The 288,358-nt window shown below is 40.7% G+C and overlaps 4 protein-coding genes across 9 annotated transcripts in view; 3 read left to right on the top strand and 1 right to left on the bottom strand.

Moving 5' to 3' along the window:
• Nucleotides 1-50,825, top strand: part of LAMA4 (laminin subunit alpha 4) — a 96,892-nt gene extending 46,067 nt beyond the window's left edge. For both annotated transcript variants that reach the window (XM_061990530.1, XM_061990531.1), the window contains 29 exons: nt 3,116-3,283; nt 3,994-4,187; nt 6,042-6,158; nt 7,506-7,654; nt 9,618-9,759; nt 11,619-11,715; nt 12,457-12,573; nt 13,044-13,229; nt 18,705-18,844; nt 20,068-20,241; nt 21,308-21,450; nt 21,776-21,938; nt 23,964-24,097; nt 25,278-25,449; nt 27,220-27,351; nt 28,413-28,555; nt 32,000-32,135; nt 33,302-33,439; nt 34,967-35,100; nt 36,422-36,586; nt 37,258-37,411; nt 38,146-38,339; nt 40,047-40,236; nt 42,020-42,175; nt 42,987-43,146; nt 44,085-44,215; nt 46,718-46,811; nt 47,898-48,017; nt 49,481-50,825. In XM_061990530.1, coding sequence (XP_061846514.1) covers nt 3,116-3,283; nt 3,994-4,187; nt 6,042-6,158; nt 7,506-7,654; nt 9,618-9,759; nt 11,619-11,715; nt 12,457-12,573; nt 13,044-13,229; nt 18,705-18,844; nt 20,068-20,241; nt 21,308-21,450; nt 21,776-21,938; nt 23,964-24,097; nt 25,278-25,449; nt 27,220-27,351; nt 28,413-28,555; nt 32,000-32,135; nt 33,302-33,439; nt 34,967-35,100; nt 36,422-36,586; nt 37,258-37,411; nt 38,146-38,339; nt 40,047-40,236; nt 42,020-42,175; nt 42,987-43,146; nt 44,085-44,215; nt 46,718-46,811; nt 47,898-48,017; nt 49,481-49,626 — 4,289 coding nt within the window. In that variant the 3' untranslated portion in view covers nt 49,627-50,825. The remainder of the gene's footprint in view (nt 1-3,115; nt 3,284-3,993; nt 4,188-6,041; nt 6,159-7,505; nt 7,655-9,617; nt 9,760-11,618; nt 11,716-12,456; nt 12,574-13,043; nt 13,230-18,704; nt 18,845-20,067; nt 20,242-21,307; nt 21,451-21,775; nt 21,939-23,963; nt 24,098-25,277; nt 25,450-27,219; nt 27,352-28,412; nt 28,556-31,999; nt 32,136-33,301; nt 33,440-34,966; nt 35,101-36,421; nt 36,587-37,257; nt 37,412-38,145; nt 38,340-40,046; nt 40,237-42,019; nt 42,176-42,986; nt 43,147-44,084; nt 44,216-46,717; nt 46,812-47,897; nt 48,018-49,480) is intronic.
• A 5,260-nt stretch (nt 50,826-56,085) lies between these two features.
• On the top strand, nt 56,086-69,148 carry TUBE1 (tubulin epsilon 1). Its single transcript, XM_010199041.2, has 12 exons — nt 56,086-56,137; nt 56,212-56,285; nt 57,535-57,587; nt 59,876-59,933; nt 60,504-60,619; nt 61,630-61,751; nt 63,199-63,386; nt 64,080-64,255; nt 64,984-65,124; nt 66,274-66,414; nt 66,736-66,910; nt 68,098-69,148. The coding sequence occupies exons 1-12, from the start codon at nt 56,113-56,115 to the stop codon at nt 68,254-68,256; spliced, it is 1,428 nt and encodes a 475-aa protein (XP_010197343.1). The 5' UTR covers nt 56,086-56,112; the 3' UTR covers nt 68,257-69,148.
• Nucleotides 69,149-69,945: 797 nt separating this feature from the next.
• Nucleotides 69,946-79,229, bottom strand: CCN6 (cellular communication network factor 6). Its single transcript, XM_061989611.1, has 5 exons — nt 79,179-79,229; nt 75,729-76,005; nt 75,083-75,322; nt 71,731-71,924; nt 69,946-70,227 (listed from the first exon to the last, which is right to left on the bottom strand). Exons 1-5 carry the CDS (start codon nt 79,227-79,229, stop codon nt 69,946-69,948), a joined length of 1,044 nt encoding a protein of 347 aa, XP_061845595.1.
• A 64,789-nt stretch (nt 79,230-144,018) lies between these two features.
• On the top strand, nt 144,019-281,762 carry FYN (FYN proto-oncogene, Src family tyrosine kinase). Of its 5 annotated transcripts, none has more exons than XM_061990521.1 (15): nt 144,019-144,441; nt 204,979-205,049; nt 228,749-228,883; nt 236,482-236,566; nt 243,996-244,253; nt 244,839-244,935; nt 248,947-249,045; nt 250,180-250,283; nt 254,515-254,664; nt 256,899-257,063; nt 261,099-261,278; nt 263,653-263,729; nt 263,834-263,987; nt 272,304-272,435; nt 280,234-281,762. In XM_061990521.1, the coding sequence occupies exons 5-15, from the start codon at nt 244,007-244,009 to the stop codon at nt 280,440-280,442; spliced, it is 1,614 nt and encodes a 537-aa protein (XP_061846505.1). In that variant the 5' UTR covers nt 144,019-144,441; nt 204,979-205,049; nt 228,749-228,883; nt 236,482-236,566; nt 243,996-244,006; the 3' UTR covers nt 280,443-281,762. The 5 variants fall into 5 exon arrangements, with proteins under 5 accessions (XP_061846505.1, XP_061846508.1, XP_061846506.1 ...); XM_061990526.1 differs by lacking the exon at nt 256,899-257,063 and adding an exon at nt 257,535-257,690 and having other exon boundaries at nt 144,020-144,441; XM_061990524.1 differs by lacking the exon at nt 228,749-228,883.
• The last annotated feature ends 6,596 nt before the right edge of the window (nt 281,763-288,358 follow it).

Raw genomic sequence — 288,358 nt, 5'->3', positions numbered from 1 at the left:
ACACTCAGAACAAGAGCTTCTCTTTCTTTTTTTTTCTCTTTCACACAGCAGTATAATAGTAAATAAGTTTACATGAAATGCATCAAGCTATTCAGCTCATAGTCTTTGTTTGAATATCTGCTCAAGGTATTTATATACACTGTGGTAAAAAAAAAAAAAAGAAAGTCAGTATCTGGCTGGGGCTGGATGGAGCCACGAACACAAGCACAGGATGGGTGATGAGAGTCCACTGTGTCTTAATTGTCAGCAGAATCATGAAAGTGTACTTTTCACATCCTGCTGATAAGTAATGGAGGCCATATAAACAACTAGACAGATTTGCTAAAAAATGTGCTTTCCCTTTTGAACTCATGGCAGTCAGCTAGGTTTAATTCTGGCAATAGCATCGCCGAGTGCTATTTTAAATCTATTTTTTTCCTTCTAGCAAACTGTTGCTGAGTAGGATCGTGCTGGTTAATATAACTTCATGCAGATTCTTCTAAAACAAAGAAGGATGTTGAATAGTAAATCATTTGGTGAATTTACTGCTTCCCCACTCTCAGTGTTGGAGCTGGTGATGATTTTCTTTCCAAGCTGCTTTTTGCTTCACAATTTCCAATTGGGTTTGGGCTCAGACACATCTACAGAGCATTACAGACTAGCTGTTGCTCTCTTCGTTGTGGTTTTTGTTTTTTCTGAAATACAGAAGTAGAATTGGAAAACTGGATTCTTCTTGCCTTCTTTTTTCCTCAAAGAAAGCAGTGCCTTTAGTAAGACTAAAAGGCAGAATTGTAAACCACGTGGTTAGTACAGACCATCAGAAATGGTTGTAGTGATGATGTTTCACAGTAGAAGTAAACATGATGATAAAGATCTGGAAAAATTAGGAAAACAGCAAAATCAAGAGCTTTTTCATGTTAAAATATCGGGACAAACTATCACCTATTATCTCAGTGTCCTGCTCATCTGTCTGTATGATGTGAGGGCATGCAGATAAAACAAAGTTCATACTTGGGCAACATGTTAGATTAATAAAAGCATTCCCAGAACTAGCATAAATTTAACAATACTGACTATAAATGTATATATTTCATATCTTCCCAGATAAAGACTTTTTTCTTATTTATTTAGAGCCTGCAAAACATTTGCACCTTCAAGAATTTTTACTTTCTTATATATAGGTCAAAGTATAAATGACAACAGTTAACACCTTCCGAAGCATGACTGCACCTAAAAAAGTTTTCCTAGTCAGAGATGATCATCTTCATCTGGAGTATCTATGACATATCATTATCCTGCTGTTATATAAAACTGAGATTAAACCAATTGCAGTCTCTTCTTTGATACCTATAGAATGTAATCAAACTCCAAATGAGTGTACTTAGAAGCATCCCTGTCCCCTCTAAACCTGCATTATAAAAGCCTCCATCCTGCTGCAGAATACACTGATTTTCCCCAGTCTTTGGCAAAGTCAAGAGTATACAAAAGCTGTATATCACATGAGAATGGAAAGGATGACTGGCAGTTGAGGTTAAACAGCCCTTTTTCAATAAAACCAGACCTGAGTAGTTCTGTCTCAGAGAAATTATTGCAAGCTCTATGGCAACTTCTGTAAGGAAAAGCCAGTTACATTATCAGCTGTTATCCTTGCTTACTCTCAACTGTTATCCTTGCTTATCTTTATCTCTGTGGGTGCTTCAACCATTACTTTATTTCAACAAGCATAGTTAACATATTCCATCACACAAAAGAGGCAGTCTGAGACCAGGATCATAGGATGCTACATTTGTACTACCTTCCCATACCTGTGATGATAAATCCCCTTTGACTGACTGGTCATCCATTATATTTTATTTCTACAATTATTGAGCAAAAGTGTCAGCATGAGCCTTATTGTGTGTCAATAACAATTACTAGTTGGCTTCTGTGGATCACCCTTTTGCATTACTAATTAGTTAGAGGCAGGACAGGAATCACACAAGCAGACATGTATCCAGTTTGGCATGCAAATAGTATAGTCACGGGTGGAGCTTCAGAAGAAGCAACATCTACTGCCTTGAATTAAAAGAGAGTGCTTGTTCACTCAGAAAGCAATAGGAGACAAGTAGATGAAAATTTATTTAATTGTGATCAAAATTACTCTTCTGAAGAGCATCACCCCTGTAGAAGGCAAGTCACTCTTTACTGAAAGAAAACTGTACGTGTGCACACATGCACATGTGTATGCCAGCATGAGAAAGACAAAATAACTCATGGAGCTGCTGGTCATGATTGGTTACTGCTTGGTATGAGCCTTTAAAGCTTCACTGAGTTCACAACCAGCAAGAAACTGCATAGAAAGACACTCTGTCAAAGAATCAGTTGTGCCACAATTATGCATCTATTTATTAATAAAAAAATCTTACAGATGTTTAGTACCGTTTTTACTGGCTCCAGTTATCCACAAAAGCAATGATGAACATAAACCAAAGCTATTAAAATTACAGGGCTAAAACAGGAAATTATTGGTATTCTAGGCCAGGGACTGAGAAGTGGGTAAACTTTGTAATGCCTGTACTAAGGATGGGTAAACTCAATTGAAGTTGCAGGGATCTAACAGTGTTTTTTGAACTGAGACCAAAAACTTCATATAGTATCTATCACCAAACCAGCTTGGCATTATCAGGCCAGAAGCCATATGTTGACACCTTAGGGTGCCTCTAACTTCTTCAGATGGAAAAAAAGAGATTACATCAGTCTCTTTGCCACATTTGTTATTTAATAAACTTAATATTTTTGCAGCAGTACTTTAAAAACATGAGTCTGGACGAAAGCCCCAGCCCGCTACATGCCAGAGACCTCAGAATAAAATGATGATCCTAGTCCATAAGAACTGATAAGCCAAATAACACACACAACCCATGCCTGCTTAATCTCATCCTCTTCTGATCAGACCTTCCACATATGCCAGAAAGTGTGATTTATTTACAAGTTTAAGACTGGATTAAGCACAATCATTATCTACTATAGAGTTGGAAGATAATGAAAACTTTCTTTTTCCATCAGCATGATATGGATTCACAAAGGTAAAAGTGCACCACGTAATTTATTTCTCTGTAGCCACACTGAATTCACCATCTGTTTGCTTTTCCCACAGAAATAAGCAGCAAGATGAAATACTATGCAATTCAACAAGAGCTGAGCCCTGAGGAAATTGCCCAGAAACTGAGTGTGGCTGAGGAGATGCTGAAGGAGATCAAACACCGTAAGCCTTTCCTTAATCAGAGGCAACTTGCGGATGAAGAGGAAAACGCAGCGGAAGAGTGTGAGTTTTAAATCTATTTTCCATTCACCCAAATGTTGATGTGCAGCTAATAGAGGCTGGGCAGCTCTGGACGTACTGTTGAGCCCCTGAGGAGGACCAGCAGGCTCTTGGTAAGCACTAACTGGTGTGCTGAAGATGCCTGCCCCAAGTCTGCTGGTGCTCACTGTCCCTGTGGCAGAATAGGAAGAAAAATTTGTGTGTGTCTGTGGGTGCATGTCCATTGCAGCACCTCAGTGATAGCTCCTAAGAAGGTTCATGCCAGGGCTGGATTTGCTTGTGTGAAGGTCTTTGTTCCCCCTCTGCCAGTTCTGCCATGGGGACAGTGAACTCCAACAGAGACAGAAAAACTGCTGGTATGGGAAAGAGTGACAGCCTGATTCTCACAGCTCAGTGAACATGAGTCAGAGCCCCAGGACAGGAAGGACTGTCTTCTCCAGAATAGCCTGGTTCGAAGAGAAAGACAAACCTTCTTTTGTGAAAGCTGCTTAAGAGGGTGAACTAAGGGAATGAAAATGAGATACTAAAATGAGAGGCATTTTTCCTTTTCAAAATAGGAGGGAAAATTAAAATTAAAGTCTACTTATATGATCTCTCAAGTGAGAGTGTGGTTTTTTGTCCTCTGAGTAACACCAAGAGAAAATTTTACATAGGTAAGCTTTATCAGAAATCCAAGCTTTGAATTAATCAGTAACCTCTGATTTTTGTCCCAGTGCTTCAGGAAGTTGAAGAGTTCCATGAGAGGTACAATGACACCAGATCTCTAGTATCTGATGTATTGGAGCAGCTCAGCGAGCAGGATGTGAAGCTATCAGACCTTGAGGAGGCATTAGACCAGGCACTTGACTATATTATACAAACAGAGGAGATAAATAAGGAAAACACAGACAGTCTTCAAAGGCATGAGGTACTATGCAATATATTTATTACAACTGTTGTTTGCTAACACTCCATCTCTGACAATGCTTAAAACTGTAGATTGCAAACAATTTAGATTCAGGAATCACCACATCAAAAAAGAACTTCTTGAACCACTCAGTAGGATGAATTCAAAAAAACTCAAATTGTGGAGGTGCAAGATACTATTATTTATTCATGGATTGACAATAAATGAAGAGTTTTGGCATGGCATGTCTCAGCAGTCCAAGGAAGAGATGGATACTAAGGCCTAAACTATGAAGACGTATTACAACAAAACCCAAGAAGCTTAAAATTCCATGTAGCATGGCTGCTAGAAATATTGTGCTGGGATTGTTTCACCCATTATGTAGTTATTCATAAAATGGAACGCTTCATGTTCACAAAAGTGACTATATTCTAATAAAACAATATTCATTAAGACTTCACACTGCATTCGTGCCCTGGGCTCTTTGCATTCATACTGTTTCACCCAAACTTTCTCTCTGGTACTTTTTAAACAAAATACATTCTCATTTTTTTCAGGAAGAGCAACTATCCTGCATCTTCAAGCACAAATTCATTCTCTAACTGCTCCACAACAGATATCTTGAAACTGGGTTTCCTACTGGCTGGGTGAACAACCTAGCTGTAAGGCTACATCAGTTTATTTGCTTATGCTCTGCTTAAATTAATAATTTCAGTATTTTAAACAAAGTAAAGATTCTAGAGGCAAGCTCAGAGGACACCTGTCCCCTCTAGCATGGAAAGGAGCCTAGAAGTGTTGGTGTTAGGTTCAAATCTCATCTGGTTGATAGGGACATTGAATTTTCAGGCCTCTTAGCCCAAAAAAGTACCCATTCCATTGGCCATGTAAAAACCCTAGTTTTTCTCAGCAGTTCTGTGACTCTCCCTCTATTTTCTTTATTATCCTTTAAGGGATGTAAAAAGAGTATGCCCCACCTAAAACTTTTTTTTTTTTTCAGCAAGGAAGAAAATGACAGAGACAACAATTTGGGACCATTTGAAGCTAACTGTTTTAATTTCAATTTCTGAAATTGTTTGGATTCTGAAGGAGAGTGGTTTAGGGAGCAATTTTGTGATTTCAAGAGGACTTGCAAATTCAAGCCAACCTCTGGGTTTCATAGCATCAGTGGCTGAGTTTTGAGCTCTTTAAATTTGCAGCACTACAAGTTCATGCTGATATTGAAGGTCTAATAATTCAATAATGAAATCAGACATGCTGCTCTTACAAATTCTTCTACAAGCAGCTTCTTCTGTTGTTCCATTGTTTCATAATTACAGTGCCAAGCTGCAGCTTGTCTCACGTTTATGAAGAAAAACCTGAAGTATGTAGTCAGATTTGTTCACTGTTTTTAACCAGTTAGATCTTCTTTATTCCTCACAATGAAGGTAAATGCTGTACAAAAGAGTTTGTTCACATTAACTTCACTATTCACAAGGAAAACAGTTCTCTGCACCATAGATTTAAAAAACCTACAGAAGGAAACCCAGTCTCCAGAGCACTATGAAAAACCCATATTTAATTTGTCTCTCCTGGCAGTACATTGAATAATACTTCACTCCAATAATCACTCATCCTGTAATATAAAATGAGATTAATATATTTTTTAAACCCCAACATTTCTTTCACAAAGAAAAGAAAATGTAAAAAGTCATATTATAATATGCAATCATTAGAGATATATGGGAAGAACTTAGATTTCAAATTTGTCTAAAATAGTTTATCGCTTCATCTTCAGAATTAACTTTAATATATTCAACAAAAAAAAAAAAATTGCACTGTATTTTGCCAATGAACAAATGGGTTTGAATGTGATTAATTTTGGTTTACTTTTTGTAGCAACAACATGAGAAAATAAAAGATCAAACAGATGAAGTGAACAGCATTCTGTTAACTGCCTCAACAATTCTGGCAGGGCCACAAAAGGTCAACTCTGAGTTAAGTGAAGTAATAAAGGTAGGTGCCTCAGTGACTTTTTTAAATTATATGTCCTGATTTTTTTTAAGTCATGCATTTAGACCACTAAATAAAAACCTTTCCTTTTTTTTATACTAATTCAACAGAACACTGATGAATATTCTCAAAAAAAAAAAAAGTATAAATCTTCCTGGATGAAAAGTTCTGTAATTATATTTTACTGCTACAGAAAAATAATTCTATTATAAGGACATCTTACTGTAGGTAGAACTGAATGAAATATTTTGCTGCAGAGTTTTCACTCATTTCATTACAAACAGACGTTAAAAGATGCTCTGGTACAAGAAAACACTATGCACTGAATATTTTTTCTTGTGTCTGCAAGTGAACATAGGAGAAGGCTAAAATATGTATGTAAATGTCATACATCTTCCATCCTCATCAGCAATAAGTATTTTCATGCTTTACTCATTCATCTTTTTTTCCTCCCTCTCCATCTTCCTTTTTTTTTTTCATGTATTTTGAGGTCACATTTATAGTCCTCAAACATCAGCAAAATTGTGTTTTGGAGAGAAGGTGAATGCAGTCCTGTTTGGTCTTCACTTCAAGTATTTCATATAAGGAGACAGAAAGTGGACAGGGCCCATTTTCCAAGATATAGCATGTCTCAGAGCCATACAGCTAAACTTTCTGCTCCTCTCCAACAATTGGCAAATTGTCCCTGGAGCACAAGCACTACCTCATGTTATTCCCTGGGGAGGCAGGTTTGGGAGAGTGGCAGTTAGCCAGGGCCAAAACAGTGTCAGGGCCCATGCAGTAACAGGCTGATGCATAAGCCCAACCATCATGGCACCATTTACTTTACTTGTATAGATACTATTTTAAAGTCCTAGGAACTAATTTCTGTCCTGTAGTCTTCCTAGAGAAGAATTAAAAAAGAAAATAAAATTTAAAATTATAAGTTCCATCTCCCAATTTAAGAAGAACCATAATGAGGGGATTTTTGCAAAGATTTGGTTTATTTATTTTACCTATTTGCACTTTACTCTGAAAGACCTGTCATTGACACCATTCTGGATAGTAAGATATTTCTCAATTATCTTTCTTTTGTATTTTACACATACCTTCCTAATATCTTTTTAAGGGATTTCTGGAATTTTAGTTGATTGTTATCTTCCTGTATTTATTTTGTTATACTGATATTCATAGGACAGAGTCTTTTGAATATTTTCTCATTTTGATCTGTTAAAAATGTAATATAAAACAAATATATCAGAAAACAACAATGTTAATAATATAAATGGTAAAAGAAAACATAAAAACCAAAATACAGACTTGATGTTTTGCAATTTTCATCTTCTTTCCTTTCTTCCATATTTTGTTTAGAATGCATCAGGGTTCTATGCAGAAATAGATGGAGCGAAAAAAGAATTGCAAGAAAAACTAGCCAATCTGTCTCTGTTTGATGATGATTTGGTAGAAAAGGCTATGCAACATGCACACAACCTAAGAAGACTTGCTGATGAGCTGGACCGGTAAAATATAACTCAGCAAACTTTGTTTGTAAAAGCGCTGCTGGTTGAACAGCTGAATGAACTAAAAGACAAGCAGAAACATGGTGATATTAAATACTACATTTGTAAATAGGCACTAAACAAATCACTGCTTGGTCATGTATGGAAGGACTTGTCATGGTCCAGAGAGAACAGCTAAAATTGAGCTAAGCAAAATCAATTAATCTTTTCGAAGAATAGACATTTATCTCCCTTTTCTGATTGGGCATGTTCTTATATTCCCATAGCAAGAGAATAGGAAAGGTAGATTGCTGAAAAGTAAAATAATACAGGCAGGTTAAATGGGGTTTTCAGAAACAGCTTATGTCTTTAAGTCATTAAAAGATATTTAGCATTATGGCCCACAAAACCAGCTTTGGGATAGTTGATGTTCAAAAACTGGTTTACAGAAGGAGTAGTCCTAATACTCAGTAGGTTGTGTCCCAGTAAAACTAACCTACTATAACACCAAAAACTTACTGTAAGTCTTCCTGTCTTGCTGTATGATACTAAATGCACCAATTTTCCCCAAATTTACTAAATAGTCACTTCTAGGCAGATATGAAATACAACTTCATTTGCATTTGAGACTACCTATGGAAAAATCACTGCCAGAAATGAATTTTTTAAGAAAATATTTCACCAAATTCTATCTTAAGTAACACTGTGAGAATATGTTTTTGGAAGATAAACTTAAAACTACTCTTCAAGTATATTATACTCTTCAAGTATATTATCTAAATACCACTTGCTTCTTAATATTTGTATGCCCTAGATAGGAGATTAAAATAGTAGAAAAAAATAACAGATGTTTTTCTTTTATACTATGGTACAAAGCTGTTCTATAATGACACATAAACTACAGACAGCCTAAATACAATGTGTTCAATCTGAGATCAGCTAACTGGGGACAGCAGAATCAGTTGAAACAAAATACCCCGTATGGCTAGTCCTCACATTAGGAATTTAACAGAAAGTAAACAGAAATAATTATTAAATATCCAGATAGAAATGTGCTGATTCTTGTATTTTTTCAAGATGACTGTCCTGCAGTGAAACTTTAATCTTTTAAAACATTTAGCCTCTCTTCACTTTGGCTTTATGAGTTTAATTTATAAGCCTGTTAGGCTTTTATCTGGTAGAGTTTCTTCTTTTATCTCTGGGGAACATAGCAAAAAATTCTTGCAACACCACCAAATATGGAAGCTTAATCCCTCAGTTTGCAAAAACTTCGAACTGGATACACACACATGTAATGACATATATATATTAAGAGTCTATATCTAACATATATTCTGAAAGCTGTTTATCACAAAAATATTAAAAACAATCTTTATTCAAAGTTGCTAACACATGAAAGTTGAGTTCAGAACCAACTGCTGTTTGGAATCTCCCTCGGAGACCAGTTACCACTTAATGTACAAATCAAGCTCTACCATGCCAGCAAAGCTATCTTGTGTTTTTTAAATCAAACTTTTTGAAAAGTTTCATGCCCATGAGCAATTCTCCTCTTTTTCCTACCTATTTCTGGAAAATATAAACAGTTCAATGAGATAGGTCTCCTTATTACTGGCACACACAGGTCTTTCCATTCATAGCCAGGACATGAATGAAATTGACAAGTGATAGATGTTATTCTTTTAATTTATAGAACATCTAATCTAAATTTTCAAAAGGTAAAAACTCAGTAGTCTCTTGTTGCTATTCACATAGATGTTAAGGGTAAAATTCACAGAATTAAACCACTGGAAAGAACCCTTTATGCAAATAGTTTTCACCTCCTTCAGAATGACATAAATGGTCATACACAGTGAGGAGACTACTTCTTAGGCCAAGTATATGTGTGTGATTATGTAGTCAAAAATTCACAGAATCTTAAGAAAAGTAATTAATTTGATACTATTTTGATTCCATTTGTTGTCTTACTTTACTCTTTTTTTGACAGGAATTTGTATGGTGTTGATACAAATGGTTTGGTACAAAGGGCAATAAATGCTTCCAATGTGTATGAAAACATTGCTGGCTATATTGAAGAAGCTAATAAAGCTGCATTGCTGGCACTGAACACAACAAATCGGGTTAATGACGTAAGTAATTTTCGTAGTATCAGCTTTTACTTTAGTTTATTTATCAGCTTTTACTTTACTTCAGTGACTTCAGACACCTAAGTAGAAAGAAAATAAAATACTTAGTGATCTCTGCCATTCAGTGAGATCTCAATCAGCCTGAGAATTAGGCAAAGAACCTCATGAGGTTCAACAAGGTCAAGTGCAGAGTCCTTGCACCACTGCACTGGTACAGGCTGAAGATTGACCTACTGGAGAGCAGCTCTGCAGAGAGAGACCTGGGAGTGCTGGTTGATAATAAACTAGCCATGAACCAGCAATGCACCCTCGTGGCCAAGAAGGCCAATGGCATCCTGGGATGCATCAAGAAGAGTGTGGCCAGTAGGTCAAGGGAGCAGTCTGGAGTACTGTGTCCAGTTCTGGGCTCTCCAGCTCATGAGGGACAGGGAACTACTGGAGGAATTCCAGCGCAGGACTACCAAGATGATCAGGGGACAGGAGCATCTTCTTTATGAGGAAAGGCTGCAGGATCTGGGTTTGTTCAGTTTGGAGGAGACTGAGGGGGGATCTCTTTAATACTTAATAGTATTTAAAAGGTGTATGTCAAGATGACGGAGCAATACTTTTTTCTCTAGTGTCCAGTGATAGGACTAGAGGGAGTGGACAAAAGCTTGAACACAAAAAGTTCCACTTAAGGAAAATTTTCCTTACTGTAAGGGTGAGGGAGTCCTAGCACAGGCTGCTCAGGGAGGATGTGGAGTCGTCTTCTCTGGACACTTTCAAAACCTATCTGGACGTGTTCGTATATGACTTGATCTAGGTAGACCTGATTTAGCAAGGGGGTTGGATTGGGTTATCTTTACAGGTCCCTTCCACCCCCTATCATTCTGTGATTCTGTAGCTTCACTGTCAGCATTGAACTTCTCACTGTACATTTTGCTTCACCCACTATACCCAGAATGAATTCCTAGGTGGTTAGTTATTTTGCCAGTCTAAAGTCCCCTGGTATTTAAAAAGATGCAGCAGGTTCTTCCTGTCCCTAATTACAGGGTGATGTTTCTCTGTGTTGTCATTCAAATTGAGGTATTTTCGTGAAAGTCCAGACAACTCTCTGGTCCTGTAGGAACCTGAGCTAGCCTTTAGTGGTCAAGTCCTCCTGCTCCATACAGCACTAGTTTGCAGGAAAGGTGATTAAGTCATCTAACAGAAGCATCCCTGTTTCTCATCGAAAAATCAAGTTAAATGGGACAAACAGCCCACTCTTACACTCACTGCAGGGTTTAGGATACTAATTTTGTCTCCAGCCTTGCTATTCTAAAACACTTTATATGTATTTTTATGTATATATAGTTTCCAATTTACATGCACACTAATTAACAGCAATTAACACTAATTAATAGGATAGCAAGAGGATTTGGTTAGGTTACAGGGGCCTGAAGCCCAGGGAACTGTGGGATTTTGAGTAACTCTCTGCTTACAGCACACTACTGCAAGGCACCTCCTCAGGCAGTGCAAAAATTTATCACTCATATGAGTAGAAATGAACAGACAGGATGCCTAACACATAGTATGAGTATTACATTGACCATATTGGATTTTATACAGTAAGAGGACTTCTGTGTTCTCTGCATTTTTGTTATTCGGTGTTGCTGATTGGGGGGAAAAAAAAAGTTACATTTCTTTAAACTTTAAATGCAGTGAACAGAAGATTTTGCTTTTCAGAGTTCTTTTTCAATTGAGCTACCAATCTTAAAAGTTAGCAAAGCAAACTACTTTGCAGTTGCATTTATACAAAGTAATATGTTGTCCACAATTAAACACACTAAAGAGGAACAATTGATAGCTTTACTCTGACTTTCTATTTTGGAATATAATTGTAGGCTGCAGTTGGAATTGATACTCAGATCATTTACCATAAAGGTAAAAGTGAAGAACTTCTCAACCGAGCCATGGAGCTACAACGGACAGCAGATGACAGTAAATATACGTCCTTCCTACTTTCCCAGTCAGTTTATTAGAATGCATGTTGAAACGATTTTCAAAAGCACATCACTAAAGCAGAACTACTGCTATAACAGAATAGCATATTGATCGAAGTTATCACACAAAATACTTGAAATAGGCACAGTTTGAGTAGTTTGTGTTGCCATCCTGTCAGATGCTGAAAGTCACTTTCATTTACAAAAAGAACATTTCAGATGTTCACCACTGTTTCAATATATGATCCTTCAAACAGTTTTTCACAGGTAAACATAATCAAGTAGTCCAACTGAAATTAATTCACAACAATTTAAGTGTTCAGATAGCTGGATTTCACCAGTGAAGGATAATAATAACTGTTACAGGATTTTGGCCTTTTTTCACTAAAAATGAAAGAAAGCTCTCAAAATGCAGATCTGAGTTCCTTAAAAATTTTCCTGTATACTTGCTGCAACTGCTCTCAGCAGTTTTGATAAAGCAAAGAGAGATAGTACTGACCAAGATACAGGTCCTCGGGTTTTTCCAAGGTGCTCTGTGGAAAGCTAACAATGGCTGGGAGCTGCAAGGTTGCTTCTTCCATTAAATTATGTCAAGTTCAGAATGCTAGTATGCCCTATGCTAAAAGTATACTGCCTATGGTGTATTAAACACTTAATAACATACCTTCACAGCATAAAATTTACCTTTTTTGCATGCCACCAATGTCAGTGAACTCTACCTCCTATTTTCTCCCCACAGGTAACGATTTAACCATTGCAGACACTAGTCGGCTTGTTAACGGCACTCTTGCAAGAATGAATGCTTTGCAAAGCCAATTGATGACAGCCATCACAAAAATGCAGTCAGCAGAGCCAGGTTGGAAGAGGAACTTTATGAAGCTTTATCTTCATACATTTAAGAGTTTATTTTATCTTTGCGTATGAAGTTGTTACTAAGATTTCAGTCTCTGGAAGGCCTAAAGGAATTTAACTGAAACTACAAGACCTAGATGGCAAGCATCCAGCTCTAACACATTCATAATGAAATTATATGTTTTGCCATCTGAAATTATTAACACTCTTCCCGATCCTCCATATTACAATTGTCCTCTCCCATGTTACTTTCAATCGTTGCGGGGCTTGGTGGTGATTCCACAGGTCTGTAGATTTGTTATATTGATAGTCAAAATCTATTTCACATATATATCACACCCCAAGCAGGGTTGGGTCCCCATTCTGCAGAAGGTCAAATCCTCTTAGCCTCAGCACTCTTTAAGTACAAGATATAGCTCACTTTAATCTTTGAAAGAGTTAATTTCTTTTCATTCCCTATTTATTTTGTCATAGTGGAGGCCAGAGAGCGTTTGGAGCAAGCAAAACTGAAGACTGCAGAAGCTGTAAGTGCTACCATGACAGTAACACAAGCTACAACTCCTATGGATGAGAATGTGAGGTTGTGGTCTCAAAACCTGCAAGACTTCCAGCATAATTCAGCAGCATACGACAGTGCTGTCCACTCAGCTGGAGATGCAGGTATGATGACAGGAATTTTGTCATTCCTTAGCATCAAAAGAGCAAGGAATCATCACAACATCAGGTTATATAAATTATTTGCATTGCATGTTCATTGCTTATAATCTTCCAGTATTTTATCTCCATGAAAATATCTGAAAAATTAGCAATTGACTTGACTATACCTTAAAACTTTTAGATATTTGGACATGTCTAAAAATGACTTAAACATCCAAGAGCTGAATTCTTATTCTTTTCAAAACCTTCCTGGACACATTCCTGTGCACTCTAATCAAGGTGAACCCGCTTTAACAGGAAGGTTGGAAGGAATTAGGGATCCCTTCCAACCCCTAGCATTCTGTGATTCCATATAAGTCTTTCTTATCAGGGTATCAAAGTCATACTCAGTGGTAGACAGTTTGTTTAAACATTTCTTGCTATTGTGATTGGTAGTTTAGTCTTTTTTTAAATAGCAGGAGGCATTTGAAAATAAGGCCCTTTTGTCCTGTACAAATATGGAGGAGAAGTGGTACTTGGCTTGACGAGCTTGTAGTCTGGGCAAAGAGGATTGGGGAGGAAATATAATATTTAAGCAGGGTTATTGCTGAAAAAGCTTTCAAACATCACATTAATTCCACTTTTATTATTGAGAGAAGTAGGAAGAATAGAGTAAAACTTGTAAGGTAAATAAAAAGACGAGAGAAAAACTGAGGCAGGCTACAAAATTTAAATGAAGATTACAGGAAAGAGTGAAAAAAGGAGGTAGGGAGAGTGAAGTTGAAATGAAGTGACTGGTGAAAGAACGGAAAGAACTTTTAGGAAAGTAAAGATTAACCTAGAAGTGAAAATATTCAGAATAAAAAATTGATGACAAGCTCTGTATTTATTGTTGAATGCGTTCCTGACTCTGGTCAGGAGCCCCACTAATCCCAAGTTATTCATGGCTAAGGAAGTTGGAAATCCAGAACAAGAAATTTCCTGTATACATTTGATGATATGTACCATCAACTGCAGTGATGTCTTGCCTCCTGAAAGTGCCTCAGAGAAGGTCCATAATTCCACTGACTCTATCTCCAGAAAGTCTGAATTTCAGATCTACTTCTCAAAATCCCTTCAGGAGCTTTGCAACTTGAGTGCTATTTTACTACTAATGGTGTTATGAGTACCAAACCAAACATTGCTTCTAGTGCCCCAAAGCCACACTCTTCCTTCTGGACCAGTGAAACCCAAGGGTTATGTTATTTTTAGAACCGAGTAACGGATAGAACCTTTACACTAATATTTTTGGTTGAGTGTTCCCAAGAACTAGTATAAAAGTGGTTCTCTCTGCAAAAAGGAATTTGGCACTATCCAGTACCCTGACTTCTCACTCCAGAACTGGAAGCAACTCACATTTCTTTGAGTTTGTCATCCAAAGAAAACATGGAGCCCTCTGAGAATGAATAAGGTCACTGCTAGTCACTGCACGGTGCTCTATAAGGGTGTAGTTAATATAACAGTAGCTGTATTGTGTTGCTGTAAAATGTTTTTGATCACCATTGAGCACAGTTTAGGCTGTGGACTATGGGCTCCAACTCACATCTAAGATAATGTAAATTTGGATATGAATGGCATTCAGGGAGGCAATGGTATAATGAAAAACATCTGAGAAACAGTTGCTATAGCTTATAGATGAAGGTGTTTGCTTTTATTCACCTTTGCACTTGATTTATATTTAACATTTACCAGTGCCAGCTTAGTAGATAGAGGTGCAACACAAACTGCATTTGGCTCTCCATGCTCAAAATGTCAGTAGATATTCAGGTTACCAAAAAAAAAAATCAGTTCATACTAGCTGTTATACCAGAATAAATACTTCATGTAGCATTTGAGAGGCTCCATAAGACTGGGTAGACCTATGATAGCCCAGCTCTCCTTATTTGTTATTTTCCCAAAAAGGTGTGCATGGTACATGCACCAGAAGTTGTAAAGAACAGCTCAGCTCCTATGTCATGTGCCTGGCAAACTTTTTTTTCTGTGATTGTGGGTTTGCAGGCAGGTAATAACCTTGTAAGCAGTGTGATCATATCAGAGTGCCTGGAAGGGCCTGCTGACCACAAAGTAATTGTTTGAGAAATGCTAATATGGCAACTACAACAATGTGTACCCTATTATATTTGTGGATGCAGCTTTCCCATGGTATTTTTGCTTTGAAGACATTTTTCTTTTTTGTTTTAAGGTAAATGATTTTTTTTTTGCCAGAAAGAATAGGTAGAAACAGTTAAGAAGGCAGATCAGTGCTACAAAGGAGGCTGGCAAGGGTAGTGCTCCAGTCAGATGTGACTGTGACTCATAGCCTGGGAAGACTGGTATGGGCATGTCAAGGTACATGGAGTGTTTTCAGATCAGCTGTATATGTTGTCAGGAGAGGCTGATCTGACAGGAGAAATGTCCATCAAAGTCCAATAGAAAGTCACAGAAAATAGTCAGACAGGTGCCTGAAACACCAAAACACCTGATCATCATGCCAGCAACTGCTGGTCTCAGGCCAGCCAGGATCTGGGCGATGCACTGAAACACACTAAACCCATTCAGGATTGCTGAAGGGGGAGTACTGCCATGACCAAATGCTAATCTGCTACTCTGCTGTATGCAAGCCTCCAACCTATTGTCAAAGATACATCATATCTGATAATGCTTTTACATCCTGCTGATATTCAGGCTTTGCCTGTTTTCCACTCTCATGCTGCTGCTTCTCACACTCGCAGCCGGGCATTCTGTAAAATTACCTCATTCACTAGCAATCAGTCTCATACTCTGAAGGTTGGTTTACATTTTTTGCCAATTACCAGTTCTTTATTCTCACAAACAGCACTACCATGGCAGCTGAATCCTCTAAGCTTGCACATTTGGATTGCCTTTGAATAAAGCTTGCACTTGATTTTTGGAAGGGTGAGAGTCTTGGCTGTGCAGTTTGTTTGAGAATACCTCCTGTGTTGCCATTGTACAGGGAACTGGTAGGCTTCAGAGAGGATAAAAGACAGTATGGGAAGGAAAACATGAAAGGAGAAAGTGTCTGAAAGGTTATAGTCGAGGTTTTTCAAACCTGATGATTTGCCCTGGTTTTGATTGGGTTTTTTAACTTCATCACTGAGCAAAACTAGTTTTCTTTCTTCACTCTCACCTTCACCCCAAAGCCTAAAATTAAAAAATCCATATTCTAGACTACCATTATAAAGGACAAGAGTAAGAGATTTATGGTGAGATTTTATGATAGTACTAGCAGTAATAGATGGTAGTTTTCTGTTTTCAGTTCACAGATGTGATTCAAGTTTAACATCTCAAATTTCAAACAGGTTAAAAGCCAGTTTTTCAAGATATCAAATCAAACACAATTCCAGTTCTGTTGCTGAGCTTTTTTTGTTTAAAGGTGGTTGAAATTCACTAAATCACGTTCTGAGTTTCAATTTTTTAACTTCAAGAATAATGTCGATTTTTATCCAATGCAATTAAACATTTCTTTCAAAAGCTACAGAAAACTTTCTGTAAGTTGATTATTATATTTTTTTAAAGTAGGAGTTTTAATGTGTTAGAATGCATTGTATTTCTTTGAGGATTTGCTTAAAAATGGCATTTTAATGTACAGCAAACTGTAATTAGAATCAGAATATCTGATTACTGACCCCCAGCACTTAAGGTCTTTAAGGATTTAGTGGGAATAACTTGCTCATTCCTACAGTGGACTTGGAAAGTAAAGCACAATCAAAGAGTCAAACAGAGAGGGAAGGACTGTAGCACATATAGCTTTTCACTCTATACAAAGAGAAGGAAGACTTATAGGACTCCATGGCATCTTCTCTTACTCTGGGTTGCTCTGAAGGAGGCTGAGAGCTGCTCCAGTCCTTATTCAACGCAGAACTGGAAGCACAGAAAAGTGATTGCTGGCTAGTTTTCCTTCTTTCCCTTCTATACAGTCTCAGTACATCTGAGGATTAGCTTCTCTACCTGTCTCTCTACTAACTTCTTGGACAAAAGTAAAAATATGAGAGGAAGTACACAAGCATGGATGAATGCAAGTTGACAGCCCCTAAAATATAACTGCAAATCCTACAAATCTGTTCTTAACCTTTATACTGAATCCATGTCATTAAAAATTAACTATGAATACTGGATCTTTCTCATATGCATGTAGCTTGTGGCTAAAATCGCATTTCATTACACTCAGCTAGTTGTACCTGCCTCCAATTAAAGATGAAAAATGATGTGATGTGTAAATATCCTTCAAAGGGCAACATGTCATTGGAATCTGATATGATGAAATTAGATTATAATTAGGAGTAGTTATTTTTCTTTCTCAGTAATTTTTCTATCTGCTTATCTCTCTGGGAAAAGGCTTCTCTTCCTTTGAACACAGAAGACACAGCAGTGAAAGACCAAAGATCCAGGAGACTGATTCATGACCCCTGCAGACATAGGAAGGCAAAACTGAAGAGATTACCTCTCACGAGGGCTGGGACACATAGTAAGCACAGTTTAGGCATATATACATCATCAGCTGAGGCTTTCTACCATTGTACAGTACCAGCCATGTTTCTGATAGTAGAGTGGACTGTGAATGACACTGACACATCACCTGTGCAGCGCTGCTGCTATCTGGATGATAACCTTTGGGAGAGATGCACAGCAGAGAGCTGAGGGAAGCAACTCATTCATCTCCTCTAAAATGAATTTGAAGAGCTCATGAACCATAACTCCCAGATGCATTTCCCAAGTTAGACACAGACATCTAGTGAGATGCAGAACAAATAATACTTCTGCTCCAGTTGCCATATCTATAAAACCATGTTTAATTTTTTTTTGTCTTAGAATCATAAACTCTTTCAGTTGGATGATACTTTTAAGATCACTGAGTCCAAACACTAACCTAACACTGCCAAGCCCACCACTAACCCGTGTCCCTCACCATGTAGGCTACATAGCCTTGCAATAGCTCCAGGGATGGGGACTTCACCTCGCTGGGCAGCCTGTGCCAGTGTCTAACAACCCTCTCAATTAAAAGGTTTTTCCTAATCTCCAATCTAAACCTCTCCTGGCACTTGAGGCCATTTCCTCTTGTTTTATCACTTGTTAATTGGGAGAAAAGACCAACCCCCACTTCACTACAACCTCTTTTCAGGGAGTTGTAGAGTCCTGAAAATTAAAAGGTTAAAATTATTAACACTTGCAAAGCTTGTTGAGGAAGATATTACAGAGGTACAACACCACAATAGTATCTAGGACTCCTGTGAAAAAGTAGTCTCATTTGTACAAACTTCTTGTCAAAAACTTTTGGATTACTAGATTCTGATAAATCATTACCATTTCTGAAACCACTGCCTCTCACACACTACAGGTAGGACTTGTTCTTAATGCAGAAGGAAATAGGTTAACCTAAGAGTGTGAGGCGGGGTTTTCCTGGTGCAAAACCAGTGTTGAAAAGAGGAAAAAAATCAAGCTGACACTTTTTTCTAACTGCAGTGAAGAAACTTACAGAAGTCTTCCCTCACCTCTTGGACAAACTGCGCAGCGTAGAACAGAAGGCACCAGCAAACAATATTTCTTCGAGTATTCAGAGGATCAGAGAGTTAATTGCTCAAACCAGGAGTGTAGCAAGCAAGGTAAAACTTGGATGGGACTTCTGGTTACTAGGGTTAATAATCGAATGTATCTTACTGGGAGCTGCACTTTCTTAGGCTATGTTAGAAGCCTAAACTTTGACATTATCAGCTCTTAACAACTGAATAAACAGAGTACTGTGGAAGTCATTAAAATCTTTACAGTTGCTATTTGCAAGCAATTAACACCACCATGGTATTCATGGCAGACTACTGTTACTACAATACAGCAACTTTAATTAAGTAGTTGGCTCAATGCTAAAGATGACCACAATAACAAAACCCTTTTAAGCTAAAACTAATAGGTCATTACTCAGCTGGCAACATTAGTTACAAGCAGTAGTAATTCTTGCAATTTAATCCAAAATTTTCTGAAATTACAGCATTTCTCTTTTTTTCTTTTGAATTAATTTTCTTCAGGAAAAGAAAATCTTTATCTCACACATTCATTACAGAAAAACATTTTCATTATCATACATAAATTATGAAGGATTCTTTTGTAACAAGAACACCGAGGTCAAAAATTAAAACAGTATCTTTGAGTTCATTCAGAGAAATCAAAAATTCAGTGCATTATTGTATATTTCCAATGCTGAAATATGCTGTCCACATACACTACTCTAAAAAGGAAAAATCCGTTACTATGTGCACAGTGCTTGACTGTTCTTTAAATGTATTTTGTCATTCAAGTATATTGAACTTAAACTTGAAAACATTATTTCAGTTATGTTGAAGGCATTTTGAACTAAACTGAATATGTTTTATTAGTATCTCATATATATGTCACTGTAACTTCAGTATTACAACAGAATTACTCATGAACAGAAAATTAGTCACCCTACTCTCAAAGCAAAGAAATAAATTATGGGTAGAAGTTTTTTAGCTATGTAAGAATTTCATTATGTGCCTTACATAATGATGTAGCCCTGATTCCACTAAGCACACATCTATGTTCCACTGAGATTTAATTTACATTATGAATATGTTTAAGCACAGTTAATTACGAGTTTTAATTAATTTTAAAATTAATTCCCTTCATCTTCTTTACAGTGTCTTGCAGAAGAGATTTTCATAAACGTACAATTTTGCATGGCCAATACATAGGTGCCAACATTGCTCTTGCAGTAAGCGAGGCTGCTGGCTAAGTATTCTTGCACATTTGTTTACCTGAAGTAATGTCCCCATGCAGCAACAACGTGTCTCACTTATCACACTTGCAACTGCAGGTCCAAGTTTCTATGATGTTTGGAGGCCAATCAGCTGTTGAAGTAGATCCAAAGATCAACGTGGAGGAACTGAAATCTTTCACTTCCATGAGCCTGTACATAAAGTTTCAAAAGGACAACCCACAGCTGGCAGCATCTCCAGACAGATTTATTTTGTACCTTGGAAACAAAAATGTAAGAGAACAACCAGTTAATTTTTATACTTTTTTTTTTTTTTAAGTAGGTCTGAAGTCTATTTGCCCTTGTTTTTTCCTCTCACTATTTCTCCATGTTTCAAAATAAGAGCTGTGCTCTATATAACTGCCAATGACTTTGTGACAGCAAAAAGCCAGGTTTCCCAAGACCTCTATCCTTGAAACTTTGCACTCCAAAAAAATGAAGGATCCTTTCTAAGAAACAAATTAGACTACCTATGCAGCATGCGGCTGTGATTGTCACTGGTGTGAGTCATCCTTGCTACCTCTGCTGCTAGCAATGAGGTGCTCTTAAGCAGTTTATGTCACCAATCTGGCTGTTGTGTGACATGTTTTAATCAGGTTTATGCTACTGACAGTAGTCAATTTCAAATCCCTGAGGTCCAAGGCCCACAAGATAAGCAGTTTTCTTTGCCTGTGGTTTGTGCTGTTGTACACTCTGTACATCACTACTTTGAAACGCTTGGAAAAGGCACATACTCTCACCACCTGTAAGAGTTGTGAAATAATTGTTCTTTAAACTGGGGTTCTGAAAAAAAAAAAAAAAAGCAAACCACAAACACACCTCACAAGCTAGGTATAATCCTGGCAAGCAGTTACTTGGGAAGGATAAAGAGGTAGGCTTTTCTTTTTAAGCTTTTCTAAAGGGAATGTCTGCTGAATATAAATCAAGTGAAACTCCTCATTACAGAATATTAAATGGAAGCATAATACCTAGGCTTTAGACAAATGTTTCTTTCTATTTCCTTCATATGACAGTGCACACTAAATACAGATTAAGAGCTTGTCTTTGAATGTGACCAATTTATGTTAAGAAGCCATCTCATGACCTTGTATTTACCTCAGGCAAAATGGGTATAAAGTAAAGTATTGAGACTTTTTTTATACAGTTTTATCTGGTTAAAGAAAGCCATTAGAGAGTGAAGGTTCTGTTTATTAGTTGTGTTTAAAGGTGTCATTTAGTCTATCAAAATTTACCCTTTACTTATGTTCTGCATTAAATCTCAACGTTGTAGCTCTGACATCCTTCTCTATCATTATTTTAGGCAAAAAATTACATTGGTCTTGCAATTAAAAATGACAACCTTGTGTACATTTATAATCTTGGGGGCCAAGATGTGGAGATACCTCTAGATGCCAAGCCTGTCAGCACTTGGCCTTCTTACTTCAGCATCATCAAAATTGAGAGGTAAAGTGTTAATGTGCATTTTCCCAAAATCAACAGTTAATAGCAAAAAAACAGTTAATAACAAAAAAACAAAGAAACAGAAAGGGATGGGTCAGCACTGCTCACAGGGAGTGTCTGGTTCTGCTTAAATAAAATCTCTTCACTTTTAGTGAGCCAAGACCCAATGGGCCACTGAGGAGAAGAGAAATTGTCTGTAGTTTGTTTCCTTCATTTCCCTCACAGTAATATTCTTCTAGTAAGGAAATAACAACCCTTCCTGGTGGTAAAGGATTGCTTGTTCTTTAGCTAACACGAAAATCTCTTATTTTACAATTACCTTCTACAGGATTGGAAGACATGGCAAAATGTTTTTAACTGTACCCAGTCTAAGTAGCACAGCTGAAGAAAAATTTATCAAAAAGGGAGAGGTTCTTGGTCCCGGTTCTCTTCTGAATTTAGAACCTGAAAATACTGTTTTCTACGTTGGTGGAGTGCCTCCACACTTCAAGGTTGGTCAGATAAATACTCCATATTCAAAACTAAATAACGCAAATTTATCTTGCTGGGCTTCCTTTTAAACACAGAAATGGTTAGTAAATAAAATGTTCTTATTTAGTCGTTTATCATCTTAAGACTCCATCTTTTAGCCATGGCAAAAACTCTTTTCTCAATCATATCATGTAATACAGCAACATGATCAGATTCCTATTAGCTGTCATTCAAGTTTTCTGAAATGTGGTAAGAAGAAAAAAAACTTGCTAGCTGTTAAGTAGTATGCATAAATTAAAGCCTATTAGCCCAGCTTAAAAAACTTTCAAAGTTAACAGGTTTTTTCAATGTTAATGAATTCTTGGTGGTTACCATTTCTCCTTTACAACTGTCACAAAATATTAAAAGTAATGTATCATTAATATTAGGACAGTGTGAGGAAATTTGTTTGAATTTAAACTATCACTGGTTTAAATCCAGTCTTACAATGGCATGAAGCCTGTGCAAAACGTGTCTGAAGACCTGTATGAGACAGTTACCTCAGTATAGCTCCAAGTAGTCAGCATGAATTAGTTCCTCATTTACCTGCTTCTGTGATCATAAGTCCTCTTTTTGGATTTAGAAATTGTTATGAGTGATCTTGCCTATGGAAACTACATGGCTGAATAAAAACATTAAAACTTTAGAGAGTGCTAAATTCTTTAAGATAACTGTAGTAGCTACTAAAAGCATCCAACTACTTTTGTACAAGCAGCCCTCCTAACAATATAAAACCAAAGATTTACTCAATACACTTATGTATTCCTCAGCTTCCATTGCTGTGACTACTAGATATATGCCATGGTTTTAATTTGAGTTTACTGAGCCCTGGTTGCAAATTGCCTAGGAATAGAACTGAGGACTGAATTAATAGATGCATACAGAAAAGAAAAAAAAAAAAAAAAAAGGTAATCCAGCAAATGAACCATCCAGGTCTGTTCCAGAGCAGGGCAGAGGAAAAGGAAAAAAGGAAAATTTTTAAAAAATGAGAAGGGCAATATATTCATGGAATTATTTGATAAGCACATGGGTCTCATCTCACTTAGGAATGGACACCTTATATTTTCATTTACTAACATACAGTCTTATTTGGTAAAAGATTTTTTCTTTTCTTCCCTATTACATACTTTGTAGATATGAAATGTACCACTTAACCCTTAATTTACCAGAATAGCAGAAGAAACAAAGGAAAAAGGAAAACATGAGAATTTACAAAATGTATCTGTGATAAGAATCTGTCTCATATGTTTGCTCATATTCTGTATTGCTATATTACCATTATTATTGTATCATAAGCAAAATGGAAAGAATGAGAAAATGGCAGTAAGCAGACTGAAGTACAAGAGGCCTTATGAACATCACCCCTGTTCCACAGGGCAGAGTATTGTAATATTAAAAGAATTATTCGCTAGCTCTGTCAGTTTTATTTTATATTTCCCCTCACCAATGTGTCTATTCAAATTCTGTTTCCAGTGACTTTTGTTAAAAGAAGGAGCTTCTGTATCCTGCTAACTGTTAAAAAAGATATCCAGTGAGGATTAACCACTGGCATAGAATTTGAATCCAAGTCTCCTGGGTTTAAAGAGATCTATCATTTCTCTTTTGTCATGGTGTGAAGTTATTTTCTGACAGTGAATGATGTCTATACATGAGAAATGAAATACCTACTATGAGATTCAAATACACTAAAGCAAGGTCCGTGATTACTGAAATCTCAACTCGCTTTCCAAGTGTGCTCCCTTCAAAATTACAAAATATAGTTTTTGTCACAGTTGCCTTACCTGGCCTATTTTTCCACTGCGAGACCATCTACTTGCTCCATTTTAACTTCCAGCACAAGGGCATTATCACAATAAAGACTATAGAGGCTATTACAAGGTAGCTTCATCTTGTTTTCAGAACACAAAAGGCACAGAGACAAAATTGACTCCAGGTACAAATGCTTTCAAGATACTCAAATAAATAGTGTGACCTTTCTCCTTTACTTTTCCTTGCCCTCTGCACAGCTCCCTCCAAGCTTAAATCTACCTGGCTTCATCGGGTGCCTGGAACTGGCTACCCTGAACGACGATGTGATCAGCCTATACAACTTCAAGCAGGTCTATAACATCGACACCACCACATCGCCACCTTGTGCCAGGTAGGGGACAGTCCTGCTGCTCTCCTCTGCTTTGCTTTGCTGCGTCAGGCCTGGTGGGTTCATTTCTGGTTTAGATTACAAACGTGACGGTGATATAGACTTGACCAGAAGGAACTTGTCCATTTTTAACTCTTAATTGCATCAACAAGTTGAACTTGCATATATATGAGAGTTGGATTTGATGGTCCTTATGGATTCCTTACAACTTGAGATATTCTTGTTATGATTTGTTGTTGTCTCCATTAACTCTCTCACACCTCGCTGATGCCTTCAAAAGGGAAACTGCATGGTTCAGGTCCACTGTTTACCCCTACTGTGTGCCTAGAACAAGACTTTTACAGACTTCCATACTGTCACTGTAAGTGACACAGCCACAGTCAGCTAGCTCCAATGGGCCTGGTAAACTTGAGTACAGTCTCACTCCCAGCTAGAATAGCCCATAGGGAAGCTATCTCTCAGCCATATATTCTCAAATCCACCATAGAAATTCCTTAGATAAGCCATTCACAAACTGGGAAATGCAGTCCCTAAAGCAGAAGTATTCACTGCATTTGTTGAGCACAGACATAGCGGGCATTTTGTGCATACAACAGGCAGCAACAGTAGAATCTCTCTATACAAAGGACAGGAGAGAAACTTGCAGCTCTCACTGAGAAGAAATGCAGGATGTGTTGGGACAGAGCAAATGATCATCCCCCATGCAATTCCCACAGGGAGTGCAATCTGCTGCTCTCCAGGACAGCACATGTGGGCCTCTCTCAGGCTCCTCAGCAGAGTCCATGATCACCTAAAGGCCTCAAAGAATTGAAATGGGTTTCTGCACAAACTGGGCAAGCTATTAATAGAATTGTATATGTACCCTTATAATGAGGAGATGTTGAGGGCCTGCCACTTTATAAGGATGAGCAAAGAAATTTTCAGTCATCTTCATACAACACAGGATAAAAGCACAACTTATAGATGAAGGAGTTCTATATGCCTTCAAAGCTGCACAGTGTTTTTCAGATAAAAGTCCCAGAAAGAACTTGAAAGAAAAAGCCATCAGTCTCACCACTGCCAGAAAGAAGCAACAGTTCAGAACAATTTTTCAAGAAAGTATTTTAATTGCAGAGGCCTTTAAATTTCCCCAAAGAAAAATTGGAATATTCTAATTATTGCTTCCCTGCTTGTCTTTTCATAGAAATAAGTTGGCTTTCACTCAGAGCCGGGCTGTGAGCTATTTCTTTGATGGCTCTGGCTATGCCTTGGCAAGAAACATTGAGAGAAGGGGAAGATTCAGCCAGGTGACTCGATTTGACATAGAAGTTCGAACACCTACAGACAACGGATTGATCCTGCTGATGATTAATGGGGTGAGTACCAAATCCTGCTGGTCCAAATCATCCATGAGTAACTCATATTCCCCAGTACTTACAATATCATGGAAAATCCAAAATGCTTATGTCCTTACATTTAAATTCTGGAAAGAGAAAATACTTTGTGTTTATCTGATGTATATAGACATCAGGACAACAGGAACGTGCTCTGCAATGGCCCCAGGAAGCCACAGCCCTGAGCTGTATTCTGCCCTCATACAGAGACTGCCGGGACTTCAGTGGTTGTACTCCTATGATGACTCTTTAAGAGAGAGTTAAGCCCAGTAGTTACACCTTTGTTTATATATGAATGCAATAGGAAATTTCTTCAAAGTAACTCCCATAAAGCAGCTACTTTGTGATAGCTGCCACTTTATAACTGTGTCTCAGGATGTACTGGAGTTAAACATTTAAGTTACCGATACGATAGCCCAAATAAAAAGGCTTGATCCAAATACCACCAGCTTTTCAAAAGTTGGAGTGTGATGCAAATTCTGTAAGAGTTTGAAGAAAGTAGACTTCACATGCAAATAAATATCTATGCCACCACTAACCTTCGCTATTCAGAGGTTTTGAACTAAGCAACTGCAGTTAAAAGTTTAACAGCCTCTATTGCAGATCATTTTTCTTCCAAGCAAAAGTGCCCAGATGTGTGTCAGAGATGTAGGCACTTCACGTGTTACAGTAGAGACTGCAGTCAAGTTGGATGATAGCTGTGGAAATCCATGCCTGTTCGCAGGCATTTTTAGAAAGCCTATATAAGACAGTCCATTGTTCATTTCTGGAAAGACAGTTCATAAATATTCTGAACATAATCCCTGTTTCAAATTTAAGCTGTGCAAAACAAACCTAAGCTGCAGTTTTGTCTGAAAGTGCTAGTATTTTCAGTACTTTAAATAATGACTTCTGAGGGTGGACTTATTTATGTCAGAGACAGCAGTTCTTGTCCTGCAGTAGTTTTTTGAGAATTGCAGTTCCCATATTTCCATTTGGCATGGGAATAACAGCATGTACACAAGAAGAGAAGATGAGCATTAGCATTAAAAGCAGTAACTCAGATGCACAGTTGCTGTAAACTGTCCTTTCTGCTTCTTTATCTTCAGATTTGGAACAAGACTAATTCTATGGTACAGATCTTCATTTCAAGCACTCCCTAAAGATTTTCTAAAGTAGAGCTCCTGCTTACAAAATTAGGTCATCCAGCCACAGAACAGAAGCGAAACTATGAAGGAGGAATAGTCAGGAAACCCAGAAATCAAATACACAGTAAATACACTCTACTCATTTCTCAGCCTTCAGCAAATATACCAGTGCTGGTCAGGGCTATGAAAAGATGTAATCCTGAGCTATTACAGGCATCATGATAGAAATTGCAAATGCAGATACAGCCATTCTAGCACTACATTGCTTTTACCAGTATAACGTCTTGCATTTGGCGCATGTAGTATTACTTCAGCAGCAAATAGATATGTTTGCATTAGGAATACTTTGCTGAAAAAGAATATTGCCATTACTGTGCTACCAAATACCATTCCTATAGGGAAATAGTTGACCAAGTCTTAAGTAAGAGCTGTTTAGCAAATGTTTACACATACATATATTATAGATATAAAGATCACCCAGAAATGGTGATATAGTTTTGTAAATAAAAAGACCTTTTCCCAGCAGGCTTTTCGCAATATCACTCTCATAATATTGTTTTGTTGGGGTTTTCTTGATTGCTGCCACAACCATAGTGCCTTCTGACCCCTGTTTTGTTTCATACAGAGCATGTTCTTCAGTCTAGAGATGCACAATGGTTTCTTGTACCTTCGCTATGATTTTGGCTTCAGCACTGGCCCTGTGCTGCTAGAGGACTCCATGAAGAAGGCTCAGATTAACGACGCTAAATTTCATGAGGTAGAGATGCAGTTACAATCATAGATATTTGACCAACTATCTCTGTGGTTCCAAAGCAGCAATAACTTTCTCCAATACCTATGAGAGGACCAAAGGGATGAGAAGCTAGGGGATGATGCAGTGGAGCGAGCAGAACAGTAGAATGAATACCTGCATTGCATGTGAAAAAGCACATGCCATATCCCACCACTACTGGGTGGTGGAAAGGGACGACTCACCCTCCTCCATGGTAAACCAGTGCTTGTGGACAGATTCTGTTTATTAGCAGAACAGGACAGTTCACATGGGAAAAAAATTTTTATTAATTCAAAATGAAATTACATCCAGGACAACGATGTCCTCTCCTCAACTAAAAACTTGTTGTTATATAAACTTGACTACCTTATTTATTATGCATTGTATTACAAGAACTATTGCATTTCCCATTTCATTTGAAGGGAGAATTAATTTGGTAGTAGCGTTTTATATATGAACAATGTTTTAGGGACTTTGGCAGATCTAAAATATCTACTTGCATTTGGTTTGAGAATTTGGTTAAGCCAGTGTAACTGTGACACTACCAGTAGCAAATTGCACTTTGTGGGTTGCTTCTCCTGACATTTACTCGATGTAAATTTGAAGTCTGAATCCTGATCCACAACAGCAGCTACAATTCTGTTCAATCTGTTTATGCAGAACACAATTAGGTCTTTTATGCTTTGAAAATTAAGCATGTTTTTAAAGAAGTATGACCAAGCTTCTTGGATAAATCAAAAAAGCACTCTGAAATTAATGGAATTTATCTTTACCACAGTGTAGAATTTGACATGGGGTTCTTTCATGTGGATTTATTCATAAGTGAAATATCCAGGGCTTTCAGTCATCAGAGAAATTGTGACATGCAACTAACCTTCATACTTGTATTTGTTGTTAGCCTCTCCTGATTTACAAAAAAAGCTTTTTTCACAAATGGGATGAATGTTTCAAACAAAAAATACAAAGATTAAATCAATCTTACAAATTCACTATGAGAACTTATAAAATATTACATTTTGAACATAAGCACATATTTTTCTTTTCAGATTTCTATTATTTATCACAATTCTAAGAAGATGATCTTGGTAGTAGACAGGCGGCATATAAAAAGTGTGGACAATGAAAGAACAGCAATGCCGTTCAAAGACATCTATATTGGGGGAGCACCTACTGAGATCTTGCACTCCAGGTGGGTTTACAACAGGGATTTAATTATTGTCTTCAAGTAATCACCATATTTAAGCTATGTTGTATGACCTGTGCTGAGGGCTTACAATAAAGCAATTTTCATCACCTTAAGTAAAACAACTCCTCAGACACTCTTCTAAGTGCCTCTCAGAGGTCTGAAGGACCAAGGACTACGCTTGATCCAGCACAGGTAAATTGTGCTGAAATTGGTCTAGTTTTAGGAAGGATAATAGAAATTGTTATCTTTTTGAAACAAAAAGTCCTTTGCAGAAAGTGATCTTTGTAAAATATCAGCACACTAGATGAAGGATCAAAATGCCACCAACCACATTTTCAAATCTAAATATGAGACTTTTCCTACTACACACTTCAGTTCTGATCCATCTCAGGTTCTCTCTAGACCCAAGTCATCTGGCTCTGTGTAGGCGTGGGAATAACAGAAAAAAAATCTCATTTTCTCATTGTTCCATTTGACAGAAGCCAAGTTTAATCTCAGTAGACTGTATAACCCTCATTTCCTGCAGTGGGAATCTGCCATACCAAAGTTACACTCTGGAAGAGCAGACTGGTTCCTTGAAGAAGGGTATGCACTTCTGACAGGCAATATTCCCTCCTGAGGTCAGACAGCAAGGCCACCATTTTCAGATGGGCTGCAGCTGCTGTTTTAAGTGTCACAACTGCTAACAGAACTACCAACTGTCTTTAAAACACTCTCTATGGGGGGGGGGGGGGGGGAAAGAAAAAAGAAAGAAAAATATATAAAGAAGAAAAGAAAAAAAAGAAGGGGAAGATGGCAAATGTTGCACAATAGCTTCTAGGAATTGGTGGTAAATCCACTGAAACCTTATTTTGTTATCAGGAGAACCTGTTGAATCGATAAATACTGTCTGAGATAGAAAATACTTACCAATTAAGCTTTTGAGATAGGGACAATCACTATGTAGAGGAGAATGATGCCTTTAAATTCTGTAATTATTTGAACATCCAAACAAAATGGTGGGCAAGGGAGAAAAGAGAATGTATAATTTATCTGGCCTTTCAAATAGTTCTTTACAAAAGTCTGTCATAAGGGGCGATTAAGAAAACTGGAGAGGGGTGGGGGAGAGAAGAAAGGCTGCACTGGATTAGAAAGCAGCTGGGAAAGAGAAAATAGGACATTATAGTAGCTCTTCAATTTTCACAGTATAAAAAGTCTACAGCACATGCCCTAAGGATCTCTCTTAGGGCTGGTATTAAATATATTAATGATCTAGAAACAAAGGACAAAAAGATGGTGAAAATTACTTTGGTTAATCAAGCCTAGAGAACCATGAAAAAGCCTAGAAGGACCTCAAAATCTAAGCAATTTAGCAGCTTAATGGCAGAAAAGACTTGTTCACAAATGCAGGATACAAGATCAATCACATGAATTATGCCCACAGTTTTCTGCTTAAACTGTGGTTATTCTGCAAAACACCTGGGAGGTACTGTCCAAACAGGAAAAACAGCATCTCAGTAAACAAGTTGTGTCAGAAAAAAAATCCATAGACATTTCAAACTATAATCCATTACAATACTGAAGAATGTATACAGAAATTATTTAAGTACAGTTGCACCTTTGCCTGCAATATCATGCTCAGATTTGGTTCTCATAACAAGAGTAGGCAGCAGAAATTATGGTCCAAAGGTTGTGATATCATTACATTTTCATCAGGAAATCAAGTCGGTATAGAATGATAATCTGTTGATGATCTACTACTATTTCTCTACTACTACTACTACTGTCTACTACTGATATTTATGCTTCCTTTTCCTAGACAGACTTACATTTAACTGACATTGGGAGACAGCAGCAGGGGAGGAAACTAGCTGTAATCTTAGAGGAGGAGTTTAATATTCATTCAAAGCAATATATTTTCATTCACTTCAACAGGACTTTCCTCTGTCAATTGCCTTTTATCCCAAATAAATTAATAATATGTTATTTTTCTCCTACCTCAGTCACTGAATAAAGCAGAAAGCTAAGGGGAGGTAGGAGCACTGGGAGCTAGAAACTGTTGAGAAGCAAATTCAGAAGCCTTTCTCTAGGTTAAAAACTACCTTTATAGTTCTTGTTGCTCCTAGAAAATGTTGTAATGTAAAATTAATGGCGTTTAACAGAAAAGTGTCTTTGTGACATTCAGATTGTCACATGGTAAACCAGAATAGCGGTAAACTGGTTGACCGATACCCTACATTTTAATCTACATCTCATTTAAATCCCAGAGGATAGCAGGATGTCAGGAGCCTTCCTGTTGATATTGCCTTCATGTAGATTTCACTGAGGAGCAGACTGAGCTCCTACATCCCTCCTGCCCTCATCTTGTTTCAGATGTGTACGTGTACATCTCTGCTACCTCACCTGATGATTCATTTTTGCCAATGCAGATAAATAAGCATTTCCAGAGCCTGATTAATTGAGCCTGATTCATCCATTGTGTTTCTACTGTCTGCCTTACAATGAGATAATCCATATACAGCTAGCACAGAACCAGATGTCAACACTGTCAGTGTCACCTCATGTGAGGTGCAAAGAATCCCACTGCTAAGGTACATCCTGTCAAAAGAACAAAGACCATTTACAAGCAGCCAAGTCAAAACTCTGGATTTCACATTCAGTCCTTCGGTATATTTGTTCCCTAGTTATCTCCTGGACTGGTACCCAATAGATCTCTTGTCATTTCCTTGTCCTGTCACAGACTCTCTGTGATTTTAGGCAAACTACTTCTTCATCATGCACCTTGAGTGTTGCAAAGATAAATTAAACTATATTTGCCCTATGCCATAATGCTGTGGTAGCTTGGTGAGAGGTGCAGTTGAAAAACTTAGAGTGCTGCATATGAGCAGTTGAGATACACTGCTGTGCTATCTACCTCAAATCTGACACAAAAAAAAGATCCTGGAAGCCCACCTACTGCTCTCATTTATGATTATGTAAACCCACTCATCATCAAGCAGAATTTTTTCTTACTTCCCTGACCTTTGTTAGTATTGTTTGTTAAAAAATAGAGATTCCAAAGACAATAATTGAGCTTGCTAGTAAAAGCAACACAGGAAAACTAAACCAGAACTTTTCTGAAATGATAAAAAATGGTGATAGATATCCACTGATTTTCACTGTAACTGTATTGAAATACTTTTTAAACTAAGTCTCTTCAATTTGACAGCTATTTGCATCTTTTAAAAGTTACTCTATGTGGATCTCCTCTCTAAACTCCCACATATTGGCCCCCATAACATTTATTACAACTGATGCATCTTGACTTTTCAAAATATATTATTTAATTAGTCATTTTGCATAAAGATGCAGGAATTGGGCACTTGTTTGAGGCTCTTACAAGTTTTTTAGGACATTTTTGTGATAAAAGTCTGTTCAGAAAGGCGAGGAATAGCTAACTGCAGCTTGTTTGGCATTGTTTTCCAACAGCATTAGCTCACATCTGGCGGGAAGTATCGGCTTTAAAGGCTGCATGAAGGGTTTCCAGTTCCAAAAGAAGGATTTCAACTTGTTAGAAGAACCAGGAACCCTGGGAATCAGCTATGGGTGCCCAGAAGATTCACTGGTAAGCGTGAGAGTATTTGGCAATGGATAGTGCTTGAATTTTACTCCAAACAATGGAAAGAAAGTCTTCCACAAAGGAAATGACAACTCATTGACTGGCAGGAGTGGGGCATGTGTGTGAAGTCTGCCAACATACTATCCAGTTTTCACCCTGAACTACAGCACAAGGTGTTTCACTTGATATTCTTACCATATGTGAGATTGCAATGTGAAAGCTGGATCTGAAATAAATTGTGTACCATCTTCCAAAAGGAAAATATAATTTGTTTGTTCTTAAAGCAACAAAGAGAATTGTCCTCACATGAATCCTAATGACAGCAAGATATTCACCCTTCAAATCAGTTCTCCTATTAAGGCAGGCCAGCTCTTCCTCTGCAGTACGCAGATCAGCTGCACCAGCACTAACACTGAGAAAATGACCATTTCATTTCTAAACCCTTCCATCATTCAGCATTTCTCCATTACAATGCAAAGCCACTAAATCTAAATAGTGTTTGTGGTTTTTATCCTGTGGCCATGTCTATCCAGATCCGTGCTGTAAGCCTCTGAAGATGTAGGAGCCCACGACTTGTAGAAGCTGTCACACAGTCTCACTCTTTTTCAACATGAAAGTTAGCTGCAATTTGTCCTGCCTCATATCCAGTTTTACTCCAGAGACTCTGGGGGTTATAGAGCACCATGTCCAACACCCTTCACTCACCACAACCCACTCCAGCATTCAGTGCAGCACGCAAACTAACATATCACATGTTGGGATGGTGACTCAGTGCCACACAGCTCAGACAGGGACTTGAGTTCTCTCTGCTCCTGGTCTTCATGCACACTATCTGCAGACTTAGGATGAGGTCGAGAATTCCAGGAAACTGAGAACAATTTGGCTTACACTGTCTGAAATGGCTACACTTTCCTAAGATTTTCATAGCATGCAAGGGAAAGCCTATATAAATTAGGTTAAGACATCCAGTAAAAATTCAAGGTTTTATAGAACTGAACTGTCTGCACCTTAAAAAAACAAAACCAAAAGAACCCAAAAAAACTCTCTCAAAAAAAACCCAAACTCCTCCCCCTCAAAAAAAAAAAAAAAAACCCAACCAAACCACCAGCCCTTCTTTTATTATTCTTGGAATGTTTTCTGAGGTTTACTTGTAATTTTGTTTTAACATACAGATATCCCGCAAAGCATATTTCAATGGAGAGAGCTTCATTGCATCAAGCCAAAAAATATCCCTCTTCAGTGAATTTGAAGGAGGCTTTAATTTCCGGACATTGCAGCCCAATGGGCTGCTGTTTTACTATTCCGAAGGAGTGAGTATATTTTTCTTTACAGATTGTTTTATTTTATCCTCATATTGTTTCTCAGGAGAATACCAGGGGAATAATACAATTTCTCACTTCATGTTTTCATAAACCATGCCTGCAATTAGAAGCACTCATTGATGACCTCATTTTCACAGTTCATATTTGATATATATCTGAAAATAAGCAATGCTTAGGCATTATTTTGATGTTGAGAAGAGGATTTGATCATACACCTAGAATTAATATGTATTCATTTGTGCCCAAGAAAGCCCTAAGGGCAGATTCTCGTGGTGAAACTGTGTTCAGCAGCACTGCAATCCCTATTTGAACCTGTAGGTGCTACCAAAGTATAAATAATATTAAGGGCCTGACACTTTCCACCCAGAGACCATTCCCTAGAAGACAAGGTTTGTTTGAATTAGTGAGATGATATTCTGAACATTGCTGAGTTGACAGAAATCGGGCAGAAGCTGCCTATATTCCCAGATGGTACTTAGATCTCCATGTGTGACTGGGAAAAGCTGCACTTGAGAATGACTCCTTGCAGCTATAGGAATCCAAGCTGCTCTAAATGCCTCCTCAGAAGTGTGGCATAGGCAGAAATACAGATTGACACTCCCAAAATGTTGTGTGAGCCAGAGCAATCCCAAGATCCTGCAGGCTCAGACTGACATCTACGGCAAACATGAGCTCAGATGACGGAACATTTGCAATCACCCACAGATGTCTGTTCTGCCATACTTGCAGATAAACAGGGAAGACTGCAGATTGCAGCAGGGAAGGCTGTAGGACACTCATAACCACTCCTGAACTTGGATGTTTTACAGCCTGGAGTATTGCCCTAAACTGAAATCAGTAACCATGTCAGTTATCCATGTTGCTTGCATAAATGAGGCCTTACTCTACCACTTCTGGTTCTAATGCAAAAGCTCTAATCCTATGAGGTGCCAAGTGCCCTACTTAACAAATGGAAGTTCAGCTATTTAGCCCTTGACAGAATGAGGCAGGATGATTCCTAGAGTGCACAGTGGTAATGCATGCTCTAATGGAACATACAGTATTCCTGGTGTGTGACACAGTGATCCTGTATGCCTGACCCAGATAGTAGATCTTTGACATAATTTTGAGTGATTGAACTGGTCTGATCAGAGGGAATTAGGAAACAGAAGAAAAAAATATTGGTCTTATGACAGCAGGAATCTTGCAGCAACAGCTGCTCTATACAGTATCGGGGTTACTAGAAACACAAGGGAAATGTAAACATCGTACATCCATGTAGGATGGAATTGACAGGTACATGAGACATAATCAGTAGCAGAATTCCTAGAATTCAGCCTTAAAAAAACAGCAAGAATGTCAATTCTAATGAGATCATCTCTGGTTTGCTTCTCAGTATACCTTTCTGCAAACAAAGGAAAAATGGGGGAAACAGCAGAAAGGAAAAATAAATACAACAGGAAAATGCTGTTAACAGTTACAGAACTGTTACTTTTCTGTGTTACAATTGCATATGAAGATATTTTTGTATTTCAGTCAGATATATTATCCATCTCTATGGACAGAGGCGCTGTAGTTTTAAATGCAAGTGGGACCAAAATTCAATCACCAGACCGAAATTACAATGATGGAAAAACCCACTTCATCATTACTTCTATCACTCCAGAAAGGTAACGCTGACCAGCATTTTTTATTCCCTACCTTTGGAATTTAAATAATTATTCTAAAGCATGTAATCATTTAATATTAACTTTCAAAGTGATGTTCAAGTGGAGTTTTTTAAGCAGTATTTTCAACTGATCAATTCAGTTAAAAAAAATACATGGCCAAGAATCTATGTCATTGAAAACTGGCCAGCTTGGCCTGAGCACAAGATGCTGAGAATTTTTAGTAAAATAAAACCAGTATTTTTTCTAAAAGCTTAGTCCCTTTTTTCCCTCAGGTATGAAAGCAGTTTAACATACTTTAAGACTAGCATAAGATCCATTTTTCAGCAGGACTGATTTTTCTGATTTATTAAAGCGATCCCAAATTGACTCTGAAATAATTGAGGAATCTTCACAAAAAGCATTAATTTGGGATACATGCAGTGGAACACGTTCAAAATATTTTTAGCACTGATAGAGACAAATGTAAGACTAAATACAGCAGTAAGGAATAAGATTCTCTACTAGTTTCTTAAAAAACTAAAGAATATTGTTTACTTGATCTGTTTTACTTTTGTTGACTATATTTAAGAATTTCTTAGAAACTCAAATAGTCAAAGCATCTTTTTCAAGAATCTTGCCTGTGCTGACACAAAAAGATCATTCTCAGTTCTCTAACAGAAATGAAGGTTTGTAGCTGTGACTTCTGACATTCAAGAAACATAGTTTGAAAAGCTGATAGTGCAAAAAGGTGCCTTGAAATAGCCTTGGGGACTGTCGTATTTCCATGACTGTGCTCAATTCTGAACTTGCCAGGAAAAAAAAGAATTCTGAATCTTTACTTACACTGTTTCTTATTAAAGCAATAAAATCCTTCCTGACTTCTGTAGCAATTATTGTGTTGCAAAATGAGACAAGGTAAAAAACACTGTATAAGCTCAAATATCAGTGTACTGTGATGAAAGATAAGGAAAAAAGGGATAGAGGCATAAAGAAGGATAGTATACACTTAGATCTTCTTTTACCCGAATTTTGGCTCCATCCATTTATTAGCAAGTCCTTATTTCACCTGTCTTGACTTAGCAGACTGTGTGTTTTGGACTTCAAAGTTAATCCCAAGATATTATGAAATCCATGGGCCTCTGGACTCAGCTTTGCTAGTGCATTATTGCTCTGCTACTTGTTGGACAACTGGAAGCAAAAAGGTCTTCTCATGACTTTGAGCACTACTATTTAATGATGTGTACAGTGACTGGAGTGTTTTGAGTGTACGTCATATGCTGTTTAAGCACTGGCATTGACACTGCCAAAACTAGATTACACAAAGGATGCTTTGCTTTTGCAGATATGAACTGGTCGTTGATGACAAGAAACAAACCAAGAAGAACTTGGCAAGGGACAGAGCAGGGAAAAGCTCAGACAGCGTGAAGAAGTTTTATTTCGGTGGCTCTCCCCTCAGAACCCAGCAAGCCAACTTCACTGGCTGCATAAGCAACGCTTATTTCACAAGGTACGTGGCATCCTCATAAACACATTACCATGCAGTCGCTGCCTGACAGCTCGAGTAGCAGCTCAAGAGAACTGATTTATTGACACAATAAAAATCCCTGTCTCATTTTGTGAGGCTAGACAGTATGTGTGAATAAGTTTCTTACCTTATTTGCTAAGGAATCTGTTGGCACAGACCTGCTAGGTTAAGATATTGTTGAAGTGGGAATAACAATCTAAATCATCTTTCAGTACTGCACCTGCTAATGCTGCTGGTGCAATGTATAATTTGCATAGCTGTAATTTACATTTATATTATGTAGCTTTCAGCTCTGCCATTGAAACGAAATTATATTAGGACATCACACAAAAACTGGGGAAGTTAGGAGTTTGGCCATGTGAAAATGGTTATAATTTGTTCATCCTAATTGTTTTATGAAATGTTCTCATACAGAAGATTTTAAAGTTAATTTGATGCTACAGATTGATACTCTATTTATGCAAGCAGGGATACAACAGGCAGAGGTAGTACAGGCTGCCCACATTACCCAAACATTGATAAATCTGTACTTCTATCCATGATTCAGGAATGAAAAAAGCTATTAAAAAAAAAAAAGTTCTGTAATTGTTAAGAAGGCAATTCCAACATTTGGGGAAAAAAGCTGTTCTTGTCATTCCCTCTTTGAAACACAGGTTGGATCGAGAGGTCGAAGTGGAGGATTTCCAGCAGTACTCTGAGAAAGTTCACACTTCATTGTATGGATGCCCTGTTGAATCTCCTCCAGTTGCTCTTCTCCACAAGAAAGGGAAAAACTCATCAAAAGCCAAAGGAAATCATAATAAAAAGGTTTGCTACGACTTGTCCCAGTACCACCCTAGAGCTTTTCCAAGCTGATACATACTGTGCCATGACTGGGAATTCTGCAGATTACAGATTCAGAATGTACCACGTGGAGACTATTTCAGATATAGGAAGGAAAGGATCCTGTTCCTTTACATATTCCAACACTGCAAATGACTACCCTGACCCAGTCTATCTGGCCTATATTTGCATCATTCTCTCTTGCTGGAAGTGTAAAACAAAATTTATGACACCTTCAAAGAAGAACTGCAGAAACAAGCCTTCTTGATTTTTTCTATGTCCTAAAGGCGATAAGCTTGCTTCTATTCTCAGATACTTCTGTGTGGCTCTCTGGGTACAATTTGAATGCATTAATAGCATTCAAATTGCATTATATTTATAAAAAACTACCTTCTTCCAGCATACAGAACTTTTAGTCCAATCATGTCCTCTTATGCCTGTAATATAGCTGATATCACAAGGAGAGAGGAAAAGATTCAATCAGGAAAACTGCAAAAGAATTGAAATATAATTTTGTTAGCTATACAAGTGTTCTGTTTATCATTCTGCCCTAATGCAGCATCTATAGCAGATCTGTTCAAGACGAATTTGACTTCTAACCATTCCTGGTATTTTTATAAAGCAAAAATATATTACTAGTTTAGATATAAATTATATTGTTATTTTATTATGTCCAATCTCAGTTTGAATTTCTGGTTAATGGTTCTCTTTCTGTGAAGCTGGGAAGAGATAAGGACAAGATTTCACAGCCTTCAACTGGCTTGAAAAAACTGTATCAAGAAGTGAAGACGCAAAGAGATCCTCAGTGTCATTTACCCATTAACCCCAAGGCAACCGAACACGCATATCAGTTTGGAGGAACAGCAAACAGCCGGCAAGAATTTGATCACATACCAAAGGATTTCAGTCAAAGGTAAAGGGGCCTTAGAAATAAAAACTAAACATACTCTGGAGGAGAAAGGTTTTTTTTAAATGACACATTTCTGTTGTTACTCTGGCTTTTTCCTTTATATCTTAGCTTGACTTTTGTATAGCATATAGTGATAGGATATATTAAAAGGTATTTCAGTTGAGTAACAGCAATAAATAGAATGCATTTCCAGTTATGCCACTCTTGTGAAGCTTTCATCTGCATTATATATTAACAAAATACGTCCTTTTGCTTATTTGTAGGAAGACTTTGAGAATGGTTGTTGCATGCAAGCAATGCACCTTTGGTCTCTTTACAGAAGCAGCAATGGCTAATGCCATTGCAGCAGAGCTGAAAAAGAACATGACAGTTCATCCAGAAATTAAGCAGTTATATGTTAAGTGGTCCTTCTCAAATGTGTAATAGTTAGGAATCTACATAGCGCAGTAGGGCATAAAGTTCAAAGGATTTTGGTTTAATACTTTCCATGAAAGACTATAAATTCAATAACACAGCACTTCCTGGAAGCATACCAGACCACTAACTCAGAAAATAAGAGTGCTATTTCCTGACTTAAAAAAAGCATTACATTCATTTTAATTCAATAGTGTTTTACTTAGGATAGTCCTGATGGTGCCCATATGAAGAAGGTAAACCTAAACTCTGATACATCTCTTCATCCCTACAAGACATATGTAGTGGGTCTGGGACGGTAGTGATTTTCCACAGCAGCTCCTGCAGTGCTGTGCTTACTGTTGATATCAATATTATGACTACCGCTTGCACAACATCGGGGCTGTCCCTCCAGCATTCCTTCCCCCACCTTCACCAATAGCTGTGAGTGGGCATGATCTTGGGAGGGACTATGGCCAGGACAGCTGACCCAGGCTGACCAAGGAGATATTCCATACCATATGACGTCAGCTCAGGAATATAAACTGGGGGAAAGGAGCAGGAAGGGGAGGCGAGATTCATTTCTGGCCTTCCAAAAGCAACCGCTACGCGTACTGAAGCCCTGCTTCTCGGGAGGTGGCCGGACATCGCTGCTGATGGGAAGTAGAGAGTAACAGCTTATCTGCTTCTGCTTTGCTTCCCGCGCGCGCGGCTTTGCTGCTTATTTACTTATTAAACTGCTTTTATCTCAACCCACGAGATTCCCATCTTATTTTCTCCCCTTCCCTGGCTTGCTTCTCGGGAGGTGGGGGGTAAAGCGGTGTGGTGGGCACCTGGCATCCAGCCAGGCTCAAACTACCACAACATATTTGATTTAAAATGGTTATTACAGCTTCATCATCATGTGCATTTTAAAGGGAACAATGACTTGTGATGTTTTAAAATAACTGATACTGACAGGGGCCTAAGTGCATCTGGAATATACACACACATGCAATAGGGAATGTATTAAAAAGTGCCTCTATATTGCTGTTCAATAGGAATGGAAATACGTATGTCAGTTATTGGTGGCCTATTTTGATTTTATTCACTCCAGAGATTTTAATTTTTGAAAACAAGTTCTTTGCAAGGCAGCCTCTTTGCCAGTGTACTTCTACTCAAAAAACCCAGTACAGAATGTTTCTCAGAAATACCGCTTCCATTAAGGAGATGTTTATTCCTTTGGATGAAAGGAAAATCTCAGTCTTTCCCTGTCTGCAGTTTGATTTAAGACAATTCTATCTGCTCTAAATTTAATATTGTGCTTTTATGTACCAGAGCTCAGTTCTCTATCAGTCTGAAAACTCACTCGTCTCATGGAATGATTTTCTACGTCTCGGATCAAAAAGAGACCAACTTCATGGCCCTTTTCGTTGCTCATGGTCGGCTCATTTTTATGTTTAATGCTGGTCATCAGAAGATAAGGATTAAGAGCCAAGAGAAATACAATGATGGCCTTTGGCACAATGTAAGTAAAAGAAACCAATCATTATGACGGCACATGCTATCAAGGCTGCAGTAAAAACACTGTGGATGTGATAGCTCAGGGAGTTTCCATTCACATGTTCATAACCACATCCCTACATGGAGAAACTTCTGCAAATATTTTAAAATCTTCCATGTGGCACTTTATCAAGACATTAACCAGGGACAGGGAAGTGAGCCAGTTATAAAAATCCAGCAATTCTCAACACTAACTGCTGTTCAGTGAACAGTGAGGCAATGAAGAGTTAAGTTAGCTAGGAAAGGAAGCACTAGGATAATTTTTGTTCAGCAAATTTCTTTGAAGTGCTTAAGCAAAGAGCACAGCTGTCTAAGGATCCCTCTGTAGTCTGTGAAAATAAAAAGACAATTTTAGGGGTCAAGGTGAATTTTCCTCTGTAGGTACCTCTCTCTCCTCACTGATTACAGAAGAAGTCTACAGTTACTAAGCTCCAAATGTGGGCGTTTAAGTGTTTCAATCAGGCTGGATGAATCCAGGCCATAAAACTGGCTAAGACTTGAAAATGCTAACAGTTTGTGTTGGTTTAGCCCTGGCTGGGTGCCAGATACCCACCAAGTCATAATATCACTCCCTTTCCTAAACTGGAAAGGGAGGAGAGAAATATAAGGAAAGGTTTGTGAGTTGAGATAAGGACAGGGAGATCACTCAGCAATTAGTGTCACAGGCAAAACAGACTCAACTTGGGGAGAAATGGTTTGATTTCTTAATGAACGATCAGAACAGAGAAGGGAAAATGAAAAACAAAACTGAATCTTAAAACATCTCCTCCCACCCCTCCTCCTTCATGGGACTCTTCCTCCTCCCCGCATAGCAGTGCAGGGAATGGGAGATAGGGGTTATAGTCAGTTCATTACAGAGGGACTTTGCCACTGCTTCCTCTCAGGGAGACACCTCCTCACACTTCCCACTGCTACAGTGGAGACAGTTCTCCACGAACTTCTCCAACATAGGTCCTTCCCAGGGGCTACAGTTCCTCACAAACTGTTCCAGCATGGGGCCTCCCATGGGGGCAGCTCCTCACACCCTGCACCAATGTGGGTCATCCACCAGAAGAAAAGTCCTTCAGGTATCGACTGCTCCAGCCTAGGTCTCTCACAGGATCACAAGTCCTGACAGCAAATCTGCTCTGGCATGGGCTTCTCTTTCCCCATGGATTTCCACATCCTGCCAGGAACTTGCTCCAGGGTGAGCTTCCCATGGAGTCACAGCTTCCTTCAGGCATCCACCTGCTCTCGTGTGGAGTCCTCCACAGGCTGAGTGGATCTCTGCTTCCCCAGGGTCCTCCATGGACTGCAGGGGGACAGCTGCCTCACTATGGGCTGCACCACAGTTCACACGAGAGTCTTCCTTCTAGTACCTGAGTACCTCCTCCCCCTGCTCTCACTCCCTGTTGCTGCGGCAGTTTAGCAATTGTGCAGGAACTTCTGCCCCTTCTCAAATCTGTTATTCACAGAAGCATTACCTCAGTCACCAATTGGCCAGGCCTGGGCCAGATGCAGGGTCCAGTTTAGAATCGACCAGCATTAGCCCTGTCAGCTACACAGGAAGCATCTGGCAGCTCTTTGTTTAAAGAAGCCACCCCGGTAGCCACCCCCACTACCAAAACCTAGCCCTGGCAAAACCACTATACAATGATAAAAGTGTAGCAATGAACCATATATGTGAATATGTGAACTTATCTTCCTCAACTGAGAAGGACTGTTCTCTCAAAAAAGTAATCTTCCAAATCTTTTTCCTCCCTTTCCAGGTGATATTTATGAGAGGCAAGAATATTGGTCGCTTGATAATTGATGGTCTCCGAGTGCTGGAAGAACCTTTCAGCGGTAATGCTAATAGCTGGCAAGTCACTGAACCACTCTATATTGGGGGTGTAGCGCCCGGAAAAGCTGTAAAAAATATCCAGGTAAAGCCATCTCCCATTACATCATCCCATATCTCTAGGTTCAGCTAATGGAAAAGTTGATTGTAGAGATGAGTTCAAGGAAAAGGATATTATGATCTTGAATCCTCAGCATACTGAGGAGCACACAGCTCAGTTTAAGAGGAAGGCAAAGCTAGGCTAGGCTTCCATTGACTTGCAGCAGCAACTGGAAAGCCAGTGGTCCTCAAGGAACACAGAAATCATAGTGACATCCAAGACTGGATGACATAGGTAAAGTTAGGTGAGAATAGTTTCACCCTAAGGTCTGAGATATAAAGGAGTTTCAGGGAGATTTTAATGTTGTCTTGGTATCTCTGTTTTGAGACTACCTAGAAATCAGGATTCTCCTCTACATCTGGGTACTGAAGTATACAGAAAGGAGTGTTAAAGCAAAAATGTATGTAGTCAGGTCTCATTCGAGGCAATTGTTAATTGTTATGTGTCTAACAAGACAGATGCACTACTCAGAAAAAGTAGACCTCTGCTTGCCTTGAGGATATGAGGTAGGTATAACACTGCATCACTCTAGTTGCACTTTGTTTCTCATGGTTCAGTAAGGATCATTCGAGAAACAACACATGCTGAAGCTACTGTGACGTCATTAGAGAGATATGAGAAGCTATGAAAAGCATCTGTCCTGCTTCTCTTCTCTGGAAACTGAGTTTTAATTCAAATGTGATGCACTAGACAATCACAGCCATACAGCTCATAAACAAGTACAAATAAGCGCAGAAGAGTTGCTTTCCTTCCGCAAGCATTTTATCTACTAATCACACATTTTTTTTCCCCTCAGATTAACTCTGTCTACAGTTTTAGCGGTTGTCTCAGCAATTTACAGCTCAATGGAAGATCAATTACTTCAGCTTCACAGGCGTTTAGTGTAACACCTTGCTTTGAAGGTCCATCAGAAGCAGGAACATACTTTTCATCGGAAGGAGGATATGTTGTCCTTGGTAATACACTCCTAAACAAATGTATCCCATAATAAAGCTGTTTCACTTTTGTGGTAAGCAGAGAATGTTGACAGGTTAGAGTGTCATCATGAAACTTCATAAGTTGTTATATAAACATATCTGACATACATATGTATGTATGTATGTCAAATAATTAAAATAATTTCACAAGGAAACAGATTAAAATATAGTAAAAATTATCACAGACATATAGAAGTCAACGTGGCTACACCAGCAAATTGTCATCCCTTAGTTTTTTAACTAATAGAACAACATGTAATTCAAAAATCCTAAGGAAAGGCTTTCTGCATGTCTTGATAATGAACAGCAGGACAGAACACATCTGTCATATAGGCCTTCTGTTGCAGGAAGTGTTTTATGAGGGCTTTTTGGTCACATACGCTCTGATCTGAACAGGAGGAAAAGGAAACAGCACAACTTTATTCATTGGCAACACCAAGAAGAATTAGACAGTGTTTCTAATTTCCTCCCAGCCTGCCACCAGATTGAAAAAAGAGGTTTCTTATACTGAATCATCAAAGCTCAGGAGAACTCCCACTCACTGTATAAAGACTGCTGAATGTCTAGCAAATTGCACAATAAGGAACTGCCAAAAAGTACAGATCATTTACTTTCTGCTGTCCATTTAATTGCTAAGAAATATTTTTAAACTTCTTTGTTAAATAATGAGAAAAATAAAGAAAAAAATCTTTATTAGTATTCCAAGCAAACATAATCAAACCAAAAGCTGAAATGAGTCATTAACACCACACCATGCCATCTCCTCAAGTATGTATACTAGCACATGTTTCAATAGTTTTAAAGACAGGACAAATAAGTTTCACACTGGGCTTTGAATTTGTATTTTGATTTTTAATGAATGTCCAATTTCATCAATAACTCAGTACAAAAAGAATGTTATTCTTTTTACCTCACAGATGAATCCTTCAGTTTAGGCTTGAAATTTGAAGTTGTTTTTGAAATACGTCCCAGAAGTAGCTCAGGAATTCTACTGCATGGTCACAGCATGAATGGAGAGTATTTGAATATGCACATGAGAAATGGACAGGTATGATGAACATCACATTTCCTCCATTGCTTTCACTAGTTACTCTCTTACCTACTTGGGATCTGCTATATGCATCTTTTGTCTTACAACATTGCCATTAATTGATTCTTAAATTTCTCTCCTAAATATATTAACTGCTTAGATGCAGAAACACAGATATTTATTCATTCATACAAAAAATAACTCCTGAGACAAAATCAGATCTCTTTACTGATACCAACTATAAATATTTACTGAGCAGTTGAAAAGAAGCAAGAACATTGACTCTTGGTGCTGCTCTTTCATCCACATTAAACATATGTAAGTTACCAGTAAGGTAACTGTTGATGATTTTTTATTTCTTGTTTATTAAAACAGAAGTCTGAGTTACAATCAGCCTCTTTTTGCTTTAGCATATATGTGTGTGACAGGGAGAGGGAAGGAAAGGGAAAGTTCTGATTTTCTGTTGCTCTGATTTCGAAAGGCTCTGGATTTTTATAATGCTGTCAGTTGAAAGAGAGAGTTTTGAAATGAACTTACCAGATAGTTGTTGTTGTTGTTGTTGTTGTTTTATTATGTTCATCACTAAAATCTGTATCCCTTCATACTACACACTGCACACATACAGTAATAAACTGCAGCCTAAGTGGAAAAAAAACAAGCAAAGGTTTAGAGCAGGGGATATTTATTATTTTCCTTTTTGCTGAAAAGAAACTCGGGGCAGAGTCAAAAGACTCAGCAGTGTGGATACTCTTTAACCACTGCAGTGCATTACCCAGTATCTAACTGTAAACCAAAGCAGAAGGGTATTTTAAGTGAGAGTGTAACTCAAGTAGAAATGCAATACCTAAGGAAACATGCTGTCACTTCTAAGACCAGGATCCTAGAGTAGAGGGACTGAGTAGACAGTTTAATATGTTGATTCATCCCATCCTGAAGCAAGTATCTAATAAAAGTGGCTAAATGAGCTGACATTCAGAGAATCTATTCTTCTAAATTGCCTATAGATAGAATAGATGCTTCAGTTAGGCACCTAACTTTTGACAGCTGATAAGATAAAGCTCATACTTACTAGCTGTGGCTAGTCCTTGGTGAATTAACAAAAAACTTCTTGAAACATATTGCATTGCTCTGTATCATGCCACACCTAGAGGCTGTATCTTTATATAACTTGACCAGCCTAGAACTGCATATGTAAAGATCTGATGGAAGGTTTGTATGTCCATAAACCTGTCTGGTTTTCCAACTGTAAGAGTTGGTCTAACAAAAGATTTCACCTAAGTGCTTCAAATCTCAGTTCATGTATAAAGCATATGCAATTCGAAAGTAGCTCTTCCCTGCTTGTCACTCCAACTAGTACACCAGTGACTTTCTTAGTAAGCATCTGTGGTTCTTACCATTAACAATCTACTCTCTTTGAATGCATTACTGAGGATCTGGTTTGTCAAAACGTTTTGCTGGACAAATAAGAGCAATCAATATCTCTAACACACTTTTTAAACATACTCATCTCACTCTATCAATACAGCTTGTCTGGGTGCTCTATTAAGGAGTCACTTTCTCTCATGAATTCTTTATCTTTTTAATAATTCCTATATGTTTTTTTCCAAATATGAATAAAAGGTAACATAAGAATCATTTCATTTTTGTTTGGTGTGCCCAAACAAAAATGGTAAAATATCTAATTTGTTTTGGTAGCAAAAAAAACTTTAAAATGTTTAAAATTTCTGAGTTACAACTATATTGAAACAGAAATTAATTATAGGCTGTTTCCTTACAACATTTTCAGTCAACAAGGTGTCATCACTATCTGGGATAATTTAGATGTTTGAAAAGCTGGAGTGGCTGGACTCAGTGTTTGCAGTTCTCTGGCAATCACCTCCTGGGATCTTGTGCCTCGCAATAGGAGTTTGACGCTGCTCTGCTACTGCCATAACACTACATGCAGAAAGACATTAATTCATGTAACTAAAGCAAAGGTGCAAAATTCAGAATTGGGTTCACTTTCTAGCTTTGCCAGAGATTTTCTAGTAAGCTTGAACCAGGAATTTTAAAGTAATTCTTAACTTCTCCCTTTATTTCTTTCTCACATCTTGTCTGTTTATACGTTGTTTTTGCATGACCATTTTCCTTATTAAGTGGCTAGCAAGATGCCAAAACATCATCTGATGCCTCTAAACACTAATTTACCATGAAATTATAGAGCAGTAGTACTAGAAAATTTGAGTGAAATTAGCTGTTATTTTTTAATCTTTTTTTTAACTCTTCCTTGAGTTCAAATCAGAAATGTTACAGAACTACTGAATACTAAAAAAAAAAAACCCAAACAAAACCAAAAAAAAACCCCACCACACACATCAGTAAATGAGAAATGTGTTTTATTTTCAAGAATTTTAAATTGTGTTTTTCTTTCACTCAGATACTGTATATGTTTTGAGTGAGGAATACAGCATTATTACAATAGAAGGGGAAAAAAGAGGATAGGAGGGGGTTTACAGTGACAACTACCTTATTTTCCCTCAGGTTACAGTGAAACTGAATAACGGAATCAGGGATTTTTCAACTTCAGTAACACTGAAACAGAGTCTCTGTGATGGCAGGTGGCACCGAATTGCAGGTGAGTAAAATATGACCATCCCCTAAGAAACGTGACAGAGTCCAATTCTCCCTCTCCAGATATCCATCTTCCTGAGGTAGTGCACTAGGAGTAGGGTCACATGTTCAATTCCTCCTTTTCACCTGTCAAGACATAAGTTTTTTTGTTTAGGGAATAGGGGATGTGGTCAGTCTCTCACAGATGGGCTCTGCTGCTATGCTCTGATACAGGGTCCCCCCCCTTGGTACACAGTCCTTAATGAACTTGTCTGGTGTGGGTTCTTCCCAGCAACTACAGCTTCTCCCAATACAGGATCCCTCACACAGGACACAGTTCTTAATGAACATCTCTGGTGTGGATTCTTCTCCATGGTTGCAGCTTCTCCAGATACAGGGTCCTTCCCTTGGGTCATGGCCTCTTCTGGGCATAATTTTAATGAACTTCTCTAGCATGGTTTCTTCCCCACAGTTATAGCATCTGTGAATATGAGGTCCCTCACAAGGGACACAATCTCCTCTGGGCATAATCACTGCCTCTGGCACAGAGTCTTTAGCAAAGTGAGTCACCGTGCCTGATGTGGAGTCTTTAACAAAATGCAAACAAATCACAGCTTCACCAGTCCTCTCCACAGGATGCAGGGGAGTCTCTGCTCCAGCACACCTCCTCCTCTCTTCCCTCACTGACCTTGGAGCCCTCGTGGTTGTTTCTCTCTCTCTTCCAACTCCTTGCATCACCTTCAGCCAGAAAAGAAGAAGGAAGGGACAGAAGAAGGAAGAAACAGGAAGAAGCCTTCTCTTCTGGCTTCTTCTTAAAAAGTCATCGTGGAGGTGTCTAATTGGCTTAGCCCCAGAAGTGGGTCTGGCTCAGAGGTGGGGAGAGTTTCAAGCAACTTCTTATAGGAGCCATCTTTACAGCCCCTTCCCCCTTACCAGAAACAGCTTCATGCCAAACCAGAATCTGCCCACACACTGTCACTGATTGCTCACACCCAATCTAGCAAGCCTCACATCAAACTACTGAGATCAAATAGATAACACCTGTCTGTCAAACAAAACTCACATGCCACTTCTTACAGTCTTCTTGATAACCTGTTCTTTCTCTTTTCAGTGATTAGAGATGCTAACGTGGTGCAGCTGGATGTAGACTCTGAAGTCAACCATGTGGTAGGGCCATTAAATCCAAAGGCGATTGACCACAGGGAGCCAGTGTTTATTGGAGGAGTACCAGGTAATTTTTTGGCAGCTTTGTGGTATGTTGTTCTCAAATTTCAAGACAGTTTCCAGAGAAAGCACAGAGACTTAGTTTTCATTTCAAAAAGTGCAAAATATATCTTGTGTGAACAGCCTGGTAAAATTCAAAGGCTCAAGAGGTGATTAGAAATGTTCTGCCTCAAGTTCTCAGTGTAAAAAAAGTGCTGCTTCATTGAAATTAAAATATTCCCAGTTGCTGGAGGGTCAGGTATGGACTTTGTAGAGAAGTCAGACAGTTAGTAAAACCCACTTTTTTTCTTCCCGTTTTCCTTTCCAGTATGGGCTTACTGCTTTTTAAGAAATGGTTTATTTATTTATGAGATTTGAAACTCACTGTAACTGAAATCTCAAGGTTTTGTTGCTGGTAGGCTTCTTTCCTCTTCTTCAAGCAATGGCATCTTTGAACATAAGACAAAACATGAAGATTCTTTTCCTGACTAGCGATTTCTATTGCACAGATGTCTGCTAATGTGAATTTGTGACTCACAGACCATCTGTGTAGCGTGGGCCAAGATTACTACATTTACTTCCTTTATTCAACAGACAGAGCTACTCTGTTGGGGTTCATATACAAACTGTAATCAACACTACGTGATTCAATTTTTAAATCATCTCCTGTATATTCTCATTGAAAACTTGCAGCTTTTCTCTGTGCCTTGCATGTCAATCATGAACAGCTCTAACTACAAAATTTATTATATTGCTTATCTTGGATTAGTGGCTTGAGCATGTGATGTTCTCATCCATCCCACACTACCAGGAGGAAAAATGGGTCTAAAGGGAGTAATAACATCTAGGTGCAGATGCCTGTTCACTCTTTAAATCCAAACTGGAATTTTATTAGGACAGAACTCTTCCCATAGAGGTACTATAAAGCGGTAATTGCAAATGCTGTTCTGCTTCATAATAGACCCTTCTATTTCTACATTAATTATAGAACAGTAAAGCTATGCCATACATTGGCTCTATAATGGTAATATCACCCTGGCACAGAAAAATCTTACTAAGAACTTCATGACAACAAACAAGATATAATACTAATAGTATGTAAATATAGTAAACAAAATGCAAACTAACAAATCAGACACAGATGACAATACATCTAATGTTAATAGAAATTACAAACACACCCTGGGATTCATCTACTCTGTTGCTTAAAAGAAAATGCAGTTGTCAAAAAAATGCAAGATTAGGCCTCTATTGACTACAGTATCAAGAGTTTTACATAACTGTAGACAACTACCCATACTTACTCTAATGGCCTCTAGGACACTGGCAGTAGGTCAGACGTTTTAAAAGATCCACAGCAGACTTAGCAGAACTGCAGTTAGCAGCAAACTGAAAAGATTCTGCCACCAAACTGACGATTTTGGTCATCGTGAGCTCAACTTTTTCTTTTTGTTCTTTTCTTTTCTTTTTTTTTTTATCTGCTCCTTCCAGAGTCTCTGCTAACATCCAGCCTGACTACACGCAACTCCTTCATTGGCTGCATTCGTAACTTCATGATTGATGAAAAACCAGTGAGTTTTAGTAAAGCAGCTTTGGTTAGTGGTGCTGTGAGCATCAATACCTGTCCAGCAGCCTGACAGTGCACTGCATCAATCTCGTAAAGTTCCTTTGACCACAGAAAGAAAAATAGAACAATAGAATCCATGTTCACTGGAGAAGAAGAATGAGGGTATCAAGAGCCATCTACAGAAAACAGTATGTTTAAGGGTCACTTCTAATGTTTATGTGCAAATACACGCTGAAGAATAAAGGGTTGTTGTTTCTGCACTTCTCTTATTATACCACAAGAGTGAGCTTTACCATTTCTTATAGCGTATGTGTGGCCAGTTTGTTACATGAATATGTGGGATTATAAAAGAAACGAAAATTATATTAAATATTTTCCTTTCAAGATAGATTCTCTACATCATTTCTTTGCATACCTTAGGTCACTCTTTGTTTCACAGGTAAAGATCCGCTAATACTCATTTAAGAATAGAGCTAGATAAGAAATTTAGATTGCAAATAACTATGTTGAAAGTTGCTGGGGTTTTTAATTTGCCATTCAACTCATTTACATATTCCTCAATTAAAATGGAGGCCAGAGAACGTACCAATTATCTAAGCTTACAAACAATGAAAGATTAACATTTTTATTCCACTTCTAAACCTCACTGATATGTTGTTGCCCAATGCAAAGACAGGATGTACAACTTTTAAGAAAGACACTTTATATAATTGAATGTTTACCTAAAATAGGTAATTTTAGAGCAATACTTGCTTTACATAGGAAGGGAGAGAGACAAAATGCAAGATTTCAAGGGTTTTTTTCTCTAAATTTTCAAATTCACTTACATACAAACATAGCACTAAATCCACAATGTCTTTGTGATCTCATCTGCATTAATATAACACAGGTAAGCACAAAGATAGAAATCAGAATCATAGTCACAGTTTCAGGAAAATCTCCTATCAAATAAAATCATCACTTCCCTATGAGATTGCTGCAGGACTCCAGTTTACAGCACTAATCCTCAAAGCCAGAACATGTTCCCTGGAAGATACGCTGCTGCAGAGGAATCAGAGGTAAAACAAGAGGATGTAAACAGAAGGCAAAGGGCTGCAAATCTGGGCTATGTTAAAACCGTGGAAGATAGATGGAAGTTAATACTAGGCTTTTAGGCTTCAATATCAAAGACACGAGTCACTTTCAAAACTTGCTCTTTTCAGTGATAACCTTCAAGGCATCAAAGCCATCTATGTTTCTTTAATGAATAAACTACTGTTGACAGTTTTATGATTGCTGGGCAAATCATTGCTGGAATCAATTCAAAACGTGACTAGCTACAATGCAGGAAAGCATGAAAGGCAAAAATAAAGGACAATATCCTACAGACTTAAAATTAGTAGGAGCTCATCTGGAAAACACACAAGTAGGAACTGGAATCCAAAAATCTCAAATCTATGGACAGCTGGAGGAATCACCAGAATAAGATACGTGTGTAAGCACTAGTAGCTTCCCTACTACTCTCTCAGTAGGAAAAGGGTTTTGTCTGGTTGAAGTGGTCTTGGCTTATCCTGGACAATGAACTGCAAGTTCTGCACACACTGGCATAGGAACTCTGCAGCAGCTGGAATGCTAGCACTGTGTCCTCACGTGTCTCTAGAGTACAGTGATGTGTGGTAAATGGATGAGAGAAGACAGCATGCCTCCAGAAGCCATTGCCTCTCCTTCCACCAGCCTCATAAGCTCTGCTCAGGCTTTTAGCCCCATGCCCATTCTAACTGCCTTCTCCTGGACACATCTCCCGTTCTGTTTCCTGCAACTGTCAGGCAACCTGCTCTCAGAAATTATTTCCCTTCCCCATCCCTATAGAGAGGCCCCTACTTCTGGAAGTGGTATACAGCCCTGTCTTTTTGTCACTCCATAGCCCACTGTTCATACTTCAGAAGCAAGCAGTAAAAGTATCTATCTGCAGTCTCTCTAAAACAAGCACATTACAGGTTCCCAAATCCAGTTGCCTTCAAGTGTCATCTGTTTCTTGGATACTAAAACCAATATGACTGCTCAACATTTTCCTGCTCCCAGCTACTACCCAGACTCCTCTGAACAGAAAATATTTAGGGCTTTTGGTTTGGCATTTTTTTTTTATTATTGAGGCTGTGTAGGTAATGTCCTCAGATCAGTGAGACATGTTCCAGAGACCACACATTGTGTCATGGCTGTGCAGCTGAAACCGGGGCTAAAGAACAAAGTCTCCCTCCTTCCAGTAACAGCAAGTTGTTAAATCGGCTTAATCAATTTCATGACATCATAACTTGAATGAAGCTTCCTCAGGCCACAGTCTCCAGAACCTCATTGCTGGAGAGAAAAGAACAGCAGATTCCCTGCTTAGATAGGTTCCTTACAAGGATTACTGAAACTTCTTTCAAGTTTTTTTGCAGCTGCTAAGCAGAGATAGCCAGGAATAGCATTTGAGCCCATTAAGAGCATCACAGTTCTCTGTGATTCTGTGGAGAATTTTGTGTTAACTGGTACACACATACTCAGAACGTTTTTCTGTCTTACACCTACTTCAAAATAAAGTGTATTTTCTCATATTCACATCCAAGTTCTGTGAATAAATAGTTTTTTTCCTAGTCATATTTGCTGCAATGAGGCTTAGTTTTGTTCAGTGGATTTACATTTAAGGATTACTTTTCTGATTATTCAGTCCTTTGCATACTTTATATATGGAAAATTAAAAATTCAGTAAAATAGTACGTGAATAAAAACCACATTAAAATTCACAAACTGTTACTACTCAATTTACTTCTCTTTATTATATGACAAGCTAATCAGACACAGTTATATTTGTGGAGGACGTTTTCCTCAGTTTTCCTTTCTAGACCTCAGAGATGCATGTTTTCCCTCTGCAGAACAGTTTCTAAAGAAAAATGCTATAAACCAGAGGATACTTGCAGACTCAGGAGAGAACAGAGAATAATGCAAATTTCCCTGCCCCCAACATACACACAGACTTTGAAATTACCATTCGGTATGCACCAAAGAAAGTCTGCATGTAATGCATTACATTACACACACCTCTGCATTCATTTCAAAGCTCATAGTGTTTGAGAGAAGGCAACTGCCTAAGCAGAAATTTTCTCAGAGTTCAATTTGTCTTCTGTATTTATCTTAAAAATTACAGGTCCAAAGTACAATACTCTTTATCTACAAAGCTTTAGGAAAAAAACTCTCCAAATTCTAAGATTGTCCATTTGTATTCACCTTCAAGGTTTTAACAAGTGTTGTTCTAGTCATTATCTAAATCAGGGCTACAAGGACACTGTTATTGTATTGTGGAATATTCTGAAATTTGACATTTGCATGACTATATAAGAAGGAATCCAATTTCAAGTTAAACTACTCAACAAACTGCATCAAAACAGAATATTTAATTAGGATGTCTTCCCCTTCTGTTTCTTATTTCTTAAGATCTGTAGATGTCTCTCACAGTTAAAGGTTCTTATCAACCTTTCCTTCTCCTCAAGGATTAAGAGTTATGGACAACAGCCTGAAAAGGAAAATGTAAGATGAAGAGTTTCAGGTCTGACAGTAATTTCCCAAACACCAACCCTTCTAAGTAAAACAAACAAACAAACAAACAAAAAATAACCCCAAACAATCCTTCATAGGTGAACCAAGTCTTCATATACGTCAAGAATTAACATTAGTTCGAATTCTAGTATATTCTCCCTACAGCAGCATGTGGCCTAAATAGTCAAATGACTGTCATTAAAAAGATGCTGAAAGCATATCACATATATTTTATTTGTGACGTACATTTGGTTCTTGTTATGGTTGGGATTTAAGGGTGATTCTCAGATTCACTGTGGTCCATGACAACACATTTCCTCTCAATAACACTGTTAGTTATTCCTACAATTTAATTATTCAAATTGTGTTGCAAAGCTGTGGAACACTATTACTATACACCATTGACAACAAAGGGTTGAGAAAGGGTTAGAAACACATATTAGCATAAGACATTTGATTAAATTATTATTATAGACAAAAAGTCTCTGAGGGGACCTGACTAGACTCATGCATTTATACTACAGTAGATGAAGTAGAGAGCTTCATCTACAACACAGAAAGTCAATGTGTGATTATTCCTTCCACATAGTTGAGCTGCCCATTGCATTAAACCTCAGAGCATGTGCATCAAGCCAAACTAGTTATCACACATCCACTTCCTGCCCTTTGAATTCCTTTGGAAACTAAAAATATTCCCACAGGAATACGAATTTCAATTGCATCTCAGATTCACAGAGTTTCCAGGCTCAGTGAGAATAATTACTTTCTATTTGCCATCACAGACCTCTTAATAGCATACTGGAAGGCAAAACACAGAGCTTCTTCCTGCATTCTCATGTTCAACGCAGTGAATCCCATTAAGCTGAAAATAGACAGGACATAGAATACAAAATGTAGAGCTAGTAGAAAAGTAGAAAGTGTAGCTAACTACACAAGAAGAAAGCAAAACATTAACTAATACTGTGAGCTTTCTGTAGACTTCAAATTAAGCTCTAGCATGCTTACAAACAATATTGTACTGCTTTTAGCCTAAGTAAGGCCAAAAACGTGTGTGAAGGAAAGACTTCAATGACATGATGGTAGGCATGAAGTACAGAAACAGTTTCACAACCAGTAGTTAAAACAGACCACAGCCTATGGGTTTGGACCAGTTCAGGTAACCTCAGGGAACAAAATTAAGCTCTAGGTTAGATCTATTGTGTCCAGAAAGAGATGAGAAAGTACTACCTGTTTTCATGGTTAATATTCATATACTTTTACACTGCTGATTAGTTTATAAAAGTGTTGGAGGGAGTATTACTCTAACAATCTTAAACTTTCCACCTGCCTTTGCAACTTCAAATGTGAACCTTAAGTAAGCACAGGCCACTCACTATTTTTTTTTTAAGAACTGTATGATTTTCATAGAATGGTAGGGGTTGGAAGGGACCTTTAGAGATCATCTAGTCCAACCCCCCTGCAGAAGCAGGTTCACCTAGATCAGGTCGCATAGGAACATGTCCAGGTGGGTCTTGAAGACCTCCAAGGAAGGAGACTCCACAACCCCTCTGGGCAGCCTGTGCCAGGGCTCCCTCACCTGAACAGTGAAATAGTTTTTTCTTCTATTTAAATGGAACTTTTTGTGTTCCAGCTTCATCCCATTACCCTTTGTCCTGTTGCCAGCTACAATAGAAAAAAGGGATGCCCCAACCTCCTGACACTCACTATTCAGATATTTATAAATTTCCACTAGATGTATTCTTTTCTTTCAGGTTTTAAAAATTAGTCTTGGTATGTTATATCACATATACATATATAATGCATTATTTTATTGTATTTGCTGCAGTCTTTCCAGGAAAGTTTTTTAAAACAGTAATTTGTTATAACTTTCTCTTCCTGGGGATGTACAATTCCCCACTAGGATCCTGGAGTCAGAATCATAATTTCTCTGGGGCAAATAAAGGATTAAGATACACTGAACTCCATATTTCTGTTAAAAATTTCATTTTGCAAATTTTGTTTGCACACCAGCACTAGAAATCATCTATATTTAAAAAAGTTATATTTTTTTCCATAGTTTTAGCTCTAAAACCTAATGAACTGGGTTGCATGGAGGTAGTTTTCTTCTCCCACAGGAAGCAGAAATGCTATTTGTGTCACAAGAGAGCTTTCTGCAAGCAACTGCTTTCCCTATCATACTTTCTTTACATCATTTTGCAGCCTAGCTATGCTGTGGATCAATCTTACTACGCTGAGACAACATCACCTCTACCTCTTGCATCTCCCATTTTCAGTCCCAGCGTTGCTATGTTCAACACATAAGCAAAAGCTTGTGGACTGTGGACAATCATTCCCACAAGAAATATGAAACTGAACTTAAAGAAGATGTAATTTGCAAGGCTGATGGGAGAGTACATTCTTCCGGGATTACTGCACGACCATTTTTCCTTTTATTTTGTATTTTCCCATCACTTAGGACATTTCACAGCATCACTTGAATAGTGTGTTTGGGGAAAATAAAATAGATCTTATCACACACTTTTAGCCATAAAAGCAAATGACTTGTGCTTTATAAAAATATTGGTGTTCTTCCATAGAAAGGCTTCATTTTAGGTCTTTGCCATGTTTTCTGCATTTAGACTTTAGCAGAGACCCTGTAGCCCCTGACAGATTCACCTTCAAGACTACAGTTTCTGAGTACTTCACCATGTCCTGCACACTTATACCAAACCCAGACACACACAGACGTATACCCTCGCATTCTTACACCAAACACACACACACAACCCCCCCCTCCTCATTCTTACATCAAACATACATACCCCATACACACCCCCTCCACTCCCCCCAATGCCATGTTCCGCTCGCTCGCGGCAGGCGGTGAGCGCCCGCAGATAAACCAGCAACTGGGCCGTTCCAGGGCAGGAGGAGGGCAGAAGGAAAGGCCTGCCCGCCGCAGCCGTTAAGGGGGGGTGGCTTCCGGGCGCCCGATTCGAAAGAGGAAGGAGCTGCTGCTTGCCCAGCTATGACCCAGTCGGTAGTGGTGCAGGGTAAGGGGTCGCGGTGCCCAGAGTCTTCCCTTCTGCCCCTGCCCGTGCTTGACTCCTGTCTCCCCTCTTTGCAGTGGGCCAGTGCGGGAACCAGGTGGGCTGCCGCTTCTGGGACCTGGCGCTGCGGGAGCACGCTGCTGTCAACAAGGTAACCGGCGCTCCCCCCGCAGCCCCGGCCGTCGCCCCGCTGCTGCGGTTCGTGTGCAAAGCACTGTAGTTACTTGATGAGGCTGATGCCGCTTAACTGAACAAAACTATTCCCAGGTCTTTATACTGATTAACTCATCGTGTCTAATTCAGAACAGCTTTCTATAGCTGCAGGAGAGCCCAGTTTCCAGGTTTGATGCAGTGGGCTGTTCAATGCAAGTTCTTTACCGCTGCCCACCAAAGCCCCCTTTGTTAACAGGTGCCCTGCAGTGACTTACTGTACTGTTGTGCTAACCAAAATAGCAGTGTAAAGACGGTGTAGGATTGTGCTGAGTATCCTGACCAAAAAGGCAAACTTCTTGCCGTGAACTATAAATATATTGTTTCCTGGTAAATGCTGAATGCTAACAGGTAACAGTGAGCAGTCCTCAATGCCTTTTGTTGAAGCTACTGTAAAATGGCAGTGGGTGAAGTTCATATACATGTGGAGAGTCTCTGTTTCAGCAATGCAGGGAACAGTGCCTTCCAAATTTTACTCCATAAAAACATGTCAGTTTTTAAATACCTTTTGTCTGTCTAGTTGGTTACACAGAGTGGTAGCTGTGCTTTATTGGCTTTTGTTTAAAGTTAACCAATTCATAGAGCATTTGATCATATCTTATCTGTACAGTTATAAAAAATCCTTGCAATTATGCACTTGGAAATTGCTGTTGTATTTTAATTAAGAACTATGGAGGAGTATGGTAAGCAGCCTGTACAATAATCCTGGAGTATTTAAACTTGCTAGTTCTTTAGCTTTATAGTGGCTTATGCCACCCCTCAATAGGGAGTTTAGGCGTTATTGATACAGTACAATGTGTTTTGCTTTCCACAGAACTTCATGAACACCAGTATCATGGGCATGAAGCCCATGTTGTATCAGTGACAAAACTGAGGCAGCTAAACAGTAGCTATTCTTCTTAACAGTTGCATTGAGATCTTCAGTAAAAGTCTAAATATTTAGAAATCAAGGACAAAGGTTGTTTAATTGTGCTGAAAAATTAATTTCTTAGTTATACCCTCTTGTAAATGTTTAATATCAAGCTGAAATGAAATGTTCTTTATATTGCAGACTAGAGCTGGTTGAATTCAACCTAGGTGCCATTCTGTTTTCAGTGGGGAGGTTTTACAAGTGACTTTCAGAGGTCCCTTTCAAGCACTGAGAATTTCTGACATTGCACATCATCTTATGTCATGTTGTTTCCTTTTAGAAAGGAATTTATGATGAAGCATTAAGCAGTTTCTTCAGGAATGTGGATACAAGGTAAGTCTTCCAAAGCAGTTCATGAGTTTAATACAATAGATCAACAACTCTTAAGTTGAACCTCTAATAACATAAGTTATGGTTTTCTTAGTTTGTGCTAGAAAAAGATATTGCTTTTTTGTATTGTCCTCAAAACACTACCTTTCCATTTTAACTGTATTTTCATAGTTACAGGTGCTGAAAATGTTTGCATTTGTTTTTCTTCTGTTCCAAAACCGGACAGCCAGTATCTAATACCTTTAACCATTGCAAATAATCAGAATCCAAGCCCTCTGAATATAAACTTACCAGCATTTCTTCAAGAGTTATAAGAGGAATTGCATATCAAGTAGTTAGAAAAGGTCATGTCAGTTTTTAAATCCCTGTCTGTCTAGTTTGTTACACAGAGCGGTGGATATGCTTTGTTGGCTTTTGTTTAAAGTTAACCAATTCATAGAGCATTTGGTCATCTCTTATCTGTACAGTTACAAAAAATCCTTTGAATTGTGCACTTGGAAATTGCTGTTGTGTTTTAATGAAGAAGCATTTGACCAGATTGTTTTCCTCCATCATATGGCAAAGCTGCAGTACAGCATGCAATTTCAACTAAAATGACATTGAAATACTAATTCTTTTGTGTCAGATAAACCTCTTTGAACGAACATGCAAGTGCATTGGACTTTATCCTTGTGGGCATTTCCAAGAATATCCAGTCTTTTTTTCCAAGACAATTTGGTTGTTAACAATGACTATGCTTCTGTACGTGCCATATGAAACCACCAGATTTATAATTGATGGATTGGCTGCAATAGAAACATCTGTCTTCTCTCTGTAAAGAAGAAGGACTTACTGCATAATGTAGAGTTTTCAAGGAAGACTCCTCTGCCTGAGAAGCAGAAGGATGATTATTCGAATCTTATCCTTTCCAGGAGCTGTTCATTTTCCTGTTGAAACAATTCCCACTTGTAACTATAACCTTGAACCATAATTTCATTCTGAAGTGTCATTTCACATTCTGTTGCACAGGCTGTGAGGTTTTGGCCTTTTTGTTACTGTTGTGGAATTTGGTTTAGTTTTAGCAGAAGAAACTAGTTCACCTCCCTGGTCATTACAACCATAAAACCCTTTGTCATAAAAGTCATAAACTTATGTTTCCTATGCTATGATGTACCACAGTTCAAAATAATTAATCCAGGTGGATTATCCTGTCAGAAACAGCTATGAACAGCACTCTGGAAGAACCAGACAGACTTTTTTTTAAACCGTTATGGTGATCACTAAACTGTGAGGTATTGGAAATGTGCTTATGTATACGTACTGTTTTATAGGCAGAAATGCACGTCTTAAGCCTACGGGATTCTAGGTAACACAGGGATCTTTTTCAGCCATCAAATCAAAGTTATTGAAAGTATGGCCTGACTTGAAAGACCACAGAGACAATAGTAAGAGAAAGAAGTGTGTTTTGCCTTTCTCTGACGAGAAAGAGAACTTTTCTAGATGAATTTGCTGGTGCTATAGCAGACTGTTACAGAGAGTTGTGTACGCTGGAGGAATCACATGAGTGCTAGAGGGTGCTCAGCTGATAAATGTCTGGCAGAGCTGCTTTGAGGGAGAGAGCTGAATATCCTTGAGGAATCCAATGCAGCCCCATACTCTTCCCATTGTTCCTGATGGGACTGAGCATGGTCAGCACTAGTATTCATTGTAGAAAAAATGTGATTGTACACAAGGCACAGCCCCTTAGGTTGGCTTGGGGTAACCATTCCTGGAAAAGAGAGAAGAATAAGCTATGCCAACCCAACATACTTCTGAACTGGTAGGTGTTAAGAGCAATGTAAAGCAAGCACAGTGGTGTGCTAGGGCAGTTGTACAGCTTTCACACCTTGAGCAGTAGCACAGTGCTGCACTACACCCCATTGAAAAAGCTACTTGCTGCACTGGGTTCCGTTACATGATGCAGATATACCACATGCTGGATAAAAGATAATCCTTTCAAGTTTTGGCAATGCCTGTAGAATTACCACAGAGCAGAGGCTGTATCTGCAAGTAAACTTTCAAAGCTTAACTCTCCAGCTTCCTGAAGGACTGCTTAAGATATTTCTGATTGAAATTATGTCCTGAAATTGCATTGCTTTAGGAAATGGTGAGGTCTTTCTTAGCAGCATATTCAGTGTTCCTGTTTGTTTACATCATTAATGGTCCTCCGAAGATGAAAGATTAAGGAAGGAATTTTATTTGAATGTACATATATAGCCTTATTTTCCATTAAGATTCTGAGCTTGGATTATTTTGTTTTTTTTTTTTTTCAGAAGTGATGATGATGGTCCTGATATTTACAGAGGAAAAATCTGCTCTTTAAAAGCACGGGTAAGGCAATCTATAAAGGTCATTTTTTTTTACACTGGATGTTTATGTCTAGCAATGTAGGAATTTCGTTAAGGTCCTTATAATTGCATCTGGGTTTAAATACTGCTTTGATTAGTAAGATTTTTAATAGTAACTTCTGTGATTCAGTGGGGTAATGCAGTTTGCTGTCAGTCTTGTTGAGTAATTTTAATTATAACTTTAAATTATTGCAGGTGTTACCAACCAAGTTTTTATTTGAATTTTCTAATGAGTGGGTTTCTTTGAGTCACTTTAAGTGATTAAGATGCAAGAAAACTTGAAACATAAAAATGCATTAATTTCTTTAGTCCTAAAAGCAAAATGCTACAATATTTTAACAAAATTGCATTCCCTGAAATGATGTCCTATTGAGTGACTTCTAACAAATAAGCCAAGGTGAATCTAGTTGGTCTCCTGGTTAACAAAATTTCTCTGGAGCACAGTAGAGATGACATACCTCTTATACTGTAAATAATTTTATCTTTCTTTGTGTGATTATTTCAAAGGGTGGTTTACTTACTGACTGAATTTTAATTCTTTCCTTTCTCAAAGGCACTGTTGATTGACATGGAGGAGGGTGTGGTAAATGAAATTCTGCAGGGACCATTGAGGGATGTGTTTGATACTAAGCAGCTTATCACAGATGTTTCTGGTTCAGGAAACAACTGGTGAGAAACTCTTCAGAAAGCATTTTGTTGTAACTAATTAGATAGTGTTTGAAAAGGGAAATGATAGCAGTAGCTTTCTGGTTCATTCTGCACCTGAGGAGCTGCAGCATATTACTAGTAAACTTTGGAGTCACTGTTGCCTGGAGGAGGGCTTTGAAAAAGCCTTTTACAGTAGGACAATTCTGCTGATGTATCATTTTGTCTAATTTTTAATCCTCTTTTTTGATTTTGTTTTTCAAAAGAACATGCTTTTTATTTTTGTTTCTTTGATATTCAGCTGCTTCCATTGCTCAGTCGAAGCCATAATCTAGTTTGAGACTGTGCAACTACTGTGGAAATGAGATACAGGAGCAAATGCACTTCTGATTTCTAAGCACCGCAGAGTCTGGCTTTGTGCATACAAAGTACATTACCAAAAGAGAAATTCAGAAAAAGATTTATTAACATAATGAATTCCAAATTTTCACTGGGACCTTAATGCGCCTCTAATAATATTCAGGGCAATGCAGACTGGAAAGCAAATCATCAGCACTTTTACTGAAAGAGTGAAATACAGAGAATAAACATCCTCTGACTTCATTGTCTAACAGATAAGTGTGTTGAAAATGAGTTGTTTGGAGTTTTCTTACTGCTGGTAGCAACTGACTTAACATAGTACTTGAGGCAAGATCAGTACGTGTTACACACTCCTTAACAGGATATTCCTGGGTGACTTTCATTTCTTAATTAAAAGTTGATCATCCAACGTGGAAGTTCATTTTCTTATCAGTGCAAAAAAGTAGTGCACACTCCAAAGCTGCGAACTTATAGCTGCTTGCATCCCCAGTATTTAAACCATGTCCTGACTCCCATATTCACATGATGTCGTGACAGCTTAGCAGCTCTCACAAATTAGGTGTTGCATACAGCTCTGGACTCAGAACTCTAAAGTGTTTGATGGGAGAAGTTAAAATAAAATACCTGGAAGCTTGATGGTTGGATTCTTTTTAAAGTTCTTTTCACGTCCTCAGGGCTGTAGGTCATAAGCTTTATGGCTGTCAGTACCGGGAAAACATTGTGGAAAAGCTGAGGAAAACTGCAGAACATTGTGACTGTCTACAGTGTTTTTTCGTAATTCATTCTATGGGAGGTGGTAAGTAACATTTTTATATTCAATATGGTTACATCAGCCCCAGATGAAAAAAAAACCCAATGTAATAATCTACATCATTCAGAATGAAAAAAATTAACAAAGTCCAATTAAGTGGACCTGTAGTTAGTTATTATTTCTTTTGTTAGAGCACCGAGAAGCCCTAATCAAGAACTAAGGTGCTACCTAGAACAAAAGTACAGCTAACTTTTTAAATACAAGGCAGTGGTTGGATTAAGACAGGTACTACATTTTTCACTGAGAGGGTTGTTAAGCATTGGAACGGGCTACCCCGGGAGGTGGTGGAGTCACCATACCAGGAGATATTCAGAAGATACATAGATGAGGTGCTGAGGGACTGGATTAGTGGTGGGCTTGGCAGTGTAGTGTTAATGGTTGGATTAGATGATCTTAAAGATCTTTTCCAACCAAAATGATTCTATGATTCTAAATCCAATGAAACACTGCTAGAAGAAGGGACAAGGGCCTCAGCATACTGACATTATTGTTGTGATCAATTTATTTTTAGTTGTAGAGTTTTTCAAAAGACTTTGATGGAGACTTCTAATGTTGGTTAACTTCAAAAACCTTTAGGTTTCTGTTTTCCTTCCACATAATTCTAATGAATCCAGTCCAGCTATTTTCTTAATAAATCATGAGGGAGAATCCCTTACAATGACAATTTTGTCATTACTGTATTAGCCTTTCTTCCCCAGAAACTTGAGGGTACCGTGTATATATATTATAAAAGACACAGAAAATAGCTCTAAATATGAAGCAAGAGTTTTGTCAAGGGTCATTTGTTTAATTTGAGAGACTCTGAAGATACTGTTTCTGTTATTGCTGAAAATTACCATCATGTTCATAGATGAAATTGTCTGCTGCTGAGAACGTTGCCTGTTCAAGACAGAAAAACTACAGTTCAGTTTCCTTACTTGAACTCAGTGCTAAGTGCTTAGGACTAATGAGACAAAAAGCACATGTGCTGGGGAGAAAGGGGTTGTGCGCCTTTGACTAGAGAATGAGAAAACTTTATAAAGAAGCACCAAATAAAAGTAAATAATTGTGTGGGGCACTTTCAATGTACTTAAACAAAGGTTTTATTTCTAAATTTAAAAAAGTGTTAAGATTAAAAATAAAAATACTAGGTCAGAAAAATGTGGCTTATGTAATAGGACTTTTTGGTTTGCAGAAATGCTTGGTATTGTATGCTTCATTCTGTCTAGTATACTATGGGAAATACTTTTATCACTTATTTTTCTGTCTGGACAAAATCTTCCTACCTTACCTTGTATCAGAGTAGCTTCCACTGTCAGCCAAATGCTTTAGAAAATATTAACTAATATATATGTAATTGAAAACTCTTGTGTTTTCAGCACATGAGACTTAAAGCTTAGGATAACATGGGGAGCCTTTTATCTTCTCTTATTCTGTCTTCATTCATAATCAGGGACAGGATCTGGCCTTGGAACTTTTGTACTAAATTTGCTTGAGGATGAATTCCCAGAAGTATATAGATTTGTTACTTCAGTTTATCCCTCTGGTGAAGATGATGTTATTACTTCTCCATATAACAGTGTTCTGGCTATGAAGGAGCTTAATGAACATGCAGACTGTGTGCTACCAATTGAAAATGAAGTAAGAAATAATATTCTGGTTTCTGTCAATTTCTCTTTTATTAACTGCACATAGCAAGTGTTTCTTCCTTCTCTGTATTGATTTGAGTACCAGGTCTCTAAAGCATCATTTAGTTATTTTAAAACTGATAATTGAACTCCTAAGTCTCTTGCAAGCTTTTGAAATGAACACAGATATCACTAAAAACTTGCTCTGCACCTTCAAAGTAGTCTAGAATTTTTTATTTTATTTTTTTCTCCCCTCTTTCAAGGTAAACAGTCAAAAACTTCCACATACAGAGGCTGAGACTCCTAAATTCTTCTAACAGTCAGTTTGTGCATAGGATTAGTAGAGTCTTGCAAAGGAAATTACTAACCACTTCAAATTCCAATAGACTTGACTTGACTGATTAGTGATATGGACATCATAAGCACACCTGGTCACACAAACCACCAGACTCATTTCATTCTAACTTTAACTCTCTTCCTGTTTGATTACAAAAAAAGCAAGAGAACATGAAGTGTATTTAAAGACTATATTTTTGCTTTCACAGGAATCACGATAATTTTAAATTTAAAGTTTTTGTAGATGAGGATTTTGAACTAACAGTACCATGTCTTAGCACTTTTTTTAACATAAATTGAATTTGAAAGCTCTGTGATGAAGACTTCTCATGTGACTTTTTTTTTTTTTCCCCCCCCCACTCTCTCAAAGTCTCTGTTTGATATAGTTAGGAAAATTCATCAGATGATCAATACTGGGAAGCTAGGGTCAACCGTGAAGCAAAACAGCTTGGTAACATCAAGCACAGGCAGTGCAAAAACTGTACAAGAGAAGCCTTTTGATTCAATGAATAATATCGTAGCCAACTTGTTGCTGAACCTGACAAGGTAAAGTTATGGGTTATTTCTCTGTAAAAGTTGTGTTGCTGGAGACAGTGTGTGCTACAAACGTGCAGGCCTGCAATGACTCCAAGAATATTAATTGCTCTACATTTGGTGAGTCTTCTCTTTTTAAAAACTAATTGCCAAGTGTGAAAGTATTTGTGGGTATTCTGATTGTAGTAGTGTTGCTTTAGCCATGACAATCTTAGAACTGTCATGGAAGAAGGGCAGAAGGAGGTTGTCTTCCATTAATGCTTAATGGAGCCCAGGGAGGTTTGCCTTTTTAGTCCACTTAAATTGTTTTACAAAGACCATAAGATCACTGTTGCTCCTAAGCTACCTAGAAACTCCTGGTGAAATATACTTCTGGAGCATTGACCTACATTTCTTTTAAACAGTTTGTCAGGAATGTGTGTTTATTATAGCCTATTTATTAAAACATGTTCAGGAGATATATCCACATGCTGAAAAACAGTGCTAAAGACTACAGTCAGTAAAGAAGATCTCATTCTTGATGATTTACTGTTCCATAATGAATAGTGTAAGTAGATATACAACACTGTTACTGCCAAATGTGAAAGTGTACTAATTAGATATGAACAGTTTCTCAAACACTGGAGTGTTTTACTATTTTATTGTGCCGAACAGTTGAAAACATAGATGTAATGAATGTTTACCTTAAAAGCAATTTACATAGTTAATAACAGTTTTATAACAGTTTGAGAATTTTTTAGCTCTGCTAGGTTTGAAGGTTCCCTTAACATGGATCTTAATGAAATCAGCATGAATTTGGTTCCATTTCCTCGACTTCATTACTTGGTTTCAAGCTTGACTCCTCTGTATACTTTGGCTGATGTTAATGTACCTTCTAGAAGGTGAGAGAAGATATATTACAGAAGCTTTACATTTGAAGTTTAATTTCTGATTCTTCCATAATTTTCACTTAAATTTCATTCTATAGCAAAACTAAGGGTAAAAGTTTTAAGTCTGCCACATTTTCAAATCTGTCCTTCTGATTTTAGGAACATTTTCTGTCCCATTTTTCTGTATTGGTTGAGATAGTAAACTTGAATTGTATTTTTCTTCTTGTCTGCTGGGAAATGTTTCTGTTGGGAAAATGTACTACTTGGAATCTACATCACAAGTTGTTTTGAATAACTAGACTCTCAAAATACTGTAGCAACAAACAACAAATTAAACTAGACTCCAGTGGATGTAGTAGCATCTTCAGTCTGGAGATCCAGTGATCCTATTTAACAGTTTATTGTAACAATAAGTTTCCATATACAAATTTTGTGAGATTGTTTATGCCGCTGGCATGGCAGAAAATAACCAGTTAAAATAGATTTTACTGATATTGGTGAATTCATTTCAGCCAGTAAAAGGTCCAAATGGTGATAGAGGCAGCAAAGGATAAGTGGTAGAAGTATGCAAAGTGGAGAAGACGGCAGGACCACACCTTTTCTGTAATAGCAAGTTGTGACAATCGGATGAATCTCTTGAAACCATGTCATGAGGAGACAATACAGTGCTGGAGGGAAGGTAGATGACCACGGGGAGATGCGCAGTCAATCATGTTTCAGAATGGAGTGGAAATAGTAATATTTTTGTCTCATTCCATTATTTTTTTAATAGGCATTTTGTGGCAGAGGTAATTTTTAATAAAATTAAAGATGATAGATGCAGAGAGTTTGGAACAAGTGGATGAAATAGCTTCAATCTACTAGAAATCCGTAGAAATAAAAATCTCTTTGTCTGTCCACTTCTCTGGCTAGACTCAACAGTGGTTTGTAATGTGAGGGAGAAGAGGGAGAAATAGATCTGGAGTGTTTTTAAAAAACTTCTAATGCCAACATGTGTGCATATAGAGGTTTGAATCTTCTTCCTGATATTGATGGTCCTAAGTTGAATGCACCTTTATCTCCAGAATTTTATTAACTTTGAAACCCTGAAGGTGGACATTCTGAAAAACTCCTGTAGCCTGCTTTAGTAAGAGCAGATAACTCTGGTTTCTTTTCACCTAGGTTGGATCAGATGTTTTCAGATGCTTTTAGTAGAGATCATCAACTAATTCAAGCAGATCCAAAGCACAGCCTCTACCTTGCATGTGCGCTTCTTGTTCGAGGAAATGTGCAGGTTTCAGACCTCCGCAGAAACATTGAAAGGTTTGTAATACCACATAAAGTAGTCGTGAGATTTGTTATTGAAACTGCTGTCACTTTTGCTGTTACTTTTCAAACCCTGATGCATTAAATTAGCAGGAAAAAAACCACTGGTGTTTGCAATTTGAATTAAAAACTAACACATTGTTTTAAAACCAACACATTGTTTTAGCTTGAAGTCTGAAATGTCTTATTCAAAATGGTAGTTATATATGGTTCTCTTAGTTCTGAAAGCTTAAATATTAACTCTTCCAGACTGTTTGCAAAGGAAATCTAAGCTTTGCATTCTTAAATTCCTTGGGTAACAAAATTTTTATATCACAGGTTGAAGCCTTCTCTGCACTTTGTCTCCTGGAATCAAGAGGGCTGGAAAACTGGTCTGTGTTCAGTACCTCCTGTGGGCCATTCCCATTCACTTCTGGCTTTAGCAAACAACACTTGTGTAAAACCAACTTTCATTGAACTCAAAGACAGATTTATGAAGCTCTACAAGAAAAAGGTACAACTCTTATTATCGCAACAACCATAGCCATTAATCATTAGCATCTTGCATTGTTGTGACGCAAATCTTAGTATCGTAAAGGGACTCTTTAAAACTAACAGCCTGAGATTTTTTTGTGTTGCCTATCAAGAAACCATTCCAACAGCTGCTGCTTAAAAAGTGTAAACTCTTTATTAATCTGTACCTTCCAGGGAATATACTCAACTTTCTTCAGCAGTGAGGCCATATCTGACAGATTTGCCTACCAGTTTGTGGTGGGTTGACCTTAGCTGGCCACCAGATGCCCACCAAGCTAAGCTGTTTTCTCTCTTCCCTTTCTCAGCAGGACAGGGGGAGAAAGTACAGTGAAAAGCTTGTGTATCAAGATAAGGACAGGGAGATTGCTCACAAATTACTGTCATGGACAAGACAAACTTGACTTGGGAAATTAATTTGTTGCTAATTAATAACAGAATAGGATATCAAGAAATAAACCCAAAACTGACAATGCCATCCCACAGCCTTCTTCCTAGGTTCAATTTCACTATGCTCCTTCACATATTGGTATCTGCAGGACTTTTTGTCCCATTTTTCTAACTCGCAGCTTTTGTGCAGCGTTTTCTGCCCCTCCTTAAAATTGTTGTCAAGGAGGCACTACCAGCATGGCTGATGGGCTCAGCTTTGGCCAGTGGCAGGCCTGCATGGGAGGGAGCCATTTGGAACTGTCTCTGTCTGACAAGGGGGCAGCTCCTTATGTCCTCGCACAAAAGCCACCCCAGCAGCCCTGTGCTCCCTCTCACTACCAAATCACAGAATCTTAAGGGTTGGAAGGGACCTCGAAAGATCATCTAGTCCAACCCACCTGCCAGAGCAGAACCACCTAGAGTAGGTCACACAGGAACTCATCCAGGTGGTTTTTGAATTGTTGCCACGTAAACCAAATACACAGTTTAGTCAACTGTACTCAAGAGGACAGAATATTAAAAGATGGATGTGTAAGAAATTGGGAATATCGACTGTGATTCTGTAGGGGATTGTTACCAAAGTTGCTGAGCATTTAAAAAGGGAATGTCATGATATAAGTTTTTAAATCTACTTTGTGTAGTGCTTGCACTCCTCTCTTCAGTGCAGGCTAAATGACACTTAGACAAAGGAATTAAGTGCCAAGAAAAAAGATTAATGCTAAATTTTTTCTATTCTCTTAGGCTCACCTTCACCATTATCTGCATATAGATGGGATGGAGCAAAGCTGTTTTTCTGAAGCCGTATCATCTTTGTCTGACCTAATAGAAGAGTACAATGAATTGGATGCCACAAAAAGTACTCCTACAACAGATCCATCAAGACTGAAGATAGCTGTTTAAAGAAGGAAGAAATGATTTTTATTTATTTAAAATTTCCTGCAAGCATCCAACCACTTCAGTTAACACAAGTGAATGACAGCATGTCTAGCTATTGCAATTCAAAATGAGACTGGGACAACAGCTTCCTCTGCTCTGAGAAGTGTCATAGTAAGTGTCAGGCCCAGCCTGTAAGAAAGATTTGAAGATGCCTAATTATCATCAGTAAAGAGCAATGGATGTCAGTAAGAACAGTCTTCCTAAATATAAATTGACAATACCTTATGCTTTAAGGGAAGAAAGAGAGATTTTAGCAGCTAAAAATATGGTTCCTTTCCCTGACTTTCAGCTTACGGTAAGTTAAAGGCAGGCCTTACTTCAAAGAAGGATCACGGTTGCTAGATTTGTTTTTTAACAAGCAACTATGAAGAGAAGAAAAGCCCTCATAGTCTTTTCAAAGATGAAAGCAAATCTGTAATGAAACCGGTTTCTTAAACTTTACAGGACAGTAGTCATTTCAGAATGCTTTAAGCTGTGTTCATAGTTTTAATATTTTGGCTTCCATATTGCATTAAGCTTTATAGAGCCTTCTGAATTGATATCAAAGTTGGCAACATCAGAAAATTCAACAAACTAAATTTTGTTTCAAGTATTGTACTTGGAGTATTGATTAACATTATTTTAATAATTCATGTTTATGAATGCTGAGTTGCACTAGATTATGAGATAATACAATTTACCTCTGAGCAAAACATGCATTAGTAGTGAAGTTATAATGATGGCTTGGAAAACAAAGTTTATATACTTAAAAGAATGCAGGTAAAATAGATGGTTTAATATTAATAATTACTAGGGTAAGTAAATTTTTCTATTTCGGTAAAAACTCTTACAAAATAGAACATACAGCTATTTCCAGTTGTTTGGCAGCTTTGGCTCTCTTAGAGCAACACGACTAGTTAACTGTTACAAGTCAGAATGAATCAATATGATGATTTCTTAAAGCTTGAGGTCCATCTAGCAGAGTTGAAGTGGATGTGTAAGGAAGCACAATTCTTGATGTGTAAGTCCAGAAATGTTGAATAAAACATTGTGATAACACTTGTTGAGAGCATTTTTTTTAAAGAAAGTTCTAATAATAGTAACTTCTTTGAAATATTGCATCTGTTATTTGCAAGTACCTGCTTACTTGTTCCTTTCAAGTGCATTGTTTATATTCATAACACTAGAGAAAGGTTGTCTGGTGCAAAAAGCAATCTGAGCTTAAAACTGACTTCTATTTCAAACAGCATTGATGAGTTTTACTGTTGCAGATACATAGCAGAGAATATTAAGTTGAGAATCAGGAATGGTAGATGAAGGGTAATTTTTTTTTTTCTAAGAGGTTAGTCAGAGCATCTGTGAAGTTACCTGTATTTATGGGCAACAGTAACAGTGGGGTATGAAACTGTCTTGCTGTGCCTTTTTTAATTAACAAAAGTTCTTGTTTTGACTTGTTATATCCCTCCTTCTCAAGAATGTATTTCCACATCTAAAAATAGGCATATTTTTAAAAAAATGCATTCTTGTTTGCATTTTCCAGGTGCTATTTAAGAAATGAATATTCCCATATGTAGATTCACTGTAAACCTTGCTGTGGCAGAGACTTATGATAACTCTCCTGGGTGTGACTGTGTGGTTGTACTCTCATAATGTTACAGTCAATGGTGTAACTTGTCATAGAACTTTGAGTTCAGAAAATATATCTCCTGGAGCACTGCATATCCTCTGACATACACATGAAGTTATCCACATTATCTTCCACTTAAAGAAGCCTTCATTGGGACACTCAAACTGTACAGTGATCATTTTGGACTTGTTGGGTATGCAGCACCTCTTGTCCAAGCACAGCCCACAGAAAGTTAGTTTGTAGCTTTGAGTAGTTGAGCATCCAGAAAAAAATAGTTTTTCTGCTGTAGGAAGCTGGAATGTGGGTTGACATGTTTTTCCTTTTGGAACCTTCAATACAAAAACAAAGAAAAGCCTGAGTTTTTACACCTTAGAAACAAAACATTTATGGGAAAAAAAGTAGCATTTACATAAAAATATCTTAAAAATTACTCCTTCTGGAAGCTGTCGTATGTTTTCTTTATCAGTCAACAAATAGAAAATACTTTCTGAGTGACAGAGCACAAGGACAGCATGAGCAGCACTTATCTTTCAGGACATTATCATAGAATCATAGAATGGTAGGGGTTGGAAGGGACCTTTAGAGATCATCTAGTCCAACCCTCCTACAGAAGCAGGGTCACCTAGATCAGGTCACATAGGAACATGTCCAGGCAGGTCTTGAAGGCCTCTGAGGAAGGAGCCTCTACAACCACTCTGGGCAGCCTGTGCCAGGGCTCTGTCACCCTCACAGTGAAATAGTTTTTTCTTATGTTTAAGTGGAACTTTTTGTGTTCCAGCTTCATCCCATTACCCCTTGTCCTGTTACTAGCTACTATAGAAAAAAGGGATGTCTCAACCTCCTGACATCCACCCTTTAGATATTTGTAAATGTTAATAAGATCTCCCCTCAATCTCCTCTTCTCCAGACTAAACAGCCCCAGTTCCCACAGTCTTTTCTCGTATGAAAGATGCTCCAGTCCCCTGATCATCTTGATGGCCCTGCGCTGGACTCTCTCTGGCACTTCGCTGTCCCTCTTGAGCTGAGAAGCCCAGAACTAGATATAGGACTCCAGATGAGGCCTCACCAGGGCAGAGTAGAGAGGGAGAAGAACCTCCCTTGACCTACTGGCCACACTCTTCTTAATGCATCCCAGGATGCCATTGGCCTTCTTGGCCATGAGGGCACAATGCTGGCTCATGGTTAGTTTATTATCAATCAGGACTCCCAGGTCTCTCTGCAGAGCTGCTCTTCAGCAGTTCAACCCCCAGCCTGTACTGGTGCATGGGGTTGTTCCTTCCCAGATGCAGGACTCTGCACTTGTCCTTGTTGAACCTCATGAGGTTCCTCTCTGCCCAACTCTCAAGTCAGTTGAGATCCTGCTGAATGGCAGCACAGCCTTCTGGGGAATCAGCCAGTCCTCCCAGTTTGGTGCCATCAGCCAGCTTGCTGAGGATACACTCTGTCCCCTCATCCAGGTCATTGATGAAGATGTTGAACAAGACTGGCCCCAGAGTCAATCCCCGTGGAACTCCACTGGCCACAGGCCTCCATATAAAATATTATATATATAGTATATATATTATATGATATATAATAGTATATAACAATATATATTGTATAATTATATAATATTATATATTATATAATATTATATTAATTTGTTTAAAATTACACAGCTGTGGGTTACTCCTGAAACCTGAAGAGTGAAGGCAGAAAACAGTAGCGCTATTGTAAAACCCTCCAAAAAAAGGAATAAGTTGTTTAACATCTGTAGTTGCCAATACATCGATTTTCCCATTCCTTCTGATATTTTCATTTTCTACCAAAAGTCACTTTACACTAGCAAATACCTTTATTGTCGTCTGTATATTGGTCAGACAAGGCCGGATGAAGCATAATCTCTTCTCTCTTTTCATTTTGCATTGTCTGTTGTCATTGGTCACTCTGCTGGACATACCCATGCCACAGGTCCTGGAACAGGGTGTCCAGGGAGTTGCCTGCACTAGACACTTTTTCTTCAAAATGAGTGGTAAGCTTCTGTAAGCTAAGACAGCAATGTATTATTTATTCAGCAGAACAGCCCCAAAAGGATTAAATGAAAATAGAACGATAAGCATTTGACTTCCATTCATGAAGGCACTTTTGTAGGTAAATCTTAAAAAGAGGCATAAAGAAAGTTACACAAAAACCATCTGAGCTGCCATTAAACTTTACTGACCCTGGATACTCAGATCCTAGGAAGGGCTCTGAAATTGCAGGTGATGTATGAACCTCCAGTTTAATAGGATGGAAATGTTACATGTAGAAGCTTATTTGTGGAATTTTTATGAAGTGTCCAGAATGTAGGAGAGATTAAAAAACTTATTTAAGGCCAAGCTTAGCTTGGAAAGGGGTGCTGAAAACGGTATAATGTTGTTTCTTTGAAGAGATTGTAAAGGCTTTAGGTTTTGTATTGAGGAGTAAAATTCTCCAGTCGCTTTTAGGTATCACCAAAAATCCTGTTTTCTGATGGATTAGGGCTGGATTGGGTACAGTATGCTTACAACAAGAAACAAAACTGCAGTGCAAAAGTTCATGGTGAAACTCTGCAGAAAGACCAGACTGTGGAGTCTCTGTGTTTAGGTAAGAGCAAGGGCAGATCTACAAGGATACCTGGAAAATAGACAGCAATTTAAAGAGCTCATTGCAGCAAGCAGATTAAAAGCCTGTCACAGGTCTACAACAAATAAGGGGAAGTCAGATGGTTGGTTATACTTCATACATCTGGGGATTTTTTTTAGTGTTAGCCTAGGTCGATCCCTGTGTGTCTGAATTATGTAAATCCAATTGACAAGGCAAGCTGGAAAACAAAGCAAAGGCAGTGAAATGAAATTTAGCACTTGTCATTCATGCTAACAGAAAGAAAAAAAACCACAAAATAGATGTTGGCCTATTGAGCCATTCAGGGAACTCATGCACAAGTTGACGTGATTGCTGCACTGGGAAAGGGAAGGTGGGGGAAGAGCTCACCTGAAACAAAGTGAGCTTTTCAAGGTACTATTCTTCAGATAATTTGTATCAGCTGAAGAGCAGCATGCTTCAACAGGTACAGCCAGCACAAGGAACAGGCTATTTGGGTCCCTGAACAGAGACAAATAGGAAATGTGCTTTGTAAGCTACTTATTCTTTCTCTAAGTTGTGTAGTTGGTTCAAATTCCTGAATAAATGCTGTGAGGTGCAATGTTGCAGTCGATGAAGGAGTTGCTGGAGATTGGACTTCGGCTTTTGGATGCACTGAAGTGCTACAAAGTAAGTGACTTAATGCTATTCTCCAGGTATCTGACATACAGCTCCCCACAAATCCAAGTCATGTATTTCATGAGGTAAAATGGTTTGGCTGCCATTGTTTTCAGTGCACCATGTCCTGTCTTTGGTCAGATCACCAATGTTCTCTAGCAGTGAAGTCTCTCTTCATGTAAAGTCAGCCTCCTTATTGAGTGTGTGTTTATACACAGGTTTAAGTATATTTCTGTAAGAAGGCTTTGATACTAGTTATAGGTATTGCATCATAATTTTATAAGTAAAAATGAGCTTTTATTATTTTTGTGAATTCGCTATCCTGCTTTTGTCTGGGATAAAGTCAATTTTATTCCTAGTAGCTGGTACAGGGCTTTGTTTTGGATTTGTACAAAGAGTAGCATTGGCAGCACGGGGATGTTTTGAACACTGCTGAGCAAAGGTTACACAGCATCAAGGCCTTTTCTACTTCTCACCCTGCCCTGCTAGCAAGCTGGTGAGGGGGAGCACAAGAAGCCAGGAGGCAGCAGGGCCAGGACAGCTGACCCAAACTAGCCAAAGAGCTGTTCCATACCACAGACCATTATTCCTAGTAGAGAAACTGGGGTGAGCTGCCAGGGAATGGCAGATCACTGCTCAGGCATCAGACAACGGATAGTGAGCAACTGCATTATGCAGCACTTGTGGGTTGGGATTTTTTCCTTTTTAAAATTCTTTTCCTTTTTTGTTATATTAATTTTCATTACAATTATCTATATTTTATTAATGCTGTTATTATACTTTCACTTTCATTAGTAAACTGTTCTTAGCCCACGAGTTGGGGGGTTTTTTCTTTGTTCTCCTCCCCATCCCACTGAGGAATGTGAGTGAGCAGCTTTGTGGTTCTCAGTTGTCAGCTGAGGTTAAACCCCAACACTCGTATAGCCACTAATAACATCTTAAAAGTTGTCTGAACTGAACTCCTGATTTTGTAAGCAGGTCTGTTTATCTGCAGATTGCTTCTATGCCATCTACCTATTTGCTCAGCAGTCTTTTATGAAGGTATTCTGATAAGCTTTGCGATCCTCTTGTGTTTTATTTTATTGATCCATGATGATGATTCAGGCCATCATTTCCCCACAATTCAAACTGCCACCCAAACAATTGGCTCAACTTTCTGGTATCCACATTAGTTGTAACAAAGATGAGCTTAACCATGGAAACCTACATGTGCACAGGGAAGGAGACGGCACAAGCACAGGCAGCTGTGTCCAGAGAAGGGCTAGAATACCTGCTTCCAGCAATTAGGGCTTCCTTAAAGTGAAAAAGAGAACCTACAGCGTCAGCAACAGAGTAAGAAATGAGGTTAAAGAATCAATGGACCCTGGCAGAATTGGATAAAGCTTATATCTGCTTTTGATAGGGCTGAACAGAGAAGGAATTGGGGGGTGTATCATCCCTGTGATGACCTGAAATTTTATGAATTCAGGAAAATCAATAAGGGAACTTTTATCATTTTCTGCTTTCTATTGAAAGAAGAGGCCTGCAACGTGTTAATGTATGTATGTGAAAACCAGGATTCCCTATCGTGACAAAGCAGGAGAAGTGAGACAACCCACAGGCTGTGAAACGTCTGTCCACCAGCAGCCCGAATTGTTCTGATCTGATAAAGTAGCAAACCTCTGCAGAGCAAAGACGGGTTGAAGGTAGCTTTGGCCAATTCACTGGTGACAAGCCAAAAGGCTTTTTGCTTTTCATGTTCACTGGGTTTAGAGAAAAGAGTCTGTGACCTAAGAGTAAGAAGGGTAATTGGAACAGACCAGTCACCCTTGCAACGGCCTTACGCAAGAACTGAGAAAGTGCCAATGTACTGTTTGCCTCTCTCCTGTAGTCAGGGACACTACAAGGCTCATGTACAGAAAAGTTTACCAGTGTAGCCAGGCACACCTGACATCAATCTGTAGTTTGTTGATTGAAGCTTGTGCTGTGCCGGGCCACAGACGGATTGTCCAGGCTTCTTTCTGCCCACAACCCTGGCGCAGGGACTTGCTGTTAATCTTGGTGTGAATACAGGCGTACATCCAATTGCACCACTGACACATAGGCACTTATAGAATGGGTTAGGTTGGAAGGCCTGTCCGTTAAGATAATAAACTCCATTGAGCTCACATCCTACAGCTACTAGATCTGCAAATGATAAACAACAGTTACTAACACAGAACGAGCATATGTCTCCTGCTTACACAGCAATCAGCTTTTACTGCACCCGCAGCTTCCAGTTTTTCCCAGCCCAAGCACATTTGGTTTTATTTATGCTCAGTGATAACTGCAGCCACCTAACTTTAAATTAGTCATCAACATGTCTGCAAACAACAGTCTTGCGCACAATAGTTACACTAAACGCAGGTTAAGTTTAAAGACAGTTCCAGCCCTGCTCTCAGATTCTGTGAGCAGGCACTCGGAGGACTACATTAGGATAAATTGCCTAGTACAGAGCTGTGCAGCACCAGCAAGCAGTTTTCCTCCAAAACCATTTACCGTTGTCATCCCACCCTCCTGGATTTCAAGAAGGGAACGTGAAACAGTGACTTACATGCACATACACCTGTTTCATACCTAGGCAAGTCTTCTGAGTAGTCGCAGTAGAGGCCTTTATGAGGGTCACAGATATCTGCCTCATTGCAGGTCTCTCCTGACTGCTTGGCACAGACTTTACAGCAGCCACAACCATCCTTCACCAAGCTTACCCCAGGGATGCAGGTTGGCACAGGTGGGCATCTGCATGGCCAGTGACAAACCTCCTTGCGCTGGTGGACTTCACTGGTTTCTGAAGGTTTCTCTCCAGTCTTTACTGGTGGGCTGTGGAAAAACTTACACACAGTGGGATATTTTTGGAGCTGAATACTGGGATAGCATAAAATGAAGTTGAGGTGAGAAAAACCTGTGAAGTTGTATGAAGACACTTAACATTTCTCCTCTCACAGGATCCAAAAAGTGAGAAGGCTCTCAGGTTTTGGTAGGAGACAGACGACCAGTTGCAACAGCTACTGTCGTGCACTGCGGTGTCTTTCCACCAGTGAGCCTGGCCTACTGTGTGCATGAAACACACCTTGTTGTTCCTTTGCCTTCAATTGAACAAACCCTACAGCAGAGCTAAAGTAGGAAAAAAAGTATTTTAAAGTAGACAGTGAATTTGTTTTAAATATTCCTTCCCACAAGCCTATCAAATGAACTTTTGACTGCTTGATAGCCAACCACTGCCTTGTGTGTCACTTTTGATAGCAAAAGCTTTTTAAAAGAGTGAGCCTCAGAATTCTGAGTGTTACTTTTGCTGCAAAATTTGAGCAGTTGTTTGGGAAGGAGCATTATAGTATTTAAAAATGCTCTTGGGCTAGGTGCAAAAACTGAATCCTAATGAGGGAGGCTAGAAGCTGCACTGAGCTTAGTAGGTCACTTTCTAAGAATGCATCTATTTGCATAAGTGTTCACTGAATTACTAGGCAAATGCATATCTCTCAAAGATTTGTATCAGCAGTAGGAAGTCAAGATCTAGCTAGAATTTACAGTTTTCCACATTCTGTCTCAGAATTCATACGTTTTTCATTTTTTTTCTTTTTTTTTTAAAGAAAAGGAAGTCTTAAGTAGGTCTGGATGGGTTTATTTTTCTGAGGCATGGGGGAAGATTAAGTCAGCACAAGGTATGAAAGGATCGATTTGAGACAGCTGTATTCAACCTGTTTTTTTTTAAAGAGCTACATCTAAAACGTAGCAGTTTAGATCTTAGCATTAAATCTTTTCACACTGCTGATTTCAGCAGAAATGCAGATCGTGATATAGTTATTCATTGCGGATGACTGGATCCATAGTCAAGTGAGGGCACGCACAGCACTTGGCCACCAGCACAATGTAAGGCTTGGAAGCTGCTCTCATCAAGCAGCTCTGACTGCCCAAAAAGCAAGAGGGAAAGACAAGATCCAGCCTCTCATCAAGTGCCAGTATCACCATCTAGCTTGCAGAAAACAAATAAATAAAACTTGAATGGAGGTCATATTTTTTTTTCTAAGCATATAAAGCCCCACCTATCAGTTTCTCTCTGTTCCTCCAAATTGCAGAGATCTATTCATGTAGAAACCACCTCCAGCAGAGACTCTTTCAAACTGGAGGTATCTTCAGAATTCAGCATTTCATATGTCATATCCTATGAAAGCTCTCACAGCATAATTGAGCTGGCCTAATTGCATTCAGCAGTAAATGACCTTTTAAAAGGCTTTTTTTCTACCACTAATTTCCATTTTTCATGGCCATTTACAACTTTACTTACGATATCTTAATCCGCAGATACTAATGAAGCTCCAAAGTAGCAGCTTTCAAGTTCCTTTGGCTGAATGATTTTTAAGACAGATAGTAATTCGCAGAGGCAATTCATATAATAAATTAATATTAAACGATGTAATGAGGCATTCCATGCAGCATGCAGAAGATAGTTGTGTAAATGTGTTATATTTTTAATCATTTGCTGATAAAGGATTTCTTCTAATCCTTTTTACCTAAATACAGCAATAATATTGAAACAACTCACTTAAGTACACTTTTTTTAGGCAGCTAACCTCTTCCATAAACCATAATGTTAATTTGATGAGCATATGCATTGGAGTGTAAAACTTCTTAAAGGTTTGTTCTGGAAAAAAAGACATGCAGGTGTTTCTATACTTTCAGTAATGTTTGAGATTGTATGGTTGCCTTAGGAAACACTTTCATACTGCCTTTTTTTCTGTTTAAGCAGAGTATTATTAGGAATCTGGCCATGTACCAGCTATATAAGGTTACATGGCTTAAATCAGAGATCATGTTTCAAAATGCGTATGCATAGCAGGAAATAATCTGTGGTTTTCAACCAGTGTATTTAATTTGTATTACAAATTAAAATATGCTTTAAACCTACAGAATTCTACCTAAGCAAGTGATATTTCTCTCCCTTATTTTTTAGGGAAAAGATCTCAACTGAAAGGTGTGAGACTACAGATTTCCCAGTAAGAAAAACACCATCAGGCAAATATCTGACAGTTTTAACTGTGGAATTATTGAGAAGCTCAGTCTCCCTGAAAAATCTTCAAAAATCTATTAAGTTACCATGAAAATTTAAAGTTTACAGTCCAAATGTTTTCTGATCCTCACTTCCCAAAGTTTCTATACCAAAGCTATCCACATCACATAAGCCCACTGAATGCTTTTCCTGATCCTATCCTCTCAGAAAATGAGACCATTGTGTAGCAGCCCATAGTGTTTTGTTGTTTATTTTCTTATGTTTTAAAGATTGAACAAGGTCTGTATTGCATAAATAAGCAAATAGCAAAAGTAGGCAACATATTATAGCAAATGTTTAGTTGTCTCAATCTGGCTTTAAATATGCAGAAAGTTAGCAGAGGGAGACAGTCAATTGAAAATCCTCCATTTGACATTCAACTTGATTGTAAAGGAAAGACACACCATGTACACATAAAGCAAATTTTCCATGTTTATTAAATAAATAAAGAAATTGGCCTTTGACACAATTACCTTCAGCAAAAGCTATCACTTAAAATTTTCTCATAAGAAATAAAGCATAACACTGCCCATGTGCCTTTCTCATCTGTAAAACTAGCCTGAAGTCAGACCACTGTGTATGTATACATATATATATATATGTATGTATAAGTGGATGGAATATGAGCATAGGCAAGACATTTACTTTCTTACTGCATCAGATAACCATCTATACTTGCATTAAAAAAAAAAAAGGAAAAAAAAAAGGCAAGATCACTGACAATTTAAGCTTCCTTAACACTTTTTTCCCCACCAAATCTTATCAATTTATACTTTAGGGAAAAAAAAATCAAAATGAGGAGCTACACATGAAATCTACTCAGGAGCAAGGGACTGGTTCCTTATTCTTTGTGAGAAATTGTCTTCTCTGAAATTTATTTTGTCATTAAGCAAATAAAAACCATAAACCAGGACAGGATGAGGAAGGGAGAAATCTTTCTCTTCTTTTTAATGAACTTACCTGTTGCGTACAAGGGATGATGAAGATGGTGGGAAAAAGGAGCCACCGCATGTTCCTGCACATTCAGAAGTGAAGCTGGGAGATAGGGAACAGGCTGAGCTGTGTCAGAGGAAGCACTGAACACAAAGCTCTCCTCTGTCTCCCTTGCCAACCCTACTTTCCCCAGCACATGCACGAACACATACACGCATTCACACTTGAAATTCTCCACTTCATACAGAACCAGCTTCACACTGAAATTTCCAACTGATCTTCTCTGCCCAGCACTAGAATACAGATTTTCACACCCTGCTTGATCCCATCCAACTGCTTTAGCAGATTCTGCCTGACTTAATTGAGGTCGGATGCAGTGACATCTGATTCTTAAAATCTTGCTGCTGGAAATGTAGTGTTATTTTTAACTTTAAGTCCATATTAGAGGAATTTCTGAAATCTGAAGGGTAGAGCCCCAAATGCATCTATTTTTTTGAGGCAGAGAAAGCAGAGAGTCTCAAAATTTCTAATGTATTGTGTCTAGCAGAGCCATAGTGTAAAAATCAACAGTGTCTGTACATGCTCTCTAACTAGGGAAAGAAATGCTATAGTGTGTTATAACACTATTACATATTCTGCATTGCTTCCTCCCATAGAATCCTAATGGGAGAACTCAAACTTTACTTTACACTGAAATAAGCACCTTGTCTTACTGCCATGTCACCTCACTCCAGATTTCCTCCTCCTCAATACTACCAAGGTTATGTGCTTGATTTTCAGGTTGGCAGGCGAAGGTCTCCAAGATAAGATGAAAGCTCCACCTCTGCAACAGTGGTATTGGTGGTGCCCTGGTGAATGTGTCTCCTTTGTATTTGTCCTAGCTCAGTCACCTCCTGTGAAGTCCCATATTTACTGGGGGAGGCTGCCAAAGCCCACACTCACACAGCATCTGTGTGTGGACAGAGGCAATGATGGGAGTATGGAATCAAATCTATTCCAAGCACTTCTGTTTTGCTCCCTGACTCAGAGCACTGTATGCCCTTTGCAGTTACAAATGGATTCTGAAATGCCCTTCAAATTCTTAGGCAGTCAGCTGTAAATCACCAAAAACCCGTTCTTTAGCACATCCACTTTGTCACACTGTTCAATGTATAGTCCCAGCAATACCTAGTTACCAAGTGGATACTGCACATCAGTTAATTTCACTGATGCTATTCTGAGTATGCATCTGTGCAGACCAGGACTGACTCAAGTCTTGTGTTTCCCATTAAAAGATCATGACCATAGCACCCAGATTTGTCAAAACTCTCATCTGTATACTGACAAAACACAGCTTGTTTCATAGCATCAGAGGATAGATAGCTGAGGTTGGAAGAGACCTAGGAGGTCTCTAGTCCAAACCCTGCTCAAGCAGGATCAGCTTTGAGATCAGACCAGGTTACTCAAGGCTCTGTCTCTTTGGGTCTGGAAAATCTCCAAAGGTGGAGACTGCCAAACCTCTCCTGGCAACCTTTTCAGAATAATAATAACAAACAACACAGGCTGTCTGAGGACATTCCAGGTACAGTTTTCTCCCGCAGACCCAAAGAGACTCCTTTCACTCCAGTCTGGAAGGAGTGAGGAAAGTCAGAGGATTGTGACATTCACTCTCCTCCTCCTAGGGCTCCATGGGTACACACAGCATTCCTTTGAAACGTGTTCTTCCTCTTTACATCACAGAAATAAAGCACATGGACAGTGCAGGGCTGGGGATGCTCTGTGCGAGCTGTCAAAGATGATTCTCATGTGAATAATGGTCCCCAGTCCTGATAAACAAAAGATAGATGTTTCTGTAAGATTATCCATTTGTTTTATATGGTGTATTTTGTTGGAATTCACATGGAGAGCTCGATATTTCCAGGACTGGAGAGTGAAAAAAATGGGGTTTGAGTACAATTAAGCCAAGACAGCAGGACCAGGGATTGTCCTCCTGTACTCAGCACTGGTGAAGCCACATCTTGAAGAGTGTCTCTGTGGGCCCCTCAATACAAGAGAAGTGTTGAGGTGCTGGAGCATGTCCAGAGATGGGCAACAAAGCTGATGATGGGTCTGGAGAATAAATCTTATGACAAGCGGCTGAGGGAGCTGGGTTTGTTTAATTTGGAGAAGAGGAGGCTGAGAGGAGAGATGATCACTCTCTACAACTACCGGAAAGGAGGTTGTAGTGAGGTGGGAGTCAGTCTCTTCTCCCAAGCTACAAAGGACAGAACAAGAGGAAATGGCCTCAAGATGTGCCAGGGGAGGTTTATATCAGATGCCAGGAAAAATTTTCTCACCAAAAGAATTGTTCAAGCACTGGAACAGGCTGCTCAGGGAAGTGGTTGTGTCATTGTCCCTGGAGATATTTAAAAGATGTGTAGCCATGGCACTGAGGGAAATGGTTCAGAAGTGGATGTGGCAATGCTGGGTTAACGGTTGGACTCAATGATCTTAAAGGTCTTTTCCCATCTAAAAGATTCTGTGATTCTATGATTCTAAGCTAATTCATAAAAAATGTTAGGTTTGAGAGGGGTTGGAGAAATGTTCCTCCCCGAAGAAGACTTTGTGATGGTATAACACGTGAAAATAAGATTTTACATGGCAGGGTGTCTGCTCATATGTGTGCAAAGCAACAGGTGAGCTTCTTCAGCCCAGGGAAGGCATTCTGCTAGGAGCAGCACTCCTACTAGTAGGACTCAGCTCTCCAAAGCAATAGCATGCCTTCACTGCCTCTCCCTAACAAATGCATTAACTGAAGCTGTCTAGAGCTTACAGTACCAGCAGTACCAAACCCTGAGTGTATTCAATAAGGGGCCGTAAGGCCACAAAGGCAACAACACTAACTCCTTTGCAGAAATAATGAGCCGATACTTTGGTTTGGTATTAGAGTCTGTATCTCTGCTAGTATTGGCTCTGATTTAAATAAATTGAGACTGTGTGCCTTTTTCCGCTCCTGCAGATCTTTAGCAGTCCCCCACAACTTAAAAAATAATGTTCTTAGTGCCATGTTCAGACTCAGCAATAGTTTGTCTGTATGTATCCTTCTTGCCAAATCCCCCTTGCAGATTTGATTACATAAAGTATCATTCATTTCCAGAGCTATACCTGCTCTGTTATCTGATGCCATTCTAATACTAACCTAAATGGAAATGTAATTTGGTTGTATACTCAGTGATCTCTGTGGACTGCACAGATTTATCTGGTGCCAGAAAAATAGTCTTGCTGTCTGTGAAATATGCCATGTAAATCCATCGTCTTAAAGAGGTGGAAAAGTATGGGATATAAAGCCATAAATGAATATAAACATGCATTCTAACAGAATACCTTGTCTTAGAAAAAATAACAGAAATATTCATTATTGATGTTTACTATGGGCCAGTATTTTTAATACTCACTGCCGGGCTTGGTGTGACAAAATCCAGTAAAGCCAGGTTTGGGTTTGGTCATTCCTAATAATTGGATAGCAGTACCAGACATGCCAGAGCTGGGGGCTTATCTTGAGCACCACCAATAACATCACATTCCTCAAAGCAGCTGAGTAAGGAACTTCTGAGATGACAGGGATGTTGACAATGGATAGAAATTCATCCCTCATACCTACTTCAGCAAGGCCATCTGAGATCACTGTTGGAGGATTAGAAATGCTTTGTACAAGGACAGCTACAATGTGTTCTCCACAGCATGCCACTGTTTTTTTTTTCAGCTGTTGTCTACTTCCAATCTCATTTACAAGCTTCTCAGAGACATAACATGCTACCTGATTTTTGAAGATATCTACACACTAATTTAAGATGCCTAGTCCCCATTTTCAAAACTGACTTATGCAGGTATCCATTTATATCCTATTTTCTTCTAGTGAGTCTTAAAACACAGAAAAGATGCCATGAAGTGCCTATTTTCCTAAGGACTCATCTCTGAAATGTTTTGTCTCTTCAGGACCATCAACCATACAAAACAAAAAACTTTTAGAATTGTTTCATATTTGTCAGCAAAGAGAGACTGAGCTTTCATTTTTCTTGTTAGTAGTTCATTTACATGATCTGTACATGCTGCAAGAATCAGCCTGCACTCTGCCCAGCTCTGTGCAATCAACCCAGAGAAGCACAGACTACAAAATACAGGCCAGGAAGGATGAAGGCAGAGACAGGAATAAAAACGAAGACAAATTGGGGACCCACAAAGCGAGGCAAAGGAGTGTCACTGCGCTGAGCTAACCTATTACACACAGGAACTGGCCAATTCTGCGTATACTGCAGTGACTCTACATTCTCTGTTTGATTCAGTCCTGAATTTACTGTGACAGAATAAACTTGGATCAGCACAAATCATATTTGCAAAGCAGCTTTTCATAGCCCAGCTCTGTGGGCATCCCAATGCCGGCAGATCCAGCCTCCCCTACCTTTCTGCCCTGCAGCTGGCTACTGCTTTGCAGAGTAGGCAGCCAGCTGCCCCTCAGGGAGAAGCCCCATCAGGATAAATATTTGAGCAAGGCTGCTAATCCTATATATCAGGAGACATGTGAACTTCCCCTGGGGCTCATATGGTTCTCAAAGGGTTTCCATTGTGAGCTATAGGAGGAGATAGTTAAGCAGCTTCCCAAACTCCTGGGCTATTTACATATGTAGTTTTTGTGCCAGCTAAAAGACATTCCCAATGGAAATTAAAATAAGGTCCTGGCCAAACCGTCCTTAATGGAAGGGCATGGGAGAGACATGGAAAAAGAGTTCTAATTTTTCCAAAACCACCAGCTGGGGAATCTTCTTCTTTTAGTTTTATTCCCAGTACACACTTTATTAACCTTTTTTAAAAAAATCCCACCTAAATATTGGTGTATTCACACTGTTGTCTCCAGATTTATTTTTGACACAAAGTCATCCAGAAGGCAAAGGCAGTTCTTCAGTCTACAAGGAACAAGAGACACACAGAAATTGTTGGGCACTGGCTGGATCTGGTGCCCATTTTGCATGGTGAGTATCTCAGGGGGTGAGAAACTCCCAGCAAGCGGAAAGGAGTCTGTGCCTATCCCTCTCCTTCCTACTGTTGCAGTAACTTCCACCTCTTTCCCTTCATGTACAAAGATCACCTTCACCTCTCACCTTCCACGTAGAAGGAAGTTGCTTCAAGTTTCAGTATTGAAAGGATTTACCTAGTCATTTGCTAGGTCCATTAAAAACATCAAAAGATGGGGAGATGATGGTAGAGAGGCCAAAAGCAAATGCTGGTGGGCATATCAGGTCCAGGGTTGACAAAGATGGTGATGGTCTGTCTCTAGGCTCTTCCAAGGGAAGATTTCAGAAATGGCAAAGGAAAGTTCTTGCCCCAGTCCTCAGGCTGTATCCTTCAGGTTCTAAAAAAGTAATAAAGTATCCAAGAGAAAAAATCCATACTTCTTCATTGCAAGTGTATGGAGAATAGTGTTGAAATTTATTTTTCTACTTAAAAATCTCACCTCAGCATATGTGCATGAAAGAGTGTAAAACCTACAGGAAACTCAGTTTAAACAGTCACGTTTGGTTTCTCTTCAGTTTCCTCTATAGGAAAAGAATTAAGATCTACAAAACATTCAAGTAAAACACTACATCAAGTCAAACTCCCCAGAGAGCTTGTAAGTTTGTCTAGCTTATGAGAAAACATTGCTGAGTTATGCTGGGTTCACCACCCCAGCAATTCAGTTGCACAGTCATCTGTCCTTTTTCATGCCTACAGTAGAATTCTCTGTAAACCACCAAAGGAAAAGATAACAACCACCTCCATTGCATATCTGTGTCCATTTACTTCATTCCAATGCTTTGGTCCAAGTAACCAGCAACGGGATAAAGTAAGGAGAAGAGATGGCAGACAGGGATTGGCTGGTGGATTGCCTAAACCTCATTTGCCATGTGGGTCGAAGGGGAGGAAAGGAAAAAAGCAGGGAGGGGTTAAGGCAGAGATCTCAAGTGAAGAATTGTGCCTGTCTCTATCATCTCTGATCTGACAAAGCCCATGGGAGAGCTCAAACATAAATAAGTGAAAAATGTGTCCAATTCCAGGGCTCTCAGGACTGTTTTGCAGGAAGGATTATTTCATTTGCATTCTCTATAAATGAGTCAAGGCAGCCACAAAAGCCTCCATATTGCTTCTGTGAAAATTTATCCTCAAAGATGTCATCTTACGTTTTATTTGCTGTATTAACAGTCAGAACTGGTGAGACGATACAGTGTCAGAAAGCAAATGCAGAGACATTTACATGAGAAACAAGAGAGAAACAGAAAGTTTAGTGCTGCTGGTGCCAGATCATTCATGGAGCCAACTTTAAAGCAGATGTCCCCTCATCACTGCTCTGATCTCCTGCACCGGCTAGATCTGAGAAGCACAAGCACTGCATCTAACACCTTTCCTTGCCTCTCTTGATGACCAGTCATCAGAGAAATGATAACCCAGAGGTACCTGGGCAGGAGACCTCTGGATAAACCAGGCATGACCTCACACGGCAAAGCTAAGAAGAAATTGGGAAAAGAGAAGAAAACTTTTCCAGTGTAATGAAAGAAACAAGAAAAGCAAGAAAGATATTAGAGTTTTCTTTCATGCATCCTCAATAATGCACAGATCCCTCAGTGCTTGTCTTCTAAAAATCTCTTGCAGACCACCTTAAATTCACTGGAGAAGTGCTCAGTCTTGCATTAGGTACAGCCCTGCCATCTGTCGGACTTTTTTTAAATTAAACACTAGTTTAATATGACAGCAGTTGCTTGGATTTTTATTTCAGTCAAAGACATGTTCCCTTTGCTAAAGGAATTCAGAAACCAGCAGCAACTGTGAAATTTCCTGGGGAGCCCAGCTCGCTCAGGGCCCAATCTGACAGCCTGTGCCCTAGGCTGTGCTCCTGCCTGAGTGCTGGTCTCACCAAAGGTTTAAACCAGCATTAGTATGGCATGCTCCTGTGGGCATGTTCCCACATGTAAAGGAAAAGAATCTTTTTAAGTGAAAAGGGTTTTTTTCACCTAAGACTAACAGTTCATCTGTCATGTATGGTGTGAAGGATTTTGCTTTCCAGGGGAAGATGACCAAGGTACAAAAAGACCCTTTAACCTAACAAATATAGAGATAAGAATGCTCAGTGTTAGGCATCTCAAGCCAAACAAATTCTTCTTAGACATAGGAGATGAACTATATGCACAATGTATGGAGAGATGTGGCAGCTCTCTGCCTTTTTGAGGTGGGATTCCCCTAGATGACCTTCAACAAAGATAGCTGCAAGCCAGCTAGGAACCCTTTCTGTCTCTGGAGAGCATTAGACACTTTCAAGTGCAGTTCATTTCTTCAAATGAACACTTATTTTTTTTCATCTCCTGCTGGGAGATGAATTGCGTCCCTGAGGTACCTCTGTACCTTCTTCTCTCTGGTGACCATGCAGGGAGCTTGGGATGACATCTGGTCAAAGAAGTGTGCCCTTTGTGTCTAGGCATCTCTCTGCCAGAACCACTTGAATGAAGCACTCACACAAAAATGTCCACAGCTCAGGTGACCAGGTACAGTGTAAAACTTAATGCTTAGACATTCTCAGGTGATTTCTCAGGCCTATCTGGGCTTATTCTGTGTGTTTCTGGGTCTGACACCACAACAGAGCCATGGGTAGCATGCCACGAGCTTGCCATATGTGATCTGGGCCAGCCAATGATCTGATGACCTTGAAAAGTGCTTTTGGTTCCTTGCTCCATGTGAGGGGTAATGAGAGGAGAAGCCTTTTTGGCAGTGCTCAGTGTCAGGGCACAGGAGGAACCAGCCACAGCTAGTGAGCACTCACCCCACAGCCTCAGCCAGCACGTCACCCATCATGAGCTCTTCCTTTTGAACAGGAAGAGGGCTTCAATAACTAGTGAAAAGGGAGAGCCTCTGGGGAAGGAGGATATGTTCATTGCCGTCATTCTGATTCAAGCCTCTGATGACTTTGAATATGCTCGCATTACTCATTTACTCTGAACAGAAGAAATGAGCATTCTGGCTTCTGTTTTCATATACTTCAGCTACATTCAACAGAGATGAAGCCCCTAGTGGTTTTTGTTGAGGGACTCAGCTAAGGTCAGTTAAACTGGTGACTGGGTCTTTTTTCTTATAAAAATATGAAAAGCAGAGTTTAGAAACTGATTATTCAAGATGCTGTTTTAACTGCAGACAATGGGTTCTCTATACTAAAACAGAAGCAACAGGAAAAAACTCATCTAGTCTGCACTTGTTTCCACCCCACAGAAGTTCTTCCCCATGATGGACTCGTTGAAAACCTCTTTAGGAACTTGATCCTGCCCCAGCTGCAGCTGGAACCTGACAAAAATAGTGAGCAACTCAGGCAAAAATGCTTCTCTGAGTCATGTATCTGATTCAAGGCAAGGTTCCAGTGTGCTGGGAAACAGCCTGGGGTGAACATGCATGGATGAGCAACATTGCCTGATGCCCAGCCTGGGTTATGGAAGTAGCAAGAAGTGAACCAAAGAGCATGCACTCCAGACCTTCACCATGGGCAAATGAACTGTTATAGACACAGCCCAAAGGATGCAACTGCAGCAGCATCGAGGAGCAAAGCTCAGCTGTCAATTAAAATCCCAGCAAAGTCTCACTTAGTATGCATGTTGCTCATACACATTGTATGGGCAGCCTGAACTTTGCCCAGCCATGGAGGAGGATGGAGGGGAGGATGAAAGGACACACCAGTTCAGGCAGGGTGGCCACACCATCCAGATTCAGTAGGTCATGTACGAATTGGAACACCTCAGCTCCATGCACAACCCACATCATCTCCGGGCATCTGTATGGCATTGGACCAGCCAGGGCCTTTCCTCAGTGTTGCTGGACTTCCGCCCACCCACCTGCACTCTCCCAGACACAGTTTGTGGTTGGCACAGGTCTTGCACCCTTCTCAGCAGTCGGGGAGGAGACACTGATCCAGGTTTGAAGGTAAGTGGAGTTTAGCAGCACAGATATGAGCTGTGCTGCGCCTTCTGGCCTCAGGGACAGGTCTCTGATCTGTTTTATTAGAGCGGAGAGGCAACCTCAAGGTCTAAAACATACCGGACCATTTTCCCATGTATCTTCTGCTAAGAGGATCTAGAGTCTCCTACTAAATCAGGAAATTGTTATCATTAAAAGTCATTGCAGCAGTTACCAACCTCTGTCTTCAAGTGTACACTGAAAGAGTGTCTACATGACTGTCAGCCTTTTGTAGATCTCATGGAAATACCAAGTACACCTTTAAAATGTCTGGTTTGGGTCCTGCAAACAGAGTTGCCATGGCAGCATGGAAAACTGGCCCAGCAGGACATATTTACTTGCCTTTCCAAAGGTGGCAAACCATTCAAAGCATCTAATGAATACTTCTTTAAAACAAAAGTACTTAAAAAACAACACCTGGCTTGCTTGACCCTCTTAAAACACCAACCTGAGGCTTAAAATTGCTAATAATGTAAGAAAAGGGATCAGAGAGCTGTGCAAGCCTGATGTGAAATCAGAGTGAGCCCCCAGCAACGAGGACACAGTCCTGTTGCTACCAGTGGCTGGAGCAGCTCTTGGCACAGTGGTGCTGCAGTTCTCCCCTTGCCTTCTGCAGATGGCTGTTGTGCTAGTAATTACTGCTATTGAAACTACCTGGCTTTATTCTCCTTCATTACTTTCCTCCTGACAGGAGAAATTACTGCACTTGGAAAATAAACAGCTTTTGTTGCAGGTCTCCTGAATATCAGTGCTGCTATAAAAAGTTTAGAAAAAACACACACAATGCAAGAAAATAAACAATACTGAACACCAATTGTGAGTATTTTCATTATGCCGTAGGAGTGCCAAATGTTTGACTGGAATTGCAAAGACAGTTCAGAGCATCTGTCCTCCAGGACCTCTGGCCTCAGTTCTCCAAAGACTTCAGGATATGCTTTCATCTGCCCAGAGCAGTTGTGCAGGGATGCTGTTTGACGTGCAAAAAGGTTTGTGCCTCAGTATTTGCAGACCTGGAGCCCGACCTGACAAGTACAGAAAATTGGAGAAAAATAGTAAGAGTAGCAGAGTTCAATCTCAATTGGACAAAATTGAAACTGAGGCAACCAGCAGCAGCATCAAAAGCCATATGTGACTGTTAACTTCTGTCCCTATGAGAGAGGAATGCAGTAGCTCTTCCTAAATGCTAGTACTAACTGAGCCCTGTCAAGACCTGATGATGCCGAGGGATGCAAACATCCCCAGCTCTGTCAAGTTGTTCGCATAATGCATGTCCATCTGTGCAATGATGAACACAGGGAAGGCACAAGATAATCCCTCTTAATTTACTCCCTGAAGCTTTGTACATAATTTAAGACCTCTAAAACTCCTATGTCTTTATATTCAACCTCACACTGAGCTTTATTTTGAGTCAGATAGCTCCAGAGCTGAGCACAGAAACCTCCCGTTGACCTACAATGTTTTTGTCTGCAGAGTGTCCAGTCTGGGTTTGAGGAATCCTCTTCACCTGCCTAAAATGTTCAACGCATATCCCCGGTCTGAAGCTCGTCCACTTGACTATCACGATCCTTCTCAATATCAACATATTGAGTCCTCACTGAGTTTATACTAGGCATTTATTTATAGGCTGTAAGTAACCCAAATATTCATCTTCTGTTGCACAGGCTACAAGACTTGCATCTTCTCCATTTGCCTTCTCATTTTGTCATGGTAAGTGTTACTCTGTCAGCCTTTTTATCTTCTTTTTGTGTTCCAGCTCACAACTGATCCCTGATGGAGTGAGATCCCACCACTGAGAGTACCAAGGAACAATCTTGCCCTTCAGCAAGGGACTCCCCCTTGCCCATTCTCCCCCAGCCACCAAGTGAGTGACTCCTTGTCCCCAGCAAGGACCATGCATGTCTTCTGTACCGTAAAATAAGAGGCTACCTAATCTGCCTTTTTCCAGGTGCTGTGTTTTTCCCTCTAAGAAGTGTCGTGAGTCAATTTTAATCTTTTTCAATTGTCCAGTGTTGTAGTTTAGAGCAGCCAGCAATGAAGCACCATGACAGTCTCTTGCTTGGTGGCCCCATCCACCTCCACCCTTGTTAGAATCATAGAATGGTAGGGTTGAAGGGACCTTTAGAGCCCCAGAAAAAATGAGAGGGAAAAAAAGATAACCAAGGATGTCGTGGATTGAGACAAGGGCAGGGAGGGCTCACTGCCAGTTACAGTTCCAGGCAAAACAGACTCCAGTACTCGACTTAGAGAGGAAAGAAGGAAAGTTTGTTCTACTACCTACAAGAAACAGAAAAGAACAAAAAGCAAAAAGAGAGCAGGATGATGAGAAAATCAAAATCAGCACTTTAAGATCTCCCTCCCCCATCCCTCCTTTCTTCCCAGGCTCAGATCACTGCTTCCAATATCTCTACCTCCTTCCCCTTCAACAGCTCAGCGGGGCAGGGAGTGGGGGATGTGGTCAGTCTCTCACAGATGGGCTCTGCCACTTCTCTCTTCTCAGATGAGGACGACTCCTTGGATTATTCCCCTGCTCAAATAAGGGGTCCCTCCCACAGGACACAGTCCTTAAACTTCTCTGGTGTGAGTTCTTCCCAGCAGCTGCGGCTTCTGCTGATACAAGGTCCCTCACACAGGACACGGCCTCCTCTGGGCATAGTCACTGCCCCTGGCATGGGGTCTTCAACAAAGTGTAAACAAATCTGTTTCACCAGTCCTCTCCACAGGATGCAGGGGAGTCTCTGCCCCAGCACACCTCCTCCTCTCTTCCCTTACTGACCTTGGGGTCCACATGGTCACTTCTCTCTATCTTCCAACTCCTTACACCACCACCAGCCGGGAGAGAAGGAAGGACAGAACAAGAAGAAACAGGAAGAACCCTCCTCTTCCAGGTTCTTCTTCTTAAAAAGCCCCTTCCCCATCACAGGAAACGGCTCTATGTCAGACCATGACATCTAGTTAAAGTGTAGGTGGAAGCACTGTGAATCATTGCTGTCCTTCACAGGAGAGGAGTTGAGGCTGAATTTAGCACTGGAGGAAGAGAGTACGTTTAACGGTATCCTTTGTGTCCTGTCAGGATCTTACACATTGCGGAAACTGTTATTTCTGCAAAAGGTGGGATAGCTGGTAAGAGACAGGAGAAGGTCACTGCCCAATATGCAGCAGCTCCAGTATTTCTCACTGCTTGGGTTATTAATACCTTTTTGGAAAAGCCAAACAGAGAGCTATGGAGGAGATTAAATTCTGATAATCAGGAAAAAAATCCAGAGAAAACATGAAAGTGGCTTTGTTGTAATATTCTTAGAGAGCTACAGCTCTGAGAGGCAATCATTGAAGATTTCTTTTTATAGCAACAACAGCTCCAGTGTCACCTGATAGGGACTGAGAATTTGGGTCAGGATAAGAGGGAGCTCTTGCAAAGAGACTTTTCCAGACATGACTCTGCTCTGTGTGGTGCCACATATTAAGTATCTGCAAGCAGGAGAGGAAAAGGTAACACAGATGCATCCAGGTAAAGACTGCCCTTCTCATCCTGGAGCATCATGGCTCAGTAGTCAAAACTCCCAGAGGGACTTTTTCCTGATTGCAGTGTGAAGTCTGGTCATGCATTAACATGGCTTAGTTGGAAAGTTAGCAGCGGGATTTGCAGGCAGACCACTGCTTGTGTTGCCTAGCAAAGAAGGACAGGATGGCTGACATGGACGGTGCAGTCCTGCAGTCCCTGCAGCAGTGGAAACCTCATTTTGAACTAGCAACCACTGGTTCACACTGCCAAGCATGGAGGGTAAAACCATGCTTTTTAGTACAAGGGTAATGGGTGAGAGCATGCCAGCTCAGAGACTCTTACCACTGGGTGATGGGTTACACTTTCCTTGCTTGTCTCCAGGCAGCCTATAGCTGTTCTATACGTGCCTCATGTTAGGAAGAGGCGTAGAGCTGCAGCACCAGAGGAAAGCCGAGGCAGGTCTGTGATGGGCAGGAGGCGATGGGGTGGCAGTACAGAAGATGCCTGTGACATAAGCCAGAACTTCAGGCAGCTGCCAGTGGGAAACAAACAACCAGGCCAACTTACAGGAGAACACACTGCCCTTGATTTAGCAGTTTACTTTGTACTCTGAGGGAAGCAGTGAATTATTATGATATATGCTCCAGAGACTTTTTCAGAAGCTGAGATAGTAAGGTGTAAGCTCCAAATTTGCTGGGAGACAAGAAATATTAATAAAGAATGGATACTTTTCAGAGTGGAAATAGGTTAGTAAAACATCTGACCAGTGGCAATTTGAGAAAAGATGTAAACAAAGATATGTTTATTTGGCTAAGAATAGAAATACATATAAATTATATGCAGCTCTAATGTGCCACTGAAGCTACAGAGGTGTCTCTATTGTGATCATTGCTGTGGTTTCAAAATAAAAAAAAATGTTTTGAGTCTTAGGAGATATTTTGTAGTATACATATAACACATATCCGTGTTTTCTGCTTTTTCTCCCTCAACCTTTACTTTTCTATCAGATCTTACAAATGCAACTTTATGATGCTTATATCCATAATAATGCCATAACAATGTACGACATATCTAGTATATGTTCAAATTTGGCAGTGCAGATAAAGACCATGCTCTGGCTTTATCAGATCTGTACAGCTGGCAAGGTTACCCCCAGTGGGATTCTCTCCCATGCATATCCCCCAGGCAGTGCCTGGGTTAGTTCCAGGAAAACCCAGACCCCTAGATTTCTCTCAGACTTAAGCTGGCTCCAGCATTTGCTCCTAGTTATCACAGAATTACAGAATCTTAAGGGTTGGAAGGGACCTTGAAAGATCATCTAGTCCAACTCCCTTGACAGAGCAGGACCACCTAGAGTAGGTCACACAGAAACTCGTCCAGGTGGGTTTTGAGTGTCCCCAGAAAAGGAGATTCCACAACTCATCTGAGCAGCCTGTTCCAGTGCCCCATCGCCCTCACAGTGAAGAAATTCTTCCTTGTATTTCTTATCTCTGCAGGTTTTTTAGGGAGGGTCCTCTGTCATCCCTGTCCCCAGGGGCTGGGTAGGAAAGGTGTCTGCATGTCAGGAATTGCACCAAACAGCAAAATATTGCAGGAATATACACATTAAAAAAGCCAAATTATTTCATTTGAAAAAATGACCAAATGCGCTCTGCAACACTGCTGGGCCAAGAAGTGATCTGTGTTCAAAATGAAGGAGCAGTATTCAGGTTTGATGCCCTGACCCACATCTTCATCTAGGGCAGCAGGACATCAGATCTCCTGCCATGAAAGGGAAAAAACTCCACAATTTGCCTGGAAAAGTCACAGGTTTGGGCCACAGGACCATAACTCCTTGGAGCACTGCCTGAGTACTCATTCATTCCCAGGAGACGGAGCAGTCCCACGCTATCATAACGTATCCTCTCAAATGTGGATCAATACTGCCAAATTAACACACTCGACAATTATGCCACAAAGCTTAAAACTCATAAAGGTTTTTTGAGAAGCCGTTGATTAAAAATGAAAATAAACATTTTTTATTATCTTTCAGTTTACTCAATCTCTAGACTTCTGATCTCTGAAGTTGACTCTGCAGGCCAAAAGGCTACAAACTTTTTCCAAAAATAAGAGCCAAGTTTGTCAAGGAATTGTTTAGTCACATAAACCACCAAAAATCACAAGACTCCTGATAATTTTCTGGACTTGGCATCACATATGATTTGTCATAAAAGCTTGCAGAGAAAGACAGTTTCAAAATCCTCAGAAGTGCTCTCTGGTTTTATGGAAACTATTGACAAACCAAGTACTGTATTTCTTTCTTAACTTTTCTTTTGAGGAAGCATGGATTACGATGGTACCTGAAGTACTCAGAGTATTTATAGTTCAGAATTTAACTATGTCAAGGAATGTTTGGAAAGGGGCAGTTTTTTATCTATCCATCTGGATTAAGCTGGGAGATTTTGACTCCTGTCTTGAGTATATTCCCTAGTTCAGATTATCACTTGGCTGAAAGAAAATGGAAATAAATGCATAGTATAGGAAAAATGAGTTTATAAATAGTTTTGTCAGATTTTCTTATTTGTAATCCCCCAAATAGTTCTGCTAACCTGGGTAAAAAAAATAATAAAATTACACAGCTTACCCCCAGTGGGTTAACAGTTACCTTAATAAGAAATAGGATGGAGCAAAAACATTTATCACCCCTCATTTTGTCTATCTGCTCTGCCAGTAAGATGGCAGGGAGTAGTAGCTAGAAATCAGAATTAAACACCGTCTTCTCCAAAGTCTGAGCATTTACAAAGAAATGGTACCAGACATAAAAAGTGACCCAACATGGACATTTTAAATCTGTGGAGTTTGTATCTGCCATCACGAGGCCTTTCACTCTGGTAAATGCTAGAAAGGAGGCAAAAGGCACAACCATCCCAAGGCCTTTATGTGCTCTGACATCTCCGTCTGCAACTGATGCCATTGCCCTGTAACTTCAGCAAAGTCATGACCACATCAGGTCTCTCCTCTTGTCTTCCTCAAGCTTAATAAATAAACTTCTTGCAGCATTTGCTAAGCTACAGACAAATATGCCATTCAGAAACCTGACAGTGAAAGCGGCAGTTCCTCTTCTGCTCACCAGTATGTGTGTAAGGACATTCGATTAATGTGCCTAGCCTTAGCAACAAAACGAAATTGTGATTTTATCATCATACTCTAGCTTGCCAATCTCTTTCAAGAAAAGAAATAAAAAGCTCCACAGTACCTCTCCTCCTCAACAGCATGTGCCACTTCCTCAAGGTTAAATAGGTCATACTACACTGCCGTTTCCACTCCTTGCATGTAATTGTGTTTTCTGTGTAAGTCTGCGTGCGCTCCATCTCTCAGCAGCTCATAGGGACATACTCTCATGCCAGCCTTTGGAAATTGTCTGTTTTCTGTGAGATTAAGTTCTTCTCTCCTAATTAAAAGAATTGCTCAAATTTGGCAAAATTAATTGAATATACTATTAGCTAATTTATTTTTAGTTAGACCTAAGGGAAAATCCAATTTTAGACAATGAAGTTCTATAGCATGTCTCCATCTTGCCCCTTCCTCTCAAGAAACTCTTTCTCAAGAGTCGCTTTCTCACAACATTTCCTACTTCCACTACCTACACCACTACCACTGCAGGCTGACTGGAAACCTGCATGTGAGCAGTCTACAAACCAAGGTGACTCTGACGACCTGCCGTTTGAGTGGTGGTCACTCTGGGCAACTGCAGCTCCCTCCACTAGCTGGCATTTTGTAGAAATCCAGGCAGTAACCCCTTTCTGTAGTGGCAGTATCTGCCCCTACTGGTGCCCATATGCAAATTTCCAATAATTCCCAGATGGTTTAATTGAATATTTGCTTAGGAAAAATGTCTTTGACATTTCCTTGGAGACTGGAGGATATTGCATTTCTCCAGCCTGATGCTCAGTGGCTATCTACCTTAATGGCTTTTAGACACTCTGATATTTCTCAGTTAAAGCTCTCCTGATGGTATATTGACAGTTTCACCATTCAGAGATTTTGTCTTTGTAGAAAATGAGGAGTGTTGTAGTGCTATCTGCAAGGCTCTGCAAGGCTCTGCTGGGAGAGTCATACAAAGTTCTGTGAATGGACTATGTGCACACGTACCAAAATTGCCCCAGAAATTAACCCTGCTGGAGGGTTAAAGACCAAAACAGCTCCATTTTACCAACCAACAGCTGACAAACAGGGAAATGATTTTCCTCTCACAAAGAAGATGAGAATAGAATAAATAGTCCTGTATTAGCTCTCACTGAGAGGCATCTGGTACTCAGGACCATGGCCGTATGCGCATACTGGCTTTAGTATGACCCTGTCCTTCCCAAACACAGGACATTTTATACAGCAGCAGATAAAAAGGCAATGTTTCCTCCTGAACATGAGCGATTTCAGACATTCAGGCATTATGAAAACCTGAATCATAAGGAGATAAGGAATATACTTCAACTTGAGAGGCTCCTTCTCCCGCCTGAATTTACCTTGGATTATCAGCAATATCCCTGCTTCTGCTGTTCATCCTCTTGTCAGACGCAGTGCATGCAGAGGGAAGGAAGGAGGTTTCAGTGTCACAGTTTTTATGCACTGCCTAAATCTAGATGTTAGCAGTAAAGGATGCACTTCAAAAACAGGCTAACAGTAGCAGAAATAGAAAACTGCCGTGTGTGTACATATACACATCACTACTACAGATGTGTTACGCAGTATATCTAACCTGTTAGTAGCTATTATTCAGGTGAACAAAGAGGAGAGAGAAAGAAATAAAAAGGAAAAGAAATGAGGATGCTATCACAAGTGTACCAGATGTAATTATTTATACCAGCTGGTTGCTGGGTCCCCCTCTACAGTCCCAAGTCCAGGCAGAGGCAGAAAATGCCAATGGCTATCAGTAGGGTTGTCCTTCAGCTCTGAGAAGTTTTGCTGTTCAGACTAAAATTCTTGTATTTAGTAGCTTGTATGAAAACTGGATGTTGCTGCTCTTACCTGGCCATCCTCAGCATCCAGCTTTCAGACCATGTTTGCATTTCCTTCACTCTGTGGTAAAACAGACTCTTCAGTCACCCTCAGCATAAAAGCAAGAGACCTCAGGGTTGTCCAAACCCCCCTAGGACTGGTGAGAGCAACCCAGGACTCCTGAGGGTGGCACCAGCAGCTGCCTCCACTTGTAGTTGATCTTGCTGCATGCTGAGATTCTGTACAGGGAAGACAGAGCATGTCCTCAGGGATGTCATCATCTACCCTTGACATCCCTATGAGGAGACTGCTTGGAGAAGCTCCTGAATATGTTCCCTCAAGAGGCCAGTCTCCTCTCAGATAAGCAGCAGCAGTGCCAGGCACCCATCACCTGAGTGCAGGTACCTGCGATGCCAGCAACTAGGTAACTTATGCCAGGCAAAAAGAGGGCTCAGAGACTGTGTTTCAATGGAAATGGTCCCCCAAATTGCTGCAGGGTATGGTCTGCTGCATTTCAGAGGGTCACCTGCCAAGTGACAGGCAACATGAGACATTGCAGACACAGCCTTTGCCAACCACCTTCCCCCACAGCTAGCTCACCAGGATGCAGCTGAGAGTGCCTGGCCACTGCCTTGAGGCCTGAGAACAAAATTCTTCAAAGACCTAGTGATGCTCTCAGTGACTGTTGCACAGCTGCTAAGTGGCTGGTAATCAGGAAGAGATGTTTTGCAGCTAAATGCTCCACTGATGTCTGCGGGGCAGTGGTGACCCACAAGAGCTCCTGATGAACAGTTTCCTCTGCCCTTAATGTGGGGTTTTATCTGCATGTAGCACAGTGAGCACCAGCTCCTGCAAGAAAGCTCTGAGGCTGTAATTTGTCAAATCAGATGGAGCTGTCTGTAGGTCTTTTTTTTTTTCTTTTCTTCCTGTTTGCAGGTCTTCATTTGCAGATGAGGCAGATGTCCACCTCAAATGCACATCTAGGATATCCACCGTCCCTTTGCCCTCAGTGGGAAATAAGTACTTTTTGGGTGTAATTCGCCTCCTCAGAAAGCAAGGGACTAAGCAGGTCAGATGACTCACATGCAAGAAGCATCTATGTCTGTCCTTCAGCTGAAAGGGGAGCATGGGGTGCCCAGGGCAGCAGCAGGCAACAGTGATATGCAATCTTATGCAGCAGCACAGGCACTCCTCCAGGCTCCAGGAATCTCCACCTTGGAACTACACAAAGACCCTTTCTTTTTCTTTTTAACACAGTGTAGCTTTCCCTCCTCTGGACACCCTGCTGAAGGCCAGCTCAGAACACCCACTTGAAATGTCATGGGTGCAAATGTTACCCTGCCCTCTGTTTTTTTTCCCAGATGCTGGGATATTTGAGCCATGGTCATAGTGGAGCACTAGAAGTTAACAAAGCAGTAACACCACATCCAAAGACAAAGCTTAACAACCAGATAATTTAGTTCCTTGGATTTATATATTCTTAGTCATAAATTTGTTTTTTTCTGATGTTTCTTATCCTATTGCAGTATCTTAGTCTGACAGTGAACACCAAGATCTTAGATTGCAATGAGCCAAACCACATCAATAAGGAAATAAGTCAACTGGCCGCTTGCCACTTCATGGAACTTGCTAATAACCCTTTGTTACAGAAAATTAAAGATCTTCCTAAAGGATTGAGATCATATTCTGGTTTATAGAATAAGAAAGAGGTGGAAGAAAATTGCTGCATTAAAAACCAGCAAATCTTGTTTATCAGCTTCTCATTGATTTCTGGCAAGTGAAAATGTCTGTTGAAATGTCCACCAAATAAATCCACCACCCTCTACCCCTCTTTATTTTAAGACAACCACCTATTTTAATTCTCAATGATTGATGGGTTATTAGATATGTTAACACAAAGATTTTTTTTTTTTCCAAAACATATGCTAAATCATTTCATCAGTCAACTCTACAGGCTTCTTAACTTATACTTTTCAAGAAAGACTACGAAATGGGAAAAAAATATCAGAGGCTCTGCATAGAAATTGCTACTTATGCAACTTAAATTTCATCAAATAGAAAGTGGTAAAATGCATTTATTCAGATGACTTATCCTAAGGTTGGTAGTAGGAGCAAGGAAATACATAGCTAAACATGATCAAGATGGTGTAAAGGTGAACCTTGATGGTCTTGGGTCCTTCCTCATTAGCTTGTTCTAGGATAGGTCACCTACACATCAGAAAGGCTGAACAAGTGAGATATTTCAAGAGAAAGTTTATCTCACTAGTGGTGAAGCAGAGGACCCATAGGCATAGTGTTATCATTGCTCTCTGTGTTTATGTTTTCCGGATACCATGGTACAAGTTTCACTCAACTCCTCTCCCAGGCTGATAAATGCTTAACAGTAAGCAGGCTTTATGTTTTATTCTATTTTTCAGAGTGAACAACTGAATCTGGAAAACAAGCACTGGGCATTCGGATTGTAGAAACACAGTTGTATATTTTTGTGATAAGCTCAGGGGATATAGTAATTAGATGCATCGCCTCTTTATGTGTATCTCTCTCCTGGTAGTTCTTCATCAAACATGATGTGTGCCTGGGTGAGGTGCTGTCTCTTCGCTGTTGCAATGGGATGCATCTCTTACCAACTGAGTTCTTGTTTTCCCTGCATGCCCAGAAGATCTTGCATGGCATGGAGAACAGACCGACATCTGTGCTATGTGCAGGGTAGTAAGTGTTCTCTGTTTTCTCCCATAAGAGCAATAGGGCTTTCTCTGGATGTACTCAGAAAGAACAAACCTCTTGCTCTGCTATCAGATGTTCTCCCTTATGGAAAATGCAAGCCCCAGAAAATAGTTATGGCTCTAAATCATTTCAGACAGGGTCTGGCCACAGGTAGATTTTAAAACCCCTGTTAAAAATAGGTTTTCACTCTCCAATTTAATTTTCTGTCCAATTTTCTTTCAGTACTGCACCACACCCACGCCGTTTCTCCTTAAACTGTAATGCTTCCCACCACTGCTTCCTTTCAACATCCCTTGCAAGTCTCGTCATTTACTGTACATCTGCATTTTGCAAGCCACAACCAGCAACCTGAAGACTGGGTCTTTTTTGCTTAGTGCTGGAGGGGAAAAAAGCAACATATTAAAAGGAGGCCTCAGCAGCTGACAAGCCACTCAAAATGGGTGCAAGGCTGGAGGAGGGTTATGGGCATATTCCACTGGTTCTGTAGTATTTAAACATCTGGACAGTCTGACACATGAAGACTATTTAGGGCTAAGAGTCTTTCTTCAGATAAATGTTCCTCTGCAGTCACCAAACAGAAGAGAACAACTTTCATAGCCAAGTCAGTATTGCAATGAGCAATGATGAGATAGGCCTGAATGGATCTTATAAAAGCCTCAGGTTCACCTCTACTCAATTCTTTCAAATAGTGCGAAAGTACCATGTGAAAATGTATACAGTGGAGTTTGTGAATGATAGACAATTGAGGAGTGATTTGGAGGAGAGACTTAAAATACAGCATGAGCCAGATAAATTGCAGAAATAGAGTGAAATGAAACGGAGATTTAAAAAGACAAATGTTAAATGCTTCCCATCCAAGGGAAACATCAGATGCATAAACATGGACAGTAGAGATTGTTGCTTTTGCACAGAACAGCCCAGCCCAGGAGGACAGCGGATCTTGGACTTTACAGGAGGCCCTAGCATAAAGGCAAATGCATCCCAAGCAAGAACATTCCTCAAGCATAAAATAAGTGGGGGCTTTTCCTGAGCTAGACTGCCACAGGTAGTTCTTGGTGTGAACACAACATTCATCTGGAGACATTCTTCTGTCAAAACTGACAAGAAAAATGTTGGAGGAAATTTGAAGAGAGAAGTGAAAACAAAAAAAGACAAAAACTTTGAAAAAATCTGACAATTGAAGGAGATGAAACTTAATATGTTCAAGAGGGATAGGAAGATGTCCAAAGAGTCAGTGAGTTGTAGAAGAGTATTTCTACAATTCCACAGACCACTATCCTTTCCAATTGCGTAGGACAAAATAACAAGCAGGGGGCAAGGAGAGAAAACAAGGATAAAATTCTATATATTTTTAAGAAAATGTGCAGAATTGCCATAATTGGTGGAAATAGGTGGGACACACTGTGTTGTCCAGGCAGGTCTGTGCTCCCAGCTGAAGCTGGTGTGGGCAGACCACAGCTGTGCCAGTTACACATGGCAGCACAGCCTCTCAGGACCCTGCAGCCACAGAGTGCCAGTGCCCAGCAGCCTGGTGCTAGCTGGGCACTCTAAGCCCCCTTACACTTCTACCCTCTGGAGCCTTGCCTCATCACCCCTCTGCTAATGCTTCCCACATATCATTCATTGTAACTATTTTAGCAGGTATTTCCAACTCGGCTATCCACAGCGGGATTTGCTTATTTATAACTATAGGCACTTTAAAATGTTGCTCGCAGAGGCTTTCATTTTTCCTTGGTTTATATCACAGGTGTCATGCTGAAAACAATGTGCATTTATTTTGAGTGGAGATTCGAAGCACATCAGCCATCACAGATTGGTGCAGAGGCATCTTCCCAAAGTGACACTTTCAGCAGGCACCTCTGCCCCTCGATGGAGCAGTCTCTTGCAGAAATGGTCGACTGTTGTTTTGAAATGCTGAGGAGATAATTTTACCACTTTTCCTAACTTCCAGGCTTCATGTTTAGTTTTCTTTCCCAAGTGTTGTAATGTGGGTTTCCTGAAAGTTTGGGGTTTTTTTAATTATGCAACGGGAAGGTTATGCTAATGCATTAGCCTCTTCCCACAGCTCTCTGCTGTAGAGGCTGGGGAGTAGGAAGCCCCTTCTAGCCCCCTGATGCTCTGCAGCTCCCTGAAGCTGCTGGGCTTGCGTGACAAAAGCAGACAAAATCATTCATTGGAAAGCAAGAGATCTGTGGGGAAGCATCTTGCGGGCTCAGTGAGCAAGGACACAGGAGGACTAAATTGTATATGGCTTCGGCTGCCAAATTTTATATCTGCTTCTGTATAGTGAGTGTCGAGCTGCTCTTGTGTTCAATCAGGCCCTTTGCTGTTCAGCTTTTATATTTAGACAGCACCTTCTGTATTAGAAACCACATGTGAGTGTGTGTATGTATAGGTTATCTCACTTAGAGGCAGAGGATACTGCAGCAAGGCATGAGAGACGCCTGTCAGATTTTAAATGTCTGGCTATACCAATGCACAAAAGACCCTTCCTCTGTACAGCGATAATGAGAGGACTGCATGTACAGTGTGGCGGCAGGGGGTGTCACAGAATGTCAATAGATTCACTGCAACATCTGCACAATAACAGATTTTTCTTTTCCTTTAAAAAAAAATAAAAAGTGTTCAGTTTCAAAGAAGAAAATAAGCAGAACCACAGGGCACAGTAAACTGCACAGAAGGGCAATGATCTGAAGTTGTAGAAATCATCACAACACTGTGTTAGGACACTGGGGATTCAAAATGTGCAACAATAAGAAGAGAGCTCGTATTCAAAGGTGACATGCAATGCAATTCAAATGGCATAATAGAGCAGTATGTAATTAGGTACACAGCTCGTATCAAAGGTCCTCTTATTAAAAAGCCGCTGAGTGTGCTATGCAAAAGGTTTTAAAATAGACATTTCTGCTTAAAAGAGACCTCATTTCTAACTTATCTTCCTTTTTGACTTGTTCCTGCAGCCAGGGAGGTCATATCATAAGGCTAAATTTATGACGACATAATTGTTTCCATGGTAGCAAACTATTGTCATAAACATTGAGCTTTATGATTTCACAGTTGGATTAAGAAAAAAAGAGAATCCGGCTGGAGAGGGAGGAAGTTTTTTATTCCAATGAGAGTTAGGGGAATACAGAAGATTGCAGGCACAGAAAATTGCATTTTGCGTAAATGTTCTTTTTTAAGTTTACCCCAGTGTGAAAGTCTCTTTTAAGGGATGTAATTTGGGTAACGATCCCTCTCCTATTTAAATGCTCATAAGGCTAATGAGCAAGCTTGTCTATTTTTGGAACACTTCAGCAGTAAGGCTGGATGTTTTGCAGCAGGAAGCCAACTGTCTTGAAATGTGTTTTCTTCACTTTCCCGCAAGCTCCTGACCCCTTCCTCCATGACTCTCTGTAACTTCACCAAAGAGATAGCAGTTTACAGGTGAGGTTAGTCTATTTGTAACAGTGCTTAGACCCTACCAGCCACTATTCACCTCCTCATTACTTAGATTATGGTTTCTTTTTATCAATTATCTTGAAACATCTGTGACTACTGAATGGAAATACCTGTCAAGATGAACATATAATGGTGTTTTTAGAAAGAGTTGATTTCCTGACATAGTCATTTATATCCTTAAGTTAAATAAGTATTGAAAATTATCAAAAGACCTGAATATGAAAACACAATCAAAGCAATTTGATTGTGAAAGGTCAGAGGTGCCCTATGCTGCTGTAACACCACAAGATGTGATATAGACTCACTCTGCGAGGATCAAATCCTGGTCTGGCTTTGTGGGCATGCAAGCTCAGTGGTCATATGTCCATTCCTGCTACCCTGGTCTTGTATCCGAGCCCCTCTATAGCTAAGAGAGACACCTGAAGAAATCCCTGGTACCCATCACTTTCCACCAGCAATCTCCTCTCCAAGCACTCTCCATCTGCAGGGGAGGTAAGGATAGTGTGGCTGTAGGTTTTCTGAGTGATCCAGTGACATGGGTAAAGATCCAGTTCTCTGAAAGCCCTCAGTGGTCCAAGGAGAGATATCTGTGAGCACCTCTCCAATCTCCCCAAGTCATAGAATCATAGAATGGTAGGGGTTGGAAGGGACCTTTAGAGATCATCTAGTCCAACCCCTCTGCAGAAGCAGGGTCACCTAGATCAAGTCATCCTACTCCTCTCCACTGGGAAGTAACTAGCCTGTTACCTGTTACCTGTTACCTTCAGACAGCTACAGCAGGATAGGACAGCCTCTTGGTTAGGACTAGGAAGGTAGTGTCAAAAGGAAGCATCACACAATGAAACACACAATATTCCTACAGCAAAACAAATGGTGAAACATCTTGTTCTCTGCTTCCATCAAAAAAAAAAAGAGCTCAGAGACAGAAAAGGATTATTACTGTGTCTCCTAGTGATTCCCCTGGAATTTCTACACAGAAGCAAATTAAACATAACTCATCTTACAAGTAATTAGCACATTTCATTTCAAGAAATCCCAGCTGACTTTACATACTAGACACTAGATTAGCATATCCTGCATTAAAATATGCCTGAGATTTAGCTTTCTAACAAAGATTTATTCATGTGCAAGGGATCTACCTTGTCAAAATATAAAATGCCAATGCAGGCAGTGCTACAGGCTGCAAAATTTCTCTCTCAGCCACATCAACATGAAAATGCTTTAGAGCACAAGGGCTGGGCAGCTATAGATCTAACACACTGTTGTTGTTCTATCGATTATCAAAGTCTCAAGGGAGCATTTCTTATTTTCTTTGAAAGGAATCCAAAATAAACAGAAAGATTACTTTGTAAGGCTACTTCAGTCCCATGAGATGGAAAATGGCCTTGCTCTACAATCTGGAAACACCAGGTCTGGATACTGAGAGCTGTACACTAGAGGTCACTGCTATATATAATAAAGGAAAGAGATAGCTAGCAGGTAAGGCGGGGTTTGTTCTCCACCTTATTTAAGATGACTCACAATGAAAAGCAACAGCTAACTGAATTATGCTGCACTTCATCAAATGTAAAGAATTACTGAATAAGGACCTTTCAGGTATACATGTAAGTTGAGAGATCTTCAGATATTTGGAGAAAGGGATAAAGTCAAAGCTGTTAGATCCTGTATTTTGAAACAGCAGTTTACTTCCATCAGTTTAAATCAGTTTAACTGAAATGGAAAAATATGTCAGCCTGTGGGATTTTTTTCACATTGATCCTCTTGCCTTTTTCTTTTTTGTCTGCAAGGGGTACTACTGGGCTGGCCCATCTTGACCAAAAGCCCAACACTGCCATCACCTCCCACATCTTAGTTCTGCTAAACAGTGCCAGTAATAAGTAGACACAGAGCACTTTGATACAAATCAGAGATGCAAACCAGTGGGTAATTAGTTGAGGATTATAGGTGGGATGCTGATGAAAAAGCTGGCTATAGAGAGATTGTCAGTTCTAACTGCGTGGCAGTCAACTTATCCTGAGGCTTCTTAAGTCTCCAAGCATGCTTGCCTGTTTGTATCTGTTTCTGTATACTCCTAATTAGTGTCTGGGACTGTTTGTTTAATGAGGCATCCCACACTCTGGTATTGCTAACTTCTCTCTCACTCTGTTGTCAAGCAGACATGATAAGCTTGAATTTTCACTCTGTCTTTTCTAAGCTTGTGTCATAATGTTATGATGCTACTTACATATCTTCTTCCCAACTCCCATAAATTAATAATTTCGTTCAGGATCAAGCCACGTAACCTGTTCAGGGCATGCTTGCTGATGATCCATGACACGTTTCCTGTTTTGTTTCCTTTATAGGAACCATGGTTCCTGATGATTTTGCACATCTTCATGTGGTACATCCTGTCCAGGGAATTTCTTATCGCAGTGGGCAACAATATATTTTGTCAGCTGTTTCTCCTTATTCAGTCTTAGTTACAGTATTTCACGTCCTTCTAGCACTATTTTATCCCATTCACTTCATTTTCCCAATTTTTCTTCTTTTCTTGTGTCAAATGGCATGTCAAGCAGAAGCATGATGGGGGAAAGTATTTTCATTGTGGGCATCTGTGATACCAGATCAGCTCATCTCACAGTCACGGCTCATCTCTATGTTAACTGCACATATGTTCTCTCATGTTTCCTCTTGGTCAGATGTCACACTCCCAAGAGATGAACCTGTCATCACTACAGAAGCCACCTAAAGTCTAATTAGTTTCTGCACAGATCACCTTGTCTCTGTACAGCTTTTTGTCAAAATATTCTCCATAATATCCAGCTTTTTTTTTCTTTTTGTAGCTATCATCTTTCTTATTCCTAGGTACTCTTCCTTTTTTGCATCTTTTTTTGCCAGCTAAGGGGAACCAACAAATTTCTCTTCACCTCCAGTGGCAACACTATTCAGATACCTGCAAATTATTTTGTTTTCCTTTGACCTTGGATATGTCTTTAGGCTCTTTAGGTTTTACATCTGCAACTGAAACTTATGGTTAGCCTCTTAAAGCTACTTCATATTACAGTTTCATGTCCAGTTCATCCTTTGCCTGAGTCTGTTATTTCTGATATGCTTTTTTCAGCATTATTATTTCTCAAGTTTCCTATCTCTACTTGAATAACCACCTCCAATCTGTATACAGCAGAAATTTTGAAGCAGATCTGTTTCCAACATTAGTATCATTGCTGACTCTCTCCCTGCCCAAGAAAAAAATCATCTGAAACAAATTAACATGTTTTATTTCCATCTAGTAGTTTTCTGCCATGTATCTTCACAACCACTCCGTCAGCAGCCCAGCATTGCCCTCTCTGATCTTCCCTCGTACATCCATCTGCCATACTGCCTGCCCTAAGCCTCTTGATGGTGAGGCAACTGGTCTGCTGCATACAGCATGCTGCATCCTTCTCTCTGTCATCAACTGCCAGACACCCTGCTGGGACCTATCCCTGCAGCATCTCTCTAGGCCTCCCTGTAACAGAAATAAGCAATAAGCAAGGGGATTGTCTCAGAGATGCTGGCCAGACGGTGTTTCTAGGTCAACAGTTGTAGCCGTGAGCTTTGAAGCACTTGTGCCAGTGACACTGACACTTGAGGCCGCAGAAGAACAAGGTCATGTGGAGAAAAGTTTGAAAGTCAGTGCTTCAGACTAAGTTCTTCTCAAAAGGGACTTTCTTTCAAATACGTCAATAAATTATTACTCACACTGAGCTTTCCAATGTGTCATAAGGAATAGTGGAGACAATATTAAGACCGGGTGTATTTTGATGCTCTTACAGGAAATAAATCCAGAAGGTGACTCTATTTCTAAGCTGGGGTGCTCTACCTGCTCACTCTGTACGGCTCTTCATTCTTCCTCCTGTTCTTTACTGTAAAGTACTTGGAACCTTGAGATCTGAAGCAGAATTTGCACAGGAGCAAAGCTTTTTGGTAATGTTTGTGACACCAGAGGAGGGCAGAGCATTTGTCATCACAATGGGAATGTTTCTAAAGTTTAATCACAAAACAGAAGCAGGCTAAGTGGTATGATAAGTTCCTAGTTTTTCTTATTCATAGTAATCCATCCTGCAAAGAATGGTTTGGAAGGGAAGACTCTGGTAAGCCTAGAAGCCAGATATATTATATTTCAACTCCGCATTTTATAAAAAAACTTTTTTGAGGCACCTATCTCCCATTTTCATTTATAGAAATTTTAAGCTTGTGTATAAAGAGAAGAATAAATGAGTCATAACATGTGTTGCTTCATCACAAATTTACCCAGATTGCATTAAGATACGTGGGTGCAAATATAAGCTATAATTTTAACGGCAGATTAAAAAGTTTCCAAACCAGGAGTGGAGGAGCGACAAACGCCTTAGCTTTAAGATGAAGCTGGGATCAAACCCATGACATTGCTTCCTGTAATCACTGGGCCTGACCTTATCAATCCCTGAGGTACTTTCTGGGCTGGGATTTCGACATCTGCTTTCTCCAAGTCCCCCAGCAGAGAAGTGTGATCACACTGTACTTCTCCCCAAGCGAGGTCATGCACTCACATGGTATTTGTATGTATTTTAATTGTTTTCAAGTGACGTCAGGGAGTAAGATCACAACTGTACACGTGAAATTTTAGCATGTCATTTGGCTGAACACTCCTTGGGGCTGGGGTGGAGGCATAGGATGAATTTTTGTATGCTAAACAAATCACTATTAACATTTAGCATGAGGTACTGCTGAGTTGTAGATATTTGTGTGCAAGACTGCATTGTCTGAATGGTTAAAGGCCTGGAATCAGCTTCCTTATAGCCCTCTCCTTGGTATTTTCCAAGGATGATTTTGGGAAGTTCTTGGAGACTAATATCCAACTACACAGACAGACCTAGAAACCACAGAGATAATTTTCAGTTGTTTGGGACATTCTCAGGCTTTTGGGACAGGAAGCTCTAAACCACTTTTGATTCCCTCATAATCTAGGGCTGTTTAAAGGACTGATCTGCCTACACTGTACAAAAATAGCCAAGAGGTTCATGTGGCCCTGGAGTGCTGCCTCTTTGAGCAGCATGTGCTGGCCACCATCCTAACAAGACATCTTCACTGGAAACAGCAAACATGACAAGCATGGAGCCCTTGGAAAGATCTGAGATGACTAAAGGTCCTTTGAGCAGTAAGTTTTCTCAGAGGCATTTTTGCAAATCTTTTTGAAACCTCTTTATGTTCACTAACTGGTAGTTAGCACTAGTAGTTAGGCTGTGGAGGATCCAAAGCCTCAGAGACTGCAAGAGAAAGAGTCTCCACTGTTTGCAAAGGACAGGAGGTATGCAGGCTACCATTCGACCAAGCCACACAAATGCAAAGGAAACGGCATGCATCCTCAGAAAAACTTTAGTTTGGCTCTCACCTACTATTCCTCCTTTCACATCCCATTTTTCCCTGACTAAAATAAAAATTGTATTGGTTATAAGCATATGGCTGTCCTTCATGTGTGGAAAACATGTCAAAACAACAGCAAGCTATGTGCAAAGGATAATATGAACAAAGACTCTCTGCCTCAGAGGATCATGGAGAAGTTTGTTAATTTATTTGCAAGACGTTCTGACTGGAGTAAGGAACCTATAATTAGCTTCTGCTTCTGCATTGCCAATGTCTTTATGTGCTCTTAGTAGAAAATCGAGAAAAACATAAATATGCAAAGGTACTCAATTTAAAATAAGACATGTAAAAGTGTTTAAAGGTGAAAGCGTAGGATCTTAAAGATCAATTTGAAAATGAAGCATACGCCCAGAGAAGAAATTTCTGTAGCAAATATTATTTTGAGATGGACAAAGTGCAAAAGACTTATATAACCTGAACAAGCTGATACAGTTGATGCTATCATGTCCACCAGTGGCTACAGTATTTGCTCAGAAAATGCTTTTATTTCTTTTTTCTTTCCCCAATGAGTTTTAGTCCTTAGCTAACCAAGAATCTATTCTGAAACTGGAAGTAGTGTACCGTTTACTACCAGTCATGGAACATGACCTTCAAGAAAACAAATTTAGCAATAAGAGAGGCAAATTTATCTTTTTAAAGATGCCGTAAATTCAGTACACCATGCCTTTGCTATCAGAATCTTTAACTAAAGGTTGCAGAAATGCCCAAGGGACACCCCCAGAGCTGTGGAAATTGGGTGCCCCTGGAGACTATCCACCTACATGCAAAGATGCAGAGCCTGAGGATTGCTCTTACTTGTGCAGGATATCTCTAAAGGGACCACCTGAGATGCTGCCATTGAGGGATGAGACCATGAAATATTCTTCTAATAGGCCTCAAATCCATGCACAGTCAGCAGGAGATACTGTTTGCAAGGACAACAGTAGTACTTTGATCTAACACAGAAAAAAGTTCAAACTCAGAGGCTGAAAATGTCATTAGGCCCGGTGGTCTTGCTTGACAAGAATGTCAATTATTTCATTCATAACCTTCTGCTTTGTAAAGGAAGGAAGATGTCATATATGCTTAAAAAAATAAAATAGAAGGATTTGGTAATTTGTTCTCCCTTCAGAACTGTACAAACTTACAACCTCATGGCTGCACTGCATATGTGTGCATGTGTGTGTTGGGCAGTGGAGAACAAAGTGAGTTAGAAAAACAGATAAATAAAATCTTGTTTAATTTAGCATACCAAATGTGGAAGAGGGACCTAGCTGGTTCCTCACTGTTTATGCAGTCTTCCCTACTGAACACCACCTCACAGGGCATACATCTCTTTTTCAAACATAATATTGCCTCATAATAAAACTTAGGAAAACATATTAAAAGGTTAAAATAACAGTAATAAGTTATAAAACTATTACTTTTTTAGAGTCTCTATTTCCAATAATCTCTCTTTAATCTACCACTTCCAGTATTTGTATAAACTGTTGCAAACTTTATTAGGCTGACATTTTGAGTTCGGGTGGATAGTGTTAAAGCGTTAATCCCTGCATGCATTTAAACACCCAAACCAGACTGCGTAACTAAAACATTGAATGTCTATAGTGCTCTCTCTCCACTTTTTTAAGAGTAGTTTCCCTTAACCTAATCCTTATTGCCCGAGCAGAATCTTACTTTATGGTTGAGCTGTTCCATCAGCAGCAGTAGGTATTTTAGCTCCATCATGGGAAGGCTAAACTGGGATTGGTCCAGATGATGGATTGCTGAGTGGAGCAAGCTGTCTCTCCCTCCCAACATGAAGGAATCCTTCAGATGGAAAGCAGATCATAGAGTGCAAAAAGGGAATTACCAGTGCCTAGGACTTGTCCTGACTGGGCTGGGAAGCTTTCTCGCATCACACTATCAAACACAAGTTAAAATACCTTCTCACAGACCAGCTTCTAGGAGTTAATATACAGATACTCATGGAAGCTGTTTCAAAGGAAGTTCCCAATGCATTATTCTGAAAAATATGCTGTTAAGCACTTTTTAAAAAATTATACAAGAGGTTGAGGTAGAGTTAGAGACAGGAAAAGTCTTCTAAAAACAAGCATATAAACTACCAGACTTTAGTTCTTCAGTATCACTAACTCACTCCCTTTTCTGGGACTCAGGGCATTGCCACATAGTTGAGTGTGAATCAGTGGCTTTAGCAGTTCCTGCCAATCTGCTGGCCTGCTGCACTTGTTGTGTGCAACACTGTTTATCATCTGTTTCCACACTGTTTATCACCACCTTTCTGTCCCTAGCTATCACCTGCTGTTGCAATACAGAGTAGGACACACAGAAGTACATGACTTTTAGTGAACAGCTCCCTGGATTAGCTCATGTCATCCCCTGCTTCATCACTGTATGGTACATTGAGAGAAGTCAGGATTGCCCCAAAGGTCTCTGCCTTGAGCCATTTGTGGGTCAAATTGCTCCCAGCTGGGTGATAGCTTGGGTGAGAATGTAAAATCTTATATTTCCATACATTTTTACTGTGCAAAAACTGAGGTGAAGGGGCAGGTTAAGACCTCAGACATTCAACGACAGAGTAAGCCCACCTTAGGTTAATGCAGCCTTACTGAAGCTTAGTACAGCAACATTACTTTGTGCTGGGAAGGGCTACGAACACCACATCAACAGCTCAGCTGATGGGCAGGTATAAAATTAATTTGCCCTGACATGATTAAGTGCTCTCTGTTCCCTCACACTCGAAAAAATGAGTTTCTTATTTCTTATGAAACAATAGTGTTTTAATTGAAACTTAGAAGCTCTGGGTCCTTGACAGATCCTGAGGCTTCCATGCAACAAAATCAGGAAACGAATCAGATATGAATGAAAAATTTCAAATATTAAAGCTTCTACTACGATTTCTCAGCTCTTATCTGTCTCACCTCAGTTAAAACTCTTAACTCCTGTGAGGAATGCAAAGCCCTATGGCAGTTTTGCTCCAGTCTCCAAACTCATGTAGCTAATGTAAATCAAAAGTGCTGGTGGATAAGAAGTAGGAATTGTTCATTGTCCAGTTGATGTATGTGGCTATAACTGAGCTGCAAGTGGAGTTGTACAGACGCTTTGAATGTGGCTCCCACATCTTCAATAAAATAATTAATACTTTCAATTGCACACATTCAAGAAGCAAACTAAGTAACTTCAGCATTTTTGTTTTGAATCCAGGCTTAACCATGGAGATGTTACTACAGGAAACTTTCACACCTTTGCAAATGGGACATTACTTTTATCTACACAAATAAAGCAAGTCATAGTTTCCCTTGCACATCTGCTGCATTCTATTTGCTTTTGATAGCACTTCAATAACGCAAAACATACTACCTTATTTTTGTGAGAGAGATGGCAAGTTTGGGTTTAGGCATTATTGTAGGCATTCACGTTGCACCACAGTGCTGGGAGATGGTAGGCCAAGGTGGGAAAAGGAGGGAAACCCTGATGATTTCCTGGGGCACTCAAGAGGCCATCCAGCCTACCACACCAGCACCAGCAACATCTCTTGATATCTTCACAACCGCTCTTGGAAAATTTCCTCCCATGTCATACGAGTACATACAGGATACTGTCACCCATGTTTATAAAGAAGGGAGACAGGTCAGGAGGAGATGAAGCCTAACCAACTGTTCCACAGAGATGAAGCAGGGCCTGCAGCTGTCGCCTGGCCCCAGTCACCACAGAAGTGGTGTTGTTGCAAGCAGAGAGCTGCACATTTCAGACTTGATGAATGGAAGAACTGGTGCTCTGGAGATTGGATGAATCATATTTCCCACATTCTGTGTAATTTCCTCATCACAATGAAAAATGCATCAAAGCCCAAGGTGCTGTGAGGTAGCAGCACTCTGTGGGCTGCATTCTGGTTTTCCTCTGCCATCAGGAAACAGTACCAGCCAGGCTTATCCCTTCTTGAACATCTCATGCAGTCCTTGGGGTGCTCATGTCTTGGCGACTACCTTTCTTCTCTCCCTTTGGGCATTTGCCTTCCTGCAGCAGGACTTGAGGACACTGATGGATAAAAATTCTTTCTTTGTTTCTCTGAGATCTACCTGGAAAAGAGTATGGGAAGCATTCAGAAAGCACTTCTTGCATCTGCAGCCCTGCAGGATGTTTGACTCCTCTTCACCTTGCATTTGATTCCTCCTTGCATTTCTTTTGGGGGATTTTGGCTGACCCTCTTGGACATTGCTCCAGAAGGAGAAAGACCATGATGATGGAAAGCTGTGTTGTGTGGCATTCCCTTCTTGACTGCTCTTCCCTGCATTCCTTATGGAGGCAAGAAGTGGTTGTGCATCTAAAAGGAACATCAAGCCACCATTCCTGAGCATGTTCCCAGAAAATACTGGCTCTGGCTGTCTTACCAGGCCCAGAATAGCTGTGTCCATGTGTGCCCCAGATCTTCCTCACTCGTGAGGATTTTCCTTTTTAATTCTGTCACAGAATTGTACTTGTTTTACCTAATTTACAGTAAACATTTTAGTCATTTCCTCATCTACCAGATCTAATGTCACAAGAGTTGCTGTGCTTTTTCATACAACAAGGTCTTGATTTTGATGCTCTGGATGCAGCTCCGCCAGTAAACTCTGGATGCACCTCCACCAGTAAACTAAGCAATGTTGTGTCATGGCTACTCTCCTGAGTTGTTTCACAGAATCACAGGATGGCCTGGGTTGAAAGGGACATCTAGAGATCATCCATTCCAGCCCACTGCTAAAGCAAATTCAGCTAGATCAAGTAACACAAGAAGGCATTGAGGTGGGTTTTGAAGACCTCCCAGAGAAAGAGACTCCACAACCTTCCTGGGCAGCTTCTGCCAGGGCTCCCTCACAGGAAATACATTTTTTCTCTTGTTCAAGTGGAACTTCCTGCGTTCCAGCTTGTGCCCGTAACCCCTTGTCCTGTCACTAAGTCCTACAGAAAAAAGACTTGCCCCATCCTCTCAACATCCACCCTTTAGATACCTGTAAGTGATGATAAGGTCTCCCTCAGTCTTTTCTTTCTAGGCTAAACAGCCTCAGGTCTCATAGCCTTTCCTTATGAGAGAAAATCATCTTGGTAGCCCTTCACAGTCTCCTGTCCCTCTTGAGCTGGGGAGCCCAGAACTGGACACAATATTCCAGTACTTTCTTCACTGCCAAACTGTTGGTGGTCTTCAGTAGCACAATTCAGATCCACATCCTACAGTGGTCTCTCAAATGGTGCCCAGGACCAGTCTAAGATTAGCACTGGGCAGAGACCATCTCTAATAGTCTGAATAGATGCAGCTACCCTGATCTAGAGGGTGAAATGTGTAACTGTATGAGCACAGCCCATGTTGTCCCTCAGGGACAACAAACAGATTATAACCCTTTTTATGAATGGGGCTAAGGACTAGAGAGACAAATTTTTCCTTTCTCTGTGAAGTTGTTGCCTTCACTGGATATACATCTCAGGGTGGGCTTCACCTTACCATCCTTTGGCTGTTTAAATCTAAACTGCAATCATTAGTCTCCCTCCTCAGTAAAGGGACAGAAGCAGTAACTTCTAATGGGTAACCTAAAATAGATGGGATGAGTCACCAACAAGAGACATCTGTTACCATCCACTAATTAAAGATGGAGCCAAGAGGACTAATTCAGATAACTATCTTCACCCAACTGAATTTGGGCGATAAAAATCTTACTTTAGTTGTTTTCGCCCCTAACTAGCTAACTGAGTTTCAGGACAAGGCAATGCTATATGCATACTGTCAGTCAAACTAGTATAGTACTGGTGCAAATCTACTAATATAGTTTCTTATGCATTTCTGAGATTATGATTCCCAATTCTGAATGAATATTTGTGCATGTCAGGCCATACAATCTATGATATTCTTGATTCTGGATTCATATCATAAATGAATTTCAGATAATTTTTTTTAAGAATTTATTTGTTCCCTGAGTTATACCACATGACTGAAGGAGAATATACACTTCTGTCCAGATCCCTTAAATTTTGTTCTCCAACAGCTCAAGTAAAAATGGATCGCTAGTAGTGACTGTCCAACACATATGAGAATAAGTTAGCAGCAACACCATTTTGTACCCACTGATGGTGACACTTGTGACAGTTTGGAATAAATGAGAAACTGGAAAATGGCTTTGCTTGAGTACTACTCCTTTCCAGTGTTTGACATCTTCCATTATTGCAGCAGAGATGAGGAAGGAGTCAGAAGAGTGAGTGTGTGAATAAATAGAAGCTGACATGGGATTTGTATGTGGGAGGTACCACTTTACTTTGCACTATCAAGCTTTTGGCATGGCCACATGTCTCAGGAGGAAAGGAACAGTTCACAAGCCATGCAAGTCTTCCTGAAACACACGTCATAAAACCTGTGCTGTGCTCCAAGCCACTGTGCACACTGTTTGTTCCACTTATTCCCTTCTAGAGTTAGTCTTTGCCTTTCAAATTCCTCTGATTTTCCCCCTCTCACTGAAGTACGTTAGTTACTATGGAAACTGATCTGTGGGTACCCAACTGGGTGACATCCACAAGGAAGGGATGCTTCCCAGGAATCTAAATATCGACTGAATGGTTATATGTCAGCACTGTATATGGCTTAGATTTTTGAAAAAACCCACAGGAGTCCTCTGAGGGAGAAGAGGTAGCAGCTGTGGTTTTGATGAAAGAAATCCCAGATCCAGCCACTGGTATGTTCTGCAGTCGCATGACCTTCCCAGTGACATAGTCCTGTGACTCAGGGAGAGAGAAACCAGAGACAGGCTGTGGTGAACGACAGGACTGTGGATTCTTCCCAGGAGCAGCTCTGTACCAAGAGAATTGCACAAGGTTACTACAGCTTTCATGGTGAGCTTTAATGATGCTTATCGGAGAACTGTTAGCAAAAGTTAAAACTAGTCAGAGCAAAAATATACCACATATAGCATACTCAAAATGACTGTCAATGAGCTATTTCACAGAGGGCCTTTCTCATAAGATAGAATTTCATCTATTACAGAAAAACCTTTGTGAAGACACACTTGGCTGGATGGTATCTTGCTGTTTCACTACGAGGAGAAAAACCTCTTGGAGGGACCAAGTCCACCTGAAAACAACCATTACAAAGGTAGCCCTACTCTCAAGTAAGCAGCACACAGCAGAAGAGTAAGACCAGGTAGCAGCAGGAACCATCTCCTTTGCTTGTAGCATCCCACACATTTCCCTGTGATCACTGGAAGTCACCAGCCCCACCTGGCCGTGTGGGGATGCCTCTTGGCATCATTGTTCATTAAATTTTGTCTTCTGTTGTTGTTAAATAAACTTACTAGATACTGGCTCCCTCAGCATGGTTGGGAGGCTCTGCAGAGCAGTGCAGGGCAAACAACATCCTTCCGTCCTGGGCACTGGGGATCTGCAGGGTAGGAGGGAGGGAAATGGCACTGTAGGCAGAAGGGCAGAAAGCAAGGACAGGGAGACCAGACATAGCACTTCATCAGCCTATATTTATGGATTGACAGCCTCTGTTTTTGATAAAAATGTGAATCACTTTCCGGAATAGAGGCACACATGCTGAGTTGGGGCATCACATTGCAAGCAAAGGCACGTGTTTTGGAACAGCAGTTGTTCATGCAAGGATTTTTCCAGCTGTGTTTCCAGGGGAGTAGGAAACATCTCCAAGCATCTCAGAAGATAACTTTGTATCATTTAACAGATCTCACAAAAAGAGACAGGGAGGCTCTGTGGGAGACATGCAAGCAGCTAGGCAGTAACAGAGCTGCTGGTAGAGTAGAGATAGGAGCCCAGGGTTCAACCACATAGCGGTACCAGACAAGTGAAAACCAGAAAGATGTGTTTGACAAGACATGTGAGTGTTTTTCATCCTTACAAAGCCTGTATCCAGAAATTCATTTTGTTCCTGGTCCAGCACCATGATGTTAAAGAGTCCCTTCCAATATGTACCAGCAAAAGTCACTGCCAGGGCAAATGATCCCAAATTAGTTTCTTACTGGAGCAGGATAAAATCCCAAGACTAAAGAGAATATTTGACTTGGTTTGGATTGAGTTGTGTTTCTTCTTTAATTTGAAAGGGCTGTGGTATTTGTAGGTTTCACCTACAAACTAGGTCAGTTTGCTACCCTAAGGTAGTGACAATCCCATTTATTTACCTGAATGCCTAAGAAGCAAATGAGTACCTTGTACTTTGCTGCTCTTCCCATAGCCCTGAGTGGTGACTGCTCAGGCTGCCCTTCCTCCCTTTGAGTAGCTCAAGTGGAAAAAAGCTGTAGTAGATTTAGAGATCAATGGCTGAGAATGAAATCTGATCCAATTGCAAACTCCTCTTGAAAGATGAAAAAAAGTTCAATACTTTTTGGAGACTGGTCCCATTACAGCAGTAGCAAACCTATTACGGACAGTAAGGGAAAGAGGCACAGATTGCATTTTTTAAGACATTAAGTGAGGCTATTTTCAAAGACAACCGAGTAATTTAACACCTTGTACTGTGCTGTCACATTTTCATTTAGCAACTATGTGAAAAGTCATCATATCCCATTTTTAGATGGCCACCTCCCTGTTCACACTGATCTGTATAACAAGCAGGCTAATGTCTGTCTGTATTTGAAGTCATCTCCTCACAGAACCATACAAGTTTCAGTGACATGGAGATTTGAGATTGAATATGGAAAAGCACATAAAGACTTCTGCACAAACTATCTAAACTTTCAGGACCCACTCTCCATACCCAGGCTCCCTCCTGGTACTGTCTCCATCACCCTCTTCCCTGCTCTCTGGACATTAGCAGGACAAGGCTATTCTAGTGAGGGAAGTGACTCTAACACATTCTCTTTTCATTGCCCAATGTGTTCAATTGTAGGTGTTTTCCAGAGTGCTTTTTTAGATTCATCTGTTGTTTGTTCAGCCAGCCCCACAGAAATATAGAAACTGGTTTTATTTGAAAGGGAAAAGTAGGCTAACCTCTCTGCACAATTAGATTGAGCTGTCTGTTTGCTCTCAGACTAGAAGAAAGATGCCAGACAGGTTGAAGGAACAATTTACCTGACTGACATCTGAAGAGGAACAGAGTGAATCTCCTAAATTAAACATTCTCGCCATAGGGCAAGAAAATCTACCCTGTTCCCACAGCTTTGACTGTTCCCCTCTGAGTCTGCCTAAGGAATTATGGCTCCAATCTGTTCTTGCTCGAAATAAATTTTCTGGCCCATTCCTAACCAAAACCAGTGTTTAAAATGTGAGAGAGGAGCAATTGTCCAAAAATTAACAAGCTGATGACCCAGATGTGGAACATAACTGCCAAATCTCAGGCTCTAAAATACTTATATTCAAAATGAACATTGCATAAGTATTGCTAGAAATCAATAAAGAAGTTACAGAAATATGCTGAAAAATTGTACTAATAATTTTGTAAGAATCTTGCATGCTACACAGACTTAAAAAAAAAAAAAGCTAGGTGGAGAAATTAAGTCATAGCAAAAATTGCACTTGATGGGAAATCAACTGGCTGAAATTCATACTGGTCAGAAAGGGAATGATTGCATGTTGTAATGAGTTGTTTTGAGCAATAATTGAGTGGAGAAATTGAGAGAAAATTGAACAGCAACATCTCCCCATCTTCTCTAACAAGAAGATATCTCCAAATCCAGCATCACTTTTGTTGTGGTTTTGCCCAGCCAGAAATGAAGCAACTTGATAGTCTCTCGCTTGGTACCCCCCATCCACTCCCACCCTCATTAGGATGGCAGAGGCCTCAGCGAAATGGGAGGGAAAAAAAGATGACCAAGGATATTGTGGATTGAGACAAGGGCAGGGAGAGCTCGCTGCCAATTACATCTCTGGGCAAAATAGACTCCAGTACTCAACTTAAAGAGGAAAGTAGGAAAGTTTATTCTACTACCTACAAGAAATAGAACAGAACAAAAAGCAAAAAGGGAGTAGTATGATTGAGAAGATTACAACTAGCACTTTAAAATCTCCTTCCCTCATCCTTCCTTTCTTCCCAGGCTCAGGTCACTGCTCCAAATATCTCCACCTCCTCCTCCCTCAGTGGCTCAGCAGGGCAGCAAATGGGGGACATGGTCAGTCTCTCACAGATGGGCTCTGCCACTTCTCTGTTCTCAGATGAGGTCAACTCCTTGGATTCTTCCCCTGCTCCAATACAGGGTCCTTCCCACAGGACACGGTCCTGAACAAGCGTCTCTGGTGTGGGTTCTTCCCAGCAGCTGCAGCTTCTGCTGATACAGGGTCCCTCACACAGCACACAGTTCTCAATGAACATCTCTGGCATGGGGTCTTCCCCACAGTTGCAGTTTCTGCAGGTACAGGATCCCTCCCACGCGACATGGCGTCTTCTGGGCATAATTTTAATGAACTTCTCTGGCATTGTTTCTTCTCCACAGCTGCAACTTCTGTGAATATGGGGTCCCTCACGTGGGACATAGCCTTCTCTGGGCATAGTCACTGCCCCTTGCACAGGATCTTTAGCAAAATGAGTCTCTGCCTCTGATGTGGGGTCTTTAACAAAATGCAAGCAAATCTCAGCTTCACCAGTCCTCTCCACAGGATGCAGGGGAGTCTCTGCTCCAGCACACCTCCTCCTCTCTTCCCTCACTGACCTTGGGGTCCACATGGTTCTTTCTCTCTCTCTTCCAACTTCTTGCACCACCATCAGCCAGAAAAGAAGGGACAGAAGAAGAGAGAAACAAGAAGAACCCTCCTCTTCAGGCTTCTTGTTAAAAAGTGATTGTGGAGGCACCTAATTGGCTCAGCCCCAGAAGTAGGTCTGGCTCAGAGCTGGGGAGAGTTTCAAGCAACTTACTACAGGAGCCATCTTTACAGCCCCTTCCCCCTTTCCAGAAACGGCTGTCATGTCAAACCATGACAATTTTTGAGATGGTAAACTGTACCTTCAGAGCAATCATCAGGAGAGGCAAAACTCAGAGCTGCAGAGTCCCAGGCAGAGTGGAAAAAATTATTCTGAATCTGATTGCTCACATATTCTGTCCCTATATGAGGGATATCACAGGAAAAGGCTATGGAAACTCCAGAGTCAAGACTTGCAATAAGGTCAAAAATGAAAGCCAAGGCAGGGAAAAGATGAACAGAAGGGCAGCACCATTCTCTGACTACCTGTGTCAACCAGCAGGACCTCTCCCGTCTTTGCATTGTTTTTTGCATACCGATGTGAGCTCTCGACTTGGAGCCGAGGTACTGAATTTTTATTAGATGCAGGCTGTCAAAGTGTAGACAATGGTAGCGTAGTAAGGTTTGAGCAGCCTCGGTCTGGCTGAGCAGAACTGCCGCTATAAATACAATGGGTGGGGGTAAGCATTAGGGGGAGGGGAGAGCTATTTCAACTAAGAGAGATTTCACAAGAAGAACAAATGGCTGTAAAATAGCCAGGGATGTGTGCAGGCAATGCCTCAGCCTGCAGAGGGGACAGGCTGTGCCACCCAGAGTGGCTCAGCCACAGCATCTGCCTCCTTTCTCCTCCATCCATTGGGAGCAGCGGGTGGGCTGGCACGTGCAGAGTATGGGCATGAGGAACAATTTGAAGCCTATAGGCTTTGCTGAGGTGTTTTGGGGTGGCTGTGCAGACAGGAAGATGGAGTGCAGCATCCTACTGCACACTGGGAACATCAGGGTTCCCAGTATGGGGCTGACAGCATGCATGGCACCCTGGTCCCACATGCCTTTCTAGCAGCGTTGGCATCTCAGGTCCATGAAGGACAGCTGCAGATTCATTAAAGCTTTCCTGGATATCTTAACTAGAAAGCCTAGATTTCAAACCAGAAGTTGGAATGTCACTGTGAGGAAGCCTCCAGCAGCTCTGACTTTGAAATAAATAGCAAAAATGAAATAAGTTTTAGAAAATACTCAGGGAAGTACTGCAGCATACTTCTTCCCTTTCAGTGTTCAGAAACATGCCGTACACAGCTGGATAAACCTTTCCCACTTGAACAGCAAATTATTCATCCTGAATATTCTCTGAAAGGCTCTGGGTCATTGCTCTGGGGTGCAGGGGGAAGAAGGAAAGTTCTACCATGGAAGGATGGCAAAGAAGGTAATAAACGGGGCATAGAACAGGAGAGAAAATCCTGATGCACTGGTAGCTCAGTCCTCTGCCATCAGCTCTGAGGAAGCCAGGATGGTGTCAATGTGCTGCCCTAATGGGGGACCTTGCACCCCATCTGCTTCACTGGCTTGTCCCCAGGGCACAGAGGGTGCTGGGTGCAGGTACAGCCGGCTCATCGGGCTCTCAGTCAGTAACATAAGTTTTCCTCTCACCAACAACTTGCTTTTAGCAATTAGATGGACCATTAACATTACATTTAAAGGCCTACTGTCAGCTTACAGATGGTCCTCTTCTGCTTTCTCTCTCTTTTTTGGACTAAAACTTGAAGTAAATAGAAATATTTTGAAAGGTTTGTTCCAGTAAAAACAGCTGGGTTTAGGCAAATAAATATTTTGTTACTACGTAATAGCCACAGCACAAACAATGCAGCACCAGGAATCTGATAGCAAATCTACCCAAATTTAAAAAGGCATTTCAGTCCTCAACTGAGGAACACACACAGAACATAAGGGAATTTTTTAAAAACTCGTCGCAAATTTCATAATTTCAGGTATTGCCAGTAGCACTAGTGAAGAAGTATGTGTTTCACATACAATTTTTTAATATTAAAAACAAGAACATAGACTGCATGGTGTAAAAGTTTCACAAAATGAAATCCTTCCTTTCCAAAACCAAAAGATAGCTGAAGAAATACGATAATCAACAGAGTCTTGGGGGTTTACAGTGGCCTAGACTGTATGAGTCCAAAGCAGGAAAAAGATTCTTCTGTAAGAAATAGTAAGAAATTCAATCTTTAAATTGAATCCTTTTGTTGCTTTCCATCCAAATTCACTTCCTTCTTATTTGTTAAGATCACACCAGAAAGCCGGCCTGCAGGTTGCAGCCATGGCTTAACAGCAGCAGCATTACACAGTGTAATTAAAACTTTCGCCAGACCTATACTGTCTCCTATTGCAATTACAGGGGTTCACAACAAATTAAGATAATTGTTTCATCTCATTTTGAATGCACAATTCTAGCACTGTGGGATTTGGGAGCCCCTCCCCTAGAGAGGTGATTTGGAGACTTACAGTGCTACAGTTGTTCGAACAAGCAAAGAAACAGTCTTTGTTGTAGATTTGTCTAGATCTGGGATCCATCTGCCTTCCTGACTAGAACATTAGTGGTGTAATTTGTAAAATGTATAGTTTTATTACACCTGTCTGGAATTTGGCTCACCTAAGATATCTGTTTCATGTGGTTAGTTTGCAGTACAGTACATAGCAAAATACTCTCCTTCAGCTACACAATCTAGAGCAAACCCAGAGACTCCTCATCTGACTTTATCAGACTCATTATCCTTTATCAGCCTCCTCATCTGACTTCCTACATCCGATGCCAAAGGCCTTTGCTTCTTTGCTGTTGCTTTCAAATAAACATGAGGCTTTTCCTAAACACGGGATTTAAACCACAGGTCACACTGGGATCTCATTCATAAGAGCAAATATAGTGAAGAGTTAAGAGCTAACCAGCTGGGGAACAGTTCAGAAGGTGCTGCTGGGCTAGAGGAAGGCCTGACAAGTACCAGCCCAGCTCATCCAGGATAATTCAAGCTGGATGTAGCACATAGCTGGCAGTGAGGAGACCACTTTTGCTGCAACTCAGCAGAAACCAGCTGCCTCCATCAAGTTTTAGTGATCACACACATCTCTTCTTGACTCACTGTGACTTGACACAGAGTTCTGTAGAAAGGCCTCAGAATAACTGAGCTTTTCCCTTCCTATCCACAGGAGACTTACTGCTGCAGTTCACACAGGAACAGCCTTGACCATAGTGATCTGAAAAGCTGACCTAAGCTGTCATCTTCCCATGCTTCCTAACCCACCTCTCTCACCTCTATCTCGTCTGGACAGTGATGTTTATTATCACAGCCAATTTTGATGGTGGCACAGGGATTTGTTTCCTTTCCTTTTAGTTGGCATGCTGCACAGGTCCTGCTGGGAGCAACAAACATCCTCATCCACGCACAGGGATCAAAACCTACCCTGACGTGATATTTTGGGAGTAGAAACAATCGGCTTCAAAGGAAAACTGACCAGAAAGACTTTCTGAGCAGTGCTGCTGACTTTGATGCTGTAGAGAGTAGTTTAGTGGTGTTAAAATTAATCCAAGAAAGCAGTCTCATAAGCCACCCAAGGGGAAAAGAAGCCTCCACAGCCCTTGCATGTGCTTTGTGGTACAGAGCTTGGCCTCCTGCCTCCACATCTTTGAACTCATCCACATTCATCAGTGATCGTGAGGAGGCTTTTAGATCTGCCACCAGCACATCTACAAGGACAGCCTCGCATCCACCAACCACAGGGCATAACTACCATGCATGCTTAATGGGTCTGCATTGTCTGTGGGGCCCTCATGCCTGGTAGCCCACTTGCCTGTGCAGCCAGGGGTTCACTAGGTTGCCACACCCACCCATGTTGTGAAACTAAATGCCTCCATGACATGGTCATGTGCCTCCCGGGGGAGTGCAGATTCCAAAGAGCTCTTCTCTGATGTAGTTTGGATGGGGCCAGCCTGATTTGGACAGCAGGGGAATTTACCCACTCCCACCATCTGGCCCCAGCGTCGTGAAAGCTGCCTTGTTTTCCAGGTTTTATAAGTATAGCTGAATAGCATTTTGAGATCTATTCTGCCTTCTAGTCATTTCTTCAAAACTTGCACAAAAAGACACAGTTGCAGCACTGTATAATTTTAGAGGTATATTATTTTTTAATATTTTTAAGATTTTTTTGTCACTCTCATAGGAGAATGGAAGCCCTTTAATCAAAGAGGGAGATCTTCACATCACTTCACACGGAGTATTGGACCTTTTCCAGTGATGTTTCCTACCATGTGGTCTTAAATTCCTGTTTGCCTTTCCCCAAGCTCAAAACAAACTAAAGCGTTTATTTAGGGGGGAGCCTGTCCAGAATGAGGCTGTTCTAAATAGCAGTCCTATGGAGAAGAGAGAAGAGGAAAGCGTGGCTTAGGTAGGAGAGATAGAAGGTTAAAAGGTTGAGCATAGTCTTTCAAAAGTAGTTACGGGTATAAAAAGAGGCTTGTAGATAAATCTGGAAGAATCTTAGCAGCTCTTGTCAGTTCTATTACAGGAGGCCTCCTTGTAGCTCACCTCCTGCCCTTCTGCTGATGGGCAACCAGTGGTGCAAGCATAAATCCCAGATATGTCAGCATGAGGAACATGTTGTCCACTTTTTATCACCACTTAGTCTGTATCTGCTGTATACAAACTTAGAGAGGGAGTAAATGCCAGGGGAAGTCATGCCTGTACCCATGTGTGACAGAGTGGCGTAGCAAGATGAACAATGCTGGGGAGAGATGACTTCACTTGGGTCATCAGGGCTCCTGTCTGCTCTCCTTGGCTCTGGTTTTAGATCTGGGAGCACTGCAGAGGATCTGGGCATACTTAAAAATAGGGTGTAGAAGTGACCTTATCTTGTTATTTGCTTTCCTGTTTTACAATTACTGCTTTAAACCTCATCCCAGGGGCTGGGTAGGGTTAGCATAAAGCTGTTATGCCAACTTGCTCCTGCCTTCCTGGCAAGGGAACCCCTTTCCGTGTTTTTCATAGCACACAAGCACTGTCAAGGGATCATCATGGGGCTTAGCAGAGGGCTCATGTTGATGCTGTCTCATAGTAGATTGTATTGTAGTTTTATTCCTGCATTTTTCTGCCTAAGCAACAACTGCAGTAACTTTCCACTCCCAGGTTAAGTCACCACCAAATCCCAACCAGGATTTCCAGGAGGTTGCACACACCTATTTCTGGGCATATTTTACTTTATTTACCTCAGTCCAGGCAAGACATGTGGAACTCTGGCCAGTGAGTAAATCTGACCTAACCTTTGGCTACCAGCTGATAGATGGACAGACAGATTCTGGGCACTGACAGAACATGCCCAGATGTGTCAGTGCCAAACCGCCTGGTGCCTGAGAAATATTCCTTGTCATACTGGTCTCTCCTGAACCTCTCTCCACAGATCAAAAGCCTTGTAGCCAAACTAATCTTGTTTGCCTTACAACCATTTCCGTCAGAGGAAAGAAAAGAGTACCTGCTTGCAGACATCTGCTAAACACAGCCACTTCAGCCAGAACAAAGGGAACTGCAAATAGAGGAGCCTGCATCCTGAGAGGGGCAGCCAGAGTAAAAAGCAACATATTTCCCAAGCTGTTTTCTCCTTTCTCTCCTTTCAGCAATCCTCTCTGGTCTCAACCATCCATGAAACCCTTCAGAGAGAGGAGAGGAAAGCTGAGGTTTTACATCTTTTGATACTAAGCCTATGAGGGATCCCTTGCCACCTCCTTCTCTCATCTAGAAGCATCTCATCAGTTTTGCACTGAGTTTTGTGGGCTCTTGCAAAGTAATGCGACAACTACAGTGTTCTTTTCTGTTTAAGGGTGCCATGTGATTTTACAGGAGGCTGCAAAAGCCTGGTTGCTTGCACAGTTGGTGGGAGAACTGAAGCTCACCTGAAGCCACTTTGAGAAGGCCATGGGCCATGTGAAATACAAGCTGGTGGAAAACAGCACGATAGAGACTGGTAGCACTGAGTAGCTCTGCTTTTTTTGGGTATAATCCAACTACAGCGTGAGCCTGGGTTGATTCCCCCAAGGAAGGAGGGATCTCCCCGAGGAAAGATTTCTAAAAGAAGCTCAGTTTCTGCAGCCAGTTAATACACAAAACTTGGCAACATGCAGCACAAAGCCTTTTGAAGGCTTTTTTTTCTCTACTCTCCCTGCCCCTACCACTGCATGCACATCATGCCCAGAATCCCAGAGAGGAATCAGGGCAGGAAAACAGTCTGACTAGGAAATCTTTCCAACGTCAACATCCTTCATCCTGGGGCCTTGCTTTCCTGCACATATTTGTGCAGACTGGGCTTAAAGGCAAAGACCCCTCTTGTGGGTTAAAAAAAATGTTAAAAGTATTCTACAGACTAAACAGATAGGGCTCCCTGAGTACTCCAGCCATGTCTTTAGCAACATTTAGTAACCTATTTATTTAGACTCAGAAATGCCTTGGGCATTTCAATGTACAGGAAAGCCCTGGGAACATGAGATCCTGCACCAGACTGCATCTCCATCAACACTGTTGACTGCTGCTCCAGTCCTGAGAGAAACCTGTGGTGAATAATTTAAGAACACAAAAGCTATTCAGACTCCCAGGACCTGGGCTAGGACACCCATGGCTACACAGGTCCCTACGCTTTTAGGTCCTTACCCTTAATTTCTACTGGAGCATCTGAAAGCTGGCTTGATCAGCTGCTGTGACTTTTCCATGTAGCCAGTCCTGCTAGAGCAGAGATGAGAAACTGAACCAATGCCTTAAGGCTGAAAGTCAAACTGGGAGTATCTGGTCCCAAAGAGTGACCAAACAGGATCTGCTAAACTGCAACAGTTAGTTGAACCAGTGATTAGGAATTACCACAGCATCATTGTCCTTCCTCAGTCTCAAGGCTGATGAAAGGTAATATTTGAAGCAAAGTTACTCAAAGTTACCCAAGCCATACAGCCTCACTTCCATCCCTGAAAAGATGATGGAACAACTCGTCCTGAACATTGTTACTAAATATATGAAGGAAAAGATGGTTATCAGGGCAAGTCAATATGGATTCACCAAGGGGAAATCCTATTTGACCAACCTGATAGCCTTCTGTGAAATCTTAACTGGCTGGCTAGATGTGGGGAGAGCAGTGGATGCCATCTACCTTGACTTCAGCAAGGTTTTTGACATTGTCTCCAATAACATTCTCATCAGAAAGCTCAGACAATGTGGTTTGGATGAGTGGATGGTGAGGTTGTTGGGGGGCTGGACTAGATGATCTCTAAAGGTCCCTTCCAACACTTACCATTCTATGATTCCATGAAACTATGCTTCCCTTAGGGACACATATTGCTGTCCAAAAGAGAATCCATAAAATAGAGACATTCATGACTGCCATGCTAAAATATTGCCATTTCAATCGGAATAATACTAATTTTGCAAGGCAGGAAGGCACAGCACCTTGAAGCAGGTTACTTCACAAAACTGAGATGATGTCTGTTTTTTTGAAGGAAGTTCTGTCCATGACTAAAAATAAACCTATGCTGTTCCCATCTGAACTTCCTGTAGATCTTCAAAGAATACAGAGACCCAACCAAGTTGTTCTCTTTGACAGAAACATTTGAGATTGTTAGCAACTTGCCTGCTGAGTGGTTCTCAGATCCAGATGTCTTTGTGGTAAATTTGGACAGAGTATTTGATATCCTATTTATCCCCTGGTTTACAGACCATGTGCATCTTGTAAAGTCAGCACTGCACTAAGAGGCACAACCAGTGGTAGCTCTGCTTACACTAGACAGACATTGGATTGAAATGACGTTTCATTGTTAAGTGAAAAGTTAACTTCCAGACACAGTTCTTAATTTAAAACATCTGGAAAATGAACATTCTCACTTGGGCATTTTTCCATGTCAGATGGTAGTGCATGGATGTTCTCTGGACAAACTCTCTCATCCACAGTAAGTGGCTAAATGTTTGGCTCACTTCTCTAGTGTATGTAGTAAAGAATGATGTTTTAATTAATCACTCCAGAATTAGTTCAGCATACCACATCATAGGTTTTTGTTCCACTGTTGCTTCTGGCTTGTTAAAACCAAACCACTTGTGTCACGCTCTTTGGCAGTTTCAGACTTGGAAGAACCCAGTTGCTTTCATTTTATATACTTCTGCAACATCTGTCAAATCTATATCTTAAGTATGCTATAGGTCTGGGCTTTTTTTTTTTTTTCCTCTCTCTAGAGCAAGATGTCTTATCTCATTTATATTCCACCAATCCAAACAGACTGGAAATACAGAGGGACCATCTGCGTAGTGCTTCCTACAGTGGGTCCCCACTCCTTTGATTTCCAGGCTTTCCTTATTGTATCTTCTAGCAGCAGTTCTGTTCATAGTCATTGTGAGCTTGAGCAGTCAAATGAAGACTTACACCTCAGCTGGATGGAAACCTGGGCTTACAAGACTGATGACAATAATGTGGGCTCAAATGGACTCCAACAAGACATGAAGAATTGTTATTAAAACATATGAAATAATCTTACTGCTCTATTTTGCACTGATAATGTCTGTGCTGGAGAATATCAACTGGTTTTGAGCATCAGGTTTCAAAAACAATGTAGTGTAATTGAACAGAAACAAAACTGTGAAGGTGTAGGAAACATGACCTATAAGGAAAGATTGAAGCTGATCAGTCTAGCAAAAAAAAAAAAAAACACATCAACAAAACAACTAAGGAGAGGCATTAGGAGACTTTAGGTCAAGAGAGATGAAAAAAAGAGAAATTATTCATATGTTCTTTGGAGACAGCTCAAGAGTAATGCATTTTGATTGTACTGAGGCGGAGAGTTAATACTAGAGACAGCTTCAGCTACAGATAAGGACAGCAAACAATGGGAAAGGTTGCCTAGGGAGGTTGTGAAATATCAATTAGTCTTGATTTCTAAAAGCCAATGTGACAGATGCAAGTTTGGAATCATTCTGGTATAGCTGGACATGCCTTTGGATAAGGACTGTGAACAAGTTTATTTCTCAAGGCACCTTCCAGAGCTATTTATTTAATTATTGGTGATAAACCTGCCTCATGGATGGAGGATTTAATATTGAATACTACAAACAAAACTATCTCAATAAAAGAAGAATGGAAAAAATGGCCTTGTACATTGTCAGGTTTGGGGGAGCTAGAGATATGCTTTATTCTTCAAAGAGTAGTCAGTTCTGATTTCATTTTGCCTGAAGTTAACATACGTTAGCACTTTGTAGGTATCTGGGTTGTCGAGTCTCCTTCTCTGGAGACATTCAAAACCCACTTGGATGAGTTCTTGTGTTACATACTCTAGGAGGTCCTGCTCTGGCAGTGGGGTTGGACTAGATGATCTTTTGAGGTCCCTGCCAACCCTTAAGATTCTGTGATTAAGAAACCTGTTGTCATCAGAAAGGTCAATTAAGGGAGAGAAGCTGAGTTGGTGCTGAAGTGATTTCAGCCATCTCATTGAGTTTCTCATATCTGTCCCAATGACGAGCCTCATGAGAGGAAGTGCTTATATTGCTTATCTGAGCAAAGGCCTATATGCTGGAAAATGTTCAGAAGCTTAAAGTAGAAGTTAAAAAATCCCACAAAACAAACCACAAAAAACAGGCAAACAAAAATCTCAGCTCCAGAAGATGAAATGAAGTTCAAGGACCACGTACAGAAAGAAAAAGAACTGGCCATAAGTTTTTTATGCTAAAAATATTAGAGATGTGATCACCATTCAGGTCATCGAGTCTCAATTTATCATGTCTCAAGCTATACACAAGAATTTCAAAGTAGATAGAAGGCGGAGAAGGTTGCTGGGGGATCCCAGTTCCCATGGAAGAAACAAAAAACTGTCTGTCTTGCAAGACCAATGGGACCATCTTTCAGAATTCCAGTTAATTTCCATTGCTTCTTAAATCATCCAGAACTTTTATATAAGCTTCCTAAATCTTCTTCACTGTTACTTCACTAAAATCCAATACCACATCCATCATCTTAAGGTGCCTTCCCCAATAGCAGCTCATTAACAGATTTTCCAAATTCTGACTTCACTGGCATGCAGGATTTAATGAACTGTTGACATTCAAAGCAGAATTCAGATGATGGGAAAATTGAGGTCTAAAATTGCAATGACACAAGATGACATATTTCTATGAGCTTCACAGCTTTTATGTATGGGAATATATTCATCTATGTTAGTATAAGCTGTGAGCAACTCCACTAAACATAGCAAGAGCATATCAATGTAGTCCCACTGTGACATCATGATCAGTCCTGAAAATGCTTCCATCAATTATCATTTAGATACTATCTTTTTTTTTTTAAATCTTCTCACAGAAATTGAGACAAAACAACTTAAACAAAGGCACTTGACAGTTCTACTCACTGCAGAACGATACATAAAAAAAGAATGCCTATATTTTTTCATTTATGAAGCTGATGTGCTTTCCAAATGCATACAGCAAAGTCAAAATCCTTAAAACAATAAAGTGTTTCCAAGGTGAATATTGCTAGTTTGGAGATATTATATGAAAAGTAGATGAAAAAATGGCATTTGAGAGGTTATGGGTACACTGGAGATAAAGAAGCAAAGGACTGCTTAAAATGACATACAGACTGTTTTGATAGTTTAGATTTTTAGTTCCACTGTGAAGTGGAATTGTAATAGCAATTAATGCTTTCCTTTCCTTTACAACATACTCAAATCTGTCACAAATAGCTAAGTTCATTCAGAAGCAAGCAAAACACTTGAAGAAATCGCCTTGTGTTAGAGTACTTGTGAAAGCCTTAAACTTAGGTCTGACCAATTAGAATCATTTGTACTTCTTTAAATAACTTTTACATTAGGAAACTTTTCATCTGGTTTTATTGGCCACTTAAGTCTCTCATAAAACATGTGCAACTAAGTAATATTCTTTTTTTTTTTAAACTGGAAAGCTGGATAGGTCTGAGTTTTCTGCAAGTGTAGTTTTAAGTTCTTACATTTTTTGTCTTGAAACACAAAACAGGGTTTGAATCCATTCAGTACAAAGCAAAAACGTAATCAGCAAATATATCTAATGCACAGCCTGAATCTGTCAAGTTTGCATATCAAGAAAAAAAAAGAAGATGGGGGGAAGAAATGGAATAGCTTCATAGCTAAATGACAGCAATAGGTGAAGGTGAATGAAGAAAAGTGAATGCTGTGTGTGTGTATTGTGTGGAATAATTTATGGAGCTTTAATGTCTTTGAACACTCTTACCATTGATATATGAATACTTTTTATCAAGGAAAACACCCTTGGTGAGGAACAAAGAAACAACTAGCTTTCAGTACTCCAAAACTGCATATGAAAAACCCGTGCTGCATAATGATAAAAATCATCGCTTCTTATAAATGGGTACAATTAGTCATGGTTGCATAAATGTAAGTATACATTCAATTTCTTTGTGCATATTAAAGGGAAGTATGTAAAAAGAAAAAACTACTTTTCAGAACAAGACATACATACGGAGCAAAATTACAGCACACACTTCTTTCACAGGAGAAAGACTGAATGCTATTGCAATAAAGGACTATGGGGCTGCCAGTATACACTGTACAGAGCTGTGGTAGTCAGTCTGACTACCACAGGAATAGTAACTTGTTCTGGAGGCATGAGATGGTAGAGGAAGAGTAGGAATCTCCTGGGCTGCTTCTCCACACAAAGGTTTCAGGTTCAAGTGAAATATTCAGGTTCAGGTGAAATGGCAACAAGGATCAAGAGCTTTTTAGAGAGCTTTTTCAACAACCAGGCTGGTTGCAAATAGGGATATATACCATGAATACCTGAATGCTGTTGTTCTAGGTCTATCCAGGCACAGCATGTCCTACAGATAACCTTTCATCTCAGGCCATAAGCTCATCATCCTCTCTTGTCAGTAAAAGGAAAGTGGGATCTTTCATGCTTTCTATAAGGAGGACCTCTGCCTCTCCTTATTGCCCAGAGTGAGACACAGACAGGTTAGATGTGCTCCTTTTTCTCAGTTTTTCACATGAGCAGCATAACAGACTTCCACAAAGAACTCCCTCCATCCATCAAAGCTATCCAGGCACACATGTCACCACAGCTGTGGACTTCAAACTAGCATTAGGGAGAACAGAAATTAAATTCTACCAAGGTATGGACGCAATAATTTTTGTAGGCAAGTTTAAGCTTTTACCTAGGCCAACCCTCCTATCTTAGCATATGCCTTTCTTTTTCCAACAGAATCTTACATTTAGCCACTCTAATTGCTTTTACAAGTTTATCTGCTCTGAAGAGCATAGCATTAACATACTTGAACTCACCAGACAAAAGTCTTGCTCTGAATAGCTGGCCCAGGGCATAAGGCATATGAACCCCTTAGCAGAAATCTTTGTCTGGATTCCCAAAGCAGCACAGCTTCACCAAAGTACCAAATATGATGAAAAAATCCCACCAAAAAAACAATCAAACAAGAAACCAGCACAATGGTATGGCTTTCCTGTTCCAGAAGAGTTCATGTGATGCTAACCAGTGGAGTTCTGCAATGTGTTGCACTGTACGGTGTTAATACCCTTAGTTTCCTAGTGAATAGATACTGATATTGATCTTGATCCTTATATTGATTAGATCTTGATTCTCTGCATTTAAAAAAGATGCAGGACATGATACAAGTACTGCTCCAGCAATGACTCAAAGCCATAGACTGCTGTTTTCCTGGGCATTTTGGAACTGTATATGGAACTTTCCTAGCTCTAGTTTGTCCAGTGATAGCATTTAGCTATTGGTGTTTTGCAGAGGAAATCATCCACAGAGATTTGAGAGAAGACTGCGAGTAAAGAGCACATCAGATGTGGTGTGATATAAAATTCTGGGTTTATGTAATTGATCCTGTTCCTTTACAACTGTGAAGCATGTTGGTAGTGATGTCCCTTGTTTTTCCACTGTGCTAAACCTAAGGATTCCTTGTCTTTTGCCTATGACAACTGTCCCAGTGGGCAATTAACATGGCTCTTTGCTCTTTTTGTAGGTCTAAGCTGAGAATGTGGCCTGTTTGACTCCAAGTATCTGCAAAGTGTTGAAACACAAATCTCTAAAAACTAGATTGCTTTGTCAAAACATCAGTTTTCATTTAAAACATTCCGAAACCAAGGGATGTCAAAGTAAATTTTGCATGCCTCAAAGTAGAACAAAGTAACAAGCCCCAGAGACAAAAGGGAGACTCCTGGTTTGAGATTTAAATTTTCCTTTCTTTAAATTCAAATGACAATTTTTTTTTTTTGAAGTATGACTCTCTTGGGCACTGTCATGTTATGTCACCAAATAATTAATTAAAGAATGTTAGCTCTACTGCTGCAATTTGAAGTGCTAGAGGTTTCTTTGCCACGAATGGCCTGCTATTCCCAAGGACGGATGGAAGAAGAGGGTCCTCTTTGTACTTTTCTTTCAGAGCACAATGAACTAAGAACAAAAAATCCTTAACAATAAGATAACAGTGAGGGAACTGATTCTAAAGGATTCTAGATCATTGTAATAGTATGTCACCCTCTATCATAGGGCAAGGCTCTGCTCCCTCCCTGTGCACAAATTGCTTGATTGCACTCACTGACACAGTTTGTTTCCTAATATTCATCATGACATTTCCTGTTTCTAGCCTTGGGCTTAAATGGGTTTGATCGAGCCTCCCCTGAAATTAATGGAAAGACTGCTGTGTACTTCAGTGTCCTGTTTTTCCTCTTACTGCAGCCTGTTGGTTGCTCCAAAGATTTCTCTCACTTTCATTTTGGCTGGCCTTCAAGTCTTTCCAAAACATCATGCCTCTTGTTCTGTACACAAGCACGGATAGGAAGGCAGAGAGACAAGATAATTACCTGCTTGGCTCCAATTCATTCACCATGCAGTGGGGTTGGACTAGATGATCTCTAAAGGTCCCTTCCAACCCCTACCATTCTATGATTCTATGTATGCTGACTAAGGGGCATGGAGTGGTTCACATGGCAGTGGTGACAGGGATGAACCAGGCTCTCCTTGCCAGGCAGCCTTCAGCAGGAACCCCAACCTTTTCCAGTTATTCCCACTCTACTGCAGGTAGTATCAGTGTAGCCAAGGACTACACTGCAGCATTCTGCAGTTATCAAACACTACGTGTTCAGTTTTTGAGGTCCCTAGATATGATCCCAAACATGGTCCTGGCATAATACCCCCTACTTGGGTGATTTTTCCTGTAACATTTGATTTCATCCGAAAAAAAAAGGAGAGAGTATGAATACTTCTCCTTGTTTACATCATAGTATTTAACCTACTGTCTATAGAAATGTCTCTTTGGGTGACCTGCTTGCTTGACAGCAATCCCCTTGGGTTTATGAATTACTGTAAAAAGTCAGGTGTACACTATCCAGCCACTTGATACTCTAATAAGTATCAAGTTTTTCTCCCACTGACAATCAACAGCCTTGCACTTCTGCTACTGTGGTATTTGGTCTTTAGTTTTGATTTTGTTTTTGGTTATTTTGGCAGGGGGGGTCGGAGTGAGGAAAGGAGCAGCGTCTGGCTTTATCAATTTAATGTAATTTCTCAGAGGACTGTAGCTTGTCCACACTGGTAGGCTTTGGCACACAGGTGTTTTCCTTTTGTCCTATTTCTTGCTCTTACTACTGCTACTGTTTGCCAGAGCTAAGTACCGAAGGTATATATTCATCTTGACAGCAAGCATCTTTACCAGACTACTGTTAACACTTTCTGCAGGGCATATTTCTCGGTACAGGAATGGTTTGACATATATTTTCTTTTTAGCTGCTTTCTTTAATAGGGCTGCAACAATTTCAAACAGCAATTTAAGCTTTGCCATTGTAACATGATGGTGAAGTAGAATTCCTCTTCCAAGGCAAATCATCTGAATGGAATGACCCAAGTCAAGGCTATTATCTGAAAGCACAAGGATGAGGCCTACTGAAATGATTCCCATTGTGGTCGATGCAGTGTCTGACAGTCATCTGCTTCACAGCAGCCTGAAAGACAGACCACAATGTGTGCACAGACAGGGATGGATGAGCAGCCAAGGTAATTTCAGGAAGAAAGCTAAGTTTGAGTCACCCGGGAGAAGCTGGGAGTGACAATTAAACAGGGTGGACAATGTGCTACCAATATTCAAGTTGTTCCCACACTGTCCCTTATTTAGAGCACAGACAAACTAAATGCTATATAAATGTCATGAGCTTTGGGTTGGTTTTGCACATTCCCACATGAACCCCAACTGTTCACCAGGTCTTTGATATCCCTGGTCATGTCTGCCAAACAGTGACATCACCAGGTTTTTGGAGACACACTTCAGTTTCAGAAAAAGCTTCTGTGATCTGAGTCCTGTGAGCCAACTCCCTTTAACTATGATGTTATCTAATATGCTCACACTGTCTCAATAATTCAAGTACTCTATGCATGTGGGTGGGAGTTCTCCTTTGGCATGTGCCCATCTCTACAAAATGATAGATATGAGCACTTGTTTCACATGGTTTGTTCTCAGATTCCTTTCAGACACTTTATTGACAATGGAAAATAATTGGCTTGATTGTTTTCTGTGCCTTTCTGTTATCCATCTTTTTTTTCTAGCAATTTGAGGATCTCATATTTTGGTTCATTTACTGGACTTTCATGACCAGCTGGAAATCAGCTGTGTATATCTAATTCCCTCTTTTTGTTGTGTACCTTAAAATTGTAGCATTGCAGTTTCAGCATCATGGAGAGTCACTAGCAATAACTACTTTAAAATGTTCTCTAGTGATTTAGTGTTATTTTCTACTTCAGTTGCTTTACATTCTCAACCCTAATGATGAAACAACTCACAGTGAACACAATTGCTAGACATTTCTTCTTGGTTTGGGTGTCTCTTGGTTCTGTGGTGATAATGAACTCTGTCCAAAAGCTACCAGCTGTCTCTGCTGTAGGAAGTCGTGCTCTAATTTACAAGTCACTAGCATTGCATCATCTGGTTGCCTTTTCAGTCATACTGGCAAATTTTGGTATAGGATAAAGGTTCACTTGTTCCATAGTGGTATGTAAAGGTTATATGTGGTAATCAAAACTATGCTATCTTTTACCTTTTTTTTCCCCCAAAAGTCAGCAGCCGTCCGATGGTATGAAAACTGTAGAAATAATGTCAGTTTGTTTAAAAAGCTAATATTAAAGCACTTTAGAAATTATCTTTGGATGCAGCTGTGTTGCCTTTACCTCTTTGGCACGTAATACTTGGGAGTGCAGCAAATGATGGTGAATGACATGGCAGAAAAGTACATCTTACTGTATTTTCAGCCAAATTTTAGTATGCTGTCTGAATTCTCTCAAGAGAGATTGTCACCATGATCAGCTCCAGCTGCTGACATGAGGTTTCCTTGTTGGTGCAGCAGATAGTTGTGAGATCCATGCTGTACCTGGCAGATCAACTAATCCCACTCCTATTGTTAACAAGCACTATTCCCTTCTGCAGATGGGATCCTAAATGCCATTCCCAACTTTTTGTATCTAGATAAGACCCATAGTCTTGCAGAGGAGACAACTGATTTACCTGACTACTCTTGCCATTACCATTGTTTGCTATGAAGCCCTAGGAATCATTCTGCTTCTCCAAAGTAGATAATCCTCTCCCAGGAAGGTATTTAGTCATGAACTCCAGTTGTTTGCAAATGTGCGGCTTGTCTGGCTCCTGTGTTTCCCTAGCTTTTCCTTATCCAGTCATAGCATGGGAAAGTGGAAACACATAGAAATGTTTCAGAGACACCTGAAAGGCACATTTTTTTTTTTGGCAAAGATACTTTGATAACAAGCCAACCCTTCTAAGCTCTTAAATGAAGGAAGCACTGAAGTGGAGTAAAGCATAGGCATCTGAAAAGAAAGAGCATCATATTGGGTAGGAAAAGTGCACAAGAAGAGGGTGCATCAAAACACTCCTGTATAGTCAATCATGATCTGTGTAATGAAAGATGCTTATTCTTCCTGAGTTGATATAGTCATTCGTGTGGTGACATCTATAACAGGCCTGTTGTCCTCACCCTCACGAAACTCAGAATCATGATGGCAGCTAGAATTTTATACTATCCTACCCCTATCATAGTACTCTATCTGTCCCTGGTTGACCGAGTTCGTCTCTTAAACAACCATGAGGAAGTCTGTATTGCTTCACATGTTTACTACCATCCTACTGTTTGTTTTGCATTTGATTTCCTGAGGGGTTTTTTGTTTGTGTGATGGGGTTTGATTTAGGAAAGGGATTTTTGATGCCATCTTGTACTTGTATCATGAGATTGTCTGAGGTTTAAAGCAGCATTTCTTTTTCCAGACCTTTGCACTGCATTAATATTGTATGCCTGAAAATCTCACTCTCACCTCCTGACTCTTTGACAATGTTATTTCACGATTTTTTCTTTTACCAGTGCATTTTATCTCAATGACTTCTCTTTCCATGATTATTATATTCAAAGTCTATGCAGGGCACCCTTTATCACCCCACAGATTATTCATGTTTACCTCTTGTTTGTCTACTTTTTTACCTCTGTGCATTTGATTTTTGCATTCATATGGGTACATTTTCATGTATTCTGTCTTCTACCTAGTGGATCAACAATTCTAGGTCTGGACCATCTGAAATCTTGCATTTACATGGGAAATTGAACCTTATCCTTACATACAGCTCCAGTTTTTAGAGGCTTGTTGAGGAATCTTAAGTCTTTACAATACTTATATTTAGGTCCTTTAAGATTTGATAATCACATGAATCTTAAATGTTTCAGCAAGATGATCATCTGTTCCAGTCTTTTGGTTACATCCACTTAATGGATACTTTTTCTGAGTAGGAACGGTCTTAGAGAGTTTTTAGATATTCAATTGGGTACTCACCGGCATAGTGCTGATTCATTTGTTCAGCATGCAGCTGTGCGTCTATCTCAGAGAGCAGCGTGGATGCATTTATTTTGTTTCACCTTCTGCCTGGCTTCATTACACCCTGTATCTGTTTTCCATTACAAGATCAGGAACATCCAGATGATGAGCATGGTCTATCTGCATACGAGCAACCATAGAATCATAGAATTGTAGAATCATAGAATGGTAGGGTTGGAAGGGACCTTTAGAGATCATCTAGTCCAATCCCCCTGCAGAAGCAGGTTCACCTAGATCAGGTCACATAGGAAAATGTCCAGGCGGGTCTTGAAGACCTCCAAGGAAGGAGACTCCACAACCCCTTTGGGCAGCCTGTGCCAGGGCTCCCTCACCTGAACAGTGAAATAGTTTTTTCTTATGTTTAAGTGGAACTTTTTGTGTTCCAGTTTCATCCCATTACCCCTTGTCCTGTTGCTAGTTACAGTAGAAAAAAGGGATGTCTCAACCTCCTGACACCCACCCTTTAGATATTTGTAATTGTTAATAAGATCTCCCCTCAGTATCCTCTTTCCTCATATGAAAGATGTTCCAGTCCCCTGATCATCTTGGTGGCCCTGTGCTGGACTCTCTCCAGAAGTTCTCTGTCCCTCTTGAGCTGAGGAGCCCAGAACTGGACACAGTACTCCAGATAAGGCCTCACCAGGGCAGAGTAGAGAGGGAGAAGAACCTCCCTTTATCTGCTGGCCACACTCTTCTTAAACCATGGCACAGTACCATCATTATTGTTTTTATTTTAGTTGAAGGATCCAGAATTCATCCTTAATGATGGATGCAATTACAATTCTCAAGCAAAAAAAATACTCCCAGTTAGAAATTAAGCCAATGAGGGTGCACAGTCACTTTGATATTGTCAACAAAATAGTCAGTTCAAAATACTACAAGAGGTAAGAGTGGGACAAAATGAAAGCAGTGGCACTCAAACCCACAACTCCATGACAGCAGCCCATGGTGCTGCCAAAGTTTCAACAGCCAAGGTGATGGGTGTTTCGTGGGAGATTCACACTGAATCACATCCATTTGCAGGTGCCAGCAGACACAGTGTGGGCAAAGACCACGATGAGCACACTGCTGTCATGGATGTGTTTTCCTTGGAGAAAACAGCAGCAGGAGAGGCTGTAATTAATAAGCTGAAAGCAAATGTGAATTTTATTAATCCCTACTTGGAATTCAGTCCTCAAGTCTAACAACAGGTGTCATTAGAAATAGGGTTAGTATGAGTAAAGCAGTACTTCAAGGCCCTAGGTATGTGACAGAGATGAATGGATGTGTTACTATAGTGAAGACATCTTCTAAGAGCATGAGTATAAAGGGGTAGATTTGGGAAAGAAGGTGAGCAGCATAATATATGAGAAACTGGACCCCTGCCCAGCTGTGATACCACCCACTAGTGCTGCACTGTCAGCAGATAGCTGGAAACTTGCTGGTAAGATGTGCACTTTGTACCTTCCCAACGGTTGTCTCAGACAGACGATGACAGCCCACTGCTTCTGGGTGGTAACTCTGCAGCCTCCAGGAAGAGTGCGGGCAGCCAAACAACTCTCCTAACCCTCTAATAAGCTCGTTAGCATATGTCTTTGCTAGATGATACATATGGAATCAGACTACTTCCATATGACAGATCTCTGGGTTGTTTCACCATTAAAAAAAAAAAAAAAAAAAAGGAAATCACATCCAAAAATAGATTAAAAGAACATGAGAAGTGGAAGGTCAAGCATTCAACAGTTGGGTAGTGCCAGAAGAGCGATGGTTTACATAACCTTACTGTAGCCTCCCTGAATGTATGTAGTAGTTAGTCACAGGATTGTGGGTATTATTTTCCAGAGAATCCTGACTCATTTGGTGACGTAATGGCCAAAAGGATTAAAGAAAAAAATAGAAATATTGCTCTCCCCTCATTCACGAGGCAACACTGTGCAGAAATCAAGCCCCACAGTGGAAACAGATTTATTAATTTTCTTCAGAGGCTTCTGCAGTACAGCTTGCCCAGAATACATTTTAATTCTTTACAAATAGTAATTCATCTTCACGCTGCACAAGTAAGAAGATGTTGTTATCCCCATTTTATACATTGGGAACGGAAGCACTAAAATCAGTTTTTCCTTAGATAATCTGAGGTACCCTTATGGGTTAAGCTATTTCTTAGCACCCACTTACATTTCAAACCTGAAGACATCTATGTTAGTTCTGTTACACTGTGTGTCTTGGAGACAAACAGTGACAGGCAAGGAATAGTTTACTTTTAATTTCTGACATTTGGCAATAATTCTTTAGAAAGTGTATCCTACTGGGAAGCACAAAGCCCTACGTGGGCTTATTTTTTGGAAGATGAAGTATATGTCTGCAATGTATCAATGCATCTGTTACAGGGTTGGACTATATAAGTAAATTAAGAATGCAATATTTAAGAATAAACTCTGACTTTTTGCTCCAGGTTTATTCTACTACAGGAAACCAGCCTTCCCAGCATTCCTCTGATACTCAACAGAGGGCTAATGCTGACAGCAGAAGGAGGGCTTTAAGTGTAGTAACTGTTCTTCACTTCTACAAAATTATGGAATGTAATACATTCACTGCCTCCTGTATTTTCAAAAATATATGGTCCCCAAAAAAGAATTAATGTATTCCTTGGCTGAATTACAGATGCACCGCTCTTCCCAGCATTCTTCTCCCACAGGCTCTTCACTTTCAATTAAAAGATCTTTTTACTGAAAGTCAATAAATTTTACCAACTTCCACAGAGAGCCTAAAATGTTTATTTCAGTAAAATAAGAGTAAGAATCCTGAGTTTAGCAGGATGCAACTTTTAATAAGTCTGGAAGTTATGAAAAGATAGATTTGATCTTTTATTTTATGTTTGGACTTCCTCAAGGAACCCCATGTGCTCTGTTTTGCCCTGTGTCCATGTGTAGTTGTACAGAGCACAAACACATCCAGAGCTTGTAAACACAGACATTTAACTTTTACAAAATGCATTACTTTATTTGAAGACATTCTTACTGTTTATCATGTGCCTTGCTGGTTTTGGAAAACATCCGTGCAGTGTCAGAGGAAGCATCTCTTCTATTTTGTGTTTTAGAGACATTCTAAGACAAGAAAAAACAGGCAAGAAAACAGGATGGTACGAACGTAAACATTTGAGATTAGGCTCTCTACAGCAATAAAAAAGGCCTCTTCTGTTTATTCTTCAAAGACACAATTGTGATCAAGTTTCCTCTGTCTACCTGCTCCCACAAATATCTGTATATTATACAAAACACCAAGTGCTGTTCCTACTCCTGCCAATACCCTTCCTTCAGCTTCTGCATATTAGCATGACTAGCGCTGATGAACAGGATGAAGAGCTCAGCTCAAGCCTTTTCCTTCTGCTTTCAGACTGTGGTTCCCAACTCGAAGATGGTCTCCCCAGAGAGATAGACCTGCCACCTCTGCATCCCCTGGCAGTAATCACCTGTGAGTCAGCAGGATTCCTTTAGCACTCCCCAGCCAAAGCACCTCCGAAAATACAGTGGGATGTTTCAGGCAAATACTGTCAGCCTCTTAGAATACTGTAGGCAAGTTCAGATCCATTTTTTTCCCACACTATAATTATTATTATTATATTTTATACATGACAGGCTATAGCTGGTAAAACACACACAGCCAAAACCCAAACGAATGGAAGAGTCATCGAGTTAGCAATGTAGCAAAGGAGGAAACATAAGAAAGGATATAAAATAGTGAAGCCAGGTAGTGACCTATTAGTCTGTGATTGGTGTACTGGTTAGAGTAAAGAATTTGAACATGATATTTGGTTATCCTTCAGAAAGGTAGTGTCAGTCAAAAAGTTTGTGATTAACAAAGACATTGTAAAACTTATGACTTTGGTGATTTTTTAAAATGTAAGTTTCTTATGTTCTCACTTTTACAAATCATGGCTCTGAAGAATCCTGCAAGTAATGCTGATGGGTTTTTCTGAAAGGTAGCCTTGTTTTACCATCAGTGGCTTGAAACAACCAAGAAAATGGAAATGATGTGCTACTCTGTTCTACAAAATAGCTGCTCTGCAAAATATTTCCTTGCTATGACAAACTTCAGCATGGTTTACTGAAATGCTACCTTTCAGTCAAACTGGCTATTATTTATTCAGCATACATTTGTGATATCTGTCATTGATTTCTTGCCCACTGAGAAATCTGATAGGCACTTGTGTCATTTTCTGACTGTTGCATGGCATTTCCAGCTGTTAAGTTGTTAATACAAATAAATCCTGATCAGGCTCCATAATTTTCATATTGCTCAGCTGCAAAATTGGTATGGCTTTTTGCAACTTTGCTCTATAGGAAGATAGGATTGGAAAACTGGAAGGAAAGGGGGAAATCTTGACACCACATCACTTAGCTCATGTGACTGAAGAATTAATGTTTTCAACAGCATTTTTCTTATTTTCCAGGAAAATGGCTGGTGGGCAAGCAGTGTTTCAGTGGACATTATTTCAAGATTTTAACATATGAATGTTTTAAGGTGAGGCTAGAGAAAGAAGAAGAAAGTAGTTTGGCATGAGGAGGAAGGCCACATAGATGACGGTGGGAGAAAAGAGCATTATGATTTTAAGGCTAAGATACTTAGAATAGTCAAGGGAGTAAAAGGAGAATGTGAAGAGCTGCTCCTGTATTATGTGGCTGCATTTAATTAGTAGTTCTGTTCAGCCAGGATGTCTGTCAGATTTTGTGGGTGATTGCTGAAGGTAGATATTAATATGGTCAGACTGTGGTGATGGAACCAAGGAACAAGACCTGTGTGAGGAGGAGCTGCTGTGGTCACACACAGGCTTGACTCACATAGAGCCAACACTCCAGCACATCTCACCTCAGTTGCGGATTTGCAGGAACTCACAGCAACTCTGCTGGTCTTTATGATCCTAAAGAAATTACAGCTCCCCTGAAGGGGAAACCCAAAGCTTTTTCCTAGACTTCCCAAGCAACTACCAGCACTTGGTTTCTAACTCCACACCTCACTGCTCTTTGGCTGTACTAGCTCAGAGTGTCAGACCTTCTACAGCATGCTGCCAGGACAGTTTATTTATCCAGGCTCAGAGCAGTTCTGTGGCTGACGTGTGACACTGTTTCGGTCTGTTGTCGTTGATTAGTTGATTATTTTCTCATTTGGCTGCTTGTTTTCTTTGTGCCACTCTGGTTTTAGTTCACAGCAAGAGCACTCAAAGTTTTGGACAATGATTCTTGATTCCCAGTTTCTTGATTATAAGATTTGGTGCATTTCTTTCCTATAGGTTGTACAGGAAGAACATCCAGTTACTTGATTCATTTCCAAGAGGCCTAAGATCCCCAGGAATATAAATCTCTATTGCCTTATGGGGGAGCAAGATTATGCATAAGCCCATAAAAAAAGGCAAAGTTAGGGCATGCAAAAATGCCCCTTTTCCTAGAGCCAGGTGCATTTTTTCTGCTGAGGACCCTGAAATATTAAGGCATCATTTGCAGCTCCAATAGTCTCCAAGCTGGAGGTCCATTATACTGCTCTTCCTCCAGACTGCGCTGGGCCAGCTGAGGCAGTTCTCTGGCCAGCAACTCAGTTCGGCCTGAGCCAATGCCTGCCACTGGCCCAGTGACTGCAGTTTGAACTCCTCAAAGTGCCTCAGATCAGGATTCTACTCGATGTTTCTGGAAAGGTAGAACCAGACCTCTCCACTGAGCTGCTGTTATTGCCCAACAAGATGAAAGGTAAAAATTGGGGTTTTTTAAAATCAATATATATTTCCACTTTTGTACTGTTTATGTCTTCTATATGATGAAATAATTAATTTTTGCAGAACTCAATTGTGTGGAAAGATTAGGACAGAAGCTAGAAATGAGCTACCTAGGAGCCTGAAAAGTTTGTTTATACATCTATAATCAGGATTTAAATGGAAGTGAGATGAGCAGCATTTTCTTTTGGAATTCTCATCCTCTCCAGATTCTTTGTATGGATGAGTGGAACAAAATCTATAGAGTCCTGAAACATAACAACAAAGAGTCACCTATACATAACCTACAGGGTCACCTAGACAGTGCAGTGATCCATGTTTTTGTTCTAAACACATGGCTATAGATATCCTGATAGTAAACAATGTTACATTTGAACCCGCAAAACTATCATTTCTTCAGGAAGTCATATCATCAAGATGAAAAAGATTCTCTGGTTAAATAGTGGCAGCCAAAGAGGAAATCCAGGGAAGAGAAATGTAAACCTTTTTGTATTGAAAACATGTATTATAGTTCCCTTTGCCATTTCAACATGTTTTATTAAGTTTCTCTCCATATGTCTCTCCTGTTCTTGTAGGAGACTAAACTGCTGTTTCTTCAGTGTTAAGGCAAAAGAGCTTTCCAAGTATAGGAGATAAGTGACAGCAAGATGTGCCAATCTGTCAGTCAGGGAGCATCCAAGGTCACAGTCAGAGATGTGTTGGAGACCTGCAGCTGGAGAACAAGGTGCTTTCGGTAGGTGTGGGAGGTAGACACAGACGCCTTGAAAACGACTGGAGGACAGCAAAGACCACATGTCTTAGGGCACGAGGAGTGCAAGACCAAAGCAAAGGTGCCCGACCATGGTGTGGGGACAGCAGGTACACCGCTGTAAGATGGCCATGGTGGGGCTGACACTCCTCCTAACACTGCCGGCTCAAATAGTCTGTGATGAAACACGAAAAATGGAATAGAACTGTAACTCTGGAAGACCTCCATGTATCCATTATCGCCATTGCCTTATAACCCACTACTGCCAGTTTCAAGAATTACGGATAAAAAAATCTTAAGAATAAGACGTTGTCTTTCACAAAGAGGCATAATCTGCTTAAGGTTGTTCTTCCATTCATCGGAGATGTTGAGATGTTCAGCTCCCGTCTCCCCGAGGCGTCCCGGCGGGGTGCACTGGCAGGGCAACGCGAACCGCTCCGGCGGCGGCGACGGCAGCTGCCGGCCGCGACCCCCGCCAGAGGCCGGCCACCTCTCCTCTTCCTCTTTCTCCCTTTACTTCGCCCCCGGGCTCCCCTTCCAGGGCAGCCTCCAGCACGGCCCCACACAGCTCCTCGAAGCAGCCGCCGCTACCCGGGGCAGCAGCCGCCCCTCGGCCGCGGCCAGCTGGCGCTGAGGGACCGCCTCGCCTGCCCCGCCTTCCCCGCCGCCTACCAATCAGAATGGCGGCAGCGGCCGGCTGCGTCTCGCCATAGGCCAGCAGCGCTGCCAGTCTGGGGCCGCCCCCGCGGCGCGGCGGGGCGCGGCGGAGCGAGGGGAGGTGGCTGCCGGCTCCGTGCGGGCGAGCGGGGCCGGGCGGCGGCGGCGCTGCGGTTGCGCCATCTGTCAGGAGCCCCAGTGGGAGGGGAGCCTGAGCCGCGCTCACCCGGGCGGAGCGGAGCGGAGGCGAGGCAGCAGCAGCAGCGCGGAGAGACCGTGCGAGCTCATCCCTGCCCAGGCTGCAGCTCTGCCGCCGTCACACGAAGCCGCCGCCTCCGCTCCCGGCTGGTGTTCGGCGCAGCGCGTCTGCCCGCGGGGAGAGGCAGCGGCGCCCGTCGCGGAGCCCGTCGCTGCGGGCGGACGAGTGGTGGCAGCCGGCAGAGGAGCGGAGCGAAGAGGATGTGAGTGCGGCGGCGCCGCCCCGGCCCCGCGCTGCGCTGCGCTGAGCTGAGCCGAGCCGAGCTGAGCCAAGCCAAGCCGAGCCGCCTCAGGTAACGGAGGGGCCAGAGCCCGCCGCGCCGCCGCCCGAGGGGAGCGGGAAGGCGGGAGGGGGGGTGGATGCTGCGGCGCGTCTGTTTCCTTTGTGCACCCGAGCGGTGATGGGGTGCGGGGGCTGCTGGGGAGAGGAGGCGGCCGCGTTGCTGCGCTGCTGCGGGTGTCCCCCGCGCACCCCCACACACACACCCCCGCCGGGAGCCGGCGGCGGCGGCCTGCAGCGCGGGCAGGGCCGGGGGCAGCGCCTGTGACTGCCGTTGCGGGGCCGGGGCGGGCGCCGCGCTCCTGCGTACCCGCGGGTCGCCCGCGTCCGCCCCTCCACCCCCGCGGTGCCGGCCGGACAGAAGGGAGGGGGCGCAGCACAGGGCTGCGTTTGTTGCTGCCGAACTGCGAAAAAGGGGAGGGGGGGAAATAAATAAAAAGACCTTCTCTCCCTCTGAAATAAATCGTATAGGATTTGCGCGTCTGTGACAAAGGCCTCTTTCAGGGAAGAAAGAAGGGACGTACAAAATGCCCAAGGGTGGTAGGATGTGAAAAGAGGCTTGTTTCTTTTCTTTCCCCTAGAGCCTCTCTGTTCCTCCCCAGATGAGGCCGCTGATCTGGTGCCAATTCCTTTCCAGCCACATTGGAGATTAGCGAGAGATACCAAACGCCACACCATGGGTGCCGGCGTTTTGCTGCGTCTGCAGACCTCCAGTGTACATGTCACCTCCTTAATAACGCTCAGTTTGGTCTCCGCTTCCTTGGGAGCTCGCCTTATTTCTGCTCTGTGTGGCTTTTGTGTGTGTGCGAGCGCTAGGCGACGGCCAGGAAGGGAAGGGAGTCACTTAGTGAAAACAAGACCATGGTATCTGGGTTCATGCAGCCGTGATGGGGACGGCAGAGCTGAGTTGGTGCTAGAGGAGAAGGTTTAGGCTGAAGTGGAAGGCAACCCTCTGCAGTTATTCATCAATCACTTTTATATGCTTCGATTCTTAAAATGCTAAATAACAAGTGGGAACGGACTGGTCTTTTGAAATGCGTGCACAGGACAGGGAACGCCTTTGAGACCTTGTCATTTTCCTCCTTGTATACAAACCTCCTTAACTCCCACATCCTTCCTTCCACCATCCCTGCAGCTTTAACACCACTTTCCAGTATCTCCTCCCCACACACCCATCTTTTCTTTTTTGGTCCTAATCTTTTTAACTAGCATTCTGTGGCTGAAGCAGAGAACAATTGCAGGTGACGAATTGTTTGTTTATGTGCTGGTTGGAGGAAATGTTTTCGTTAGGGCTCACTTGTCTGATCAGCCATGAGGAGGAACACTAAGCTAAAGGGACACTGTCAACTTGAAATCCAGAGAATGTGCATGATGAATGGAAGTCTGTGTCCAATATTACACCCACTGTCAAACTCCCTGCTGGAGATCTGTGGTTTTTATAAGCCTGTCTTCTGACTGTGTGGGTTTGTCATGCAGTGAAGGAGTAAAAACACACTTCAAAGTTCTGTTAAGTGAACAAAGGAGGCCAGAAGAGAAATACCAGAGAGGGAAGGCAGCATCCACAACTTCTCTGTAACATCTACTGCAGCTGCTGCTTGACCTAGTGGGAAATTGGGAGAGAAGTCCACTTTTACATTTGAAGAGTGTTTAACTAGTATTGATAGAGTGAAAAGGTTGTCACCTTCCTCCCACTGACAGAGGTTGTCGACACCTTGATGCATATGCTCATAAAAGTGGTAACACTTGATGAATGTCAGTAGTTCCTTTTCACGTTTTTAAGAACAATTTTAAGAAGGGAATCTCTTGAAAAAAAAGCCACGATTTCCTTCTTAAGCCTTTTTTTACACCACAAAGCTGTGATTTTGATGAAAATGAGAAAAAATGATTGCCTGATTAATGCTTTCAAAACTTGCATTTCATTGGCTGCAGATTTTGTTTGCTGAAATATTCAGAGGATTCTTAAAGGATGTCCATAAGCTTGCTTCTTCTCCAGCTCTAATAAATTACTGCCCCATCTGTATGGCTTATCCTTGGCAAAAACAGAAGTATCTCACATGAGGCTGTGGTGTTGCGTGGTCTGTGCTTCAGGCATGGCATGTTTTTGTGGAAGTTCTGTGTTGTCTGCTGGTGGAAGATGCAGTGGCACGATATACCAGTTAAATATAAAACCCTGAATAAGCTTCTCTGGAAATAATTTTGATGTTGAATTAATACAGTGGCACGTGGGCATGACATTCAGTGTAAGGCAGAAGTGAAGGTGATGATACAGAGTTGCTTATCAATCATTTTCATTGTAAATGTCTTTAAAAGTTAGGGCCCAATGAAAAATTTCTGTTTCATTTGAGTGAGATAAAGCATTGCTGAGGAACTACTTATTTTTTAGATGCTCTACTAGATTTCACAATACCTGTATTTGAAATGCCCAATTACTGTAATCCAAAATGTCTGGGTGGAGTCTGGTATGGAGGGGGTCTCTGTGGCCACTGGCCCTATAGCTGAATTAAGCTGAGTGTACCAATCCGGACATGATTTGTTCTGCACTGGATTTAGGATTTGAGAAGTTTATGGCTAGATGAGTGAAAACCGCTTGTCCGGTACTTCTGTGGTGGCAGAACGTTGTGCTATGGTACATCTACAATATCATACATTTACTTGTGTTAAGGAAGGCTTAGAACTGTTGGCCACCTTACGCCTGATTACTTTTATTTAACCAGCATCTTTGCTTTGCTGTCGTATTGCATTATGGTGCTTTTTCCTTCAGGGAGGAAAAAGAATTGCACACATGTGTTTTCCCTTCTTCTTTCTCTCTGGGGTGCACATTAATATTTGATTCAAACTTGTTCTGTAAAGTTCTGGTTAATTCAGTTTGGGCACTACTTTGAATATATAATAATGGTATTCATTTGTGTCATGGACCATGCTTTGTAATTTGCTTTATGGGCAGGTCTGCTGCTGGCAGTGTGTATTATCAAAGTGACCTTCCAGAGGGATAAAACCAGTAACTCCTGTCCCTTTCCCACCCCTGCAGCTCCCACAGAAGTGTCTTCTCAAGTAGTTTTGACCCAGTGCTCCAAAACTGGGAACTGCCTAACAAATCTAATTCATCCAAGCCGTCTCATTGAAGTACAGCAATTAAGGACTCCCTTGGTGACAAAAGGCCTACAGATCTGTGTCGTGCAAGTCAGCAATTTACTCGAGGTGAAACCCACAAAAGGGTTTTGCTTGCTTCAGAGTGGAATGTCCTCAAGGCTTTGCTACCAGGATAGTTGTGACCCCCGTGGATCTCACTGCCCTGAGCGAGGGATGTAGCTGCTTGCTGCACCATGCTGAACACATCGGGCACCTCAGAGCTCCAGTATCAGTGGCTGCTGTGCCAGGGGAAATGCTGCCAGGGCCATCTGATTCCGAGTGCCTCAGAAAGAGGTGAAATTCCAGTGCTGCATCTGCCTGCCTGTTGGGTGTCTTGCTTGTCACCACAGTGGCTTGCTCGTAAGAGTTTAAAATACCTAACCTGTTTTTGATGAAATAGCAATTATTTTTTTAAAAAAGAGAGGAAGAAAAATAAGAGCTTTGTCATTTGTATTTCAATAGGTGGCAAACATGCAGGTATAGAGGAATTGGGTTTTCTGGCTTTGACCTCCCCTCATGGGTTTTGCCCTTAGTGTCTGACTTCTAGACTAAGGAATGATAAGCCAGATGAAACAAGAAAGGTTGGAGTTGTTTCAGTATTCTGAGAAACAGAGGACACTCCTTAAGAAGTGTGTTAGCCTTGTTAACACTGTGCAGTCTTAAGTAGCAGTCTTGCTACTTAATGTGCTCAGGCGTTGGTTTGGTTTCAGGCAGGTAAGCTGCCTCTCAGTTTGAGAATGGTCAAGTTAAACCTGTCCATGGGATATGTCCATAAGCTCTGAAACTAGAAACAGGCCTGACCTTACAGGAGTTTGCTGCCAAGGAGAAGCACCCCATTGTTTTCCTTACCGCTGTCTGCAGGATAACAATGACATTTTGTAAAGGATTTTTGGAACTTTCCTTGGCTTGGAACGGGAACAAAACTGAACAATATCAACACTTTTACTGGGGGAAGTGAAAAATATGATTACTTCACGTCAATCAAAACACATCACTTTGTCTTATTTCTGACTGTTTTGAATGGTAACTTGTGATGAAAGCAAGGATTTCAACTCAAAAATCATAGAATCATAGAATGGTAGGGATTGGAAGACACCTCCAAACATCATCCGGTCCAACCCCCCCCCAGAAATACAGCCACCTATTTGGAACAAAATAGAACTTTCGACATCTTGACTCTTTACTGAAGTATAAAATCAGCAACAGTTTTACGGAGCTTTTAGATGTACCTAGAACTAAATTTCCTTGCAGAAAATGACTGATGGATATTTGCTGACCAGCTCTACTCCTTGTATACTATGAATTTGAATGAATGTTTTTCACATGAAACAGACATAAAAAAGCTAACTTGACGATATCAGTTGATTTGAATTAGATGGCCTGAGTGAAACTTATTGTTTTGTTTTTTTTAAACAGAGGAAACAACAGGGAATGAGTCTTAAACTTAGTGTCCTCCCAATATGCAGCTCCTTTGTTGGTTTGTTTTTTGTTTTTTTTAATATCAAAACATCCCATCAGCTGATGTTGTTTGTGACAAGGTGATATGAGGAGAGGTTACCCCACGTTTTCTAGCTTAGTTTCTCCTGATTCAAGGAAGTCTTGCACCTCTAAAAGTTGTTTGTTCCATGCTATAGTTTTTTGTATTATCTGTGAGTAGTAAGTCCTATTTGACTGTGCCAATAACTTAAATTCTTAGAGCAAGTTAATTGAGGTTCTTCACATTGAGACATGATTTAATATGATGAAGGCAGCCATGATGTGAGAATGTTTTGATAGGAAGAGAGAAGGTCACTCTTCTATGTTGCTGTTGTTTTTTTTAATTTTATTTTGGTGGGGTTTTTAGGAAGCAGCAATGACTGGATGCCTGTTCTAGCCTAGGGAAATTCTTTGTCCCATCCTGCTTTAGGTACCTGTGGCTACAATCAGAAAAAGAAGGATATTGAGAAACAGCTGTAGAGTGATGTGCTTGGTGCTTTGAAGTACAAAGCATCCCAGCCAGAGCTCCTCAAAGGAGACAGTTACTTTCAATAGTATTGGATCCTCTGCTGTGAGAGCAGTTACTGGGCATTCACTAGTAGCTGTGTGGTCAATGGCACCATCAACAGTCAGTCCTATGTATCCATAGTACATTTTGCTTCACAGCTTTTGGGATGGCCTGGGTAGGAGCTTCCTTGCATCCTTGATGCTACCTTACAACAGCTTTAGCACCTCTAAAAGACAGATAAACATCTAAAGCCTGGGCTGAGTACGGCCTCTAATAATTGATTTTAACCTGAAATTGAGACCTTATGTTTCAGGCAAAATGTACCATCAGTACTGAATCTTCCAGAAATATTTGAACAATGTTTTATTTGCCAAAGCTATGTCACTCACAGTAGTGAGTTTGGAAAGTATTTTGAAAATGAAAGTGACGGTAATGGCACTAGTGCAGCCTGTGAAGAATCAGAGAAGTAACTGGAGTGAAGGGAACTTGAATAGACCAAGGTAAGAGCTATCTGAAGCAGGAGAGAGGAAGTCACTCTTGAGTATGAGTGTGAGGACATTTGCTTCAATAGAAGTGTTTGGCACTACTTAAACTTGCAAATAACTCTCATTTTAGCAGTGTTTTTTTTTTTTTTTTTATGAGGAGGAAGGAGGAAACCTCAAATGATTGGCTTGACTTGGATGCAATATCTTCGCTGTTTGAGATTGTTCTTTTTCTCTTGGCTCTAGTTTTCCCATGTTAATAATAGTTCTTGAGATTTTTGGTATTGTCCAAGATGAAAATACTATTGCTAGATACTTTTTATCTGTCAGATCTCAGTTTGCTATATTAATCCATACAGAGAAGTTACACAGGATATGAGAATGAAGATTAATATTAAATACCCATTCAGGGTTTTTTTAAGAAACTTTTCTGTTCAGTGAGAGTTTTGTAATGATTGTATCTGGTAGTTGCTACCATCTCTTTTCTTTACAGTTTCCTGTAAATTCTGCTTGTGAGGTTTTTTTAAACCAGTGAACCTTAACATTCATTTGAAAACTTTTTAGTGCATTAATAAAGACTTTCCAGCCTTCCTTGTTTTAGAATAACCTGTGTGTGAAAGAGCACTTTGCGTAACATTGATCTTTGACTTGCAGCTGTACCATTTGCAAAAGAGGCATGTTTGAAGGTTTTCCTTACATGACTTTGGAATATCTTGCAGTTCCAATCTTGGCTCCTGATATTATGTACAGATAATTGTTGTTTTTTATTTTTTCAATTTATTGTACAAATATTTTGGTTTTTTCCCCTTTTGTGTGTGACCTTTAAACTGCAGAATTGCCCTGAGGCTTAGAATTGAAGTTGATGCTTTTGTCCCAGAATAATTAGGAAGAGTTGTAACTGGTTAGTTCAGGCATTCTCCAAGCCAGAAGCTGTGACAGTGTGCTGTGTTGCAGCATTGTGCTAGGAGATGAATGTTCTGGGCACCTGCCTGCACCTGAGATTAACAGCAATGTTGGTGAACAACCTCAAGTCAGCTGTGGGCCACTGGTGAGGCACAGAATAAGAGCACTCATGGACCTTTTTCTCTCTTTTTTTAGCCCATACAAATCTCACCACTATGTTAATGAGGCCTGTAGCTGTCTCTGTATCAACCAACATCTTGTGACTCTGGGGGCTATGTTAACTGTCAAAAAAAAAATACATTAGAAGCTTGTCTGTTACTTTCTAACTTCTGGACCTGTATTTTATTTATTTATATTTATGTTATCACAGAAGAAGTGATTTTCCTTCTTCTGGGATAACTTAATCCCATAGCTGTTCATTTCTTAGGACTTGGCATTAAGACCAGCTGATACCCCTGTTTGGAGGTTGGCGATGGTTGCGTCCTACAACCAGCTGCTTTTACCCTGGAGGGAGAAGAGCAGGTGTGAGAGAAAGCAGCTCTCAGACAGTTAAAAGAAAGAATATCTGTTCCTAGGAGCGTTGTTTTTTCTTTCTGAGCAGCCTCTCACTAGGAAGGAATATATCTTTTCCAGAAAGAATAAAAATCTCTAAGACTCCAAATGAAAACCTCTGTTGTCCAACTAGGCAATTAGGCTGTTTCTGGTCTTAAACTATATGTAAATGCTCAGTGTTTATTTTTACTTGTGAGGTTAATGGTGGAGGTAATTTTTATGGTGAGGTTAATGACCTCTTGCATGTTTTAGACTTCTCTGTGGACAGATCCTCTTGCACACCATCACTATATGCTAATAACTTTGGAAAATGGAGAAGTCTGAATAATAAGATTTCAGAGGAGGAGCCCACATCCAGTAAGATTTTTATCTGAAGACCACCAAGAATTATGGTTCTGTTGCCAGTCTGCCTTCCTGGGAAGTAACTGAAAACTTGTACATTTCCTCCTGGGATTTCACTGTGATGTAACCAATTGATTATGAAATTTCTGGTTGTTATCTCTCTGGGCAGCATTTAAATTGGTGATTTCAGCAACAGGCATTTTAAGTCCCGTTTTTAAATTAATTTATAACGTTTTGTTGATTTCATTCTTCAAGAAGGAAAGAAACTATTTAAAGGTAATCCTTTAAATAGCACAGTATCTGAGGTCATTCATAATTTTCATTTAAAGCTTTTATCTGAGTATGCAAGCCTTTTGTTCCAAATACTAAGTCATCTTAGGTGTCTATGAATAGTCAGTGATCTTTAGTCAATTCAACTCAGTCATAATTTGGTGAGGAGAAACAGCAACTAGATTAATTTTTTTAAATATCTATTTTATTCAAAAAGGCTAAGGCAAACCACCTGTAAGAGAAAAATAAATGTGTTTAATGCAACCCATTTTATTAGCTGCAATCACTGTTAAAAACTTTGTAAGTCCATCAGCCTACAATTGGCTTAAGGTTAGTGTACAGAAACTGGCAAGCTCAAGAGCCAGATTTAACTCTCAGTGTAACAGGCTGTACACTCTCAAAAAACCCACACATACTGTTGGCTTAAAATTCTTTTGACCACCTCTCTAGGAGTTTCATTTTTGTGGGAATTGTAACGAGCCAAAAAGTTTGACTGAGAGCTGCTAAACAATGTGACCTTATGGAAGAAACATCCCTTACATCTGAAGGTCAAAAATGACCTTGTATGCATTGGGGGAGGTACAAGATGAGTGTTGACTGTCTTTCTTGCCTAGGGCAGCATTACTGACATGCTTAAAAAGTGCAGAACTCCTTGTCCTAATGTTCCAGTAGGGCTGCCAAAAAGGAAGAAATAGGGCTGTGGACAAAGTGCACAGGGAAGACTGTGTCCTTCTTGCTCCTCAGTCATCACAGGCAGGATGGGAGAGCATTGGTTTGCACTACTTGATGACTTGGCATTCAGAACAATTTGCTACCAATCCTGTCAAAGGTTAAAAAAGTCTTTCATTTATAGGCTTGTCTTTTTTTTTTTTTTTTTTTTTTTTTTAATTGTGAGCTTCCTCTGGCACCAGTGTGATTCAGTGACTTCTTTAAGGGTGAGGTGACCTTGTCTTTACTCTTGCCACATTTTCAGCAAGTCTTAATTTGAGCTGCTGTAAGGTTACGTTGTTTGGAGTTTTTTTATTTCCTCTGTTAGTTCTGCTTTATGAAGCTGACTGTGTAGCTGTAGGTATTAAACAAATCAGCCAAATTTTGCTGTTGTGGTCAACTCCTCCAGAATTTGCCATATGAGTTTGTGTCTTACAAAAGATAGTTGCTATTTTAGAGCAAATGGCAGAGGAGGACTGTATCCAGAGTGTGGATGCTGGGTCAAAAAGGCATTGCTATGGTTTTACTTCCTTAGGTAGAGCAGGGTCGGGATACATCTGCATGACATTATGCTGACATGGACTGAAGAGCTCATGTGTGAGACTCAGGATAGCCCCAGCAGCCCAGGAGGAGCATCGTGCCAATGTGGCTGCACTGCTTCCGGGACCACCATGATGTGTTCACAGCAGTTGTGAGTGTATCTGTGGTGGTGTAGAGGATGTGCTTTACTTTTTTTGACACAGAAAAAGAGGAGACATGAGAGCAATGACCTGGAAGAGTGGATTAACTAGATGACCATTTATTTTCACAGCACCAAAGACAACTCAAACTGGCATTTAAAAAAATTGCTACTCAAAAGTAACCTCTGTTTAATTTTTTTTTTTTTAACATTATCTGCCCCACTGAAGAAGAGTGATTATCTTCCTCAGGAGTTCCATCTTTAGGAGCTAACCATCTTTAACACCTTTACAATGACATGGTGCTGCAATTGTGTGCACCATGTATTTTCTTTTTTTTTTCCTCCTTTTTTTTTTTTTTAAAGAAGGAAGCTTTTAAAGAAGCACCATTCAAATTACGTCACAATGAGAGTGGGAGAGTACTTCTTGATGACTGAGATCTTTTAAAAGTAAACTGGTTTAGAGGGCTTGCTGTCTCAAGTTTAATTTTGAAGTGTTAATGTATTTCTGTGGATTTCTTAGTGCTGCTGGACGATCGTTAACACTCTCTTCAAAAGTGAAATATCACAGATCTTAAAAGAATGCAGACATGAACAACTCTGCAAAGAAAATAAGAGCTGTGTTTGCCAGTAATGTCACTCCAAGCTGCAATAATAAGAATTTCTTCTGTAATCAGCAATATGTTGCCTCTATGAGGTATAATTTCTGAGAAAATATCTTGAAAAGGACAGTCAAACCGCATCATGTAGATTTGAGATTGTTGGTATGGGAACTTGCTGTGTATGTCATGACAAGTATGTAGCTTTGGACTTTCACATCATGCTTTAAGCCTAGGTGGGGAAAAAAAAAAACCACTAGTTTTGTTTGAAGGAATGATCACCTGCAGTTTTATTGTTTGTGTTTGGTTTGTTTTTTTCTTCCCCCAGTCATATTGTAAAAATTTATTTTCTAGAACTGAGCTCTCTAGACCTATTGGACTTCTCTTCTAAAAGTACTTTTTAATAGTTCTTTATGAAATTACTTTTTTAATAGTCCTTCCAACCTCTCAGATATGAGCTCTTCCTTTTAAAATGTAACAGAACAATATAAGTTTGAAGGAATCTCTGGAAATCTTCTCCCTACACAGAATAGGTCTAACCTCAAAGCTGGGTTGAACTTCAAAGCTGAGGCCTCATGTAGTCAGATTTCGAGTGTCTCCCAGGACGGATGCAACAAACCCATCTCTTCCAATCTCTCCTTCATACGTCAAGTGCTGGAGCATCTTGGTGGCCATCCACTGGACTCACTCCAGTATGTCAATCGCTCTTTTCCCAGGACTCCCAAAACCAGACTGAGTGCTCCAGATGTGGTCTCACAACAATAATTATTTCCCTCCACATGCCAGCTAATTAAATTGCTTGTTTGGTGCCAGATCTTCAGTTTCTGTCAGTTGTCTTCAGTTCCCTCAAGCTGGAGCAATGGAAACTCTCCCTTGCAGGGAAGTCCTTGTAGGCTTCTCTGTCACTGCAAAAAGAGCTGGAACAGAGATGGCCCTTTGCTTCAATTACATGAAGGAAACGACCAAACCAGTGTTCACATACACAAAACTGCAAAGGTTTCTGTTTCCCTGTAGTGAATTTTTACACCAGACTTTCATGCCACATACAGCGATATAACCTGAAGCAATGAGATTGTGTCACAGTGGTTATTTTGGTAAAACAGCAAAGAAAATGCATAGTAAACAGCATATGCAAAGAGATGCATTGTGTGTATTTCATTTGTTTTCCTGGCAGTACTTTTGCTATTAGCCAAGTTACCCACTTTAAAGTTAACGTTTGGTAGGAAATACGAGTATTGAAATAACAGGTGTGCCACCCAGATGAGCCTTACAGACAATGATGTGATTAAGGTTTTATACCTGGAAAATGTTTCTTCTCTACTAAGTTTCTGAGACTGTCATTGCGAGTTGTGCTTTTATGGGTGTCTGAAGTATATGTGAGTAGATATCATCTGTGTTTTTTAAAGGTTTAATCTTCCTATACTGTTTGATTTTTTTTTTTCTTTTTTTTTCCAAATGTACAAAATTAAAATTTTATGATTAATGGTTTAAGTACTTGCCTGATTAAAAACCCAGAACAATTGGAATACAAGAGAAACCCACAACTACCACCAAACTCGTACACGTGGGAGTTGTCCTGCAGTTGCTGCGTCTTTGAGTAGTGTGTGGCTCACATCACCTACCTAGCTTAGAAAGCCTCAAGGCCCAGTGTGGGAGAGCAGCTGAAGGCGTAAATCTTCTATGTGTATATGTCTGCTTTAATGTGTCAGATATTAGTATGTAGCTTAGGAAATGCTAGCTCCCAAAAAGCTGTGGCAAGGTGTCTGGGGTGTTGAGTGGATCTTGTCTCCTGCTTGGTCAACTGGTGACGATGGAAGTGGCTGGGCTGAGTGGTTGCTGTTCTTCAAGGACCTCCTGGGTAGCTTGGTACAACCAAAGAAATAAAAAAACCTTAAAACCCCAGTGTGAGGAAGCATTCATAGAGAGATTTGAGCTGGAAAGATGCACAATGGAGGGGAATCATCAGGCTGTTTTGTTGTGGGGTTTTTTTTCCCCCCTTCAGTATAGATCCTCACTTTTTCAAAGTCCCCCTTCCTGTTCTGGCTGTTGTCACCGCTGTTTTCCTTCTGTGATTTTCTTTGGGTATTTGTTTTAGCTGTATGACACTGGCTGTGTCTGCCAAAGGCTCTTTTAGAGGACCCTCTTCCACTTGCTTTATTCTGATAACCCTGCTTACAGCAATCCTGTCTTCGTGCCTGCTTACCTCAGTCTTCTCTGTTGCTCACCTTCCTTGCCTTGCTCGCAAATCCTCTTGTGTCCCTACACAGACAAGCTATTTATCCTTGAGCTAATGGGTGTTCACAATGCTCAGATCATAATGCCACAGAACTGCTTATATTCACGGTGATTAAAAAATAAAAAGATGGATTACTTTTTTTTTCCCTTAGAGAATTAGTTGTGTATTTTTACTCCATAGAGTTGTCACTACAGATTGAGTTAGTTTGGGCTCAGAGGTCCTTCCTAGTACGGAAACAAACCTTGGGTTGTACAGCTCCCAGGCATCATTGTGTAGCAGAAGGACAATGTGCAAGAGCTATACCAAAGTGGAGGCTTACTACTAAACTCATCCTTGTATTATGTGGAGAAATGTGGAGTTTTGCCTGCTGCCAGTAATGCATGCACCTCCCAAGACCCTCTGGAATACAGGCATTCCCTGGGTACTAATGGCAGTGCTGGAGAACAGCTCTCACCAGGGCCACTCAGATGAGGTTGACGAGTTTGGCAAAGTGCATGCTTTTGCTTATTTGGTTTTATTTTAGTCAGAAACTAGGGTTGCTTGGTGCCATATATAAGGTCTCATGGGGGAGACAGAGAGTTTAAAGCATTTTTAATTTTTCTTCTAGTTTTGATTTGTTTGAAAAGCTTAACAGCTTTCTGGTGTTTGGTGGCAGCTTGAGTAAAATAGTTTCAGTGGGAAAATGAGGGGGATATGTATCAGCTCATACTTAATATTTGTTTAAACAGGTTATGCAAGATAACTTGGGTTATTGTTAGTAAACTAGAGAAGTCATAAAAGATTTCCTTCTCCAATGAGTGTATATTATTTTGGTAGAAACCCTGGGAGATAAGGCAACAGCACTGGACACAGGTGGTCAGTACCTAGTGCAGACAATGTCAGAACCTTCAGTCTGCTGCATCTTGTCCCTGACTGCTCATTTGAGTAAAATTTGGATGGTGGCAGGACTGGAAGCAAGGGTTACCAACTCAAAGTGTTTAAATATTGCAGTGATTTTGGAGGAGAGGAAGAAGGGTCTGGAATTTTGAGCTGGAGATGTTATATGTGTTCATTGGGCTACTGAGGTACAGCCTAGTCTAGTGGGAGCTGCTGCTGAAGATTGCAAAGCTTGCTGTCTTTGTCTTAAGGAATAAATGTGTGTGTGCTTGTTAACACCTTCTAATTAAATGTAAGATATTCAAATAATGTTGGAGATTGGTTCCACCAGTGTGTGACTCAGATATTTTTAATATATGTATTTTGATTTCCCTGTCTGGAAGGCTAGATGGTAGAGTTGATTTGTGACTAGTATATGCGCTGTTTTGAAATTGCTGATACGTAGACAGATGTAAGAGGCTGATCCTAAAAATGTTCTCAATTTTCTTTCTGTGTTAATGTTGGCAGATGTTTCCAAGCAATACACTGACTTCTTTGTATATCATTTTTAATCCCTCTGTCATTAAAAAAAACAAAACAAAACAAAGGTCTTTGTAAAAGGAGTGTTCAAGAGCTGGGACATTGCTCAGTATGAGACACTTGAGGCCATCTCAGTGTACTGTTTAGGATGAATAACTAATTTAAAACCATAAACTCACTTTCTCTCTTTTGTTTTGCAATAGTTAAAGCATTAGCAGTGCTGTCTGAGCAGACAAGCCTGCCAGATGCCCCTCCACCCCCCATCAGCCAAATATCGTACCCTCCTGACGATGTGGCTGCCTTCCAGCATAGCTGACCTTGGGCTGTTTGAGCACACCGGCTGCCTGTGTGCAATATATGTATGAACCAAAAATGTCAGAAAAGGTCCTTTTATGTTATAGATATGAGTCAGATTTTTTTTCCCCCTCCATTATCTCATGACTTTATTCTCTTGACAAGCTTGTGATGGCTTACCTTTGAAAAGCAGCTCCTTTGGTTTTGACCATAAGCATATTGGGTATTGACTTCTGTTTTAAAGTGTTTCCTTATTCCCTCTGGTTGCTTGTTACAGGAGTTTCCATGTGTCAGTCTTGCCGAGAATTACTTATTAGCAACTTAAAGCCATTTGTCAAAGCGGCAAAGCAAGGAATACAATGTATTAAAACAAAATATGCCCACACACAGAGGAAAAAAAAAATAGGGAGGGGCACAAATAACTTAATCTCGAAACCTTAATTTTCCAATTAACCTCTAGTGGTACACTTAAATATGTAGCACATACTCAAGATTTTCACTAGAGGTATAGTACATGCCATTGCCTGTATATGAAGATAAGTGGTTTTGGACAGATTTTTCTTTGGGTTTCGGGGTTTGTTTTTTGTGGAGTGGAAGAGTATGTTGAAGAAGGAATCTGATCTCTTTTGGACTTAAGGAGTGAGAGACTTGGATGATGATTTTCACTAGTTAGCAGTGGCTGAGCCCTGAAAAAAAACCCAAAAACCAAACCCAAAGAACCTTCTTGATAGTGATTCTTGATATTTTGATATTTCTTCCTTTTTTTTTTTTTTTTTTTTTTTGCTTTACCTACTGTTCACAATAAACTGCTGACCTAATTTTGGTATTCCTATGACAGCTCATTTATGATGAGTTGCCACAATTCCCAAAATAAATTTTAAGTTCTTCCTTGGCACCTATGGGTTGGGTTTCTTTGCTTCAGTTTGTAAATAATTTTTGTACACACTTGCTTTCTTTAGGAAGAATATTTATCAAAGAAACTAAGCTTAATAATATCACATAGAATAAATACTTCAAGTCTGCATAAAGAATACTTGCCAGCAGGCAAGGGAGGTGTTTCTCCTCCTCTACACCACTGTCATAATACCCTACTTTGAGTACTGTGTTCAGCTCTGAGGCTCCCAACATAAGAAGGACGTGGACTTGTTGGGGCGAGTCATGTAAATGGAGGAGCACAAAAATGATTAGAGGGCTGGAGCACCCTTCCTTTAAGAACAGACTGAGAGAGTTGGAGTTGTTCAGCGTGGAGAAGAGAAAGGTCTGGGGAGATCTTATAGCAGCCATCCAGTACCTAAAGAGGCCTACAGGAAAGTTGTGGAGGGACTTTTTGCAAGGGCATGTAGTGATAGGACAAGGGATGATAGCTTTAGACTGAAATACAGTAGCTTTAGGTTAAATGGAAGGAACAAGTTCGTCCCTCCGAGGGTAGTTAGGCATTGGAACAGGTTGGCCGGAGAGGTTGTGGATGCCCCATCCCTGGAAGTGTTCAAGGCCAGGTTGGATGTGGCACTGATCAGTGTGGGCTGCTGGAAGGTGTCCCTACCCATGGCAGGGGATTAGGAACTAGATGATATTGAAGGTCCCTTCCAACCCAAACCATTCTATCATTTGTGCCAATTTTATGGCTTCCTGAAACTGTACCTCCAGTCTCCCATCCCTCTTGCTATAGTGTGAGAGACCACACAATACAGTTAACTGTATATTGCAAAAATTTTAATTAATTAAAGTGTGTTTTTTAACATAGAAAATAAATAAATATTAAAACCATGGATTTAAAAATATTCTGAATTTCTTGTAATCATAAGCCTTAGACAACTTGTTCACTTGTCCCTCAAACTTAGAGTATTGTGATCTCTCCGAGTAAATTTGAAGATGGCTTTGAATGATCTTCATGACTGATTTTTATTTTTTTTATTTTCAGGAGAGATAGTTACACTATAGGATGTAAGAGACTCTATACTTTTTACCTGGCTGGAGGTACAGTCAAACTCAGTGCTTACAGATGTCAGACAACTATCTGCTGCCAAACCAAGTCAGCACATATTTTTTGCTCAATTACCTGTGGCTCTAATCTCCTTAGGGTGTCAAGAGGTACAGAAGAAAAGGGTAGGTGAAAGGGAAGGCTGAAGGATCCAAGCAATTTGAAAGTAAAGCAAGAACAAAAGGAAGCGTCAGTAGGAAACAAAGCTTTGTTGGCCTGTGAATACAACTTGGTATTTAAATTTAGTGACTTTTATTTCTAGGAAGTTCAAAACTGTAGCCACTTGATACCTGATGTCACTTTTCTATTTTTAAGTACAGAATCTTTATCAGTAGACTTATTTGTCAGACTTCTACAGAGCAAAAGTAATGTAAGCTACTTGAACTCACAAAGCTCAATGAAGGATTTTAAACCTTATATCTGGTTTACCTTCTAGGCATACCTAGCAATCTCTCAGACTTGGTCTACCAGCCAGTCACAGCATTTCAGTGACATGACTTGACTGCATCTCTGTCTGAGTAATGTTCTTCCTGAAGTCTATCAGAAAAATGGTTGACTTGTGTATAACTAGAAGTAATGCCTTACTATATTTTACTTCATATGAGTAATACACAGAATACATAAAACTAATTCTCAATCTCTTCTTCCTAGGATTTTTAACAGCCTAAAAGTGAAGTTTCATCTTTGTCTTTCACTTTCCATTCCAAGAACTGTGTCCCTGATCTCTTTAAGATCTGAATTCAGTGACAGTTATGGGAACTACATGACATAAGAGAAATTTAGGGCAAAAAGAGAGGAAAGAGGAGCAGACAAAACTTTCCATTCTGTTTCTAGGCTGAGGTTTCTATCTCTGTGTTTTAATCTAGCAGTTTTGACTAGAGCCAGCCCCTTCCTCTGAGACTCTCAGGCTTTTGAGCCTTTGTATGTGTTCTGCTTTTTGACAGAAGCAAAGGTACTAGTTAACATGATGCTTATTTTCTGCACTTCTGATTTTACTGGACTTCTTCAAGATAATTTCATCTGTTAGAGAAAAAGAAGGAAAAAGGAGTAGGGGTAGAGGAAGAAACCTATTGCTGCAGTATTTAGGGGATTAGAAACTTGATGTTTCTTGGGAACTCCTGTTAAACATCAGATGATTTGTCAGTTTTGTTAATTATCTCTTACTCTTTATGTGGTTGAGCATCCAGCACTAGTTCGCATTGAGTAAGGATGGACAAATTGTGCCACCTTGTCTCAATCTGATCTTTTCTTTTATTAAGCCAATGCAATGAAAGGGATTTATCTGCCTATGTGAGGGCTCCAGTGGGTATACTCAAGATTTGTCAGTGCTGTTTTGTTTGTTACTGATCTGGAACTTACCCTTCTGCCACAGGCTGCCACCCTTGTAGGTGTAATGGAATAGCGCTCTTTAAAGAGCCGTGAATCAGACCCTTATTGTTCCACTGAGGCATGGTTTATGTCATTTTTACTCTCCTGTTAAGTACAGGAGCCTGTGAGAGAGCAGAAGGGGTGCTGGGTCAGCTTACTCAGACTGGGATGTTGGCCCTGCTCTTGGTGAAAGGGGTAAAGTAGGCTGTGGATGTCTGTTCACACTGACTACCTGAGCTGACATTTTTGTGCAAAGGCATCCTGATAGCTATAGGCTACACAAACTGCAGACACTTACAGTGTGGACATCTACGCTTATCACAGAGATGATGGCACCCAGGCTTAGCTGTGGTTACTCGCACTCATCTTCAGCTAAACTGCTACGCAAAAACGTCTAGAAGGAAAACAACATGTACATAGGGAAGGCAGTAGAAACAAATTGCTATGTTACATGTTTGTGTGGGCTGTTGATACATGTCCAGAACAGATCATTTTACATCTACTTCAGAGAGTTAGGAGCTTGCAACTACAATAGTTCTGCTGCTTTTTGAGAGAGACTTGCTATACTTCTCATAAATAAGAGTGAGATATTTGGAGATGTGTCACTTCTAAAGTATTGCCAGCACTTCTATACTAATAACCTATTGTTTCTGTAAGTGAAATTGTTTTCCCTAAGTTCTGGGATTGCAGTCTTTTATTGCCAGCACAGTTTGAAACACATGCCCAGAGCTCTCTGGCCACTGTTAGAGTGTGTCCATGTTCAGTAATGGGTGCTAAGCGGGAGTGCCTGCCCATAATCTCTACCAAGTATCTTGGTTTTTTTCATGTGTCTCTCTTCAATGCTACCATAACACGTATGAAAATCAGCATTGACTCAGGCTAGGTCTTAAACCACAAAGCACACAAGCATGTTGAAATAAGGGCGGGAGGGTGCAAGGTGAGGTTTTATGAATCTTGCTTTTATGAGAACAGCTTTGGAGAGCTGCACAAAATTGTGCATTGTAGAAACTTAAGATGGGGTGGGATGTTACATTGTTCCTGTCCTAATGGTACAAGTTAAGGCACAGTGAACCCAGGTCATTACTGAATCCCAGAGGCCTCGAGGTGTCCTGTTTTCAGATGGGATGAATATTTTTCTTCCTAGTACCTGTTATAGGGCTGTATTGTGGATTTAGGGTGAGAATAATGTTGATAACACACTGATGCTTTAGTTGTTGCTAAACAGTGTTTACATCAAGTCACAGAACTTTCAGTTTCTCACGCCACTCTATCAGCAAGTAGGCTGGAGGGCATAAGAAGCTGGAAGATGACATAGCCAGGACAGCTGACCCAAACTGGCCAAAGGGGTATTCCATATCCTATGGCATCATGCTCAGCATATAAGCTAGGAGTAAAGCTGGCTGGGGGCTGCTGCTCAGGAACTGGCCGGGCATTGGTGAGTGGGTGCTGAGCAATTGCATTGTGCATCACTTGTTTCATATATGCTAATTCTATTATTGTTGTTGTTATCTCTTCCTTTTCTGTCCTACTTAACTGTCTCTATCTCAACCCACAAGCTTTTTTTTACTTCCCAATTCTCTTCCTCCATCCCATGGGGGCAGCTGAGTGCTGTTTAGCTGCCTCCTGGGTTAAACCACGACACATCCCCAACATGCCCAACTGTTCTCTTCTACACTTCAGTCATTGGAGAGCTTCTAATATCCAGCTGATACCAGTATTCATACAGAGAATCTCTATAATCTTCAGCGTACATGGAGAAGCAGAGCACTGAAAGGACACAGGTTCTGAAAGCCTGTCTGTTATTCCTGACTGTGTTACTTATGCTAGTAAAACACAGTCACTTTGTGCAAAACTTGCCTCTTTGTAAAAGCCTTCTCCATCTTTCAAGGCTGCTCACATACTCCCGTCCCATTGTCTCTCCTTTTTAATCAACTTGACCGATTTCTGTAGCCTTTCTGCATAGGCCATGGCAGGGAAACACTTTCAAGCAAATTGAGGAAAAAGTCCTCTTTTGCCGAGCCTGGTTTGTCTGATATGGAGATAATGGAACTGAGGATTTGAAGGTTTGAGTTCTTTTCTTCTGCTGGTAGCAACAACCCATGACATCTGTTGAAGTGTTGTGTACTCCCCCTGCCTTCCCCCTTGATTCTGGTTAGCACAGAGGTAGAAGCAACATGAAGTTTCTAGATTCTCCCTGAGCTTAAAAAGGAGAGACTGTGCATCAGCCTGTTGCATTTTCATCACATGAGTGTGTGTGATTATTTCTCAGGGGTTTGGCAAGGTTAGTTTGCTTTTAACAATCTTAAAATAGCCTCATTTCACAGAACCTTTCCATGTTGGTTTGTGGGGTTTTTTTAAAAATCAAAGATGCATAAGTGTTTGCAGCATTAGTGTGTGTGCATTACACTTTGTGTTGTAGTTGCATGATGTGACTTTTCAGCTGGGAAGTCTGAGACAGTAAATGGGAGAGATTGGCTCATACTCAGTCACAGCTTCATCTGTTGCAGGAGCTGGGAGGTGCCATGTGAAGGAGGTGGGGAAGCTTGTAGGAAGGAAAAGGCAAGGATCTGCTAGGCATCTGAGTAAGAAAATCTACTTAAGCACACACCGTTAAGAGAAGTGACTTATTTTGCTGTGTACCGATGTTAATGGACTGTGGGACAACTGGAGAAATGTCAAGTACGTGCAACTGCAAAGGAAGTCAATGGACTCGTTGCTGTGAGCGTAGTGAATAGTAAGGCCTCAGTTGTCTCAAACTGGGCACCTAAATAAAGAACACTTTTAAATTTATCTTCTCTTTGTTGTAAAGTGCCAATAATACTCTGGTGTCTTAGGATGCTATAAAAAAAAGCGTGCTTTGTGATGGAAGACTGAGATGCTGCGCAGTGCATGGACCCATGAGTGAACTGGCTGTGTTTTCAGAGCAGACTGGGAAGAGTATTCTGTGAAATTAAAGTGAATGTCAAAAAAGAGGGAAAAAAAAAGTTTTAAATGACCACATTGAATAAGCACCAGCCATTTTAGGCACTGAAGGAGACTATGCTCTTATGGAAAACTTCCAGTGTGATCATGTAATTAAGAACTGCATCACAATCAGGTTACGGGCAGGTTGGGGGAGGGCAGGCAAACTCAAGCAGCTCAACCAGTAATAGCTCTGGAAAGTCCAATGTTTGTGTTCATAACTTCAGAACCTTAATATTTTTGTCATGCAAATATGTGCAATTGGTCTTTGAATACAAATGTGAAGTGAGATGGAGGAGCAAAAGCCAGAGGAGCAAAGCTTTATATTTCTCGAGTCAGAGGCTGCACACTTGATAACCAGAGAAGTCTTGCTACTAACTGGTATTGCAAGTCAGCACATGTGAAACACATGAATTCACTGTTGCCTGCAGTGCTTGTGGCAAAGATGACAAACCAGCCTTTGTGTGAGTGAGAAGCCAGAAAGGCACAATGCAGAATGGAAGCTTGGTGCTCTTGGGACTGTAGGCGTTTGCAGGCTGTTCCTGCGGGTGGGATGGTGTTGTACACGTTATGGGGGAAATGGTGTGAGCCACCGGTCGACTTCCTGAGCGGGTTAGAGACGGTGTGCTTTACACTATGAGGAAGCCCGTCACCCTGGAGGATCATACAACTCTGGCTTGTATTTTTCTAACTGTCTGGCTCATACTGCATGGTTTTACATGACCAAAGCGGCTTTTTTTAAATAAACAGTATAGTTATGAGTGGTCTGTACTGTGCAAAGAGCTCTTCAGTTAAAGAATGGGAAACAACTCTTTGATGGATGTGTATTATAGCTTACTGTCCTTTACAGGTAACACAAAGCAAAGTCAGAACATAAACAAGTGATCCTGTGTCTGTCAGCACTGTTACTCTGTTTTATTTTAAACCTAATTATACTTGAAAGGTATAGGGGAAATTGAGAACTTGACTTTTGGCACTTATCAGCACAGTCTTAATTAACCATCACCACCCCTTTTCATGCGCTTCTGTGAGGAGCTCCAGTCCTATGATCTCACTTCCTTCATCTCATTTGAGAGTTAATACTCTCAGATTAATTTCTTTTAACTTTATAACCTAGTCTATCTTCTTTTTAAAACTAGGGGGGTAAAACACTTCTCAGAGGCCCCCTTTCATATCAAAGCACAAACTCATCAAGTCATCATCCTCCTCTCCTGACTCGCAGCAAGAGACTTCAGGGAAATATATAGATGTCCAAATTGTTTGCAATGGGGGTAAGAGGATATTATGAAATGCATTTGTGCTGTGTAAGTGAGATTATAGGATGCACAGAAGACATTCAAGGAAGAAACTACATGCAACTTTTACTTGCTAAATGAGGGGTTTGTAGATGAATCCTTTGTTAAATGTGAACTTAATTTCCAACAGTGCAAAGAAGTATGAGGCATAAAGACAGTCAATGAACAACTGGCAATATGTCAGTCAGAAAAAACTTATAAATACAAAGGAGAAGTTCTGTGTGGATTGTTTTGGGTTTTTTAAAATTCTGTTTTTCAGTGTTATACTAATTTTTTTTAATTAAACATGACAGAATTAATAAACTATCAGATAGTTCTGAAAAGTTATTTACTGGAGGAAGAGTGCTTTCTTGGTTTGGGTTTTTTTGGTTACTACCACCTCATCTTATAGAAGGAAAGGGGAAAGGATTGTGAGAGGAAGGAAGGGGAGAGGTGAGGTTGTTTGGCAATTGACTTTTATTTGAAGTAAAACTATTTTAAAAGCCACAAAATAGCATTTGATTAATATAATCACTGATGTGCTTGTATAAGCTGCTTATGAATTATAATAAAAAGGAAAAAAAAAATCCCCAAAAGCCCATAGTCAGAAGTATTTGGACATTTGATGAAACACTTTAAGGAGTCTAAAGAAAAGACAAAAACTCAACCGTTTCCTGTGCCCATTAACATTATTAATAAAAGCCGATTCCGTACCCATACTGCGTGTCGGCAACACAAAGTTGATGACATTTCAAGAGAGGTGGGTAAATATTTATAGTATGCTCTCAGAAAAGGTTACGTGAAAGCCTTTTGATAGAACTTGGATTTGCAGTTTTGTTTTTGCTTCTTCAAACAGAAAAATAACCCCAAACAGGTCAGATGTCTGTGAGAGGTTTTTTCTTTTGGGCTTAACGGAAAAATGTAAATAGAGTCACAAGTGCTGTATGTATATCAAACGGGTTTTGTATCATTTCTTCTCGACTTAAATATTTGTATATTTATTTAAGAATACATTCATATTCTTTAGCGTACAAATAGTGAGTGAGTCTGCAAAATATGATGCTGCTTGTGGTTGCAACTTTAAGAAAAATCCATTTGTATTTCAGGACACAAGCTGCCAGAGCATACACTTAACTTACTGAATTTGAAGGGGCACATCCTGTGACTGGTTTCCTGCGGTCTCCAGAGGACAGTGGTCTTTTCCATTGTCATTTTGTCTGTTGGTGTAAAAAAGAGATAATCTGCTGTCCGCCATTTCCTCTTCTCCCTCCCTTCCCTGTTTGTTTCGGGGAGAGGGGGAAACAAATTCTCTCTCTCGCTTGTGCAGGTGTTAGTGCTGCATGGAGCTTCTGCTGCTCCAGCTGCAGGAAGCATTTCCCAAATGGACTGTGTGGTCTTTTGGTCTTTTTCTGTCTTTTTGCTTGTTTTTATTTAAGAGTGTTAGCATGCTGGGTTTGTGCTGGTTCACTGCAGTAGTATGTTTGTGGAGATGTACTCATTTGTGATTCATTTTGGAGGCACTCATCCATTGAAACAGCATTCAATCTGAAAAAAAAAAAAGTATAAAATATAGTTCTAGTCCACTTGCCTCAGAGTCCAGGAAAGATGCTTTTAACTGAGATTACAACAGCACATATTGTACTATTGTGTGACCAAACCATCCGTGCCACAAAACCACTGTGAAAATATGATAGATGCCCACAGTATTGAGGGTTTTCTTTAATAACTGATTTTTTTTTCAGCCATCTGTTGTTTATTAAGACCACTTTCATTCTACCTGTGGAACTCAACCAAGCCCAGACTTCAGTCTTCTTCTGTCTCAGTACAATGAAAAGCTTGCTTCAAAACTCCACTGAAGCCTACAAGAAGGAAATGCCAGGTCTATAAGACTTCCAAATATTTGTAAGGATCAGAAGGATCAAAAAAAGGGATGTCAGTTTATCTGTATGTTTCTCCTTGTTCTCTCCCCCATCAATCCATTGGCCTGCTAAACTAATGTCCTAATGTTTCCACTCCCAAAAAACTGTGACCATTGAGGGTAATTGAAATGTCCCACTGCTGCTCTGTTGGAGAAGTGAGAGAGTGAAGCAGAGTGGAAACCTTGTTGATTTACTTTGTGTTCAAAAAAAAAATAGTGTTAGCAGAACAGTCTTGGGAGATGTTGCTTGTGCAGGAAAAAAAAGTAGTATTTGTCCACAAAATGAGGGATCTTGGTGCCAGCCAAGAGCCCTGAAATAATCAGCATTTTCAGGTTTTTATTCCGCTTTATCCTGTCTGTACTTGCTTGCAAGCAAATTGCATTTTAGTGGAGTAAATCCTGATTTTTAGAGCTCATGAAGAGCTGAAGTGGTAAGTGTGAAGCTTCATGCTTGCTAATGAAGTGGACAATAAAGGGATTGTGAACACTGCTAGGAGCCTGCTGAAGTCAGGAAATCAGTAGTGAGGAAGAAGGTGCAAAAATAACATTTAAGTGAATTGGTAGTGTAGGCTTTGCATGGAGTGAAGAAATCAAGATCCACTGACAAGGACTTACTAGAAGTGGTATGTTTGTAGTATTTCCTTTTCTGTGATGCTTTCCCGCCATCCTCATTGGAGATTGTTTATTTGTTTGGATGTAAAGCCCGTTTCACTACTTGAAGTGGACTGTTCCTGCCTGGGAGAGCACAGCACTTTTCAGAAGGAAAGTGTAACTCTGGAGGAGTGCTGCTCTTCTAAGGTAAAGGAGAAAGATCAGCAGTGTCTAGGTGGGTGTTCTGTTTTGTTTTTTTTTTTTCACCAACTGTGTGTGCCATGGGGAGCTTGGGAGAGCAGAGCTGACTGAAAGTGCTCTCAAGCAGAGTGTGCAGGAAGCAGATCACAAGCAAGCCTGAGAGCATGAGTAGGTATCTGTCTGAGCGTGGGTGATATGAGGAAGGTAATATGGGTAGATTTTTTTTTAATAAGGGTTGAGAAAAGGTTCTAGGGAGGAGGTAGTGGAGACAGAAAATACAGCCAGGATAGGAAAGAGTTTGTGGAAGGCAAAAATGTTGAAGCCAAAGAAAAAAAACATACCTGTGAAACAAGTGTAAAACCCCCAGGATGGTGTGATACAGGTGAGACTCAACTTGAAGCCAAGAGGTCGAAATTTTTTAACAAAACCACAGGAGATACTGTAAGTTCATTGTCCATCAACCTGTTTGATTGTGTTATAACTAAATGCAGCAATAGACGTTTGATATTTCAGACCGTGCCTGCTTGGGATTGGCAGCACAGAACTTGGTTTTACTTGATTTGTCCTTAAAGAGTGGGATAACGGTTTTTAAATTGTCTCAGTCTGAGCGTGAGGCTGGTGAGAGAAAGGTGAAAATGCTGATATATGAAAAGGCTGAACCAAGCTGAGGATACAAAGCCACAGAAAAAAAGATACAGAGGTCACTGCAGGCAGAAGGAGGATAAGAGGCCTTGGAGATAGAAGGAGGAGGGAGGTTAATGTCTTGTTCAAGTTGTGTGTTCAGCAATTTATTCCTACATGTACCTTTGCTTTACCGAGCACATACTTTTGCGGTGTGAATACTTGCAAGTACATTGACAAATCTGCTTGATTAAGAAGGCTAGGAGAGTTGGCAGCAGAAGTTTTAACTGGTGGGAGAAAAGATGAGAATTATCTAGAAGATGCAAATTGAATGTGGTACAGAGAGCAGAAGTTGCTATACAAGGTATATTTCTGAGATCTGCCTGGGAGACCAAAGTTAGGGGGAAAAAAAACCCAGAAAGGTACTTTGGTAAGGTACGAAGGAAAATGTTTGAGCAGTAATGGAATATCTGAGTTCAGACACGGTAGTCAGATGAGACTCACTCAAGCTGTTGTGGTTTTTCAAGACAAATTGTTGGAGTGAGGTTGTGACAGGCAGGTGGAGGGCTGCCTGCTGGAGAGGGATGGAGATTCTCCATGTGCAGAGCAGTGGACAGCCTCCTTTCTCTTGCAGCTCTCCAGGGAAGGGGAGAGGACTGGGACTTACTGGGGTTGCAGCTTGTTGGGTGGGGAAGATCTGATGAAACCGGTAGATGACATACGTTAAGGCTCAATTTCACAAACCAATGCATGAGCTGTTTTTGAAGAATCAGACCTTGTAGCAGAAGACGGAGTCACATCCATCTGAAGCAGAGAGGATGCTTTGGCCTTCAAGGAAATTTTGCCAGCCACAGTGATGGTGGAGCCATCGTGAGTTTCCCTCTGTGAGAAGGATGAAGTTATATGAAAGTGAAGAACAAGTTATACTTTGTCAAAGAAGAACTGTGGACCAAGTGCTGTGGCGATTTACGTGGGACTTAGGATAAGAAAAGATGGCAGTCACTCTGCCTGCTTGCTCATATGTACACCTGGTAAAATGTCAAAACGCTTCTGCATATTTTTAATTACCTTGGAGTGGGGGATATACTGGCTTAGGGCCAGTGTTTGTTCTCAGTTGCTTCATGGTTTTTGTCCTTCCTTTGTTTAACATCTGGAGGGAGCAGTTTTTGCATTTGGAGTGTTTTGGGGTTTTTTTTGAAGGCTGTGGAGTGTAACAGAGGGGCAGTGAACAGTGGCAGGGAATAGGAGACAGCTGGAGAGGGTTTTAGCCATACATACACCCATCTGCCCATCTCTGTTAGGAAAGCAAAAATAATGGTACTAAAACACACTTTCCTTTAATCCATTTCTCTATGCCTTTATCTCAAGATAAACTTTAAAATTCAAAGTACCAAAATAAAAGAGTTGCATGAAGGACAGCTATTGCCGTGTCCTGGAGCATCATGTGCAGCACAATAGGAAACTCTTCAGCGAACCTCAAAATCACAGTGAAGAAATAGGACAAATGTTCAAAAATGCTTTTAATTAACTTGCATTATCAGTAACTGTACTGAGTTGGTTTCTCATTTAAATTTTCAATCTGGAGCTCCTTCTGACTGGAGTGCTTCATCATTACTGCTATAATTTAGCCTTTGCAATTGAGATACTTCAAAAATGATGGGCTTTCCTATCTAAGAAAAAGCTGCATCAAGTTTTGGCTTTTAAAGCTTAAAACTCATTCTGATACAAATGAGAAAAGCATAGCTTTGCTTATGAATCTCATGGGGTTTTTTGAGAAAGTTGGGAGGTTTTCATATTTATTTAGATAGTGCTGTTTTAAAATTTGCATACAGTTCTTTGAAATTCCATCTTTTATTGCTGAAAATGTCAGTTTTAGTTCTAAATGAAAAATGGTAAGTACTAGGAGTCTGGAACTCAAGGATTAATGTGGTTGAACTAGTTAAATGTTAGACCTATTCAGAGTAAAACTGCGTAGAGACTGCAAAGGTTCTTGCATGCAAGTAAATCCTTTTTATATTGAATCTGATTGGCTAAAGACGTAACTGCTCTACCAGCTTGTTCTGTTCAGATAAGTTATGTATGTTATAGGCTGTCTATCTTAGGGTACTATTTTTGCCGTGCCCATTAATGCTAAGCTGAGATCACAGTTGAATTCTGCTTTGCATTAGTGGGAATCATCCTTTTTGAATGGAAGGGAAGATGTTTATATATAGACTTCATATCCTTGATGGATAGGAACAAAAGTTTTTCAAGAAAATTACGTGTGTTGTGATAGAAGTTTAAATATTTATCTTATCTCCTTCAAGTAAATATCTCTTCAGGCTTCATCTGATTAGAGTCCTCAGTGGACTTTAGTTGAACTTATTTATGTCTGTGATGTGAAAGTATTGCACATCTTCACACCATCTTTTTGTACCAGTAGGTGCTGTTGAAACTTGTGCTTATCAAATGACTGAGAAGTCTTAATCCTGTCCTTTGATTTAACAGACTGGCCATCCATTCCCTCATGGTTTACTGGTGGGCTTGGTAGTGATTCTGTGTGATTCTGTGACTCAATGATCTTAAAGGTCTTTTCCAACTGAAATGGTTCTGTGATTCTACATTTATAATTTTTTTATGGGAAAGTTTTACAAAACAGTGGCCAGGATGATGTTTTTATTTTACCTGATTTACATGAACTTGTGGACAAAACACTGCGGAAGAGCCGCCTCGGGATTTCAAGTTCAAGTACTCACAAGTTGAGGAGTGAAAAGCATTTACGCTGGGACAAGTTTCAATACCCTGTGTTCTCCAAATAAAAGGTTCCTTTTTTTCACCCAGCTACATTCTTGGAAGTGACTGGGTTGTTTTGGCTGCAGCTCCTTAGAAAACTCAGCCTGAGCTCACTGCATACAACTTCAGCACAAAAGGTCTACAGAGTCAAAAAGGTTTCCTAAGCAATGAAGAGCAGTGTGTTGGGAAGCTACAGGTATCCCCAAACGTAAATTGCTGCTTTTTTTCCTTTAAAGTTTGTGATTTTAAATACACATGTCAGAATTCAGTTTAGGCCATTTCTTCCTTTTCTGCTGGTACCATTACACAGCCTTTATTTTTTTTTTTTTCTCCTCCATATTAAACAAAAGCCAGAGTTGCTACACCTGGGTCATACCTGTGGCACAACAAATCTAGTATCCTCTCTCTGACTTAATAGATCATGGTGCTTTGGGAAAGTTTACCACAGGTAATAGGGAGAAGACAATGAATCTTCTCTTACCTCCTTTGTAATTAGACTGCAATAAAATCTTACATGTGAAGTTTAATAGCCCTTCTAACGCAATTACCAGCAGTTCAGCAAAGATAGGTGCTCTTCTGTGTATAAGTGTGAGTCTGAAGAAATGGACATGTTCCTGGTCCACTGATTTCTCATAATGGTGACTTCAACAAGCTACTTGCTTGCACAAAAACTTGTTCTTTTTATGGTGACTTAATTTCCATAATGCCTTTCTTCCTGAGTTTGAGACACTTAAGGGGCTGCAATATCCAGAGATGAGACAAGTCATGTCCCACCTTTGCTTCACCAGCAACCAACCTGCCCTGATGGTTCTGCATCTGACAGATGTTGTCAAGAGGCAACTCTTCACGTGGGCTTTTCTGCAGGAGATGCTAACTTGGGTCTCACTGTTTCTTCAGGACTGACGTGGTCCCAATGTGATTTTTCCAAACCAAACACAGGGAATACATACAGTTAACAAAGTCTCCGATGGCAAAGATGGGACAGAAGATGTAAACATGTGAGTTTTTCAGAGTGGGGGCTTTAGAGTGATCTAAAGGCTTAAGACAAGAAGATTTATATATATATTATTTTTTAAAAATACGTATATACACACACATATACATGTGTATGAAATCAGGAAGAGAATTCATGCAATTTGAGGCTGTTTTTAATTTCTTCTGCCATGTGATATTGAAAAGAAGATAATGACTTCTCCAACTCCTGGTTGCAGGATGATTGAACTGCAGCCCAGTCATCTATAAATGGAAACTTCTGCAATATTCTTTGTTTTCCTGACGAGTTCTGTGTACTATGAGAAATGTACAATTACTGTGATTGAATCAAATGGAAACCCATCCAAGAAGTAAGCGTGATGTTTCCAAAAATTATTCTGGTCGGGATATAATGAGTTTCAAATCCATGCTGTTATATATAAAATCTTGTGGCCCAAAACTTGGTAGAAGCTTCAAAAACCTAGTTTCTGCTTCAAAGAGGAGATTTATTTAGCTTTCAAGTAATCACAAGGCAAATATGGCCATGGTCTGTAATTTTTATGGCTGAAGTTAAAAAGTATTTTTTGGAGGTTTGAGAGCTGTTGATAAAATGACAAACTACTTGTGCTTCATTGAGCATTTCCCCACTCTGGAAACTGTAAATGCTCTAGATGGTAGTGGTGATAAGTTAATGTGTTTCATCCTTAAATAATATATATTTATGTTAATATATTTAATCGTTAGTATGGTATCTGCAGGAGTTATTCCATGTCTACCCCAACATTGCCCTTGCTGCTTTCTGTTTGTGATTATTTAAGCCCTTAAGAAGTAACTTTCTGCTGTGAAGAAGAAGATTGAGGGGGTAATGACTATCATCTGTCATAGCCCTGTCAGCTCCTTTCTTAGACACACAGGCAATTCCTATAAGAAGCAGTCTCATCTTAAACATGTGCTTTGGCAGGAAGGACACTGTTTGTGGGTTCCCCTTTCAGTATTATGTTGTCTGAAGTGCCATTGTCTAGCTGAAACTTGCTGAGACCCAGGTAGCAATAAGCACACTGAGGTCCTGGAGCTCACCAATTTGAGCAGGACTAGTGTGTTAAGGAAGGAGCAACCTTGGCCTTAGAATCATAGAATAGTTTCAGTTGGAAACGACTTTTAAGATCATAAAGTCCAACCACTAACCTCACGGGGTCAGGCCCACCACTAAACCATGTCCCTCAGCACCTCATCCATGTGTCTAATAAACATCTCCAAGGATGGTGACTCCACCATCTCCCTGCGCAGCTTCTTCCAATGCTTAATAACCCTTTCAGTGAAAAAGTTCTTGCTAATGTCTAACCTAAACCTCCCCTAGTGCAACTTGAGGCCATTTCCTCTTGTCCTATCATTCATTACTGGAGAGAAGAGACCAACCGCCCCCCTCACTATACCCTCCTTTCAAGTAGTCGTAGAGTGATCATGTCTCCCCTCAGTCTCTTCTCCAGACTAAATATCCCTCAGCTGTGCCTCATCAGACTCGTTCTCCAGACCCTTCACTAGCTTTATTGCCCTTTTCTGGACAGGCTCCAGCACCTCAATGTCTCTCTTGTAGTGAGTGGCCCAGAACTGACACAGTATTTGAGGTGCAGCCTCACCACTGCCAAGTACAAGGGGACAATCACTTCCTTGGTCCTGCTGGTCACACTATTTTTCATACAAGCCAGGATGCCATTGGCCTTCTTGGCCACCTAGGCACACCTTTTTGGCCACTTGGGCCTTAACAGGTGCATATGTTATTAATGGAGTCCAGAAAGATACTGCAAGAGAGCTACAACAAGCTGTGTAATGCTTGATTTCCATGCCTCAATGTTCCCATGACTACATCCTCCCACCCTTCAGGATGTCTCAGGTTGAGGGTTCTTCCTAACTGCTTGCTGGAATTGCTGACTAGGTTAAAGCAGCAATGTGCAGGGAGGGTGAGATCTCTCTATCAGAGCCCTTTTTGGGGGCTGCACACAGATTACACATGGTTTTAGACTTCCAGGAAATCGGGGCAGATACTCCTACAGTGAAGTAATCTGGCTGCCTTTCCTTTTTTGTTTGCTTGGGGTTGCTGCTGCTGGTTTTTGTTTTGGTAGCATTTTCCTTAATATAACTGGGGCAGCTTCTGAACTGCCACTAATAACGAACAGCTAAAACAGTGATTGTAAACTTAATCCTGTCAAATATAAATCTACTTTCAGGAAAACCACAGGAGTTGGTTTAATTTCAGTCAGATGTTATCCCTGCCGCAATTTTTAAGAAAAATAGGAAGACTTCGAATTCTGAGAGTGTGTTGAAATGTAGCAAATTTGTAACAAAATGAATAAATTTTTGTCATCTTTCTTTCTTGGAATAAAAGAGCTCTGGGGTTATTCCATCAAATTAGCTTTGTAAGAGAAACATCTAACATGGAAAAAGGTGCACCTTTTAACAGGCTTGAATGTGCATGTATTTGTTTGCATGAGACTTGTATTGCTTCTGTCATATTTTTCTTCCTTCCATACTTCCTTTGTTGTGTCTTGCCTTTAATTATTTTTGAAATCCTAAGAAGCATCTGTATCTGCACTGTATCTCACAGGGTAGAGACACAGTGATGTCTTGGAGCTCTCTGAAGTGCTGCAGAAAAAGCTCAAAGAAGCAGAAATGAGAGTATAGATTTCGTCTAAGATTCCTTTCATCAGGATATTCAGTGTTGCAGCCTTTGTGTAAATGGCAAAATCAGGTCAAAATTGTCAGACTTCCACAGAAAATTTTGCGTAAACCGACTACTTCAAACTTTTGAACGAGAAGACTTTATAAACAATTATCATTCTGGTTTATAATGCAGAAAACAGTATTACTATAACTGTGTTGTCTCAGCTTATTTCAAAATTTTTCTTCACTCTCTTTTGTAGTATTTGTGGTGCCTGAATAAAGTCTGTGTTCTGACATTTCAACTTCTAATTGAGCTATGCACTTTGCAAATGCATTCCTTGGTGCTACCAGGCTCTTGCCTTGGGGTACCTCTTTGATTTTCTTTAATATCTTTTTTTTTACCCTGTTAAAATGGGATGGATGGTTATGGCTTGGCTTAACTGTTGCTGAGGTGTGTGGCCTGAGCCATAGAAGAGACTCTTTCTCTGCAAATGGTGCAATGAGCTGGAAGGAGGGGAAAGCATGCAGTCCTCAGACATGACAGTCCTGGTTAAAGCTGTGACAGCCACAGTACAGCTGGGTGACTGAGTTCCCATTGCCTCTCTTCTGTCAGTAGTTTTAAATCTTGCAACTCTTGAAAGCCAACTAGGCAGAGGAGACAAATTTTGTGGTTAAATAGTGTAGTGAGCATAGATTGGTGTCTCAGTGTGGAGGAGAAGTTCACTCCACCCTCCACAAGGTGTAAACTGCTAGTGGAGCTTGCGACAGCAGCAGGGTGGGTTAGGAGATTGGACTTTGTAGTTGTGGAGAAAAACATCAGTACAACACTGATGACTAGCTTGTAAAATGAGATGAAAGATGTGACTCTCTAGTATGGTGCCTGATGTTGGAGAAAATGCTTTCCCTCCCTGTCCTCCAGTTTCCTTTATTCGTCATCCTGGTCTCATCAACCTGTATTTTTTTGAGATTTCTCAAGTTCTGGGAAACAAAACAAAGTGCTTAATCCCAGCAAGTGATTGCCTTTTTGACAGAATTGGCTCCTTTTATCTAGTGGTTCACGTTAGGACTTTGGGCAGTGAGACAGGGAGCTCAGCTTCCAGTCTTCCTCCCAGTCAGCATCTCTGCATCAGGATTGACTTCTTCCATCCTCTATGAATTTATTCTGACCAAATTTGTGTGGCTTTGATAGAACGGAATCAGTATTTTCCACCAAACTCAACTATTTTGCTGAAGGTCTCTGCTTCCACTATATATGTCACTGGCAGCTGTAAGCAAGCTGGAATCGTCTTGGCTACTGAAGCAACTTGGTAATTTATTGTGTGTGTTTCAGTAGCACTAATCAGAGCTAGATTTGGCCAAATTGAATCTAAATTCTGTTAATTTTTTCACCAGTCAATGGAATTGTGGTAACATCGTATCAAGGCTTGATGAGCTTTCATTGCGCAAGCCAGGAGGATTTGTCTTAATTGAATCTGACTTCTAGTAGCTTGTTGGTTTTAGTTGCTTTCCTAGTCTTGTCTCTGTGGCTGGGAATGCAACCTTGATCTTTTGCAACCTAAGCTGAGCCTCACAGGCTGCATGCATGTGAAATGACACAACTTCAGAGGCATTTCCTTTGCCAAAATGACTGCTAGATTGCCCCATTTTTGTGTGACGTAAGCATTTTTAAATTTTTCAAGTACAAAAATTGTTGACTATAGCAGCTTCGTAGTGGATGAATTTGATTTGTTTCTTTTTAGGGGAAAACTGCATTGGAGATTACCTTTATGTTGTTGATGTGTAACTTTTAATTTAGCATTACATTTATGAATGCTTCCAACTGGTTTTCTATTCTGTTCTAGAAATTAGCACTTCAGGTGTTTGATTAAACTCTCTGGGATTTTTTTTTTCATTTGGGTTTCTCACTTTTGTAGTTTAAAAATATTTTTTGTTACTCTAAAACCTCATTTTTAACCTTTAAAGTACTTTTAAATGGTAGCCTTGTGACTCTGAATTCTAATGAGTTGATAGAGTTTTATTTTTAAATTTGACCAGCGAGATTAAGAGTAATCCCAAATTTTCTACTAAGTATGCTTGAAGCTTTAGTTTATGGCTTTCTTTCAGTGTATTCTAATAAGTGCAATTTTGTACTTTTGGTTATTTCCAACTGGGAAATTAACTCTTAAGATATTGGTTATGAGTGCATGTCTGCAAGAAAAAAAAATTGCTTCCGAAAGTTTTTTAAAGGTGATTTAAGCACTATGTTTTGTATTGCTCCCTCCTGCAACTATAACACAGAAAAAGATGTGCTTGTGGATAGCCAACATACAATATGCCTTTTCTAGTAGGAAGTTCACAAGCTACCACAAGTTAATACATACCATTTGAGACTGTAAAATGCTACTTCTGACCCAAGATTCATGACATTTGGGATGCATAGATCGTATTTCCATCTACAAAGAAGTCTATGTTAAACATTTTCCTTGTCACGTTTGTACAATCTGCATTTTAGGACAATGGGTTGGTTTGAAGGAGGCCATATTCTTCCCTCATAGTAAAAAATGTTTCCTGATTAATCTGAGTAACGACTGTTGCTGTCTTTGAATGTGTGTTCAGTTCAATTCCAAATGGCCATGACATTTGAAACTCCTAGATAAACTCGTGTCTATCATAATTTACAGTTTGTGAATTCACTTCTCTTGAACTGCCATTGTTTGTTGGTCTCTGACTATACTGGATGTGTAACTTTAAGGCTGAGTCTCCTTTAAAATAACCCAAAAGTAGCTAGATACTTGGTTTTGTTTAGTTTTCATGTTTCACCATGGCAGTAATCTAAAATCAAAACCTAGCCTTTCTGAATATAAATAGTTAGCACAAGTTTCATTCCTTGGTAATGTGTCAAGCTGACATTTCTCCTGGTGAAAACAGAGAGGAGTCTCAGCTTTGTTGTGATAAGGAAGCCAAAAACTTAACATTACTTAGCTCTGGAGTTACAAGAGGAAGGATGGAAATGAGAATGGGAATGAAACCTTTTCTTTCCCTATCAAGAGATTGTTAATGAAAAAAAAAAATTTCGAGCATATTTTAAAATTATTTTGCCATTTAGTAATTAGCCCAAAACGTATGCTTATATGAACATAACACATGAGCTAGAAAACAAAGAGTCCTTAACAACTGCCTCATATCCAATTCAGAACCAGTGAGACTCCACTCCCACTTGGGGATTCATTCACAGCACTGAGGGCTATAAACCCTTCTGGGACAATATAAGAGTTCTTGCAGCTGGTTACATGTTGCAGGGTGATAAGATGCCCGCCTTGACTATAAGCTGAACCTAGATTCTTTGTCATCCCGTTTTATTAACAGGAAAATCTCGAGACTGCTGGGGAACTTGCTGAAGTTAATGGAAAAACCTTAATCTGACATCAGCGTTATTTGAATCGGGCATTGACGGTGTAATTTCTTTGGTGAAAAGGCCCTTCTATGGTATTCTTTCAGGGTACTTCTGAAAAAGCAGTGTACTTATGGCTGCATGTCACCAATTTTAGTCTCTTTTTATGGGCTTATTTATCATGAATAGTTAACAGCTCTTTGTGTTTACTTGCTGCGTGCATAGCTACATGTGCAGTGCTATTGGTGCTATTGCTGGCTGCTAAAGAGCAGATTTCCAGTGAAGCCTTTGGGTGTGTACCGAGAGCTCAGCTGCAGATGGGAAGTGCCTTTCCTGTGGAATTTAGATTAAAATTGCCACACATATGTATAATTCTGCAGTTTGAAAATCTAGATTAGGTTATAATTGATAAAACAGATACTGAATTTTAAATATGTAATCTTGCTGGATTATATCTTTGTTTCCCAAGCTTGGTGCTCTCTTTTTATATTAAAACAACTTCAAGAAATTTTTACAGGAAAAAATTAAGTGGTGTTTTGACCAGTAGGTGTGAGCCTGGGGTTGAAATAGTACTGCATATTATTTCCTGTAAATTCTCTGCTCATGTATGGGTGTGTAAAGCCTTTTTATTTTTTTTGAAGTGCGGAAGTATCTCTGTATATCTCATCAATCATGCTTAAAATGAATAAGCTTTTAAAACATGCAGATCGCATCATGTGTTTTTGTGTTTAATAACACATGTGTCTAATCTTACAGTTGTTAATCTGTCAAACTCCCACTGGAATTTATAGCTAGCTGATCAAGTAAAGGAAGGCTAGATAAAATGTCTGGATGAGGAAGCACATGTCTAAAAGAAATATTTATTCCTAATTTAAAATTGTATTCTAGTACCATGTAAGCTTTTGGCTATTTTAAAGTGTTTCCTCCCATTTTCATGATGAACTGCTGTTTAATTTTCCTTGGATCATTTCCTGTCCATAAAAGACTCTATGTTAATTCTCAGCCTTTCTAGTAAACACTCAATAGATAGGAAGTTATAGCTTCGTAATAGACCACATCCATGTGGAAATATGTAAACATCCTTTTACATCCCTTTTCTTTTTTGATATTTATCCATCAGTCATTCTTGCTCTGCTGCTTGGTTTGTGTGACAACTCGGCTAGGCAGTATCAGTAAAATATGAACCTTTTCAGTCTGTCAACACACCAAACTAAAGCTACATGGTGAAGGTGCATCATTTTGAATGCTAAGGTATTGTATGTAGCCTAAAAAGCAAACAGAATAACCCAATAGGCATTTTCAATGGCCAAAGGAAGAGCTTTGCATAATCACAAAAAATTACCCACTGCCCTGGAAATATTTCTACTCATTATCACTTTGGAAAAGGTTAGTGTTGAGTGCAATAAGTTGGTGACCATAGATGTAATACCTCCGGTGGGCAACCTGAAACACAGTAGACTTTGTGCTGAGCAGGTAATCCTGTCCGTAGAGTAATCAGTATATGTTACTAGTTGACACCTTGGTCTCTGCACATTGAAGAATATTCATCTTATCCAATTAGGTCTCTGACTCATGAAGTTTCATGTATGAGGTTCTTGACACAGAGGGAGCCCCATTCTGTTCCACATCAGAAGCTCAGCACAGTGGTGCGTACCTCTTGGTCTGGGACCTCATGGCTGATCAGCCTGCCTGCCTACTGAACCTGCCATGGCCAGGCCTGGTCCAGAGGGAAAACGCAGCACCACAAAGCAGCTGGAGGGCTTGTGCTTCCCCTTCAGCCACAGCTTCTCTTTGGGTATGTCCGATTATGCATCCCAGTGAAGAATATAGGAAATAAAATTCAGTCAAAAGCATCTGCTCAGCTGAACATATCTGTCCATTGCTTAAGGATCCAGACAAACAGAAATTACCTCAGTCCAGGTGAACTTTTTCTGTGACTTTTAGCATAATTTCTGATCCTTTTTTGGTTCAAAGGTTAAGATGTATTTCCAAGGAATCTATGTGTGTGTGTGTGTGTGTGTGTACATGATATATTAATAACTTCATCATCTGATTTCTCATAGTCATTGATGTTATTATAATGGCTCCTAGGAGAGATGCACAAAAGATTCTGCCTGAAGTTGTTTGAATGAAGACTTTAAGGCCTGAGAATGGGGCAGGTCTTTGTTCCTAGTTCCAGATGTCTTGTTGTGTGTTTTTAATTCCTTTTATAGCTAACTTGGCAAAGTGACAGTAAGGCTATTTTCACTAAGAAACCTCTAAATCATGTCAGTTTTGGGGGTGAAAGGTGTCTATTTCCTTTGCTCCGTGACTTCAGATCTCACTTAAGAGCCCATAAACAAATAGCAACCTCAGAGCCGACTGATGTAACTTCTTTGGAGCCCAACAACACTACTTTTGAGGCAGTCACATCCCCTCATCTCAGCTCAGGGAATGGGACTGTTGCTTCTGCATCTCTCTCATGCTAGCCAAAGAGTGAAGGACTATGGTGCCTTCAACCCAGCTGAATTGAGATTGTAAATTCAATGTGTCTGAGGCTTGAGGAAAGCTACTTCTTTTCATTTGGTGGATTAATCTGAATTACATTTTTTTTAAATAGTTTTTAATATCTGCATGGTCCTTGGGAAAACTAACAAGGATGGTATCTCAGGTCAGATCTTAGTGTGCTGATGCAATGCAAACCAAAGGAGTTTACTTCTTCAGTTTATACACCATGAAAACTATCTTTGGAGAATTCTCTCAAATCTTGGATCTGTCTACTTTTCTATTCTTCCCTTCCTGTTACACTTTCATGCTTGTACCCTGTACAAAATACCTGTATTTCTGCATATCTGTTCTGTATTATTGGATATTTTGGGAAAAGAAACAAGTATCACTTTCCTAAAACTTTTTTGGCAGCTGTTATAAGGAAGAAAATGGTCTGATTTGTGTATTTCAATTACTGACAGTCTCCAAATACTTCAAATCACCAAATCACCAAAGTCTTAGCAATGAAAACTGTTTCAATGAAAGCAATTCTTCAGAGAGCTAATTCTTTCAAATAGGTAAACAATGCAGAATCACAGGTATATCCTCCTTTTTGACAGATCAAATACTACTGATGAGTTAGAAGCCTGGTCTTCTTTTAGAAGTGAATTCTGAGTGTTCTTTCTGTGAAGTTCAGTGTAATGCAGAATGTCGTGTTTGTGTTTATCAAGAATTAGCATTTTTCTCATGTTTTGTGCTTTCCATGATCCAAAAGAAGTACAGCTGTTTGGTTGGTTTGGTTTTGGTTGGTTTTTTTTTTCCCCAGATAGTGTTCTGTTTTTATTCCTGCATGAATTAGGAGCCAAAGAAGATTCTACAAGTCTCCCATGTCCTAGCCTCCTTTGGAGCTAGGAAAAAGGAAGCAAATCTAAGGTAGCCCAACTTTGCCATCATTCTTTACTCTGATATTGACAGTCCTACACATCCTGATATTTTATTTTCTTAAAACATCCCATCATGAATGCCCTTTTCCATTTACTTGAGTGCTATTAAGTAAAATAAAAATTTTATCATCAAAGACATCAGTATCCCACAGTCAGAAAAAGTTAAAAAATAATAATAATGAAAAAGCAAAACCACTATAAACTTTATTTATAAGAGAAGTCCTTGTGTATTTTCCATCTTGAAAATAAATGACTCTGCAGCTTCTGTAATATGAGTCTGCTAATAATCTAGCCAACTTCTGATGTATGTGTAATTGAATTAGTACCTTGTGGTACTTCCCTAGTAAAAGCTGGACACAGAGCTGTTATAGTAACCGAAGCCTTGTCCCTATGTGAAAATAATACTGTGTCATCACATGGTTTATTAGTGAGTATGGTTTTTCATATGCCTGTATTAACTGTTTAAGTTGAAGCTGCCATCAGTCCTGTGAAGTCCAGATGATGTGATGAAATAGTAATATTCTGGGTAATACCTTCTTATCCTTAAAGATGCTCCTTCCTGTGTAGTAGCATTAACTGTAACTTTACTGTGCTCAAGTGGGAGACTTTGGTCAACAAGATGTCACTCTATCACCCCTACCAAACACTAAACTGTCTCCTTCCCACGCAGTATCACTTCTGCAGAGTTGCCTTTCAGCTGTCCGTTGTTATAACTGCAGCACTATTTCAGATGTAAGCATATGACTTCCCAGTTGCAGATGACTTATTTCCTGTAGAAAATCCTAAAGCTGACTTGTGTTGCAACGTCCACTGTGCAAACCAAGAACAAATGTTCCAAAGAACCACTTGTGTTCACTTTACTGGAGAAAACAAAAAGCACATTAGAGATAATTTCTGTGGAGTTGCTGTCCTACATGGAGCTCAGACTGTTAAGCAGGTCACCATAATGGTGGACTTGGAGGAGGTAAAGAGGAAGCACTGGAATAAAAGCTCTGATCTCATGGCATATGGTCAATATCTGAATTTATCATATCTCTCCAGCTTACTACTTCTGGCATGACTGCAAAGCAAGAGATGATGGAACTGAGAGCAGCAACTCCTAACTAGAAAAAAAAATTGATTTCTGAAGAGAATCACAGAATCTTAAGGGTTGGAAGTGACCTCAAAAGATCATCTAGTCCAACCTCCCTTGCCAGAGCAGGACCACCTAGACTAGGTCACACAATGAGGTGACTGTTTATAGGCAGAGCTGTGTGAATACAGATCTGCAGATAGGAGTTGTTAATGCCCACTGATTTTTGAACTGGAAAAAGGAAACTGGTGGATAAACGGTAAAGATTGTCTGTTTCTGTGAACAGTTCTTGCTTGTAAGTGGGAAAGGAAGTAGCTGCCATTAACCTCCTATGTAGGAGCTTATAATTGATGGTGCAGTAACAGTAGCTATCTTGAGAATCATGTGGCCTTGAGGAAAAAGAAGTAATTCCTTCTGTGCAGTGGTGTCTTTTGTGGTGCTGCTCAAGAGTCTGCTGCTCAGGTGCAAAGGAGAAGGTGTGCAGTACCTTGGCAGCACAGATCACTGTCCCATACTTGAAGTAATGCATTGCAAGGCAAGCTAACTTGGGCATTGGTAGGGACACATTAAGTGTGTGACAAGTCTGACAGCAAATTAGGTTCTTACTCTGACTGTACAAATGTGTATTTTGTCGGATGTTCAGATGGGCTTTTAAGCTTTCATTCTTCTTCAACTACCTCTCCCTGTATTAGGCTTCCTAAGAAATAAGGATGCTTATGGTTTTAACCTCTTCACTCTTTACTGGGGCATCCAAAGGTGGTGCTACCACAGAGTGACCTGTGCTTCTTGGGACTATTTGAGAAAACAGCCTCATCCAAATACCAAGTTGTATGCCTGCGGTAACTGATCACTTTTTAAAAAATTAAAGTATTAATTTTCGCTAAGAAGTCTTCTACTTTCAGTTTTAGAGCTGGTTTGTATCATTTTCAAGTCCTTATTTGCATAGACCTCAAAGTGCTTTATAGACTAAGTATTCTTTCCTAGCTTTGAATAGAGTCATTTCATGCCAGCTTTTTAAGTGGGATTTTATTAGGAGGTATTCATAACTTTTCCATTTGAGGCTCTGCGGAAGTATTAGACTAGCAATTTTAAATTGTGCAAGTGCTGTTTTCCCAGGATACATACAGTGAATAGTTTAGGGCTTGTTTTTTGTTGCTGCTGTTTGAATTCTGCCATGTACCCTTATAGGCAGACTGAAGCCTTGAGGTTTTATTATCTCATGTGGCTGAGGAAAAGCACATGTGTGAAATCCCAAATTATTTGCTTCTTCCACTGTCGGTCTTGAGAGCCGGGCAAACAGATGGACCGTGAGATTCTTTGCATATTTAATGGTGCGTTTTCCTTTTTTTGGAACACTGTGTTTTATTAGGAAAAACAAGATACCTAGGTGCTTCCAGTGAGATCTTGGTGTCAACAGAAATCTCCCATGAAATTGCACTCTGGTAAAGCTTTTTGATCTGGAAGCTCTTTTCTTCCATGATATATCTGTCGCAACTTACTAAATTACAGGTAAGAGAGCACTGTTTTGCAAAAGTTGTTAGTGCCCTTGAGGAACCCAGGGTTATTCTCCCTCTTCCTCTGCTATCCTACAAGCACACAGCTGAGGGAAATGGCAGTGAGCATCTTAGATAACACATAGCATCTGGGAGGAGATTGGATTGAACAGTTTCTTCCTCTTCTCTGTCTTTTTCTCTTAAAGAAATATTGGTCCCTAACGGTTTGTCAAGGTATCTACACTTGCAAGGAAGGAAACTTCATTTTTTTGTTTGTTTCTCAGGGAAATATAAGAGATAACTGCTGTTTCTATGTCTCTGGCACCAATATCAGATAATCATTAACATCTAAGTTGCCCACCTCAGAACAGGTGGGATTTTTTCAGTGAGCTGCCATCCCCACTGGTTGCAGAAATCTATTCAAGTACTACCCAGCTTTCATGGAATCATAGAATGGTTTGAGTTGGAAGAGACTTTAAAGATCATTGAGTTCCAACTCCCTACCATGGACTCCCTTCCACTAGACAAGGTTACTTAAACACTTCCGGGGATGGGGTAGCCCAAGGGTCTCTGGGCAACCTGTTCCAGTGCTTCACCACCCTTACAGGGAAGAACGTCTTCATTACATCTGATCTAAATCTACCCTCTTTCAGTTTGAAGTTGTTACTCCTTGTCCTATCACTACATGCCCTTGCAAAAAGTCCCTCTCCAGCTTGTTTGCAGGCCCCATTAGATACTGGAAGGCTGTGCTATGGTTGGTCTCGAGCTGTTTCTTCCACAGACTGAACACTTCCAACTCTCTCAGCCTGTCTTTCTAGGAGGGATATTCCATTCCTCAGATCATCTTCATGGCCTTCCTCTGGACTTGCTCCAACAGGTCCATGTCCCTCATATGTTGGGAGCCCCAGAGCTGGATGCAGTACTGCAGGAGGGGTCTCAAAAGAACAGAGTAGAGGGACAGAATCACCTCCCTCAGCCTGCTGTCCACATTTGATGCAGCCCAGGATACAGTTGGCTAGCCATTGCTAGCATTTGCAGAGAGGACTTGCAGCTGACAGAGGCTGCATCCACATTCACCCCTCCAGAGGAATGTAGTCCAGAGGGATGTCCTGTCTGCTCCCTCCTCAGAAACCACTTATTCCTCTGACGAAGCGAGTGGCAATTTTGTAGTGGAAATGACTGCTTACTTGGAAGAAAACAGTGGCATGAAGTAGATGACGGTGTAAGTTCCATCTTCAAGTAATTGCTTGTCAATGCACTCATCCCAACCTACAGGAGCTCTGCCTTCACCTTACTGCCTGACCAGAATCTGGGTATTTCTTGTTGGGTGAGGTTCTGCCTTGTGACCGTTCAGGGCGTGTTCATGTGCCCACAGATATCCTAAGGTACAGCTGTGGTGATTTTAGTTATACAGACAGGTGATTTTAGGTGTACAGACTGTAGGGACTCTGTAAAAAAGACACTGGCTTTGGTATTTTCAGAACCCACGTACATTTTTGACCTGCTGATTTCCACACTTGCTTTGAGCTGTGCCTCTCTGCCCCGATCTGCACCTGGAGAACATTGTGTAGATCTCTGCCAAACCACTTGTAAAGCAGATTAATAAAAGCAAAATAAAATAAAATCGATATAAATCTAGACAAAGATGAAGCTTTGCATGCTTTTACTAAGCACCTTCCAGCAAACTCGAGTCTCTCTCCTTCAAGACCACAGGTAGAACTGTCAAGAAGTAGAAGAGGCTGAGGCTGGGCTGCCTGTCTGCAGTACATGCTGAGAGCCCCTGGGCCTGGGCATGCCCGGTGCTGCTGTCACCTCATGTATCAACCATGCTCTGAGCAATGATGCTGATGGGTGAAGGAGGTTTCCCTGCTAAGCATGGACTTCCTACAGGCATTCTCTGGCTTCGGAGCTGGAGAGCAGTGTCCCTGACAGAAAGGCAATCAAGGAGGTCAGCTGGAGAAGCACTTTGGGTTTACTTTTCTAGTTTTGGTCTTGTTTTCTTTCTCTTTAAAGACCTTGGTTTGCCTTAATACTATAGTATTAAGGTGAAATGAAAGGTTGCAGTTCATGTCTGAAGTTTTTAAATAAAAAAGTGAAGTGGTTCATTTGTCCCTTTTACCTTTCCGAAGGCCTGCAATGTACTTTCACTAAGATGTCGTATTTTATGCTGGAAGAGAATACTTGTGATTTTCTGAATGTAGCTTTTGTGGTTGATTCTGATATCCCTGAAAAGGAACCCCTTCCATGTTACTGACAGCAGGAAGCAGCTGTGTGTGCTTTGTGTTTTTTCCCTGTCTGTGAGAGCCTGTTCTTATAGAAATGAGTGGGAATTTTCCTATTGATGTTGGCAGGAAGGATGATCAGACAAATGCAAAGCTCCCATGTTAGGAGTCGTTAGAGGTGTTGGTCCTTTTGATGTAAAGCATCTGGCTTTGCTCCTGTGAAGATCTTACGCCATAAATTCCTTGGCAATGAGAATGGTGAGTTCTGGATGCAGAATGATGACAAAAAGCACACATCTCCTCTGTGACAGAAGCCTTAAAATTGCTGGCACAGAGAGGTTATCGTTAAAAACTCCAGAAGACAGAGGGTGTAAAAACCTGCAAGAGGGGAAAACCACACATAGCTGATGACTGTTTGCATCATGTGATACTTAACAGCATGAAGTGGGTTTAGCAGGAGCAAAAAAACCCATCAGGAACACTGAAGATTTGGCTGAAAGTGGGTCTAGCATGCTGATATCACAAAGATATAGTAGTTGTGATTTAACTTGTTCAGCTCACCCAAGTCTAAACACCATGTAGAAGATCACTCTCAGGTGTAAAAAGAATAAAAAAGTATAAAAGCTGTCTTTTTTTTTTCTCAGTAGTATTTATTTGATGTCATTTTGTTCATTGCCTATGGATATGTTTAATAAAAATTCTGCATCTGCTAGAGATAAAAAATAGAACTTGTCAAAGTTAATCTGTGAAGGTGTTTTATTGTGGCTTACTGAGTGTAAAGGGCTAGTAGATAAATTTAATCATTCAGAGTCTAAAGAAGCTCATATTTCAGTTTGGCCACAAATCTTACTCTCTTAAGTTTGAAGCTTCAAGAATGGTTATTTGCTGTGTTTTGTATATACAAATGCAGGAGACCTGATAAGACTGTCTATGCTAGTTGTGTCAGCTGGAGCACTGGTGTATTAATCTTCAGTGCCAAGCAACTCCAATTACCCTCTGGTCAAACAAACTTTTTATTCATTGAGGTGCAGTTGTTAGCCAGAGCTCTTCGCAGTCATGTGGCAGAGGGGGCACAATTAATACATTGTACAAATGATTTTTTTTTTTTTTAATGATGTATGCTGTGGAGATGTAATGGAGCCTCACTGGCAGTGATTTGGCCAGGGTAAGGATCTGCCAGATCATAGCAGAGTACTTGACATTCGCCAAGCAGCAGGAAGGAAAAAGTGCATGAGAGAGCTTGTGGGAACTATATTTTGGGTCAGCATTGTCCGTTAACATTGTCAAACTGCCCGTCTCAGACTTTTAAGACTGATAAACTGCCAGTAATTATCCTTTAGAAAATCAGTGGCTGCCAAGACCATCACACACATCACATGTGTTGGTTGGACTGGTTTGAAATTACTTTGCTTTAAAAAAAAATAAAAAATTCCCCAACCTGCATCTACTCCAAGAATAGCACTGAGTTTTAACACATGACAGTTGGTGCTGGCAATAGTTATTTTTGTTGTTTGGAGCAGGCTTAGGGGATGCTTTCTTGGAGTGCGTCACTACTGCTGTTTACCTTTTGCGTAACGGGGCTACTGAGACCTCTTGATATTTGCAGCAAGTCTAAATAAATAACTGAAGCTAGTGGGATCTCCCTATTCTTTCCTTCCTTGACTATGACACTGGACAGGGAGAGAAATAAAAATACCAGTTACCAGAAGGAAAGCTTTCTTATTTTGCAGTTGATTTCCAGCTACTGAAAAGAAGCAGATTCAGAGTGAAAGGGCTGAACAGGGCAGGGAAAGAGCTTAGAAGCAGCTTTGGCTGCACAACACCATCACTTCATCTCCTCCTAGCTATCCCAACAGCCAGTATGTAGAAACTGTGGCTTGAGGTAAAGCAAATGTCATCCATTTCCTCCTGAAAGAATCTGAGTGCAGCTGTGGGGGAAAGAAGATGGAGGTGGTGGAATGGCCATGTAGAAGGTTGCATTGTGTTTTTCATACAGAAGTTCGTGATTTGGTCAGCCATCAATGAATAAGTCAGTGCAAAGTCTCTGAGTCAATGATCTGTGAGCCTGAAGGATTCCAAAGTTTGTGTTGACAGGCAGCCAAAGAAAATATCACTTATATTTTAGCATACATTTTAGTGTGTGTACATTTCTACTTATATTTATAGCAAGAGTGTAAAAACTTAGGGTGATCTCTGCTTTCCCTCTAGGCTGTGGTTCAAGACAGGTCTTCTGGGGTTACAACCTCCTAAAGTTCCTGCTTGTGTTTACCCTTTTCACACTGCTGTTTCATAATTTAAACCAAAACATTTTGGAGAGATTGATTTTAAGCCCCAGTGCCATGGACCCAGCAGTCATTGCAATCTAACCAACAGGCAGATCAGTTGGATTGAAGTAGTGGAGAATTGCAGCAGAACAGCCTCTGAATCTAAGGGATGGGAACAGCTCAGGTATTTTATTTCATTAGTACTTCCAATTTGTATTGGATCTACACTTTTACAATCATTGAAATCACACATCAGTTTAACTCTTTTTTAAATATGGAAGTAGAAATTCTTCTTTTCAAATCATATTTCAAGTACTTTGAAGCAAGATGCTTGCTTATGACTTGAAGAGTACCAGATATTATGTCACAAAAATAAAAGGAAAATACACTGTGTCTCATTATTTCATCTGAACAGTTTATTATGTATAATTCTGTTAATCTAAAATTATAAACAAACTTACCCTGATATAATCTAATTTTCATTATAGACACCAAATGCTATTATGTTGGGCAACAAATTGGCTTAAGCTAATTCTGTCATTATAACACAAGATTGTAATCAACAGATTTACAGTTTAATAAAGTCTTATGATATATGTACACCCTATAGCTTTTAGAGCTTTATGTTCAGTTCAGGGTTCCCATTAGTCTAATTTAGGTTTATTGGTACAATCATTAGATTTAAGATATGTCCTTTTTTTTAACCAACAAATAGTGGCAGTGTGAGATACTGGAAAGAAGCCTGTGATTCTTAGGACCGGAACCATCTATGAGGGATTTTATTGCAAAGCTGTTGATGGATGAGATTTCGGGGCGAGGGAGAGGAGAGTGAGAGCCTGTGTTTTGTCTAGAGTTTGGAAAGGCTGGGGGACAGTGGGGATATTTAGGGTCCCAACTGGAAAAGATGAGCTTATTTTAGTTTGAAGTAGAGCTTTTGCCAAAAAGTAAAATGCTTTTGTAAGTGAAAAATGTTTCTTCCCTCCCGCTCCTCTTTTGTTCCCCATTAGTCAGGTCTAAACTGTGTTCTCGGAATGGTGTGTTACAGTTTATTGGCTAAGTAGCTCGAGTCTCATGATTTAAAAGCCCAGCAGCAGAACTCTCCCAGATACGGATGCAGAGAATTAATTGTTTTTTATTTGTAGAAACATTTAAACAAAAGAAATTACAGATTTGTCTGTTTGCATGTGTGTGGTTTAGTTTCTGGTTTATTTTTATCTACTTTTTTTGTACTCTGAAATGGCATATCTGCTCTGTTTTTCTTTTTTTCCCAAAACAACTTTTTGTTTTATTAGGAAAAGTCATGTGCTTGCAGTTTGCTCAGCTTTCTTGTCTGAGCAAACTTGTAGAAATAATTAATTAAGCTTGGATAATAAGCAGACTGTGGATATGGGTCATTTGTAACAAGTAGGTGAGATTTTGTGTGATGATTTAGCAAACCTGATGAGGTGTGTCTACAGGGGTGTGGGTTTCTAGCTGCCTGGTTGTGTGCGATTAAAGGATTAAAGTACATATACTTTTATTTTGAAGAGTGTATGAAACGTGAGGGTATATGAACACGCTCTGGTTTGGAATCTTCTAAAGCTCTGGGTGCAGAGAGACTGGGATCTTTCCTTCCTTGTTTGTCCCTGTGCTATTTCAACTGTAGTCTTCCTTAGGTGTACTCAGTTTAATGTTGGTTAAGAGGCCATAATTAAATGTGTGTGGCTTGAGGAGCCTGGAAGAGCAGTCCACCTCGGTTATGCATGTGCACTGGCAGGATGGGCACAGCTGCGAGTGCGGATCCGTGGCACAGGCAGCTCTTTCACCATTGCTGTCAGGCTGGTGTGGCTGCACAGAAGCCAAACCATCACTGACCTTTTGTGCCAACAGTACAGGGAGACCTTATCTCCAATACAAGTGAACATGACAGGGTCTGTGTCGGGGAGCAGCTTCCCTTTGCCCGTGCTTTTGGAGTAAAGACAGGCTTTCTCTGGTTAGAACACTGCATTTCACGAGGACAGGAACCAAGAGACAGTTCATTTCTATGGAGGGGTGCTATAAATACCTTGCTCTGTTAGCATAAATTCTTTCACTAAGTGAATCCTACAGAGTTTTGTTCCAAGTTTACAAAATGCTTTGTATGTCCTTGTCACTTTGTACATGCTTGTTCTGCTGCTGCCACTTCCCCTCTCAAAGTGAGAGGTAAGCCTGACACTTGCAGGGTGACACTGATCCGTTGATGGAGTCAGCCTTCATAAACAGACCTGTTATAGCTTTAATTTTTTACATCCTTTATAGCAAAAGGACCGCTGGACATTTTTAAGGCAAGTAGGGCAGAACTTGGTGAAGTTCAAGCTCAACGGTGTTTAAACCCTCAAGTAGGCTGCAATGTTTTCTACTGCCCTGCTCTCTACTAATGCTTTTAGTCGGTCTGCAAGTTGTAGCTTGCAGAAGCTGTAGCTGTAGGGTCAGAAGCTGTAACTACTGCAAGCCTTGAAAGCTTCGCATAGCTTTTAGGAAGCTTATAATTGCTCTGCTGTGAATCCTAGAGTGAGAAAGAGCTTACCCAAGAGGAAAGAGTCTTCTGTTACTGCTAGTGCAGTGGAAGCTCTACAGATGTAAATGGTCCCAGCTGTATGATATGCATCTGCCACTCTGCAGAGATGCAGCTTTTTATTTTCTTCCCTTTACGTAGTCCTGCACTGGAAGCCCTCTCCTTGGGAGAAGATTTTCTGCTTCTGTTTAAACATGTTTCTGGATTTGACTGTCTGATGCTCAGTCTATATCCCTTCCCCCTCTTCACTTGAAATGGCAGCCAGTGAGCTGTTGAAATTTTAGCAGAGCTGAAAGATGTGACCCAGAGGTGTCTGTCTGGAAAAGGGAAGTGATTTGGAGTTCAGGCAGTTGATAAAATACACGTGTTTATGAGGAAGCGTGCTCTCTCCTGCTTTCTGTCCTTTTTTTAAATGCATCTGTCTGCTCCTGGCGGCTGTACTGTTTTCACTCTCCACACACATGTATGATGAGGTCAAATACAATTCCCTTTCTTGATACTCTTTTGTTCATGAGGTGCTTCAAAGTACTTGCTATAGCTGTATGTCCATGCGGGTGTGTTGAAAGTAAAGCGGTGGATGGGCATGTACATAACGTGGTGAGAGGAAGTAGAGCAAATGAACTGTTTGTTGCCCATGGGGAATACTGCAGTGCATGGAGAGAAGGGCGAGTTGATATGGCAGATAGTGTTTCTGCATAGGGTGTCCAGCTGCAGTGCCAGTGGGTATGTGGGACTGTCGTAGTCTCAAATTCTGTTGACACTTTGCCACCAGATGTGAAAGTATACACATGAGAAATGAACTTGCCAATTTTTGGCATGGATAGGTTAGTTTTAAAATATGACTATTGATTTAATGGCTCCCTTAGCTGTTGCTGATGATGTTTGCTGTTGAAATCTTCACAACTAGCCTTTGCAGAAGCTCCCTGATTGTGCAAATGGGTTTTGGAGGCAAAATTAATGAGCTTATTTGCATACTCAAAAAAAAAAAAAAAGACTTGCCTCTTTGCAGCTCTCAGACACACATCTCTTTTTTTTCCTTTTCCCATAGGATTGTTATGGTTATGTACTTTCAGGGATTGTACTGTCAGCCTGTACCATTCATACATTTTGCAGAGCCCGTAATCAAATGCATTTGTGACTGCAAGTGGCACACGTGCTGCTCTGAATGCTCCTTCTCAGATGTCTCCTGCTTTTGGTAACCCATATTCTGCAGCTGGAGGCTGCGCTCCAGCGCCGCATGAATGGTGCGGCTTGTGTTTCAGCGAGGCAGAGTGAACTTGATTCTAGGTCAAAATCAAATGTGACATTTCCTAAATGCATGAGTCCAAACTAGTTACAGCACTCAAAAGCAGAGTCTGTGAGTGCCTTCTGTGTGTTATTTCTCAGCGATTTACAATCTATATGGCTGGGAACAGGAGGATACTGAATGTGCTTTTATAACCCTAATTACACCTGCATAACAGAGTAGGCAGAAAATAAACTTCGTCACTTTGGGGTGCAAAGACTTACCCTTACAGTACTGAAAATCCACTTTCCACATTCTAGGGTGAGGGTATTCAGCTTACAGCCAATGGCCTAGATAAGACCTGCCAACACAGCTCCTCAAATCTGCAGCCTGCTCCTTCCTGCTTTGCTCTTCTTCCCAAAGGTCCTCGCAGGCAGAATGAGAGCAGGCAGTGACCCAGATGTGCTGCTCTGAAAATGCCATTTGTTGCCAGCACTCAGCGTGCTGACAGCTTTGACACACGGCTGGCTACACGTGCATTCATCACTGCACCAAAACACACATCCTTGGTATTATACAGGGCATTGTAGCTGCTTGCGTATCCCGCGAGGTGTGTGAGTATGTGGGATGCCTGCCCTCTGAACGTGGAAGGGTTTGTGGAGCTGCAGGATGTGGGAGCTGGCTGCAACAACAATTTTTACCTTTTTTTTTTTTGGTCTGCTTAAACTTTCCAGGGACTTGACAAGCAAGTGTTTTGCTACAGCATGCTTTGTTACCTGTTGTGCTGTGAAAAATAAGAGGGAAGGCCTTTTTCCACTTCTGTTTTTGGCAGGGAGTGCAGAGCTGCGTTTTTCCTCTTCTCCTATTCTTCTGACTACAAGTTTATTTCAGTTTCCTTAGTAGACAGAACTATTAAATATATACCAGTAAGTATGTGTTTATATGCAAAAATATATCTCTAAAGATCATCACAGAGTCATAGATATGTAGATATACATACGTATGATTCTTAGGACTGGAACGTAAAACTAGTCCTCTCTCCCCTTGTCCAAGCTACAACCTCAATTAGTCTTTCTTCGCTTCTTTGTGGATACCAAGGCATCAAGTCTCATTCAGGATGGCTAAACAGATATCCATTGATACATCCCTTCCTCCCTCCACCTGCAGCTCTCCCCATTACCTCCTGCCTCTGTTGCCATGGACAACACCAGTGTCACTCAGGCCAAAATCTGTCCATCTCTCAGTTCCCTCTGTCCTTGCTCAGAGATCAGCGGATTCTCCCTGCATATTTCTTAAGAAATGCCCTGTGCTACCCAGATTACACGGCTGAAATCCATACCTAAGTGCAACATCCATTTCTCTGGCCTCTTCAAGTTGCAATTGTCCAGAATGTCTTTTCAAGGGACTTTTTCAGCATCTTCATTTTTTAACAGCATAACCTGCCCCGTGTGTTCCTTTACCGTCTCCCTCTTTATTCAGCACAAGCTGCTCATCTTCACCACCAAAGTCTCTCATTCCCTCTCTATTTTCTACCTGTGAGCCAGTTCCAAGAGGGATTCTCCAGCTGCTTGTGATGTCAGTCTCTCTGGTGTTCAACGAGTTGCTTTCTAACAATCAGTTGCAGGTTTTCTGCTGACCTAACCCACCCTGTTAATGTTGTCAGAACTACTTTCTTCTTCTTCTCCCCCCCCCCCTTTTTTTTTTTTTCTCCCTGGATGCAGGCAATGCAGAGTCCCTGTCTCAGGTAGTTCACCACTCATCTTTCCCTTTTGTAGTGCAGCACTTCTCTTGTATTAACAAGTAAGCACTCAGAGGAATTTTAGACCTTACTGAGATTAAGGCCTTAACCAGCATCTTCTGTCATTGCAGGCTTTTAAAAATAGTCTCGACATGCCTGGTAATAGCAGCGTTGTAACCATGGCAATGCAAGGAAGGGATCTCTTACTAGACCAACTGGCATAGCAGAGGGCTGGACTAGGGTGACACGGGGGGGGGGGGGGGAAGGTTTCAGGCTAAGGAAGAGACTAGTACCCCAAGGCATATCTGTTTTCCCCACAGCAGGGTCAGGTGGCCTAACAAAAAGAATAACATCAGTGTAGTCAATCCTGCCTTGAACAGGGAAAGCAGCCTGGATGGTCATTCAAGGTCCCTTCTAATCCTGTGGCTCAGTTTTAATAGGGAGAGCAGACTTCTCCTTCTGTGCGTGCTGTGCATTCAACCATATGCTGATCTTCCACTGATACCCACAGAAGGTCTCTGAATATCAAGAAACCAGAATATCCTCATTAAGGATCTGCTCAGAGGATGTGAGAGTAATATATTGCGCTTTGAGTGGAGGCTGACTTTGTGCAGCAATAAAACACGAATATTAAACAGGAAGCCAGTGACACTTCTGAAACGTGCTTGAGACAGTAATCCAGATGCTGTTCGGGGATACAGCATAGCCCTTAAGCCTTATGTCTATGCTACTCTTTTTTTTCTTTTAATATGCTGCGTCTGCATAGTTGGGGGTGGGGAGCAGGGGCATAGCAAGAGAAAACCTAGATTTTCTAGCCTGGTTTCCTGAGGAAGTGGAGGTTAGGCTGCTAACTCGGTGTATCTGCAGGCCAGCCCTCCTCTTATAAATTTGCAGACTGTCTCCATCCAGGGTGGGAGCCTCAGGGGTAGCATCAGGCTTCCTGGTCCTTCCTCCGATGAATTAGCTGCTGTGAGGAGATGGGCTGGATGTGGGGTGGCAAAGTGCCATGGGCACCCCTGGAACAGCTGGCCAGGGACTGCAGCAAGGCTTGGCCAGAAGATGTGGCTGGGTACTGGGCACCTTGGGGAGTGAGGGAGCCAGGAGCACTGGGAATTCACATTGCAAATTTAGCATCGTGAGTCCAAACGAGCTGGAAATGCAGTTTCATTAGCTCCACTGCTCAGGTATCTGCTTAGTCTTGAAAAACAAAAGACAGAAAAGTAGGAGAGTGAGTTACACTAAACAGTAATGATACTTTAAATCCATTGAATATTTCAGCAAAATAAATGTATCTGTGTGGCTTTTGTATTGAAAAGAGATTTATATCAATGTAGCCCAATCCTGGAATTACATGGACCTTGTGTTTAATTGGGTTGCACAGGGACCCTCACTTTCTAAGGGGAGACCTGGTGTATTTAAGGGCAACGTGAAAGAATAAAGACTTGAGCTCAAGGCTGAAGCATTATGTCACTGCAAAATCTTTTCATTTTTACTTCTGGTGTGTTGTCCTGAGAATTTAATTTCCTGTTTTTCATTATGGGATAGTCTTTTTTGGAAGCCACTGAAGAGCAGGAGGTTTATGGGGTTTTTTTGAAACTATACTGTAAAAGTGATTTTATTTGTTTGGTTGTTTTTTGGTTTTTGTGCTTTATTCTTTCCTGGATATAGAAGTCACCAATATGAAATCTCACTATTAAAATAAGCAAATAAATATCAATGAAGTAGCATGAGAGATAGCTCTTCTTTTTTTTTCTTTTTTCAGTTTTCCCCACCCTCATCTCATTGGTGATTTTTCCGAGATTTTGCAATGATGCTTCTCAGATTTAAAGCTCTTATTCCCTTCTGCTTTGTGTTGCATGACAACCAAGGACCTTATTTACTTGCTTTACTGGCCTCATGATAAAAAACCCACAACAAATCAGAATGTCACGTTTTCTGTTCTTCCATTTCCAGTACTCTTGTTGGTTTTGAAACTTCCAGAAAGAGATTAAAACAGCTTAAGAAAAATGCTCTCCAGAGCAATCTTTTAAAGAGCAACAAACAAACATTACAGATTGGTCCTAAACACTGTGTTTCCTTTCTGGGGAGGGAGGGAGGGAGCAAGTGTGGGGAGAGAGGATGTTTTCTTCTTAGCTCTGCACTAATCATCCGATCTGGGATTTGATAAGTGCCACAAGCCTGAAACTGCTGCCTCCTCCTGTCTTCCCCCTTCCTGCCTCTCAGAAGATTAAAGTGGACGTGTCAAAAAGAAAACAGTTTATTTTCAGCTCCCTGTAGTTAATAATGAGTTTACAGTGCAGCATTTTCATTGTTTGTGTTTTAATCGTATTGCTGTATTCTTTTCTTCCACTGTTTACTTTTCCCTTCACGGACTTTCTTTGATACAGAAATAGATTTATAAATAAATCACTGTTGCAAACCTCCAGCCTCTTTTCACCAATTTTTGTGTTTCACACATAAGGAAATGTGACCACGTGCAGGTGCACCCCAACCACAGCCTGCCCAGCTCAAGGGGTGTGATTGCAGCCAGCCTTAGAATTACAGTAGCTAGAAAAACCAAATGTACAAAATATGTTGTGAGATTAAGCTAATAAAGCATTATACATAAAAGAGATTTCTATTATTGGATATACACAAAATTAGCTAAATCTATGACTTGACTGAAGGACAATAACTTCTTAGTAGTATACAGTTCCCTTTTTACCCCCTATTTGTCTTAAGGGTATAGGATAAGTGTTGAATTCTTTAAACCTCTGCAGTAAATTGGCCAAGACTTGAGTCTTTCTTCCTGTGTGTATTTTATATTATGGGTACTATAGCATTGCAATATTAGCATATATATTCTATATATACTGTAAATGCATGCTTGTATTTTCATTGTATATCATAGATATAACATCCTTAATGAAAACCTTGCACACTGGTTAAAGCACAAAAACGTTTATTGTTTAAGTAAAGATTTTCTCTTAAGGAGGAGGAAAAAAATTGTTTCTAAAAGAAATGGTTTATAGAAACAATTTTTTTGTATATGGAAACCTATGTTTATGTTGCAAAGTAGTTGCACTTGTATATGGCCTTTACTGCTTCTGCAAAGGGTTTTTAAATGTGCTGTACATCCAGTTTCTGCTAAAGGTACTTTAGGGTCAATCCTGTATCTTCAGAAGAAAAACATTTTCTGCTTAGAGATAAACTGCAAAATCAATTTTAAAAAAAAAAGGTCTAAAGTCTTACATTATGCCTTTTTTTTTTTCCTTTGGATCTTTTTTTAGCTTTCATAATGATGTGAGTGCTTATTTCTGGTCACAGAAGCAGTTCACTGATGCCACTGGGATATTAGGCAGGTAAGGATGTGTAGGCTGAGGGCACGAGAGAGGGATGAAATGCTGTCTCCAGCCACCATGTCCCTGCCTCAGTGGCTGCCCTTGCCCTCCCTCCACTCTAGGGGTGTCCAACAGCATTCCTAGGAGCCAGCTCAGAGGGTTGGAGAGTACAATCTATCTTTAGGACTATGAGCTCCATTCATTTATTTTTTTCAAAAAATGTGTTCGGGGCATGGAACTTCTCTTTTTTTTTCTTTGGAACAAGAAATGCGAGCACTCTTCTTGCAATTAATGAGGTCATTTTTCTACTGTTTTGAGAACTAAAAGTATGTTGTGGCCATCACATGCTCCTCATATATGAATAACATTCCAAATCTAAGTGCATGCTTGATATTGAGCTCGCTAATAGCTTCCCCTATTGATTGCTCAACCCTGAGTGCCGACAGCTACCTGACCTAGGGGCAAGCAGGGTGGCCAAGCTATGCTGTACCCAGACTGGCTTTCAGCTTATGCCGCCATGCACGCTTGCTTCTCTCACGGACAGTGCAGGTACCACAGATAGTGGGATCTTCTCAGAATGATTTCAAAGGACAGGATTTAGGAATATGCCGTGAGTGCCATCACATTTGCTTTTCTGTCATTGATACTCTTACAGTGTTCTGCTGCAGTTGCTCACTGTAACCATTATCTGTCCCACCAACTGTTTCTTAACACTTTTGGCATATTCTGATTTGTTGCATCTGCCTCTGCTACCTCTCTGTAGACATCCACACGCTCTACCTGTATTGACACTTTCCATGCAGGAGTGTCTGTTTAGATGGTGCCTTGATATTTCAGACCGCAGTTCCATATGCTTCCAGCTCTGCTGCATACCAAAGCAAGCTGATGCCTGGCAAAGCAGCTGTGAATGTAAGGAATATTTAGTCTAGTTTGTCCTGCTTCAAAGTTAAGAGAGAAGAAAAGTGACTGAGACTGAGCTGGCACTATTGAGATGAGCTGGCACTATTGAGATGAGCTGCCTGTGGGAGTGAAGCATCCCAGGGAGAAGGAGACCCAGAAGCATGCTTCAGCAGGGTGGGAAGCCATGGAGCACACAGGACATGGGGACCAGCTGACAGCAGCACGTCTGCTAAAGAGAAGTCAACAGATCCAAGGTGTGAGGAAGTTAAGATGGCACAGAAAAGCAACTGTTCATTTTATGGTCTTTAACACAGTTAGGGGAGGGATGTCTCTTCATAGCTCCATTTTATTAAAGTAAAAATGTTCAAGCAAAGCCTCTGTGTTTTCCTGATTTTTTTTCCCCATGTTTCCTGTTTCTTAGGACTTATTGCTGCTGCTGCAACAGTGACTTTGCATCTAAGTTCCTCCTGCTCCAAACAGAAGGGACAGCAGTTTGAAAGATGTTTTTTAGACAGCCAGCATTTTGATGGTGCAGACAAATAGTTTTGTTTGGAAATTACTAATCTCCTTTGTGACTCCTTTAAGAGAGGGACCTAATTATCCTTATTATATCCTACAACTGCATGAAGCTTTCAAGGAATTGTTTGAGAAATCCCATGACTTTCACACGAAAAAATGCAGTGTGCCTGTCCAATAGCTGCTGTTCTCGGAGTTTCATACTCTTCCATGAGAGAACAGGAATCACCAGAATAGTAGTGCTTAGTTTAGGAGGGTCTTCTAATGGTGTCACTGGTTTGGTGGCTTTTTCCTCTGCTGTTGTCCAGTTTTGTGACTGTTCTTGTTGCAAGAGTTGCTTCTCGAGAGAGCTCCCTCTGCTTAGCTCTTTGCCTAGCAGCACTGATCATGACGAGGCGTTTTCATATCATGTGCCTGCTGAGACCCTCACTTAGCAAGGAGTAGCTTCAGGATAACAAGGAGGCTTCTGTCTCTGTCTAAGAGTGAGGCTATAAGCTTCCCTTAAATGTTAAATGTTTCATTGTTGGAGCTTTCAGATGTTCCCAGGATAAGGGGTTATTATATATAACCTGGCATTGCACAATAAAATATTGTTTTATGTAAGTTAAGATGTGCAGTTCCTTTATAAAGTCAGCATGAAGGAGATGCTTTTAGAAGTCTGTGGTTTTTGTTTGGTGGAGTTTTTTTGTTTTCAGTAGGATTAGAAATCTTAAGGTAATGAGAATAGGTGAAAAATGCTGCACCCTAGGCAAAACTGAACATGCCTGCATGTATTTGCTCAAACACCAGTGTCAGCAGCCTCCCAGGTAATAGAATCCTCAACCAGTCTAAAAAGGATGACTCAAGACTCTGTTACTGTAGAGCCATAGTAACCTACTACTGAAAAACACTTTCTAGACTAATTCAGAGTCCAAAATCTACTTCATGTGATGTGCTGTAAAATAAGCACAAATTACATCAGAACATAAAAAAGGAAGTCTGTTGCATGACAGACTAACCAACACTTTCTCTATAAAGTGGATCCAGCTCATTTATAGGTTACACATCCTGACCTAGATATGTTCAGTTGGAAACAGTTCTCCAACCTGAAAACCTTCTTCCTAATTTTGCCAAGTAAAACAGCAGCCCAGGAGATGGCCTGCTTCTACTCCAGGTTTGAAAAAACAGCAGCAGAAACATGTTACTAATAGAAAATTGATATATGCTTATCATTATTCTGTGTTTGAGTATCAGAAGCTGAATTGCATCTACTAGTATTTGAGACATATTTAAGACCACTTAAGACTTCAGCCAGCCACTTCCTTCAGCTGAACTAGGCTGAACTGCAGCTGTGCAGCTCAGTGCAATTGCTTCTGTGCCTCAAGTCATGTTTTGGTTTGTTTTAAATGGTAAATTGTCAATGAAAAAGTTTTGCTTTAATGAAAAATCTGGTGTTTTGTGGGCTCACATCTAGGATTGTTCACAGTGGACTTGACCCAAAACTCCTTGAAGCTGGTGGCTGGTGGATGTTAATAGATTTGGGAGTGCAGTCTCGAAAAAATAGTAGCTACTGTTTCCTGACAGTGATTTCTCTTTTACCAGTAGTAATAAACTTAATTCTGATCCCAGTTTGAACTATCAAAATCATATCTGGAAGCTGATGAGAATAAGCAGGGGCTGCTTCATGAAGCAGGTAATGTCATTAAACTTAACACATGAATGACGTGCTTATGCTACTCACTGTATTCTGTTTCACAAAATCATAGAATGTTATTTTCTTTACAAAAACAAAGTAATTTTTACACAAGGCTACATAAAACCACTGCTAGTGTATGTGCAACACGGCAGGGGAGGGTGGTAGTGCATGGGATTTTATGGTAAAAAATTATAATCTATAGAAGCTGTTGCTGCTAGCCGGCAAAGACTGTTCCTGGCAAATAATAACCTTGATTATCTCCCAAGAGTGTTTTGCTTTTCCTTAAAGTTTCAAATCTTTTTGAGATTCAGAGCAACTTTTCAAGTCTGTTGGTGTGCTTATTGTTTTACCGTGTCTTAGCATTTAGGAAGAGATGCTTGAACAGCTTTTGTTTGGACACCACTTCTCGATTGGCAGTGATGCATGTGTCACCATTTGGAGTGACCCTGTTGCAAATGTTTTGGACTAGGATAGGTGGCAAGTTGCAGCTACTTACCGGAATCTGATGTTGCTTATATCTAATACTATTCAATTGGTCATACCCTAAACCAGCCTCATTCTGCATTTGATTTTAGGTGACAAGCACAAGGAGGTAGTTCTGTTTTTTCAGAAAAGGTTTTCTTTCTAAACACTTTTCCTGCAACTCATCTTCTTCCTTCCTCATTCTTCCCCTGACTGGGCTAGCAATTAAACCTATATGTCATTACTATATGTCATTTAGTTTTTGCCAGCAGCCTATGGGATATTAGGATATACTTTTGTACATTTCTAGCTAACTCATCATAACCAAAGATAATCAAAACCATTTAAAGTAAATGCCTTCTCTTAAACTATTTCTGAAAATAGACTTATCCAAAAGAAGGGCACCTTTCACTGAACAGTCAGATGGCTATTTCCACGTTTTCATTTTTCCCAAGCACAGAAACTTGGGATGTCAAGCTGTCTGCCATTTGTAATTTTGGTCAGACAAACCCATTGTCACCTCTTCTAAATGTTATACTAATTGCAAAAAAAGCCAAAATTGGTGTGCCTTGAAGCCTGTATTCATTTATTTTGCACTTCCTGTTCTGTATTCTCCAAAGTCAGCAAAGCTTTTCTGACCAGTGCTAGTCAGAATTTGGAGATAAGTAACATTTCCAAAGCCTTCAAGAAAAAGAAATAAGAAATATTCCTCCTATATTCTTAGGTAGAATGAAAATCATTATGGATAAAACGGAGTTCTGTACAGACCCCAGACTGAATACAAAGAAAGAGCAAATAATCTTTGGTTCTCTCTGCAAGCCACATCCAGCCCTCGCCCCCAATTATGCAGCAAAAAATGTTCTTTTCCCTCACTGCCCTACTCCACCCCTGGATTCCTCATCTCTTTTGTAGCCAGAGAGACAGGGCACATTTTGCATCCTCTTACAAAATCAAGCAAAAAGCTTGCCAAGAACAGTTTCAAGCCTTCTACCTGCCACCCCCAAAGTTCAAAAGATCATTCAAGGGCAGAGATGTGGTAAATTGTGTCTCTGCTTTAGATTTAACTAGACACCCCTTTACTTAGCCCTCTTGCTAGCTTTTGTTGTACGTGGTCTCAACAGAGGGCTTGGACTAGACTCCTGTAGCATGGATGAAGACAGCTGCCTGCAATCCAGTACCATGGCACTAGAGTTTTACTATTGGTTGAAACTAGCATTGCAGCCAAATAACAGACCTGCCATTCCCCAGTTCCTACATCTGCCTGTCCATCATCTCCTCTCCTCTCCTCTCCTCTCCTCTCCTCTCCTCTCCTCTCCTCTCCTCTCCTCTCCTCTCCTCTCCTCTCCTCTCCTCTCCTTTTCCCTAGCACCACCACTGGCTTTGTTTTTCTTTTTTTTTTTTTCTCTGCAGTTACTTTGCAAACTGGGCTAAAGAATTCACCAGTTCATTTGAATCCCTGTTGCTTCCTCATCTCCTTTTGCTGCACAGGCATTTGTGCTGGGGAGAAGGAGGAAGAGGAGAGCTTCTGGGGCTGCATCCAGAAGCTCCACACCAGTGCCAGGGGGGCTCGGCCCCTTTTGGCAGCAGTACTTGGCCCCTGTCTTTCAAGTATTCATGGGACTGGCAGTGTGGAGTACAGAGTTTCCCTTATTTGTCACTTCTCTGGGGAAATTTTTAAATAAGTCTCTTGGTGTAGAAGAAAATAATGAGCTAATCCAGAGTCGAAGTGCTCTTGGATTGTTTCAGACCTGGCTCATCTCTTAAGCTCCTAACTTTTCTGCATGCAGATGTTATCCAATTAGTTCAGAGGCAGAAGTAGAGTTTCTAGACTTGATTTTTTCTTTCCAGGCCAAATGCCTGGAAGCTAGAGTGGGAAATGGATGGTACTGGAATAATAACCACCTTTCCCAAGTTTGAGCAAAGCAGTTAAGAACTATCTTTTTTTTTCAGTGTTTTCACAAATTTTGCCAAGCTATACAAAAGGTGTTGGAGGGGGAGGGAGTGTTGTTTTTTTCTTTTATTCGTTGATAGGCCCAAGTTTTTTCTCAACCACTAAACAATGAAAGCAAGCAGAGAAGATGATGCTTTGGTTAGTAGCTTTGTGATTAAAAACGTCTGTTCTTAAAGTCTTTCACAACAGCCTCTTCTGATGTGTAATGATTCTCTTTTTTTTTCTTTCCTTCTCTCCCCACCCTGAACTCTCAACCCAAAATGAAGTCTCAGCCTTATGAGATCAGAGGTCTGCTTGCTAATCGGGATTTAGAGCAGTGTAATCTATTTGCCGCATTTTAAGGAAGATTTATTTGGTTATTCCTTAATAGAAATTTTACTTTCTTAGCTACTTTTCATGTGATGATGACCAGCCCAAGTAATTAGACCTAAGAATCTGTTCCCCCTTTCTTTCCCGTGGATGCCTACAGCATCCTTCAGGAGAGGTGTTGGTACAAAGAACTGCTGCTTCTGCAACTGAGGCAGATTTCCACAACAAGTAAATGCAGGGCTCCAAGTCATCTGTGTGTAGCAGTAAAGTTACTCATCCAGCATTAATTTCGCTGATGCCTCTCTCGTGGAAAATTCAGCCATGTACTTGTGAGGAAGTGGGGGTTTAAAGCAATTTAAATCTAGTCTGGCTTTACTGGTGTGTACACCTGGGCACTGAAATGTGTGTCCTTTGCTGTCTTCTGTACAGTTACAGCTCCCAAGCCTGAACACCAGCAGAATCATAGCTCCTCCACCTTCTAGGAGTTTAAAAACAAAACGTTTTTAACATTATTGTTAGTCTGGGCTCTGAGTTGTTCTTTCAAGGATCTCACCTCAAGGAAAAAGAAGGAGTAGCTGTCATTTGAAATTTACTCAGTGTTGGCGAAATGATGGCATTTGTCACTTCTGCTCTCCATCTTCAGAATGGCTCTAGTATGCAGCAAACTGGATACTGCACTGACTTACTTCTCCCTCTTTGTTCTTCTAGAGAACGCTGAGTAATTAATACAGTCTGAAAATTTAGTGTGGCACAGACCGTTAGTTTTTGTTTTGTGTAGTTTTCAAGAAAGGAGACTGAGAGCCTTAAGTGCATCGTATTTCAAAAACAGATTGATAAAGCAAAAACGTTAAGAAATACTGGGTTGACCAATTTTTTCAGGCTGGATCTAAAATAATTGGCACACTTGCTGTATGCTGCTGTGCATTTCCTGTTGTTAACCTTGTCTCCTTGAATTCTGAATAGCTGTCGTGTGACAGTGATGTGTCTGAGCAGTCTGAGGGAGTCCTGCAGTTATTTTAATATTTTGCATAATACCAATGGAATTTTATAATTAGTTGTGAAAGTTCAATTACCTCCTTCTATAAAAGAGGACGAATGATCGAAGGTTGGGGATAAATGCTAGCAGAGTGAGAAAGAAGCATAATATAATTTGTGGTGTTCCAGTCACCAATTTTTTCTTTCTCTTTCTCTATCATTTTACAGGGCATGTTTTCAAGGCATTTCTGAAGAAATGTGGTGAATGTAAACTTGCTCTGCTTGAGGGGAAAATTCTGGTAAGTGGTGCTGTCTTGATCATTGTGGGGTTTCAATGAAAATTTCAGAAAGATTGGTTTAGGTTTTTTGAGTTTTAATTTTTCTTTTTTTTTAGCTGCTGGGAAATACAGAGACATAGTTGATGATATGTTTTTTCTTCCTCTGACATGGAGTCTCACAGTATGAGAAGCACTGACAGAAAACAGCATGCTAGGCCTCAGGGCAAGGAATGTAGCTTCATTTGCTCCGTTGGCATCTGCTTATTGTGTTTGTAGCTGTTATATTCTGCTGGAGAGTGCTTGAGTGAAAACATAGAGTAGAAGAAACACAAAGGCCTAATTTAAAAACAAGGGGAACCAAAATGCATGCTAGTAGTATAAAAAATCAAGATCAAGGAAAAAAAATTATAGGGAGCACATACCTCCCAACGTGGTGGGAGTGCCTGGTCACTCTGAAATCTTTCCATCCATTCTCTCAATATCTGACAAGCACACTTGCCACATGGAGCTCAGATGATTTCCTTATGCCTGAGAGACAAGAAGGTAGTTCATACTCCTGTGTGCTATACTGGTTTCCCTGTTCCTTCTTTCCATCCCACATGATCAGCTTTGCTGCTTCTCTGGCTGTTCTGTGTGTGACACTTCCAGAGACACCAGCTTCCTACAGACATTATGGGAATATGGCACGGCATGTGTGATGTGTCTGTGCTGCTAAGCTGCACTACTGTAAAGAGAAGAAGGCAAAGAAGAACAGGAGGTAATTAGTGACATGCCTCAACTGGTGGGAAGTGATCCTGGGAAAACTCTTCCAACCTGCAAAAATAGCAGCAGATCTGGAGCAGTTTGTAGACTTAGCTTCGTTTTCTCCCTAGGAGACTCTCAATAGGTACGGTTCTGGATAACGCTAGTCAATCACCACCACCCTTAGGAAAAAAATGATAGCAAAATATTGTGTCCTTTCTTTCCCTTGGCCAAGGAGGGTATTGGACTGGTATTTTGTCTTCAGCCAGCATGTATAGACTGCAGTTGCAAGCTGGTTTATTCTCCACTTGCAGAAGACTTCAGAGTCAGGTCACCTGCAGGGTAAAGAACTGAAAATCAAAGACTGTCCCAGTGAGAACACTTATTCTTTCCTGCCATTTTAAAAATACAGATGTTGTCATGTTATACAGAAAGCTCTGGATTATCTAGCAGATGTTTAAATGTAGATCAGTTAGCCTTCTGCAGGATGTATGCAGGATGTATGTATAGATAAGGAAAAGATAAGAATTTTACAAAGAAGCTGGTCAAAAAATGCACAAAGAGTCCTGTATCGTGGTACCTGGAGAAACCCTACTGCAGCTCATTGTTTTAAGCAATTTTCTCTCTACATTTTTGCTTTTCTGACAATTGAATATGCTGTATGCATGCACCTATATCCATTAACTGGGAAATATGAACAGCCGTTATTTAATGAAAATTTAGTTGTAGGGCCAAAGATGAGCCACAGACCAGAGCATGAGCTCATTAGTCCATGAGATTTTGTGCTGACTTCTGTTACTGCAAAAGAGAATAGGATCTATATCTAAGATCCATATCTAGTTTTATCTTTGCTGGTAGTAATGATACTACAAACTTGCTTTTGAAAATGCATCAGCTGAGACCAGCCTAGCCTCCATGGCTGGCATTATTAGTAGAGCATTGTTCAGGAGCAGCAAGAGGGAAGAGACAGAAGCAACACATTTCTTAGAACCATCTTATTGGAGCTCCCACATAGAACAGGTCCTATTAGGTCAGGTTGCTCAGGGCCTTGATTTTCAAAATTCAGCTGGCTTACAAGAGTGGAAACTCTACAGCCTCTCTGAGTACTTGTTCCCATGTCTGACTGTTGTCAGAGTGAAAAAGTGCTTCTTTACTGCTTCTTCTTGTTATTGCTCACTGTTGATCTCTGTGTACTTTGCATCTTCTTTGCCTGTGACAGAGGAATCTTGGAAAAGACCCCAAAATCAGGGAAGCAGCTTCTTGTGGCTCCAAGGAAATGTGGTGTCACAGATGCAATGAATTTAGCAGGATGTGTGTGTGGGGAACTCACGATCTGATTCACATTGGTTCTACTTGGGTGATGTTTCTCAACTCATAGTTTATGTTGAGACTTGGAGAAAGTGGCTGCTTCACTTGGTTGAATCTCAAAACCTGGGAGAAGATTATCTGTCAAATTGATGATCCTGTTGTCCTGACTTCCTTAGAGATATAAGCCAATGAAAAAGACTCCAGGATTTTACCCTAGAATTTAGTATTGTTTTACTGGAGCCATTATAATATGAAAACAGACCCTGCAAATTTTTCTTGTTTTCACAGCTATTCCTTCCCTTCTTCATGCTTCAAACTGGTTGAAAAATCTTATTTTGTCGTAGAATAATCAGGAACCTTGAGTTTCTCATCTTTAAGGATCTCTGAAATGTCTCTGACCCCACTGTACGTTTGCCTATGGCATTACAAATTCCCAGAGAGTTTAAAAATAATTACAAAGAATATAAGACAAGAAAACATTTTTGCCCAATCTCTGTCCCTAACCCACTGAATTCAAGGAGGTCTGGACATCAAGACAACATTTTGAATTTATCTTGACGTAGCAGCTGAGCTCAGAGGCTCAGCAGCTATTTATTCATCTTGTATCAAAGGTCATGCAACCTTCAGGTCAACAATTCGTAGTGGGTTTAGGACCTGATTAGAGAAGTATACTTGAATGCTGGGAGGGAAATCTTGGCTGAATTTAAAACTCCTTCAGCTAAGCTGATGATACATTTTGGAGCCATATAAGAAGAGTCCTCTTTGATCAGACTGCTGTAAAGCAGCCTTGTGGATTTCATAGCAGATACTTGCACGTCACTGCAGGTTTGACCTGTGTTGTGGTTTTGCCCAGCCAACAATGAAGCACCAGTCTCTTGATCGGTGACCCCCATCTACCCCCCGTCATTTGGATGATAGAGGCCCCAGCAAAATGAGAGGAAAAAGATAACCAAGGATGTTGTGAATTGAGACAAGGGCAGGGAGGGCTCGTTGCCAATTACGGTTCTTGGCAAAACTCGACTTAGAGAGGAAAGTAGGAAAGTTTATTCTGCTACCTACAAGAAACAGAACAGAACAAAAAGCAAAACCAGACCTGGATGATGAGAAAAAATACAATCGGCACCTCAACATCTCCCTCCCCCATCCCTCCTTTCTTCCTGGGCTCAGCTCACTGCTCCCGATATCTCTACCTCCTCCCCCATCAATGGCTCCATGGCAGTAGGGAATGGGGGATGTGGGGTCCACATGGTTGCTTCTCTTGCTCTTCCAACTCCTTGCACTACCACCAACTGGAAAAGAAGTACAGACAGAACAAGAATGGACAGGAAGAACACTCCTCTTCCAGCTTCTCCTTAAAAAGTGATCATGGAGGCCCCTAATTGGCTCAGCCCCAGAAGTGGGTCTGGCTCAGAGCTGGGGAGAGTTTCAAGCCCCTTCTCCATTTTCAGAAATGGCTCCACATAAAACCATAGGATAGCCTGTCATGCTGAGCACAGCATTCATTAGGAGGTCATGGAACAGCCATCACTCCACATCAAATACTTACTTAACTGTGTATTTATCTGCGAAGAGCCTGGAGTATGTGCTGTCATTAAAAAAATGACCCACTGTAGCTTTTGCTTTATTACCTGTATTCTGCCATGCCCACAAGAGGCTTTACCAGAATCATTAGCTGTTTGTTGTAATTAGGGCTGTCCTGGTGTATTTTGGTCCTATTTCTATTACTTTTTAGTTTTCCAGGGCCTGATAATGTGCTTCTGTTGTGTATCTTTATTATCTCTTTCTGTGGGCTGGAGATTATCATACATCCTTAGGAAGGAAAGTGTGTGGAAATGCTTGAGCATTTTAAAATATCCTGGAGTTTACCAAGATTTGCTATACTATGCTTGTAATTCCTTCAATTTTAGTCTGTTTCTTTTTTTCCAGTCCAGTCTGCAAAAGATGTGCATGTTGGTGCCATCGTGTTTGGTAAATGTTTAATCTAGTCCATAAGATTTCTAAGGAATGCGGTCTGCTGCATGTCTTCAGTCCTGACCAGGTTGGATTTAGTCTGCTCTCTGGAGATGTGAAACATTGTTGTGCTAAGGTATTAAAACAGATAACTCTACATAGGGAGGTTACATTCCAGTCTCTGGCAGAAGAGATCTTTGTGTCACAGTCTCTGTCATTTTCTTACATCTCTCTGGTAATCTATTTAGTATAGCTTCTTTTTTTTTTTTTTTCCCTGAGGTTGAAGTGATCCAATTGCTGGAATTGCTCAGCAAAAGAGGGCTAGTTTGTGGGCTATCCATCTGGATATCCCGCTCGCTGCAGCCACTGCAGAAGAATTAGAGAAGGACAGTTAAGACAGCTGGTGGAGCAGAGCACCACGTGCAGCTGTAGCTCTCAGTTTTCTTAGCTGGCTCAATGGCAGAGATGTTTGCAGTGGATCACGCTGTTACAGCAGCTTGAATGTACATTCATGATAGGATTTTGCAAGTGGTAAATTAGTTGTTCTTTAATATCTAGGTAACAAACCCTCCAAGCTGAAAGAAAAGATTTAAATTTGGAAATCAGGATATTGCTTTAGGGAGTGCTACATCAACTTTGTTCTTTTCTATATATGCATTGGGATATTTTTGTAACTGTGCAGTTGATACAAAAACTCCAGTTACATCACACTGGCATGTTCTTACACCTTCTGTTCTGTCTCCTCCCCTCTAGAGGACTGAATAAAAACCTATATGTGATACACCACAGGTTACCATCCAATCTCCTGTGAGTTCAGATTTAGATATGTAATAGCCTTGCATGTGGTTTTATGTTCATCTCTGGTCATTTAATATTAATGTGTAAGTGTAACTTGGAGTGGGAAGGTCCCATCCAGGTGGTAGCGAGATCCTGAAGTATTTTAAGTGGGATCTCCAGGGAATTTAATTGCTAGGAAGTATCACCTCCTTAGTGAGCTTGTGCAAATGGAGATTTATTTTTCCAGAAGATAGTCATGCTTGGGAATTTTCTGCACAGATCAAAATACAAAAATGTTGCCTTGACACCTTGCAAGTTTATGGTTCAAATAACAAAACCTCTTGAGCTGTTCAAGGGGTGACCAAAAGCTTTTAACATGAACACATCACTCCAGTTTCCCATGGAGAATTGGCTTGAAAACTTTTGGCTGAAGTCATGCCAAAAATCAAAAACAGCAACAAAACAAGGGGGGAAAAAAAATCTCCCAGCAAACATCCAGCATGGAGAATATTGCCAAACCTGGGACTTTTAGTGCCAAGTTTATAATCAGGCAGCAACAGGATCTTAGTAGGTAATGCTATCAACTCACAGTTAATGAGCCCCACAGCGCAGGGAGTGAGGAACCCCACAGAGAGAGGCAGGGCTCTCAGCCGGTGCCTGGTTTGCATGATGCACTGTGTGGAAGGCACAAATCATACCTGAGATTAAAAAGAATAGAGAGCATGATTTCTAGGCGTCAGATAAGGCTGTTTCTGCAGATAACACTATTACTAAATTAATACATATTGTAGTGATGAATACATCTCTAGCAAAGTTTAAGGTGTGTGGACAGATGTCAGTTTTCCTGACCTGAGTATGCTATATTTTGTAGTACAGCCACAGCGCTGCTTTACATCCAGAGTTTCTTTTCTGAAATACAGGGGGAGAAAGGCTGTTAATGGAATTCTCTCAACATTAATTCTGCCTCATCAATACTTCATGGATTTAATAGATTTTAGAGCTACAATCACTTGGGAGATTATTTTATCAGCCAAGCACAGCATAGGTTGCTGAAACTAAGTGGAGAGCAGAATGCTTGTTTGTGTGATACAGGATGCTGCACTGTCTACAGAATTTAAATATGGTATTTTTTTAGGAAATTTCTCTATATCTTTTGTGAAACTTTATGTTAATTACTAAATATTTTGCATGTAGGCAAGTTATCTCTTCAATAAGAGTTTGGTACAGATCTCTAGGCACAAGTGTCTGTTTCCACCTCGTGGCATAAGCACATTGCTCTAGTTCTTCACCTCTCATTATGTCTCTCTCTCTCACTTAAATGCTCTTCTGGCACAAACATAATGAAACTGCATATAAAGGAGCATGAAGAAGAAGAGAGATCTCTTTGCAGATTACCAAAGCTGAATATTTTTGGACATTGAGTTATTTATATTAATCAGTTAGCTAAGCTCAAAGATAAAAGAAAGCCTGGGACACAATCCAAAAAAACCAAGAACAGAAACTAGTGTGAAGATTATGAATCAGTGCGTGTTTTCAGAATGCCCGAATGCAGTGCTGTATCACAATACCCACTTCAGAATAAAAATGAAGATGGGTGTATCTTGAAGGCTAGTGCTCAGTGGTGGGGGAGATTCCTGCTTGAACCGCTACACTCCATCACATGAGGTGGAAAATTTTATTGAGGAAAACTCCACACCATTCTGCAGCAGCCCTGCTAGCAATGATGAACAGCATTCGTGGTCTTCAGGGAATCCCATGCAGCCTGTACTGGTCTGAGAGAGTCAACTTTTCCCAAGACAAGTTATAAGGGAAATCACTGATGGCAATTTTTAGAAAATATCTGGTGAACTTAAAATCGTGATAAGTTTTCATTCATGCTGAAGGTATCACCCTGAAAACCTCAGAGCTAACAGAGGTTTATGCAGCTTTATAATAAGTAGTGTTTTGTCCTCGTGACCTTTATACCTATTCTGCACCCACCTAAAGGAATATATCTAATATTGCAAGTCATATTGCTCCTATTATTTTTAGGAAAGGGAAAATAATAAAAGATTCAACTGTGTAAATGTCATTCCTGCCCAGCCCATTTAGTGTAACAAGGTCGGGAGAAGTCTGCTTTAAAATTTTCCTTCTGGCAAAAGCTCAAAAAGCCTTGAAGACTCTGCACATCCTTGATAATATCATGCAACATCACTAGTGAGAAACATAAAACCTACTAGCTCAGTCTGCTAGGATTTCGAATGCTGAGATGAGAATCTTGTCTTTCTAGTCTTACAAGGTGGTATCTAATCCTGTAACAGGCTTTCAGCTTGCATTGATTTACTGATTTACTGACTGGCTGATTTTTGTGCTTGTTTTCATCAAACTGCATTTCTTACGTTGCATTTTATTTTGTGCAAATCAATCATAACTGAAGCAAGTGGATTTACAGGCAGAAGGATAAAAATAGAAATAGCATGAGACTTTTTAGATTCTTTATAAAGTTATTAGTTAAAAATATGTGTGGATCTTATATGGGACCTGAAATGTTAATTACTTTGGTCCCTCGTTAACAAACCTTCCCATTCAGGCAGTTAAGATACTAGTTACAAAGAAAATTCTATGAAAAGAAACTTCAACTGCTCATTTTGGAAACTAGAATTCAGGACACTTCTAGTCCTCCATTTTGGTGCATATCAAAAGTTAGTTTATCTTTTTTTTTCTCAGCAGGAACTTACACCAAATTGTAGTACATTATGCTTAAAGTTAGTAGCTGCATTGGAGCACTAGCACCCATTGTTGTGAGGGATGCTGAGTCTGGCTAGCTGTAATGGGACTGAATCATCATTTTAGGAAAGTTCTCATTTTGCTATGGTATTTATTGGTTGGACATGACAGGAGTTTTCTTCCATTTTTTCTCCTTCGGCTAATTCTGCAGTGTAAGAGCATTAGTCTCTCTCTGCATGCTGTTTGCTGTCAAATGTAAACCCCTCTTCTCTTCATTTCTTTCTATTTACATCCTTTGATAAGAAATATTTAGGCCACTACATGTCTTTATTCTTGTAAGATGGAGGCTGATGGGAGATCCATTACATGAAATTCTGCTCTATCTATAGAGAAGGATGTCTCCAAATACATCTGTAGACATATAGAAAACATGGAGACCAACAGCTGCTGGATACTGTAGACTTCTTATTGTTTTCTACCATGGTGATTATGTCAAAACACGGAAAACCGAATTTGTATTTGAGTGAAGTGGTGTATTTTTTGGCTGGGAAGACTATGCAGCATCCACAGTCCTATTTTTAAGATATCTTTTATGGACATTTTGGTATCTGTTAAATGCCTTTGCAGGAGCTCAGTAGCACTGCATTTGCCTTTTTAAATGTTTTACTCTTGCGTTTTGCCCTCTAACTGACTGTAATTACATAGGGAAGCTTAGTTTGAGTCTAACCACCAGCTTTCCTGTATGTCATTAGATGTTGCTGGTGGATTAGCATACATAGTTATAAATGACAGTATATATCTTAGTTTTCTTTTGGATTAGACAGTTTGTAAGCCAAGTGTTTCACATGAGAGAGAGAACTATTCAAAGCTGACAAAGCAAAAGGAAAGTTTGTGTTGAATTAAGGGACTGCTTACAGCAGTCTTGCTCATCTTGAGGATGTAAGAGCATGCCGAAGATGCAAGCTGCATTGCTAGTGCAAAACAGGGCTCTTGCAAACTTGCATCGGGTTTTACCTGTGCTTTTATGCATGTGTGATTTGCATGAATGTATGCGAGGCATGTGTTTTAAATTTTTGGGGAAACACAGACCTATTACTCTGGTGTTGCAAGACCCTTTTTACAGCCCCTCTAGGTTTCCCAAAAATGAAAGAAAATCATATTTTCCCTTTGAGGCACACATTTGAGACATCACTGGAAGTCACATGTATTGCAGAGGACTTCTAATTGCTGTATTAAATATTTCTATTGCTTAAAATCAAAAATTCTTATTGCTGTATTAAATATTTCCCTAGTTATACTAGGGAAAGGCCGCGACTTTTAATCACCTCTTCTTCTCTAAGAAAACTCTTCCTCAGTACTATGAGAGATCAATATCATTCCAAGCCATCATCCTGCATCAGCAGGAGTAGTAAGAGTGATGCTGTGTGGAGAATTTTTTTGTCAAATTATCACTGCTGCTTTGCTTCTGTAATCAGTAGTTATCATGGTATTTTTTTCCCAGAATACTTCTCTTTTTGAAGCTACTCATGAATACAGTCAATGTCTTGCTGTCTTTTTCTTTTGGATCTCTTACGTCTGGGAGAAATTCCAGGAGCATTAAGGTGTAGCTCTAGGCTCTTCTAGGCTGGAGATGCTTCTGCTTGTCACCCAGACAAAAACTTTCCTTATTTGAAACATGAAAATAGGGAGAAGGGAATAATATGTGTGTGTGTGTGTGTGTATGTGTAGAAAAGAAAAAAAAGATTCAGTTCTGTGGTGGAGGAGGAAGATACCCTAGGCACAAATGGCAATTAGTTGTATAATTTCTTCAGGTTGATAACCACCTCTGGTAGAATTCAGTTCTTTGACAGACAGTTCTCTAATGATATTTGACATGGAGAGCAGCAAATTCAATGTGCTCTGCAAGTCAGGGTTGATTGAAGCACTAGAAAACTGTGAAAGTCTGAGAGAAATCCCCTTGGAGCTTGCTTTGTCTGTTCACAACTTGTCTTTTCTTGTATTTAACCAGTCTGAATCCAGGTCATCTGTCCTCGGTTCATCTGTGTCAGTGGGCCAAGGGAGTGTGAAGGGAGGGATTTTTTTTCCCATTCTGTTTTTTTAAACCCAGAACACATGGGCAAAATAGCAGGCAGTACATATCTTGAAATCATGGCGGTCCATGCCAAAGTGTCAAAGTAGCTGTTGGTAACAGCGCTGCCAGGGATCTGTTCTTGGTCAGCTTGGCAAGACCTATAGCGAGTCATGAAAGGTGCTTCTGTGGTTATTCAGCAGAGAATGACAAATTTATTGTGTGGACAAGCTTGACTGCAGCTTAACGTGTCCAGCAATCTTCAATTAAAATTTCTGTACCTTACAGAAGTAATTTCTTCTGATGTTGCATGTTGTTTTCTTGCAAGGGTCTGGAAACATCTAAGCCATCCCAAACCATTCATTAAATTTTATAGGTGTTGCTCATCTTATGATTAAACAAAAGCTTGAAAAATAGGATTCTTCCATGGAGCCCAGTTAAATCTTTTGCAAAGGCTGTTAAAGTGTCAGATACGGCTTGCAAATAGCAGGGGCTGACACTGCAGATTATTTAAAGCTGTATGACGTCATCAGTGGATAATTTGCAAACCCCTCTTATTATGTAAATGTATTCAGTAACCATCAGAAGGCTTATGTATGTGAGAAATCATGCTTTTGTGTGCTGTAAGTCATTTTACCTGTGTTATGTTTATTCTGGAGGAAAACAGTGTTTGAATGTGACTGTGTGCCTCTCCATGGAGCTCATCCTCAAATGGCCACTGCTGTGATTCACAGAAACAGCCTTGTGAAGCTTTTTGAACCTTTTGGAGCTTTCTGCTTCTTTGTTGGTCTTTCCAGATCTAACATAATTTTAGCTACTTCTTCACAATTAAATTAAGCACAGGCAATTTCCTTGTAAAATTGCCTGAGCAGGTCCTTTGGTAAACTGTAATAACCTTGTTGTGACTCAGGGGCATTTGGCAGGATAATTAAACTGGACCACAAATAAGTATGCAGTTAAAACCCCACAGACTTACTCAGGTGGTTAGTTAAGTTTCTGTATACATAATCTCTGTCACAGCTGCATGTGCCTTCTGTTTATGGTTTCTGCTGCAATCTATACATTGTTCTCTCTGGAAAATAATGTTTTAAGTACATGGAATGGTAAAGCACTTGTATCCCTTATCCCACAAAATGTGTCAACTTTGATTTGTGGCACATCTTTCTTATGTGTTTATTTTAAAACTGTTTTAATATCCAAACATTCAGGAAGTTTAAGGTAGAGCAAAGAGAACAATCAAAGATTTCACACAAATCAAGAATCACCTTTGTGACGATCTTTGCAAATAAGCCTGAGAACTGTGCAAAACTGATTATTACTTTATCATGCAGGGCCTGTATTGATTTTGTGCTGCATGACACATCCTGCTAGGTCTTTGTGCAAAAGAAGCTGTGCTGAACCTTCCCCTGACAACCTCATTGCTTTCTGACCACCTGTGTCTGGTGCCCCTGCAGCAATCCCCATAAACACAACTGTATGTTTCCACATCATTTCTTGAACCTTTTTCCCTCTTCCTTTCAGAGAGCACTGAGAAAGCAAAATGGTCCTGTGCACACACAGACATACTCTTACATTTCCAACCATAGCCTCATAGCTAAAACAACACCCATGGGTAATTAGTACCATGTATTTAGTTAATAGATTTTAAATTAAATGCCACTGTTGCTGACGAAAGGTTGTACGAGGCTTCGTTCTGGCTTTGAACAAAAATCTGGTTTAGTGCAAGCTGTCTCTGAGAAGGGATATTGGTTCTTTTTGTGCTGCCTATGACAAAAGAGAAGCCAAGGATACAGTTTTCACAAAGGGTGCTATAAATTTTATTGTCACATTTTTGCCTAGATCAAGGGGTTTTCCAAGGACTTTAAGAAAGCAGCCCTTCAATGCAAGGAGGTGGGTGCATCTTCTTATGCACAGGAGAGGAGTGGTCTTGTGGGTGAGATAAGAACCTCATCTCCAGCTACCTAGTCCATCATCCTCATCATTAGACAATTCTACCTTCTAGGCAGACAGATTACTTCATATTTTCATTCATTAATGATTTATCAGACAACTCCTCCCCTAAAGGCTCATCATCTCTCTTGTATTCACAGCCCACACACAACCAGCAATATGTAGCTGCCAGCTGGCACTCTGGCATTACAAGTGAGAGCTGCTAGCCCTTTCCACATCTCCTGTTGCCCCATCCTCCTCTCCCTTCCCAGCTGCTTGGCTCACCTGCCAGCTCCTCCATGTCTTAGATTGCACCAAAACCATCAGTTCTCTGTGTCCTGTTGTCTTATCTCTCCCATCTGATTACTTAGCGTACTTTTACTATCTATATTAAAGAAAAAAAAAAAAGAGAGATGAGGTGATCCCACTTGTAATGTGTCAGTACTTGTGGTTTTTTGATGGAAACAGTGGCTTCTCAGAACACATGGAGTTTTAGTGTGAGGGTGTGCTCAAGTGGTGACTTTTAGTTCCAGGTAGAAGTAGTAGAGAAAAGGGAGTGCTGGGGAGAAAATGAGCGATCTGTGTCTGAGCAGGAAGGTGTGGGTTGGCTTCAATTTCAGGGTTTGTTATCAGGTGCTTGGCACAACAGCTCTTTTGAAATCCTTCTCCAGTTGTCTGCGTGAGAGAATGATTTTTATCACATTGCTAAAGATTAACTCTATTCTTGTTCTCTGTTCTGCCCCCAGAAGTCAGGCATGTTCTGAGGTCTGGGAAAGGGAGTCTAAATGAAATCTCATAATGAAAGGGGGAAAATCCAGAACTGTTTATCACTCTACAACTTGTCCGCTGCAGGCAGTTTGTGACTGAGAGCAACAGGGGATCCAGGGCTGCATGACAGGAGGAAAAAAGTATAAGCTAGGAGAAAAGGAATAAATTAAACTCCCTTGAGTCATTTATATATGAATGTTTAACTCTTGACTGCTTAATCTACTGTTGGCAAGTGGTAACTGATAGCTAATTTTCTGTCTTCCCTCTCCCACACCCTCCCAGTGACTTAGAAAGGACATATGACAGGAATAATACATCTCATTATTTTAACAGGCTACAATGGAAATTTTGCATTAAAAGTGCTATGGATGCCTCAGCAGAGACAAACTGGCTGTTCCTAAGATGTCTAAAAATATTTTTTCACTCACATTGTTTTTGAGAACTTCCCAAATTATTGAGGTCCCTCCACATACCACTCTAGCCAGCGTTTAAGGCATCAAGTTTTGATCAAGCAGCCTGGTTGCTCCTACAATGCGGACAGGCAGAGCTCAGGCCTTGGAGGAAGTCTGGATCTAAATCCAGACCAGATTATCTTTACTCTAGGTCTTTGAGCTGGAGCTTTGCGCTACTGTTTTAAGCAGAGAGGTAGAAGGAGAAGGGGAGTGCAGGCTGACACACATAATGGTGTTGCAATTCTGTTTTTGTCTGCAAAACTAATCAATTTGGATGCCTTTGGCTTTAGGGGAAACAGGTGGATAAGAACAGTAGGCACTTGTGTGCTTTGGGCAGCCAGGTATCTGGAAAAGCTGTGTCATCTCTGAGGGAGTACGAACTACTGTTGCTTCTTTGCAGCCTCCCTGTTGTAGCCAGAGCAGGCTTTGGGGCTCCTATGAGGATGAGGGGGAGGCCATGGCAGGGTTGTGTTCAGACAGGCTGAGAAAAGAGGTCATTGTATGATGGGTGATTCAGGTCAGAACACGAAGAAAAGCAAGAAAAAACAACTTATTTCAAAGCGTAGTTTGTGAGCAGAACAGGGACTTGGGTCATAGGTCTTGAAGGTCCCCAAACCAAGGACATAGCCCATTGGTTGCTGCAAGAGTGGTCCATCCCAGAACCATGGATGAGGATGGTAACCAGGCTGGATAAAGCGTTTCCATGCATCAGTAGGTGTGTCAAAACTTCTTCCAGGTCTCTTAATAAAACCTATGAAACCTGTCTCATGACTATCAACAGAACTAAGGCTTGTTTGCCCAGGGAGGTTGCTGAGTGTAAATTTACAGAACCCGACTACTTCATAACGGTTCCCTGTATATGGAGTATGTCACCTCACGCATAGTGTGCACTGAGTGTGCGAGAAGTTGCTGTAGCGTAAAGAGTGTGCGCTGAATTTCCACTTAGTGCCAACTGCCAGTGGTAAACCACAGTGTACCGAGCAGTTGTTCGTTTTTTACTTGCATCTCATCTCATAGCTTTACCATTTGGAGCAGAGGTTCTAAAAAAGCAGGAATTTGAACCACACCATTTCCCTGCAAAATACGCGCCATGCTTTTGTTACGTTACTGAATTGTTGTGTTTGTCTCTACTTTCTATAAGGAGTGAGAAGGATTTTTATAAGTGCAGTGGGTCTACTGATGACCTGGCAGAATCACAAATTACTGGGGTTAGAAAGGGCCTCTGGAGATCATCTACTTCAACCCTGTGCTCAAAGCAGGGTCAGCTGGAACACAAGAAGTTCCATTTAAATATAAGAAAAAACTATTTTACTATGAAGGTGAGGGAGCCCTGGCACAGGCTGCCCAGAGGGGTTGTGGAGTCTCCTTCCTGGGAGGTCTTCAAGACCTGTCTGGACATGTTCCTGTGCGGCCTCATCTAGATGGACCTGCTTCTGTAGGGGGCTTGGACTAGATGATCTCTAAAGGTCCCTTCCAACCCTACCATTCTGTGAGTCTAAGATCTCAGAGTTATGTCCAGCTGGGGTTTGAGTATCTCGAACAGTGGAGCCTCTCTGGGCAACCTGTGCCAGTGTACAACACTATCACAGTAAAAAAGGTCCTTTTCTTACATTTAAACAGCACTTGCTGTGTTTTAATTTGTGCCTGTTTCCTGTCACTGGGCACTACTGATAGGTCTTGTGACCTATTTCCTTTTCTGCCTCCTGTGAGGTATTTATACACATTAATAAGATCCTATTGAGCCTTCTGTTCTCCAAACTGGAGAGTTCCAGCTTTTTCAGCCTTTCCATGTGGCAGGAATGCTTCAAACTCTTAACCCTCTTTGTGGCCTCTTTTCTGGATCCATTTGGTTGTCCATATCTCTTCTGTGTTGAGGAGCTTCAAATTTTCAAGGATCCCCAGTCTGAATCCAGTATTTTGGACTATTCTTACCAATACTGAGTAAAGGGGAAGGATCACCTTCCTCAACTTGCTGGAAGTGCTGTTTCTGTTGCAGGCCAGGATGCTGATGGCTGCCTTTGCCATGAGAGAGCATTGCTGGCTCACGAGCAACTTAGTGGCTACTGCAACACTCAGATTTTCTTCTGCATAGCTGCATTACAGCTGGTCAGCCCTCAGCATGTACCCTCAGCATGGAGTTATACCTCACCAAGCGCAGGACTTCGCATTTCCCTTTGGTCAACTTCGTGAGATTCCTGTTAGCTCATGTCTCCAGCGTGTCAAGTTACCTGTGAATGTTATCACAGCCATCTGGGATATCAACCACTCTTCCCAAACCTTCTAAAGATTCACTCTCTGCCATTGTGTAGATCTCTAATGAAGAGGTTGAAGAGTAGTGTCCCCAGTATCAATTTCTGGAGGACACCACTAATGCCCCATTCAGCAGCAAGGCCTTTTTGCTGCTGATATATCTGTGGAGACCCTTCTTGCTGCTTTTGACAAGCCACACTGGATTGAACTCCACGTAGGCTTTGGCTTTCCTAACAGTGTCTGACTCTGCATCCATCACTTAACATTTCATGTTTGAGTTTAGTCAGAAGTCCCTCGTTCATCCATGTGGGCCTCTCACCACCTGTGCTTGACTCCCTGCATACTGAGATGGACCATCTGGAACTCGCAGGAGGTGATCCTTGAAAATCAGCCAGCTTTCCTGGACTCCTTTCTTCAGCAAGGCTTTATCCCACTTGAGTCTTCTAAGCAGATTCCTGAAGAGGCCAAAGTCTGCTCTTTGTGGGGGTTGTGATCCACCTTTTTGGAATAAAAAAAAACATCTATCATTTCATGGTCAGTGCAGCCCAAGCTGTCTCTGAGCTGCATATCTCCCGATCCTTGTTTGTAAGTGTAAGGTCCAACACAGCATTTCCCAGTGTTGGCTCTGTTATCTGTGCTAAGAAATCACCATCAATGCACTTCAGGAATCTCCTGGATTGCTTAAGCCCTGCTGTTTCAGGTTGACATTTTCAGCCTTTTCTCATGTTTAATGTATCTGTGGCTGCTGTTTCTTTATGCAGACTATTTGATCATTTTACACGATTAAACTTTTTAACCCTATCCTGAAATTATGTCCTGTTGAAAGCAATTCTCAAAAGAAGCAAAGTGAGGCTTCTACCAAAATGAAACATGTAACCCACCTAATGTGTCGGGTTTTATTTCCTCCCTTTTTCTCACGCTTAAATGTAAAATAAGCATTATACTGTAAGAACCAGGCAAAGGCTAATTTGCCTCATTTGAATGTGAAAAGGAGCCCACATCCTTCCTGTGCCCTGCAAAGAATGCAAAAAGACTTTACAGAGAAAACAGATGTACTAATATGTATCACTTGTTGGGGGCAGGGGGGAAGCCAAGGTGCTGCCATTAGAGCAATGCTGAACTTGCAGGAAAACAAGAGCACCAGCATACGAAATATATTGCTGGGAAGCTGACAAAGTTGGGACTGTGTTCTTTTGCTTACATTTATGCTCCTGGCCTCTGAAAAAATATATACAAAAGAAAACATGTAACCTCATTTTTCACGCTCAAGAAGATCTTCAATGAAAATGGTTACGTGCCCAAACGCAAACAAAGAGCAGAAGCTCCAGCCCAGCCTTAGGGAAACATGCATTTCAGAGTCAATATTGCCTTACCAGAAGAGTACACTACTGACATCATAAACAAAACAAACAATTTTTAAGTGTCCCCTGATTTCATTTATACTCTTAACTCTCCTACCTCTCTAACACATATTTATGAGTTCTGTCATCCCACCAAAAACACAAGATATAGTGGGGAGATTTTTAAGGGTGTAATGTTTTTTAATAGTTCTCTATCATCCATGCTAGAACAGCATGGAAGATAGAGTTCAAATGAACTCTGGATGTTATTTCTGGAGCTATGCAATCCAGTCCTTTCCTGATCCGTCTGTTTATCTCTTCCCAAGAATTTTGGCAATGAGCAGTCAGCACTGACCAGTCATCTTGTGATCCTGCTGGTGCTCAGAACTCCACAAATTCAGTAGCGTGCCTGATGTAGATTTCACCCTGTAGTGGTATAGAGTGCCTGGCCAGGTTTTAGCTTGCAGACAGGAGACAGTTGCATGTGGCCATTTATAATTCATTATATACATGTATTGTCAGTCACAGCAATAAATCGGATAAGTAAAAGAGAGTGCTTCAAAGTTTCCTCTTAAAAGGTTACCTCAGACTTCCGAAATTAAAAACTAGTTTTGCAAAAGCAGAGAAGTGAAGCGTAGCAGCCAGTCAGGTTTTTTGTTCAGCACTGGTAGCTGGGTAACATTCATGGATGAGTGCAGTATGTAGTGAAGGTGTTGTGCTCTTTCCCTAAATGCAGCACAATGACCATTCAGTACCATGGCAAAGAACCTTCAAAATTAATGCGTCCTGCTTGATGAACCATTTGTGTCTGGAAAGTTTTTTTTTTATTGACAGGAGTTTTAAAACTTTGGCATTGACACACAAATATCCACCCATGAGTAAGACAGGCTCAATAGCCTTGAAAAGAGATATTTTAAGACCACTTACCTAAGTCACTTACATGTATGTGAAAACAGTAAAACAGCTTGAGGTGTTGTGTTTGAATTGCAGTTTAGCTGCAAGCTTATTTTGTAGAATCAGGATAAATAAAATCTTGGCCTTGAACTAATATCTGTGTTTTGGAACAAACATCCCAATGCAGCACGCTGCAGAAGGAAGGAAACAGAATAGAAATTAGATCACTTTCCTTTCCTGCATTATTTCTTGTAAGTGTAGTCTTCTTATGTATGGAATATTTCCTGTTCTAAAATACTGTAACAGCCTGCAGTAACCAAATAACTGATAACTTACTGTTGCTAAAAACTGGAGACATATGAGCAGGTTTAGAGGGAACTTTGACACCTCATACAAATGGCAGCACAAAGGTATGAATGCATTTGCAGCTTGCTTTTTGTTTTATGTCACCTATGCATTTAGATAAAATTATGTGGGTATCTTATCCTTCTCTTTTTCATGTGCTTTAGTCCTAGATTGCAGATGCTTTATTTATCTCTGTTTATCTCTGGTTTGTGACACTATTCCATAAGCTGTTGTACAGCACTTTAAAGTGTCCCAGCTGCACTAACTACACTGTCTCTGTACTTTATAACAGCCGCAGAGGTGAGAATCCAATTTAATAACACAATCATCAATCATAGAATGATTTGGGCTGGAAGGACTTTGAAAGATCATCTAGTCCTACACCCTGCCCTGGGGCAGGGTCATCTTCCACTAGACCAGATTATTCAAAGTCCCATACAACATTAAACACCTACAATGTTGAGATGTCCTCAGCATCTCTAGACAACCTGTTCCAGTGTCTCACTGACATCATCATAAAAAAAATATTCCTATATCCAATCCAAATACACCCTCTTCCATTTTAAAACCATTGCCCCTTGTCCTGTCACTGCAGGCCCTGGTAAAAAGTTTCTCTCCCAAGTTTAAACTTCCTTCAGATATTGAAAGGCTGCAGTAAGGTCTCCCCAGAGCCTTCTCTTCTCCAACCTGAACAACCCCAACTCTTTTTGTCTTTATTCATAGGAGAGGTATTTCAGCCCTCTAGCAGGTCCAAGCTCTTGTGCTGGGGATCCCAGAACTGGATGGAGTACAAGAGGTTGGGTCTCACAAGAAAGGAGTAGAGGAGGAGAATCACCTCCCTCAACCTGCTGACCATGATTCTTTTGTTGTACCCTGGGATACAGTTGACTTTCTGGTCTGCAAACACACATTGACAACTCAAGTCCAATTTTTCATCTGCCATCATCTCCAAGTCCTTCTCCACAAGGCTGCTCACAATCACTCCATCCTTCAGACTGTACAGATGCTGGTGATTGCCCCAATCATGACAGAGGAACTTGGGCTTGGCCTTGTTGAACCTCATGAGGTTCACAGGGGCCCACTTATTGAGCTTGTCAAGGTCTCTCTGAGTGGTATTCTGTCCCTCAAGTGTTATCAGCAGCACTGCTCAGCATGGTGTCATCTGCAGACTTGCTGAAGGTGCACTCAGCCCCACTATTTATGTCATTAATAAAGATATTGAATAGTATCAGTCCCAATGTGGACCACTGAGGGGCACCACTTGTTACCGATCTCCATTCAGACAGTGAGTCATTGACTGCAACTTTTTGGATATGGCCATCTAGCCAATTGCTTATCCGTTGAATAGGCCATCCATCAAATCTGTATCTCCCCAATTTAGAGGAAAGAATGTTACAGGGGACTTGTGTCAAAGGCCTTACAGAAGTCAAGGTAGATAGTAAACTTTTGTTTTGGTTAAAGACTTATTGTCATTCCTATATTAGAAAAATGTTTCAACTTTTGCTCTTGAAAAATTCTTTAAAAATATTACATGACAGCATGAGAAATTAAAGGAATTCCTTAGAATATTCAGTCATATTTTTGATCAGCCTTTGTCTTCTGTCTCTAGAGCAATGATTTCCAAGTTTTCTTTCTGGAAGATTATGCAAGAAGCCGGAAGTCTGGGGAGTGGTGTATTTGACAATTCCTCATGACTGGTGATCTTAAAACTCTTAGTCTCTGAACATGAAAACATTTACATGGATCTCAACAGAGCTGAAAAGTTCCTGCAGCCTCTGATGGCCAGACAAACTGTAGACCACACTTTGTGGGCAAAGGTCATGTAAAGGGTGGGAGATGAAAAAGGATAAAAATCTGGTTTTTCTTTCTGTAGGGTGGTTTGATGTTCTGGATCAAGTAATTTCACTGGCTGTAACACATGATCACTCTTCTCCCTGTGCTTCTTATGGATGTTCAAGTTGGTAATTGTTATCTCTGACTTCATTGCGGTCAGATGCATTATTTTATTGTGGTAGAGTGACCTACATAAGTAGCTGTCAAAAAGGGAAATGAGAATCCAGTTCTTCACCAAGCTTACTGGTTTTGGAAGCACTACAGGCACAGAGAAAGGGGAAGCCTTGAGGATCTCCTCTGTTTTATTTGTGATACCTTTACAGACAGTATGTCTGCATGGATTGATGGGGAGCTGGAGGAAGGGAAGAAAAGGAAAATTGTGAGTAGCAAAGGTGAAAGTCTTTCTTAGGAGAGGAAGGAAATAAAAGATAGAGGGAGGAATGAGCTCAGAATCTGTTCCTTTGTTCTATTTTCATTGTATAAAGTTGAGCTGCATTCTACTCTGGTATTTTCTCTTATGAATTCTGGAAAACTGTACCATTGATGTATGGTTTTTTTCTGTTTTCTTTTAATAGAGAAGTTATTTTAGAAGCAACAACAACCAAATAATGAAAAAAATCTTGGTTTAATGTTTAGTTCTCAATGTAGTCACCATGACTTCCTTCAGCTGGTTTCCTACCATGACATTGTTTTTCCCTTGGAAAAAAACCATCTGTTTCTAGGGGACTAGAGCATCTTTCTTATGAGGAAGCGCTGCAGGACCTGGGGCTGTTCAGTCTGGAGAAGAGGAGACTGAGAGGGGAATCTTATTAATACTTGAAATATTTAAAAGTTGTATGTCAAGAGGATGGGGTGGCAATATTTTTCTATAGTGTCTAGTGGCAAGACTAGGGGTAATGAACAAAAGCTGGAACACAAAAAGTTCCACTTAAGGAAAAACTTCCTCACTGTAAGAGTGAGGGAACCCTGGCACACACTGCCCAGAGAGGCTGTGGAGTCATCTCCTCTGGAGGATTTTAAAACCCACCTGGACATGTTCCTGAGTGACCTGATCTAGGCGGACCTGCTTTAGCAAGGGGGTTGGACTGGATGATCTCCAAAGGTCCCTTCTAACACCTGCCATTTTGTAATTCTGTGATTCTGTTCTTGCAGTCTCCGTCAGTGTTGCCTCAATGTTCTCCAGCGTTGAGCTCTGCAGCCTCAATCTTGGGCATTTAAATGAGTGGCAAGGCAGGAAGTTTCATCCTGATGATCATATTTAAAGCACATCCATGCATTAGAAGAATAAGAGAGAAGGAAGAAGACCAGTTTGCTTTAATGTGGGAGTGCTATGTTAGGAAAGCTTTTGAATGTACTATGGCCACAAGGGGCTGAATTATGCCGTTCCTGGGGTTTTAGGTTAATATCCTCTATGGAACAGATTTTTTGTACATGTTAAGTGCAAGGAACCAATTATACACACATCAGGTAAATTTAAACTATAAATAAAATGCTGTCTATACATCCATATGATACTTCAGAAACGTTTGTCTTGGTTCTCCCTTTCTCAGAAAGCATGGATTAGTTCTGCTGCTGAGATGTGGGCAAGTGTTTGGCTACATTTGGATTGTACTTTGCTTTATAGTACTGTTTACTTCAGTGAGGAAAGGAGATTGGGTAAACCTCTTTCCTGGTCTCTGTTGACATCAGCACATTTGATCTGCCTGCATCCAAAAGAATTATGTCAAAGCAATTGCCTGCATTTGTTTCTTAGTGTGTTCTCCAGCAGCACTGTCGCTTGAGGGTCTAACTGGAATACATTAAACTGGAATTGGGGCAGAAACTGCAGCCAGCCTTGGGTCAGTGGTGCCTCTTGAGATTTGTGAAGGTGACACTTCTGGGGTTCATTGCATTAACTTCCATAGTGTTTCCACGTCTGATCTGGGTGACTTACAAAGGCAGATGGCATGGTTAGTCTCACATTCTCCTGTTTAATTATTTCTCTGTGTGTCTGGAATAAAAGAACAAGCCTTGCATCTGACTTATTTCTTCATATTTCAACAAGATTTTTTAAATGCATGTATTAAAGCTATTTGCTTCCGTGTATATTCTACTATTTACATTTAGGAAGATTTGCTTGATCTGTAAATCTAAATTTGTGAAGTCTGTTTGTGATCTTTGTAATGGCACTTCTTTTGACATAATCAAGTCTTTACAAGGCTTAAAAACACAGTTGGACATGTGCTTAACAGAAAATCCTAATGCTGTAGGATGTAGCTGGGGTTGTGCCAGAGGAAGAAGGACAAAATGCAATGCATCCAGGAGGAAGGAAAGTATTAAGGTGTAAAAATGCTCAATTCAAACTACTTTAGCAAGCTCTGGTTCTTTGTTTATTAGTAGTTCTGAAACCTTGCTCTTGATTAGGTTTCCCAAAGATTTTGCTCTTTTAGTGACTAAAGAGTTGGCAGTCTGTTGCTAGGAACACACGCACGCACGCACGCACACACACACACACACACCCCCCCCCCCCTACTTGGACAGGCCTTTTTCCTCCCAAAAAATCTGACCAGCTTTCTTGCTTTAGTTCACTCTGGAGAAGTTTTGTACTACAATGCTTTTCTTAGATGGGACATTTCTTTTATATTTGTAACACTGAGATTTTACTATACAATATGCTGTGTTTTAGCAGCTATCACTTACCAAAAGTTTGAAAATCATGCTTTTCTTCCACCTGTTGAACAGGAAAATATCTGTAGAATTGTAATTATATATAATTAATTTTTGTGTGAAATGCCTTCTAAATCTCTGGAGCAGCATATGTGAATCAGTGCTGATCTCAAGTAATTGAGATTATTTTATCTGTTTTATTTGCGGAATTTACACTGCAGCATTCAGTCACGAGTAGATTCATTCCAGAAGCTTAAAATGAGCTGATGCTAGCAACTGGCACAAATCAAACACCTCCCCAGCCTTCCCCACTCCTGCATATTGACAGGATTCATACTTTCTGGCCAAAGGCCTGGGTTAAGGCAGACAACACAGACAAAAGTTTGTACCACGTCCTTAAAAACAATCAACCTTAAATAGTGGCAGGCTGTGGGATGAAGCAAATTCAGTAGCCAGGGCAGCCCACTGAGCACATGGTGCTCAGGACCCCACCTGCCAGACCTCATTCTTAGGACACAGAGACCCAGTTTTCTCAGTAGGGTGAAGGGGAAGACAAATGGCTATCCAGAGTGAGCTAGAAGGTGCTTGTGGGAGCAGTGCTTTCATCCACTCACCCCAGACGAGACACTGACTTGTTTTCCTGTAGAAGATAGCTAGTCCAGTGGTTCATCCTACAAGGGTGAAGTTAGGAGAGGAAATATCTATGAGGTATGGAGGACTCCTTTCCCTCAGTCTAATTCTCTAAAGTCAGCTGTGGCTGGGGGATCCTGGAATGGGTTCCCAGTAGGAGACAGCAGATGGATTACTGAAAACAAGGAGTCCCTGGTACTCTCTCAGTGGCAGAGCCTCATCGGTTTTGTAAGTAATTTCCTTGGCATGTTAATGTGAAGAGCTTTGCACAGGGAAGTTTTATGTGGAGCCAGGTGCTTGGAATTCAGAGAAGGCTGCCTGCAGATCCTGCAGAAATCAGACAGGTGAGTGTCATCTGTACTTCGATGGCACCTCAGCTCCAAAAGGTTGGGGTTTCTCTTAGAGGTATTTTGTAGGCCATGAGCAGTAAGGCTGCCTGGATTAGTACCTTGAGTGGGGACAGAATGTTTCTTAATGGAAAGACGAAGCACTGTCTGCTGCAGTGACCCCTCACCTGAATTCCAGCTTTATGAAGGCACTAGATCTCAGCTGCAGGAGCTCCTGCTTCATGCCTAATAAACCCAAGGTGCTTGGGTGTGCATTCGTTTTAAATCAAGCATGGTTATTTCCATGACTTTGAAGAGACAGACAGTACATCATCACAACCTGTGGGGTAGTGAGTTAATTGCTGGTTAATTACCCATAACTGATCATTACTAAAAAACAAAACAAAATTGCTTTTTCACAGTATGGATTGGGTTAGTTTCAAGTTCCAATGCGTTTTTTCGCCTTTGCTAGATTAGAGACTGCTGTTATCAAATTTATTCCTCCTATGATGCTAGACAGTGAACAAAATAGCAAAATTCACTTTAAGCTTTTTGTTTACAACAAAGCTTTCTACTGACCAGCATTTCTGCTCTTTACTTGCTCTCACCTGAACATTTCTCCAATCTTTTCAACACTTTATTTGAAAAATAGAGCAGTAGAACCTGAGACATTATTCACAAAGCAGAGGAACAAAAGCCAAATACAGCATCACTATAACGTACCTACTCATCTTCTGATTTTCATTTGTTTGTACAGCTGAGGCTCGCATTAGCCCTCTTGGCCACAGCCTTGTGTGTGGAACTCATGTCAAGCTGATTGTGTCCCAGGACCCCCAGTCTCATATTCAGTCTGTGCTTCAGAGGATAGAGTCCTCTCTCTCCCTCTCATCCTGTAAGTACGGCCTGTATTCTTTGTTCTAATAAAGCTATTCTGCACTTGGCCATATTAACACCTACACTTTCTACAGACCCCAGTTGCTCTGTGTCAGGCTTCTCCTTTTATTGTTTTTTCCTGTCTCCAGTTTAATATCTAACCATAGTAACTTAACTTTAATCCAGGTCACTGATAAGGCCATTAAATAGTAAAGGGATGATCACCAGTACTTCTGGGAGCCCAATAGGAACCCATTTGTTTGCTAATAAATAGTTTCCCATTTACAGTTATACTTTGTCTTCATTTCTCAACTTTTTAATTCATTTAATGTGACTGTGGACTCAGAAGTGACTTCAGTATAAAATATGTTTGAGATTTTTGCCTGACCTGACACAGTGCTCTCCACCTATGGAGTCTTGCTCTCCATGTACAGATGCAAGCATTCGATTTCTTCACAAAGTTGTTTCTGTAGAACGAGTCAAATGACTTAGACTTGTAATATTGTCAATAATGACACCTTCATCAAGTTAACTTGTAATTTTTGCAAGAAATGACATCAGACTAGTTTTACAGGACCCATTTTTCCTTAAAGGCAAATTGTTTTACTTTAATTACAGAGCTTTTCTTTTTTTAAAGACTTTATTAATTGAGATGTATGTTGGTTGTTCTATCCTATGCAAAATACTTAAAACTCAGCTAACTGGCCTGTAATTACTTTTTAACCTCCTTAAAGAGTGGCCCAATATGAACCTTCCTCCTGCCCTGCATGCTTCCTAAGAGGCCCTGAACTGTTTTAGATGCAGTAATAGCAGGTCCAATAGGAGCTCTCTAAAATCTTCTCAAACAAGTTTATCTCTAGCAACTAATCTGAAACACCTAGAATTATGTATCTTCCCCTTAGTATCACCCTACAGGGTCTTCTGTGTTTGGAAGTTATTTCATCGTAGAATGGTAGGGGTTGCAAGGGACCTGTAGAGATCATCCAGTCCAGCCCCCATGCACATTGTTGTAAACAGACCTTCTGGCCTTTTAGCTGTGTGCTAATCAGAAATATTTATGGAATGACTTCTGCCTCTGTCATGTTATGAACGATTCTTCCACTTTTATTGTTCAGGATTCATCTTTTGTAGTCTGCTTAGAAAAATTAAAGATTATGTATCTGATTCTTTCTGCCTTAATTTTTCCTAAATCTTCTTGCTTTCTCTGTATTAGCTCTCTACTCTTCATTATCTTTTTCCCTTCCTCCATCATGTGTTGGTTTTGTATATAACATTTTATGGTTTTCACTTCCCTTGTAAACCCAGCTGTTGGTTTTGGGTTTGTTTTTTCATTGTGTGTTATTTTTATCTAGCCAAAGTCTGTAGTATTGTAGGCATTTAGGAAATATCTTAAAACTGTTTGCAGGTGTCAGCAACTTTCTGTACATTCTCTCTTCAGCCTAATTTCACTCCCATTTGCTATAGTTTTGTGAAATTACCTCTCAGAAAACATGCACTGTGATTTTAATTAACTATTTATGAAGAGGGTATGTTCATATATTGCATAAAATCTTACTAGTCTGGATTTGATCACAATGTTGAGTTTTTTGCATAGAATATGATGGTCCCTTTCAATCTAAACAACAAGTTACTTTCTGGTTTGTGATTATTTCCTTTCCACTCAGACAAAGTCTAGAACAACAATTGTCTGGCTTATCTGCTAAACTGTGGGACTCAAGGGCAGTTCAGGTGTAGCTACATCCTACAACCAGCAGTAAGTCGTGCTTGAGCCCGGCACTGCTGTCCCTGGCTGAGGCAGGGAGGACATCAACAGGTCCTACTGTGTATGACTTGGTAGGGTGACCACAGTGGAGCTTAGCTGTGTGTGGTGGAGTTTAGCCCTGTCCCACAAACTCTACATGTGGTGGTCATTATGCTGTGAACTGTTCCTGAATTCTCTGTTGCTTGATGCTGCAAGGCTTGTATTGCATATGACTCATTTAGCTAACTGTCAAAAGCTTTAGTTCACAGGGTTAGGAAGGCTGATCTTTCCTTTAAATTAGAAGTTACTAACTTGTCACTCATAGCTTTGTAGATGGTGTGTTTTAGTAATAGTGATAGAAGGTCTCCAGCATAAATAACACAAGGGGTTTTTTTAATACTTGTTGTGTTTAGGTTTTGAAGAAGCTTGTCATCCTATGCTCTGCAGTGATTCCAATGTCCTGTAACAGATACCAACTAGTACCCCACCTTGGGCATATCTTGATTCACAAGTGTTCAGGGTTACTTACTTCCAATTTGTCATTCACTCAGACAGACATCGTTTGTGACATATAGGTAGGGCCTGCCAACTCCCCTCTTCCTTTTGGACTTCATAATTGAATACAACCGCTTCTGTTGATATCCTAATAACCTCAATGTAGCTATTATTTTTCAGGAGTGTTAATTTCCTTTGTTGTTCTGCAGGCAGAGGGTTTATCCATTTTTTCAGACATGTCATTAGCATATAGGCAACTGAAAAGGGTCATTTTCTTATAGTCTCTGCTTTGGTTAATGTTGTTCTTGATATCATGGTTTTGTGCTGAATGTGCTTTTTGATTGCTTATTTAACCTGACTCACCCAGCCAACCTGGGTTACAGAGTGTGTATTCGTTTCCTATCGTGATGTCACTTTCCCTTTACAAAACAATCCAAAAATCTGACCGTCTCTCCCCTGTGTTGTTCACCTAGTTGTTAACTTTGGCAGTCTTCTTTTTTTTTCTCTTTGTGAGCTAGGAAACAGGGAGAGAGTCTAGACAGGATCTCCTGAATAGTCAACAGTTGTATAGTTCACAAGGTGCTTTAAAAAGAGGTCACCTCCAGTGAAACCCTGCCTGTCTGCTCCAGATTATGATCCACTCCTGTGCTTCTCTTTTGTGTCATAAATACAAAGAAATAGAGAAACCTCTGTTCAGTGCTTCTTCCTCATGCACTGCTCTTTCATTCTGCTGATGAAGACGGTTGAAGCCATCCTCAGAGGCACTTTGGTTCAGTGCTTTTCCACTGCTCTTACTCAGAGAACCATACTGGTGAGGATGTGCAGGCCATGTGAGGGGGAGCTCAACTACCACCAGCAAAATGTTGCCACATCATCTAGAGGATTTGTATTTGCTTGGTCTAAGAATTCCATGATTCTATGGGCTGATGCACTGCTTGATGATTTATGGGCATGAGTGTTCTCTGGATCACCAGTCAAGGAACACCATTGTAGATAATCCTTCATGCTAGATTTAGCAAATGTCTGCTTACGCAAACTTCCACACTCTGTTCTAACTAACAGGATCTTCAGGTGTGGTTTTAGGGCTTTGCAAGTGTGCCTTCGTTCACAGGCCAGGTGTAAAGTACAGTTCCTTCTCCAAAGCACATGAACCTTGAGAAAGAATGAAAGAGAGAACAAGAGAAATAAGAAATCACACTTCCTCTGGCTTGAAGGGAGGGGCTTTTAGAAGTGTTTTAGTCACTCAGTACTAGAAAACTGGATTGAAAGCAACTCAACCATCTTCCTGACCAGAAGCAGTGCCATGCCTGGCAGATACTTGTCTAGCCTTCACATTGCCTTAAGCAATGTATTCCAATGTTTCGCTGTCCTTGCCAATAGAAAGGATTTTCTTCCCTGACACCTAGCCTAAATATCCACAGCTTCCAGTTAGTCCGTTATTTTCATGTTATTTCCTGCTTAGGCCTTGAAGGATTAAAAGTATGTCCTCCTGTAGCTGCGCTGAGGAGATTGCAGTAGCTTTAAGATAAAGGACCAAGTTATGAGAACGTGATCACTATGCTACATGACTATCCCTTGCAGATTGTTCACTGAGCAGTATGTGTAATGACCTCAGATTCGTGATGAAATCAAATTATCTCTTCTACCTGCTCTCAGACATGGACATAAAGCTTAAAAATAAATCTACCATGTGCTTTGTGATACTTTAGATATTTTGATCAATGTGAAAAAGCCTTCTAGCTGTTTGCTGGCTTCCTTTGGAAAATGTTTACTAAAGCAGCAGAATACATTTTTCATGACCCTTAGCTGGTATCTGATTCCTTTTTAGGCTCCATGTTCTCTGGCTAACAGAAGGGACCTTCTTTCATGATTTTACCAACGATCACCCCTTTTTTAAACTTCAAGTCCTGACTCTTGAAGCATCTGTGATCATCTCCCACGTTTCTTGTTGCCTCACTCTGTTCCAGACTGTGCAGCTATGTAAGAGTCAGGGCAGAGCATGGGATTGACCACCCAAAATGAAAACTCTTCAGTCCTACAACAGTATATGCTTATGCAAAGACAAAGAGGACAACACATTGAGAAGGCAACTGTCTAATGTTGTTTTGTGTTCCTCTGTTGCTGCTGCTGGTATCTTGAAAGCTGATATATTTTCAAGAGGGAAAGAGAGGAAGAAAGAGATAGACAGAGAGAAACAGGCTTTTTGAGGCGTGGGTCCCTCTGTATCAGTTTCAGTACTACCTCCTAGAGTTACCTGAGGTAGCATTCAGATGTAGGCAGTCTCACAGGTCTTGTGATACTGGAGGGTCCACTCTGAGGTAAGCCGTATCAGTCAACCTTTGGAGGCAGAGGAACTCTGCTATGAGTGACTCATCCTCAGCAGAAGCCAAGGAAGGGGACATCTATTTTTTCTCCTCTTTTCCCCTCCTGTTACTTATCTCCTCCTCTGCCAATTGTCCCATCCAGGTTTACGTAGTTTTCTCTGTACCACTTGGACACGTTCCTATGTGACCTGATCTAGGTTGACCTGCTTCTGCAGAGGGGTTGGACTAGATGATCTCTAAAGGTCCCTTCTAACCCTACCATTCTATGATTCTATGATTTTCTAGCTTTTCTGGCAATAGGGACTGTATGGGGTTAAAAGGAAGGAGAAACTGACCATGAACTTCTTAAAGGATATCCCTAGTGGCATAGGGGGCCTGGCCTGCAATGGCATAGGATTGTAGAATATGGGAAGCTGCAATTTGTAGGGTAGTTGGCAAAACAGTGGAGAACTGCTGGTCTTGGTGGTCTTGTGGTTGGACTGCATGCATCAATGCTGGCACTCTTCTGTATGAGGGAATGCAAGTTAGGACCTGTCTTCTTCCACATTCCTTTGTCCAGGTTGTTTTTCACTACTGTCTCAGCTTCCCACTCTCTTGTTTTCCAGATTTTGAAATCTGCTAAAAATAGACTAGATGGCAATTTGTCATCTGTGTAATCCTAGCAAATTCATCTCCAGGCAATTCTTGCGTGTCCGTTTAACCTGGCTTAACCTGTGTGCCTCTGAAGTTATTTTCGGACCAAGAACATTGTTAAATGTTACTCACTGCAGTAGGTTGAGCCTAGCCAGTGGCTAAACCCCTACTCAGCCACTCTCTCGCTGCCCCTCAGCAGAATGAGGGAGAGACTCAGAAGGCCAAAAGCAAGAGAAGTCATGAGTTGAGACAAAAACAGTTTAACAAGCAAAGTAAACAAAAGGAAAACAAGTGATGCAAAGGCACTCACTCACCATGTCCCACCAGCAGACTGATGCTCAGCCAGTCTCCAAGCGATGATTACTTTCAAAAAACTTAGATTTTATTGCTGAGCATGACATCATGTGGTATGGAATATCCCTTGGGTCAGCTGTCCTCTCAGTGTCCCCTCCTAGCCCCTTGCCCACCCCCAGCCCACTTGCTGTGGCAGCAGAGTGGGGAACAAAGAAGTTCTTGATGCTGCGCAAGCACTGCTCAGCAACAGCTAAAACATGGGTATGTTATCAACACATGCATTGGTCACAAATCCAAAGCACGGCAGGGTTCAGGCTGCTGTGAAGAAACTTAACCCCATCTAGACCCAGTACACTTATCTGAGCTGTCATATACTGAAACCACAGTGGCAACAGCTGGATTTGAGACAATCAGCCTCACTACTAGCACTTTTTTTGTGTGTATTGTGTAGGCAGAGTTTTAGTGTCTTCCTGTTACTGATGTAGTCAGTACCTTCAGCTACCTTCAGCACTCTGTTTTTTTTGCCATGTGGTGACTTCTTGTCTGGGGTCTTTACCTGAAGTAGCTGAAGCCAGCTGCAGTAATGGTGAGAAGACTGAGGTTTTCTTTGTGAACTGGGCACAGGCAAATTTTGCTCCTGTTTTGAAAGGAGTATATTTTTTCTAAAGTATTAGCAGCAGCAACGTAGGTGAATTGAGAACCCCTTTGGGAGACAATGGCGTCTGGCATGGTCTTGAAGTAAATCATCTCCTGATTTGAGACTCAGCTTGCTCCCATTTCCTTGCTGTCACATCCTCCGGGTTCTTCAGTCACAAAACAGAAATCAGACAAGGTGGAGAAAAGGTTAGTTTGATGTGTGCATAGGCAAAGGGGGGTGGGGAGAGAACAATGGGGTTTTTTGAGAGAAAATCCTTCTCTATGCCTCTTACATATTCCAAAGAGCAAACAAGCAGAACTTCTTTACTGCTCCCTTTCCCCCCTTCCTTCCCTGATGCACATTTTTCATTCTGCTCTGTGCCGCTCCCATGCTGCGGATCAGATGAACACCCATTAATCCTGGGTAGATTCTAAAAATAAGAATTGAAAGAAAAAAAAAAAAAACAGAACAGTGTGAATCAACCTGCAATCATCTTTCTGTTCTCTTAATGGGAGAAAAGAAAGAGGAAATCAGTGCAGGCACTGTTTCACTTCTCTTTCCAAGACAAAATTGTTCTGGCATTTGCAGCAGTTGTTCTCTGGATACAGGTTTTCTAATGTATACACTTAAAAGGCACTTTAAAATTTAGGTGCATTAGCTCAAAATGCTTATGCAGACCATCCACCCACTTCTTTCTGCTCATAAATAGAGCTTCCACAAGCCACCTGATGAAGGAGGAACGTAGCTTGAAATCAACGCTACTGAATTTACGTGGTGTTCTGGTGTGTTGCTCAGAACTGAGGATAGACCCATCCTTTGGGGGTTTTAACTGTAGAGTAAGCAGTGTGTTTACTGTGTGTAGCTGCTACCTTGAGCTGTTAATTTCAAAGCTTCCTTTAACTCATTTCAAGCATACACACAGAGAGGAAAAAAAAATCCTAAGTGCAGTTTTGAATCTGACTTACTTTTCAGTTGCAGGTCGTCCTTCTCAAGTTAGCTATAGATAAGCTGCTTTCTTTCAGATTGCAAGTGAAGTTTGGGTGTTGGTGGGAAAAGAAAAAATAAAAACAAGCACAGAAGGACCTCCCCTCAGAAATGATCTTCCCATGATGCTTTCTTCTAAGGCGTCTTTTTCTTAAAGTAATAAAAGCTCTTAGACAGTCCAAGGCATAACTCACTTGTTAAAGAGAGTGCAGCAAGATGAGACTCTGCTTTAATAATTTCTTATGTTTTGTTCTGGTTTGGTTTTGCTGAAAGGGATGTAACACAGAAACAAAGAGAATTCACTGTGTTTTGAAAAAGACAAGGCCACGACGTTCACAGCCTTGGCTGGCAAAGAGGCTGCAGAAAACCAAAAGGATGTTGACGTATGCTTTTATGAGCGGTTTGGAGGGTTTGTCTCCTCTTCTTGCATTGGTTGTACTGGGGAGCTTTTGATTACAGTTGCTTGAAAAGCCACATTGTGCTAATGTGTCTTCCTGTGACCTTGCCAGGTGACCTTCTCACCAGACAGCTTCTGACCATTCCCACCACCACCACCACAACTATCTCTCAAACACGGACCACACGTGGGCACAGGTATTCTATCTCCTGCCTATCTGGAACACTGATTTCCTTTTCCCTTTCAATCTTGTATATAAGATAATAATTGTATAGATAATAGATCATCTAGATTGTAATAAATCTCTTGTGGGACATGGGGCCATACCTTACCATCAGGACAAGGCTCCTTCCTGGCATTCAGTGGCCACCCACTCTGCCCTATGGACAACTGTGCTCACAGCTTCTGATAGAAGCCGAAGGCCTGGTTATAGTTCAGTAAAGTTCTTCAACATGCACCTTCCCTTTGCCAGTCCTGGTCTCTGAGGCTGACTGGAATTAAAAAGACAAGAAGAAGCCCAAATCTTCATCTTTCATAACTGACTTTCAGTTCAGGTCCCAAAGGGGAATAAGGGAGAAGGCAAGTGCAATGTTATACTTTGCAGACGTGTTACAACTTAAATGTCGTCTGTATCTAGTGTTAGGAAGCTGTCATTTCTAAGGCCTTGTCCCCAGTCAGTATATGGGGAGAAACAGCAGGGCAGAATATGGCACTTCAAAGGTCCTTGCAGGGTCTACTTGTCTCATGGTAGCAGAAGCTGCTCCTTTTCCCGATTCCCTTCTGCCACCGTTGTAGAAGACTTCCAAAGCAACTTTAGGCTGACAAGAAATAATAGTAAGAGCACGGCAGTACTGTTAAAAGGCATTTGCTTTGAGCCAGAGCAGTATGGCAGAGGGAGCTCACATAAGACTGCACTTCCTATGCCTCCAGCCATGGACGTCCATTGACACTGGGCAGTGGCCTGACTTTTGACTGTTGAAAAAAAGCAATTAAACCCCTGATATTTTTCTGCTCAGCCCACTAAAGCAGAATCCAGGAGTGAAGCATTAAACTACTTGCTTCAGAAATCAATTGAATACATCTCAAGCATTTTTTTACATACTTGACTTGAAGTTTTGCCCTGGTGTTTCTGGCTTTTTTGTTCAGGAATACCACATTGTGTATGTAAGATTTTCTGCATATCTTTGAAAGTCACAGCACATCCAGTGGTTAGTACTGCATCTTCTCTGATTTACATTTTTTAATGCAGTGTGACAGGTGTGGTGCACATGTAGATTTGCATGCATTCTACACAAATCCCCAGTCTCCAGCCTCTTTTCAAAGCTGAACCAGACCCATCACATCACAGTGAAGTTCTATTCTTTCTAGATCAGGCCAGTAGTATAAAAATTAAATGTATATGTATAGTAACTCACAACTCACATGCCTGAGAAATAATGAATAGCACCCAAAAGCTGGAATTATTTTAAAGCCCTTTTTTTGCATTTTTCTGACCTGCTTTATGATTTCTAAAGACTGTGGATTCACCGGTCAGGCTGGAGTGAAGGCAGTTCTCTAAAAGTTCCCAGAGTTAATAGATAAAAGCAAAAATAATGCAAGAACTGTTGCTATTTTATTCCATCTATTTAATTTGAGTTGACTTGTAACTGACACAGAATTAATTCTGGAAATTCAAAATGCTCCCATCAGCATAGATGTAAAAAAAAAAAAAAAGAGGTCAACAAGCAGACAGCATGAGAATTACTGACCTACATAGGACTAGTTTTAAGTGCCTATTTGTTGCCCAACTTGGAATACCTTCCTAATGACTTGTCAAAGTGGGTGAACAAGACTTTTCTGAAAATTAGGGGATTTTAATGTGTCTCAAGCCTGTGCTTCAGAATATGAACTCTTATCAGTTTCTCTCTAGGGAGCTACTAATGGTGACGTGGAAAGGAAGACATTTCAACTTCAGGGTAAATTTCTGTGTTGATTTTTGCACCCTATCCAGCCTGCAGGAGGCATTCCACAGAAAACTAAAGTCTCTTTTAAAACTTATTGTAGTTCTTATTCTTGGAAAGCCTTTTCTGTCCTTGCATCTTCACTTTAACATACAATGTGGCACTTTGAATATCAAATCCTACTGTAGCTCTTGAAATTTGGCTTATTTAATGTCACAGACTGATACTTTTGTGGTGCTTTCAGCAAAACATAAAACATAAGGAAGATATCCCTTATAAAATACATTGTTCACAGACGTGCTGAATACAACCCTTGGGTTGATTAACAAGCCTGTTCACCACAAAGATTGAATAAAAGCCAAGAATTTTGTTCTTCTGATTCCCTTTTAACATAACTGTTTCTTAACTCAGCTTTCCTGCTGATGTTTGCCAGACAAGATTTGTAAGATTTAGTCAGAAAAAGACAGTTGACAGTTACCAGTCATCCAGCTTTTCCCTTTCAAGCCTTTCACTGAAACATGTTCTCCTAAAAATATACCATCAAATTTCATTCTAGAGAAAATCTAAGAGGAAGGAGAATGTGCCCTGCTGGCTCTGAACCTGCTCCTCGTCTCTTCAGCAGGTTGAAGCTCTCTCCCATGGTGGTGTCCTTTTACTATCCAAGGAGTTGGAAGACAGAAGCCTTGGCATGGATAGGAGGGTGCATAATAGACAGGTGTTTCCCCGCATCTCCCTCTATTCTGCTCTCAAACGTTTTAAGGACCCACTTTCTCCTACAACACTCAAAAAAAGTCGGTTCTAAAGGGGTTCCGTAATTCAGAGTTTCAGCTGTGAATTGCAAAATCTTATGGAAAAACTTCCCATGCTCTGAAGGAGTGAATTTACATCAGTCTTCCTCCCATCACTCTTTTCCTGATGGCTTACAACTGCAGAGGTTAGGCTAAGAAAAAGCTTATCAATATTTTTTGGTTTTCAAGTGTCACGTGTTGGAGTTTTTACATTTAAAATAGAAGAATGAAGAATTGACTTTTACTGCAACACCTGGACTTTTCATAGGCTTTGATTAGCTAACAGAAGGCTGCTTTTGTTTCTGCTAATGGAGTGAATGTCTGGCTTTGGCAGGTGTTTCAGTCTTGGCTTCCATTTTGTAATGAGAACCAACAGAAAAACTGAAGGATGGTGATTTACTATAATAATGATAGTAGCATTTCCTCAGCCTTCATCTGTTTCCTAAATAAAAGTAATTAAGGTGCTATGACTACATAAATAATAATTATGTAATTAATTTTCCCTCTTTATCAAATAATGTTTCCACCATGTGGGAGGAAACTACGATTCTGGTTAGGCTGATGTTGCATTGCTTGCAATGTAAATGTTGGAGTCCCAAGAAATATAAGAAGGACAAGAAAGGAGATGAACATCATCATGGTTTTCATTTGTCTCCAAGGGAGTCTCAAAAACCATGTAAATGTTTTATGTTTTCATGAAAACACGTTTTATATTGTCTATAAAAACACAACTTTTAAATAAACAAATTCAACTTGCATTAGGAAAGTTTGTTTAAATTAGTCTAGTTACATACCTTTTAACAACACCAGTGTCAAATTGTGATAATGTTGCATGACCCATAACTCATACATCGGAGAAATGCTGCCTTTTCTAATGGAAATTAGTAAAATCTTGTTCCTTTACTGTAAGTTGCACAGCATGTTGGATGAACAACGTCGTGTGATCATCTCTAGAGAGTTTAGTGCAAAGCAGCTCCAGATTTTGTTTAGTGATCTCAGAGCTGGCTGAATAACTCCAGCCTTCCACAGCTCCAAATGCTGACATGCAGAGAGATGAGACTTTTGGATATTAAGTCTGCTCTGTGATACCGAAGGAGATTAGGTTTTGGAATCCATTTGTTGACACAAAGTCCAATGCTGAATGGAAGTTATGCTTATTGTCTATGAAACCCCTGAGTTAGCTGAAAACCCTTTAAACATGTACATGCAAACATGTATTCTCTCACGTTTAGCCAGCTCCCTGTGATGCTAGTTTCTTTGAGCTAGCAGCAGACAACTTTCAGGGACTTGACTTGAAAAGATGAGTGCATGTAACACCCTCTGTCACATTTTACAAGAGGCTACAATCAAGCAGTCTTTATACTCAGATTGTCTAGACACTGTGACAAAGTGGGAGAGGGCAAGGGAAAGAATAAGCCCTTTCAGTCAGTCATGCACTTTGCATCACATTTTCCTTCCCTGTGTGCTGTCGTTGCCAGCAAAAAGATAAAGGGAGCAAAAACCAAACAAAAATCAAGAAACTGGTAATTCACTGTTTTTCTATTCATACCATTCCTAGTAAAAAGAAAAACCCAAACCAACATTTCTCTGCAACTACCAGTGCACATGCATAATATCCCCCAGTTTATTTGCTTTTTTCCAGAGTTAATACTTTGAGCCATTTTATTTCTGCAGCTGATTTGTCATTTTAAATTTTTCCTCATCAACGTGTAAATGAAGTGTGTAAGGCTGTCTTGTCAGCACTTGTAAATTGGTATGTGAAATCTTCCTAGGTTTCAGTGGAGATTTTTTTCCTGGCTCAGCTGAAAGTCTGTGAAAGAGCGATAAAGAACCCCCAGTCCACCCACCACTCCTAGCTTTCACAATTCCTGTCCCTTTATTACTTTCATTCTTTCATTTTCTTTTCTGCTTTTTCCCATGAAAACACAAGGGGGGGGAAAAAAAGAGGAGAAACAGAACTGGGAGGGGAAAGGGAGGAGGTGGTGGAGTTTCAAAGGGATGTAAGTTTGCAGGCCAACAAAAAGGCAGCTGAGATTCTTCTTTAAATAGTAAAGCCTGCATATCACTTAACTTTTGAAGTGAATAAGCATATGTTCCAGCACTTGTACCTTTTAACCAGTCTGCTTTACTGGGTCACTCTTCCCTGTTTGGACAATTGGCATGTCTCTTCGCCCTTTCTCTTGAGCTGGATTTACCTCATGGCATGTCCCATGCTGCGTTTGCAATAGTGTCCATGTTTTGTGCTCTACACTTTGGAGGCATGCTGTCCCAGAGGCATAGGGTTCCAGGCAGTGAGTCTCAGACTCATCCCTCCCACCCAAAGCCTCCCTGGAATCTGTCTGTGCTGATAGTTGTGAGATGAACCATCAACCCATGAGGCCCTCACTTTCCCTATGATCCTGCTTCACTCTCTGACACTGCTCGTGTGGCTCCTTGGCTCTGAAAGAAGGTGGGAAAGCCTCACCTCTGAGTGACATCTCCAGAGCCAGATCATCCTTCTGTTGAAACGGTAAAAGCCGCAAAGATATATCTGCAAGCAGTTTTTCACAGCTGATACTGTGCTGGCCAGGGCACCTCTGGGCTCAACTGGAGTCATTGCTCATCCCAAGGACGGACAACCTCAAGCCGCAGCATGGCATCCCACACTTCCAGCACCAACCCAACTACCAGGGTGAGCAGAAGCTGGAGGCTGGCACAGCAACCACAGCAGTAGGAGCAGCAGCAGCATGTTTTGCAGCCTCCAGGCTGCACACCCCTTTGCCTAAACCTGTTGTCCCTTCAGTGTTTTGAGGGATCCCAGCTCACACCACTCATTACAGCAAGTGCAGAGTCAGGAACCCTTGTTTCTGTTTGTGTAAAGAGATTGAAACGTTTTGATGAGGGAAGCCTGCTGAGTGGATGTGGTGTCTTGAAGGAAATAAAGAAATGGGAAAAGGGGACCTTTAAATTAAGCTAAGAGCAAGAGATGGTAGACCTGTGCCAACAGCAGGCAATACAGCTCCAAGTATAACCTGGTGCTTGTTTTTCTCAACAGGCTTGTAGAATAACAGGAAGCATCTTTAAATTGTAGAAAATACCCTTCAACAGGAGGGGATTTTTAATTAGGCAGGTTAGATTTGGGAAGCAGGTATCCAGACTGTGGACTTTCACAGACAAGCTAGGAGCTGCTGCATAATTTTCCAAACATTAGCATCAGAGGAATATGCTTTTTTCTGAATCCCATGAGTCTGTCAAAACCAATTTCTTGTGTTGATGTTGGAGTAGGGAGTACAAAATAGCCAGCCTGGCAGCTACAGAAAAATGAGGCTATTTGAAAAAGGATAGGCTTTTATTTACCCTAAGTGATGGATATTGGCTGAAATGTGAAAACAAATATGGAGGGGAAAAAAATTACTTCACTATCATTTTCTCTTTTTTCTGTTCTCTGCATTTTCTCCTTGACGTGTTTATATATTGTGGACAAAGTATGTCTACTAAGTCTATTTTTTTTTTAAGATTTTTCTATTATCACTGCTCATTTTGCAGCCCTTGTGTTCAAAGCATGTTGTTTGTATGTCAGGTAGCAGTCACCATACAGATTCACATCAAAAGTGAATCCAGACAAGTATCTGACTCCCTAGATTCATTGCACCCACCTTCAGAAACTCAGGTTTTGTGTGTAGTTTCATCTCCACTCAATAGGAATGAATTCAGAAACACCAGCACAGGGGTTATAAGATGTCAGAGCTTGCAGATGAAAAGCAATACCAGGTGACAGGACTAACCTTGAAGGGCTGCTCCTAAGATGTGACAAGCCACCGTCTGTTTCCCTTCACCTAGAGAGAGGTGGACACCTAAAACTGGAGAGATTAACCCAGGACCTGGTAGGGCCCCATGAGGGTGCTGAACAAGAGATTGTAAGTATTAAAAAACTTAGAGCAACCTTTTCCAAGCCATATCCTCTCATTTTTCTCTTGTCTGGGATCCAGAATTTGAGATGGTCTGCATTTGACCAGATCTTTCTCTAGTTTCTTAACTCATGTATGCCTTTGGCAGTCCCGCCTTCTGCCACCAGTAAGTTTTACCCTTCAGTTCAGTACTGCATGAGAGTGCTGTCTTTTATTTTAGTTTGCTGTGTGATCGCTCCTTCCTATTTTCCTGTGCTGTAATAACTGTCATAGAATCATTTAGGTTGGAAAAGACATTTAAGATCATCTAGTTCAACCGTTAAACTAGCACTGCAACATCTGCCACTAAAAAACATGTCTTTAAGCGCCACATCTATACATCTTTTAGATACTTCCAAGGATGGTGACTCAGTCACTTCCCCAGGCAACCTGTTCCAGTGTTTCAACTACCCTTTCAGTGAAGAAATTTTCCCTGTCAGCACATTGTGCCTGGTTTTCTGCCTGTCACATGGAGCTCTAGCGATGGAAAAGGGTTGTATTGCCTTTAGGTGAAGTCAGTTCTTACGTCATTGACAAGGTCAAACATGAACCACGAGCTGTGTGCCTTGCTCTGTGTTTTGAAGGGCAGACTTGAACACCTCCAGCTGCACTTTTTGGCTGAGTCCTCTGCCTGCCAGTCTTGTTCTCCTGGCAAAAGGTGAGCAGGAGAGCTTTCATCCTCTTGCTGCCTCCATGAAGGTCATTGCCTAGTGGGGCTGTGTAGAGAGCTGCCACTACCCTAAGAGCAGGCAGGACCTTCTTTCCCAGGCCTCGATGGGAAACCACTGTGAGGAAGATTTTGTGGGAGCTTTTAACAACGTGGTGCTGTTTGTATTCAAACGGCTGTGGGGTTTTTTTTAAAGTACTTTTGTTCTGAGTGGCGAACTTAACTTGATCCTCATCACATGTGAGTTTAGGGGAGATCTGGTGAGCATCAATGTATGAACACCTGTCCTTTCCTTCCTCTCTTAGGATTTTAGATAATGGGCTGTGTGCAATGTAAGGATAAAGAAGCAACAAAACTGACTGATGAGAGGGATGGCAGTTTAACTCAAAGCTCAGGCTACCGCTATGGGACAGACCCTACTCCGCAGCACTATCCTAGCTTTGGTGTGACTTCAATCCCAAACTACAACAATTTCCATGCCACAGGAGGCCAAGGACTGACTGTGTTTGGTGGAGTCAATTCCTCCTCTCATACAGGGACACTGCGTACAAGAGGAGGAACAGGTGAGTTTCAAAGTCTTCTTTCAGTGCTCTTAGTGAGCATCAATCATGTGATTGCAGCAGAGGCACAACCGTCTCAGCCGTGCTTTTGGAAAGTGTTTCTTTCATGAAATAGTGCAAAGAGTTTATATAGGGATGAAGCTGGGTGTTCAGCTGTACCTTTGCTAACTCACAGGTGCTAGTTCACTTGGAGAGTGAAAAATGCATGCCCAATTTGGCTGACTGACTTGCTCATGCCTCTGCTAGGGAATGGAAAGTGTGGTCTGAACCCCATCAAGTAGTTCACAGGAAATACTTGGCATGGCTAAACTCTCTCTTCAAAACCCCTTTGCCTCCTTGGGATCCTTCGCTGTGTGTGTCTGGCAAACCGAGAGTATTGATGACAGTGCAGAGTGAAGGAGGTGGTGTGCCCACTGGCTGCATTTAAGCAGAGGATTAGAATGATTGTCCAAAAAGTAGGAGGCTTCAGTTTCTTTTGCTCCTCAGCAACCGGAGTAGCTTACATTTGTCTTAGATGCTTCATCTGTTGAGGCTCCTTTCCATCTTTTTTTTTGTGATGGAGTGTAACTCACCTATCTTCTTTCGTAGGTGTAACTCTTTTTGTGGCGCTTTATGACTATGAAGCAAGAACAGAAGATGACTTGAGTTTTCACAAAGGAGAAAAATTTCAAATACTTAACAGCTCGTAAGTTTCAGAGGCTTGGTAATATGCTTTTTAATATTTTTAAACTTATAATGTTAACAGTTATATTTGTCTGCTTATGTTATTAGCAAAATCTAATGTTGAATATTCAAGATGTGTGGGCATTTTACTCTTCGCTTATTTACTTGTCTTTGTATTTAGCGGTTTTGCAAAGTTCCTTATTACTGAAAGAAAAACCACCTTCAACCACATGCAGCATTACTTCAAAAATAAGCATTAGATTGTGTGATTCATCGCTTACATTTCACAGTAAACTCACATTCAGAACTGAGAGTACCAGCCCTATGCTTTACCAGTAGTCACAGAAGTTTTGCAAGGCATGTACTAACACTTTCTGTAGTCTGCTGCAAGTATCTCTACACAGAAATTAGTTAAAACTGATTCACGAAAGAGACATTACCCAGACTTCCATGCCAAGTTTAAAACTTTTGTTTTCCTTTTAAAGGTAAGTGATACAGTCAGAACATGCTAGGAAGTTCTGATAAGTGAGAATGCACCATTGTACAGTTACATTAGGCATGAAAACCACACTTCCATCCTGGAAATCGTCAACATGAAATTAGTTTTATTAACTGCCCATAGGAAAAAAAAATCCCTTAGCAATTTAAAAATAACATCGAAAACTTACTGTGCTACTGACCTGTATCTGAACATCTTGTAATTCTTGGCTAAGAACATAAAGTTCGAGGGTCTGTGTTGTGGTCAGTGTTGGGTACCATGTAGAGGTAAAAATGGGTTAACAGCCAAGTATTTCACTTTCCAGGGGCTTTGTGGTATTGTTTTCAACTTTTTTTTCTTACAGCATGTGACAGTGAGGCAAATTCATCCCCATTGCAACTCCTGTTAATTTGAATAGAACAACTCCAGGGTTGGAGTTGGCTCAATGTACATTAAAGTTAAAATCGTTTTTAAAAATCAGGTAATTCTGTAGAATATTTCATGGAGCCGTGAAACGGAAGAGCTTTGATGTCGATGAAAGGCACAGAAAATGACTCTTAGAGGGAGCGGCAGTTTAAAAACCTCTCTACTTATAAATTAGCGCTTGGAAAAAACCCTTTTTAACCTATCATCTGCTTTTGTTCACATTGCCTGCTGCTATCCTAACCTTACACAAACTATGCCATAACTTGAAACAAGAAGAAATTACATGCCTTATAAATTCCTTACACATACCAGTTGATGAAATTATGGGGTGCTCACTGGGACTTGTGAAGCAATCATACTTGTAGTCAGTGGGACAGAGAGATTCCCCGAAGTGTGGGTGGATGAAGTACATAGATTTTGATGAAGGTAATTACTGCCTGGAGGAAGGTTTTTCTAACAGAAAAATAAAAAAACAAAACCAAAAACCCTCAAAACCCACAAGCTGATTTTCTTGTAGGATTATAGAAGCTCAATTCTTATTGCAGCCAGTTCTGTTTGCTTATAAACACAAGCATAACCACACTCCTGGAGTACTGAGAGCCAGCCTGGGAATCTCCAGAAAGCAACTTTCCAGTGAGAATGCTTCCTTTCTTCACTTATATCAGAAAAGATACGAAATAAGCCCATTATTTTTCAAGAGTCTACCAGTGCTACTTGCAACCAGAAAGTGTATATGTGCACAAAACTAGGTAGTCTGGAATTTTGTAGGATGTGGCTTTCTTAGCCCTCAAGAAATGAAATCTGATATGTGTGTCAGTTTAAAAATTCAGGACAGCAATACCTGAAGTGGCATGCAGAGGGTATCCCTGTGATTTAAAGACAGAAATTATACCAAAGGCAGTCTGAGGGAAAGAGGTACTTGCAGGGGAGGTTCAGACAGAGGCCGACTTTGGGGCTCAGAAAGACTCAGCCGTGCCCTGCATCCCCAGTGCACAGCCAGGCTAGTCCCATTGAACCTGTCTGGTTCCTAAAATTACGAGCCGGGAAAGAAATCTGCATTCCTTTTCCTTTCTGTCTGTGCTTTGAGAGATTTAAGCTGCTCTGTCAAAGCAAGAGGGGGTTGCTCCTCATGATATGATCATCTGCAGGACTGCTTTTTTTTATTTTTTCCTCCATAGATATGATAAAACACCTCCATCTAGTGGACTCTCCTTACAGTAAGGAGAAGTGGAATGGTACAATTTATCAACCACAGTATGGCATAATCCCTCAGAAATTTTCTACAGCAACATATGGGGGAAGAGTTAGCACTTCAGCTGGGAAAATTAGGGACGCAAACAGACAGGGCCATTTGCCTGACATACTAATGCACACAAAATGTATTAAAGTATTGTCAGCTGCCAGCCTCTAGAAAAGCTACTTGCTCTTCACTCTTTTTAAGTGTAGAATTGGAAACAGCTAAAATTTGACTAATCACAGCTGTTTTCTAGTTGTTTTCTGTAGAGTTTGTAGTCTTTCAAACTGTTAAATAAAGCAGAGTTGAAAATTTAAAGTAAGAGCTCACCTTGAGACAACCTTTCCTGCCAGTAATAGTTTAGACAATGTGTGTAACTGCTTGCTTATAGAAGAGGCTGAATTCTCTGGCCAAATTTGATAACAGTGGACTACATGATCTCTAAAGGTCCCTTCCAACCCTACCATTCTATGATTCTATGATTTAGTGAACAAATCTCTGTTTTACAGAAAGGGGAACTGAGGAAGAGTTTCTAACCAGTCCAGATGTAGAAAACAAAATGCTTATTAGTAGCAGTAGGTGTTAAACATCGGTGGCTCTGGTGCTGAGAATTAAACACAAATTGTTAAATCACAAACCGTACAATGTGTAAGAAGTTGAGAAATAGACTTCTCTTAAAGCTGCACATTCTATGGCACTGAGCATTGTCTAAAGGGCACTACCATGTCCCTCTGTGTGTACTCGTGTACATCAGGAATTGATACTAAGCTTGTGGAACACTGCCATAAGATGGTCCTGCATGGACTGCTTCATATTCAAACATTGTAAAATACTGGGGTTTTGTAAGTATTTGCAAATGCAGCAGAGTTCTTTGCTACTTCAGATACCTCCTCTAGGTGTGCACGATGAAGTGTGATCCTTAAGGGCTGTCTAAAACTCCGTGTTGACAGATGGCTTTTTGACACCTTTGGGTTGCAGATCAATTATCTCCATAAAAGTTTAAAATTAGCAGTGAATGTGACAGGCTTCAGCTTGGTAGTTTTTCTATAAGCTCTCTCAAGGGTCTATATTAGAGTAATTGCTATGGAAAAAGTTTTCAATATTCTAGTCCAAATTCGGCCCTCACCAAATTGTGTCCAGCTCTGTACCCCTCAGTTCCAGAAGGACAGGGAGCTGCTGGAGAGAGTTCAGCACAGGGCCACAAAGATGATGAAGGGAGTGGAGCATCTCTCTTGTGATGAAAGACTGAGGGAGCTGGGACTCTTTAACTTGGAGGAGATTGAGGGGTGACCTCATTAATGTTTACAAATACGTAAAGGGTGGGTGTCAGGAGGATGGAGCCAGGCTGTTGTCAGTGATGTCCAGTGATAGGACAAGGGGCAATGGGTACAAGCTGGAACATAAGAGGCTCCAAAGAAACATGAGGAGACACTTCTTCACTGTGAGGGTGACAGAGCACTGGAATGGACAGAGCACTGCCCAGATGGGTTGTGGAGTCTCCTTGCCTGGGGACAATCAAACCCCACCTGGACAAGTTCCTGTGTGACCCACTCTAGGTGGTCCTGCTCTGGCAAGGGGGTTGGGCTGGATGATGTCTAAAGGTCCCTTCCAACCCTTGTGATTCTGTGATTTTACTGGCCTGTTATGCCTATTTGTGCCATAATGCTACATTTAGAAGGCTACATTACTAACCATTGCTGAATTAATAATAGGTGCAAAGAAATACATGTTGTGTTTAGATGCAAACAGCTCTCTTGGAAGCATGCAGGTGATAAAAAGATGAGTTGCTGTGGCTCTTTACGCCACACAGCTGCAGGTGCTATTAGCAAAGTCTGATCATTGTCTTTACAGTTGTGTCTCACTCTCGCTTCTCCTCCTCACCTCTGTTTCTGCAGGGAAGGAGACTGGTGGGAGGCCCGTTCCTTGACAACAGGCGAAACTGGTTACATTCCCAGTAATTATGTGGCTCCAGTCGATTCCATCCAAGCAGAGGAGTATGTTTTCTTTTTGTTGTAAAGACCCATTAGTGCTGTATTTGAAGGCATTTCGGGGAGTTATTTTGACTGATTGCAGTGATTTTTCAAATTACTTACACTGTTTTTATTTCAGTTCTTTACTGATAAATAATTAGGTAATTAGTAGCAAAAGAAGCATCAGCTCAGTGCTTGATCAATGTCAAAACAAAGGAAAAAAAACCCTAAAGGAATGTAGGGCTGCTTCCTTTATTTGAGTGTTGACAAATTTCAAGCTTTAAGAGCTTGCTTTTCCTGAACCAACTTGTGAAAATATTTGGAGTCAATTAGTGTACAAACTGTCTGTTAAAGAGGGCACCTTGTATCAAAAAATACCTACCAATAGGTAGGATGCCTTCTACACAAACATTGGGTAGCATAGTGAGGACACATCTATGTGAAAGTGGTGTGCTGTGTGTATCCATATTCTTTCCACTATGAAAGATACACTGCTGGAAGTTATTTAGCTGATTGTGTCCTACTGTGGCCTGTACTTGAAGTTGTACTTGGTTGACTGTGAAACGAAAAAAAAACCCAAACAACAACAACAACAAATTGCTGCAGGAAGAAAAAAAAGGTACCAAATAAAAGGTACCAAAACTCTGAAAGCCTTATAAAACAACAGTAAAGTGGTTGCATCCAGTCCTTCTACTGAGGTGTTACATCTGTGCTGCAACAAAAATACTGAATACCAATATATCGCAATGTAAGTCTACATATGTATGCAAGAACTACATATGTAGTTCACAGCAACTTTAAAATGACTGCTCTTCAGCAGCAATGCATATTTCTGCCCTTTTCCTTGTCTGCTCCTTCCCCCCACCAAGTGTTACTTCCTGTCTAAGTCTGGCCTTTGTCATAAGACACCAAACAAACATTCCCAGTATCTACTGATTATAGGCTTAATGCATAGTGCTACTGCACAGTGTATACATCTGCTACACAAGTTTGTCACATTACCTTCCCACCACAATAAAAGAGAGATGTATGACACAAATGGTTGAATATACTTGAGTAACCATAGTTTTTGCAAATAATCCTCCATGTCTGAGCTCTGCGACACTATCTAGTAATCCTATGTAGCATTTGTCTTACTGTTTCTGATGTTTTCCTAAGGTGGTACTTTGGCAAACTTGGCCGAAAGGATGCTGAGAGGCAGCTGTTGTCATTTGGAAACCCTAGAGGTACCTTCCTGATCCGAGAAAGTGAAACTACCAAAGGTAGGCTGGCCAAAACTGTTCTATGAATGTGATAATACAGGAGAAAATTTGTACTAAGTTTGTGAAATCCTGCTTTCAGTGGTATGAAGGTAGAGATAAGTGTCATCTTGCATATATGTGCGCTAGGGTATTAGATGTCTGGACATGCCAGATCTGAGAGTGAGTGCTCAAAGCAGAGAATAAGCCAAATGCAACCCATGCAATGCTTAACCCATGATATCTGCAGTGCAAGGCATGCGCAGGCAGGGTGCTTTGCTCTGCTCTGAGCATCTCTCAACACATCTGTTCAGGATACAGGTATTGCAATCGATTTGATTGGGGAATGGCCCCTCGGAACAGCAGCTGGGAGGCTGTGGGAGGCAGAGCTCCTTGTGTCTGTATTCAGGTCCAGGCACGGCCAGCTAGCTTACTGTGAACACGTGCTAGGAATCTCTAGTCTTGTTTGATGAAAATTACTGCTTACTTCAGAACAGGCATAGTATTTGAACCTTCTTGCCTGAAAGAGGTAAGATAAGATTTGGAGCAGAGAGAGGTACTGCCTATTATTTTGGAAGATAAGAGGGGTTTTTTTTTGCCTTTCCCCTTTGAAATGCTAGATCCCAGGTGGGGAGAGGGGGAAGATGTCAAAATTGTCAATTCATAGATTAACTGTGAAAAGATTTGAAAATATTTCTAATTAATATATTCATAAAGTATTCAACTGTATCCATTTTGTTGAAGTGGAAAGATTTGTTCTCTGCTTTTTCTCTGCTAAAAAAAACAATGGAAGCATTCCAGTTTTCTTGGTGGGTGCTATCTTTGCTTTTACATTTTGTTCATGAGGCCTGTCAACATCTTCTTCAAAGTTTCACATGTATGAAAAGATCTCTGTAACTCACACAAGTGTTGAGGAAAAAAACTGCAACTAAGTGGAAACAAACCTGGCTATTTCTCAATTAACAAGCCATCCAAAACAATAGCTGTGGGAAGCATAAGTCACTAGAATTAATTCCATATAAGTTCTGAAGTCTAATGATGGTTCATGTAATTAAAGAGTGCTTTGATCAGAGCACACTCTGTCAGCTAGACTTAGCATGCAAAGCAGTTGGAGTCGTGGCTAACAAAGGGGCTTAAAGAAGAGCAGCACTCCTTCCCACTCCTCTCTATCTAACCTATCTTCAGGTGCTGAATTCTGTCATTCAAAATTTTAAGTTTCACATTTTTCACTCCTGTGGTCACCGGATTCTTCCTTCTCTGCCTGTAACTCTGAAGACTGTTTCTGGTGCAAAATCTGAACAGACACGCTGCTGTTTCAGACAGCTAATTGCCTATCTTGTCACCCCACAGATTCCCCATACCTATGCAGCAGTGAGATGTTCTCATCAGGAGCAAGACAGGCTCTAACTTGCTCTTTTTTTTCTCCTGCAAATAGCCTCCACCTGTTTGTTTTCACCAACAGCTGTTGTAACGTGTGTGAGGAGCAGGAGGACTTCTTTCCACTCTGGGTCAAGTTTAAAAACTCACTCATATAGGCAGCCATGGATACTAAAATCAGGCACAATACTGTTTCTCTAAACTACACTATCGGTTTAGCCTGTTTTGATCATTTTTTATAGTGGTGGGGGATACGTTTTGCAGGGCTGTTTACTTAGTAAAGTTAGGGCTTTTTTTTTTAGAGCTACCTGTGATACACAAAAGCATTGGGGAAATGGAGTAAACCATCACAGATGGTCTTAAAACAGTAAGCTTAATATCTCTGCATTTGAACTGAGGACTCTCTACATCTTCAGGCTAGGTTTGCATCAGCACAACTGGGAAAAAAACAAATATGCATGCTTTTTGTCAAAAATATCTATTTCCCTTCTCATCCTTGTGGTCCTTCAGTATGTTGTCAAAGAAAACTTGAGGAAGCTTATTGGTCATGAGAGAGAAAAATGTCAGCTGGGACAGCTTGAATGTTGCATTGTCCTATAAGTCTTCTCAAAATGCCTTACTCCAGCTAGTCATCCTGGGCTTAAGGCAGGAATTGTTTTGTGACCTAGAATCATCCTTTCTGCTTTAAATAATAACAATAGTAAAATTAATCAGGATCATGTTAAAAGTATCATCACAAATGACTTCAACATGAATTTAACCTCCCTTGATCACAGTTGCCTTCTCTTCTTACTTCCAAAATAAATCATATGGAGATGGCTTTTCATTTTTTCAATGCCTGACTACCCAGGTACTTCATTAGCTCTTGTCTGTATAATCCTTCACCTGGTTTCAATCTCCACCCTCTAAGGCTGTCTGGTTTTAGGTTTATTTTTTTCTAAAATTCATTAGTATGATATATTGTGATGTCGCATTTCTAGCCAAATTTTTATTATGTATATCTCTTACATTTTAATTTATCATCGTATAATAACGAATAGTGTAAATAACCAACAGCCTAAATAAATGAATAATGAAATCCATCTCGGTTCTTGTTTTTGTCCAGATTTGAACTAAGGCTCCAGTCCTGCAACTTGATCTGAGGTCAACGGGGGTCCACAGAGGGCCACCCACGCAGCTCTGATTGCAGACCTGGAGCCACAGACTGTTTACATATTCCTAAAGAATCTAAAATAGTGACCAGATAGGCAGGGAGCGTGACTAAAGAAAATACAGCTGCTGCCAATAGATCAAAACTCACAAATGCAGAGGTGGAGAACACTGGCTGGAACATTTTGAAAGTAGGCTGACAGTGCACAACTCAGAGTGAGGGTACAAATCCCCAAAAAGCTTTGAACTCCTAGCTGAGAGAGATGTGCTTACTCAGCAGGAGAACCTCCTCAGGAAAAAAAAAAAATGTTAAACAATGTTTTTCTACTCTTAGAAATCAAAATCTTGTCACTCCTCTCAGGGTGTCTCCCATTCTCATAAACCAGAATCATCTGTGTAACTGCTGCCTCTCTTCTGCTTATTTAGAGGACAAGCAGCAGGGAATTTCAGCAGTCCTTGGAGTCGAGGTGGGGATGTTTTTGTACCCTGCTCCCTTGGCAGCAAGCTACTCACCCACCAGTGTGACCTGTTGCAGGTTAATGTGGCCAGGGAAACCTCCTTCCTGGGGAGACATCCAGGAAAGACATCTCACGCCATGACCTCAACTATGTAACTGTGGGGAGGTTCCTTAAAGCTGTCTCACTTAGCTGGAGGTGGTTCTGGAGAACATGAACCTGCCAGGTGTGTTGAAAAGTACCCTGGCTTGGGATAAGCAGCAGTTGGTGCTGTTTGCATTCAAACCTGTAGGAAATCATTCCACCTTTCACACTACCCAAAATTGTCTGCTGGGAGTTTCTGTTTCCTGCCCTTAGATGACATGGTTACCGGAATTACACTGTCAATATTTGCGGTGTCATAACACTCAGAGAAACCAGGCTAGGATTCAGCTTCCCTAATAGCACCAGAAACTTATCAAGCCCATAGCCCACCTACAGACACCTAAAACTAAACATAGTCACCACTACACCTAAAACTAGGTCCAGTTCCTTGACTGAGGTTCTTTTACCTGGCGTGAGCATCCAGAGCCATCTGAAATGCCTGCAGGACATCCACATAGATCGGACAAAGGTGACAACCTGTGGGAAAACTGCCAAGTAGGATATCCTGGGGCATCTCACATGGTACTTAACCTCTGTGTTTGAGCTTCTGAATCCCACCAGTAAACTTGGAAAGCTTCTGCATGGATTTGGAAAGTGCAACATGCAGTTCTTGCTGATCTCCTGGTGGACAGTCTTGGTGTAGTACCACCCTCAAAGACCATGATATACAAAGTATGCCAATTTGGTTGTCTAGTGTTTGTAAAGAAGTTTGGGATCCATCTGAGTAACAACTCTACACATATATAAAGTTGTTATCTCCAGCGCTCCCCATGAAAATTTTGGTATTTACCCCCCACTGGCATTTACCTAAAGGATAGTATTTGCAGTGTAACCTGACACTTGGAATAGGAAGTCAATTTAACATCCTGAAGAGGTAAATGTTAAAATGTGAGGTTTCATTTACACAGAAGTCCTGATTTATTTCTAGAAAAGTGTGAAAGGGGCACGGTGTGAACATTGTAAGATTTCTGTGATACTTAATTCTTTTTGTTAGATTCACTTATTCTTTTTCAAGGTACGGCAAGCATTTTTTGGAAGGAATTTCACTTGATAACAACTGACTGACAAACCAGAATCTTTGTGTCTAAAAGCTTCTTACAATTTTTTTATTTCTCCTTTGCATGGAACAGGTGCCTATTCCCTGTCTATTCGAGACTGGGATGATATGAAAGGAGATCATGTCAAACATTATAAGATTCGTAAACTTGACAATGGTGGATATTATATCACAACTCGGGCACAATTTGAAACGCTCCAGCAGCTGGTTCAGCATTATTCAGGTAATTTTTCAGATATTTCAGAGCACTCCGAAGTATTTTAAAACAAAAGTGTTTGCTGCTGAGTTGATGTATCTGTAAGACGCCCTAAAGAGTCATTTGAGCTATGTCTCTTGCTTGTTGTAATGTATCTTCCATTATTCCTTTCCCATTACAGTTATAAATGGCTTTGAGTGCTGTTCACAGTGTGCGGCAGCAGAGCTTTTAAAAGCTTGAGTGAAGTAAAGGTTTTGCCTGCTCTCCTTCTTCTAAGCAAACAGAATTTTTGGATTCGACTTGCACATCTCAGAGCATGAATTCCCTGTGCATAAGCGAGTGCTAGTATGTACCACTTTGCAGCACAGTGTTGCCATTAAAGCACATTGGGTATTGCATTGTGGGATCCAGTCACCTAAAGCAATGACCAAAAGGTTTGCGTATCCCACCTGATTCAAACTTTCCCATTGGATTTGTGTTCGATGTGCAAAGTACTAACATTGAAATGATAATTGGTCTAATTTTAAAGATAGATACGGCAACAAGGTGGGTGTTAGTGTCCACCTACCAAGTGCTTTTTCTTCTTTTCTTTTTTTCCCTAAATTCCTGATGAAAATGTGGCAGGCACTGTTCAAGCCAAAAGTGCATCCTGCTGTCTTTGGCAATTGGTGTGCAGCAGATACAACTGTAAAGCCCCACAAACGCCTGCATAGGACAACCAGTTCCTACAAGGAAGATTTTTTTTTAAGAAGAAATTTCTATTTTTAATTATTTCACTTTTAACTTTTTCCTTACTTTGGCTTTTCATAATATTAACAGATGACCCCAAACTCTGGCTGCTCAAAAACTTATAATTTTTACTTGGGAAATCAGCTTCTCTGTGGGGTGTTTTTCTGTATTCTTTGTATTCTGTCTGCTGTATTCTTACGCTATTCATACTAGACATCTGGCTGTCTTCTCCACCCAATTTCTGATGGTTGTATGCTGCCTGGGAGAATTTCTAGTTGTTTCTGGTGACTCTACATTAAACTAAGCTAAATAATTTATAAAAACTCACACTGAAGGAAGATAATTTTCAATCCCACTATACCAGGTGGTTTATGTCAACTTTTAGTTTTCTGTGGTCAAATTATTTGGGTGGTGTATTTTCTGTGCACAGATGCAGAAACAAATAGATCTGGAAAGACATTTCCATGCCGACACAGAGGCATAATCAGTAAGATCCAAGTAGGGGAGCTCAGGATCTCATGTTACAGACCCTTGCTCTAGAGGTTTCACCTGCAGTCTCCCATACCCAGGTGAACACAAGAGCCCTCATTTTATGTCACTCCCAGCTGACTCAAAACATAAATGCTGCTTGCTCTGCTCTCTGGAATGTGGGAAGCAGATTGTGGGAACACAATGCCCTCTCAGTACCCAGATTTACTTCTAGGGAGACCTCAAAGACACCCAGCAGACTCCATAAAGATCAGCATGGCTTCTGTGCCTGTTTTAAGATACAAGTTGCTGGGCAAATTTATATTGTACTCTGCTTGTGCAGCATAATACACTACAGAACAATATGTGTGTGCATATATTTCTATATATAATTGTTTTTACTCCTGCTGGAATACGTTGTAACTTTTGTCACAGGTCTTTTGTGAAGCTTTGTGAGAGGCAGATATAATGAATCTGCCCCAAATGATGTAGGACCGGCTGCATACACCAGTAGAGGTTTGCTCTAGAAAGAATGGTAGAAAAAACCTTTATACAGGACACCTACAAAAACATCTTTTCACAGAGTGGAATATAGAGAATACCTTTTCTGAAGATACCTAGAAAAATAATTAATTAAAAAGTGTGCCAGATTTTTATTGCAATGATTTTCAGAAAAAAAAAGTTAATCTTCATGTTTCTTTTCCTCAGTACAGAAGTAATCCAGTTTGTGATTTACACATGATTTTTTGTTTAAAGTTGTACTGTACTATAGTACACCAGATACTCATCAAATTATCTTAATACAGCACTGGGAAATCCAGAGTCCACAAGAGAAACCATTGGCGGTCACCTCCGGGCTGTGGAGGCAGAGACTAAAATATCTCCTGTTCTGTCTCAAATGAATATCTTTCAGTGTTCAATTTCTAATCTTCCAGGATGCTTTGTGGTTTGCAACTAACAGCTGTTGTGAGTAGCATTGTTTTTATGCTTACTGTTTTTGTTTCATGTTACACTTTTTTTTCTTTCCTCTCCTTTGCTGTTGGCTTCACTTCTGGCTCCATCAGAGAGAGCTGCAGGTCTTTGCTGCCGCTTAGTAGTTCCCTGTCATAAAGGAATGCCAAGGCTTACTGATCTGTCTGTCAAAACCAAAGATGTCTGGGAAATTCCACGAGAATCCCTACAGTTGATCAAGAGACTGGGAAATGGGCAGTTTGGGGAAGTATGGATGGGTATGGAGCAAAATAATTACTCTAAAATAGCTCGCTGTGTGGGGATTGCAAGATGGAAGGTGAAAATATAGGCCACTGACTCACAAGAAAAAAAAAAAAGAGCAAAGCCAAAACTGTTAGGAAAAATGTCTTTGGAATTATGTCTTTGACTTTGAAATTCTTTCATCTTCAACTTTCACTGTAATTGATGGCAAAAGAAAAATGAAATTCTGTGTTTCTTCGGAAGGTTTTGATTTTGACAAATTACTACTGCTTTAATAATAAATCAAGACTTGCATAGTAATCTATTAATTATATCAAGGAGCCTTTTTCTGCAAGCTAACAAAAAAGTTCTTACCTCCAGTATGTAAAAATCAGTGTTTGCAAATGAATGTCAGTGCAGCACTGAGACAAGTCACCTTCCATCTTTCTCAATGCATGCTTGATTTTGGATTATAAGTGTGTTTTTTTTATTAATTTCCTCTCCTATAGAGAAAGCTGATGGTTTGTGTTTTAACTTAACTGTGATTGCTACGAATAATACCCCACAAACTGTTGGATTGGCTAAAGATGCATGGGAAGTTGCACGTGATTCATTATTTCTGGAGCAGAAGCTTGGTCAGGGGTGTTTCGCTGAAGTGTGGCGTGGTAAGGCAGAGAATATATTTTGCTTTGGATGGAACTTTTAAGGCCCTGTTGGCAGAAATAAGCATTTCAAGTAGAGATCTTAAAGCTAAAAGGTCAGAATAGTATGAAATGTTAGCCTATATCGCATAAACCAGTCAGACCTAAGTACAGTAATCCACTGGGAATCTTCCTTTCACTTACACACACCGCTGAGAGAGGTTAGGGCATTAAACTTCATTAATTACATTGGGTTTATTTGGGTGAATATACAATTGCTAGGTTTTTAAATAGGAATGATGCTAGACTTGTAAGGCTAACCAGAAATTAATCTGGTAAGTAGATATTTTTCTTTCCTCATGTTTTATCACTGTTGGGATCAGACCCTGAAAATGCTTCTATCCACACTTCTAGTTTAAAAACAATGTCAAGTATCAGCAAGCTGATCCCATCAAGCCAGCTTTCCCATGCATCCACTTCTTTTGAATTTGTATCTCCAGCAGGATCCCATAGTTGAGACCAGGGACAATAGAGTCAAGCCCAGCCCAGCCCAACTGAACTCACACTTTGAAGTCTAGAAATTTTTACATTTTCCAAATCCACTGACACTGTTTTCTGCACGCTCACCAGCTTTACTTATTGCCCCCTTTCTGTGGGCCTCATTCTTTTCATTACTATAGAACAATAGCAATTTAAAATATACATAAATCTTAGTACAACCATAGAATTGAAACACAATATGGTGGCCATCTAATGTAAGGTAGGCTTAATCTTCATGCCAAATTGCATTCTGTGTAGCCTCTGTAAAATGACCAACCCAAATAAAGAATCCCTGTATGTTCTTTCTTCAGGAAAAAAAAAGTGATGGAGCAGTTTGGCTGCTCTTTTTGTTGCAGTGACATGAAAGCATGTACAACCAAAATAACCAGCAGGCTCTCCTGTGTTCTTGCAGCTGTTTTCCATTGCAAGACTACAGCAAGAAGCATGGCAGCAAATCTGAGAAATGTATAGGGTTTCTAGACTAGAAATATAAAAAATTATAGAATTTCACAGGATTGCAGTGGACCTGTTGCAAAGAAAGCTACCTATGTTTTCTGTTAGCATCCCTACATAGCCGTAGTTTCACCTTCTTGTTCTGCATCTTGAATGTATGCAAGAGTTTCAAGTTCATATTAATACTTAGTGGTCAGCTTTGTGTGCCATAGATCTTAAACTGATACAATAAGCTAAAGCAGCAAATGCAATTAAAAAATAAAAACCAGCAATAAGAAATAAAGTGCTAAGTAGCAGTACCAAATATCTGTCAGAAATGTCAAAATTATTATTACAATTATGACATTATGTTTCTCAAAGTAATATATAGCAAAAATATGTTAACGGCACTGAAGTGTTACCAAATTGGAATAGATTAACACAGTAAAAATTAATAAAAAATGTAACTAGCTACATATGAGAGGAATTCAGATGGAAGTCTATGCTAATATTCCATTGGAGAGAACCATACCAAACCACAACAAGAAAATTTAAGGTTAAATCTGGGCTAAGAAGATAAGTTAACATTTTTATTTGTTTTTCTTTTTTTAACTGGGCAAATTCGTTAAAATATTTTAAAACAAAACTGCTGAAAAGGTATCATGGTAATAGTACAAGTCCCAGGATTTTTATTAAGACAATGCAAACAGATAATACACAGTTAATCCTGTTAACACACCAGGTAAAATCCTAGTTTATTAATGTCAATGACAGAAACCTTGGTGCCTGTAAAACTCGGGTTTCATTCCTGATGCGCATAATCTGTGACACCTCTGCAGAGCAGCCTCAGTGTCTCCAGATAAAACATGCTCCCTTTCACCCACCTCAAAAGATTTTGGCTACCCTGCTTGAAATTAGAAGGCAAAAACTATATCCTTCCCAGCTTACACTGGAGTGCCACTGAAGTAAAATCCTGATTCAGCTCTGATTTGAAGGAACAAGTGAAAGACCTTGAGTCCTCCTCAAGCATGCTGGAGTAGTGGTGGTAGCATCTCAAGACATCACTGCACCACCACTGGCACTGAGCTGGCAGAAGGAAATTCAAGCATAGCAAAAACTGAACTTGCGTTGCACACTTTGGGCTAATGTGCACCTCAAGCCCCTCCTCAGAGTGTTGCTGTGGGAATTGCCCTGTAAGTGAAGGATGACACAGGCAGTGGTTCCCCTGCCACTCCTCGGCCAGGAGAGGTAGCAGCCTGTCATTTTCAATGTGCTTTTGACATTAACAAAAAAAACTAGGCATATTTTACACATTACCTTTTTTGATGCCATCTTAATTTATAGAAATTAGATCTGAGTCTGAGTCTTTGTGCATTTTGTAGGCCTCCTGTTATCCTCTTGCTTGAGTGCAGAGGAGTAGTTTTTACCCCATGTGATTAATTTGTGAAGTCATCTAGTATTGTTCTGGCTTATCACATGGCAGCTCCCTATCAAGAGATCTCAGGTCTCATTCAAAGCCATTTCAGCCATAGCTCTGGAGCAGGGTTCTGGCAAGTTTGGCCAAGGGACAGCCAGAAGGCACCAGGAAAGTTATATCCCTAACTGGTTTAGTTTTTCTTCTTTTCCCTTCCCCAGTCCCCCATTCCCTCAAAAAAACTGTTAGGTGTTTTGTTTGTTTTGTTTTCTTTCCAGTCCTCCTCCCCCTTACAAACACCCAAGTGAAGCTCCACCTCTCAGGGGACACCCTGAGTCCGCCTTCCCCAGCTCTCTCCAGATCCTTGTGAAGGATTTCAGATGTTACACAAGGCTTGGTAGATGATGTCTGGAAAATGATGCAACTTATCCATTTCAGTGCTGACCACAAATAAAGAACAAAGTCAAGTGGACAGAAACCACCTCATTTTCAATCAGCAGCTGCTGAGCTTCTGGGGATGAGAAAAGGAAAAAAACACATTTTGGTTTGGAAACACACCCATGTTTCTAAAATGAAATTGATTCAGAAATTGCTTCTTGGGACTTTTTCTTAGATTACTTTTTTTTCCCTCTGACACAGAACAAAACCAAAATGTTAAAATATCTTGCAAATGGAAAGTTCTGGGTTTAACCAGTTTTGTTATCCTCTTTTGTCTGTAGCAACTACTTGTTAGCAAGGGAATACATGCTAATGGGTTTCAGCAATCCCATTGCTTACTCAGAGAAGGTTTCTGTGGACATTACTGGAAGCATTGTCTGAGTAGGACAATGGTGATTGTGCCCCAGTGTAAACGGGAGCACTATTTTTTAAGCATAATAGAAAAAGACTAAGGGTGGTGTGGGAGGAATATACTGATAAGGCAACATGGGAAATGACATTTTTAAAAAATGATTATCTTAAGTGTCCTTGAGAGTTTGTTCCTTGGTTACAATAGGAAGAAAAAGGATCAGAAGATGTTTAATCTAACTAAGTATCTGTGCTTGTAGGTACGTGGAACGGAAATACTAAAGTGGCTATCAAGACCCTTAAGCCTGGCACTATGTCTCCAGAATCCTTCTTAGAGGAAGCTCAAATCATGAAGAAGCTAAAACATGACAAATTGGTTCAACTTTATGCCGTGGTGTCTGAAGAACCTATCTATATTGTCACAGAGTACATGAGCAAAGGTAAAGCCAGAGATGCTTACCGTGATAATAATTTTTCTTTGATGATGCTCCTTGGGGATACAGAGGTTTGATGCACTGTGATTGTTAAGGAAGGAGAGATGGAACAGGAAGGTAAATTCACCTTTGGCTTCAGAATTATGAATTAAACTCTAAACTCCTAAACTAGGCCCTAAACCTGGAATCCACTAGATGTACAAAGAAAGTTTGCACTAGCTGGAGGAAGGAGAAGTTGGTGCAGCCTAACTGCATCAGTATCTAAACTTCCCTGACAAGTGGAGTTTTGTATTTTCTAGGTTTGAATGTTACTGCATGCAGCTTCCCAAGATCCTAGCTTTTCCTGGTGCCAGAGAGTTCATATGGCATCTTCTTTCAGCATTTACTTGTCAGCCTAAGATTTCTGTTTTTTCTTTTAGCAATTCTGGGTGCTATCACATGCACCTCACTCTCAGATCACAGCTTCATTACCATTCCATCCCATTTATCATTTTAATATGTGATTTGTCCATATGATTCTTTTCCTCCTCTTCTAGTTTCACCCCAGCCAACAGCTAAGCACCATACAGCTGCTCACTCACTCCTCCCACTCCCACTGGGATAGGGAGGAGAATTGAGGGAAAAAAAAGTAAAACTCATGGGTTGAGGTAGAACACTTTAATAACTAAAATGAAATAAAAGATAGTTATAAAAATAAAGTATAATAATGAAATAGAGATTAATAATCATTGTCATGAGAATGAATATAACAAAAAGAGAGAGAAATAAAACCCAAGAAAATACAAAGAATGCACAGTGCAATTTCTCACCACCCGCTGATCAATGCCCAAGCAGCGATCTGCCCTTCCCTGACAACTTCCCCCAGTTTATCTACTGGACATGACGTTCTAGCTCTTTGGCTGATTTGGATCAGCTGTCCTGGCCATGCTCCCTCCCAGCTTCTTGTGCACTTCCTCACTGGCAGAGTCTGTGAAACTGAAAAAAATCTTTAACTCAAGATAATCACTCTTTAGTAACAACCAAAACATCAATGTGTTATCTACATTATTCTCACATTAAATCCAAAACACAGCACTGCACCAGCTACTAGGGAGAAAATTAACATTATCCCCACCAAAACGAGGACACCTCCTCTATCTCCTCCCCTTTCCTCTTCTCCCTTCTCTTTTTCTTTCAGCTACTTAGCTAGTAAGATGTAGTAAAATGAGAAAAGAAAAACTTCTCACTCCATCTGATCTCCAGCAGGGGTGCTGAGAGCAGAGCTAAAAATCTGCTTGTTTTGGAAAAGCAAATGAACCAAATAGGAAACATAAGTTCTCACTGGGAAGTTTCATTGTACATTGGAGGATACACTCAGAAATTTTAAGTGCATTTTTTTTCAGTCAGTTTGGAGTAGATTTTTATTTTCCTGGCAGGTGCCTGCCCACCTCCCTTCTCAGAGGCATCCAAACTATGACTAACTCACACTTTAATCATATGTCTCAGTGACAAGCATGTGCTTTTTCCTGTTTAAAAAAAAAAAAAAAAAAGACTTCTCAAAATCCTCTGAAGTACGTGGTTTATTTTGGCTTGCTTTACTAGATTTTACTGTAACATTTTACATCTTTGGATCTGAGCTTGAGGCTGACGATTTATCAAGGGAGAAACGCCTAATCATCTGTCTTTTCCTGTTATTTATTAAACCAATTCACTGACCTTATTTAAAGGAGACTACCACCTTCTCTGTTTGAATAGAATATTGGGAAGGGAGCTGTAGCATCCTAGGCTGTTTTTTAAAAGCTACAGGGAACCTCCTTGCTTTCATTTGTTCTCTCCTTAGTTTTCTCTAGTATTGCATAGTGGTCATCTGAAATTAATGGCTCATTTAGTCATAATTGAGTAATAACCCATTTAGTTATGGGTTACCTAGGGAACTACTAATTTCTAAGGAAAATTATCTTTTCTTAGTGCTAGTCCCTTTGGGCTTACCAGGCTCCAGGCTGACCTTTCTTTTTGGAGCAGGTTGAACTGCGATCTGACTTTTTCCATAGCTTTTGTGGCTTGGAACTGAGCTGATGCTTTGCATCTAGATGAGGCCTTTAGAGAGCAGCAGATATGTAGTTTCAAAGAGCACTGGAAAAAATAAGATCAGCTTCCTCAGTAATGGTCAGGAAAATTAAAAACAATGTTGTTTCTTTTTCCTGCAACTCTCTTCGGACTGCTGACGTATTCTTCTGCAAGCCAACCCTAAAGAGTGAAACGAGTATAATAGAATTCTAAGATGTTGTGGGTTTTATTTAAACAGTCTACACAAACTTGAAACACTGTAGTCTTTAGTATTGCACCTCCATAGCCATTGTTTCCCTAACATCTCTCTCTTGTGTCAACTTTGCATTTGCAGGGAGTTTGCTAGATTTCTTAAAAGACGGAGAAGGAAGAGCTTTGAAGTTACCGAATTTGGTGGACATGGCAGCCCAGGTCTGTCTTCTGAGTTACTGAGCACTTAAGTCTATACATTTTATAGCTCATGTGTGTCTGAGTTCATTTTAAAATGCACTGATTGCGTTTGGTGCGGCTTGCAGGTGGCTGCGGGAATGGCGTACATCGAGCGAATGAATTACATACACAGAGACCTGCGGTCTGCAAACATTCTGGTGGGGAATGGCCTAATATGCAAGATTGCCGACTTTGGATTAGCAAGACTGATTGAAGACAACGAATATACAGCCAGACAAGGTAGGTACAGCTGCAAGCATAGCACTGTCATTCCTGTGACTGTGACGTGGGAAGCATGGAACACGGCTTTAAAAAGCTCCCTCTCATATGCTTTGGGGTTGCTTTCAGTAAATCCTGACAACTCACATTAACTCCTAGGCCAGAACTTCACTGACAAATGCATGTTCTAAAGAGACTGTCTTACACAGTTGTCTTATATTTTAAAAGTGTCCAAAATCAAACAAAGATTATGAGTGAGAGCCCAAGTGTGTGTGAGTAAAGAGATCTTCACAGTGCCATAACAAGGAGGATACTTTGCTTGCCAATCTTGAAAGCCTGAATGGGGTAATCCAGAAAAGCCTATGCAAGCTATTTCTTTTGTAGTGTGCCTTCTAGTATTTTCTAACTGCTATCAATATTGCTGTGCTATTCTTACTTTCCTTATTTCAAACGGGTCAAATAATTGTGTCTCAATGCAATGGAGCTGTCTTTCTGAGCCCTACGTTTTCCTTGGGAACTTATAAAGTTACTTTAATGGGAAAGCTGTTTTCCAGTGCCACACAGAGTGCTGGGCACAGCCGACCACCGATACACTATAAAAATGTATCAAAGGGTATTGCAGCTTATTTTAAAAAGCGTGTGTGTTCGGACTGAGCCATGACACAGGCTCTTTGTAGTTAGTCATTCTTTACAAGTCATGTTGAGTTGTCAGATGTTGGTCCAAGCTTGCAGAGTCACAGTTTTGTTCTCTCTCTGTTGGCAGTACATTGGTAGTGCTTGCTCAATATGTATCAGTAAATACCACTCCATCCATTTCAGTGCCAAAGCCAAGGATTGTCCCTTTAAACCCTGTTGTATGTCATCAGAAAGCACAGGTCAGTTAAGTACTTCCTAACCTGTGTTTACCCCTTCCTGTTTTGAGTTTTTTCTCTTGACCAGAAGTCCCTGTTTCGGCATGGATTTTGCCATTAGGAAAGAGATAACCTCTTTCTGTAACTTGACAGAAGGAGCCAGCGAGTTTTCAGCAGGCCTCAAAGGTCTTGGTCCGGGAGCAGTAGCTCTCATGCCGTTCACAGGCCTCTGAACTACTGTCGGCAGTACCTTGTCGCAGGGATGTGGACCACAGGTTATGTCCACCCTGAAAGCTGCCTGCTTCACATTCAGCCACTGAGGCATCATTATTCTGGGAAGACCCATGAAAAACTCATGGTAGCTACTAATGCAGAGAGTTAACCAACCTGATTGATTTTAGCCTGAAGGTGGGAATTACTCCTTATGGAAAAAAATAGCCTTGTGTCGTTCTCTCCAGAGTAACCAGAGTGTCTGTGGGCTCTGGAGAAGACAGAAAGCTGCCTGCGTGCCCTTCCCCTGTGTAAAACGAGTTTTCCTTGAACAAAGCACACAGATTCAGTCTGCAAAATGGCTTTGAAACAGTGTCCTACATTATCTCTGTTTCTGTCTGGTTTACTGCAATGTCTTTTGTTCCCTTTGGAAACCACCCATTGTATATTTTGACATGACTAATTATTTGGTTTTAATAGACAAGTATGTGACCTACTTCTGACCAGATCTCTTCAGGCTCCTGATCCATAGGAAATCCTCTGATGACCTCTTTGCTTCCTGGTTTAAATCTCTCGGAATAGTTTTGCCCTCTTCTCATGTTAGAAAGCTGTGAAAACCTGCTTGATTGATGCTGAGGAAAAGCTTAGGAGTTTTTTAAGACATTGAGAATTACTGGATTTTGGGTGGGAACACTTTAAGCTGAGACCAGCATAACACCAGGACTGGGAGGGAGAGGGAGTATAGTCACTGATATCTCTTGCCCTTATTCCACGGTAGAAATCACTTGGATTGTGGAAAAAGTTTCTGGGAAGGGAGAAGTAGTTCGCCTTTTAACCTGCATCAGTGTTGATCCAGAGATCTGAATTGTGTTCTGGCATCGTCGAATGGTGGAAGTCACTCATCCCTCCCATACTTCATGGTAGTGGACAATACTTCCTTCCCCTGACCTCAGGGTCAGGCTTAAGCTGTGGAGATACACAACTCCTTAAAGCAGAGACACAGAGAGCTGCAATCACAGGCATCTTGTGGAAAGGTTTTCCTACTTTCACTAATATTTTTTTGACTCTTTTTAAGTGGTAGCTTATTCTAGGGAGGGATGTGTTTTTGGCCGAGCAACACTCCCACTGCAATTAACCTGGCTTCCTAGCCAGTCAGGGAGCCAGGGTGAGCCTAGGACCTTTAATTTCTTGAGGAAGAAACATCATTTCTAATGCACCAACTGGGATTTTAATTCAAGTGGGATTCAGTCCTGGTTGTTCAGTTAAACTTCAGTTTGAGTATTGCTTGGTGGAGACCACAGTATCAGAAGGAAATGGCTGCCTCAGCTTGTTTCCCATGACCTATTACTTCAGCCTCCAAGGGGATGCATCTGGGGTCTGCTCTGTTTATCTAGCTGACTACTGCTTCAGTGGGAATTTTGACATGGGAGGAGAGTCTGGCCAGCAGAGGGGAGGAGGATGGAGAGCACTCCAGACTGGCAGCTTCTGTGAGAGAAAGGAAATGTTTTGCCTTACAAAAATCTGAAGATTAAAGCCTCTGGTCACTCTTCAGCAGTCGTCCTTCTCTTGGCTTAAGTGTGTTAGTAGAGAGCTCACTGCCGGTGTGGGGAAGAGGTGATTTTCTCCAGCCTTGCTTGATCTCCTACCCCCATCCCCCACTGTCACTTTTGTCTCCAATTAAATATTTTGAAAGGAAACAGATGGGGATGCTTTGAGCCCCAGTGGGCTGGAGTGAAGGATTCCTGAACCTGTACGGGTATTACTCAGCTTGATGGTAATGTTTTACTGACTGGTTTATTTTCTTTTTGGTTTGAACAAAGGAGGTCCGGCTGCTCCTGATTTATGAGAGGTAAATAAAAAGCAGTTCGTTGTCTGCGCTGCCATTTCTCAGCAATTGCCAGGAAGGAAAGAGATGATCATGCCACTGATGATTTAAAGCGTGTGACTCGCAGCTACATACTGCCATTAAATAATACCAAAAAAAAAGAGCCCAAAAACTTCTTGGCTTGTAATGAGCATTTGGCTCCTCTTGCTTTTAGAGGAAGTGAGTAATCAAAGGGGAAAAACATATCTGTTAAAGTGACACCCATTTTAAAGGCTCCACTGGTGAACCTGCAGCCTGCACCACCAGAGCTTGCTGCTTTTGCCTGTTACCTTCGAAACATCTCTACTCCCGTCAGTGTCAGGCATTCAGTCTTATTTCCTTCCATCAGTGGTGATGCTCGTGTCAGTCCTGTAAGGCAAGACTTAAAACTTCTGGTATCCTACAGAACAGAGAGAAACTTCCCATCCCTCCAACACAGGATTTCTCATGCAGCCCTGCTACCCTTACCCTGATCTGGTTTGCAGCTATGCAGAGTTTTGGCCAAGTACATGGCATTTTTGTGGAGAGTGCTGAGTGCTCCACAGATTCGCTGGGGAAGAGTTGTTACTATTCTAAGCAGTAGCAGCTGATACAAATTTAAAATTGCCTTAATAAAAATAAAGAGCAGAGTTATTTTCCAGGCCACGTTTCTACTGCATACACTGGCGGCACTCGCAGCAGTGCTGCTCCAAGCACACATGAAACAATAAGGATCTTTCTGATGCCTTCCAGACAAGTCAGAGCTATTTTGGGAGCTCCAGTACATGTTTGTAAACTCTCAGATCATTTTTGCCTCCTTAACACTTAGAAATATCTCCTTCCTGCCCTGCTTAAAGACAAGGGATGCTTCTTGTTTTGATTTCCTAGAAATGAGCCGGGATTTTTTTTTTCCCCTTCCAGGGTCTCCACAGTCCTTTTGTAGACACTTGGCTCCCAGCTCACTAGCAAATCAGATCTCTTTTGTTCCACTGACTGTACTGTGGGCTGTAACCTCCAGGGCTTTGTTCTTGCTCCTCACATGTCCTTCCCCAGGCCAGCCTTGGAGTGGACAGGAGGAAGGACTCTTGCCTCTCAACAGCCAGTCTCTGGGGTCCTGGAGGGGGATCACTGATGCCATCTGCTTTTGTGAGAAGGAGCGTGGCCAGGTCAAGAGGAAGGGTAGGGGGAAGGGGAGCACAGAGGCAGAGAGCGAGACCCACAGTTCTGCCTCTCGTCCCTTACTTCCCTGGGAGGGGGTCAGCCTGCTGAGCCTGCTTCTGAGTGCTGATCTTTTGCCAGGCTTGTAATTTCATGTTCTGTTTCTCACAGCACAAAAAATGTAATTGTGCAGTCCCTCCCACACGGCACTCATCATCGCCTACTAGGGCTGACTCGCTTCCTGTTACATGCTTGCTTCAGCACTTGGTGTTTACCTTTTGTGGCTTTCCCTTTCCACCCCCAGGAGCAATTCAGTGTGCTGTGCCATGTTCTCTGGTCGCTGACCCAAGAGTTCCCCTGGTTTTTTTGGGTCTTAGAGCTTGGGGTGCTGCGTTGGGTTTAAGGCATGAGAGGCAGCAGCTTGGTAGCATTTCCGGAAACAGGATCATTATCAAGCTGGCAGTGGCTCCAGGGCGTGAATTTCAGAGGTTTCTGCTTAATCGAGATTTAGATCTGAAAAAACAAAGCTCTCAGGGATTTTCACTCACCGCAGCAGAAACCGTGCTGAGAGTTGTGCATCAAGGTCATTCAATTACACCGGCCCCCCCTCCCCTGCTCCTTCTCATCACATGACCTGCTTATAGCCAACGAAGAATTAAAGCCGGGCCACAGATTGATTTTTCCCAAGGAAATCCTCCTGGGAGATAACCTGTGTGAATGCCTGGGCAGAGCTGGGCAGAGGTCCCAAGAACAAGGCTGAGCCTCACAAAAAATGCTCAGAGGGAGGAGGCAGGGCCAGCTGCCCTAACAGTAAATTGTTCAAGCAGCTTTGGCTTGATGTTGTTGTGAGCAGTGCAGAAACCCAAAAAAGGCTTTCCCCTAAGCTGAAATGTTTCAAAAAAAGGTCAGAGATAAAAGCTTCAGATTAGTACCTCACTTTGGGGCAAAGGCAGGCTGTCCTGACCTAACGAATGCAACGCGTGGTTGGTTTGTGTGCGTGGGCTTACTGACCTGCAAGTTTCTAATAAAATGGATTCCAGCAAATTTAAAAGCCAAAAAAAAAAAAAAGATAAATGCCCCCCCACTGATGTAAAATCTGCCTTCAAAGTAGGAGATAGGCTGCCTTGTCAGCTGGGGTAATTTGGCTTATCAGATTTATTAACATGCTTGTCGGTAATATGCATTTTATCTGATGATCTGATGCTGTAATTTGTTTGCAGCACAAAGTCAGCTTGTTTAATAAGCTACTGAGGCCTGGGCAAAGGGAGGGGGTGGATTTTTTAATCAGTGGATTGGGAAGAAAGTGACTATGTGTCAGTCAGGAGCCCCGCACAGCATCTGGCCTGTGTGCGAATGCTTCCTCAGGCAGGAGCCAACAGGAGGCTGCGGAGCAGTGTTCAACACGTCTCAGGATTTTTGTGTTTTCACACGAGTGCACCGCCCGTGTCTCCAGGGCCAGACATTAGGTGAGAAGCAGCACCTTAGGAGGATCCCTGTTAGACACACACAAAGCCAAACTTGCACAAGCTTTGTGTTATGGCATTGCATGCGTTGTACCTGCAGCCATGCAGGTGGCCTGCCTGGTAGGTCCTGCTTTCCTGGTTTCTGCTCTCCCCTTACTGATGGCTCCACCATACTGAGTTGCAGGTTCTCTTGGACCATCTAGCCTCGATCATGTGTTGCAGGGCCCAAAAAACCATGAGGCAGGGCTCTGCTAGCAACCTCTCTGCCGACCTTGCCTTTCCCACCTCCTCATCTACCAGTTCAAACCACAGTTCAAGAAACACTGCACAAAATGCAGTACATGGGATTTTTATGTTAGTTGTTTTAGCCAGAGAATCACTCACAGCAGGGCCAACGCAGAAATTTAATGAGTAGCTATTCTGTCACTGGAAAATCCACAGCACAGACTATTTGTCTTCTCCAACAGTACACTTCACATTCCAGCAGGGTTTGTACTGCTCTAGCTCTTAGGAAGAGGAATGTGCTGTATTTGTCCTCTCTTCTGACCTACTTACCTTGCTTCACATCTTCCCATGATCCTTTGACACACTACATATTCACCTCCCAGTGCCACACCAGCGGTAAATGAGGAAGGCAAATATACCATAGCATCTGGCCACAATGGAGGCTAAAGAGACTTCTTTCCTCCAAAGATGAGTTGTAGGTGGTTGTTACCTTTGGATCTGAGTATGAAGCACAAGACCAGGTTTGGCTCAGCTTCTCAGAAAAGCATAGCTGACTAAAGAGAAAAAAGAAAAGTTGAATAAAATGTGTGCAACATGTGAAGGAGCCAACCCTCATGCTTTGCTATCTCAAATACCACCAGCCAGCATCCAAGCCTTCAGGCCACTAGCCAGCCTGTAGCTACTCATTCAGCTGGCATGGGGTGTGTGTACTATCTCAGCTGCACGTAGCAGAGGGACATTAGCCCTCATATCCTGCAGACATGCCTGCAGAAGCCCATCTAAAGCTGTGCACCGCAGTCCTAGGGAACTTGACCACTAGCTATTCGTAGCTTGCAGTTTTTCTGCAGGTCACCAAGGGGTGTATAGCCCCAGGACCTGGGGGAGCTGGTTGCCAACCCCACGTGGCTGCCAGTGCTGCTGAAGCAGAGACATCTTTCGGGACAGAGGCTCAGGTGATGTCAGGCTGCTGCTGCAGGGATCTCGGACCTCATGGCCAAGACAGTTTTTAAGAGAAGATGAAGTAAATTCTGTAAATTTTTAGTCTTCTAAACTACAACTGGTCACATGAAAGAAGTGTAAGTTTGGGAGACTGAGAGCAAAGCTGAGCACTCAAATTTTAGCTCCTGCCCATGTGTCAGCTAATGAAGATAGAGAAGGGGCAGACTTTTTTGAAAGTGAAGAGATATCCGAAAATCTGCCAACATTTTTGCAAAATCTAATCACTGATGTGCTGATGCTCAACTAGACTTAAGTTCCTGACTTCAGCGTCAGGGATTTGAAACTTTGTCTTACATCTTTTAGTTTATCAGGACTCGAGCAACCGCTGTTTTCCCTAGAAAAATATATTTGTTTCTCAGTAATATTCTCTCTTAGGATCACTTACTTGCATAGCAGGAAAAAAATTCAGCACACCTGATGTTTTACTAAGTAAGGGCATGTACTCTGAGTCAAGTCAGTTTGCAGCATTTAGCAGAAGATACATGATATGGAGCTCTGGATGTGATGGCAGAGCATCAGCCATCAGGGAACTGTAACCAGTGCCGTAACTTCACTCTCTGAGAGTGATTTGTCCACATTGTTACACTTCCCACACTTCTGAAAGCTAAGGGAACTTTTATAAGACAGTGGTGAGAAGTCAAAGACACTCTGTTTCCAAATTCAAGAGTGTTTGTCACTGGGGATCAGCAATAAACAATGCAAGTCTTTTGCCTGTATGTTAATACAAGGCACCCGGGAAATGTCTGCGTATTTTTTTCATACATGCTACAAGTTAATTATTACCACAAGACTTTAAAGAAAAGTCATACTGAAAATATTTTCCCTAGGAACACAGTAAATGATTAGAAAAGCAAATAAATCAGTGTTTAAAGGCTTGTTATCTTACCATCCTTACCACAACTGGCTCCTCCAAGCTCTGATGATGGATGAGCACATTAGAACTGCACATATTTCAGGCACTACAGGCTTTTCAGTGCCAGGAGCTTAAAGTACACTGTCAAGTTATAAATCACGGGCCAAAGTTCTGCCTTGACATCATTGCACTCCAAGCAACTCAAATGGCAATATTGTTTTTTAGTCCTTGTATGTTTCTAATGAGATAATAGGTTTGGTTTTAATTTACATTTTTACCATGTTTGTTTGTTTTGCGTTTTGCTTAGCTTGAGCAAGGAAACCGGGAGGTACATTTCCAATAATCTTGCTTCTATTCATACATGTGAACTGTGTTTGACTCACAAATATCACAGGGAAATGTTAATTCAAAACATTTTGGGAGAAAGAGTTTCTGTTACATTGGGCTATTTGTTCTTTTTAAACTTTTTTTCTTTTAAAAAGCTTCAAACCTAAATTAAAATCTGTTAGCCTTCTCATGGGATGTGGGACAAACCCACCCCTTCCCTGCTAAGTCTTTCCTTCTGCCCTACGTGTTCCACCCTCCTGTCCTCTCTGACTGTACTCCATGGAGCTGTTTGGTAACGTGTGCCTGCAGCTCTGTCCTCCTGCAAATGTGGCAGAACGCAACAGTCACCTGCAAGCTGGTACTTTCTGGTTCTGTGTTTTGGTTAAGACTCATTTCTTTTTTCATTAGGTGCAAAGTTTCCCATCAAATGGACTGCACCAGAAGCGGCATTGTATGGAAGGTTCACAATAAAGTCGGATGTGTGGTCTTTTGGGATCCTACTGACAGAGCTGGTAACAAAAGGGAGAGTGCCATACCCAGGTATGAAAACAGTGTGAGCCCTGCTTCACCTGGGGAAAGGGGCGGGAACAAAGCATATCTTTAAATTGAAATGTGTCTTTGTTTTCACCAGACTCAAAGGAGGATGGTTATCATGTGCAATTTCTGTGTGTGCTTGGAATAGGCCCTGACTGTGAAAGCTACTGTGTGATGGTCATAATAAAAATGACAAGAGGATAGAAAGTCCACCATATTCATTTATAATGCTTTTAATTATTCTCAATTCAATTAATATGTTTCCTAGCCACACAGCAAAAGCAATGTAAAATTACTATACTGTGGAGCAAATAACTCTCCACAGCATTGCATTTGCTTTAAGGTACCAACAGTTAAACTCCCAGAATGGCATTACTCTGTTTATTCTGCAAGGTTTGATGGCTGTCTGAATGTCTGGAATTACCGAATATCCTTTTTTATAAACTCTTAAATTTCAATCCTTGCTTGCGAGATGGATAGAAAGGAAAGAAAATAATTCTGTAGTGTGTAGGCCAGAGCTCTTGGCAGGGTCACAGTGGGGCCATATTCTCTGCGTGGAGGAACCAGAGGCCCCATGACTCTGTTGAAACCCTGCCAAGTATCTGATGGATTAAGATTTGTAGGAGGGGTGATTTGATCTGCCTGTGTAGAAAGAGCTTTTCGTTCTGCTGCTCCCTTGAAGATTGTAGGCATTCAGGTGAAGAGGAAAGGGGTGAGGTGAAAGCAGCGTGTTCCATGGAAAAGAATTTTATCTGTTCATTTTCTTATCAGCACAGACACTAACAGGGCATCTAGCTGCATCTTTATTCCTTTTATTTAAAAAAAAAATCTCTAAATAATCACCAATATGGGCTAATCTAATAGCAAGTGCCCTAAAGCAGTTTCAATTTTCTGATCTGTGCCATGATCGAGCAGACAGATCCATACATCAGATTTCAAGGGAGAAGCATCAAGGTGGAGTTCAGTTTATCCTGTGGTGTCTCACACCACTTCAAAGGGCTGAACTTGGCAAAACTAAACACCAGGGATTTCACCATGGGTTTCAGCAGCTGGTATTTGGGAAGAGAATGTGGGCACTGGAAGGCCTCTTGTGATCAGCAGTGAATTTTGGTATGATTAACAGGGAGCAACTTAGCAAAGTGGTGACTGTGACAATAGAATGAGGTAGCAGAAAGCGAGATGACACATTTCTGTGAGATGGATGAGTCCCTCTGCTCAGCACTTCCCCGTGTGGATAAAGAAAAGCAGGTGTCGCCACCAGCCAGGGTGGCTGTGTCAGTAGGCAGCACAAAGATCTTCTTGCCTTGAGGTTTACTGGCAGTGGCGTGGGAGAGCCATGATTTCTGCGGGTTTGTTGAGGGTTAAGTGCAGACATGGCACTGTGTGCAATGGTCAAAGATACAAAGATGTGAAAGAGAATAGCTCCTCAATGGACTGCAGGAAGAGGAAATTCCCAGTCACTACCAGTAGTAGAGTGAGTGTGCAGGGGCCCTTGCCAGCCAGCACAGTTAAGGTGAATCTTTTCCCTGAGATCCACATTGGTGGGACAGAGATGCTTAATGACTAGCCTTCTCTTTTAGCACCTGCACAGACACACACACACACACACACACAAAAAACTCTATCCAGGCAAAAGCAACTGTCTAAGCCCCACATTAACTCACAAGTTTGTAACTGAACACAGCATCGTCCATGACAGCAGAGGATGTTTGCACTTCCCAAGTGTTCTTTTACCTTCCTGAGGGAGAAGGCCCGCTGGATGTGTGTTTAAATGCTCACAATATATAACTTCTCATAGGACCCATAACAGAAATCTCAGACGTGGTCTGTGTCCTAAAAATGTGGATAGTTTTATTATGTGGCAGTTGGAGCACATTGAAGACAACTGGCAGCATCATTTGTCTTTCAGCGCTGTCCTTCCCCTTCATCCCTCACTACATAAAGCCCTCACACACTGAAAGTCCTTCCTGCTCCCTCTCCCCTACTCATGCTAGGAAGACACCAAATAACTGGAAGCAACTTTTTGGGCCTCTATTTTAAATTTTCATTTTCAGAGTCTTTAAAGATTTGAATTTTATCTCATTCCCCAGACCCTAACTGGGAAGGCTTTTATAGGCTGAGGCAATGGTCTGAGGAGAACTGGAGCACTTCTCTGAAGCATCTCTCTCTGCATGTGGGTAAAAAGAGGGCTTGAACAAAAACCTTTTGAGCTCCTGAGAAAAGACTCTTTTCCTCTGATGTAGAAAGGATCATCCATCTCCCGCTTTGTGCTGGGGAGAGGACAAAGGCCTCTTGGAAGGATAAAGCTTCATGAATTCAAGTCTCTGCCTGAGGCAGGGAGTAGGGTTCAGATGCAACCCACAGGACTTTTCCTGCCATCATGGCATGGCTTACACAAGGAAGAAAAGATGGGGGTTCAACTTCCTTGAGAGGCAAGACTCAGCCCTCCTTACCCAAGTAGACAACTCATAGGTGAGAGAATGCAGTTTGTAGGCACTGCTGACCACTTTGTCACCCAAGGCATGTGGATTTGCAAGCTCTAGAAAAGGTCAGCCTTGAAACAAAGGGAGTCATGGAGCTGTCACTCTGCTGTAATACCCAGTTTCTGAAGCAGTTGTGGGCTTGCTGTCCTCATGTTCCTGCTTACAACTTGTAGCAGGCAGGGGAGAGCAGGGAGAGGCCCTCAGACAAAGGGATTGCTCTCTTGCTTGGAAAGATCTTAGTGCCTGGAGACTTTATTTCTAGCACACACCCCAGTCTTGCAGTGGTAACTATGCCTGCAGGGCACTGTACCTCATGCTCTCGTAGAAGGAGGAATAAGCACGAGGAGGTCAGAAGAAGAGGGCAGGCAGTGTATAGGAGGGGAACAGACTATGTCTTGGCATTCCTTGACCCCAGATTTCAACCAGTTCCTATCCTTATGCTCCATTCTAGAGTAGAGGTTGGAACAGTATCAGGACATATGAGTTGTTGGAGGTTTTCAGGCCTTAATTTCTAAATGAAGTGTCATTACTTCCAGGTTTTTAAAACTTGTTACTACTTTTGCACAGAAATAACTAGGTTCATATTGTACTAAGTAAGAACAGCATTATGCTTCAAAGGTTGTCTTCCTTTAGAAGTAGCTTTCCTCTTCCCCTCTGGAGTCTATCATTCCTGCCTATGGAATAATCTCCCTGCCTAAGTCTCATATCCCATGTCTGTGCCTTCACCTTTTTTGGGGGCTGTCCATGAAAGCTGAATTTTACTTCTAGATCAAACTGAACAAAACACAAAAATCAACCTGTCTGCATTGTACCTCTCTCTTGAAGGCGTGCTCTAAGTGCCAATGTGACCCAGCCACTCTTAGAGTACTACACAGTTTTACCTTCCCAAATGTACTAAAGAAGGATCAACATGTCCACACCTGAGGAACCTTTGAAAAAGAGCAGAGGCACAGCTCTGGGTTCTCAGAGAACCTGCAATACAGCATTTATGAGAATTGACAGCAACTCAGCTGTTGTTTCAAGGGTCCTTCTTCTAGCATTTGTGCCTGTATCATTGGTCTGAAAGTGTGTAGTGGGTCCAGAAGGAGCATAATTCTAGTCCAACAGAAGAAAGCAATAAAGTGGCTTAAAACTATCCACTGTGCTCACTGGACTTCACATCGTCCAAAGTAATCTATATAGCTTATTAATTTTGGATGTGGGGATGCTGCCTAGTTACAGTATAGTTCCCTGTCCTCTGGAAGAGCAGCATGGCCCAGATCTGTGCTATTTGCACATCTGCTGTGCTTCAGCTAATCAAACTCCTCGGAGCACTCAAAAGCACTGTCAGTGTTTTCTTTAGCCAACTTTACATCCTCTTTTGTGTCACAGTAGCTCTTAAAACTGCAGCTTTTCTAGAAAAAGTCAAGCAGCATTGTATTTCTGTCCCTAGCTCATATGGGCAGTAGATTTTTATTGCATAGAGCATTAAAGTGACCACATCCTATGGCATCCTAAAATTATTAGGGGTTTCACTAATAAAGCTGGATGGTGGGAGATTATTTAATTTTTGTTCTTTTCGGGGAATAAAAATCTAATGGAAGAGCTATCTTTTGGAAATTGGATGTTTCCTTCTTGATCTGAATGGTAATTCTAGAAATATGAGCACAAACTGATTTTTCAAGCAGGTGAAGTAACTGTAGTCTACAGAAGAGTGTTGCTGAGATTCCACAGATCAAAGGATTTTAGGATATACTTTTAAGGGATCTAGAAGCACACCGCAAGCAGAATTTCATCTATTATTTACTAAAAGAGTAGAAACTCTCGGGTATTCATTAGGAGAGAGGAGTTTTACAAACTGCTCAAATATTCTCTCTGTGGCGTTAGAAGTGCGGATACAACAGGCTCCTGCTATCAGAAGAGAAACACTAAAACACATAGGATAAGATAAATGAATCTAGAGAACATGTTTGTAAATATAAATAGGCCTTTTAAGAGGTAAAAGGTATATTTGAAACAGTGCTGTTTTTGTAAGTCTGACTAATAATCCAATCAATTTTTTTAAAATGTGTTTACAACCCCTTTTTGACAATTAGCAGCACACGTCAAAAACCAACGTAATTTCTTTGGCAAATTCTAGGTGCTGCAGCCCTTGCTGGACATACAAATTCCAGTAAAGAACATGAGGATTAGTTGGTTTATTTTCATATGTGTTTTAACTGTGAGGGAAGGTAAAAGAGAAAGGAAAAGGAGAGCATTTTCCTGGATTATACTGTGGTGTATATTAAACCAGACTTTGCTGATTTTCCAGGGACAAAAAATGACTGATTTCAGACAGCAATGCCTCTTTTATGTTTTTGGTTTTTTTTTTAAGGAAAAAAAAGGAAATAAAGAGCTGTTTATGGTTTTCCTCCCCCCTCCTTTCTGCTCAAGATTTTTCTTCCAGTATACAGTTCATTATCAAGTTTCAGAGTGTGTTTTGCAGCAGTGAGTAATGCACTGGATAAAAATACCAAAATTTGATATCTTAGAATAACAAATCAGTTGGGAAGGAGCTTTTCTGCTGCTGTTGCTTCCACTCATGTTGTACCTAAACAGCTACTGCCAAAATAGAAACAAGGAATGCAGTTTGTTTGTGGTTTAGTGTATACGCTAGGTGAGTTACCAGTAATGCTTATTTTCATAGCCTTTAATATGTAAAAGCAGCAAAGAGCAGCAGAAGATCTTACCCATAATATGAGCTAATTCAGCTGATTCAAAGACAAGAATATGAAAAAAGGGATGCAGACTTTTGTTCAAAACACAAATTAAAAAAATAATACTGAGAACACAGCATGAACAAAATGCCCATTTTTTTCTCGTAGCATCTTGAAAACAGGGAGGCCAGAAGGTTTTGGTTGAGGCTGCCTTTGGATTGGTGATTACTAACAGACCATTAGCTTTGCTTTATAATTTAATAAAAAAGTAAAATCTATTTGAAAATGTTCTTGTTGGATAATGAGGAACATCCACACATTTGTTCAGTGTGTGGCAAGCTTTTCTGGTTTGTTGTGTTTGTGTGACTTAACACCATCAGTTTGGAGTCAATAAGAGGGGAGAATCTTAACTCTATGTGGAATCTGATGTAAGCAGAGGACCATTATTAGTCTTATTTTCATCATTCTGGGAAGTTCTAACCACAGGCCACTTTAGGTGCCATGCAAAGTGTGTTTGCTCCTACTCATAAACATCTAACGCCAAAAAATACAGTGGATGGATGCAGGTGATAAATCAAACACAGGAAATTAGTGCTAAAGTGTTGGCCTGCAGCTTAGGAAATATTGTTAGTCAGTTCTCTAACCTTTCTTTTTGCAATTATCACTGCTAAAGGCAATGGTAAGGAGAGATTTGTAAGAAGATGAAGCAGTTTTCTGTGGAGGTTCCTCCATGCATGATAGACAGTATAAGAAACAGCACATCGGTGCTTGTTTGAGAATCGAAGGTGCTGCAGTAAGCTAACCAGAACTGTGAATCAACCACGACATGGCCAAATGAGACCCTAAATGCAGGTGGGACAGCCTGTGAGAGGCTTTGAAAGTGAAGACAAGAAGCTGTATTTTACCTAGTACGCAACAAGGAGCAAGTGGCAAGACCATGCAAGGGGTGGTTACAATAACAGGCTAGGAAAATGATCCTTGCAGAGACACTGCAAGTGGTTATCAGCAGGAGGAAATTACGCTGTCAAGAAGAGAGGAAAAAGTGGTTTGTAGTCCAAACATGAGATGAGATTCTAGATGCGGATGGTCAGGAAGGGCTGTATTTTGCAGATACTTCTTTCAAAACATTTTCTTAAGAACTAAAGGGAGCCAGGATGTGAGGACACAAATACCAAATCCAGAGATACAGCTAAGTTACCAGTCTAAATGCTATGAGGTGTACAAATGTTATTCCCACTAGTCAAGATTTAAACAAATAAATCTGTATTGAAGAAAGTAGTTGAATTATTTCTCTCAAGGCAGAGGTGGAGAGGATTAGGAAAATGATCTAGTGGTTGATAGGGCTGGGACAAAGGCTGGACTCGATCTTAAAGGTCTCTTCCATCTGAAATGATTCTGTGATTCTATGATCCCCTGGGTCCTGAAGGTGGGACAAGAAAATTCATCAAGAGGATACCTTGAAAGAACAGTGTGTAGGAACAATAGTGTCATGGAAGCCAGAGGGAGGATAAACTAACAGAAAGAGCAACATCAGGGTGCTGGTTTCTAGATTTGGTCACAAAGAAACTTAAATGTCCCTACCAGTCTTCCGGCAGAGCAGCTTGGCAGGACCCACCAAATCACAGGAGCGAAGCCTGTATATATTTTTCAGCAGAGGACTGGAGCAGGGCTTGCCAACTGGCAAGCCACAAAGCTTGCAGTCAGTGTGCACACATTCTCTGAAATACTTCTGCATGTCTGCATTGCTAGTCTTTCCTTTGGTACTGCTAAAAAGCCACAGAAATTACTGGAAAAGATATTCAAAGTTGATGTTGGTGGCAGTTAATGTATGGTGAAAAGCACTTCAGCAGAGGAATCAAGGGCTGAAGGGGCTGAGTAGAAAAGACAAGGTGGCAAAGCACCTGGCTTGCCACTAAAAGGCAAGCATGATGTTAATACAACTTATTGCCTGTTTTTGAGGAGAAAGTTGTGGTTCTGCAGTGGAGCTGTTTTGCTTGGCATTCAGCTTGTCTTCCAAGCAACTTTATTCTCCTTTGGGTTGGAATGGAACAGTGGAATGTGGTAGAAACAATACTAACCAGCACAGATCTAGGGAATGCAGATCAGCAGCAGCAGTAAGCTTCTGAGCTAATGTTGAAGGTAATGCTGCTGGACATCCCTGGTAGCCCAAGTAGCAGAGCTTGTCTTGAAGCCTCTGCAGCATGACCTCACAGGGCACTTCAAGAAAGGCCCACGCTCAGCATGAGAGTTTCAAAAAATCATCTTAATTTCTACAATTTTGAATAGTATTTGTTGTAATGCATTTGTTTTCCCTGACCACTTCACATAACGTATTTCATGGCTGATGTTGTTGGAGTGGGAAAGCTCTAAATCCTGCTCGTTGTGAGTAAACTAAGAGGGTAACCATGGGAGCAGCATTTTACTCACCACTGGATCCTAAAATCCTCTACTGGGAAAGAAAATAATCCAGATTACCTTGCAGTAGATGAAGAACTGAAACAAGCCATTGGGGTGTTTTTTTTTGTTTTGCTCCTCTGAACCCAAAGCAATTAACATGGCTGAGAAAACTGTATATATTGTAGATGTCATCACACTCAGGTTAATTTTCCTGTAACGTAACAGTGTGGATTTGTCTGCCCTTTACAGGCATGAACAACCGAGAAGTCTTGGAGCAAGTAGAACGAGGTTATCGGATGCCATGTCCTCAGGACTGTCCTATCTCTTTGCACGAGCTGATGATCCACTGCTGGAAAAAAGACCCAGAGGAGCGTCCAACTTTCGAATATTTGCAGGGTTTCCTTGAAGACTACTTCACTGCAACAGAACCCCAGTACCAGCCTGGTGACAACCTGTAAATCCCTGGTCTCCAGACACTGTCATGAATTGCCAGGCATTTCTCAGCCCTGCCTCACTTGCCCTTCAGCTTCCAACTCAGTGAGCGGCTTCTCCAGAGTGCAGCAACTTCCAGCACCGCCGTGCACGGGAGGGGCTGAAGCTGGGAACTTCTGCAGCCCTTACCTATGACCACTTGTCCTAATAATCTGAATGTCCTGGATGAAAAGGAGAAAAACACTTGTTTTTTCTTAATCAAAGACTCCGAAACTGCATTGTATCGATGTTATGTAAACTGCAAAACCTCTGTTCATTGTAAATAGTAACACAGTGCCAATAACTGATCCTAGTGCTTTCCTTTTTTTAAAATGCAAAACCTATGTGATTTTAACTAGTCTTCTCCTGATTCAACTAAAAGTATTATTTTCCAGAAGTGGCCTCTTTGTCTAAAACATTTTTTTTCATGTTTTAACAAATAAATAAAAATAAAAAAAATCAGGACAGGTGTTTGGTTTTTTGCTTTTTTATATATAAAATATATATATAATATATATACATACCTGTACATACAGTATATGGGTGCTATTGCAGAGGAAACTCATTTGGAATCGAATGAATCCTGCTGCAACAGTACCCAGAAAGCGATGATTTTACCGCGGACATGAAAACACTGGTGGGATTCTAAAAGCCAGTGATCTAATTTTTGGCTTTTGCCAAGCATGATTTTTTTAAATTGGATTGCACTTTTTGTTTATGATTATGTACCTGTAGATGGTTGTAACTTTGCTCTTTCAGGAATCATGTGCTGTATTTACAGTAATGTTTCCAATGTTTGACAAGTGTGTGATGATTTGTTCTTAAAATTAAAACAAAAATATTTAAAGCAAGGAAACTACACCGTCACCGTTTGAACTGGAAGATTGAAACTGCAAGGACTTCTTGTATTAAAACGTGTATACTGAAATGTTTCAAAAAGATTTATTAAACTGCGTAACCACATTCAGATGGTCTTAAAACAAGAGCATTTTAGCCATGTCCACCTGCTAAACTGTTGGTCATGCAACTAGGATTTTTACGTTTTACATGTAACATTTTTCCATTGTAAAATAAGTGTGTTAAATGTCCTGTACTGCTAATGAAATTACTTTCTCTATGTCTGCAAGCTCTCCGGTGGAATGACTATGCACTTCTTTACATTTCATGGGGGATGCACAGAACAAAGTGTTACCTTTTCAGTTGTCTGTACCAGCCTTGAATTACTTACATTTAACCAAAAAAAAAAAAAAAACAAACAAAAAAATTCCTTTCTATTTCTATTGAGTTTTTAATACTGAGTTGCAAATTTTACAGTCTTAATTACATTTTGTTATGGTTTATTTGCAAGTTTACATTTTAAAACTGTTTAACTTTCTTAATTTAGTAATTAAAAAAAGAGCATTTTACATTTGGATAGTTGTTCTTTTGTTTAAACTGTGGAGATAATGGTGGAGATGAGATAAAAACTTTTCAAGAAGGGGTGACATGCCGTTTGGAGCATCATATTTCATGGGAGTATGCAGACCAGTTGCCTGTGGGAAATCATTTTCCAAATTACAAAGTCAATATGTATTTAAACTGTAAGGAAGATGGTTGAATGCGTAGCTAGTCACTCATTTCTCTGTTCTACAAGCAGTTTATTCTTTAATAGTTCTGTTGCATTTAACGTGAATACTTTTACATTTGCAAGTGTTGCAGGAAAATATTTTCTATGCCTTGTATTGCTTTTATTGCTTTAAAATATTGTGGCCAAGTAAGACTTCCTGACAGTTGAAACTTCTTCTTTTTTTTCCTTTTTAAATTATTTAATACTTAGGTTGTGAATTCCTATTCTGAATATTCACTCATTTTCTAAAGAGAACCTTCTTCCGTTCCTGAAAACTAATCCAGTAATGAATTGAGATTCAGAGAACAAATTGTCATCGTTGGTTTAATATTTTCTATACAAGACATTGACTGAAAATCCTCTTGCAAAGAGGACTTCCACACTTAGCCTTTCTCGAAGTGTGAATTTCTATGGCAATGTTGCTTGTTACCAGATTTCCATGATAAATGGGTTAACGTTTTACATGTAGAGTCTATAAGTAATGTTATGTACATGATATATTCAATGTTGCTGTATCCGTAGCTGTGGAGTACTGAAGGGGCCATAATTCTTGTTGGACTTTAGCTTCCTCTTAGTACTTACAGAGCAAGTCGTGGTCCTCTTTTTTCCCACAGCTACCCCCCTGCCTTAAAACGTCATTCACTGAACTGAGGACTCGGTAGTAACTCAGTGGGGCTGGCAAAGCCAAAATGTCACGTACTCAGCCCAGTGCTCAGTGGCAAAGCATGGCCATTCCTTCAAGTTCCTTAGCAACCTTTGCTGTGTCATCAACGTAGGTGCAGTTTCTACCTGTAATGCGGAATGAGCCAAAAAATGCTAGTTTTGCCTGTGTTTCTCATTGGAAGTAAGACTCAGGTGGGACGTTGTTGGGGTTTTATGGCCTTTATTTCTGATTTCTTGGGTTTGCTGTTTCTTGTATCACATTCGGTCTATGAGTACCATGTTGGTCTCTGCCGCATCTCTGCCTGCAGCTGGCTTGTGTGCAGACTGGTGCCACTGTAGAGTGGCAAATCCAGACCATTTCTCATCCATAGTCGGTAGCTCTTCTGCTTCTTTTTCTTAATGTTGGGAGTTTTGTTGTTTGGGTTTTTTAATCTCTCAAATAAAAACATTAGCAAAACTTTAAACAAGGTTGTTAGCATTTTTGCTATAAATTAATAAAAAACCTTTTCCTAAGCACCACGTATATACCACAAGTAGCTGTGTGGTGACTGTAAAAGGAGAATGATAAGATTAAAACCATCCTCTTCCCTCCAATATTTTTTTTAATGTAAGGCTAAATAAATCCCATCTAAATCCTATCTCCCCTCCCCCAGCCCACCTGACTCCCAAACAGTCGATGGTGTGACGGTGGAGTTCCAGAAAAGGTGACCTGGCAGCAGCTGAAAGGACTCCGTGGGGTAACCCAGGCATCATTAAGCCAAGCTTAATTCAATACCAGTACCAGGAAAAATGACAGGCAAGAAATGCAACACTGCTGCAAAAGAGACAGTTAAGTGTGATTAAGGCTGGTTAACATTTCTGTGGGAAAGGATGTGAGATTTTGTGGGCTTTCAAAAAGGTCCAAAGTTTGTCAAAGGCACTAACATGATATTCTTTGGCTTCTGTAACCAGCACTCAGCTTCAGTCTATGTGACGCTCTGGTTTTGATTTCCCACTGTAGGAAAGCAAAGTAAAATGGAAGTGATTAACTGCTAAAATTGCAAGAATAATCACAAACAAAAAACCTGTCTCCAGTGCAAGTGTTTCTCCTGAAGCCTCTAGACTGGAAAGGAATACCTGCACACCAAGAAGGCAGGTTGCTAAATGGCTTTGACCTTGCCACAGGACTTCAAGGTGAGTGGGAACTTGCTCAAATTTAGTTGAATATGCACCATCCTGTTCTCAAATGCTGCAGTAAAAAATGCAGTACACTAATGACTGCTACCAGATTGTACCCAAGGGGTTTAAGGGCCTCACAGGAATGAGCCCGAGCATGCAAGAGCTATTAGGAGATATACAGTAGCTCTTTTTCTAATGTGTAGACAATATTCATTCATCAAAGAAATCTTTTCCTGTCTAATGGGAAATTACCACCAGTAGTGCAGGCAAAAGGATATTTTTTTTCCTCCAATCGTGTCAGTTTGAGGGTCTGTGTGTCTTTCAAGAATAATTGAAGTCTGTTTGTAGCTCAGAAATCTCATTGTGTTCTGCCATCTCGGTAAGCAGTGATGGTAATTTCCTGTGACTCATACACAGGGAAATTTTATTGCCAAAGGGGCTCCTGTCAATTGGGGCAGCATTCCCTGCTATCTTAACTGAAGAAGGAGGCACTTCAAATTTGGATTTGCCTGCACAGACCAAAACAACCCGCATCTTTTCAACAGAAAAGGGAAAGAGACCCCTTGTCAGGATGCCATGGACGTAGGCTGTTAATCTCTCCCTCCTCAGTGCTTCTGAATTTGTCGGGAGAACTTCTGACAGCTAAAACCAGGTTACTGAGGTTCATATTTCATGTTAGAGGAGAAATGCTAGCTTCACTTAAGTCTGTGAGATACTTTCTGTTGACTTTTAATACAGCCAGTATTCTCTCTCTGTGTGTGTATACATATTCATATCTCAAAATGCAATTCACACAGAAACATCTATACCTACACAGGCATCAGTCCATATGCTAGTATTCCTCCCTTACAGCTGAATGCTTAACAAAAATGTAAGACTGACACATGAGTAGATTAGAGGACAGAAGGATGTTAACAACAAAAGAGCTGCTCTCTTTTTTTTTTTCACTCTTCTTTTTTTTTCCTCCCCTGACTCCTACTACATGATCAGTTATAATCCCTATTCCCAGGCCAGGAGAGGGGTGGTGGCAGCAGACTGCCGCAGCTCAGTGATGCTGTGGATCTCTATCTACTGCAAAGAGCAACCTGCAGCTGATTTCAAAGTCAGAGAGATAAAATATTTCTCCCAGGGGCATGGCTGCAGTTTGGGGCCTGTAGTGTGAGTATGCAGGAGGGCTCAAATGGAAGAAGAATGCACTCTGAGGAAAAACAGGCCATTAGCTTTTAGGCTGTGCATCGTGTGGTGGAGAGGGAGATCCAAAGGTTGCAGCACCAGCTGTGCTCAGGGATTTAGGTGATCAGATTAGAGCAGGCTTGTGAGCGGGAACTGCAGTTTCTGTTGCTGAGCATAAATATCTTCTCGGTTACAGAATAGGAGTAAATGGTATATGTTTAAGGAGGAAGGGGGGGAGGAAATGCAAGAGTGATGTCCCTATGACTGGAGGGCAAGCCTTGCATCTGCCTGACCAGGCCAGATGGAAGTTCGATTGTTCAGCTCATTGTTGGGAATAACTCGGCATTAACCTCTGTGAATAGCTGAAAGGGCAAAGAGCAAAGAAATGAGATTATCCTCCTTCCTCTACAGCCAGGCTAGAACTTGCCGAGGGCTGTGGTTTGCTTTTTTGTCCATCAGCATTTGTGGCCAAGCCCCTACACCCAGAGTCTTGTGAAGTTTGCTCAGCTACTTATTCTCACAGCTTCACACAAAATCCCTGAGCCCTCAATGGGTTTTCATCTGGGAAAAGAAAAAAAGATACAGGGAAGCTTTTCTGACAATGTTGTAGCCTTACTGGGTGACCCTGGGGCTCACCCTCTTGTCAGAGGCCTGCCCAAAAGCCCTGGCATTCCCTCTGCTTTATTCACTGCTGCAGCTCAGGCTCTGGGCTGCCTTCCAGCCCCGCTACACTGCTGGATGTCTCCAGCTAGAAGATGCTGCTTGTAAAGGAAAGGTTCTTGATGTTGGGAAAGGAGCATGGTGGTCCCAGTACATCCCCAGCAACGTTGCAGAAGGTGCCTGTGGCTTCCCTGGAGGCCTCTCTGGCTCCTGGAGCTGCTGCAGTCCCAACCATCGGCAACAGCTCAGGCCTGGTTGTGTGTAGTAGCTGCAGCTGGGTCTCAGGGTGACTTGGCAGGGGCTGTGTTGATACAGCCCACAGTCCCAGCGACAATGGAGAACCGGATGCTAACTGCTGCTCTCCTAAAAAAGGCAGAGGCAAAGAGCCAAATCAGGAACTGCTTTGCATCTTACAGACAAAGGACTAGGTACGTTTGATCACACAAGAGCTCAAGTGTTCCCTCAAATTCCCATGCCTCCCAAAAGCAGCACTGCCGCCAGCTGAGCTTTGTATATGACCTCATATACATCCAGCGTATAAAACACGTACCGCATACTGAACATTTGCATATGTTACACTTCTTTTGTTCCACTTGGGTGGCCTTCTCCTCCCCTTCCCCCACCTCTCACCCCACTACTCGCCCATGCAGCTCCCTCACGTTATTCTAGACATGTCATTTCTGAAGGACTACACGTCCTGGTCCTGTGGAGAGTTGAGGCTCTGTTAATTGTCAAATGTTGAGTGGGTAATGATCGATGGATGACTAATTGGAAGCAAGAGGGAATAAAATAGGTATTACTTAGCTTCTCCTCTTAATTAAGAGGATGCATAATGCTGCAGGGAAAATCTTAACAAATGGCAGGAGAATTTTTGTCATTATGCAAGGTTTAATTAGAAACACTGCACAAGCTAACATCCAGGTAATGTTTTCTTTCCTTTCAGGTGTTTCTCCAGGGTGTGATTGAAAAATGCCAAAGCAAGACCCTTAAAAAAACAACAAAAAAAAAAGTAAAATATTTTTTATCTGTGTGCCTAATAACTCTAAACAGGGAGACATGGAAGAAAGCCCCGGTTTCCCTCACAGTGCAAAAGCAGCGAAGGGTGAGCTGGATGCAGAGAACTGGAGGGAGAGTGCTCTGTGCGTTACGCTGAAACAGATGGGATTAAATGCTTATTGCAATGTGTCCAGGTTAATTCACAGCACCTGTGTTAAAAGCAGAGCATCGTGACAGTGCTTTATTTGAACAGTTAATCATTTGGAAGCAAAGCCATTTATGATTTAATTCTCCAACTATATAGATGCGGTAAGAAACACAAGAAGCAGCACTGGAGATTGATAATATCTTACTAATCAAAAAAGAAATATGATGACTCCTGAAGGGCTAGGAACCACGTTAGTTGCCTTGCCAATGAAAACATTCATCCTGCACTTGAATATTAATCTGCACTTTCTATGATGCTTCCAACGGCATCACATTCTGCTTGTAAATAATGTACAAATGAGATAGTAACTTTAAAGAGTTCAGAATGTGATGCGGTTTTCAGTGAAGTTAGTAGGAGAACTTCACAAATATAAAACAGGTCTTCGGAAAACAATTAGGTTGACCTCAGTTTTGGGGATGGAGGAGGTTTTTGAAATGCTGAAATAAATCTAAGTTTCCTAATACAAAAACGAGTTAACCAATAGCAGTTTCTCCAGTTTTGTGGAAAAGCACTTCAGTTTGGGCTGAACCTCATCTTTGCTTTGAAACCCACTCAGCAGGCAGTGCTGTTAACGCAGAGACCATCTTTCAGGCTTTTTTTTCCCCCTTGGCCTGCTAAGAAAGTACATAAAGTTCAAGTGAGAGGAAATGCTGCAAGTATCTGTTGTTCTGAGGTTTATCAAGTTAAAGAGGGACCAGAGACCACTTCTTTGGTTGTGGCTGCAGACACTATTAGGTCCATAGATGTGATTTCTGGTCCTGGAATTGCTCACACAAAGGCCAAATTTCACAGCATGTTCCCCAGGTATCGTGTCCTTAGGAGCCAGGCTGCTCTGTGTGCCCCCTTTCTTACCACTTCAAATGAAGATATGGTCAAATGGTCAGGATGGAAATAACCCCATGAGACTGAATGCTGAGTGAGCCAGCATTAATTCCCAGGGACATTTCTAGGTGGCCAAGTGAAACATATATAGAGCTATTGGAGAGAGCCCAGCAAAGGATCACAAAGATGATGAAGAGATGAACATCTGAGATGAGTGAAGGCTGAGGAAACTGCGACAATTGAGCCTGGAGAAGGTTCAGGAGGTATCTCATCAATGTATATAAATATATGAAGGGAGGGTGCAAAGAAGGCTCTTCTCAGTGACAGGGCCAGATGCAATGGACATAAATGAAACACGGGAGATTCCCTGACTGAACACTGGCACAGGTTGACCAGGGAGGTTGTGGAGTCTCCATCTTTGGAGATACTCAAAAGGCATTTGGCCATGGTTTTGGGCAACCATCTGTAGGTGACCATTTGAGAAGAGGGGTTGGACCAGATGGCACCCAGAGATCCATGCCAATCTCAAGCATTCTGTGATTGTGTGTGAGATTCTGCGTGAAAATGATCAGTCTGAGGCTTTGTGACTTCTCTGGCCACATCCTATATGCTTTAAA

The sequence above is a fragment of the Colius striatus genome, chromosome 2, assembly GCF_028858725.1.
Source record: "Colius striatus isolate bColStr4 chromosome 2, bColStr4.1.hap1, whole genome shotgun sequence".
Classification (NCBI taxonomy): Eukaryota; Metazoa; Chordata; class Aves; order Coliiformes; family Coliidae; genus Colius; species Colius striatus.
Note: the sequence above shows the minus strand (reverse complement) of the source record. Positions and strands in the feature narration are given on the sequence as shown.

What these genes read in the sequence shown, in the direction of transcription:
- TUBE1 (XM_010199041.2), top strand. Translation starts at nt 56,113, where the DNA reads ATGACCCAGTCGGTAGTGGTGCAGG. An exon ending in AATTCATTCTATGGGAGGTG is followed by an intron (nt 61,752 to 63,198) that starts GTAAGTAACATT and finishes ATTCATAATCAG; the next exon opens with GGACAGGATCTGGCCTTGGA. An exon ending in TGAAGCTCTACAAGAAAAAG is followed by an intron (nt 66,911 to 68,097) that starts GTACAACTCTTA and finishes CTATTCTCTTAG; the next exon opens with GCTCACCTTCACCATTATCT.
- FYN (XM_061990523.1), top strand. Translation starts at nt 244,007, where the DNA reads ATGGGCTGTGTGCAATGTAAGGATAAAGAAGCAACAAAACTGACTGAT. An exon ending in GCGTACAAGAGGAGGAACAG is followed by an intron (nt 244,254 to 244,838) that starts GTGAGTTTCAAA and finishes CTTCTTTCGTAG; the next exon opens with GTGTAACTCTTTTTGTGGCG. An exon ending in GATTCCATCCAAGCAGAGGA is followed by an intron (nt 249,046 to 250,179) that starts GTATGTTTTCTT and finishes TGTTTTCCTAAG; the next exon opens with GTGGTACTTTGGCAAACTTG.
- CCN6 (XM_061989611.1), bottom strand. Translation starts at nt 79,229, where the DNA reads ATGCGGTGGCTCCTTTTTCCCACCATCTTCATCATCCCTTGTACGCAA. An exon ending in TGAAACAGGTGTATGTGCAT is followed by an intron (nt 75,323 to 75,728) that starts GTAAGTCACTGT and finishes TATCATTTGCAG; the next exon opens with ATCTAGTAGCTGTAGGATGT. An exon ending in AAACTACAGATTGATGTCAG is followed by an intron (nt 71,925 to 75,082) that starts GTGTGCCTGGCT and finishes TTGCTGTCTTAG; the next exon opens with CTTACAGAAGCTTACCACTC.